Source organism: Diospyros lotus, chromosome 1 (genome assembly GCF_014633365.1).
Source record: "Diospyros lotus cultivar Yz01 chromosome 1, ASM1463336v1, whole genome shotgun sequence".
Lineage (NCBI taxonomy): Eukaryota > Viridiplantae > Streptophyta > Magnoliopsida > Ericales > Ebenaceae > Diospyros > Diospyros lotus.
This window is the reverse complement of record NC_068338.1, coordinates 13147004-13393735: the sequence shown is the minus strand read 5'-3', so window position 1 is coordinate 13393735 and position 246732 is coordinate 13147004. Positions and strand designations below refer to the sequence as shown.

Below are 246732 nucleotides of genomic sequence, written 5' to 3'. Positions count from 1 at the left end.
CTGTGTTGCCTCTAGTCTAAAGAGACCAGTAACACAATCAAAAGCCAGTCAATAGTAATTAATCCTCTTAGCCTTGTGATCTTTCACTTACATCACATTCATCAGATGTTCAACTAACATCCACCCACATGTCTACTATATCCATCTCATGGATTATACCATATGACTCACCGTCCTTTATTATTAGTATCTCATACTAATCAAAGGTAATAACCTATGTGTCAGTCCGTAATTGATTACTCATATTCCCCTTTTAAGAAATCTAAGGAGTAGGAATCATTTTAAGAAATCATAAATGCAAGGATCTTTGTCACATATTCTTAACACTTACGAATAAGATATTTATTAGGAAATTTAAGGACTCATTTATATATATTAATTGGAGAGATATGAATGAAGATATGACCATTAAAATATGAAAAACATATTTTATTCATTTTGCAAGATTTATATCATTAGTCCCAAATTACATCTACTAGATGTCATCTAAATACAACATTAAGGGCACTAACACTAACAATATGATCATGTTTTAAAGCATATGCAAGATGTTCAAAATATTCCCGAAACAATGGAAAACTATTCTCAACTATCTTCAGCTTCACAATTTCACAATCATTAGGATTAAAAATTGTGCAAAAGCAATTCTTAAATGACAGTGAGTTCCCTTTTTTCATCATTTGACTCACACTAAGTTGGTTTTGATCCAAGCTAGGAATATAAAGAACATCTGAGATTCTTGGTACCTTTTTTAGTGTGAATTGCTATGGTTCCCATGCCTTTAGCTTGAACTATGTCGCCATTGCCAAGCTTAACTTTAATTTTCGTGGATGTGTTCAGAGTTGTGAAGAGCCTTGAATCTTTAGCCCTATGGCTTGTACATCCACTATCTACAAACCAAGCTTGATAGGTGATTGACATTGCTCTTCTGTAAAGTTGGTTTGCTGCACTGGTTGTTATTGAGACTAATTCTACTGGCTCTGCAGTATCTTTTAAAATGAAAACTTTTTACAGCATCTACATTGAATTTGAGGCTTCGCTTTGTGCTACAAATCTTTTTCCTAGTGGTTTGTTCTTTTACAAATTCCACAAGGAGGAAACTTCCCTTTCCTTGATTGCTCCTTGGCTCCTTCTATTGCTTTTTCCTTACCTTCCTTGTTTGATGTCGCTCTTTTGCTTTCTTTTGAAGAACCTAGCTTGCCTTTATGACTTGCCTGAAATGCACCCTCTGTGACATCTTCTATCCTTATAAAGCTCTCTGCTCTTAGGCCTGCAACTTATTAGTTTTGCAACTATTAGACTTTTTAAATCACATGATTCCTCAATTGTTGAGATTTTAGCTCAAATTTATTAGGGAGGCTAATCAACATCTTCTTAGTAACTCTATAATCAAGAAAGTTTGCACCATACATTCTTATTTGAGTGACTAATTCAATTAGTTTGGCAAAATAATCCTTGAGATATTCATTTTATTTCATTCTTAACATCTTAATTGATCTCTTCAAATTTAAAGTTTTACTGATCTCTTACTCTTGTGACAACTTATCCCATTCTTCTTTAGTTGTCGCAACACCCAAAATCCTTGGAAAAATGGATTCAGCTATTGTTGAGTGTAGAAATGAGAGTGCTTTTTAGTTCTTTGTAAAAACCTCTACGTTGTCTGATTTGTTCTAGAGTAGGATTTTCTGGCAGGGGAGTTGGTTGGAATCCATTCTGAATTATCTCCCATAAATTATAGGCCATGAGATATTCTTTCATCCTCACTAACCAAAAATCATAGTCATCTCCAGAGAAGATTGGAGGAGCCGATAGTGATACATTACTTGCTGACACCATTTCTATCACTCTTACTACTCACTTTTTTTTTTCTCTCTCTCTCTCACATAAACTCACAAACCCTTAAGAAGAATGCTCTGATACCACTTTAACAGTTAAAAATGAATTATGATAATACTAATTGCTGAAGAAGTGCTCCATAAATAGGAGAATATAAAACGAAATGTGAAACAAACTTCCTATAATCACTTAATCAGATTTGGATAATTTGATCTAGTTTACAAATACAAATTAGAAAAATAACAAAATATCTACAAGAATCTCACATATCTCAACAGTTTTGTGGATAAATACATTACTTGCAGAATAGAGGCTTTTAACACGTTGTTTCTTCACAAAAAGAAAGTAAGACATCAAAGAAAGTAGTAACTCTTAATTAGTGTTTAATAGAGTTTTATAGATCAATATTGTCTCTGTCTTATAGATTATTCACTTCTCATGCTTCACATTTCTTCACAAAAAGAAAGTGAAAAAGCAAAGAAAGGAGTATCTTACTAAATAGCAGTAGATAAATACCGAATAATGGCTTCCCACACTATATGTTTCTTCACAAAAAGGAAGTGAGCAAGCCAGGAAAGGAGTATGAATCCATATGGCCAAAATATGGTGCATGGGGCCTACTTATCGACCACCAAAGGATGCCACCTATTTGTCCTATAGGTGTAATGCATAGGAAAATATACTTTTCTGCCATGCATTCACCAAAGAACACCTCTTTTGGGTTGTGAGTCAAGTAGCCCACCTCTGTGTGTGTAGGTAACTCAAAGACAATGGCAGTTATAAGGACTCGTACAATTGGAATCAAGAATAAGTTCCAACTTTCTTTTCTCGACCTGGTTAGCAATCCACTAAGAAAAGAATATATGCCATACTCAAAAAGTGTTGCACTTTTTAGGGTTCTCAGCTAATCTCTACATAAATATCTAACTTAAGTTCTCCTTATATATTTACTCATTATTCAAAGGTGTTAAATGGAGAATCTCACTATTATATATTCAAGGTGTTCTCCCTATTTTCTCATTTTCATTTTTAATTGAATACTTATTTCTCTAGGATAATTTTGTCACTTTGGATGACCTTTCCTCAAGCAACTAAACCTTTTAGATTGAGTTATATTTTTGGAATTTCATTAGTTGGTACTAGACTTATCTCCAAGAGAAATTTTCAGCTTAGATTGCTGCATGACTACTAAACTCATTTAATGATATAGACTTGAGTTGTTGCATACAAATGTTTCCTTTTGGATTTATGATTCTTTCATCATCATTAGCCACATTGCATGAATGCATCCTGAATTCTAATTACATCCTCCTCAAAACCAAAGAAAGCCTCAAAGAAATGAAACATTGGGCTATATGTTTACTAGTATTTGAGAATAGTTTTATGCTATTTTACCCCTTTTCAGGAAAAAAGATAAAGGAAATTGGCTCTTCCAACTGGCAAAAAGCTTGTTTTGTTCCAACAAAATCGATGCCCTGGTTGTTGCTTTTCGAAGGTGGCTAAACAAGTATGCTGGTGGTCAAGTTGATTGGGGAGCCAAGTTCACTGGAGTCCTTCCCCCTACTCCTCCTAGGGAACAACTAATGGACAGGTAACTAATTGTTGCATGGCATAACTCAAGTTCTATGTTGTATTTAGGATTATATGATGAGGGAAATAATATTGTAACATTGCAAACTTAAATGAAATCCATGGTTGATCGCTAAGTAGGAAAGAGGGAACTAGTATTGTACTAAACTTTGCATTTTCTTTCTTGTCTTCTTGGTGAACAAAAGGAGTTAATAGTACACAAATGTGTTTTACTTGGTTTTCTATTATGATATTTGATTAGTGTAGAGTCAGCGAATTGTAAATTACCAACTACATTATTTGAGAAAATTATTTGTAATTGTTTCAGATACCTGGTCGCATGTGGTGAACTGTCGTAGTTGCAATGTTGCATACAAAGGCCTTAGTTCATTGGAGATCATCTTGCAAATCGTCTCCATTGCCACGATTGGTGTTGTTGTAGCCAAGCAAGGCATGTTGTCATCTATTACAAGAAACACTCTAGTCATTGTTGCAATGTTGTGTTTTGTGGCTTCAAGGTGGCTATCTCACTTTGTCTACAAAAATTTCCATTTCCATGACTACAACCATGCCTTTCGCTAGGACCATACTTCACTTCCATAAACAATGTATACATTGTAAATTCTACATTATGTGTAATTAAAATCATGAGGAAGATCCACTTGTATACAACATTGTGCCTGTCTTTGTCCTTTTGGACTTGAACATATAATAGACTTCGAAGGGCAACATTTTTATTGTCACAGATGATTTTTCTACCCTAAACCATGCATCCTTAGTTGTTTGGATGCCTCTCAGAACACCAAGTTAGCCTAGATGTTGTTTAACAAGGTTGAGAACAAATGGAAGTCAACGACACACAAGTATAAAAAGAAAACAGGAAAAGTGGGAAACTTTTCACCATCATCAAATTTGAACATAACTCTTTATGTACAAATGGGAAATGGGTATGGATATTTATAGACCCAAACTTGAATTTTGAAAGATGTCACATGGTTGTGTCCATCTAGTTAACTTGCTTGCACACGTGTGTTGTAAGCAGACGTGAATCTTCATGCGCACCCTTAAGCCCCACATGCATTTGGCTTGATATAGCTCCTCGCAACAGTAAAGAGATTCTTGCCAAGTTGTTTAGCTTTTACACTAGCTTATTGCTTGCCACATGAAGTATCCCACAACTTGCCTCATACCTTGTCCTTATGCTCATGTTAGGCCTTGCCTTTGAGTGTTGTTTCTACCTAAAGTTTGCAAATGCCACTACTTATCCCATTTGATCATCCTAGCCCTTATAGGTGTTGTGGGTGCCCTTGGTTGGTCAATACTTGGGTGCACCATGAAAATTATCCCCCACCTAATTCGATGTCACCCTTGATACGTCAACATGAAACTAATTGATATGTCGCTAGAATTTCCATAATGTTGACTTGGGCTGTCAAGGTGTCTCACTATCAAGCTACCTCTTCCACTTTACCAAGTATTTGTTGGTCTTGAGATGTCCAATTAGCCCTACAACATGCTTAACCAAGATGGTCTCCACATCCTTTGTCATATGATTGTCACATGCCCATGGGTGTTCTCTCTCACTAGTTGCTTGTGTCTCTTTTGTTGAGAAAATAGGGCTTGACTAGGCTTATATGAAACAAGTGCAACTTACTGTTGGGCTATATATCGAGCTTGTATGATACATTTTAGGTGTGTTTAAGCAAACTAAAAGGCCCCTTATAGCATCGAATCAACCTTTTATATAGGCCTGGTAAATATTATTGTGAGTAGACTTTCACACATGAGATCGCCCACCTAGTATTTGTTTTGTCATCACTTAAGGTTGTAACATTTTTTCACATGGTTGGCTACTTTATGAAGGCAAGCCTGGGCCAATTCATGTTACTCATGTCATCCCTTAACAAACTTGAATGTTGTTGGGTTGCTCCCTGTGTAACCTAATGCCACAACACTAGCTATCAATAGTTATTGGCTAGTGGCGATCTCAAAAATGAACCTTCCCTTGACCATGCTTTGTGGTAGATTATGTGCAAATTATGCAATGTCTTTAGATACTTGGCCTAACTCCTTTGATTAGAACTTACATAGTGCCATAACTACAACTCTAATAGGATTGATGCTCTCAGTTTTCCCATGAGTTTGGGGTGGAAGCTCGTCAACTCTAATAGATATTGACCTCGACTGCCCTTATTACTTATCCATGTGGGAGAAGACAACTTGACAATAGCAACCACTTAGTAATTCTCTGGTGTAAGGATGAAAGTCACATACTTCAAGAACTTGTCCACCACTTGAGTATGCTTTTGTAGCCTTCATCAAACTTGGGCAAACAAGTGATGAAGTTTAAAGATATTGGTTCTTAAGGCCTTTTTGGCACCAGTAATGGCTGCAAGTGCTTCATGGGTGGTTATTTTCCAACCTTGTCCTATTAGCAAATAAGATAAGTATGAACATAAGCTTTGATGTTGCCCTTCAATCGTGACCAATGGTATCGCTTCTCTACAAGGGCTATAATGTAGTGCATGCTTGGGTCACCAACCCACTACGAGTCATGACACTCACATAACACTTTTAGGCACAATTTTTCATATGATGAGATAAAGATATGTTGACCCTTGACATATAGCAGCTTGTCGTTGACCCAACTTTGCGAGTTTTCCATTTAAGAAACTACTCCATAATGTCCTTGCTAATGGTATCCCATTGCAACCCATCGTGGATACGATTTAACAGCCTACATTCAAGCATGGTAATGGTAACCAAATTCACATTTTGGCTTAAAGACATAGTAACTAGTCTAGCCTAACCTAACCTGGCTTATAGTCTAAGATGTAGTTAAATTCAACAATAAAATCTTAACAATATGCTTGTTTTAGGTTGAGCTTGTGCTATGTTTGGAAGTAGCTAGTTGCAACATCATCCATTTTTACTACAAAATAGGACCCCAACAAATAATTCTTCCAAGTTTGTAGGTAGTGGACAACGACAGTCATCTCTTTCTCCTGCATTGTGTACTAACACTCAATTTCATTTAAGTTTCTAATCTCAAAAGCCACTAGATGCTCCTCTTACATCCACACTCCCTCAATGGGAAAATTAGATGTGTAGGTATGCACCTCATATCATTGGTAATGATTAGATAAAAACCAATATAGGCTATATTGTTGCCAAATATAACAAATAAATTTGTAATGTTAGAATTCAAGTAGAGGTAGAGCCAAGCAAGAAAATTGAGGTGATTTGAAAACCAGGAGAAAGTGGAGGGTTGCTACTTGGGGGATAATTGTGATGCCCCACTCCCACTTACGGGTGTCACTCGTGAATAATCATCTGAACTGCTCACATGCCGATCATTTGTGAAGGGCGAACTATGTTTCGACACGAAACGTTTTAGGTGGGAAGTAGGTTTCGTCCTTCTCTTCCCTCATTCTCAGGATCAACTAGCAGACTTGGGCTTTAACCATACCACATTTGGCGAATTATTTCCATTAAGTTTGCCCAATCATCATTTCATTATTTTAATTATTCTTCTTTCCAAGAATTCCACCGGCCTCCATATAATTTAGAATTCCAATCAACCCATTGATTTTTATCAATTTTGAGGAAAAACTCATAAATTTAATTTTTTTTAAATTTCGGCCTTTATCTCAAAAAATGCCCGAAAAATCCCTTTAATTTGAAAATCCATCTGAGGCCCAAAATTAATTTAGAAATTGCCCCAAAATTCCAAAATTTCCAAATTTAAAAAAAAAAAAAATTGGCCTGCTGGCACACCCAGGGCCCCGCGGTATGCTGGCTACATGGGCTGGCCACGGACCACTCACTGGCCGCGTGCCCGCGCCTGCGCTCCTACTGCTTGCTATGGCCCCATGCAGGCCGCCAGTCTTCCACCATTTTACTTTTTTTTTTTTTTTTTCCTTTAGGCTTCCTAGTCCAAATTTTTCAGAAATTAAATATCCAGAATAAGCACCAAAATCTTCAGCTTTTCCTCCATTTTCCAACACCAAAATAAACCTCAAACATACATCCAAAATTTTCCTTTTCTTTTCACAAATGAGGCTTACATAACAAACATCTAAATAAATTACAACACATGAATCAAATACAATAAAATAGACTTCCATAAGTCATACAATGATCTTGAATCTTCATTCTCATGCATCCACATGCTATCTCATCTTTGCCTTGACTTTCCCATGCCTTGACAACCTATATGTGAGGGTAAAAACCTCATGAGCTATTAAGCTCAATAAAGGTGCAATGACAATAAGCATGAACATGAACATAAAATGTAATGTCAATGCATGCAATGAAACATGGTTAGGGCTCCCACATCCTCACAACCACCTTGGTTTGAGGCTTTAATCTACCCTACCCCACCCAATCTCATGGCCATAGGTCCTTGAACACAAACAACATACCAATGCACACATAAAAATTCCTGAACCATACTTATAACCTTGCTAGACACCATCTCATGGGGCTATCCCTTACCTTAGCATTCTTTGAAGCTTTTAAACCCTTCCTAGTTTCATTCCATCCCTTCTACTCAAGAGATCCTTACACACAAAATAAATCCATATTACAAGAGAAGAAATAGAGAGAAAAGATTTAGCCTTTATGTGGCTAAAACACAAAAGATCTTACCTTCTTCTTCATCTTCCTCCTTGGAAGACATTCTTCATTTCACTACTCTTTTTCTCTCTCTCCACAAGATGGGAGACTTCTTCCACTTCTCTCACTAAACTTTGCCAAAAAGATTAGGGTTTCCATATACTAGCACCCAATCCTTCAAGAATAAATCCTAGCCATTGGATTTATTTGGTGAGAATAAATCCTCACCCTCCAAACTAACACAATTCATGGCATTAGGTCTTGCTTAATATCCACCCTTAGATCTCTTTCACTTTCCAAAATAAGATCTTAGCCACACAAGAAAGCACAATCCATGTGCTATTCTCATCTTAAATCCAAGCCTTTGGATTTTTTAAGAACCATCCACCACCCTTGGATTAAGTCTTCCCATCTCATAAATAGATTCTCTTTTCTATTTATTTAATTTGGACTATTTTCAAGCCCATCATATGAGAGGCCACTTGAGAGACATATACCATTTCTTTCCCATTTAATTTAATGGGACCATTTTCCATCATTAATGCTTGACCATTTTCTATTTCTTTTGAATTTTCTTTTAATCCAACACAATTTTTCCTCTCATTAAATGCAAGAATGACCAAATATCATTTCTTTTTTACATTTATTAAATTCTCTTTTATCTTGAACCACACATTGTCATGTATCACTCTAAGACACCATACTTGGCTTCTAAGATTTAATCTAAGCCACCCATATGGCATCACCATATTAATTCACCAAATTAGGAAAAAATCAATTATTTTCTCTCATAATTGAATATTTACTATTTTTTCTATTTTCCATAATTTAATTCCTTTATGGAATTTCACTCCAAATTACTAAAACGCCCCTTGTGAATTATTAATCCCATTTATCTCCACATAAATATAAAAATGGGAAATTAATTCACTTACATAATTAATTCCACCTAGGAATTTTTTTCTATTTACCAAATTACCCTTTATTGGACTTCATTATCCAAATTACCAAAATGCCCCTCTCATAGGGCACCATTTTTCTCAAAGATCCATCACCTTCTCAAGGACATTTTTTTTGGAAGTTTCTCACTTCTCCTTCTCATTCTCTTAACACCAGTAACACTGGGTGTTACAATAACTCACATCGCTGTTGGGGAGAGAGTTTGTATCGCTATCTGGGGGAGAGATTTACAGGCTTGAGTCTCTCGAAGAATTAGCTATAAGCTCGAACAAACAACAAAATGTTGAAGTGGGAGAAAGATGGATGACTTCTTGGGGGAAAACTCTACTATCTAGGAAATATCAACTACAAGGTAATACACGGTCAGAAAGCATGCGAGAATTCCTCTCATGCATGCCTTCCGATACTTAAGTCAAAAAGAGTCATGGTGAAGATGTTGAATAAGTAGGTGAAAGTTGTCCAGAAGACATGATAGTCATTCATTTGGATAAACAAGCAGGTTAATCTTTGTTTGGGTGTGATTATGTGAGAAGATTCAAAGAAGATCTAAAGATCCTTTTAAATAAAGAGTTGGGGGTATTTATACCCCCCTAAATGTCGACAGTGGGACATGTTGCACACATGCGCGAAGGGTGCATGGAGTTGTCCCGAGTTAAGCATATATTAGGCCTAAAAGAAACTGCTCAAAGAAGATCTCCCTTGTTGTCCCCTGGGAGAATGATTTGACTGAGTGAATGTTGTGTGATCCCTGTAATGTGAATGAGACTTCTCTAGGAGAACATCCTTCTCTAAGAGAATGTCTTTCCTTTGGAGAGGGACACTTCCTCCAGGAGAATGACGTCTACCCTAGAGGTTATGTTACAACAATGGCTCCCACACTCTTGTCTTCGACTGCAAGTTAAAAGGAAGAGTAATTGTGAGTGTCGGAGTTATCCTAGAGAAGTGCCTTAATGTTGTTTTCCAAAGTACAATAATTAAAATTTGTAAGGTGGGAATGCTTTGGTCATAGTAGAGCAATACAAACAACCATCAGGTGTGTACTCGTGGGAACAAGATGTGGGTGTTTTCGTTATCTAGGAGAAGCATGTTAAATTCATGCAGGTGGGAGCTTCAAGCTTCACGTTAGAACTTGATGTTGTTTGGGTGAAGTGAGCTTAGTTCACAGGGGAACATATACTTGTTATGGTGGAGTCTTTTGTTTTTCTAGGTGAATTGCACACTTCACGAACAAGTTAGAAGACACGCGAGGATTCTTCACCCATGTATGCCCTTCGATGCTTAAATTAGTATGTGGAGAAAAATGGTTGCCCTGGAGAATTGTAGTGGTTCTATCAAGTGCACAGTAAATAGTAAATGTAGTAAAAGCAACTCATGTTAGTATGCCAAAAGTGGCTCCTTCTTCCTATTGAGGAAAGGGGTATTTATATGTGTTTTTACTATAAATATCAAATATGGACACATGTCACTCAAGCGTGAGCATAGCTATCATGGGTCAAGCTCGGATGGGCTTAAAAGGAATCCATCCAGAGGACTTAGTGGCTTAGGGAGTCCTCTGGAAAAAAGGTTGGTCTTGCGGTGAGCTGCTGAGATAGAGCATTAGCTGCTATGTGATCTGTTCAAGAGGACATCTTCGTGAGGTTTACTCGTTGAGTGACTATCATCCCCTGGGAGGACCTTCCAAGAGGACTTTCATCCTCTGGGAGGTACCCCTTGGGGCTAGCTTTTGCCTTGTTTCATGTTGGGAATTGTTCAAAGGGACTGAGGCTTTGGTTTGCTCACCCGAGGTCCTAGGAGGATTGATGCCTCTTAGTGAAGTCCTCTTGGGAACACCCGAGAGATCCTTCTATATCTCTGGGAGAGATCTCTTGGGAGCATACTACCTAGCTAAGCAAACTGATTCTTCTAGGGAGATCCTTTTCTCCCGGAGGATCATGCTACAACAATTGCTCCCTACTCTTTCATTTGTCTAAAGCTTGAATGGAAGAGTAAATTTTTCCAAATTTTTTTCTTTCATTTTTTTCAAAGTGACAATTGCTCCCTACTCTTTCATTTAACTTTCGACATTTTCTAACGAGTGTCAAGTTAGTGTAATTACCCCGCCTCCTATGTGTTGGTTTTCTTCCTGAAAAGGTGATGTCTAGGAATAGGTTATCTTTTTGCGTGTCAGTTCGGTTCTCGTAAAGGCTTGTGTATAAATGGAGAACCACCCACTGCAAATTCTCAGTTTCACCATTTATCGAGAGCTTCTTGGAAAGAATTAACAACTTGCTCAGGAGATCAACGACAATTTCCTTGCAGAACGATTAAAGTTTCCCTATAGATAGCGATAGTTGCCCCTAGAGATCCTAAAATTGCCCTCAGAGAAACTGACATTTTCTTAGAAAATTTTATTGAACTTCTCAAGTTTGAAAGGTAATCGTCCAAATGGTAAATGATCGCATTTACATTTCTATTAGCTAAAGAGATGGGGAGGAAATTAATCTATATTTAGGATACCACACGATGTTACACCCTAGGGGCATGAAATGGCGGAAATGGGCTTATATTATCCCCTATTCTTACGTGGCTAGGGCTACACACAGGGAGGAGACATGCATGGCTAAGGTTTGAAGTGGGTGGTTGGTCGTTCATGAGGACAATCTAAAGAATGGATTTCGTTTCTCCCTCCATCCCTTTGTCATGGGTCGAAATAGCATGGTTCCTACTCAGCTTCATCCAAATGGATTAGCCCAACCGATAGGGTTTTTTGTCTTGTGTTAGGAGAGAGGTGTAGTCCTCACTTTAGGGTTGTTCAGTTGCTTTTTTCACATGTGGGTTCTTAACGGACATGCATGCTTTTTCATGTTACAAAAGGTACGTGGTAGTGAGAGATTATTTTTGGATTCCCTATCGAAGGTGGAGCAGTTTGAGACTAAGTGGTTTGTTGCTAGGTTGCCACAAGGGGAATGGAGGGCCCTTGTGCTTGGTGCTTGGATGAGAGCAAAGTTGCCAACTCTTTCCTCCTTGAACTCAAAGATCTAAGGGCTTAATGCTAGTCTGAAATGGATCACCTCACTCATGGAGGTCCAATGAGTCTCCCTAACCTCTTTTCTAAGGATCTATTGAGGAGTGCTGGTTGGATTCTCCATCTGGGGGAGTCCTTGAGGCACGTGAGATACTTGCCCCAACCTCTGTTGTCGACAACACCTTGTGAGGATGAAGCCCAAGAGGAGGAGAGAGAGAGACAATCCCCTCACAAGAGCGGGAAACTCTTGAGGGTCTGGCATCTTGTCCTCTAATCTCCTCTATTTTCTGTTTTTTGTTTATTGTATATTCTTTCATATGTTTCGAGAATTCTTTCATTTTTGTAGAGATGAAGCGCTTTATGCAAGTTGTAACTGATCGTCCCGAGCAAGATTATCGACTCAAATATATCACCCCTCAAGTAGAGAATAGTTAATATTTCAAAATCACTTACAAGTTGGATAACCTTCAAGGTAGTTTCAGATTTTTGTATCATTCATAATTCACACAGAGTTTTCTAGTAATGCTACACAACTGTTTTGGACTTATTCCATGTTTTGACATGTGTGTGTGCAAATCCTGTCAGGTACAATATCATGCATAAGGTTGTTGGTATCCCGACCCTTTGATGGTCCTGTACACTTTCTTGCTCGTAATATGCACTCCACCCCCAAACTTGGTCTTTTCATTCAGTCCCTAGGTGCTCTCAATCACTCTTTTCTTTCTTGTTCAAGTTTGGTTGAACTCAGCTAAAAATGGCGTTGTCTTGGTTTGTGAAGACTCTCTTTTATTTTGAATGCTTCGACATGCTAACATCCACTAGACAGTCAAACCCACCAGTTTTCTCAATCCCTAAGAGTTACAAACATCGGCACCATTATTGAGATTTTTTTTTTTTTGGTTGAACGAGTGCATTTTATGCTCCATCTCGTTTTTTTTTTTTTTTTTTTTTGGATATCCTATGTGAAGCCTCCACTCCATTAAGCTTTCTGAATGACCCTTGTAACGAGCTTTCAGTCGATGACTCCCAAGCCAGATGACCACGGGGCACCAGGTTTTAAGATACCTCTACGGGCATAATCACTCAAGTCATTCAGGCTACGAAGAAAGGTATAAGATATATGCAGGCTCAAATTTAATTTGGTGCACGACATAGTGACATAGGGATGAGATCACTAGCCTATGGTCATTGCCTAGCTTCTCTTAGTATGTCTAACACATTCCACACAAATTTTAACATGCACGGAATCAACACATTCCTCAACATTTGCCATCATAGCTCAACCTTCCCCAAACTTTTCTTTTCATAATGTTTGATGATTGAGTTACTCACAAGGTTGGTTTAAGGGCGAAAGTTTAAATGAAAACCTATGCATTTAACCTCCTGACACTTGTGCTCACATTCATCTATCATGGATAATGAATCACAAAACAAAATGAATAGCATCACTCTCTTTACTCATTTAATCAAAATGGTACCAAATAAGCTTCATCATTGATGGCACGTCTACCCAACAACACAAGATAATTTTTTTTTTTTTTAATAAAACCATACGACATATGCAAGCTGCCCATAGTGAACCTCCCCCCAAACTGAAACGTTTCATTGTCCCAATGGAACAAAGAGAAAGAAAAGGAAGGAGTGTACCCGGTCCATAGTGTCAAGGTTGTGATGGTAGATAGATCAACACATGCTCGTTTTGAGGTATTGGAAATTTCGACAATGGCTTTGCCCTTGCAAATAGCTGGTGTAGGACGACTCTTCAATTGCATTATCACTTTTGAAAATGTACCTACAATGCACAAGTTTGAACATGAGAATGCAACAATGAATAAGAATGACATGAAGTAGACAGAGTCACATGGATACCCAAACTCCCCCAAACTTGAACCTCACAATCCCAAACTTAAGGTGCAATGTGCAAGTTAACATTGGCTGGGGTATTTTATCAAACACCAAGTGCATGCTGTTATGATGACCTCAACATTGTTTTTGTGTAAAAATCCTAAAAAATGACACCCTAACCTAACTCAAAGTAAAGAAAAAAAAAAAAATGCAACATGCCAATAAATGAAAAAGATAGGAAATTGGGTTGCCTCCCAATAAGCGCTTGTTTAAAGTCATTAGCTTGACTAAGCCTCCATCTTCAAGGAGGCTTGAATCCTTTTTCCATCAATATTTTGTGGGTGCCATTTAATGAACTTATTCCTTGAATGTTAGCAACCTTTAATCCAATCCCCTTCTTTTGCTCCCTCAACACCCTTACCAACTTTTCCTTTTCATGACTTGGTGGCTTGGCTTTTGAAGAAGAAGAAACATCCAAAGAACACAGTTTGTCTCTTTTTGATGGACAACCTTTTTGCTTCTCTCCCAAAGAGCCCACGACCACAACCTTGTTCTTAGCATCCAAACTTTGTTCCTACTCATCAAAAGAGTTAGCAATGCAATTTTCTTTAAGGTCATCAGGTCTCTCTACTAAATCAACAATGCCATCTCTCATTAAGACTTCTTTTTCGTTGCCATTAGAATGTTTCATAGCCTTAAATACATTAAACGTAACCGTCTCATCATAAATTCTAAGGCTAAGTGTTCCTTGCTAGACATCAATCAAAGCTCTTCCTGTGGCAAGAAAAGGTCTCCCTAAAATTAAGGGCATATCATAATCTTCTTCGATATCCAGAACAAAGAAGTCAACAGGAAAAATAAATTTATCCACTTTTACCAAAACGTTATCCACTACTCCCCTCGGATATTTGATACTTCTATCAGCCAATTGAAGAGAAACAGTAGTGGGTGTTGGTTCTTTTAATCCAAGCTTCCTGAAAATAGAGTAAGGCATTAGATTTATACTAGCACCCAAATCACATAGAGCTCGTTCAAATAATAAACTACCAATAGTACAAGGAATAGTAAAACTCCCTGGATCTTTAAGCTTCGGTGGTAGTTTATTTTTCAATATAGCGCTACTCTCCTCCGTTAGCATAACAGTTTCATGCTCCTCCAACTTCCTCTTATTTGATAAAATTTCCTTCATAAATTTTGCATAGCTAGGCATTTGAGCTAAGGCATCAACAAATGGGATGTTTATGTGAAGCTTCTTGAATACCTCTAGGAACTTCTCAAATTGCTTATCCAGTTTGTATTTGCGCAACCGCTGAGGGAATGGAATTGGAGGAACATATGGCTTAACCGGTGGTGGAATTACCTTCTCTTGTTCAGCTACTACTTCAGGCATTTCAAGTTGATCCGTTGTCTCATGAACAATACCATTTTCTTTTACCACACCTGGCCTTTTAACATGAATTTCTGGTAGTTGCACCCCACTCCTTGTTGTGATTGCATTTACTTGCTCCTTTGGGTTAACTTCTGTATTGCTCTGCCATGTGCCCGGTTGCCTTTCCGTTAAGATTTTTGCTAGTTGCCCAATCTGATTTTCAATATTCTTAATGGCTGTGTCCGTCTGGTCACTTCGTTCTTGAAGCTTTAAAAGTGCTTCCTCCCATCCTTCTTTTTCCTCTTGTGGCCGCCCTTGTTTTGGTGGATTTTGGATGTTCTGAGTATTACCATAAGAAAAATGAGGATGATTCTTCCAACCCAGATTGTATGTTTGTGATAATGGGTTACTCTGTTGCCTTTGAAAATTTTGCTGATGTTGAAAATTCTGTGCATAAGCAGCTTGCTCCGTGAATGGTGGATTTATGAGCAGCGGACATTCAGGCAATAGATGAGTTGCTCCACAAGTTGCACATATGGGAAGTGATCCTTGCACCATATTAACATTCGAAGTATACTTTAAGGCTTCCATCTGCTTTGATAGTGCATCAATCTTGGCTAACATCAATGTGTTAAGATCCACCTCATGCACTCCTGCTACTCTTTTATGCTGAGTTTTTATCTGGCCACATCACCAATTGCTAACTCATTGTCTCGAAAAGGTCATGAAGCTCCCCGGCTGATTTGTTTCGGATTGATCCTCCTATTGTAGAATCAACTGCAGAGCGGCTTGGGAGGAGTAAGTCCAGCATAGAAAATGTGATTTTGAGCTGGTAGTGGAAAACCATGACTAGGACACTTCCTCAATAGCTCCTTGAACCTCTCTCATGCTTCATGAAAATTTTCAGACTCAGCTTGCTGAAAAGTTGAAATCTCATGCTTAAGTTTGGTAATCTTGGCCGGTGGGAAGTATTTGAGTGTGAACTTCTGTACCAAATCTGTCCATGTAGTAATACTACCCGGTGGTAATGAGTCTAACCACTCTCGAGCCCTATCCTTCAGAGTGTGAGGGAAAAGGCGCATCTTGAGTGCCTCTTCATTAATTCCTTGATACTTGAAATTTCCACAATATTCCAGAAACCGAGACAAGTGATAGTGTGGATTTTCCTCGCTCATTCCATAAAATGGTATGTTGTTGGCAAAGAGATTGATCACATCCGGCCTCAACTGAAAGTTCTCATGCCCGTAGAGAGGATAAATTATACTTGATCGATTCTCAATTAGAGGGGGAATCATGAAATCTCCCATCAGAATGTCTCTTTCATTAACTTCAACGGGCTGTGCCATTGGAACAAGTTGGTTTACGTTGTCACCCATGTTACTCAGTTGTTCTTCCCTCCTTGCTCTTTGTTCACGACGCCTTTGATGGAACGTTCTTTCTATCTCAGGATCAAACTCACAAATATCCGAACGTTCTAAACGGCTCATGCACTATCTCAATCCCTGCACACACACACAAATTGAAATAGCTTAGCCCAGAAAATAATGAAAACAAAATATAACAGTTAAAGCTAATATCAATCAAAGAAATAATCAAAAGAGTTAGTCCCCGGCAACGGCGCCAAAAACTTGTCCGGCTAAATTCTATCCCGCAAGTGGACGGATCGTGACAAGTAATATAGTGATGAATAGAGTGTCGTACCCACGAGGACTAACTTTTGACGTTTACTCTAACTGATTTAACCTTAACCTAACACACACATTAACGAAGAATTCAATTGTAATGAAAACTAATTTATGAATAAAAGATGCAAACAAAATAATTCCTTTGATTTAAAACTCACAAGACTAAGGCACTAGGGTTTGTGAATCCACCGTCGACCTTTATGATTCAATTATTCATTACTCGGGTGTTGCTATTCCTTATCTTAGGTTGAAAATCGATAATCCAATTACAACCAAAAGCCTCTCTCGGTGGTCATTTAGTTCTATGTATATATATGAGATTAACTATCTCTAGTCAACCTTCGAACATATAAACATGCATTCAATCACGGAGATCATCACACAATGATTTCATAAGGCATAACGGTATCTCTACCTATTATCGGACCCTACGTTGTTTGCTACCATATCTAATCCGTATTGAATCTCTCGAAAGCAATACAAATCACAAATAAGTTTCAATGGTGATCAAGCATCAAAACAACATTATAAACATAACAAACAATCAACTCGGATAGATAAGAAAATAGCAAACCAAATAACTTTAAATCAAACCATTAGAAGTCGAGGTTTCATCATTCACCCTAGCTATAAACACTTAGCTATGCATGCTCTCAATCAAAAGAAAAGGAAAAGAGTTGGAATCCATAGCAAAGAGTTGAGAAAGAAAAGAAAAATACAACCCAAGAGTAGTCTTCAATCTTCCGTCCGCTTCTTTCTCTCCCCCAAAAAATATCCCAAATCTTCTAAGAATAAGTCTTTATATAGTCCTCTTTAGGTTATCAAAGTCCTGCACCTTAAAGGAGTCTATTTCTCTTTTATTTGGATTGAAACGGACTTAAAACGGCCTTTTCCCGAAGCTTTGAACCCTACCGCGGTATGCTTGTTGCTGCAGACCCGTGAGCTCTAGAAACTAATTCCTAAAGCGGTCCTACAGTGGTATGCATTCCGTTGTAGGACCGTGAGCTCCAGAAAGCAATTCCTAAAGCGGTCCTACAGCGGTATGCATTCCGCTGTAGGACCGTGAGCTCCAGAAACTAAACCTTATAGCGGTCCTACAGCGGTATGCATTCCGCTGTAAAACCGCTAGCCTTCTTCTTTAGCCTCTTATTTTATCATTTTCAACTTCTTGCTCTCGATACTTTTTTGATTTCTTTTAATTTGATACCCGACCATGCCTCCAAGCTTTATTTCACTTCCATAATGCACCAAAATCACTCTTTTTGTTTCATGTCCGCTTTAACACATGCTCCACATCTACATAACCATATATAGAACCAAATCAAGTAAAAATCATGCTCATTGAATGTATAAATGCTAAGTTTATAGACCAAAATAAGTGTATAAAAGACACTTATCAGGAATGCCCCACTTTTCCAAATACATAATGATGCAAAATATAAGCTAACATCGCCGTGGGCGTTATGGAAACCCTTACCAACGGAAGCGTTGGATCGAACCTGAAAGTTTAATCAAAGCTAAATAAATGGGGTTTCCACTATAGTTCCTTTACAAGTATGAGAAATGCTCACGACCTCCAATTTTCCAAAAGACAATACATCACTGAAGGTACAATTGCAGGACACCCACACACACACTTCTTACAACCTTGAGTATCCTAGCTGCTATTCACAATGCATCATTCGAAAACTTCCAAAATCCAACAAACAACTTTTACCATGTTCAATACATAGTAACCCCGACTTACACCCTCAACAACATATAAGGTGAATCCAAGCCTTACATAACCCCTGTTTACATAAGTCTCAAATAAATTCAAAGGTTACATAAGATCCATAGCACATGAATAACATGAAGTTAAACTAAACATCAGCCTCTTCGTAGCCTTTTCTCCTACTTGTCTTCGGGGTACTTGGCATGCTAATATACCTAGGACGTTGAATGTCCAAGGGATATGAAACACCCAACTTAGATAATGATATCTAAGTGAGTGACTCAGAAAATGAGAGTACATGCGTGCAAATGCAATAATGCCATTATGAAATCCACCCCTGTGGTAGAAATGCCAAGGTGTTGCAATCACCTCCCGCGGTCATCATAGTCACCCCTAGCTCACCGTAAGAGCACGAGTTCTTCCATGATGGCCCAACAACTAGCCACAGTCACCAACACAAACATGATATATGACAAAGCAGAAGGAATATGCATAGCCAAGGGAAAAATATGACATGTAAGGCACAAAGGCATGATATGCAAGCAACATCCAGACACAAGTGAAGCAACAAATGCTCAAAAATGTCACAAAACATCCAGGAATCACTCACCTTGATCGATTACCTTAGGAAGCACGATTTACAATGAGCAAAATGGGTTTTCTCGCAGTTTTTCTTACTGCTTGGCACGAACTTCGGGAAAGACCCAAAAATTCTGTCAAGGCTTATTCTCCCTCGACTTTCTCCCTTCTTTTCGATAGCATTTCCTCCCTCAAACTCTCTTCCTTTTCCTCCTTACTTGGTGCTCAAAATGAATAACCCCAAAGCTCTTATTTATAAGAAACTTCGGCAAACCAAATCACGCCACGTGTCGCATCATCATTCCATCCATGAGCATCCAATTAAAATATGTCATGTGTCCCTAGGGATTTGTGCCTCCACATGTTTAATTAGATTTTCAAGATTCCCCATCATTACATCCCACATGGTAAATTACATTTTCTACATTTCTCATCATTACAACTACATCCCACACAGTTAATTACATTTTCCACATTTCTCATCATTACACTTTAAATCCTATCTTCAAGTGGCCAATGAATGCTTACCACATGTCCTTAGGGATAAGGTTTGGAGACTTTTACAAACTTGGAAGCTAAGTAAGTTTTTCCTTAGCCAATCATGCAATGCCACCTCAAATGGTCATTACGAGCCATCATGTGACCTTATCTTATCTTCCAGGTGGCCAATGGTTGATTGTCATGTGTCATTGAAGATAAGGTTTCATCATTTCTCCCATGTGCATCCAACCCAAATGCACCACTCGTCTCTTAATTGAATTTAATAGAGTTTGGAATCCAAAACTCCATTTGATTTGAATTTGAAATCCATAATACCTTGAAGAGATATTTTTAAGGTTTCAAGAATTACACCTTAGCCCAAACTTTTCAGATAATTTGCACTTAGACCCTTGTAACTTGGTCCCTGTGCCATTTTTAATTGCACTTTTTGGTCCCTGAAAAATGAATAAATTACACTTAGCACCTCAAGATTTTAGGTAAATTACACTTTTACCCAAACTTCAATATTTACGATTTTGCCACTGGTTCAGAAACTAAACCTTTGTCTCAAGGTTTCTATAATCCCTTGAAATGACCTATTTTCCCAAGTATTAGAACCTAATAACCTCAAGTATCACATCATATTTGAGTTGAAAATCTGGGATGTTACACAAGTGATGCACAAAAGGGCTACTCAAGATGAAGCGACGACGTCTTAGATATTGCCTCAATCACCTTGAGGTAGAGGAAGCTCAAGGGGAAACTGTAATACCCAGGAAATCCTTAAGGGTATAAATGGTATTTTAATGAAGGCGTAAGTGAAATTTTCAAAAGAATGAGGTCGTAAGGTACACTATAGCAGTTTTAAGCGACCAAATCGACCGAAGGGAGTAACCCGGACCCTAGATAGCTAAGAAAAATGGAATGGTACCAATGGATGATTCGAGGCATGATTTTAGGTGTCAAAAGAAATTGGATCGGAAACAGTTTTTGGTACAGCTGTCGATCGGGCTGAGAAAATCAAATCGACGTAGGGAATATCCAGAAAATCAACGGAGTGTCTTGAGGACTTAGATTTTATATACAAAACAACCCTTGAGCGATTTCGGGTTGAAACGAAAGGACATAGGGTCAAAACACTCAACCAGGTCAAAGTGTAATTTTCTAATTTTGCCCGAGGGAGGTCAAAAGGATAATTTTTCGAGAATTTCAAGGATGTAACGAAGAGTAAAAAACTTGTGGGTCTTAATGGTATTGTTAGAAAGATCAGGGGCTCAAGGAAAATGGCAAAAATTGAGATTGAAAGAAATCAGGGGGCAAAGTGCAATAAAACAAACCTTAGCAGTGTGAACACACAAGGAATTCGGCCGCCACAATCCACCGCACGTGGCCTCCGTTTCCGGAGATGGGACAGCCGAGGGAGGCTCGGGGGAGGTGGTATACGGCGCAAGGAGGCTTGGGGGCCAAGCCTTGGCCTCTGATTGGATGTAAAATAACCGGAAATCACCTATAAATAGCTAGGTTTTTGGCAAACATTTTACACTCATATTGCTCACGATTGAGGGTGAATTGAAGAGAGTGGATAGAGGGATTTTGATCCTTGCATAAAGGGGAGAAAATCTAGAGCATTTGGTGCGGTTTGGTGTTCCTTTGAAGCTGGTTCAAGGCTCGCCAGAAAACTCGAGGTGGACCGCCTAGGTCCGCCTGCAACTGGCCTTTTGGAGGCTTTTCATCACCTTTCGGCTGGAAACCAGTGCCATTAGGATCGACTAGTCTAAGCTTCAAGGGGGTACCCTCAGATCCGCCATTGGAGGAGTCGTCGTCGGTCGGAAGCGAGGAAGAAGGTGGAGCGTGAGGGCGCATGACACAAGGGCAATTTTGGTATTTTACTTCTGTATTTTTCTAAATTTATTTTAGGATTTATCAAGTTGAAAACTTTGGGAAAAAGTTTGAGAAGATAATTATTTTGAAATTATCGAGGTGAAAATTAGAAGAAAATAGAGGAAATTATGGAAAAATTAAGAAAAAATAGATTTTGATGCTCTTTAATTAAATATGATGTTTAGGGAGTATCGTGGCTTGAGGTTGAGAATAAGTTCTGGTGTTTGTGATTTGGCACGCAAATCGAGGTAGTGCACAATGATCGAGGCAATTCGAATACATTCGAGGTGAGTGTTCACCCCCCAAACTTGATTTATTGTGGGTGTTTCTACCCTAAAAACTTGGTATTGGTGTTACCTAAAAGTGTGGTGATCTTATGCAAAATGGTTTTCTGCATGCAAATGGTAACTTGTGACAGTTGGTTTCATGAGGGAGGTTCGTCCCTAAATGTTTTGTACTTGTGCATTGTATTTTATAAAATGTTGTTTATATGATGCATTAAATATTAAAATGCGGCATTGTCATGCGTTTTGTGATTGTTCATATGGAATGTCAGCCTAAAATGTTGTCTGGATAGAGTAGCCATAATTCTCTAAATGTGTGACGGAATAATATGGGTATCTTATAGTGGTGTGCATGTCAGGATAACCGCCTTGGTTTTCGTGCCGGGCCGTTTGGTCAGGGAAATTGCACTAGAATGACTAGGTGGTCCATATGGGATTTGAGTAGGGATTGGGTAGTATTTCCTGGATGCTTTAGAGTGGGAACGTAATCTTCGACGTAAATGTGGTGAGCCGGGTTCCTGCGTTGATGTGATCCTCCTGGGCCGAGAGTTGGTAACAATTGTTCTGGAGATGTTGGGAGATGCATTGATCTTGCCCCTCTTAAGCAAGAATCGCGTCGTGTCAGTGTGGTGGCATGGCCTTTAGAGAGATTGCTCTTTTCCCGTGGTAAGGTTAAGCACTATGTGGGATTCTCTTGGGCTAGGGCTTGTTTGTTTGTGTTGGTTTATTTCATGTCTCGTATTCATTCATGAAAACGTGTTTTGAACTCTCACTTAGATGATTCATCATCTAATACAGATTATGTCCCTGGAATATTCAAACGTTCCAGGTGAAGGCAGCGGTGTGAAAGGAAAAGGGATTGCTGAGGAGTGACAGCGATTAGTCGATAGTTTATAATATGTCATTTTGAATTATGTTGTTTTTTTATGACATCATGTAAAACGTTGATTTGACTTTATGTTATGAATAAAGTGGTTCTGGTTATGTTCTATTCAAATTTCGATCTAGCTTCCGCTTTTGAGATGATTTACCTATCTTAGTTTATTAACGATTCTAAGTTGATATACTGAGAAGGTGTAACGGGATCTTCAAGGAACGGATTTTATGTTGAGTTTTCGTTGTTTAGAAAAAATATATATATATATCCCGGAATCTACGTTACCTAACGCCTGAGGGGTGTTACAGAAACGGAGGTCCCCTTGAGAGGAAGAAAAAAGGGAAGACAAGCTGAGAGAGGCCCATCTTACCTTCTCTTGTGGCCATTCCAATTGTGCTAACATCTCCCCAGTTTACTTCCTTCTACTGTCTCCTCCTACTGAACCAATATGAGGCCTCTTCATCATGCTCAAAGAAGGGATTACATCTCATCTTGAAGTAGAAGCTTTAGACGCCCACCACAGGAGAGGTCGGGCACGATGCAATCAACTAATCGCCAACCCAGAGTGTTATGATTAAAGGGTCTTAGACACAGAGTAGAGCTATCGATGTCCTCTAGTTTTTCCTGAGGTACCCTTAGTTCATGAAGGCACGTAATTGCTCGAGGGTCCCCTGTTGAGGGGCTAAAACTTTTGAACCTTTCCCAGGGTGCTTCACATTGACACCGTAAATGAGCTTGGGATAGGAGCTAAGTTGATATACTCAACCATCTTACCTCGAGACAAGAAATGGTATTTCGGGAATCCTGTAGATAACATGGATATTCTCTAACGTCAACTAATTCAAGTAAGTACCTCGCCCATCAACATTTCCTTTAGAGTCTAATTGAAATCCTAACCTTTTTCATGTTTGTTTCCTGTGTTTGATAGGGTTGCCAATGCCCAAAATTGTGCCTGACTAGCTCACACACTTGTTGACACGGAGAGGTACAGAGAGGAGATCTTCCATTTGTGAGAAGACAACCAACAGTTTAGTGGCCAGGCTTGAAGCCTCGAGTTAGAGGTGGCTGACTTGAAGGATCAAATGGAAATTTTAACAATTAAGAATAATTCAGTGGAGGATGAACATCAGCATATGAGGTAGGTATTGGAGGCATGATAAAAGGAGTTTGAAGAAAACCAAGTGTCAATTGTTACATTGCGCGAAGACCACAATTAAGTGGTTAAGGAGCTAATAAACATTCAAACCCATGGGGAAGAAGTACGATGGCAATGGAGCATGAGCGAGACAATAAGTAGGTGGATTTTGAGGTTGTGTGCTTGAGGGCTATTAGGGACTATAGGCTCTCTAAGGATTGCTTTGAATGTAAGGAAGCCTATGAGAGTGGCTTCATTAAATTCTAGATTTACTTGTGTCGTAGCTTCAAAAATATTTTCTTGAGATAGTATACTCCTTCGAGGTAACTTCTTTTGACATTTTAGATTGGTGTCAATACGACCTTAACCCTCAAGATCCTGAAGAGTACTTCCACTCGACATTGGTGGACAACATGGCTAACCTTTCCAGGCCACGGAGTCCATATATGTCCAAGAGAGGTGACCTTTCGGATATCATCAAGGTGCTTTAGGAGATGGAAGACGGAATGCTAGAACAACTGGACAGAGGCCTTGGAGACATCTAGCTTAGGGTTCCAAGTACGTCTCTCGTAGAACTCGATGTCCTGCCTCAGTCATCGGTAGAATAGATTTTCCTTTTGCAATTTTCTTTAATTATTTCTTTGGATGTACTTTCATTTCAAATGTACTTGGGCGTGATCATTTTAACGAAGTGAAAGGATTTTAGTAACCTCTCTTCGTTAATCATGTCTCCTATTTTTTTGTAATGTGCATTGTTGTTCCATATGTGTTATGTCGAGCGCTTATGAATAAGTGTGAATACATACACTAGGTAGAAAAATAAGTAGGTTAAGTAATGATAACTGATAATCCTCTTGCGCTTTTCCTTAGATCTGTCATACATATTAGTTAAGAGATTAAATATGGAAAGATAAGATTGTTTGGTGTCATACCTCGACTTACACAAGTGTATTCCTCTGTTGCTTAGCTGAAACTTTTTCTTGTCAAGTTGATTAGTGTCTAGCTCCCCAGTTGTAGAGTGGGAGAGTACCACTCTACAACTGGACAATAAGGAAAAGCGAAAAAAACCCCTATGGCATCGTTTTATTTTATTGCATATGGATGTGTTATATCTAGTCTTGCAAGGATCATTTTCATTTTTGCTTTGCTCTACTTTGATGTATGTTTTTTTGGTTTTGAAAATGTTTTAAAACCTATAAATGCAAGGCATCGCATTAGACAACTAGCTCCGACCTTCCCGAAAGGTATATCGAAAAAACCCCCTATGGCATCGTTTTATTTTATTGCATATGGATGTGTTATATCTAGTCTTGCAAGGATCATTTTCATTTTTGCTTTGCTCTACTTTGATGTATGTTTTTTTGGTTTTGAAAATGTTTTAAAACCTATAAATGCTTGCATAGATCCACTCGTGTTTGGCTTTTGGCCTCGGGCCCTCCTGTTCCCTTTCAGGAATAACCAACGAAAACACATGGACGAGAACAAGGTTGAAGTTTGTTGGCAGTGTACGAGAGGAACCAAGGATAGCACAAATAACCAAAGACATGTAGCTTTAGATAATTCGAGGATGTTTGGACGAGAACTTGAAAGGGAGAGCGGTTATGAAGAACTAGAGTAGGGAGGTGATTAATGAGATATGTAGCAGTTTGAAATGCAACAGACCAGTGAGTGAGAGGGATAGAAGCATGATGAAGTAAGGTCAACCTAGTTTTGACAATGTGACGATGCCGTCGTTCAATTGTACCAACTAACTTAGGTGTGTGAGGAGGGGATTTTAAGTGTTGAATGCCATGTTGTGTAAGGGTTGATGTGAGACCCTAATATTTCCCGCCTCCATCTGAATAGACAATAGTGATGTTATAGTCAGGAAAATTTTCAACTACTATTTTGAACCTTTCAAATATGAAGGTAACCTCAGATTTATGTTTCATTAGATAAAGCTAATAATACTTGGTGAAATAATCCACAAACACAACATAATAACGAAAGTGATTGAAATATTCAACTAGTGTAGGACCCCAAACATCAGTATATATAACTTGTAAAGGTCTGTCACAGGAGATTGATGAAATTCCAAATGAAAGTTTGTGACTCTTACTGCAAAGACAAGAATTGCACGGACTAAGACTGGACACTGAACAAGATAAAAATGCATTAGAGACCAGAGTTGTCAAAGTTCTAAGAGAGTGATGGCCAACACGGAGATGCCACTAATTCATAGATGACTTTAGCGTGGTGTGGAATGCATAGACACCTTTATTGTTACTGAAAAAAGAAGATGATGGCCACTCATATGAATGCCCCTTATTTGGTCCTCGAGCAATTGACACCCCTGTTTTCAAATCCTTCACAATAAAGTAATCAGGAAATAACTCAATGGAGGTGTTATTTTCATGATAGAATTGGGAAACATATAAAAGAAAATTTGGTAATTTTAGGTGCACATAAAATATTGTCAAGTCAAAGAGTGGATTTAGGGGTGACAAGATTAATAAAGTCAATATGAGTTACAGGACTACCATCACTGATGTTGATATCATCATTACCACCATATTTTGAGTGTATGGACATATTCTGAGAGTCCAAGGTGATATGGTGAGATGCGCCAGAGTCAACCTTCAAGTTGTGATTGTTGTTACTTCCAAGATTATTCTGTGTATAGTTGGCTTGTGGTGTTGTGAATGGATGTGGGTGAGATCTGCAAGTTTTAGCGCCATGCCCCAGTTTGTCACACAATTGACACACAATACATGACTAATTGTTGTTACTTCCAAACCAATGATTGTGGTGTTGCCAATGTTGATTGTTGGATGATTGAGTGCCCAGATTAGAAAAATAACCCTTATTGTGGTAAGGTACGTTATTGACATTCCCTTGATTTGGAGGTATTTTCCATATTGAGAATGCATACCGTTGTTGTTATGCCCATGGAACTGCTTGCCTCTGTTGTTGTTGCTACATTGATTGAACTGAGAAGTGATAGGCAGCTTTTCTTATATGCTGGCAGTGCACTTTAATACTGATTCATGATCAGGCAATTTGTCATGTAGCTCTTTGAAGGAAATGAGAGAGTCATGTGCTCGGATTGCTGCAATGATCTCCATAAACTCAAAACCAAGACGTCTCAGTGTGGTATGAATGAGTTCATCCTCAATCATTGGTGAGCCCGCTAAAGCGAGTGTTTTGGAGATGTTTTTCACAATTTGCGTATAATCAAGATTCTTAGTTGTTCTGTTTGTAAGGATCTCTTGAAGTCCCATAATCCGAGTATGAGACTTACTCGCATAAGTCTGCTCGAGGCGACTCCATGCATCAATTGCTAATCCTATAGACGTAATGAGAGGCATTATAGAATCAAACACAAATGCCAAAATGGCATGAAAGAGAAGACTATCATGTCGTCTCCATAACCAGTACACAGGATTTGGTGAGGTTGTATGACTATCTGGGTTTGCAATAGTGGATGGAGGACACAGATATCTACCATCAATGTAGCCCTCAAGATCATGGCCAAACAACAGAGATTGAAAGTGTACTCTCCAAGAGGGGTAGTTAAGTTTGGTGAGTTTTAAGAGGACGTTGAGTGGCTGCGTTGATTGCTATGATTTGATTCGGTGGGTTCTAGGCAATATATGAAGTAATAGCATTGGGGGTTGAATTAGCAGCGGAGGATGTGGTTTCGACCATGGCAAAAGATTGTGAGACGTGGTATAACACATGAGGGCTCTAATACCATAAAAGATTTGATGACTTGAATAAGAAATGTTGCAGTTTATTGATTGAGCTTAAACATATATATACATGATATAGAGATAACAAAGCCTTGAAAGTAGGAAACACACAATATCTAAAAGTTAGAGATAACAAGAATTTGAAAGTAGGAAACTAACACTATATCTATAAGAACAAAAACATTATCTAAAAGATAGATATTCAAAATAAATTTAGATAACTTTAGATGAAGAACCCGTTGAGGAATTTGGTTAATGAGTTGGAGAGATCTGTGTTTATAGGAAGCATGAAACTGATATGGGTATCAGATCTGAAGCGGATTTGGATCAGGGAGAATTTTCTTTATTTAATTTAGGTTATTGGATGCTTTGAATTTAATTATTACTAGAGAATTTATTAAGCTAGGATTCAATGTAATTTTGGATTATGTGATTGATTGTTAATTAAATGGTGAGTTTATATTGTTGAACTTAATGTTTCAAAAATTTTGCCATTTTTTTGAATGATTTGTGATTTATGCATGAACTTAGAAAGCATTGTATAAATTACACTAAGGACAATGGAAACCATGCCTTAAGACTATGAAATGGAGAAATAATTAGCATTACATGTAATTGAGGAAAAGAAAAGAGTTAGGAGCTCCCCCTTCTTAAATTAGAGACTGCCAAAAAGCTTAATGCTTTTTTACCAGTTTAAAATTACATAAGAGATATAATTAATTAAATAAAGGAGGGTAGGAATAACTTGACTCAAGAGAACTGGTTAAATAGTTTAGGGAAATGGAAATCCATCATCTCCTATAATAATAACTATTAATAGACCTTGTCTTACTGATCTTGAATTGAATTAATTGATCAATTGCGTAACTTAATTAAATGAAATCTAGACCCTAGTAAGACCTATAGTTTCACCTTTAGAAATTCATTTAATAAGTAGTTTAATTCACTTAGTTAATTTATTAAATCAACTTAATTTAAATTAAAATTGTCTTGGTAGTGTAAAATAGTTCTCATAGGAACGATGCTCTACTCATAATCTTATATTGCATAATCAATTAGGTTCACTTGTCCAAAAATAATGAAAAATTCACATATCAATATTGCACTTTAGACCAGAATTGGTGACTTGAAAGCCGAAAGAATTGGTAATTCATCCCTCCTTGACACGGCTAATTCATATGAAGAATCCAAAATATAAGGCAAAAATAATAAAAAAAAAAAATAAAAGAAGAGAAAAATTAGGTAGCAACTCATCTACACGTTTAGTTTAAATTGATTCAGCATACGTCATGGTTTTGGGTTTAGATTAAATTGATTTGTACAATCTGCACGGTCTGCCAGTAGCAAGCACACATTCCAAAAATTAACTTGCCCCCAAAACACTTTGCACATAAACAATTTCAGGAGCAGCTTACAACAGTAGTAAGAAAACAGGAATTTTCCCACCAAGAAACTACTCCGTTGATTCTACTAATATAAGAAAGGAACCTTCCTTTAAGATGTCTGTCTGGCTGTTGTTGACTTGAGATTAATCCTTGTTCCGAGACGAGCGATCCTTCCTGTGACCACCGAGAATTCGAGAAATCTGCAGACCTCTGCTGAATGCTTGATTGAACAGCATACGAGTCTGGAATTCGGACACAAAGGGAAACCAAGCAAGAAATGCCACTGGGGTGAACAGAAGCAAGCCCATCACAATTTCATAGCCACGAGCGAGTGTTCGAACTGATGCCCAGAACCCAGCGTGTTGAACCAGAGGCTTGCAAGCTTGAGCAATCTGGAAGCAAGTGATGATAGAAAAAGCATGTGTTATTTGTAGACATGTAATTGTATAGATTCAGCACTAGAACAGCAAATGTTTCAACACGGGATGCTCCTAATGCATGAAACTGCCCCCACTTTGAGGAGGTCATTTTTTATGCAGCCCTACTACTATTGCTTTGCAAATAGGTTATTTTTACAACTAGAACCAATGACCTATCAGTCACAAACATAGAAACCTTACCATTGAAGGTTACCCGCCACAACAAAGAGTACAATGCTATGTTCATCAAAAGCATGTTCATCAAAAGGTTTAGAAATGGCCATATATATAGTTTCCCAATTGAAAGGCTTATGCTTTTATAAATGGTTATACTTTATGACAGTTTTATAAATCTTCTTCTTCTTCTTCTTCTTCTTCTTCTTCTTATTATTATTGTTGTTGTTGTTGTTGTTATTGTTATTATTATTGTTATTCATAAGTGGCAGCCTTTTTAGGTTACTGCCACATAAGACTGAATCCTCCTCCAAGGAGCAGCTTGCACCAAGATGCAATAAACTGTCACTTCTTGCCAGTGTGAAAGAAGATACAGAAGGCAAACCCAGGAAGATTTCTTCATATTGGTTTCTCATGAATGGCATCATATGAATTAGCACTTTAATCAATCATTAACTTCCAAGCAAGGCAATCTAGGAATATGCCAACGCCAGACAACTAATCCATTTTGTTGATCTCCGATGTAGTGCATACCAACTCTTGTATTAGCAAAACCATGTCAAAGTTTTTTAACAGCAGCATGGAGGGCTAACCACACCCTAGGTATATGACAATGATGATAATCATAATAAAAAGGAAAAAAATAAACCAAAAGAATTCACTGACCAGAAGCAAACCCCATCCAGTTGGCATGAAGGCAAGAATACACACAAATATATCCTGCATTGTCATGTGTGGGAGTGCAATCAGAGTAACAAGAATGGAGACAAAAGTAAGGAAGATCAGCCCCTTGATTAATCGAAACATGAGCTGGAAACTTGCACTGAACTTTCTGCGTCCAACTGATACAGTCTGAGGGAAACAAAAAAGAAAAATCTTGATAATAGATCTGAAGAAGACCAAAAAAGCCACAACAACGGCATGCACATTTCACCAATAATAACGACAATCAGGTCTTTTGGCAATACATACACATTAATTATAATATTCAGAAAGTTTATCCAAAATCATAGATCACATCATACGGGGAGGTGTCAATTATCCAGTCTGGAAATAAACATGTTCAGCATACGCAAAATTGCATAGAAACCTAGTTAAGAGTGAAACAAAACAAATCAACCTATTTTCTTTCCTGTCTTTCAGTGCCTTCTTGCAAAGAAAAGATTATAAGTCTTAATAATAAAAATCAGAAAAATTAATCCCAGGCATAGAAGGCGTGCAGACACCCACCCACCCACCAAATAGTTACCAAGCATCACTTCAAGATTCAGAGTGAATAGTAACACCTAGACAGGAATTCAGAAGAGTGAATTAACTTCTACCAGTAATACATGAGATAGTACTTGTTGGATCAAACATAATGAATTCTACACAAATAGAAAATTTTTGGGAAGGTGTAACCCTGTCATAGTGATGTCCTGCATTGCTCGAGTGTAGTGAAAAATTAGCAAAAGACATTTTCATGAATGAACACAGTGGTTCTCAAATTTTCATGGATGAATGCAACAGACGGTGTTATTCTAGGATCACAGAATAAGGATTGGATTTGGGATTTTGAAACCAAAATCAATGGAATTGGCGGACATCATTTTAAGAGAAAAATTTGTATTTTGTGTCTCCAAGAGACAAGATGGGTTGGAGCCTAAGGAGCAAGGCGAGGCGTGCGCCTGGTGAAACTAGGGGCACGCTAACTAACAAAAAAAAAGAAAAATATATATCCTAGTTGAAAAATAAGGTATAAAATAGGTCATAACTCATAATAACATATTCAAAGCATGTTATCAAGAAAATTAAAAAAAATTGACATATACTAACTAAAAAAAATATTAAAACAAGTAACATACTTGTAAATTTCAGCACAGCACATTTCATCATATTGCAGCAACCCGCATATAAGTATCACAAAAGTTAAAAACTTTGTAAGAAATTTTAAAATCTATTGTTGGCATATATATATGCAATGAAAAGAACAATAAAAAATGGAAAAAGATGCAATTTAAAAGTCTTTAAGTCAACTTAAACTAAATCTTAAACAATTCAGAGGTCTTAAATCTTAATTAAGATTAACTAACCCTTTTACTCATTATCAAATTTGGGGTTGAAACAATAAATATAAACCCTAAACAGTAAAAAATTAAATAAAGTAATAAACAGTAAATATAAACCCTAAAAAGTTGAAAAAAAGCCAGGTGCGCCTAGGTAGTTTGCACCTACCTGGGAGCATTCCAGGCTCCAAAGGTGGTGCTAGGTATGCCTAGGCGTGCCTTTAATAATGGGAGAGAAAGCTAAAATGTTGATAGAATCTGGGTATAAACTTTGGTATTTAGGGAAGGATTGGGCAAGGAATGTAGAAGGAATTATTATGGATAAGGCTTTGAAGGATAGGTAGGGGATGTGAAGAGACTAAGCAGTAGGAATATTGTAGCCGAAGTTGTCATTGGAGAAGAAACTATGAATATTGTTAGTATGTATGCACCACAAGTTGGGTTAGGGGAGCAAGTAAAGATAGTTTTCCAAAGATATGGAGGGGTTTATACAAGAAATATATAAACAACAACAACATATCCAGCTTTATCCCATTATGTGAGGTCGGCTACATGAATTCTAGACTTTCATGTATTTTTGTCTTTTGTCATATCTTCATTTATACAAGAAATATATAGAGAGAAGAAATTATAGAAGCTGACTTGACTGGTCATGTGGTTAGAGAAGGAAATGAGAATAGGGATGTGCAAAGAGGTAGTGGATTTGCATAAAAAAATAATGAGGGCAAAGTTATTTTGAATTTTGCGAAAGCATATAGGGATCATAGTGACACTAGGTTTAATAAACAGTAACAGAATTTGAGAGAAAAACAACTGCATGATTTCATTCATTCTTTACAGTCCCATATATATACAGTGAATAGACAAATCCACAAAAGGAAAACCTTTAATTAGGGAATCCCTATAATGGAGAGAATCCCTAATTTACTGACTAAAACTGTCAATCTGTACATGGAATCTCTATATATACAATAGGAAACTATTCAAGATCTGCTTTCCAGCTTTCCAAAAATACTTGAGTAAATCTGCCAATTATTTGATTAATTAAGCCAGCCTGTTTTCTGACAAACAGTTTTGAGGAACACTTGATCACATACAAATGTCTTGTCAATTACCCAAATAGACTACTTTTTTATGAAGAGAGGAGTGCTTGTGTTGTAAGGATTGTACATTTTACTGAGAGAATGACTAGTTCACATGAAATTACGGACATCAAAACAACAACATATCCAGCCGTTATCCCACTATGTGGGGTTGGCTACATGAATTCTAGACTTTTATGTGGATTACATCCCAACAGATAGTTTGTCTAGAATTCATATTTGGATCCGATTAGGTTTTACGCTGACTGTCGGCTACCTAACGCAACCCTCCTCCTTTACGGACATCAAAATGGAGGGAAAAAAAATGATACAGAATGAACCCCAAGAACCAAATGGCAGAATTTAAAAGGTACAGACTACTTTCAAGAAAAGTGTAGGCATAACAAATTGGACTATAGAAGGAGAATCCCAAAATGTGGATTGAAATAGCTATTGCCATTCGAAATATGGCAAAAATGGTTCCAAAAGAGTCAAAGGGAAAACTCCCAAACCCAAAAGAGTCCAGTGGTGAAATAAGGAGGTACAAGAAAAATTTAAAACTATGAGAGCCTTCTACAAGACTTCAAACAAATGTTGAAACGAAATATAAAAGACAGTTAGGGATGCAAAAAGAGAAAAAAAGCTTATAAAAATTTATACAAAGACTAGATACAAAATAAGGGTAAAGAGATACAAACATAAAATGGCGAAGCAAAAGGAAAGAAAAACAAGGCCTTTGAACCAGGTGAAAGGTATTCAATTAAGGTGGACAAACAATTGTTATATTGAGTCGTCTTAGTAATTATTAAGAAGATAGGAATTATATACTCAAAAAACATGGATGTCAAAATGAAATGAAGCAAGTATTGAAAATGATTAAGGATAGTACATTAGTTGGGCAAATAATACCTCAATAGAAGAACGTAAATGCAAGGGAGAAGAGAGCATTTTTTGGTTAATGAAATTATTCGATGTGATCCTTAAATGAAAAAGAAAGTCTGACCGAGTGGAGGAAGAGCACTTTAAAGCTTATTTACAACAATAAAGGAGATGTTAGAAGTAGTGAAAATTATAGAGAAATCAAGCTAATGAGCCACATTATGGAATTTTGGGGGAGATTGTGATTCAGAAAATGCTTATGAAAATTCCAAAGAGAACTTTTATGCCTCAGAGAAAAAAGGAATCCAAAATGTTTACATATAGGTTATTAAAGACAAGTATCATAGAGAACATAAATGTGTGGCAACATATAGAGGATATACTACGGATTTTCCAATTACATGTGTATTACATCAAGGATTGCATTAGTCCTTGCCTTTTGCCCTAATAATGAACAAACTCACTAAACATACCCAGACAGAGGTGCTTGGTGCATGTTGTTTTAGATGACATTATGTTGATGGATAAGACAAAGAAGGCAAGAATGCTAAGCTCGAGATAAGGCGGAACACTATAGAATTTAAAGGTAGCAAGTACACAAATTGAAAACTGAAAATTAGAGAATATATTTTTAGTTAAATATAAATCTATATGATGTTATGGTAACATTTGGAGATCAAGTCGTATTAAAAATCACTTCAAGTCATATTAAGAAAAGATCAGTTCAAATATCTTGAATCAATCATTCAAAAAGATGGGGAGATTAATGAGAACGTTATTCAAAGAATTAAGGCAAAATGGTTAATAAGTGCACCTAGAGTTATATTTGATACCAATATTTGTCAAAACAAAAAAGAAAATTTTATAAGACAGCAATAAGACCAATTTTGTTATATGGCACATAATGTTGGACAATAAAGTATTAATAAAGTGCAAAATATAAGTGTAACAAAAATACGGATGCAATATTGATGTGGGACAATAAAATAAAAATAAAATTCAAAAGAACCGATAGAGGCTCTTATTTAGATAAGATGTGTGAGACACAATTAAGATGATTTGGTCATGTAAGAAGAAAACCAATAGATGCTCATGTGAGAGTGTATGGAATAGGTCAACTCTTTAGCAAAAAAGGCAATAGAAGACCAAGCAAAACTTGATGAGGCTCTTAGTATGACATGTGTTATAAGAGTCATACAAAAGATAAAACCATCAATAGAAATAATTGACGACCTATAATTCATGTAGCTGATACATTGAATTAAGGCAGAATTCCAAGCAATGTGATTTTTACCTTCATCACAAATAATATTAGAATGATGACCAGCCATGATATGCCATATACCTGTAATTCATAGAAAAACAAAAATAACAAAATCTATCGGAAATGTCCACTTTGAAAGAACATCTAAATATCAAAAACCTTCAGTTAGTTACATACCAGAAAACTTTTGGTATTCTTGGTAATGGTCAAGTGATAAACAAGCCCATACTGATAGATGAAAAATCTTAAAGCTAATAATATCTCAGCAGTAATACCACGCTTTCCAGAATGGCGAAGATGTTCTTGCTCCTGCTCCCACCAAGATTCCCAACTTTTTTCTGGGGGTACACCAATACCACCTCTGTTGCCTATCCACTTATTCCAATCACTCCAATCATCCACAATCTTTTGCCATTCAAAACCAGAGGGATTGAAAAGGAAGGGTGCAAAAAGCCAGGTGCCAACCATGAACCACATTGATACTGTTATCAAGACATAAGCGACTGCGCTTCTGTATGATTGACCAAAAATTTGGTAGACTAGAAGAAGAATCATTAGCTCAAGTCCCTTGACAAAGTGGCTGCGAGAGTAGAGGCGATAGTTTTCAGCAAACTTGGCATGAAACACCACAAAACCACGACCTGTAGGCCTGTATTTTGCACCTCCATGAAGCAAAGTCCTTCCATAGTAGTGGGTCTTTGTTCCAAGAGAAAATGTGAAAAATACAGGCGCCAATTGCAGCTGCATTAGTATGAATTCACTTAGTGCAGTTCGGAAGCCCCTCTCCAAGCCAATCTCCATCAACATAGGCAAAGCCATCAAAAATCCAATTTGTACAAATGATTGAGAAGCAAGAGCCACTTGAAGAGGCTTATTATCCCTAATTGCTGGTTGTTTGTTCAGCCCCTCCTCAAGTCCACTAAGAACAAGATAAAGGCGCCCATAAAGGAATACATATACAGTGAGAACAGTGATCTGCCAGAAGAAATTAGGATTCTAATTAGGATTCTGAATAATGGGAACTAATCTTTCCAAAATTACTTAGGATGGATAAAATATACTAAAACAAATAAGAAGATATGTTAATTTCTATATTTTTGCTAGAATAATATCTTCCAAACATTTCCTTTCGTGCCCCCCATCATTAACACCTCAAGGAGAAGGAAAGCTGTATGTTCCAGCTTACCAAGGTACTGAAGTAGGAGCCAACTGTGGTAAAATAACATGACAACATTCGGAAAAAATCAAAACGGTGTCCAAGCCTGTAAATATCACGACTCAATGTTTGCTCTCCATTGCCATTAGCAATTTTTGCCTCAAATTGAGATATCTGGTTAAGGCCCACATCTCTTCCTTTCCCAACTTGTATATATTCATGATGAGTAACATTGCCTTCACGAAGTGTAGAATTGAAGCCTGCATTCAGGTTTCATCACATGAGCTATATAATAAGAATGTTATCAACAGTTCACCGCCTTCCTTTCCCCTCAAGAAATAAAATAAAAATATTGCAATCCATAGAAAACAAAATGAAAAACTGGAAATTAGTGGAGTATAGAATTCAAGAGGATGGCCATACCCGCAAATATATCCTCACTCAAGTTAATTGTCTTAGAGGCTTTGCTAACACCCCCTCTTGTTAGGTGAAATAGCCTATCAAAGACATCTGGATGACCATAATGAAACCGCACCCTGAATGAATAAAGAAAGGTTAATTCATGGAAGCCTACCCCATAGGACATCACAAGCACAAGAGAACAAACAGAAAATGAGACTTCCTAGGAGGAAAATTGATCAGCATATTTTGCACTCTTATTTAATTGTCCAAACTTAGCATTTAAGTCTTCAATTAACATGATTGCTATTCATTTTGGGCTCAATATTGTCAGAATAGGTACACATCACATGCAAAGTGGACATGGAACAAAAAGGGACAATTTCGGTGCATTATAGAAGTGGAAATAAAACTTGAAGGCATGGTCAGTTATCAACTCGAAATGAGATAAAAGTGAAAGTGGAACAAGAGCGAAAAGTGGAAGGCAAAGACGAAAGAGGCTAAGGAAGAAATCTAGTAGCCTACAGTAGTATGCATTTTGCTGTAGGACCGCTGTAAGTGTTAGTTTCTAGAGCTCACGGTCTTATAACAGTATGCATACCGTTGTAAGACCGCTTTAGGAACTGTTTTCTGGAGCTCATGGATCTGCCGCAACAAGCATACCGCGGTAGGACAGCAGTAGGGTTCTGTACTCCAATTCGAAGGGCGATTTCGACCCGTCTCCATCCAATTCAATGGGGAACGAGAGTTTTCACGAAGCACGGCTTGAAAACTATAGGGATGGCTATAGAAAGGCTCCATCGTGGAGTTTTGGGGGAGTTTTTGAAAGAGCCGACGGAAGATTGAAGGGGTGAAATAAGGCAACTTGGAGACTATACTTTTGGGTTGTATTTTTCTTTTTCTTTCTCAATCTCTGCTATGGATTACGACTCTTTTCTTTTTCTTTTGATTGTAATAATGCATTGCTAATTGTTTATAGCTAGAGTGAATAATGAAACCTCGACTTCTAATGGTTTGATTTAAAGTTACTCAGTTTGCTATTTCTTATTCATTCAGGTTAATTGTTTGTTATGTTCATAATGTCGTTTTGATGCCTAATCACCATTAAAATGTATTCATGATTTGTATTGCTTTCGAGAGATTCAATACAGATTAGACATGGTAATAAACAACGTAGGGTTCTATAATAAGCAGAGATACCGTCATGCCCTGTGAAATCATTTTGTGATGATCATTGTGATTGAATGTATGTTTATATGTTCAAAGGTTGACTAAAGATAGTTAATCTCATATATATACATAGAACTGAATGACCATCAAGAGAGGCTTTTGGTTGTAATTGGATCATTGATTTTCAACCTAAAATAAGGAATAGAAAAATCCGAGTAATGAGCAATTGAATCATAGAAGGCCGACGGTGGATTCACAAACCCTAGTGCTTTAGCTTTGTGATTTTTGAATCGAAGAAATTGTTTTAGTTACATCTTTTATTAGTAAATTAGTTTTCATTACAGTTTAAGTCATTGTAAATAGCTATACCAATGTGTGTGTTAGGTTAAGATTAAATCAGTTAGAGTACACGTCAAAAGTTAGTTCTCATAGGTACGACACCCCTACTCATCATTATACTATTTGCTTCAACTCGTCCACTTGCGGGGTAGAGAGTATATAGTGAGAGGTTGACAAAAATAACATGGCTATGCAAATAAAAAAGCATTTAAAACCATTATATGCTAGTCTTCATATAAACTTTGCTATCAATGATGAAGCAAAATTCTATATTCTGCTTCATTACAGCATAAGAGAACGACAAAAGCACAAGCACCATCACAACAAATAAAATAATGACCAAAGCCAACTACTTGAAATAGGGCAAATTCAATTTTGCTACTCAATCAGATACATTGTTTCACTACCTTGGGCTGTTCAAAGAAGCCTTGAAACAGCTATTAGACAGTCAGGCTGACAATATTTTTCATTTTGAATTAAAATGTTCTGTTTTAGTGAACATATTGATTATTTTACTGCCCACGTGCTAAAAAAGCAGAGATGAGTATCTAAAACAGAAAAGAAAAGAAAAGAAATATATCAGTGGCTCCTAGAGAGGGAAAAAAGAATGATTACTTCAATGGGTCCGCCAATAATCTCTGACCAATAGTTACAAAGCTAGTCTCCTGATTTGACATGAACCATGCAAGAGAAGAAACACTGCATCAAATGGCAGGATATCAGTAATTATAATAACAGAACAATTAGAGGATAGCAAGGTAACAACACGAAGGAAATCAAACAGGAAGCTGCACACCTTCCAGTAAATATGTGCTCTCTCAGCCCAAGTATTGTAGGGAAGCGCACGCCATCATGCTTTTTAAGAAATTCTTGAAGCAAGTTTCTCATCTTTAAAGCCTCTTCCATGTAGTTGTCCTGAAATTGATCTCATTAAAGTAATTATGATACTGGAATTTTATAACTACACCGGAAAAATATGACAGCATAATACCTGATTCATATCTATTGTTTGCAAGCCATCTCCGCGTGTGAATATTATGGCATGATTCTGATTTTCAGGCTTTCCCTCACCCAATATAGCAGGTCCTGGAAGTTTTATTTTATATATGACCTGTGTATAGAGAAAGAAGCAATAAAGTAAAAGTGTTAACACCCCAAAAATCATGGGAAAACTGAAACTATACTATGAATCTGGAAATTTGTAAATAAAAGAAATACTAACATGGGAAAAGGTGATCACAGGGGAAAAATGGTTTAAAATACAAGAAATGGCGAATATGCCTTAACATTGAGCTCTTAGTTCTTTGTCCAGCTTTAGTGTTATAGAAACTAGATCTATGTAGTTATGGAAATTAGTCAACTACGTAAATATGGAAGTAGAATATCCTAGAGTATAATCCTAGGATCTTTTACATGGTATCAGAGCCCTAGATTTGGTCCCTACTGTACCTAGATCTGGTCCCTGCTTACCCTAGATTTGGTTGTGATGTTAAAGTAGCCTCGTCATGCTTGTCTTGCCCTAGATCTGGTCGTCACACTGTCGGTCGCCTTGCCTTGGTCCCCACCATCGAAGAGAGGAGATGGATTGCTTGTTCGTCTAGTCATCGGTCACCATTGCATCAATCGCATTGGTCATCATCAGTCGCATTGTCTGCCTTGTTGCTTCCGTCCTGCGGTGGCCTCTACTTTGACCTCTAGCATTCTCTGAAAGTAAAGCAACGTTGCTACGAGGCAAGCAGCGTAGTTCAAAAATTTTGAACCTTACCCCGATCCCGGCGATTGGATCAACGTCGAAATCAAATCATTCACATACAAATAAATAAATCTAACCTTTAGATTATCAAGTTGTTCGCGGATTCGAGCCATCCAAGCGTCCAGCCTCTAACTCGTGATACGCAGCACGCGTCCATTGACAAAGAGAGCGGAATAGGAGTGCTAGCTCCTTCTCCTTTGCACGGCTCGTGTATGGACGGAAAAAGAACGCCCTCGTTTCGTATTGATGCCAAAAGAAACGGGAAAGAGTGAACGGCAATACGTTTTTTAACTCTTGAAAAACAACACCAAAAACTCTATTCACCTTTAGGCAACCCATAAAAGGATATTTATAGAGAAATATCCTAGGGTTTCTCAAACCCTAATGGATTGGGCCAGCCCATTAATTCTAATTCAATTAGAATCTTAAGTGAGATTATTCTAGTCCAACTAGAAATATAATTAAGTGGCTCAAATCCAATTATAGGTTTAAATAAAATATTGTGGCCCAAATCTAATTCAAGCCCAAACATATTTTATTTAATATTTAGCCCAAATCTAATTTGGTCCAAATATAATATTTAATATTTGGCCCAAATCTAATTTAGTCCAAATATAATATTTATTTTAATATTTGGCCCAAATCCAATTTAGTCCAAATATTAATTTAAGCCCAAATATATTTTATTTCCTATTTGCCACTCCAACAAATAGAAAATTATTAAATTAGAAACTCCTTCCTAATCTAATCAACTGTCATTTTAGAAAACTCTTTCCATTATAACGACTTATCGTCATATCGACGTCATTACGTTTATTTGTTCTTTTTCCGTGAGAACCTACGACGACACAACTTCTTGTCGAAGTGTCCCACTTAACCATATGTCCACTCTCCTGGTTTAAGCCAAGAACCGTGCCTATTGCGTATGACTCATTAGACTTTCGAATATGTTGGCAATGTGTTAGTACGAACACATAAGACAAGATTGGCCTCTAGCAAGGCATCATGCCTACCCATTTATTCAGAAGGATTCATAATCCGCAAATAACCTTTTAGGAGCATGGTTATCGTGTAATTCGATCCTCTCGTCAATGTATCTTATGTGATCTCAAGTATGGCGATGCGTTGCTTGATAACGATCACATGAGTTTTCTTCAGTCTTCTGAATATCTTCACTTAATTAGAAAGTAAATCAACAACTCCTTATTGATCTCTTTCACCATGGCCATGGATTTAAAGTGAATATTCACCGAAGGCGCCTTAGATACATCATCCTCTATCAAGGGATAGACGAGTCTCATCTTGGCTATGCACCCATCTCCATAAGCCTCACGATATACCCAACGATTGCCCACGTGCAGCTTTTATCTAGGCCTATCGAAACGATGTCAAAGCATACCGTTCTTCTTATGAGATGACCTGTGATAACCTCAAGTTCAAAGATTAGTTACACCCATCTCGTATGAGAATACCATCAATATATAACTAAAATAGATTCTCGTGGTGAGTCATGTCCAGTGACATGTTCTCCAACATTAGTCACCTATGTACTTGTTTAAGCATCCCCATACCTATGGGTGTGAGACCCTCATTGCTATCACATAGCAAAAACATAGCACATACAAGTCTTACCGCAATTGTCAATGTCTATTCTTGACATTGCTACGACTTGGGACGTTTAATGATGTCTAAAAACTGTGATGCATCATCTCACATCTTTATAGATTAATCACAGTATACATCATATGAACTTCTATCTAGTTTTATTCGATTATTACAATAATAACAAGAAACTAATAGAATAACTTCTTGTGAATTTGAACAACTCCTTATTCAAATAATAAATATGATTACAATTGTCAATGTACAACATGTCCAATCTGATTGGGTCTAGAGACTAATATTCTCCGACTTCCATTGCCCTGCTGCATCGGCCTCCTACAACTGTGTTGCAAATTGATTACCAATCTACTCCGATTGCGCTGCAACTCACCAGAAGTAGTCCTCTTTTGTGCCCTAGATTCAATCTCGAGATCTAGTTCTAAATCCAGGCATGCCTGGTTCCAACTCGAGTTGATGTTTGTGATGGGATCCTGTTGAATCCTGACACTGCATCAAGTTCCCAGTATTGGATCTTCCAAGTTCTTTGGCAGCCAAGTGTTGGAATCAATTCTTCCCAATAATTTGTTTCAAGTTACAATTTGAGTTATTCTTCCCAATTGTTGGATCTTTCGATTCCGTGTTGGTGGTGGCTACTATTTAAGTTGTAGTAGTATCTTCATTTTTGATCCGATTGAATTAGTTAGGTAGAGATCTTGATGGTAGCCCTTATAAGTCACACCAACTGCACTACAAAATGGACATCGTGATGGAAAGGGTGGTCATGTAGGAAAGCACAATAGTGATACTATTGGACATGGGTATCGTGGTTCAGATACTAGTAGCAAACCTACATGTTATCACTGTAGTGAAGTTAGTCACACTAAACGCACTTGTAGGAAGCTTCATGGGAACCCTTATAGCTATTTGTTGCCAATATTGCTACTCACGATAAGAGCCCTTCTGAATAGATAGTTCTGATCTTTGCTAATGAATATGCTCACTTTACCCAATATCAGGCCTCCAAATCATCCATCAAAGCCCCAACAGCCATTGGTGATAACTCAAGTAATCCTACTACATGTCTTATGTCATATTCTACTAAATAGGTCATTGATTCTGGTGATACAGATCATATGACCGAGAACCCAAGTATTCTCTCATCCTTCGATTCCCAAACTTCTTTCCCAAATGTGACATGCTGATGGGTCCATTGCATTTGTAGTAGGCTATGGGGTTGCCCAGCCTACACCATCTCTTCTAGTGTCCTCTGTTTTATGCCTACCTAATTTCTCTTTTAACTTACTCTCATGTTAGTAAATTTACTCATGTCCTTAACTGTTGTGTGTTATTTTTTCCTACCTATTGTGTCTTTCAAAATCTTACAATGAAGTAGATTACTGGTAGAGGGTATGAGTCTAATGGTTTGTATCTTCTTGACATTACTTTTATGCCATCAGTTCCACAACCAGCCGTGTGCTCCAATGTCCTCTCCCCTCTTGATCTCCATTGTGATCTGGGACATCCCACCTTATCAACTTTGGACATCCCCTTGGGGACCAAAAATAAAAGGCCTAAAGAAGGACTAAGTTTCACAAAAGTCACATCTTTGGACACGAAATTTGCGGGTGGAAGTATGATAGCACTTATAATCGTTTTGGGTAGGAGAGTAGCAATAAAAACACACCTAAGAGCTCTAGGATCAAATTTATCCCTGTGATGTTTAGAAATATGAACAAAATCCACACATTCAAACACTTTTGAGAGGAAGAGACGTATAAAGACTAAGTTCTAGAAAGTGAGAAGAGAGACACTAGAAAGGACTGAGACAATTTAGCACTTTTGAAGGAACCCGATTGATCATATATGTTGTAGTTAGCACTGCTTCACCCCAAAAGGATTTAGGAACAAAATGCTAATGCAAAAGAGCTCTAGTCACATTAAAAAGATGTCTCATCTTCTCTCTGCAACTCCATTTTGTTGTGGAGTATCAACACAAGAGGATACATGGATAATCCCCTTATGCTGGTGATTAAAATAATCTCTTGCATTATCAGTTCTGAACCTTTTAATAGAAACCCCAAATTGAGTGAGGATCATCCTATGAAATAAAGGTAGGATGTCACTGATCGTTGCCCTATCCTTTAGTAAATACACACAAGTCATTTGTGTGCAATCATCAACAAATGAGATAAAACATTTAGCCCCAGAACAATTGGGAACTTTAGAAGGCCCCCACACATCAGAGTGTACCAAGAAGAAAGGAAACGAAGAGAGTTTATTACTAACAACATAATGCACACAGTGATACTTAGATAATTCGCACACATCATAGTGGAAATTAGTAAGATTTACACCTTGAAACATAGTAGGAAACATGGTCTTTAACAAATAAAAAGGTGGATGTCCTAATCTACATCAGTTTTGGTAGAGGTAGGTCAAGAAGAGCAAGCTAGAATAGGTTCATCTCCTGTACGAGACTCACAGGTCCTTTGTAAGTAATACAGCCCATTTTGTGCCTTAGCAACACCAATCATCTTCCCCGTGGCCAGATCCTAAAATACATAAGTATGAGGAGAAAGATCATACGACAATTAAGATGTTGAGTGAGTTTCTAAACTAAAACTAGATTGGTAGAGAGGTTAGGCGCATGAAGCATATGCTGGACAAGAAGAGAAGGGTTCAAACACATACTTCTTTGCCTAACTATAGAAATTGTATGACCATTAGCTACAAGTAATTTTTTGGGGGTTGGTTATTGGTTTATAAGTCTCAAATACACTCAGGTTAGGAGTCATGTGATCAGTAGCTCTAGAATCCAAGATCCACAGCTCATTCTTAGCCGTGCGTAAGGCAATAGAGAATTCATAATTAAAACACATACCTACCTGGGCTAGAGAGCATGATTCTCCTTGAGCCATCCTTGTTTTGCCTAGAGGAAGACAAATCTCTACCTTCTTGTGCTTTTGCCCCTGAACCTTACACCTTGTTAGACACCATAGCTGACCCTTCCAAATTATGATCATTGAACATAACTATCCTCCTATGCTCCTCACTGCATACTATAAAATATATCTCATTTAAAGATAACATTTTTTCCCTGTTAAGGATCAATGCTCTTACCTAATCAAACTCAGGATTAAGTCCAGCCAAGAATTCTACTATTCTATCTCTTTCCAACATAGAGGTTAGAATAACAACATCTTCACTACACACCATCTTAATGTCCTAATAATGGTCTAATTCAAGCCAAAACCCATTCATCTGATTATAGTAATCAGTCACAGACAAGGATCCTTGTTTTGTGTTGCTGATTTTTGTTTTTATTTCATAGACAACTAATGCATCTTGCACCTTAAAATAAGTTTTCTTAACTGTCTCCCAAATGTCCTTAACGTAGATAAAAACATATAGTTCTTGCTTACCTCGGGGAGCATCGAACTCCAAAGCCATGGCATCACATCAAGTCTTCTACATCCCAAGCAACAAATGCTGGATCTGAGGCTTTAGGTGTTGGGCCTATGAGGTGAGCAATCTTCCCCCAACCATTCAGAAATGTTCCCACTAGCTGAGACCACTAAAGGTAATTCCCACCATCTAGGTGGTATGAATGGTGCATTCCTAGCAACTCACTAGCAAGGGCACCACTGGTTGGTTGTTCGATTGGCATTGCTTCTCTCGTTGAGATGGGAGAAGCGATCTCAAAGATTTCAAACATTATGTGGGATTACAGCAAAACAGTGAAGGGAAACAAAGAGTAATTATGGCAATGAAGGCTCACAACTAATAATTCGAGAGAATAGACTCTGATACCATGTAGAAACTAGATCAAAAGGTGTAGGAAGAAGAAAGAACTATGTTAATAGGGAAGAAGAATAGAATATAGAAAAGATACACAATAAGGAAAAATATGTTGTACACTATAAAAAGAAATCAAAGATATAAAAACAAGGATAGGAAATATCTAAATCTAAAGAACTTCTTTCTAAATATTGGAGATAGAATCTATGCTAATTTAGGGAGATTAGACCAAGAGATCACCATCCAATTCTCCCAAAATCTCGTGAATCAATCAATATAAATAGCTCTCGGAAACTGCCCGAGTTCTTCTTTTCCACATTAAAGTTCGTAAATCCTTTAGGGCTGATGCCATCTCTGTCACCTGCTTCTTAATTAATCGCATGCCTTCATCTGTCCTTGGGGGGGGATATTCCTTACTCTGTCTTATTTCCTTCTCAATCTCTATTCCCTGTTGAACCTCGTATCTTTGGTTGCACTTGTTTTGTCTGTGATGTCCATCCCCACTTGTCTAAGTTAGATCCAAAATCTCTCAAGTGTGTTTTTCTTGGCTACTCTCGTACTCAGAAAGGGTATCGCTACTTTTCTCCTACCCTTGGCCGATGCTTCGTCTCTACCAACACCTTCTTTAAGACCACACCGTTCCTTCCTATCTCCACTGAACATGAGCATGTCCATGAGGATGATGATATTTTGGTCTACATTGTGACCACTTGTGTTGCTACACATATGTCAACTAATCCACCTACTCTTCAAGTGTATTCTTGTAGGGCTCCAGCTTCACATCCTCCACCAACTTCTTCTTTGTCTGCAGATCCCTCTACCACCACAATGACCCTAGGTTCTTCCATCTCGAGATTTGAGCCCTGACCTTCCCATCACACTTCGTCAAGGTAAAAATCAATGTACTCATCAAATATCTTCTTTCGCTTCTTACACACATTTGACTCCCTCCCTTCAATACTTTATTTCATCTTTAGATTTGGTCTCGATTCCTAAATGTTTATTTGAAGCTCTTTCACACCTTGGTTGGTGTGCGACTATGGTTGATGAGATGCAGCCCTTAAATGAGAACGGTACTTGGGATGCTCCTTTACCTTCTAGGAGAACGACTATCGGATGCAAATGGGTCTTTGTTGTCAAGGACTCAAGGTTAATCCTAATGGTTTTGTGGCTCTACTTAAAGCCCGTTTGGTTGCAAAAGAGTATCCTCAAACCTATGGTGTTGATTATTCTGATACGCTCTCTCCAGTAATTAAACTTGCTTCTGTTCGCCTATTTCTCTCTGGCTGCTACTAACGATTAGCCTTATATCAACTCGATATCAAGAATGTTTTTCTTCATACTGACCTACAGGAGAAAGTCTATATGGAGCAACTACTTGGATTTGTTGCTTAGGGGGGAGTCGGGTAAGGTCTGCAAACCTTGCAAATCCCTATATGGTCTAAAATAGAGTTCTTGGGCTTGGTTTATGCAGTATAGTGAGCTTGTTCAAGAGTTTAGACTTAAAAAGTGTCTGTAATCATTATGTGTTCTATCAACAATCGAAGACTGGTATAATATTGTTAGTCATATAAGTTGATGATACTGTTATCACTAGGAGTGACAATACAAGCATTGTAGCTCTTAAGTCCTCCGTCCAGTTGAGATTTCAGACCAAGGACTTGGGAGAGTTGAAATATCTCCTGGGAATTGAAGTAGTCAAATCCAAAAAAGGTATCTTTCTCTCTCAACGTAAATATGTTCTCGATCTTTTGACTGAAACAAGGAAACTGGGGGTCAAACCATGCAGTGCGCCAATGATTACAAACCTACAACTTATAGTTGATGAGGGAGAGTTGTTTGCAAATCCTGAAATGTATCGAAAGTTGCTTGGTAAACTAAACTATCTAACAGTAACTTGTCCTGATATCGCTTATCCTATCAACATCATAAATCAATTTACGTCCTCTCCCAAAATAGCTCATTGGACAGCTTTGGAGGAAATTTTCTATTATCTAAAAGGAGCCCCAAGATATGGTATCTTATATAAAAATTATGGGCACTCTAATGTTGAATGCTTCACAAACGTAGATTGGGCGTCTTCTAAGGTTGATAGGAGATTAACAACCGGGATACTATGTCTTCGTTGGTGGAAATTTGGTTTCGTGGAAGAGTAAGAAGCAGAATGTGGTATCTCGATCTAGTGCAGAATTAGAATATCGAGCAATGGCACCTTCAACATGTGAACTTATATGGATCCATCAACTAATGACTGAAATTGAATTGGGCAACACTTTACCTATGAAGCTATCCGATAATCAAGCTACTCTTCATATTGTCATTTCATCCGAGAAAAGATCCAACAAAACATTTTATCAACATGTCATGTCAAGACAAGAGAACAACTAAGTGATATATTCACAAAGGGTTTGAATGGTTCTAGAATTTACTATCTATGTAACAAGCTAGGCATGATTACCATCTATGCTCCATCTTGAGGGAGAGTGTTATAGAAAGTAAATCTATGGAAATATGGAAATTAGTCAACTACGTAAATATGGAAAGTAGAATATCCTAGAGTATAATCCTAGGATCTAGACTGTATATATTGGTGTAATATGCAGCAATGAAAAGATAGAAAATCATTTTTTCGTTCATCTTCTACATTTAGAAACCTATGTTACTGCCCAAAATCATACCTCAATCCAAAGAGTTTTCTTAACCAACATGCATCAGACCTCCAGCAATAAGTCAAGTATCCATATGCAACAAGAATGCATGATAATAAAGTCTGTGCAGCAATAGCAACAATGAAACCTATTGCAGTGCTACTCTTCAAATGTTGGTCTGATCCTCATCAAAACAATATACTTTATGAAATTTCCAAACAAGATCAAAACATATAATTTATGAATCCATCTTTCCAATCAAATTATGAACATAGAAACAGACTATTTGAAAATGTGGGACTTATATATCTTGATTGCTAAATTAGTCTCCATAGCTGGAAAACTTAGGGGATGTTTGGTTTAGCTTATGTTTTGGTCAAAGGGAGCTTATAAGCTCCCTATCAGGTTTTAAATTTTTTTACCTGTTTGGATAACAAGAATGGACTTAAGCTACCTAGCATATAAGCTCTTTCAACACCCTTTTTCAAAAATTGGTCCCCAACCCCCCCCCCCCCCCAAACTTTTTTTTTGGGGGTCTCTTTCAAGAGTTTATAAGCTATTTTATAAAAGCTCTTATTGACCAGTAAAAGACCAAAATGTCTGACCAAATAAGTTCTTACAACATAAAAGCTCTAGAGCATAAAGCTGCTAAAATTTAAGCTAAGCCAAACACCTCCTTGATACCCACAAAGAAGCGCTCATAATTCCATTTAAAGTTTCTACTATGGCTTTGTCACGATCTTAGGGGTAGGAAGGGAATATTAATAAATTACAGTTGTAATAATTATATTTATTAGTCAATTATATTTGTAACAGTTAGTTAAATGGTAGTTGTTATAATACTCAGTTATATGTTGTCGTAATAGTCAGTTATTGTAACAATTAGACAATTAATAGTTAGACATTTAAGGAAAGGCTATATATGTAACCTAAGGTGATAGGAGAGGGCAGGTGGGGGGATAACAAAAATAATCTTTTGCCTCTCTCTCTCTCTCTCTCTCTCTCTCTCTCTCTCTCTCTCTCTCTATTCTATTCTATTATATTATATTCTATTCTACGTCCAGAATTCCATAATTGTCCGAGCCCAACTCTAGGGCCTTAACTGGCTTGTAATTTTTCAAAGGATCAGAATCATCACAAAGGACAACAGTTTTACCAGAAAAAGCCAATACCCTACCTATTTTATGTTCTAGAAAATGAATGTCCTGCAATTATAAAGAAAAGGAAAAAAACATTCTTTGTAGTTAAATAATATGTTCCTTTAGTAGAAAAAGTCCAAAACCGAATAAATTTTGAGAAACAGGAGTTTAATCACAAAAACATTTGAAAATTTGGTAATAACACTCCTAAAATGTCATTCAATTACTTCAGCTAAAGAATAATAGCTATATTCTATTTCATATCTTTTTTTGTTTTTTTTTTTTGGTTGGCACGAAAACATTACATATCAAATGAAGTGCAGCTCTTAATTCTTCTTTGAGGTTTAATTATTAGAAACAACTATTGCCAGATGAAGAAAAACTCCACTAATTTCAGATTATAATCTTCATATTTACTCAAATCATACCATATTTCAGAACATGTGATTAACTATTTCATTTTCCTTGCACAATAAACATTTTATTTTTGCCTTCCAAGTACCACTGGAACGAATAAAAATGCTATGCTTTGACAAATCTACCCTCCAACTTGTGTGTCCAACTGCTAATGACCAACACAACTATTGCACAACTAATATTATGCTCGTGTTGGACAGCTGACACCCAAATCCACTTTTCAATAGTTGCTTTCCTTAAAAAATCTCCAAATTAAAAGAAAAACTATAATAATGTAGTTCAACTTCATTTCTTTAAATTTATATTTGGGGATAATCTCCCGCCTTCAGAAATTAGGAAGACTAAGAATTTACCTCATCCAAATTTTGTACTGGATCTGAAGAATTACTGGACTTCTGCAAACCAGCTTTAACTAGAGCAGAATAGTAAACCTTGTTTATCTTTTTAGACCTGTCTTGGCTGGGTTCCTCAACCTCATCAATGTAAGCTACACGAAGGGATGGATACCTGTAAGAAGACATTGAAAAAGCTAAAATATTAGCAATGATATTTATTGACATCACTTGATCCAGAATAGAGTATATAGACAAACACATACGTTATCATAAGCCGCAGAATATCTTGAGCACGAGGGTTTCCAGATCGCTTGTCAATCCCATAGTTTTGACAAGAGACCACATATGTGAACTTCATGTCTGCCACAGCCTGACATTGTGCCCATAATGATCTTTCTCCCTCCATCTGATCCTCCATATTTAATTCGACAGCCTTATAGCCCTCCATCAAGTCTGATGGTGTGCAGGCATTGAATAAAAGAGGCATATAGGAGTTCTTAATTACGGTAATGTTTATTTTCCCAAAGAAAAGAAAAAGAAAAAATAGCGTGCAAGCATTATATGACCAGAGAGTAAAGAGCTGCATAACATCAATGGTTAAAGAATGAGTACCTTCATCCTTGGCCATATCTAGGAAGGCCTGAAGCTCCAACGCTTTCCGGTAATACATCATGCCTCTTACTGGTAATTCCAATAATGAATCAGTACAATAAAAAATGAATTAATGGTGTTAATGGAGCATCCAACCGAAAACCACAACCTGTCCACTCAATCACACCCCCCCCCCCCCCCCCCAAAAAAAAAAAAGATGTAATTTGTAGAATTGCACAAAAATAAGACATACCAGTTCTAGTTAATGTTTGGCCTCTGTAAGATGCCCAAAGACGCAACTTTTCTTGCAGTTCATCTGATCCTTTCAGTTCTTCTTCAGTGTTACACTTTACTCGTTCAAGAAAGTTGTTCCATTCATCTGCATATAAAATTTCATACCACTAATTGAGAAGAAGAAAAAGATAAAAGGAGCTTGAAATGGACATGAAAGGAACAATGTATCGTTTCACAGTAAAAGATTCTACCTGGGAAAATTTTCTGCAAGTAAAAAAGGATGGAAACTCCATCTTCATTTGGCACTTCCAATTCAAGCAATGAGAATAGAACCTCCTCGGTGTAGTATGGAGTCAAAACACTATAAGAAAACATTGCAATGACAAACAGTGAAAATTGGTATCAGTGATATACAATGAGACAATTCACATAGTACGTTTTTCCAAAAGCTATTTAGAAGAAACATTCATTCCATTGTTCTCAAACAGTCAACTCGTACAAGTTTACGAGTCACGTAACTTTAAACAAGTCAAGTCCCTTATAAACTCGAATTTTTCAGAATTGACTCGCAATTCAATATTGTAAACTTTGTAAAGTCGCATATTTTTGTTAGATGTTTTAACAATGTGTGTTATTTTTATTTATATTAGGTTATGATTGACATATGAGAATTTACATTATATATAAATTAATATTTGAAATTGGATTATGGATGAATGATGACAAAAGATGGACTTAATATTTAGAAATTTCATATCATTTAGTATTTTTGAAATTAATAGATGCATTTATTTTGAAATAGGTACATACATGTACTTTATTCATAAGGAATACGGTTGTAAATTGTAATAATTATGTTATTAAGTAATATTAATTCATTTTCTTATAAAATTATGTCATTCTGAACATATATTTAAATACATTAAAGAGTATTTTTAATTATTTCTAAAATCTTACGATTTTGCGATCCGAGTTTACAATTCGATCTTATGGACCCTCCTTCGATCCCACTTAAAATCTCGATTTTAACAACCTTGGCTCATTCTTTTGTGCTTTTAGATTTTCCAACGCCAACCTGCTAGGCCAGATAGATAAAAGCTATGTTTGCAACCAACAACTGTAAGCTAGTGTAGTGTATTTGCAACCAAGAGATAAAGGGGTAACAACTTATTACACAATACATGCATGCAAGCTTAACTCATGTTGAGAAGCAAAATTACATTAAAAACTTACGAGAAGGAAAGCATATTGCGGACTTTAGGGGCAGCAGGCATATCCATAAACAATGAATTTGAGAAGAAGGAAATACGCCTTCTAGCTTCTAGGTTTGATGGTACATCCATTGCCGACTCCTTCACAGTAAGCAATAGATCAAGCCGCTTTATCTGCACAAGTGTACCAGAATTAACAGGTAACCAAGATGGCAGTAAATGGGTTATGTTGCAGATAAATTATCTCTTCGTGATAAACCTTCTCTTTCCAAGCTTCAGTTTCCTGAACTGGAAACTTTATTGCTCCAGCAGATGCAAATAACTGATACTGTTGATCGAGTGGGATCATCCCCTCAAGGCCTGATCCACCATGAATAGAATCTACCAAGCTATGGAAAACAAAACAAAATCAGCATGGCATTTATGTGAATGACAGAAATCAGAGATAATCGTGTCAAAATGTTTCAGACCTTGACATTTGATCCTCCATCATTATGTCTATCGTCACAACCTCTAACATGTCCTGGAAACAAAGCACGACTTTGTCTTTGTCTTCCTGCTTATTCTCTGACTGCAACAATGAAATAGATCAGTGTGAATGCTTTACAATACCAGTCATGAACAACTTGAAAACAAGTGCTAAGAGATGCTATAATATAGTTTTAAGTATGTACCAAATATGTGATAAGCTTGACAAAGTGCTCATACAGGATCGGAAGGGCACTCATTTTGTATTCACTAAGTAGATTGCCTTCATCTACATGCTTGTCAACCTCAGAAAATATATATTCTATCACCCTGGAAAGGGCAGTTGGACAAATATAGCAAATTGACAGCAACAAATACTATGAAGCTTTGAAAGAAGGCCATAGAGTAAAGAACATAAAGACATGAGTATAATAATAACTCCAATGGAATTATTAGATTGTAGCAAAACTTACTTTTTTTCATGCTCACCACCAACCAAGAACTTAATTATGTTTTGACATGAAGCATAGCATTCACGAACAGCGCAACACATGTAGATATCAGAGTCAATTCTCTTTTTCAGCTCTCGATCCTTCCCATTGCTGTCCTTAGCCATGTCAAGTGCTATTGGGATCTGGAGAGTGAACACCAGAGGATATGTAAATAATGCATCAGGAAAGTAATTCAGTTCTAATATGTATATATAATAATGCACCATAAAGATTAAAAAAAAAAAGCTAAATTTCTGAGAGGTTACCTCAAAACTACTAATATGTTTACACACCAACAGGGTAATCAGAAAGAGACAAAATCATAATTGCAAAGTCATCATCCATCAGCAAAAACATGTCTAAATTTCTTAAATTTGAAGCATTATGCATGGTCAGCAAATATATCTATGTGAAAAAACTAGGGAATAAAATCAACCTATAGAATAGTTTCGATAGGCTCAAGTACCCAATAAAAATAACAGAATGTATGAACCAGGAAATCACTTCCAGGCTATAAAGCAAGGTGATAGGGGCTTGCATTTATACATATTTTTATCTAAATTCGGTCTTAAGTTTGTGCTATTTTTCATACTTAAAAGTGTGAGTTTATATGGATTTTACATAATTTGAATTTCTTTTTCTAAGAAACGACCAAAGCAAATAAATTCAAAGAAATGGGCCTAAAGAAAATATTATAACTTAATATTATAAATTAATTTATAAACCTAATATTATAAATGTAATATTATAAATAAATAAATAAATAATGAAGATAAGCAGGAGGAAATTTCAGCTGAAAAAGAGAAGATGAAGATAAGGAGAGAAGCAAAAGAGAATCTCCGAAATTGAAGATAAAGAAAAGAAAAGATAGGGAAGAAAAGAAGTATAGAAAGGGAGAAGAAGGGGAAGGCAGGCACCCACACAGAAGCCACAGCAAGCAGGCAGAAACACAGCAGGCGGAAGCACGTGGGCAAGCAGTGGACGGAAGCAAGTAGGTGCACCCAGATCTGGTTGGCAAGTCAGATCTGAAGTTGATCTGGTACAAGATCTGAGCAGGGAGAAATTAATTTTCTTATTTATTCAAATTTTTATTTTTATTATGTCTACCTAAATTCCTTTAATTAGGGTTGAGATGGATTTTAATCTTGGGATTATGTCATTATTTGTTTAATTCAATTCAAAACCCTATTATCACTTGGATGAATTTTTATTGTTCTACTTAATGGCTTAAAAGAATTGGCCACCTTTTAATGATTTGATGATTTATGCATGATTGACTAAAGGATTATTATAAATTAGATTCTCAGTCAATATAAATCAGATGTTAGACTATGATATTGAAAGATAATTAGCTCATGTGTGAGAATCAAGAAAGCCAAGTGAGTCAAATCCCCTTCCAAGATTAAAAGTTTCCAAAGAACTTAATGCTTATTTTTTCTTTTGACAACCGGTTAGAAATTTTACAGTAGAATTGGATTAATAATGGATTAATACAACTTGAGAAAGCTTATTAATTAATTCAAGAAAATCCACCATCACATGCAAATAACTTTAAAATACCTTAAGGTATTTTTGGTCTTAAATTGGATTGAATATATACTTATATAACCTTGATTAAAGAATTTGGGTTTAGATTAATTTTTTCTTGTAAAGTTTTATTTTTCTTTTTATTCACTCAATTAATTAATTAGTTCAACTTATGTTAGTTTAAAATTGATTTGGGGTTGTTATCTAGTCTCTCGGATCAACATTCCTCTCATCATTATATGCATATTTAACAAAGGTATGATTGTCTCAATTAACCGTGTATAAATTACACATCACATGGACATCCCACAGGGCTGCCATGCCAGTGTCACCATCATGTCAGACAACCTGACACGCCTCAATGTCTTGGACACACCAACACATTTTTGAAAGTTTTTAAAAGGCTACAAGGAAGATTCGTCATCCCCTATGCAGACACTTGGAAGACTAGAAAATGTTTGACTATTCAGTTTTTCTAACTTGGCAATTGATTCACGTTTCTGTTTTGTTTCTCTTTAATTGTCAACTGGACCTGAATTGTGAGGGATAAAGAGTTGAAGATGACTGGACTTGGACTATGAGTGACTGGCAATGAGGAGTCATGGATAATTGGATCGTGAGCATTGAGATGACTGGTGGCCAGTGGTTGAAGTGACTGTCATTGCAACAGGATTTTGCAATGATTAGTGGCCACAATATTGACCGGTGACTGCAATTTCATAGTTGTGGGCCCCATCCTTGCAACATGCTCTTTGGCTTTGCAAGTCCCAGACCCAGTGAAATGCATTGTGACTCATGACTTGATAATTGTTCAAGTCTTCAGAAAACCCAGATGCATACAACCCAGTGTGGGCCTGCATCTCTCGCTTCGGAGAAGGGAAATTGAGAGGACTAATGCAACCATGGGAACAAAAAGTAGATAATGTCTAGGATTTTTCAGTAAATAAAAAAATTTCTAAGTCCGTGTTCACAGATGGTTATGACTCTGCTTTATAGAAAAGGACTGTGGCTATTGCTAGAGCTATTACAGTGAGAAAATGGGTTCTCATAGGGTTGGTCCACTAAACTAACATAATTTGAACATTCTTGATATTTGGCTTAGCATAACTTTTTAGATAAGGCTAGCCTTGAGTTAATTGAGGTCCCCACCTATGCATAGAGGAAGTTACTAGCTACAATCCTCATTATAAAAGTAACTTTCTGTTTTAAGGAATTATCTCCTGGTCCTGGTTGGTTTTTGTAGATGAGGGGAATCATCCTTTCACTTTTCATGGGCAAATGTGATTTATCTGGGAGCAATGGGTCTTCAAGATCATGTTCCAGGTTCTGAACCTGTTCATATGGCTGCAGTGTTGTGGTGATCTCAGTCTCATATTTCTGGGAAAAGCATGGTGAACTTCATTTCATATTTGGGAGTGCTGAATTCTCGTTGTAGTTTGGTAGTGATTTCTGTTAACACTGGGGGAGTCATTTTAGCATCTCATTCTTTGTTTAGTTCAGGTTCTCTTGGGGCTTGTTCATCTTGTGTACGGATGTTTGTATCACTACTCATAGTGGCCGCTTTGATTTTATCCATTAATAAAGTATAACCAAATCTTCTTTCAAAAAAAAAAAAAGTCACTAGCATTATAGAAAAAATTAATTATGTCTTTCAGTGCCTTAATCCCAATGATTGGGTGAGATGTATATTTTTTTATGCCATCATGACCACCGGGGACCAACACCACAACAAAACCCACAACATCCAGTGGAGATGTTGTGCTGTCGTAAACCTGTGGTACTAAAAAAAGAGTTAATTATGGGCAGTTACTAGAGATGCCAAGGAAATCTGATTTGAGCAGATGCCTAGCTGATTATGCAGTTATGATTGGCTATTAAGAACATAAGAAGATTCCAAGTGGGTATTACCCAATTGAGACGCCAAAGAGAGCAGATATGGTGATATTCCAAAATGATTCGCCAACGTGGCTGGCTTTCGATATTGAGAGAATATAAACACTTGCATAAATGGAGGCACCATTTGGTCAAGGCATTCCCTAGGAAGATGGGACTAAAGGCATCCGCTGATCTAGCACCAACAATTAATTGCAATCATGAAAAATTGTATAGAGGCATGGGCCTTTGCTATTACTACGTGAGGGAATTTTTTTCCCATTTTATTAGGAGATACAAAGTGTTCTCACATGGAGATTTGGGGAGGAGATACGAGGTAAGGTCTGATACATGCACCTGCATGATGCAATGCCTAAGTCTCCTATTGGCCAAGATGGTTTTAGTCACATGTGATTTGTGGGAATTATAGTGGGAAAACAAGGAGTTTGAGAAGACTATTTCCAAATACATGCTCAGAGATTGATTTCTGGCAGTTGATGAACATGAATTGCATGATCTAATTGTCCACACATAGACATGCCAGATTAGGTAGGCTCTCACTTTTCTTCAAACCAAATGTACATATAGTATTTTCTACTTACTCCGTAATTGCACATGACATCATGCGTGGTTGGTATGGATACCTTTTCATAATATTACTGTTTAGTAATATAAGGGTGAGCCATGACAGCAAAGATAAATAGGCTCTTTTGAGAGTGGAAGGTCACAAAACAGTCTCTTTGCAAAACAAGGGTATGGTTGCATCATACAAAGACCACCATCCCAAAAGCCCAAGCTCTCGCAAAGCAACGAACCTCATGTAATAGGCAGACACCCCTTACTACTTAATAATAAATATTTTTAACTATCCCACGTATTGTTGATTTCCTTTTATTTATCCCTATTATTGAATTTTTAACTACCATCTCATTTAAAAGCTTAAGTTGTTAGATAGAGGGTTGATTTTAGGATCTGTTAACCCGCTATAGTTGATTGAAACTAAATTGCATGTTTATATAATTGGCTTATCTAAAACACTTCAATTTTTGTTGATTGATTCACGAGATTATTGAGATGATTAGACTATGATTTCTTGGTCTAATCTTTCCTGATTTAGCATAGATTCAATCTTCAGTGTTTTAGAAAGAAATTGTCCAGATTTAGATACTTTCTACTCTTGTTTTCTGTATCTTTGATTTGTGTATATTGCACAGCCTATCTTTCCTTATTGATTGCCTTTCCTATGTTGTACTTTGTTTCCCTATTAATAGGGATTGTATCATTTGTTCAATCTAACAAGAAGTTCTATCTTTTGTGCCTCCAACATCTTATGATCTGTTTTTCTACATGGTATCAAAGCCATAACTTATTCTCTCAATTCATCCATTGTGAGCCTTCATTGCCACAATTGTTCTCTGTTTTTCTCTCACTGTTTTTTGTTTTAATCCTTCACCATGTCTAAAATTTTTGAAACAACTTCTCCCATATGGAAGGTAGAGAGCTGCCAAGAATGCACCATTCATACCGCCTAAATGGCGAGAACTACCTTCAGTGGTCTCTATTGGTGAGAACATTCCTGAAGGGTCATGGAAAGATTGCTCATCTTACTGGTCAAGTGCCTAAGGCCTCTGATCTGGCATTTGTTGCTTGGGATGTAGAAAATTCGATGTTAATGCCATGGCTTTGGAGTTCAATGCTACCCGAGGTAAGCAAGAACTATATGTTTCTATCTACAATTAAGGATATTTGTGAGACAGTTAAGAAAACTTATTCTAAGGTGCAAGATGCATTGGTTGTCTATGAAATTAAAACAAAAATCAATAGCACAAAGCAAGGGTCCTTGTCACTAACTAATTACTACAATAGGATGAATAGTTTTTGGCTTAAGTTAGACCATTACCAGGACATTAAAATGTGGTATGTAGTGAAGATGTTGTTACCCTAACTTCCATGCTGGATAGGAATGGAATAGTAGAATTCTTACATGGACTTAATCCTGAGTATGATCGAGTAAGCGCACAGATTCTTAGCAAGAAAAAAATGCCATCTTTGAATGAGTTGTATTTTATAGTCTGTAGTGAAGAACATAGAAGGGCAGCTATGTTTAATGATAATAGTTCAAAAGGGTCAGCTATGGTGTCTAACAAGGTACAGGGATCATGGACTAAGTCACAGCAAGGTAGGGATATGTTATCCTCTAAGCAGAACAATGAAGGCTTGTGGTGTTCCTACTGTAAGAAGCCAAAGCACACAGGAGAGACATGCTTTAAATTGCATGGAAAAGAAGTTGTTTTGAACAAAACAGGGGGATTTAAAAATCTGTAGCCTAAGAATCAAGCAAAGGTGTATCTTACAACTTAAGAATAGGAGGAATCAGCTGAAAAAGCTGACTCTACTGTCTCCTCTGATCTGGGAGAATTAAATGCAGAAGAGATAAATAAGCTGAAATCCTTGCTAAAGACCATCCAAGGGGGATCATGCTCTCTAGCTCAAGCAAGTCTGTGTTTTAATTCTGAATTCTCTAGTGCCTCGCACACTGCTAAGAATGAGTTGTGGATCTTGGATTCCAGAACTGCTGATCATATGACTCCTAACTAGAATGTAATTGAAACATATAAACTAATAACCAACTCGAAAATAATTAGAGTAGCTAACGGCTATACAGTTCCTATAGTCGGACAAGGAAGTACGTTTTTGAACCCTTCTTTTCCTATCCAACATCTGCTTTATGTGCCTAGTCTTTCTACAAATCTACTCCCAGTTCATAAACTCACTCAATATCTTAACTATTGTGTGGTTTTTTCTCCTCATACTTGTTTATTTCAGGACCTGGCTACGTGGAAAATGATTAGTGTTGCTGAGGCACAAAAAGGGTTGTACTACTTACAAAGGGACTGTGAACCATCTACAAGAGCTCAACCTATTCAAGCTTGCTCTTCTCAATCTACTTCTACCAAGACACATGTCTGGCTTCAGCACCTTAGATTAGGACATCCTCATTTTTTTCTATTAAAGACTATGTTTTAGGGTTTACATGTTACTAATTTCCATTGTAATATGTGCGAGGTATCTAACCCTCATCGAGTTCCTTATGCTGTTAGCAATAAACTCTCTTTTATTCTTTTTTCTAGTGCACTCTGATCTGCGGGAGCCCTCTAAAGTTTCCAATTGTTCTAGGGCTAAATGGTTTGTCTCCTTTATTGATGATTGCACACGAATGACTTGGGTATACTTACTCAAGGATAAAGTAGCTGTGAGAATCTCACATCGCCTTAGCGAGAGAGACCTGGGCTATATATAAGGAAGAGAATCCCTCCACCTGTTAAGCTAGCTTTTCAGGTTGGAGTTCTACCTTTGACTTCTAACATGGTATCAGAGCCAACCCTTGGCCCCCAGACTACCCTCGATCGTGGTCATGGACTAGTACCCTGCCTGATCACCTAGACATGTATCAGTTACCAGAGAAGCTTCGGCGTGGGGGGGAGTGTGAGAATCCCACATCGCCATAGCAAGAGAGATCTGGGCTATATATAAGGAGGAGGATCCCTCCACCTGTTAAGCTAGCTTTTTAGGTTGGAGTTCTACCTTTGACTTCTCACAGCAGCCATCAGTGACATTCTACCTTCATTCCATAGGATGATCCTTACTCAATTTGGGGTTTCAATTAAAAGATTTAGAACTAATAATGCAAGAGATTATTTTAAGCACAAATTAAATCAGTTCTTTCAGCAAGAGAGCACCATCCATGAATCCTCTTGTGTTGATACTCCACAACAAAATGGAGTTGTTGAAAGAAATATGAGGCACCAGTGCTATTAAAGGCCCAAGGGGCACAAAGGCGCAAAGGGTCCTGGAGCTTGAGGCGCATGGCGAGGGGCGCGCCTGGCAGGTGCAAGGCGCATGCTGACTAAGAAGAAAGAAAAATATACTTCTTAATTGAATAATAAGTCATAAAATAGATCCTAATCACATATCAACATTTATGTTATCAAAAAATTCAAGAATTCAACATATATTAAATAAATCACAACATAAACATACTTCAGGACATAAACATACTTCAAGAAGAAGCAGCACCAGGCATCAACAAATAAAAGAAGAAGAAGAAGAGGAGGAGAAGAAGAAGAAGAAGAAGAAGAAGAAGAAGAAGAAGAGAAGAAGTAGCAGCAGCGTAAGAAAGAAGAAGAAGAAGAAGAAGAAAAAGAAGCAGGCTAGCAGTAGCAGTAGCAGCAACGTAGTAAGAAGAAGAAGAAGTTTAGCAGCAACGGAAGAAGAAGAAGAAGAAGTTTAGCAGCAGCGGAAGAAGAAGAAGAAGAAGAAGACGAAGTTTAGCAACAGCGGAAGAAGAAGAAGAAGAAGAAGAAGAAGAAGTTTAGCAGCAACAGAAGAAAAAGAAGAAGTTTATCAGCAGCGGAAGAAGAAGAAGAAGAAGAAGAAGTTTAGCAGCAGCGAAAGAAGAAGAAGAAGAAGTAGTTTAGCAGCAGCGGAAGAAGAAGAAGAATGTTTAAAAAATAAAACATGCTGAAAAATCAGTTGCGCCTGATGGATGTGCGCTTGAAGGGCCTAGGCACGCCTGGCAGGATCTCGCCTCGCCTGGGCATGGCAAGGCGAGATGGCTGCGCCTTGAGGGGCCTTGCGCCTAGGCGCACCTTTAACAACACTGTGAGGCACCTCCTTAATGTGACTAGAGCTCTCTTGCAACAACATACTGTTTCTAAATCTTTTTGGGGTGAACCAGTACTCACTGCAACATATTTGATAAACCGGGTTCCTTCTAAAATGCTAAACCACCTCAGTCCTTTTTAGTGCCTTTCTTCTCAATTTCCTGAACTTGGTCTCCACACATCTCTCCCTCTCAAAGTGTTCGAGTATGTGGCTTTTGTTCACATTTCTAAACACCACAAGGACAAATTTGATCCGAGAGCCTTTAGGTGTATTTTTATTAGCTACTCTCCTACCCAAAAAGGCTATAAGTATTATCATCCTCCCACTCGCAAATTCTTTGTTACTAAAGATGTGACTTTTGTTGAAACTCAATCCTTTTTTGGGCTTTTTCTTTCTGGTCCCCAAGGGGAGAGAGTAGATGGTGACCATGATCTTCCCAATCTACCTAATTTGGACTTGTCTTCGAATTCTCAGCCACACCCTACATTAGAATCTGAATCATCTACCCTACCTATTCTCTTTGTACCAAAGTCCACGAATTTAGGAGAATTGGGAGCATTATTATCATCATCTCCTGGTCCTTCTATTCCAAACCAACCAATGATGCTATCTCTTGCCAGATTCAAGGGTTCACCCTATGTCTACAAGAGAAGGGTTCAACCTACTTCATGTGCAAAGTAGGGACCAACAACTACTCCAAGGTCAAGTATTAAACTATCTCAGTATTTTATTCATTCTGAACCTATTTGTAGTGATTTAGATTTGCTTATTACTGTTAGTAAAGGAGTTAAGAGTTGCACACAACATCCTATGGTCAATTTCATTTCCTATCATCGCCTTTAATCCAAACACAAGAGTTTCTTGTCTTCCTTTGATTCCATAAGCATTCCTAGGTCAATAGAGGAGACATTACAAAACCAAAATTGGATATAGGCCATGCAAGAAGAAATGAGAGCCTTGAAGAAAAATCAGACTTGGGAAATGGTGCCTAAATTGAAGGGAATTCAACCTGTAGGCTGCAAATGGGTGTAATGTAAAGTATAATGCAAATGGAACCTCAAAAAGGTATAAGGCTTGGTTGGTAGCAAAGGAGTATACACAAACTTATGGCATTGATTATTTGGAAACATTTGCACCCATGGCAAAAAAGACTATTGTTAGGATACTTATATCTCTACCTAGTTGTTGTGGTTGGGAATTAATGCAATTGGATGTAAAAAAATGCCTTTCTACATCGTGATCTAGAGGAGGAAGTCTTATGGAGCCACCTCCAGGATTTACTAGAGATGTATCAAACAAAGTATCCAGGTTGAAGAAGGCTCTTTATGGGTTAAAGCAATCCCAAATGGTCGGGTTTGACATGTTTTCAAAGGCTATGAGGCAAATGACGTATCGGCAAAGTAAGGGAGATCAGACACTGTTTATCAAGCATTCTAAGTAAGGCAATCTGACAACTTTACTTGTGTATGTGGATGATATTATAGTCACTAGGAATAATGTTGATGAACAGTAGCACCTAAAGGAGAATTTGGCTCGAGTTTTTGAAATTAAAGATCTTGGCAAGCTTAAATATTTCTTGGGCAAAAAGTAGCCTACTCTAAAGATGGTAACTTTCTTTCAAAAAGAAAATATACCATGGATTTGTTGAAAGAAACAGGGTTGTTAGGTGGCAAAACGGATAGTACTCCAGTAGAACCAAATCTCAAATTAGGAAAATCTAATTGCCAAAAGGTAGATAGAGGAAGGTATCAAAAGTTAGTGGGCTAGTTAATCTACTTATCTCACACAAGGCTTGACATTGCATTTGTTATCAGCTTAGTGAGCCAATTTATGCACAGCCTAATTGAAGAACATATGTAAGCAGTAAGAAGGATTTTGTATTATCTAAAGGCAACACCAGGGAAAAGCCTTTTGTTCAAATCAAGGAAGAATTTGGAAGTTACAACATACACAGATGCTAATTATGGAGGCTCTCTTGTGAATAGAAATTCTACTACAGGATATTATGTATTCTTAGAAGGGATTTTAGGGTCCTTGAGAAGTAAAAACAAAGCATAGTGCCCGATCTAGTGAAGAAGCTGAGTTTCGAGCAATGGTTCTTGGTTGTGTGAATTATTGTGGTTAAGGATTGTCTTAGATGATCTACAGACTCTTAGTCATGGTTCAATGAAGTTGCTTTGTGACAACCAATTAGTTATTAGCATTACACATAATCCAGTGCAACACGATCGCACAAAGCATATCGAGATTGATTGTCATTTCATTAAGGAAAAGTTAGAGGTTGGGGTAATTTGCATACCCTTTATATCACTTCAGAAAATCAATTAGCTGATTTATTAACAAAGAGTCTACCTATCAAAGAATGATAGATATTCATTCACCAGGAGTGTTGATTGATTCATGAGATTATTGAGATGATTAGACTATGATTTATTGGTCTAATCTTTCTTGATTTTGCACAAACTCAATCTTTAGTGATTTAGAAAGAAATTGTTCAGATTTAGATATTTCCTATTCTTGTTTTTTGTATCTTTGATTTGTGTATATTGTACAACCTATCTTTCCTTATTGTTTGCCTTTCCTACGTCAATACTCTAGTTCCCTATTTAATAGGGGTTGTATTATTTGTTCAATCTAACAAGAAGTTCTATCTTTTGTGCCTCCAACATCTTATGATTTGTTTTTCTACAATTTTTAATAAAATATTGATCGAAAAACACAAACCTTGCTAGCAAGTAAGAATGGAGGCCATTGTATGAGCTCCAAGTCACGATCAGCCCAATATGGAACAAGCAGCAGATCCATTTCTCTGAAAGACATACCAAGTTAACAAGCTACAGCAGCATATAATAAGATTGAGATGAAAATTCTCTCTACACACTTTAAGAAGACAGAGAGGCAAACCAAAAATAATCAGGAGTTAGAAAAACATCAAGAGGGGGTTTCAAATCCTAAGCTGCATGCTTTTTATTACCTATTGCTTATAAGATCCTCCTCTCTAAAACTGCTGATAATAGTGTTCCACAATTGAGCAAATCTGGCTGCTTCTTTCTCTTTGTTAGATGGGATCTGGAAGAAATAGTTAGATAAATAAACTTGAGTAAATGTTTCCACTCTTCCTGGAGTTATCTGACAAAAGATCCACCAAGACCATCAAGAAAAAAAAAAATTAAATTTCTAGGTTACACATAACCGCAGCAAAGTTCCGAGATAAGGTGGTCTTTAGTCCTTTCTTTTTGGCTGGTTCACTCTTTTCCTCTGGAATCAGACAAGCATTAAAGGCCCCAGGCAGAGACTGAAATCTGGACCTCAACATTCCCAAAGTTCGAATCTGGAAGAAAAAAAAAGGACAAGAAAATGATAGAAGCGGCAAAGCATTAAACTCAACGAAAATAAAAATGAAGTATCCCAACATTCAGAAAAAATAAAATGACTCGAGAACACCAAAACTATTTTTGAGCATTCTGGCATTTGTCAACAATGATTACTTGGCATGCAACAATATGTGTACTAGGATGACATAACACTGGGGGCAACAAAAGTGCAGGTTTATTGCATACAACATATACAAAAACATGTATATAGACATAGTTTCCTATGTTCCTAGTATGTTTGATAAGTACACTTTTAAAACAGTCCGTTGTTTTGGGGAAAAATATTGATTTTGAAAATAATCTACACTTGCATAAGAAAAACATGCATATCCAGACGTGCTCTCTCTAAAGCAACTAGGTTAATGAATTCTAAAGCAACTAGGTTAATGAATCCGATTTACAACAATTATCTTCATCCTTGTCCATTCAAATATCTTAAAAGGTTGCCACATTAAAATCCCATTACAACTTCAAGACAACACAAACAATGGGACCCTTTTCCAAAGTTGTTTACACACTAAGCATAAATATAAATTGTTGTATTTCAGGCCAATTGTCTAAAAGTGCAACAAACATCTAGAATTAGAAAATACTTTTGACTATACATCTTCTTGCTTTAAGTGCAAAATGCTCAAAGAACTGAAGATCAATGAGTTTACCAAGGGATTGTAAAAGTATTTTGATTAATCTACAAACAATAACACAGCCAGCACTTCAGTGCCCATACTCAAGTCTAACCAAACAAAATTGAAATCAATATGTTCATTAAAAATAATACTTTCCAATGATACAACCATTAGCTATGAGAACAATATATAGGCAGAAGAAAGCACGAATTAAGGAAGCTATTAACTACACAATCTCTAAACTAGGAAATGATTGAAAAGAGGAATCAAACTATGAAAGGAAAAACTACAAAAAGGAAACACAGGTAATCCTCCCAATCTGATTTGTTTCTATTAATCTTCCAACACTCCCCCTCAAGATGGAAAATAGATATTTATCATTCCCAACTTGCTCACATTTGACTGAATATGGTTTCAGCAGGGCTTTTGTAATAAGATCTTGCCACTTTGTTGTAATGTAGTGCAAAGTAAATGGCCCATTGTTGATTTCTGACTTGTAAAGTTTTTGTCAATCCTCACATGCTTCATCTTGTTATGTTTAATGGGATTATAAACTATGCTGATGGCAGATTTACTATCATTGTATAACTTCATAGGTCCTTCCATTGGAATAGATAAGTCTTGAAGCAACCTATTGATCTAGATTAATTCACACACTCCTTGAGCAATTGCCCTCAATTCAGCCTCAACCCTACTTCTTGCAACCACTGTTTGTTTCTTACTTCTTCAAGTCACCACATTTCCCCATACAGTGCAATACCCAATAGAGGATTTTGTGTCTTCAATTGAATCTGCTCAATCTGTATCTGCATAGCACTCAACACCCCTTTGGTCATTTTTCCTGAATAGTAAACTCTTTCTTGGAGTACTCTTTAGGTAGCAAAGAATCTGACTCACAGCTTCTAAATGTCTCTTTACAATGCATGAATTGACTTACCACACTGACGTTATAAGCAATATCGGGTCTAGTGAGAGATAAGCAGATCAACTTTCTCACATGGTGTTGATATCTCTCTCTTTCAACCAATGGATCCTCTTCAGTAATTTTGTGCTTCCTATTTTGGTCTTGGGAGGGGGGGGGGGGGGGTCGTCCCTGCAAGTTTGCATTCTAGTTTTCTCGTCTCCTTTAGTAGATCCACGGTGTCCTTCCTTTGGGAAATAAAAATGCCCTTCTTACTCCCAGCAATTTCCATCCCAAGAAAGTATTATAAGTGTCCAAGGACTTTTACTTTAAATTCTGCATGCAATTGATCTTTGAGTCTGAAATTTCTTGTGTTATCTCCAGTAATCACCATATCATCTATATTGACTATGAGTATAGTCATTTTCTCATCCTTAGAATTTTTACAAAGAAAGTATGGTCAACTTGACTTTGAGTGTAACCGAATTACTTCATAGCTGTATCGAATCGAGTAAACCACACACTGGTGGATGCCTTCAGTCCATACAAGGACTTTCTTAGTTTACACACCATGCATGCTTTGTCTTTTCCAAACCTATGAGGGAGTTTCACATATACCTATTCTTCCAAGTTTCCATTCAGGAATGCATTATTTACATCCATCTGATCTAAATCCCAATCCATCTTGGCAGCAAGATAAATAAGGACTCTAATAGAATTCAACCTGGCAACAAGAGTAAACGTTTCCTCATAGTTTATACCATAGGTCCTAAGTGTACCTCCAAGGAACCAATCTTGCCTCAGTTTATGGTAAAGATCCACTTACACCCCACAACCATCAGTTTATGGTAAAGATCCACTTACACCCCACAACCATTTTTCTATTGGGTAAAAGAACAATATGCCAAGTCTTGTTCTCATTCAATGCTATCATTTCCTCCATTACAACTGTCCTCCATTTTTTATCCTAAAGAACTTTATAGACATTGTTAGGAATCTCCACAAGATCTCGTTTTGAGATGAATGCCCTGAATTTTGGGGAGAGCTTAGTAAGATAGTTCGATATGGGGTATTAAGTGCGAGACCTGACTCCTTTCCTTAGGATAATAGGCATATCAAGATCATCAACCGTACATTAACCTTCCCGAAGCTGTGTTTTCCACTAGATTCAGCTCCATGTTCGATGGTTTGCTTTGCTGAGGAACTCGTGGTCTTTTAGAGTAGACTATAAGCTCCTTTTGAGATATTTTTTTAGCTTTTCCCCCTCGACCAATTACCAGTCTGGGTTTAGGTTCAAATTGTTGGACAAAGAGGTCTTCGGGTGTAGGATTAGGAAGTGGAAGAGAGTTTGGAAAGGAAATAGATGGATCCCAATGATGATCTTCGGTTGAGATCTCCCTCTAAAGAGAAGCACTTGGGTGGAAAGCTTGATTTTCCAAAAAAGAAAGGTATAATAGGAAATGTAGAAGCGTATGGAAGTAGGGTAGTAGCACTTGTACCTTATTTGAGTAGGAGAGTAGCCAAGAAGATGCATTTATAATCTTTGGAATCAAGTTTTCCTTGAGTAGAACTAGGATTATGGAAAAAGATCGTGCAACCAAAAATTTTGGGTGGAAGGGAATCAAGGAGCCGAACATAAGGAAACTCTTGGCTTAAACAACATAGGGGAGTTTGAAAATGAAGGGTTTTGGAAGGAAGATGGTTGATAAGATAGATAGCAATGAGCAAAGCTTCCACCCAAAATTGGTTTGGAACATTGGTAGTGAACACGAGGGCCTCAGGCAACTTTAAGAATACGACGATGTTTCAGCTTAGCAATACCATTCTGTTGAAAAGTATAGGGACAAGAGCTCTAATGAAAAATACCATGTTAGCAAGGTAGTCATTGAATTCACGGGAGAAATACTCCTTACCATTGTCAGAGCGAAAAATTTGAATAGAAGACTAAAATAAATTGGTGACAAGTCTATGAAATTTCGTGAAAATAGTGTTGATTATTGATTTTTCTTCTAGAAGATAAATCCAGGACACAGAGGTATGGTCATTATAAAAGTAATCAACCATCAAGCTCAAGTAATATTTGACACGCAAGTACTGCAAATGAGATGAAAGGGTTTGGCTGCATGATAAGAGTGGTTTGGATGGTGTTTGCGAGATTGTTCAGCAAAGATCCAATGCTCAAAGAAGAAACATCTTTATTGAGAAATAGATCCAGGTACAAATACTTCAAATAATTAAAATTAGGATGACCAAGACGATTATGCCAAAAGAGAACTTTTGAATTGAAAACAGTAGACAAAGAGAATAATTTTAGTGGACACAATCTCAAAGGAAAAACAGAGAAATAGTAGTGGCCATTTTGTTCCTCAACATTGCCAATTATTGTCCCCATAGACAAATACTAAAATTCACAATGAGCAGGAAAAAAGGTTACCCCATAGTTTTGATCATTAGTTAACTTACTAGTAGAAATGAGATTGTAATGTAAGCTTGGGACATGAAGGATGGATTCTAGCTTTAACCCAAATAAGTTTAGATTTCCAATACCAGCAATAATCAAAGAGCTCCCATCAGCCACAGTAATTTTTACCTCTCCATCACACTATCTATAGGAAGAAAAGAGGGTGGATGACCTAGTTGGATGCCCCTGAATAAACAATTTATTCACTGCTATTTACTTCTTTGACAAAAGGATGACTAAGTGTTACCTTTTTATGCGACATTTGGAGCAAAGGTGGAATAAGCAAGTGATTCTGACCTGAACTAAGTTAGCATGTTCTTTAAGATCTCTTGTTAGAAACTATCGAGATCTCTTATCCATATTTTCAGATTGTTATGCTTGATCTATCTTTCTATATTTCTGTGCCAAATCTCCTAGGAGATCATATCTTGATTATATGTTCGATTTGTATCCTAGATTGTATATATTTCCAAATCTAGATTAGAAAACTGCCTGTTACAGTAGAACATTTTGTATATATATTCATGCAACCCTACAAGGGGAATAAGATTGAATATTCGGCCACAGTTGACATGGTATCAAAGCCTTAGGAAGTCTGTCACCGTTTTTTGTGGCTTTTGATTGTTATAGCCTCTATTGATATTCAATCCAATTACATAGCGCTACCAAAACCTCACAACCATGACAGATTCAACTAACTCCAATAGCACAACAGAGGTTCCTTTTGCTGGAAGTAATGGCCAAACCTTACGAGGGGGAGCTACAGAACATCCAGGCGGCCTATAGGCTGAATGGAAGGAATTACTTGAAGTGGTCTCAGTTAATTCGAAAGTTTCTAAAGGGTAAAGGGACGCTGAGTCACCTACTTGGAACTGGACCTAAGAAGGATGATCCTATGTGTGCAACCTGGGATGAAGAGGACTCTTCGGTCATGTCATGGCTTTGGAACTCCATGTTGCCAGAGATTAATGACACAGTTATGTTTCTAAAGACAGTTTAGGAGATTTGGGATGCTGTAAAGCTCACCTACTCCAAAGTACATGATGCTACTCAAATCTATGAGATCAAGACCAAAGTAGCAGCCACTAAGCAAGCCTCTTGGTCCATCACTGAGTATGCAAATCTCTTGCAAACATTGTGGCAAGAGTTAGATCACTACCAATGCATTCAGATGAAATGCAGCGAAGATGCGGCTATACAAAAAAGGTTTGTTGAAAAATAAGAACTTATTACTTTCTTGCAAGTCTAAACTTGGAGTTTGATGCAGTGAGAGTTCAGATCCTTGGAAAGGAAAATTTGCCCTCTCTAAATGAGCCAATCTCCATTGTCCGTGCAGAGGAAGGACGAAAAGGAGTGATGCTTGATGCTTCTCCTACAAATAACTCAGCCCTCATAACCATGAAGGGTTCTAGCCTAGATAAATTGCCTAGAGAGGAAAGAAAGGTGTTAAGCTCGTCCTACATGACCAACAGGGACTCACCGTGGTGCACTTATTGCAAGAAGCCCCGGCATACCATAGAGAAGTGCTGGAAACTCCATGGTAAGCCACCCAAGAATGGACAATCAAAGAGCCAAGGACAAGTGTTTATGGCCAGTGGGCCATCAAACTACTAAAGGAAAAGCTCCAAATCAGATAGATACAATGGAGCTCAACTGAGAAGAGATTAAGAAGCTAAGGAATCTATTAGGGTTGTTGGAAAAGAAACTTGGGACAGGTACCTGCACTCTAGCCCCCACAAGTATATCTTCCTCTTCTTTTACCTTTCATACTTCAAATATAACCCTTCCAAATACCTAGATTCTTGACTTTGGAGCCAAAAACCATATGACATGTTCCTCACACCGATTCACATCCTATACATCATGTTCTAGCTCAGAAAAATAATTATGTCAAATGGATCATTAACCACTCTGGCTAGCCAAGGAGATGTCCTTATAAATAGGCATCTCACCCTTAAAAATGTACTTCATGTCCCTAAACCTTTTACAAACCTTGTGTCCATCCAAAAGCTCACCACATATGCTAATTGTCGTGTCATCTTTTATCCAACTTTTTGTGAATTTTAGGAACAGGACACGAGGAAGATAATTGGGCGTTCTAAGGAAAGGGTTGGGCTCTACTACCTTGAAGAACTCAGTGAGCAGGCTAATAAGAAGGGAGTTTCCCCTGTATCATTCCTAGTTAAGTCCAACAAAGATAAGTTGTGGCTTCATCAATTTCGTCTTGGTCATCCCACCTTTATGATTCTTAAATTGTTGTTTTCTTCATTATTCAAGGGACTAGATGTTAAGAATTTTCCTTGGGATGTGTGTGAATTTGCAAAACATAAGAGAGTCTCGTTTCCTCTTACTAATAACAGGACTCAGCGTGTAGCGCATGCAGAGAACTAACACACGAATGATACTCTCAAAGAAACAAGTTTCAAGCATCGAAACTTGGTCTTGAGTAACAGAAGAAAACCAAATAGATTGTTGGAAAATTGAAATCGGAAAAAATGTTTACAAACCCCAGAATCTAGGTACTTATAGTGTTTGGCCACCCCATGGTAGTATTGTAAATAAAAACAAATTAGAATCCTAATAGAAATAAAACCCTAAAATATTAAGTAGAATAAAATCCTAAAAGAATATGAAAAATATGAAGTTTTGGCCCTTGTTTGGGCCAATTCTTGAACGGGCCAGTTTGGACCAGGTCTTAAACGAGCCCTCCATCTTGTCTTAAACAGTGACCGCATGATTCACCTCCACTTAAAAGAATTCGCTTGGGAACAATGATTCGGGTATCACAACTCCACTCGACAAAAACAAAGAAAGATCAACAACATTAAAGGTTTTGGAAATACTCATATGATTAGGCAAATCCACAACATAAGCATTGTCATTGATTTTCTTTGTAATCTTGTAAGGACCATACTTCTTTGGCTTGAGCTTGTTTTGCTTTCTTGCTGGAATAATCCTTTCCTTGCTCAAGAATACCATGTGACTTCATCTCCAACCTCAAATACATTGTACTTCCTATACCACCACTTTGTACTTCTCATTAGTTTTGTGCAACTTTTGCTAACTGAAAGTAAAGCAAGATCGCTACGGGGTAAACAGCGTAGTTCAAAATTTTGAACTTACCCCGATCCCGGCGATTGAATCAACATCGAAATTAAATCATTCATAAACAAATAAAAAAATCTAACATTTAGATTATCGAGTCGTTCGCGAATTCGAGTCGTCCAAGCGTCCGGCCTCTAACTCGTGATACGCGGCTCGCGTCCGTTGGCAAGGAGAGCGGAATAAGAGTGCTAGCTCATTCTCCTTTGTGCGATTTGTGTATGGACGGTAAAAGAACACTCACGTTTTAAATCGATGCCGAAAAGATATGAGAAGAGTGAACGGCAATACGTTTTTCAACTCTTGAAAAACGACACCGAAAACACTACTTTTTTGGGCAACCCATAAAGAGATATTTATAGTGAAATATCCTAGGGTTTCTAAAACCCTAATGGATTGGGCTAACCTATTAATTCTAATTTAATTAGAATATTAAGTGAGCTTATTCTAGTCCAACTAAAAATATAATTAAATGGCACAAATCTAATTTAATCCAAATATTAACTTAAGCCCAAAAATATTTTATTTCCTATTTGTTACTTCAACAAATAGAAATTATTAAATTAGAAACTCCTTCCTAATTTAATCAATTGCCATTTTTAGAAACTCTTTCCATTATGACGACTCATCGCCATATCGACGTCATTACGTCTATTTGTTCTTTTTCCGTGAGAACTTACGACGGCACAACTTCTTGCCGAAGTATCTCACTTAACCATACGTCCACTCTCCTGGTTTAAGCCAGGGACCGTGCCTATTGCTATGACTCATTAGACTTCCGAATATGTTGGCAATATGTCGATATGAACACATAAGACAAAATTGGCCTCTAGCAAGGCATCATGCCTACCCAATTATTCAGAAGGATTTATAATCCGCAAATAACCTTTCACGAGCATGGTTACCGTGTAATTCGATTCTCTCGTCAATGTATCTTATGTGATCTCAAGTATGGCGATGTGTTGCTTGATAACGATCACATGAGTTTTCTTCGGTCTTCCGGATATCTTCACTTAATTAGAAAGTAAATCAATAACTCCTTATTGATCTCCTTCACCATGGCCATAGATTTAAAGTGAATATCCACCGAAGGCGCCTTAGATACATCATCCTCTATCAAGGGATAGACGAGTCTCATCTTGATTATACACCCATCTCCATAAGCCTCACGATATGCCCAACGATCGCCCACATGCAGCATTTGTCTAGGCCCATCGAAACGATATCAAAGCATACCGATCTTCTTATGAGTTGACCGTGACAACCTCAGGTCCAAGGATTAGTTACACCCTTCTCGTATGAGAATTCCATCAACATATAACCAAAATGGATTCTCATGGCGAGTCATGTCCAGTGACACATTCTACAACATTGGTCACCTATGTTCTTGTCTAGGCATCCCCATGCCTATAGGTGTGAGACCCTCATTGCTATCACATAGCAAAAACATAACACATACAAGTCTTACCGCAATTGTCAATGTCCATTCTTGACATTGCTACGACTTGAGACGTTTAATGATGTCTAGAAACTGTGATGCATCATTTCACATCATTATAGATTAATCACAGTATACATCATATGGACTTCTATCTAGTTTCATTCGGTTATTACAATAATAATAAGAAACTAATAGAATGACTTCTTGTGAATTTAAACAACTCCTTATTCAAATAATAAACATGATTACAATTGTCAGTGTACAACATGCCCAATCTGATTGGGTCTAGAGCACCTACACTAACAATCATCCTCTTGAACCGCCTTAACTTGCTTAGCTAAGTCACTAGCTGCAAGACTAAAACCTAATACCTTTGGCAACTTCATCAAATCCAATGCATGATTAGGAACTTTCATGTGTACAATGGAAAATGGTGACCTTCCTGTTGAATTACACACGACGTTGTTGTAGGCAAACTCTACTTGAGCTATGACTAAATGCCATTGTCTTGGCTTGTTTTTGCAAACGCTACGAATCAAATTTCCTAAGGTATGATTCACCACCTCTGTCTGTCTATCAATTCGGGAATGCGTTGTGCTACTAAAATTCAAAGAAGAATCGAACATCCTCCACAAAGTAATCTAGAAATGATTCCAAAACCTTGTATCACGGTCTGAAGTAATGGTTTTAGGAACTCCATGTAGTCTAACAACCTCCCTGAAAAACAGTTTGGCTATGGCTACTGCATCTGTCGTCTTCTTACATGGAAGAAAATGTGTCATCTTCAAAAACCTATCAACTACCACAAAAACAGAATCCATACCTTGTTGAGTTCGCGGTAAACTGATAGGAACCCCAATAGAAATCCAAACAACAATCAAATATCAATAGCTATCAATACTTTTTAGCAAGAAAACAAGAACAATCCAGGGCATTCGAGAGGCCCTTACTCTCCCAATTCTTCTATCAAAAACTAGCTGCCCTCTCCCTCTTCTTCTCAGCTATTTATACCTTTCCTTTGCCCCTCTCTACCCAAATTCCCTTGCACATGCAGATTATGCCCTCAACATATGGATTACAAAACTACCCCCCATGCGCACATGCTGGTTGTAACAACCTGCATGTGCTAATTCCCTATTCTAACCTTCATGCATGTTGTTGTTTGTGGTGTCTTTAGTAGGTCCAGTACACCGGTGGCCTATCATTACTCCCCTCCCGCACTTTCACCCTGTCCTCAAGGTAAGACTCCACCAAATTACCAATTTTCCATATTTTTGCTGGCCCAGATTTTCACGATCAGAAGCAAATGGCGCATAGTGATAAAGATAAAACCATTGCCAAGAACAAACCCCTTCATAATAGTAGTGCATAACCAAACATAGGCCTTCTGTGTACCTCAAAACAACATTTTTCTGTATCATCTCAAGCTCCTCGGGAGTTTTGACCCAAAACTTTTCTTCATAATATCTCTCTTTCCATCCTGGCTCCCCAAATTTGACCTTGTCTTCCTCAGAATTTTCAAAGTTGAAGACGCCAAACCTCTCTCGAAGCAACTCTCAATTTTCTTTTCAAGTCTTCCTTATTTTCATGTGCCTCACTTTCAAGATTATTCTCTACTTATACAATAGCAGCACCCAAAGTGGACCCAGACGACATACGTGCAACTTTCTGTGCTCTTAGACCATTATGCAGTCCAATCTAAAATGTTGAAGGTGAAGGACCTGACGCAAGACGAGAGCCATGATATCGAGCAACAGGGACGAAAAAATTAGGTTTAACTTGAGGTTCTATATAGTCAAATATGCACTGGAACACCTCATCAAAAGTGGTAAGAGATGGCTGGACCCTTGATGGCGCCCTAATCATCGGTACGATGCCCTCCTTGGACGTTAACAAATCCGCCATCCTTGACATCAAATTCCCAATCTTCTTCCTCAGCTGCTTCAATGCCTTGGCTGCTTCCAGTCTCGTCTTGAACTGGACGAAGCTATAGCCCTTGGTCTTGCCCATGACCCAGTCGAAGATGACGTTGCAGTCCTCAATCTCGTCGTATGACTCGAAGGCAGAGACTAAGGTTTCTCGTGTTGTGTCCCACGCGAGGCCGTAGACGACGAGCTTGTGACAAGATATGTCGCGATCCGCGACATCATGGAGGCGAGTGAAGAGGAAAGCATCAAGCACGACAGCGCCGATAAGGAAGTTAATCTGCTAGAACCTGGTGTAGGGCTCGAGAAGTTTCTGGAACTTCTCGGGCTTGGTCTCACCGGAGGAGGAATCATCGTCGACGTTCTAATCAAACTGAATTTGAATCGCAGTGTCTTTGGTTGGGACTGGAGCTTGGTATTTCTGAAGCTTCTTCTTCTTCCTACGTTTCTTCTTAACGCTTTTGCTGTCACCTTGTGGTTGTCTAGTCACTGGCTTTTTCTTCTTCGCCATTGCTTGAGCAGAGATGCGATCGCAGTGCCCTATGGCTTCGTCTTTCAGGTTTGCTTTCTTACCCACCCGAATCTCTCTTCGTCTCCTTCACTCCCACTAGGCCCATGGAAGTGCAGCACCCTCCAAACAAAGTGCTACAAAGTGCTGATGTGTCCATCTTCTCCTCATCAGCCAGCACTTTCACCGCAACTCCCAACTCCTCACCCATCACCTTCGCTACTCCCACTGGAACCCAGCAAGAGCAGCTCCTTCGAAGCCAAGAGCAACGGAGTCTAACTTGTCCCCATCCAACAGCTGGTTCACAATGAAGTAGCGCTCAACCCTAAAAACCCAGCCATCTGGATCATCTCCCTCGAAGATGGGTATTTCCAAGCGTCTCCCACGGTACTCCTGCCTTCCGACACCATCGACCCAGTCACCCCCTTCACCACTTCTCCCTCTAGCTACCGGCGTTCCCTCCCTTGACAAGGGCGAACCCGCAGGTTGGTCTTTCTCATCTCGCTTCTCCTTTCTCTCTCTCTCTTGCTCCTCCCGTCTCTGCTCTTCCCACCTCGTTCTCATCCAAGTGAACCGTTCCAGCAAGCTCGCTGCCTTCTTCCCCACCGATTGAACCACACCCCTCATGGCATCAAGTTCCTGTTGCATGCCTTCCATCCTCCCTTCCAATTTTCCTACTCAGTCCGTCAAGTTCACCATTAGGATTGATGACGCTCTGATACCAAAGTGATAGGAACCCCGATAGAAATCCAAACAACAATCAAATATCAATAGGTATCAATACTTTTCAACAAAAAAACAAGAACAATCCAGGGCATTCGAGAGGCCCTTACTCTCCCAATTCTTCTATCAAAAACCAGCTACCCTCTCTCCCTCTTCTTCTCAACTATTTATACCTCTCATCTGCCCCTCTCTAACCGAATTCCCTTGCACATGCAGATTATTCCCTCAGCATATGGATTACAAAACTACCCCCCATGCGCACATGCTAGTTTTAACAACATGCATGTGCTAATTCCCTATTCTAACCTTCATGCATGTTGTTGTTTGTGATGTCTTTGGTAGGTCCGGTACGCTAGTGGCCTATCATAAACCCAACACAAAGTTCATAGACAAATCTTCCCAAATAGCATTGGGAACAAGCAAAGGCATGTGAAGACCGACGTTAGAAGTACACTTCTTCAAATTAGCATAAAGTTTGTTTTCCCTCAACATAATCGACACCTCTCCAATATCCCCAACATGCTCATCAAGAGACTTACTATATATCCAAATATCATCAAAATACACTATAACAAATTTACCAATGAAAGGGCATAAGACTTGATTCATTAGTCTTATGAAAGTGCTTGGTGCATTGGTTAGTTCAAAGAGCATGACTAACCACTCAAACAACCCATGGCTCGTCTTGAAAGTTGTCTTCCACTCATCTCCAGGACAGATTTTAATTTGATAATAACCATTTCTGAGATCAATCTTGATAAAAATCGCAGCCCCATCAAGTGGATCCTGTCATTGAGTCTAGGAAATGGAAACTTGTACCCAATAGCAATCTCGTTAATTGTTCTGTTGTCAGCACACATTCTCCAACTCCCATCTTTCTTTGGTGTCACTAATGCCTGGACTACACATAAACTCATACTAGCCTGAATGCACCCTTTTCTCAACAATTCTTCTACCTGCTCCCACAAAATCTCATTCTCCCTAAGACTCATCATGTAGTGTAGTAGGTTAAGCAAGCTAGCACCAGGAACCAAATCAATGTGGTGTTGACTATCCCTTATAGGTGGTAGTTCATTAGGAAAATCGTTAGGAACCACATCATGAAATTCCTCCAACAATCCCTGCATCTCTACTGGAATTTGATTCACTTCTAATGGTTTACTCACACTTTCCCCCTTTACAACCAACAAGTGAACCTCTCGAGTATCTCTACACTCTCTCACAAACTCAGAGTGTTCATGTGTAATGGTAAGAAAATTCCTCCCCTCCACTTTAGAAACTTTGGTTTGGTTCTTTTCCACCATAGATAACAAGGTATAACGCACACCCTTTTTTCTCAAACTGATATATGTTCTTTCTACCCAAGTGTTTAGCATCCATGTCAAATTGCCAAGGCCTCCCAAATAAAATATGGCAAGCATCGATATCAACAATATCACAATAAACTTCATCAGCATACTTACCAATACAGAAAGGCATCTTGCAACGTTCATCCAAACGTATGCCACCAACTTCTTTAATCCATCCAATCATGTAAGGGTTTGGATGCTTCTCAAGAGTTAGCTATAACTTCTCCACCACATCTCTTCCTATGATATTCTCCTAATTTCCACTATCGATAATCAGCTCAAATATCTTCCTCTTCACCATACATCTCGTGCTAAAAAGCCTATGCCGCAAAGTATTACCTTTATTCTTTTGAGACAGCATTAACTTCCTCACTACACATGTATATTCGTCATGCCCATACTCTCATTCATCATCCTCCCCATCAAGTCCACAATATACTTCACTGTCAACATCTTCCTCCTCTCTTTCTACAATATTAATTGTCTTTCTCCCTGGACAATCACTAGATCTATGTCCAACCTCATTGCAATTGAAACACTTTAAAAGAACAGGTTTCGCATAAGGATTAGTGGATTTTGGAGGGTTAGAAGTAGTACCTCGATTGTTTCCTCCCGTTGTATCCATATTGGCGTTGACTACATTAGATGAATTGAAAGGTTGCACTCCTTGAATCGGCTTGTCTCTATCAAAAGTTGTTTGTTTATTGTCATTCCCACTATACCGACGATAGTTGCCACTATGGGTCCTCTCACTCAACATTAACTTAGCCTTTAAAGTCAAGTTTCTTGTTTCTAGCACACTAATAACCATCTAAACCCCAATTTTATCACGAATAGTAGGCTTCAACCCACTCAAATAACGGGTTGATTGTTGATTGTCACTTTCTAACAATTGGTTTCTCTCCACCAACCTCAAAAACCCAAAGGCATACTCACCCACACTCCTCATGCTCTAGGCACATCTCTGATAGACATCAAACATGTATTGTTCATAGTTAGGAGGCAAAAACCTACCTCTTAAAAGCTATTTCACTTGTCTACATGTCTGAATTGGATTTCGGCCTTCCCTCAATCTAAAAGCTATTTCACTTGTCTCTCTCAATTGCTCCCACCAAACAGATGCACCTCACTTCAATCTATAAGCTACTAATTTTACTTGTCTTTCATCTGGGATCTCCATGCATTCGAAGAATCGATCAACCTCAGTGATCCAATCCAGGAACCACTAGATATCAAGATCTCCATTAAAGGTAGGAATATCAACCTTTAGTTTAAACTCATCATTTCCCAAATGGTTATTATGCTGCGCATTCCTCGTAACCCTTCTACCGCCAAGTTTAGCCATTACAAGACCAAGATAATCTTCATCATCACTATCATCCATCATTAGTGGTCCTCTAGGATTAACAGGGAAAAGATTAATGGTTATTCTTCCCAGGGTTAACTCCTCTGGCGCGATTCATTCCATTATTCTAGTTCCTGTTATCATCACATCATAATAAAGTATCCAATTGGTTGTTGATCTGCTCCAATTGATGTTGCATATTACGAGTTATTTTCTGTTGTTCTTCGATTGCTCTCCAAACTGCAGGCAATCCCTAATCATCGTCGTGAGGTTGGTTGATACTGCCTTCAAGATTGGTCATCTGATTGGTTGATTTTACCACTCTGATGCCACCTAATACAGTGTTCTAAAAATCAACCACAGCGGCCGCCGTGAATATAGGCTAATCGACCTCCCTAGGTGCCACTTCGACTAACCGGTCATCAGTGGTGCCTAGGCCGATTTCTCTCTCTCGTCGACGCCGCCAATCGCCTCTTCGAAAGCTCTATCTCATCACCGCCACCACCAGTTGTCTTGCTTGGCCCCTGATTTCCCGATTTCCCTTGGCCCCTTGGCCGTCGCCTCCAGTGGCCTCTCTTAGCCCCGATTTCCTAATTTTCGTTGGCCCCTTAGCCACCATCGCCAATTGTCTCTCTCGTTGTTGGCTGTTCACCCAAGTTTACATATATATACAAATATATTGTTTATATATTTATCTGTTTATATATATATAAATATATATAAGTTTTTGATTTATATATATATATAAGTTTCTTTTGTCTTTTTAACTTTGATTTATCTGAAAATAACATGAAATTACATTAAAAACTTAGGGGGAAAAAAACAACAGTCCGCCTAAGCCCCGCCTAGGCGTCCTATGCGCAAGGCCCCAATCTGGTACCCGACTAGCACCTAGGCGCGTTTTAGAACACTGACATGACGCAATGTGTAATGCATGTAGAGAACTAACATACGAATGATACTCTCAAAGCAACAAGTTTCAAGCACCGAAACTTGGTCCTAAGTAAGAGAAGAAAACCAAATAGGTTGCTGGAAAATTGAAATCAGAAAAACTATTTACAAACCCTAGAATCTAAGTACTTATAGTGTTCAGCCACCCCACGGTAGTATTGTAAATAAAAACCAATTAGAATCCTAATAAAAATAAAACCCTAAAATATGAAGTAGAATAAAATCCTAAAAAAATATGAAAAATATGAAGTTTTGGCCCCTGTTTGGGTCAGGTTCTTAAATGGGCCAGTTTGGACCAGGTCTTGAACAAGCCCTCCATCTCGTCCCAAACTCTGACCGCATCAATAGCCTTCCGTTTACACTAATTCACAGTGATATATGGGGCCCTTCTACTGTTCCTAACATCTCAATGGCCCGTTGGTTTGTCTCCTTTGTTGATGATTGCACTCACGTTGTTTGGTTGTACCTATGACTAAATTGAAGCGTGCACTATTTTTCTAACTTCTACAATATGATCAAAACTCAATTTGGGGTTGAGATAAAAAAAAGTTTTAGTTTGACAATGCTAAAAACTACTTTAATCAGTCTTCATCTATTTTCTTTCAAAAAATGGGCATACTCCATCAATTTTCCTATGTCCATACCCCTCAACAAAACGGGATAGTTGAGAGGAATAATGGTTATCTTTTAACTGTTACTAGGGCTCTTTTCTTTCACAATAATGTTTCAAAAAATTATTGGGGAGAAGCAACCTTAACATACCTTATTAACCAGCTACCCTTCAGGAATCTTGAATCTCAAAGTCCAATTCATCTCCTCACAAAAGCCTTTCCCAAGTTCAATGCTTCTAATGGTCTTAAACCCAAAGGTGTTTGGTTGTCTCACTTTTGTCCATGTTCATACTCCCAATAGAGGCAAACTTGATCTTTGTGCCCTCAAATGTGTTTTTGTTAGGTATTCCTCCACTCAAAAATGCTATAAGTACTATCACCCTCCTTCCAAGAAGTTTTTGTTTCGGCTGACATTACCTTTGTAGAGGATAACTCTTACTTTAATCGACCATATCCTTAGGGGGAGACTATCTTCCCAAAAGATAGTGATTGGGATTTGTTCCTCCTTGACCAACCTTCTTCCTCTCTACCTTCTTTGGTCTCTACCTCAAAGGACTCACAAGGCATGATATAAGGGAAGAATCTACCACCTGCTTCCTGTCCACTACAGGTATATTCAAGGAGAAAAGCACATGTCCCTCCACCTATGCAAGTTACAACATTTGAACCAAGTCCTACACCTAGTATTTCTACTAGTATTTCCCTTGGTATTTCTACTCCTAAACCTAAAACATCACTCACTATACATGATGTTGAGTCTGACTCGAGTGCTTGCGATCAACCTAATCCTAGTGACCTTAATCTTCCTATTGCCCTTAGAAAGGGAACAAGGACTTGTAGAAAACACCCTTTATACTTGTTCATACGTATTCGAATCAGTATCGTGGACATAAGGCTTTTTTCACCAGCCCAAACACAATTCCTATCCCAAAGACCTTTTCTAAAGCAATAGGTAATGAGAACTAAAAGAGTGCAATGGAGGTAGAGAAGGCAGCTCTGGAGAATAATCAAACCTGGGAATTAGTTAGTTTGCCAAAAGGGAAGAATTTGGTGGGGTGTAAGTTGGTGTTCACCGTGAAGTATAGGTCAAATGGATCCTTAGAAAGGTACAAAGCAAGGTTGGTTGCTAGAAGATATACACAGACATATGGAATGGATTATCTAGATACTTTTGCTCCAGTTGCAAAAATGAATACAGTAAGAGTGTTATTGTCCTTAGTTGCTAGTCTAGACTGGACACTGCAACAATTTGATGTCAAGAATACTCTCTTACACGATGATCTAGAGGAAGAGCTTTACATGGAATTACCACCATTGGGCCAAATACTAAGGCAAATGTCGTATGCAAGTTGAAAAAAGCTTTGTATGAACTGAAATAGTCACCAAGGGCATGGTTTGGCCATTTTACAAAAGTTAAGTTTAGTATGGGATACCAACAAAGTCAAGGTGATCATACCCTATTTGTACATCATTCAGCAACAGGGGGGTGACAACATCACTCGTGTATGTCGATGACATTATTATAAACAGTAATGATATAGAGGAAATGGAAACATTGCGACGATGTCTGGTCAAGTAGCTTGAAATTAAAGAACTAGGCAGATTGAAGTACTTTTTGAGAATAAAAGTGGATCATTTTAAAGAGGGAATTTTTATCTCCCAACAGAAATACATACTTGCTCTATTGACAGAAATCGGGAAGTTGGCGAGCAAGGCTGTTGACACACCTATTGAGCTTAATCACCGGTTAGGAGATGTCCCAGAGGATAGTGTGATAGACAAAGGATCCTATCAAAGACTAGTAAAGAGACTAATTTATCTAGCACATACTCAGCCAGACATGGCTTATGTAGTGAGTGTGGTCAGTCAATTCATGCAAATCCCTAAGAAGACTCACCTAAAAGCAATATACAGGATCTTGCATTATTTAAAGGGGACTCCAGGAAAAGGTATATTGTTAAAAATGGGAGAAGAGTTTTCTTGAAGCCTATACAGATGTTGATTATGCAAGGTCGATGGTTGATAGAATGTCTACATCAGGGTATTGCACATTCCTAGAAGGTAATCAGCGACTTGGAGAAGTAAGTAGCAAAATGTTGTGGCTCGATCAAGTGGTGAAGCAAAGTTCAAGTCAATGTAGGAATTTGTGAATTACTGTGGATTAAGATATTGCTGGATGACCTAAAGATCAAGTTGGCAGCACCTATGAGACCCTACTGTGACAATAAACTAACTATTAGCAATGCTCACAATCCAGTTTAACATGACCAAACAAGATTGTTGAAGTGAATACGCATTTCATTAAAGCGAAACTAGATAGTTGACTGATTTGCATCCCATTTGTACCTACGGGTGATCAACTTGCAGATATTTTGACAAAAGATCTGCCGAGAACTGTATGTCAAAGATTACTAAGCAAGATTGGAACGCACGACATTCACTCACAATCATGAGGTGGAGTGTTAGAAATTATTGAGATCTCTCGTCCATATTTTCGGATTGATATGTTTGATCTATCTTTCTATATTTCTACGCTAAATCTCCTAGGAGAACATATCTTGATTATATGTTCCAGTTGTATCCTAGATTGTATATATTTCCAAATCTAGATTACAAAACTACCTATTGTGGTAGAACATTTTGTATATATATTCATGCAACCCTACAAGGGGAATAAGATTGAATATTCGGCCACATTTGACATCTCCATTTGCTAATCAGTGAAAGGGGTTGTAGCTAGCTTTTTTTTTATATGTAGTGGACTCTGCTACATGCATAATAGTATTTTGCTTTCATTGCCTTTTGGGTTTCCAATTTGCAAGTTTCCCAAGAAGGTGCCAACAGGTCTCTTTGGTGTGATGGGGCATGTGTGACAATGTTCAAAACAAGATTTGTACTCTTTAGGGTTGTTGGGGTTGGGAATGTCTGCTCACATCTCCTCAATTTGTGACTAGGGCAGATCCAAGTTGGGTTTCTTCCCCCATTGGATTTGTGTCCAACATCACCTTCCTATGACTTTCTTCCCTCCTTACCACAGAAAACGCTTCCTTGAGTAAAGGAAATGGGTTTTATCCCAAGAATATGCCCACTAACTTCATCTAGTTCTCTGTTAAGCCCTTGAAGAAAATCAAACACTCTTACTTTCTCCAACATTTGGTTATACAGAATACCATCATCGGAACACTTCCATTTAATTATATAGAATAAATCTATTTCTTGCCATAACTCAATTAAAATGAAGTATTCAATGACTGACCTATTTCCTTGTTGAATGTTATGGAGGGCCGAACGAATTTCGAAGCATTGAGCAGAATTTTGGAGATCAGAGTATATTTTTTTACCGTTGTCCAAATCTCATGGGTTGTCTTGTAGAACAGGTATGTCCTCTCGATTTTTGATTCCATGGAGTTAATCAGTCACACCATGACAATGGAATTTTTAGCCTCCCACAAGTTGTATGCCAGATCAATCGCAGGTGGAGCAGCAGTTTCACTCGTCAAATAATGCATCTTCCCCTTCCCTTTGATTACTAGAAGAACCAAATAAAACCACTCACGGAAGTTCAATCCATTGAGTTTGTGTTGGGTGATTTGAATGAAGGGATTAAAGTTGGAGGTCTGGAGGTTTAGAACCGATTGAATAAAGCTTGTTGGGATGGTCGAATTAGGGTTTGGGATGTGATTGGAGAAGGTATCAGTGAACTCCAAATTGCGACAATGGAGAGATGTCCGCCATGAGGCCAAATTGGGTTTTCACTTGGCGATGGATGGCCAGCTTGGTTGCAACAGCATTGCCAGCAACGACAACAGCTAGCGACGATGTCTAGGGTTGGTCACGACAGCTACTAGGGTTGGTTACAACTACAGGATCTAGGGTTAGTGGTGATGGCTAGCCAAGGCGAGACTACATCTAGGCATGATGGCAAGCCTGGTACTGGAACTTCGACGGCGATGGAGGATCGAAACCTGGACGGCTAGGGTTTGCTACCGTGCTCTGATACCATGAAACCAATATGTTTATTGCAAATAATACATTCCGATGATACAACCATTAGCTCTAAGAACAATGTATAGCCAAAAGAAGGCACAAATTAAGGAAGCTATTAACTATACAATCTCTAAACTAGGAAATGATTGAAAGGAGGAATCAAATTACAAAAGGAAAAACTCCAAAAAGGAAACATAGGTAATCCTCCCGATCTGATTTGTTTCTGTCAATCATCCAACGAAAATCGCATGTTTTCTTCATGCCCAACAGAGCTGCAGAGGCACATGATCATCCTTGAATTTCATGTAATGAATTCAAAAACATAAGATACAAACTGTAGTGTAATTAATTCCTCCTTGTTATCAATATGTTAACTTATATTTCATAAAAACGAGGGTAAGGTGCCCAATTAGCCCCTGTACTTTTGGCCTGTGGGTCAAATTGGGCCTCATACTTTCTCTTTTTCTATTAAGTAGCCCTTATACTTTCAAAAGGACCAAATAAGCCCATTTACTTTCAAACTTGAGGCCAAATTGACCCTCTACTTCCAAAAGGGCCAATAAGCCCTCGTACTTTTACACTCCAAGCAAATGGTAGCTAAAGTATAAAAAATGATCCTACCAACCCAAATCGAACCTTGAGTCACAATTGCATTTATCTTCATTTGCAATCAAATAATCCTACCTCATCCAAATCGAACGCAAGAGTAGAGGATGTATGGTGCGATTGGAGCTCTATTAACGGAATATAAATGTCCTTGGATGACATTTAGACAACATCTATAGTCATTTGCAATCAAAGAATCCTACCTCGTTCAAATTGAGCGCAAGAATAGACGACGTATGGCGCGATAGAAGCTATGTTAATAGAATATAAACATTCTTGGATGACGTTTAGACAACATTTATTATAGGGGCTAAAATGGCTCGAGTAAAAGTATTAGAGCTTATTTGGCCCTTTCGAAAGTAAGAGAACCAAAGTATAGTGGCTAATTTGGCACTTTGCCCTAAAAATAATGACCCCACCCCCCCTCCCCAAGAAAATAAAAAACATTGATTAGAACTTGAGGTGTCAATGATACAATTTTATCCACATATTTGGTACCAGCAAAGCTAAAGAAATATTTAGCAAGTTCCCTTACAAACTTAAGCACTACAAGTAATCTAGAGAGACCTTCAAGTTTAATTGAGGAATTGGAAAAGAAGGGATTAAACTGATCACACCATGCACCAAGTTAGAAAACTATTACATATTATCAGTTGTAATGTTCAAAGTTTTCTCAAACTAACCAACAATATGAAGTTCACTTACCTCTCCAAGACGACGAAATGCACCATAAATACCTCCGAATAGTGTAGAGAATATAGCATACCAGATCTGGACATCCATAAAATAGACCTAGACATTTAAAAGTATAAATGCTTAGCAAGCCAAACAGAAGCACAAAAAGAATGAACTCGGATGAATCCATCCCTTACAAGAATAATTGGAGCCCACAGTGCAATCACAACACCAATATTATTCCTTGCTGCAAAGGAGATGACAGAATCAGAGACCAATCATGACATAAAAATACACAAAAAGCTTTGACCAGCTGTTACAGTTTGTTACCGCGAGGAAAGAATTCATGCCACTGATAATTAGTTATGTGAATGCTCATGATAGCTTTTGTTGGATTCACCAAAGGCTTTATCTGCAATGTAGAAAGATATAAAGAACTGACTACAGCCTGAATTGGGATCGGTAAAATTCCATTTCACAATCAGAAAATATATTTCATGAAGAATGAAGAATCAAAATGAATACACTCATTTCTGCATCATGGAATAGCAGGAATTCATACATAATTCTCAACATATTCCCAGAACAGGCATACAAAAGAATAACATCAATGATAGAAAAATTCTAGGATAAAAAAGGTGAAATTGGATTATGGTTGTTGAGAGTGAAGTAATAGTATAAGAGATAAAATTAAACTTTCTATCTAATAGTTTAAACTTTTAGATCAAATGGTGATTAACAATTCAATATGATATAAGAATAAGCAAAAATCTTTAGTTCAAACCTTGCCGCCAACCCAGTATTTAAATTATTGCACGTGGTTGGACCAATTATCAATAAAGGTTGGCCACACATAAGGGGGCATTTGATCTAACAGTTTAAGCTTTTAGATCAAATGGTAATTAACAATTCAATAATGGTTACTAAATACATTAGAAAATCTAAGAAGGTTAAGAAAAAAGTGCGATGAAAGAGAAGTTGCATTTAAGGAAACACATTGTAAAATTAGATCTAGGTGTCTTAGCAGTTGACTATGTGAAATACATGAAATAGACCTCAAAATATTAAAAAATTGCAACCTTCTACCCCAACTAAATGGAGTGTGAAGTCAAGGCAAACCATTCCATTTAACCAATTGCACTTAAGTAAGCAATTTCTTCTTTTTTAGGTAGGTAAGCAATTCCTATCACCCAATAAATTAACTCCGAATGGAATTAAGTCGTCTTCTTGTCTTAAGTAATAAACCAGAGGGGACTTAATCAAATAAAATAACTACATAAACTTTCACGTGATTCATGCTTAAAAGACATGTGAACGCATAACAGAACTGCAAACACTCTTGCATAAGTTCTCTAACATCATCATTCATCTTCCAGAAATTCATTGCCAAAATATCCAAGACCCCTGTTCACTTATTCCTTCAATGAAGTTCCTTCAAAAGTTTGGTCTTATGAAGTCAGACAAGATCACTGTGAGTAGACGACTTATACTGTGACAAATGGTTTTCATTGCCTTGGCAACTATCGTGTATGAATAATTTCATTTTTGCATCAACTCAAAATTTGCAAATGCTCTGGAAAAAGAAAAGAAAAGTTTTTTTTATTCCTTATATAGAATTTTATGTCAAAAAAAGTAGAGCCTAGAAGGTCAGGACAAGCCCTTTATTATTCCTTTTCATGGATATGATCACAAATGCATTGGATTATTGCTACGAATGCAATAATCAAAATCTGCTGATTGATTTGATATGAATAGAATTTTCAGTATCGTTAACTGATACATGGATTTTTGCATACGATAAATGTTTTGGGAGGACCTTTGATAGAATATTGTAAGCTGACAACAATATACATTTTCTTAGGTGCATCTTGATTAGATAGACACTAGTTAACAATGGTGACAAAAACCCCATTTATTGGCCAACACATTGGGATTTATTATTTACTTTGGAGTGGGAGTGACCAATGACTGAAGTATGATATGGATTCATCCTGCTTGGCATACTCCCATGAAATTGGAAATGAATTTTTTATTATTTTCATAAACTCCTGAACTATTTATTATTTTCTAGAAAACAAATTTTTTTGATAAAAAAGAATTTATGTTTATTTATGAAAAATGCATTTTCTTGCATCTATTTCATGAGAAAAGCCTTCTTGTATAAAAATTCATGCATATTGCTGGTCTTAATTCCCCTATAATATATATTATTCTATTCACTGAGTTTTAACTCTCAGATATTTATATTTTTTTTCAAATCATGTTTAGCTGTGGAACCAATGCTACAGACTGTTTAAGTCAGTCAGGACCAGTTTAATGCAGTTTAGCTTAGTCACGCTGGTTGGTATGTCCCACATTTGTTCTTGTGGGAGCTAGTTATTTTTCTTAGCAATGGTATTCGTAGTAGTTTGCTCTAGTTAATATAGGCAAGGATTGTACAAACTATTATTCAATTTGTTTTATGTAAAGAATATTGTTTTGATTTAGTTATTGGTTATTGTTATTATTGTCATGATATGATACGGGCAAAAGGCACGGTTGATCCTAATGCACCTATGGCTTATCATGGGCTAAGCATTGATCATGGGACCACTTTCAAGTCCTAACATGTTATGTTGTCATGGACATTATGTTCTGAATGTTTAATTGGATTATATGGCACATTGAAATATTAAAGTACACTAAGAGCGTGGATTTAAAAATAAATATAAATGTGTTAGAACAGCAATACAATAGTGTAGCAAGTTACACAATCGATTAGCCCCAAAGTACTTAATAACAACAGTAACAGAACGTGAAACTACTTCAATCCGGTTGCCGCGAACTCAGCAAATAATCACAACAGCAGAATGTCAAAAACCAGCAACAATATATATCACAAACTAATGGCAGGAAGCATGGGGAAACAGAGAAGCAAACCCAGTTTCCGAAGACAACAACTGCAACGAAGACGTAGGAAGACCGAGGCAAGTGGAAGGCGCTGACCTAAAGACAGTAACGCCCCGCTCCGGTCACTCGTAGGCTTCGGCAACTGCCAACGGGATACAACGGTCTACTCCGAACGGACGGCGACCTTGATCGGTTGGATCTGGCAAAACTCGAGGGACTCGCTCTCTGTGTGAGACAGAACTTGGGGAAGAAGGGAATACTCTGAACTCGGATGATCCAAGTGCGAGGCGCGACCAGCCTTTTATAGGCTAGATCGAGACACCGAAGAGACCCCGAATTGAAGCTTGCATTGAACGCAGGCTTCAATGCCCGTCGCTTGGGAAGACGAAGCAACAACCAAAAATTAAGAGAAGCCACTTCAAGAACCAACTGCTTCTAGAAGAAGGAAAAAAAAATAATACATTTTTAATTTTCTTTATATAAAAATATATCTATATGACCTGACCCGCCCGTCCGACCGATCGGACGGACGATGGCAGCGCGCGAGGGCCAAGGGATTCGCCCGCTCACAAAATCTGGGTGCCCCTTAGAGCCCAAACCCAAGTGAGAGGGAGGAGTATAAATACCCACTCTCACCTCTTTACAGAACCAATGTGGGACAACCACTCACACACAGACTTACACTCACACAATAGGAAATACAACAATCCCCTACATGAGTGTAAGTGTACTAAATTAACAACCGACACGACACCACAGAGAGCAATCAACAAGTTATGCATCAGGCAAGGTGTCTTTTGACTTGAACCCCCCTTAGTGAGTATCTGTTGAACTTACCGAAGAAGTAATGAGCCCAGCTCTTGAACTACCCTCCTGTTGGTAAATCAAGACAACTGATATCACACACAACTCATTTTACACCTTCGAGTTCTATACGATTGTGTCCATTTTGGTCCTGGACAGTATCCTGAATTCATGAGAGCTCTAGAAAACCCAAGCCTTTAGAACAGTTCTCATAGAAACGACCCACTTCTACTCTCACATAGGTAATCATTGATTATGAGCACTCTATCACTACTCCTCTTATAACAAGATACCAATATTACTTGTACCATCAACAAAATACACACTCTTGCTACCGGGAACTGGGGAAGTAACTATAAGTTCCTGAGTGTGTAGACTATGAATTATTCCAGCCAATTTGCCTATTTAACCCAGATCTTGGGATCTCCAGTCAACTAGGTTAGGTTACCACCGGAAAACTCATTTCACAGGCTTTAACCCCATTCCCTTCGATTTAGAGATGACTTGCTTCCTCGTCACTCCTTTTGTCAAAGGATCTGCCAAGTTCTCCTTCGACTTGACATAGTCAATGGAGATTATTCCATTGGTAAGCAACTGCCTTATTGAATTATGCTTGCGTCTGATATGTCTCGACTTCCCATTGTAGACACTATTTTTAGCTCGCATTGAAGCAGCTAAGTTGTCACAATAGACACATATCGCATTTACAGGCTTAGGCCACAATGGAAGGTCTTCGAGAAAATTTGGAAGCCACTCTGCTTCTTCTCCTACTTTATCCAAAGCGATAAACTCTGACTCCATGGTAGACCGTGCAATGCACGTCTGTTTCGAAAACTTCCACGATACAGCGGCTCCACCTAAGATAAACACATACCCACTGGTCGATTTAGTCTCCATGCTATCAGTTATCCAATTAGCGTCACTAAATCCTTCCAATACAGGTGGATATCGTGTGTAATGCAATCCATAGTCAAACGTGTACTTCAGATACCTGAGTATCCTGACCAGGGAATCCCAATGGTCACGCCCAGGATTGCTCGTGTATCTTGCCAACCTACCTACCGAGTAGGCAATATCGGGTCTTGTACAATTCATGATGTACATCAAACTTCCAATGACCCTAACATACTCCAAAGGAGATACACCTTCACCATTGTTCTTTAATTTAGAATTTGGATCAAACGGAGTAACTGCTAACTTACTCTCAAAATGACCAAATCTGCGCAACACTTTCTCCATATAATGTGATTGAGAAAGTATATACCCCTCGGCATTCTTTGTTATTCGAATTCCAAGAATGACATCAACAAGACCTAGGTCTTTCATATCAAAGTTGGAATTCAACATCCCTTTTGTGGATTCTATGACACTTCTATTAGTGCCCATTATCAACATATCATCCACATATAAGCACACAATGACACACTCGTGACTTATGATTTTAACATAAACACATTTATCACGCCCATTTATCTTGAACCCATTTGCAAGCATAATGTGATCAAATTTCTCATGCCATTGCTTTGGCACTTGTTTCAGTCCATAAAGAGACTTTATGAGTTTGCAAACTTTCTTTCATGTCCCTTTACAACAAACCCTTCGGGTTGTTCCATATACACTTATTCCTCTAAATCTCCATTCAAAAATGCAGTCTTTACATCCATCTGGTGAATTTCCAAATTGTGTAAAGCTGCGATCGCGATCAACACCCTTATAGATGTGATTCTCGTCACTGGAGAATAGGTATCGAAGAAGACTTGCCCTTCCTTTTGACGATAGCCTTTAGCTACTAGTCGGGCTTTGTATTTATCAAGAGTGCCGTCAGCCTTCAGTTTCTTCTTAAATATCCATTTGCACCTGATTGGCTTACTTCCCGGAGGTAAGTTAACCAATACCCACGTCTGATTCTGCATAATGAACTCCATCTCACTATTGATCGCTTCCTTCCAATACGGAGCATCAGAAGATGCCATAGTCTCATTAAAAGATTGAGGCTCATCCTATACCATATAGGTTAGCAAATCTGGTCCAAAGGAAGTAGCTTTCTTAGCTCTTTTGCTCCTTCTAAGTTCAACCTCGGTCTCCTGACCCACTTGGCCCTCAAAAGAGCTCGCCTCATACTTCCTCTTGGAACCACCATCACTGTGTCTTTCTTCCTTAAAAGGGAATATATTCTCAAAGAACTCCACTTCTATAGATTCCATCATGGTGTTATTATTAATATCAGGAATTTCTGATTTTATCACCAAGAACCTATAGGCCGCACTATGCAGTGCATAGCCAATAAAGACACAATCTATCATCTTTGGTCCAAGTTTGACCCTCTTCAGTAAAGGAACTTGCACATTTGCCAAACACCCCCACACTCTCAGAATTTTGTAAGAGCGTTGCTTTCCATTCCACACTTCATAAGGAGATTTGTCAGTCTTCTTATGTAGAATTCAATTCAAAACTAAGTTTGTTGTAAGCAAAGCCTCCCCTCACAAGTTGTGGGGTAAACCTGAACTGTTGAGCATGCAATTAACCATGTCCTTCAACATTCGATTTTTCCTTTCAATTACACCGTTTTGTTGTGGTGTATACAATGTTGTGGTTTGATGGATTATGCCATTAACCACACAGAACTCAGAGAGAGGTGTTGATTCATACTCACCACCTCTTTCTGATCTTAGCACCTTCACTTTCTTTCCAAGTTGATTTTCAACTTCCGCCTTAAATGTCTTGAAGACATCTAAGGTCTCATCTTTACTGTGTAATAAATACACATAGCAATATTTGCTACAATCATCTATGAATGTGACAAGATACTTCTTCCCACCTCTAGTAGGAGTACTTTTCATGTCACACAGATCACTGTGAATTAAACCAAGTAACTCACAGTTTCTTTCCACAAATGGAAACGACTTCCCCGTGAACTTTGACTCGACACAAATTTCACATTTGTGCCCTTTGTCAATACTGAAGTTAGACAACAGTCCTAAATTTACCATTCTTTGGAGAGAACGATAATTGACGTGCCTTAACCTTGAGTGCCACACATCACACAACTCAACAGAATAAGCGGACGCCTTGTTCTTATTCTCATTATTTTTGGGAAGTTGGGCTAGTACATTAAGTTTAAACATGCCATCAAGTAAATAACCCCGTCCCACATACATACCCCCCTTAGTTAAGGTGAACTTATCCGACTCAAATACCAGCTTGAACCCATTCTTATTGAGCAGGGTTCTAGACACCAAGTTCTTTTGTATTTCCAGCACGTTGCACACGTCATTGAGAGTGAGTATCTTCCCAGAGGTCCATTTCAGCAGGACCTTGCCTTTTCCGATCACAAGAGATGCAGAAGCATTCCCCATGTACAACTTCTCAGAGTTGTCAGCAATTTCATATGTGGCGAACAAAGCCCTGTCACTGCAAATGTGCTTAGTAGCCCCAGTGTCTATCCACCAGCCCTTGGCATTCGACACCATGCAGACATCTGTGACAACCGCAATCAGGTCGACATCTTCTTCCATCATGTTGGCCTAACTATTCTTGCGCTGGTTGTTGCCAGAGCTCTGTCCCTTCTTGTGACGGCAGTCAATGGCCCTATGCCCCGTCTTGCCGCACTCCCAGCAGCTCCCTTGGATGCGCTTGGTGAGGGTCTTATTTTTTAGACCCATGTTCACATTCTTCTTCTTGCGTTGTTGTTTCTTGGGCTGAGGTTTAGAAGCTTCAACCATATTCGCCCTTTCTTCCAACCTGAGAGGAGCTTTATCTCCCTTTCGGTTGTCCTCTTCAATGCGGAGTCTGACAGCCAGATCCTCCATGGATAGCTCTTTCCGCTTGTGCTTCAGGTAGTTCTTGAAGTCTTTCCACGAGGGTGGTAACTTCTCGATCACAACGGCAACTTGGAATGGTTCATTTATAACCAACCCCCCACTCAGCAAGTCACTGAAGAGCACTTTCAATTCTTCCAACTGGTTGACCACCAACTTGGAGTCAACCATTTTGTAGTCAAGAAACTTCCCCACGAGGAGTTTCTTAGTTCCAGCATCCTCCAGTTTGTACTTCTTATCCAGAGCATCCCACAGTTCCTTAGCTGTAGGGTAAGCAATACAATATACGTTGTACAGTGAGTCCACCAAGGCACTTAGAATATAGTTCCGGCACAGGAAGTCCGTATGCATCCACGCTTCCTTGGCAGCAACTTCCTCCGCAGTTGCATTCTCCGGGGTGACTGGACATGGTTCTTTCATAATATGCGCCAGGTTCAGAGTGGTCAGATAAAAGACCATCTTTTGTTGCCATCTCTTAAAGTCCTCCCCATTGAACTGTTGTGACTTCTCAACATGAGTTGCTGGTTTGGTAACAGCTGGTCCAACGACAGCGGCTAGAATAGCAGCAACAGCAAAGGCCGTAGGGACGATGTTGGGGGCAACCATTTTCAACTTAGGAAAAATTTCAGATTACTTTCCTTAATTACTGTCTTCAAAATGTTAGAACAGCAATACAATAGTGTAGCAAGTTACACAATCGATTAGCCCCAAAGTACTTAATAACAACAGTAACAGAACGTGAAACTACTTCAATCCGGTTGCGCGAACTCAGCAAATAATCACAACAGCAGAATGTCAAAAACCAGCAACAATATATATCACAAACTAATGGCAGGAAGCATGGGGAAACAAAGATGCAAACCCAGTTTCCGAAGACAACAACTGCAACGAAGACGTAGGAAGACCAAGGCACGCGGAAGGCGCTGACCTACAAACAGTAACGCCCTGCTCCGATCACTCGCAGGCTCTGGCGACTGCCAACGGGATACAACGGTCTACTCCGAACGAACGACGACCTTGACCGGTCAGATCTGGCAAAACTCAAGGGACTCGCTCTCTGTGTGAGACAAAACTTGGGGAAGAAGGGAATACTCTGAACTCGGATGATCCAAGAGCAAGGCGCGACCAGCCTTTTATAGGCTGGGTCGAGACACCGAAGAGACCCCGAATTGAAGCTTTCATTAAATGCAGGCTTCAATGCCCGTCGCTTGGGAAGACGAAGCAACAACCAAAAAATAAGAGAAGCCGCTTCGGGAACCAACTGCTTCTAGAAGAAGGAAAAAAAATAATAAGGAAAATATATTTTTAATTTTCTTTATATAAAAATATATCTATATGACCCGACCTGCCCGTCCGAACAACCGGACGGACGGCGGCGGCGAGCGAGGGCCAAGGGGTTCGCCCGCTCACAAAATCTGGGTATCCCTTAGGGCCCAAACCCAAGTGAGAGGGAGGAGTATAAATACTCACTCTCACCTCTTTACAGAACCAATGCGGGACAACCACCCACACACACACACTTACACTCACACACTAGGAAATACAACAAAATGTTATGGTATTACCATATGATTATGGGACAATGGGACCATTGTGGGAATGCCCGGGGATAGCTCTAGGCGCAGGGTGCCCATTGATCACTTTGGTAGCAGTCTAGCTACTAAGGAGCTAATCAGGTTGTAGTTTCTCAATGGTCCAAGAAAAGACCAAGTTGCATCACCCATGACTCCATTGCGTACTTGTGCATATGTCGATATGGACCCAAGTTTCATCCTGAGGTACCTAGTACATGTGGATATATGGAAACGTGTAACACCAGGGTATCGTGAAAGATTAATTTCTGAATTTGAGATGATTTATTTGTGGTTGAATTTGATACTAGTGGGTTTGAGGATTTAATGGAGGAAATTGGAATTTTATTTTCTTCCTTGATACTACCTGCCATTTCTCAGTTACAATAACTATTGTCACAACCACCACCAAAAAGTCTTGTCATCTTACATTGCATGCTAGTATATTAAACCTTAAAAAGAAAAAGGAATAGATGAAAAATACCTCTATATAGTAACTAAATGCCAACTTTGTCAGTATAAGAAGAACCCACAACATTGTGTACCTAGACAATAAAATAAAGAATTAACTAAACATCAATGGGACTCCAAATACCTAATAGATTAAACAGAAAGTCTACCAGTTAGATTTTTACTTGAAAAGAGAAAATGTGCTCTCATGCATCCCCCTTCCAACATATAGTCGAGGCTGCACAATGTCGTACAAATTCTTGGTTAATCATATATCATGAAAGTGCATTTAATTCAAGATGCACCATTATCAACAGTAAGTAAACCTATGTCAATGACATAAAACAACTAAATAGATGAATGAAGAGCACAAAGCAAGTACCTGTGACCACCACATCATCAGCATCACAACTTTATAGTTTGACCTCTCAAGGAATCGACGGATAAAGGGAAAAAGAAATAACAGCGCCGCAAGCATATTTGGTGACAAATAAATAACAATAGCCAAAATAAATAGTGAAGGAGATTTCGAATTATTGCCAAACCAAGTTTTAATGGTTTGAGCAAATCCAGGAGGATTTTCCCAAGTATAAGCATAAGTGACTGGTAGAATTATCACCCATGCAACAGCAGAAACAACTTTCAATATATATCGTAGCTTTACATACTTTGACATACTCCTCCTCGCTTTCCAATTAAGGATAACATCAAGGACAGCTGTATAAATTAGTGGTACAACAAAAATGTAAAAAGTTAACGAGTGGACATCTGAAAAATTATCTGAAGCAATTACAATTCCAAGCAGATTACATAATGAATGCATTTCTTCTTGTTCTCTGAAGTGTGTGCATGCTACAATTTACAGCTGGGAAGTGTTAGAACAATTATATAATCTCATATTTATCAGTAGGAAAAGATTTCAATTTCTCATTGCTGAGAAATAATGCCAAAAGAAAGGATAATAAACCCCCCCCCCCCCCCCCCCCCCCCAAAAAAAGGATTAAGAAAATTCAGGAAAGTGAATTATTATCTCAATTCTTAAAGCAGATGAAGAAGGTTATCATATCCATAAGACATACTCTTTAGCAGAAACTGTGCCCAGACCACTGTAACATGTTAAGAAGACTGCCATTCACATTATCATGTTGCATTGAAGAATCAGGATGTTATCAGATTGTGCCATTACACACGAGACACAGACAAGGCTAACTTCTGATTTTAGTTATACTATTTTAATCATAACAATATGCATCTGCTGACAATAAACTTTAAAAGTGATAACATTGACTTCATTTTTTACCCAAGAATCCCCCTGCCTGCGATAGTTTAAATCATTTCAGAAGCAAGCATAAAACATGAAACAAGAACATACCTAAACTATATCTAGTTAAATATAATAGATCATCATTGGTCAAGAAGTGAATATTGTTCATTGCCTTAAACTGAAAATGTCAGGAATATATGTACTCCATTTTTCAAATTCATACTATCTTGATAACCAAGCATCACAGCTGAGGTAACAATCAGCACACTTAATTCCCTTGAGTAATACATTATAATGGCAAATGGAGTGAAGATTACGCAATCTCAAAAGATAGAATACATAGAGGGAAAAGTTTGACAATCCTACCTTGCCCAAGTTTCAGTATGGCAGCAGTGATAAAGACAGAAAGCACTTTCTTGAAAACATCAGAACTGAAAATTGAGCTAGGCTGGCCCGAACTGTTCCAAGCAACAATTATCATAGCCTTTGCAGAAACAAATCAGTACAATGTGTCAATAATAGATTTTAGTAAAAACAAAGGTTATTCTTTTAATTGTCTAGAAGCACAATATATGCAGGCATATACATGCTTCACTGTAAAAAAAATACATTACCTGTAAGCACAACATAAAAAAACTCCACATTCTATCAAAACTTCTAAAAATATGCCAATATGATCGTATCTCCACAAAATTGACTTTTCCAACCCGCCAATCTCCGCCAGTTGGCTTGTCGTCCTGAATATCAAAATGGGCCCACATTTGTTAAGGTCTTATCAGACTATTCCTTCTAGGTAAACCTTGCTTCATAAATCTTTATAGTACAAATAATGATATTAAAAACACTCTTTATCTGTGATAAGAATAATCAAACGAAGTAATAGAAAAGCTAGCAGAAATACCAACAATTTATTTCCAGTAAACAATCTGCAGGCACAAACAAAAATGATTTATTTCCAGTAAATTTAATGCAAGCTAGCAGACCGCACCTAATGGGATTAAGGCTTGTGATTGTTGTTGTTAACTGTAATATATGAAATGTCTTAAAACATTACACAAAAAGATACCATGAAATCCCTCCTAACATGCATGGACAATCATTAGAAGCCGCTGCTATACAATATCAATGATATTAACTATAAAATTACAAAAATTACAATATCAATGATACTGACTATAAAATTACAATATCAATGATACTCACTAATGATATTGATATTACTAAAATCACAAAATCAATGATACTCATTAATCATATTGATTATAAAAATTTTAATTCTTTCCTACAATTTAGGAATTTTATAATGCTAAGATTGTTGTTAATAATATTTTCACTATTTATTATTAGTCGATTATACCATTTATAATACTAAATATTTTGATAATAATAATAATAATAATACAAAAATATTTATTATTAGTCAATTTTATAATATTGTAGTATAATAAATTATTTATTATATTATAGTACTATTTACTATTAACAAATTGCAAAATTCATTTTTTTACTAATTATATTGATATTAATATAAATACAATTAGTATTATTTTGGTTGAGTGGAAAGAGTGTCTTTCCTTTTTCGGAAAACATAGAAGAACTTCCCATATTTTTGTGAAGAAAAAGCAACTGAGATGTTTTCTAGCAGTCAATATACATTTGGGAAAATGAAGAACAGAGTTTTCATTTTTTTATTTCAAAATTTTCCTCAATAGAACACATTTTCCAGTTTTTTGTTTTATATGCAAAACATTTCAAGAAAACAGGCCCTACCTTCCACAACTAAACAATTGGGGTTTTGACACTTGTTCTCAGATAGTATATTGGGGTTTGAGATTTTCGCTTATTTCTTAGACTTGACCAACAACATAACAACAGTTTTCCAATGTTTTTCCCTTCAGTTTAAACCTCAATTTGTGTGAAAACAGTAACAAGGCGAACAGTGAGCATGCTAAAAGGCAAACATGTAAAAGGATAGAGAGAGATCCCCTAGGCACCATCTATCCTATGAACAACATGAATAGCTCCAGGAAAATCATTGTCTTCTCTCTTTTTGTCAACCCCAATTAAGTCGAGGGAAATTCAGCATAAGATGTAAACATTTAGAATTCCCTATAATGCACCACAAAAATTAAAATTTGTGGGTCTTTTTTACACATTGGAATGGTGCTAATATGTACCCCATTTTTCTCCAGGCGAAGCTGCTCAGTAGGCAGAGAAAAGAAATCTGCATCAGCACGCATTGGCCAACCTAATCGGAAACAACGTTCAGACCTGAGAATTTGGCAAAAGCAAACTTAGAACTTAAAGAACAAGAAGATAAGGAACACCTCCAACCCCCAAACACACAAAAAGAAAAGAAAATTGTAATACCAAAAGTATTCATTTAAATCATCATAGTTCCTCCACTGGGAGTGCTTCGATATGCCGTTTCTGCTCCTTGCAGCTTCCTTCACAGAGCATCCAAAAAAGATTTTATACAGGCATAATCAATATAAAAGAAACTAGGAAGAGATTCAAAATCAGATGAGTGCAATACCTTTTGAATCACTTTATATATAGGAGTAACAACTTTTGTCAAGAATGCCTCTTCTTCACCACCATAGGCAGGCTTCACATTCTCCCCTGTCATGGAGCTAACATTGCCAGCCAGCATACCATACAATTCAAATGCCATCTACAATTAAGTACCAATATGACAATCAGCACATATCATATTCATCATTACTTATCAAGACAATTAAAATTGTTAAATCATAAACAAAGTTATCTTAAAGCACTCGCCCACGCACATAAAGAATACGTTTGATCAACAGAGGATCCAAGGAAAGATATAAGAGGTCTGACACAAAACAATCAATCATCTAGTATAAGCTTCACGCATCAGGATGATTAACAACGTTTAAATAACTACCCAGTCAGCAAGATGTTTCAAAATTGCCATATATAACTTTAAAACACCAAAACTCAATCCTACCAGAACAAATGCTTATTCTTCTCCATTTAATGACTTTTATTCACCAATGTTCAAGGCCAGTATGAGCAGTCAGTGATTCATGTTCCTTCACACTCTTGGACTCCTTCCCTCCTGATGAAACTTATTTTCTCTTAAATGTTTGAATAAATTTAATACACTGCTTGTATAATTGACAGAGAGAATTAACTAGTCAAAATCATTGCAAATCAAGGGTCTCCTACCCTAATTCCCTGGTTCTTCAATTTATATCAGCCCATGTACCAAATTTTCCATCCAATAATCTTACATTGTAAAAACAGTGCTTCATGATCTGTACACTTGATACGTCATTATATCTAAATCGATAGCAAATTTGAACTGGAATATATTTATTTAGCAGGAGAAACATTTTTTGTTGCCAACCAAAGGATGGACAGACGAAGAAGAATGAGGATACCAACACAAAAAGACACCAGCTTGCAACCATAAAAATAACAACTTCATTTTTGTATATTACAAGTACATCCATATTGTGATTTATGAAACTAGTAGAAGAACACCATCTTCTAATTATTGGAAAAAGAGTAAAATAATAACTTCATTTTGTATATTACAAGTACAGCTATGTTGATTTGGGAAAATGGTAGCAGAATACCATGCTATATGCAATTGGAAAAGAGGTAAAAGAAGCTTTAATATCCATCTTAAAAGCTATACCTACAAACAAATTGGAAGTTTTATGGTTCAAATGTACATTGAGCAATGGACAAACCAGGTTCAGTTCCTATAACATTGAAGAACCCAATAGAAAATGCTTAGATGGTGTCACCTACATGTCAAGGCATGTCAAACAAGTTGTAGCCGTAGCAATTATCCAACAAGGAGATGAGAACTTCTTTGAAGTGTTTAGGCTCTTGGAGTTTTGTTAGACATTCCTTGGCAGGTTAAAAGCACAATGAAAGACCCAACACAAACACTCACCCAAACAAGCATCCCGTACTCTATAAAGAAGAGAACTCCGAAAAAAGTCTTGAAGCTAACACCATAAAGGAAATGCAGATGAGTACTTCTTCTTTCTTTTTCCTCTTATAAGTACCAATTAATTCAAACAAAAAACAAAAAGTTGTAATAATGTGTAGTAAGTACTATTCATAAAAAGATGTCAAGCTAATATATTGTATTAAAAAATAAGACCAAGCTATGTCAGGCACTTAATGATTAAAATCATGCATTTTCTGGTCCTTGAAGAAAGAGAGGTAATGGCTATATGTTCACATATCAATCTCATATGTGGTGGCATTATTATTGGTAAGCCAGCAATTTAAGCCCGTGCCCTTATTTAGTTTTTCTCTTAGAAAGGCAAGCCAAATGACTTGGGTATGGGCATCTGACTTCCAAAATAATGATAATGAGATACAAGTCATCAAAAAAAAAGGATATCTTTATATCATCAACATTTATGTGTTGACAAATTAGAACATGCAACAAACTTCCTCGCATATGGTGTTGTGAGGTCAAAATTCACTTTTTCAACTAACTGATAAATCAACAGCCATATTTACAATGGGTTCAGCAATCAGTTCGATCACTCTGGCCAGCTTAAAGCACAGTAACCATCAACTAGCAATGCTTCTTAATGAATACACAACATCACAACCACTTGCCTCCTTTCCTTTTCCTTTTCATTCAGTGCACTAAATGACAATGGCCACCGCTTACATGTATACCGAATTTGCTGAGTGACCACATCTCTCAACAAAATCTATGTCATTTGGTATTTAAACAATGTTATCTTCACTTATGTTCAACAGAAATAATACATATAGCATATTCAGGAATTCTGAGAGGAAAAAGGCAGAGCCAAAGAAAGCAGCTTGTATATTGCAATTTATACCATATTCAAGAAATGAACTAGATAATTACCAAATGTCAATCTGGAATTAAAAGAAGATATATCAATTTTCAGGGGTCACTGGAAGCCAAACAAATCACATTCACAACCACACCACCCAAAAGGAAACTATGCCCCAACAGAGCACTGCATATGTAAGAATATGAGACTATTCAGACTAAAACATTTCAACCATACATGACAAATATAGCAAAGCCATTTTTGCATTATCATACAACATCACAGTAACTTGTCACTTTCTTTAACTTTTTCATTCATTGCAAATGATTGTCACTGCTTAGAGGTATCTAAGATTTCCCAATTGATGACATCTCCTAACAAAATCAATGTCACGTTTCTGAATCAAGATTATCTTCAATATTTTTTTTTTCTTTGATAAGTAAAAGTAAAAGTATCCCCACCTAATGGGATGAAGGCTTGTGATGATGTCATTGGTAAAAGTGTAAGAACATAAAAGAGAACCACCATAATACAGCAAACTCTACAAAAAGAACACCAAGAAGGCTGCTCCTAAAACGATGTCTAAATAAAACAACGGAAGGGCTCTGCAGAGAATGGAAGCCCCTCTCTCATCAACCAAGAAACAATTACCACGAATCCCTTGAGATCGAAAAAACAAAAACCTGCCTCCTTACAATCATGAGAGCTCTATTATTTCTTTCCCTCCAGATGTGCCATACATCAGTTGTAAGCATCAGGGAGAAGCAAACTAATCCAGGACAAAAGCACACTAGTTTGAGTGGAAATTATGATCCCTCTAACAAAGCAATGCATATATAAGCAATTGCAGTTATTCAGTGAGAGAAACATTTCAGAGCATACATGATGATAAATATAGCAAAGGCATTCTGGCATGAATCTGAGGTTTGCAGCTTCACCCCAGATAAGAAGAAATAGACCCATGTATAGTAATTTCCGTTGTTGTACTTCCTGTTGTATGGTTGGTAACCTGCAGTTTGTCAACAAAAAGATAAAGGTAACGCAGGCTGCTGCAATTTCAAATCAAGTGTCCGAAGAGCTTTCTATATGAAATGCTATATATTTTTCAATATCTTTTGGGGGTTTTATATGGATGCAATGGTGATTACATCAGCTCACAATGAGTGAGAAAGTATTGTTATAATAACCATCCATCATGAGAAAAAGCCTCACCAAAGACTACTTTTCCGATCCAAGTACTTGCACCATTTTCTGTAGTTTTTGAAAAGTTTCTTCATCACTTCATTCAATGCACGTTCATCCAACTAAGCAAAGAAGACAAATAGCATTAGTGACTTATCAGCAAACAAAAGTAAGCTGTCATCCTAAAACAGAAGACATTATCTGATATATATATCAGCGCTTCAAATTCTAAGAGTCGAACTTTTAGCCATTTTAATAAAGAATTTCAACCAAAAAACTTTTCCAGATTCTGAAAGCAAAGGAGAAGCCCTTAGGCAGATTCACTGCTTAAATCAGGCAAATTTTAACCATTAATATAGAGGCTCTCAGGAGGTACAATGGACCGGATACTGATAGCAACCATTTTGAATGCCCAAAGAGTTTCTCATCTTAGCTAGATTGCAGGTTCCTAACAGATCAACCATGTTTCTATGGGGCAATAAACCAGGTTATTAAGCAATAGTAGGACTAAGTTTCTGAACATTGTAAATGATCTAGGACACTACTAAAGATTCAATTAATGCTTTGCATTTCTGTTCAGAAATAAATTATAAGCAACTCCTCTCCCAACTCAGCAGGACATCAAAATCTAGATCCTTAGTTTAAAACTTAAGCACCTACATGAATATAAAAAACTTGTACATGTGTAGCCTACCATGAATGAAAGCAGGATAACCGCCGAGAGAGCATGCTAAGAAAACAAATAAGAATATTTTTCCCATCCAATAGCTTAATCATTTAGATGTGTGGGTCCTCCACTCAGAAGTGGAATTTTCTGATTCCTCAAGTCTGTTATTTATATTATTGGGTTTCCTTGCATTATTAGTAGCATTCTCCTTGCTCCATATGCATAAAAAACTTACATACATACATGCACAGAAATGCAAATCAATCCATATCAATCAATCAATCATCTTGCTTCCCATGATTGTGGGATTATTCCTATAATTATGGCTTGACTCTTGTACAAATTTGATTCCAGTTGTTCTATTTCCTATTTCATAGTCATTCCTAATTTGTAATTCTTCTCTTGTATATAAAAGGTGATTAACCCTACCGTGAATATATGAAAATCATTACAATTTCTACATGGTATTAGAGCCTTCATTGCTGTGATTATGCTAGGCAATTTCTCCTTTATTTGTGTCGCTGCCAGGCCTCCATCGCTGGCATTTTTCCATCTTTCCGGTTCTTTCTCGGCCTTCATAGCTGAAAGAACTCTCAGCACTTCTGTTTGTCTCTTGTCATTTGACCTAACCAAAAGACATGTCTTCAGTTTCAGCAACTAGCAACCCTAGTACAACTTTGCCTAACTGTAACACTGGTATGCCATTTGGAGCTGCTTACAGTAGTACAACTAGTGACCTCCAAAACCTGAATCCATCCTACAGATTAGATCTACAAAATTATCTGCAGTGGTCTCAAGTGGTGAGGACCTTCTTGAAGGGGAAAGGAAAACTCAATCATCTTGATGAAACTGGTCCACAACAAGACAATCCAAGATTTGCAGCATGGGCTGAGGAGGACTCTGCAATCACGTCATGGCTGTGGAATTCCATGCAGCCGGAAATCAGCTGTAACTGCATGTTCCTACTAACTACCAAGAAACTGTTTGGAAAACATATTAAAAAATGCAGGATTTGGCTTTGATGTTTGAGATCAAAACCAAAATCTCATCTACAAAACAGGCAAGTCTTTCTGTGACTGAATATTACAATATAATGAATGGCCTATGGTTAGAACTTGACCGCTATCAAAATCTGAACATGAAAGACAGCAAGGATGCCCAATTTTTGAAGGAATTCATTGAAAGAGATCGAGTATTTGAGTTTCTAGCAGGGTTAAACACAAAGTTTGACCCAGTTCGAGTTCAAATCGTTGGAAAAGAAAAGCTACCACCATTGAGCGAAGTCTTTTCCATTGCTCGAGCTAAAGAAAGCAGACGCCTAGTCATGTTGGAGTCCAAGCAAATCGAAGGATCTGCCATGGTATCAAGGAAAACTAATGAAGGAAAGTCAATTATAGGAGGACAAAACCATCGCATTAAAGCATCCAATAAGGATGGTCTTTGGTGCACGTTTTGTAAGAAGCCACACCACATCAGAGAAAACTGTTTCAAGCTTCATGGAAAAGCTAGAGTGCTTAGTAGAATTGGTGGATTCAAGGGACATGCACAACAGTCGGCTAACCTTGCCAAAATGAAAGATCAGTCACAAAATAAATCTGCCAATAGTGATGAACTCCATGGGCTGAATAAGGAAGAATCGAGAAGCTACGAGGTTTTATTCAATCCCTTTCTAGCTCTAATTCTACATGCTCTCTAGCTATTTTGGTAAATGTCTCTTTTCTCATACCTTTAATGCTAATGACAGTCCATATCATATTTCATGGATTCTCGAGTCAGGAGCAACCAATCACATGATACCATGTCCCACCTCATTTGAAACCTATAAATCTCTTTCGAGAAATAACAAGATTGTTGTTGCAAATGGTTCTCATATTCCAATTGTCGGTCAAAGCAATATTAACCTCAAAGTTCTTCATGTTCCAAAGCTATCCACCAATCTTTCGTCAATCAGCCAAATTACTAAATCTTTGAATTGCAGTGTGTAGAAATAGAATATTTTGAATATAGAATATCCTTTGTATATTTTAGAAGCTATGTATATTCTGTGTATATTCCTCTTTCTTTTTTGTTATTTTCCTTTGTATTATTCTCTTCCTTTATAAAGAGAAAAGGAGAATCAATGTATAATGTATCTTAAGAAATAGAGAAACATATTTTCTCAACCTTGTTTATACAGTGTCACTCTTTTTGACACAAATCGTATTTTATAGGGCCAAACTTTAGGGATAATGATAAGATCTGCTAAGGTTAAGGACAGACTCTACTATCTCGAGACAGCCAATAGCAACTGTGGCGCCCCCAATCCCACCTTTGGGGTGCTACCGTAACCCACAGTTACAACCACAGCCCTTGGCCAAATTTGAAGGTCAATTATGCCCCTAAAGGGCTGGAATCCAAGTTTTACCGCCTTCGCTCACCGAGAACTCAAGTCCCAAAAGAAAAATAAGCAACGGGGGGCACTTAAATGTCAGTTAAGCTACACGCTTGGAATCTCAAAAATGTTACAAAGGAATAGCACGGCCCTTCACCTGCGCCCAATGGCACTGCGTCCAACCACCGCCTTTCCCTTACTAGGTCTTGGGCTATCTGTAAGGTCAATTATGGAGGGGAGGAGTCCTCTGACTGAGTAAAGGCAATATGTAAAATAACAAATCATAGTTCATGACAAACATAGGAAAAAATTAAATGAATCATGCATGCAAGCCCGCCCACATCATCCATCCCAAACTCTTGGTGGCCCATATAATTTCCCCAGGACTCTAACACAAGCTCTATTTAATCTCCAAATCCATAGCCTCAAGCCTAGGCATTCCCCTATCATCACATGCAAGTCATGATAATATAATTTGCACAAAAACATATTAACCCTTACAGTATTAGTTTATGATGCCTTGACAATCCCCTTTGATAAAAATGTCTCCAAAGCATCAAAATCACTAGTATCATGGCTCAAAATTCCTTTAACAAAAATTAAACATAATAAAGTAAGAGCCGTGCTACAGTGCTCGAATGGTTGACGCACGGAATGACCGAACGGAATGAAGCCCGCTCGGCCAAGGTTTGACGAACTTCATCTAAGATGAAATCTGCCCAACACACTGCTATTAAAATCAAAATGAAAATAAAAATAAAAATTAATTAAAATTATAATATAAAAATTAATTTAAATTAAAATTATAATTATAACATAAAAAACAATTAAAATGAAACCCGCCCGTTCAGCTTGGGCGGACTTCATCCATGATGATGTCCGCCCGACTTTATTTGGACGCGTGTTTCGAGGTGAAGCAACAATTTTAAAGTAAGGGTGTTTTTGTCTTTTAATGCTTTTAGTCATCCTGTGCGTCAACCAATTCGAGCCAAGTAGCATTTTTCTTTAAATAGATATTACTAAAACCAACTTTCATCTAATTTCAAATCTTTCGCACTTACCTTGCTCACGTTGCCTACTCCTTTCAAATTTCTCCTTGCCTTCTACGTATTTATAGGTGATTTTTCAAGGTCCATAGTGTAATTATGGCCTAATTCCTAGCTGCAGCCTATTGCATAAATTTGGCCACAAGCTTACTATAATTTCACAATCCAAGACTTCATTCTACTCACTTAATTTTCACTTGGCTGAGATGGCTTCACGCGTTGAGAACCCGAGTTTAGTGGCAAACAACGGCAGAGGCAACTAGTAGCTGACGCGCGGCACAACAAGGCAGCATATGGCCACCATGTGGCGCTCCCAAACGACATCGTTTCACCCCAAGGTTGCTTCCAGAAAATCTGCCACTACCTCCCTCGCGATTCCAACCCACGACCTGTGGGCTGGGAACCCATCTCGTGTGGGCATGACCACTAAGCTATGAGCTCTCTCACTTATATATGCGCAAAGATTAATTTTATATTAATTCAACTCCCAATTTTCAAAATTACGCTTAGACCGAAAAATTTCCAAAACTTCCAATCATCTCCCTATAACACAATAAATTTTAATTTCTCCCATCAAATTCCTCAAACCCATAAATCACCAATAAATCATAAATAAATTATCTCAAATTAAAAAATTAATTTTTTCCAAAATATTGGGATGTTACAACAACAGTTGACCTTTTCATCACAACGTACCTCCTATCATGCTACTGCTTCCAAGAACCTACCCAAGATCTTACTACAACATAGTGACTTTGGCCATCCTCCATTTAGACTATTACAAACAATGTTTCCAACCTTATTCCATAATGTATCTCTTGAGACTTTTCATTGTGAAGTCTATGAACTTACTAAACATCACAAAATTTCTTTTCCTTAGGTTAATAAAAGGTTTGCTTTACCTTTTTCCTTAATCTATAGTGATGTGTGGGGTCCTTCAAGGGTTCGCAATTGCACGGAGGCTAGATGGTTTATTTTCTTTATTGATGATTGCACAAAAGTCACATGGATTTAACTCATGAAAGATAAATCCGAAGTTTCTACTATTATTCCCATTTTCTTGAAAGTAAAGCAAGATCGCTACGAGGCAAACAGCGTAGTTCAAAATTTTGAACCTTACCCCGAGCGCGGCGATTGGATCAACGTCGAAATCAAACAATCACATACATAATAAAGTAAATCTAACCTTTAGATTTTTAAGTCGTTTGCGGATTCAAGCCGTCCAAGTGTCCGGCCTCTAACTTGTGATACGCGGCGCGCGTCTGTTGCCAAGGAGAGCGGAATGGGAGTGCTAGCTCCTTCTCCTAACAAGGCTTATGAATGGACAGGAAAATAATTGATTTTCAACTCTTGAAAACCAACAAAATAAGAGGCATAATTTGGGCATCCCATAAAGGGGTATTTATAAAGAAGCAATCTCCTAGGGTTTTCCCAAACCCTAGGGGACATGGATTGGGCTAGCCCATTAATCCTAGTCCAACTAGAAATTAAAATTGCACAAATTCATTTATAAATATGTGGCCCAAATCTAATTCAAACCCAAATAATTAATATTTAATATTTGGCCCAAATCTTATTTAGCCCAAATATAATATTTATTATTTAATATTTGACCCAAATCTAATTTAGCTCAAATATTTAATTTAATTTAATATTTGGCCCAAATACTTTATTTAGCTCAAGTATTAAATTAAGCCCAAATTATTAAATTAAAAACTTCTTTCTAATTTAATCATTAAGTTAGAAACTACTTTCTAATTTAATCAATTGCTATTTTAGGAAACCTTTTCCTTTATGACGACCCCTCGTCATATCGACATCATTACGTCTGTTTGCTCTTTTCCTGTGAGAACCTACGACGGCACAACTTCTTGCCGAAGTGTCCCACTTAACCATACGTCCGCTTTCCTAATTTAAGCCAAGGACCGTGCCTATTGCGTATGACTCATTAGGCTCCCGAATATGTTGGCAATGTGTCGGTACGAACACATAAGACAAGATTGGCCTCTAGCAAGGCATCATGCCTACCCAATTATTCAGAAGGATTCATAATCCGCAAATAACCTTTCACGAGCATGGTTACCGTGTAATTCGATCCTCTCGTCAATGTATCCTATGCGATCTCAAGTTGGCAATGTGTTGCTTGATTATGATCACATAAGTCTTTCTTCGATTATCCAGATATCTTCACTTAATAGAAAGTGAATCAATAACTCCTTATTGATCTCTTTCACCATGGCCATGGATTTAAAGTGAATATCCACCGAAGGCGCCTTAGATACATCATCCTCTATCAAGGGATAGACGAGTCCCATCTTAGTTACGCACCCATCTCCATAAGCCTTACGATATGCCCAACGATCGCCCACGTGCAGCCTTTATCTAGGCCCATCGAAACGATGTCAAAGCATATCGGTTTTCTTATGAGATGACAGTGACAACCTCAGGTCCAAGGATTAGTTACACCCATCTCGTATAAGAATTCCATCAACATTTAACCAGAATGGATTCTCATGGCGAGTCATGTCCAGTGACATGTTCTCCAACATTGGTCACCTATGTACTTGTCTAGGCATTCTCATGCCTATGGGTGTGAGTCCCTCGTTGCTATCACATAGCAAAAACATAGCACATACAAGTCTTACCGCAATTGTCAATGTCCATTCTTGACATTGCTACGACTTGGGACATTTAATGATGTCGAGAAACTGTAATGCATCATCTCACATCTTTATAGATTAATCACAGTATACATCACATGGACTTCTATCTAGTTTCATCCGATCATTACATTAATAACAAGAAACTAATAGAACGACTTCTTGTAGAATTAAATAACTCTTTATTCAATATGAAATATGATTAAAAATGTCAGTGTACAATTTGCCCAATCTAATTGGGTCTAGAGCACCTATACTAATATTTTTGTCAAATGATCAAAAGGTAACTCAGAGTGTCTATCAAAAGGTTTTGATCGAATCATGCCAAAGATCACTTCAACTAATGTCTAAATCATTTCCTTCTAAAAGAAGGCATTATTCACGAGTTCTCTTGTGTAGACAACCCCCAACAAAATAGCGTGGCTGAAAGGAAAAATCATCACCTTTGAAATGTCACCTGAACCCTTTTATTTCAATCCTGTATACCTAAACATTTCTAGGGAGAAGCTGTGCTAATTGCAACTCATTTGATTAACTACTTACCCTCTCCATCCCTTGACAACAAGAGCCCTATTTGGCGCTTAATGAAACACTATCCACCTGTCTCAATTTCCTGAACTTTGTCCCTAAAGTTTTTGGATGCACGGCATATGTTCATATTCATCAACATAACCGTGATAAACTTGATCCTCAGGCTCTTAAATGTATCTTCCTTGGATATTCCAACACTCAAAAAGGGTGTAAATGCTATCATCCATCCTCTCACAAACTCTTTGTTTCCATGAATGTTACTTTCCATGAAGATACCCCTTTTTTCCTTTCTTCCCAACCCCATCTTTAAATAGAGCACTCTCGTAAAGATAAGGATCTCACTCCAGACACCCATTTAAATCTTTCCTCTTCTCCTTCATCTTCTCAACCGACTCATTCTTCTTCACGTCAATCACCAAAATCCCTTCCAGCACAACGTTCTACCTTATCTTCCCCTCAATCTACCATGGATGAGAATCCAGTTCACCCTCTCCATCAAAGATCTCCCCAATTCAGTCCAAAACTAAATGTGATGAACACACGGCCAAATTACAACAGCTAGCCTTGAAAGAGAAACTCTTGTTTACTCAAGAAGGAAGGAAGTTGATCCTAAACCAACAAAAATTCAAGATTCCTATTTGAATAAAGGTAATACCACTATCCCCTCTCCAATCTCTGTAGAAGAACCTAAGTCTCATGATCTCAATCTTCCCATTGTATTAAGAAAAGGCACCCAAGAATGCACAAAATACCCTATCTACCCTATATCTCAATTTGTATCTAACCATACACTATCCTCTCAATATCAAGCCTTTCTTACCTCATTCAACACTCTAGAAATCCCAAAGTTAGTTCATGCTGCATTAAAGGATAAGAATTGGACACTTGCTATGAGGGAGGAAACGAAAGCATTAGAAAAGAACAGAACTTGGGAGGTTATACATAGACCAAAGAATAAGAAACCAAGCGAATGTAAATGGGTGTTTACATTGAAATACAAATCTGATTGGACACTTGAAAGATACAAAGCAAGATTGGTAGCAAAAGGACAATAAATCTACTATTGATATTGCACACAATCTAATTCAACATGATCGTATCAAACATATAGAGATCGATAAGCATTTCATCAAAGAAAAAATTTGACAATGGCTTAATAACCACTCCTTAGATGCCAATAGAATACCAACTAGCAGATATTATAACTAAAGGTCTTCCACCAGCAAGATTTTAGGAGATTACATATAAGCTGAGAATGGTCAACATATACTCTCCAGCTTGAGGGGGAGTTGTTGGATGATAAGATAAGATGCTTGAGTTTGAAAAAGGGAGATAGGATTGTTGGAGATAAGATTTCAAGATTGGAAGGATGAGGCAGCCTAGAAGATAAGATAAGCTACCAAATTTAAAGGAATGATGCAACTTGAAAGAAGAAGATAATTCCAATTTGTTAAATATCAGTTGCTATTATTTATCTTTTAAAGTCTAAATTCGAATTTATTCATGTTTTCTAGGATATAGCAGAGATATTTTTCCTTGCATAAATACACCGTTGATTCTGCCTTTATTTGGATCCAATCTCAACCGCTCAGATTCTATAGAAATACTACAGCTCCTCGAGATTGAAAATTGCAAAAGAAAAGCGAAGAAAGAAGAGAAGGGAGGGAAGAGCGATCAGCGGAAGGGTTCTTTCGGGAGCAAGGGTTTTCATTCTCTATGTTTTCTGTTTTCGTGTAATCTTTGGTTCTTAGGGTTTGCTTCTAATCTGTATTTGGTGATTGAAAGACTATTTTGTTAAAGAACCATTGATGTACAGATTGTATGTATTGAGGGTGTAACCTTTCTCAAAATAGTGCAATGAGCTCTTCATCCGGAGCTCAACATGGACGTAGCCCTATTCTAGGGTGAACCACGGTAAAAACTTTTGTGTCTCTTTTCTCGGTTCTTTTTCCTTTGTTTGCTTGCACTTTATTTTCAGGGTAAGTCTTTGTGTGATTATCTTCTGCCGAAGTGTTTGGATTATTTGAATACTTGTGTTGCTGTGTGTTTGAGTCTTCCGCTCGTTACAACAATATTGATTTTGAAGAAGAATATGAAGAAGAGGAAGAAAATGAGGACTTTGGAAATGACCAATATACTTTAGATAATGATGATGATGATGAAGAAAAAGATCATCTTATGATTGGTGATGATTGATGTTGGATGTTATTATTGTTGTGTTTGTTTTCTTGAATTTTTTGTTTGATTATGAATTGTTTATGTTTGAATTTGATGATGAATACTTGTTAATTTATTATATTTTGTTTTTATCCTTTTAATTTTTCTATATTTTATTATATTAGATTTTTTTCTAAGTGCGCCTCGCCTTGCGCCTCGGGCTCCATGACCCCTTTGCACCTTAGTGTGTCTTGCGCCTTTAATAACTATGAAGAGTGTTGGAAATCATATCAATCAATTAATCCATACCAATCAATCAATCATCTTGCTTCCCATGATTGTGGAATTATTCCTATAATTATGGCTTGACTCTTGTACAGATTTGATTCCAATTGTTTTGCTTCCTATTTCATAGTTTCCTATTTTGTAATTATTCTCTTGTATATAAAGGGTGATTGACCCTACAATAAATATATGTAAAAATGTCAAACATGATTCCAAACTTCCCTAATAGCAATTTGGATACCAAAAATATGAAACCTTTCCCCCACTTTTACACATTTGAAGCTAACAATTGAACAAAATGGGGGAGAAGGCAGGTAGAACAGGTTTTTCTCGTGGAAAGATAGCAACCCTTCCAAATTGGCATTTCGCAGAAATCAGCCGTTTCGGCAATGCAGAAGAATAAGCAGAAAATGGAAACAACCAGTATATCAAACTAAGACCAAAAGCTTTCCTACGTGCCACCCACACTTCTTAACAGAAACAGAAACCTTGTATGCTCTGAAAAATGAACCCACCAGATAGAAGATATAAAACCAAAGCAATGAATCTGGAAAAACTTTTTGGAAAAATCAGGTGCTAAAATTAATGCAATGGAATTAATTTCAGTTCAAATTGATTTCTCAAAAAAAAAAAAAAATAGCAGTACGGATCTACAAAGAAGAAAACAATGAAAAGGAAAATTGTAGCATCCACAGAAAGGCAGCCATGCCTTTTGACTTTGGGGACAATATAGATGTTGTTGGTGGCATGTTAAATGTGATGGGAGTATAGCATATCCTCCAAGGAAGCATTTGTTTAATTAGACAAACCTTAGGTTGTTGATCCGGCTTTGGAAACTGCCGAATGTGCACATTTGCAAGTAACAGAATGAGGTGCTCCCTTTGATTTGCCACATTATCTTTCTGCAAGTTCACTAATGATGTCAACATGCATGGACACGAGGAACAATCAAAATAGTTTTCAAATCAATATGTTCAAATAGATTTTTAAATTATACCACAATAGATGTCATAAACAATATGCAACATAAAAAAAAGTTATTAACCTGGAAACCAAACATTGCTTGAAGCCAATCTAAGATGTCTTCATCTTTCTTCTTCTTATAGTCCCTTGGCCATGGAAGACCCCTAGTATTACGAAGAGCTAAAAGAGCAGCTTGAATCTACAAATTAACCAAAATACGTACTTCTAACCATTCTCAGAAAAAGATTCAAGCAAAAGAAAAAGAAAGCATCTGCATTTCAAACCATTAACAACTGCAAACAAACCTCTGAATATCTCATAATTGCCTGATTTGCACTATCAGGATCAAGAGGAAGAATATTATAAGGAACATAGATCTGAGTCTTCTCTGCAACTTCATCATGAGTTTTCAATATCTGCACAAGGTGAATTATTATGCAAGTGCAAATCTCCTACTTGAAATCACTATTCTCAGGCAACTGCTATCTATATGGTCATTTAAGCATTGCCTTTTCAAGAAACCAGCATAGGAAATACCACCTAATATAAGAAATTTTCAGTTAACTTCACCAACAACAAGAAATGCTTCAAAGAACAAGGAATAATGGGTTGAGTAATCACCTCACGATCAACTTCCACAGCCTGGGTTTGATTGACAGCCTTCAGGACCTCAAAGAGGACATTAGCAGTTTGGTATGCTTTTGTCAGCTGTGCACTACCAATAAGAAAATTTTGACCAGTCATAACATAATAATAGAATAGCAAGTTCTAAGCCTGTTGCCTAGAGTTCCTTTATGCCCTTCAGAAAACTCACCGGTCAGCTTTATCAGTAGCATTTTGCAATGCTTGAATATATTTTTTGTAGTAATGCTGATAAAAGCTTTGCATCTCACGCGCATCACTTTTTTTAACTCTTCCCATCAGCGTTGGATCATTCTCCTGAGAAAATTTAAAGAAAGACCATTAAAAAATGGGAGAATAATAATTATTAAGAAGTTCACAAAATAATACTCTTTTAAGTTGGAAGCATCTTCAACAAATGGGAACCAATGTAAAGCAATGTCCTTTAAGTTTGACAATGAAATTCTTAAAACTATGGTGAAACGTAATTTTGGAGGTCTTCAAAAGACATTGTCATCTCATTAATGGATTGTCTTATTGTCATGACCCCAAGTATATAATAGTACTTTAGCAAGTAGTTATTTTGTTATTTTAGTTGTTATAGTTTCTTCTTTACTTTGTAACATAAATACTTACCTAGGAGTAGTAGCTATATAAAGCTACTAGAGCTGTAAAGAAATGATCATTGTGAAAGATATTAAATTGATACTTCTGATTCTCTCTCTACATTCTCTCCCCCTCAGATCTTACTACTCATCCTCTCTCAACTTCTCTGATCTCTCTCTCTCTTTCTTTGTTCTGTCTGATATTCTTCCCTAATTCTTACTGTATTTCCTCCTCTTTCAGTCTAATTCCCCCCAATTTCTTCCAAATTCCTATTCAAATCCTAGGCAAACCCTAGGATCGTGTCTAGTGGTATCAGAGCCGATGACTCTCGGCTGTGAGTTCAGAAGTTTCATAGTTGTTCTGATCTGATTTTGAAGGAATCAAAGCAAGATTCTGAGCAAAGCAAATCGATCATTGGAAACAAATTCCAACGATGATTCTTGGCTTGATAGGCGATCGTTTCCGATCCAATTCTAAAGGAATCAAAGACAAATCATAACTAAAAGAGAGCAAACCAGTTCTCGGCTCAAAATTGAAGGTGTACAGAGTTGATTAAGTCCGGAACGTGGTGGAGTCAGGCAATCCAAAGTTGGAATTGAAAGACGAAGCAGCGTCAGGCGGCTTTCGACCAGAACTCTAGCAATACTTGTTTAACATTTGAAGATAAAGCAAGCCATGTGAGTTCAATAGTGATTCTGAGAAGATTGCAGCAAAGCAGTGGTCCTCCGGCCATTGGATGGTGATTGGGAGAGACATAGATGTTAAAGGCGCGCCTAGGCGCAAGGTGCCAGTTCAGCACCTCACATGGGCCGAGGCGAGGCAATTTCAATGAGGCCCTCGCCTTGCACAGTGAGGCATCGGGGTGTGAGGCGCGCCTCATGAAACCTAGGTTTTATTTAAAACTTGGGCAGCCCAATTCGCTCCTCACTCCATCTTCCTCCCGACTCCAGTCGTGCCCGCTGCCTCTCTTCCTCTCCTCTCCAGCTCGCCCAATCTTCCTCTTCCTCTCCTCTCCAGCTGCACCCGCCTCCTCTCTTCCTCTCCTCTCCAGCCGCCCCCGATCTTCCTCTTCCTTTCCTCTCCAACCATGCCCCACCTCCTCTCTTCTTCTCTTCTCTCCTCTGCTCACGCTCTTCTCCTCTCTTCCTCTCCTTTCTTTTCAAGCTGTCAAGTAGCCCACTGCCCACCGAAACCAGCTGCCATTCTCGATTCCAGCCTCCCCTCTTCTCGGTTCCAACCTACTCTCGTGAGTTCCTTATTTGTTTTATTTGATTATTTCTTGCCTACTTGCTTAATTTCTCTTGCTGGTTGCTGCTCTCTCTTTATACAGTTGTTGTTTTCTTGTTGATTGGAGAATTTTGTGAAAGTTGGAACTGTGTTGTAACAGCCCAGTTAATGTCGTCGACAACTTCCAAAACTGACCCGGCATAGAATTACTTTGAAGCAGACCCTAATGATAGAAATACCGCCACATGTAAATTTTGTCGTAAAGTAACAAAAGGTTGCATATTTCAAGCAAAACAACATCTTGTAGGTGGTTTTAGGAACACTAAAGCTTGTCCAAAATGTCATCCATCAGTAAAACAAGAGATTTGAGAGTATATGCAAAAGAAGAAGAATGATAGGGATGAGCGAAATATGGCACCGTTAGATGATGATTTTCAATTTGGTGAAGGATATGATGATGAGGAGGAGCCGCCACAAAGGAGAAAAAGACCCAATGTATCTACTGAAAGTGGAAGTGGTACTGGTAGTGTTGGTAGTGTTTAAGGGCCAACACAAAAGGGTCCACTTGATGTTTTTCTTAAAGATCTAGAAGTTAATGTGTTGAAAAGCAAGAGCAAAGGAAGGCAAACAAGGTTGGGTGAGAATGATTTTGCAAAAAAGCTCGAGTATGAAGAAGCTTTGCACAATGGATGTATGATGCAGGCATTCCATTCAATGTAGTGACATATAACAGTTTTAAAGTCTTTATAGAAGCAGTTGGTCAGTATGGTCCGGGTGTGAAGCCGCCTAATTACCATGAAGTCAAGGTTTCCCTTCTCAAACAAGAGATGGCCACTCGTACAATGATGAAAGACCATGAAGAGGCATGGGTCAAATATGGATGTTTCATTTTGTCAGATGGCTAGAAAGACAAGAGGGAAAGGACGTTGATTAACTTTTTAGTCAATTCTCCTAAAGGAAGTATGTTTTTGGAGTCTATTGATGGTTCCAACTATTCAAAGACTAGGGAAAAGATGTTTCAATTATTAAGTAAATGTGTGGAAAACATTGGAGTAAGAAATGTGGTGCAAGTAGTCACCGATAGTGCTTCAAAAAATATTTTAGCAAGTATGAAATTCATTTTTGTAATTTGTATTATGTTTATAAATAGAACAATTTGAATATTCATTAGATATTTATTATTTATTAATATCTTGTTAATTTCACTCTAAATAATAATAGGAAGATTTTTTGAGGCAAAATATCATACGTTGTTTTGGACACCATGTGCAGCGCACTGCTTGGATTTAATGTTGGAAGATATTTTCAAGTTGTCTAATATGAAGAAGACATTTGAGAGAGCTATTATGGTGAATAGCTACATCTATACTCGTTCAGGTATAGTAAACATGCTTAGGAGGTTTACTGACAAGAAAGAGTTGTTGAGCCCTGCAAAAACACAGTTTGCAACTGCCTTTATCACCTTGGGCCGGATGCATAGTTTGAAAAGCAACCTTAGAAGGATATTTACCTCTGAGAAATGGATGACAAGCAAGTGGGTAAAAGAAGTGGGGGCTGAAAAGGTTGTAGAAGTGATTTTGATGCCTTCATTTTGGAACAATGTTGTATATGCTTTATAGGTGGCCAGTCCACTGGTGCGTATACTGCGCTTAGTGGACAGTGAGAAGAAACCGGTTATGGGATACATATATGAGGCCATAGATAAGGCCAAAGAAGCGATTGCTAACTCTTTTAATGGAGATGAAAAGAAGTATGCACCTATTTTTCAGATCATTGATAATCGATGGGATGTTCAGCTTCATCGCCCCCTACACGCTACTAGTTGGTACTTGAATTCAGAATATTTCTACAAGACTGAACGTATAGATCCAGAGATCATGATTGGCTTATATGAATGCATTAGAAAGTTAAATCTAGATGTAAAGGTTCAAGACCAAATTGATGATGAGCTTTCAATGTATAACAAGGCAGATGGGTTCTTTGGAAACTATATGGCTATTAGAAAGAGAGCTGAGAAATCACCCAAGTATACAGATATATATATTACATTATATATAAAATCATTCTAGATAATAGATAATAATTAACCCATGAATTTTATTGGACAACTGAATGGTGGGCTTCATATGGAATGTCAACACGCACATTGCAAAATTTTGCAATTAAAATTCTTAGCTTGACTTGTAGTTCATCTGGGTGTGAACATAATTAGAGTGTGTTTGAAAATGTAAGTGCATTGTATATATAACACTTAAAATTTTTATTAGTAGTTAGTTTGTTTCATGTAGCTTATTCTTAGTATGTGTTTGCATAAATTGTTGCAGCTTCATACTAAACAGAGAAATAGGCTTGATCAACTTCGTTTAAACGACTTGGTGTTTGTGAAATACAATAGAGCATTGAGGCGTCGGTATCAAATGCGTGATTCCATTAACCCTATCATATTGACCCACATTGATGAAAGCAATGAATGGTTGACTAGAAAGCTTGATCAGGAGAATGATAAAGATGATGAAATTATTTTTTCAGATGACGTTGGGGATGAGTTGACATGGATTAATGTCGCGGCAGCTGCAGGAATTGGAGAGCCTAGTTATCGATTTAAAATTAAACAAACTCGATCACAATCAGGTTCAACTTCGACTTCAACTTCAAAGCGACGAGTAACTCAAGAGATTGAAGAGGAGGAGGAAAGTGAGACAGAGACCGAAGATGATGAAGACCTGGAAGAGGGAGAAGAAGATGAAGGGGTGATTGAAGGGGATGATGAAGATATTGACCTTGATGTTGATAATCTCCTTGATGATGATTGATTAAAACTTCTTTATTGATTGTGAACTTGTAGTGTTTATGTGTTTGTTTAGAACTTTGCATGATGATCGATACTTGTTTGAGTTTGAGACTTTGAGTTTGACTTTAATGACGTTTCTAATTTAGAATTTGCATGATGAATGAATCAACATTGATGTTGTTAGTTTAGAATTTGAAGATGATGAATCATGAATGATATGCATGTGTTATTATTGATAATTTAACAGTTGTTTATGATTTTACAAGATTTTGAGTTTTTTTTTTCTAAAAGATGTGCCTCGCTTCACAAAGGCACGCCTCAGGCTCCAGGACCCTTTGCACCTCGATGTGCCTATCGCCTTTCAAAACTATGGGGAGAGATGAAGGTGCCAATTACGGCGAGAAAGGAAGGTGCAAAGTGGAAGAAGGTATGGGGCAATCTTGAATTCACGATGATTGCGGGTAGATAGCGAACAATTGTAGGGATTCCAACAATTGGTTTGGATTGGGGTGTGGGTCCTGGCCGTTGTCAGTCTTGATTGGCAATGAGTGCAACGATTCTCAAGCTGTTAGTTTTTGTCAACTATTAAATTCCGTCGTCAATCTAGCAGAACAGAGCGGTGAACTCAGGCAAGCTACCAGAAGGAAGCTACAACAATTCTAGTTGTAACAAAGGCAGACTAGGCTTACCGAATTCAAGTTTCAGTGAATTTAGGTTGCTGATGTTAGGAGGCGGTTCCAGTGAAGTTAATTTCATAACAGGCAAAGCATAATCAAATCAATTATCAAGAGGTTGTTTTGAAGGTGAATTTTCAAAGGAATTGGTCTGTGGACATGGAATACAGGTTCGAGACAGAATTCGCTAAATTCAATCAATGGATGGACGACTTACTGGATCTAATGCCACAGGTCTTTCAAGTTAGAAGACCAACAGATCTATATTCAAGATCCACTATAAAACAAATCCCAACAAGAAAAGTGGCAAAGAAGAAGAGGAAATCTAATATAGAAGGAAGAGATTGGATGAAAAATAATGGCTAGTCATTATAAGTTCTTGGGGACAAGAACTCTCTCTAGAAGGGGGGAATTGTCATGACCCCCCAAGGATATAATAGTACTTTAGCAAGTAGTTATTTTGTTATTTTAATTGTTATTGTTTCTCTTTACTTTGTAACAGAAATACTTACCTAGGAGTAGTAGCTATATAAAGCTACTAGAGCTGTAAAGAAATGATCATTGTGGAAGATATCAAATTGCGACTTCTGATTCTCTCTCTACATTCTCTCCCTCTCAGATCTTACTACTCTTCCTCTCTCTCTTTTTCTCTATTATGTCCGATATTCTTCCCCAATTCTTGCTGTATTTGCTCCTCTTTCAGTCTAATTCCCTCCAATTTCTTCCAAATTCCTATTCAAACGCTAGGATCGTGTCACTTCTGTCACCTCAAATGCTGTCCAATTTATAGACATAAAAAAATAAGGGTTGAGAATCATTTTGCCCAATTAAGATATTAATGTCCATGTCAACTTGTTCAGAAGGGGTACTGGTCCCCCACCCCACAAATCACATCAACATTAACCGCACATTATCCTAACCACCTTAAGGTTGGTAGGACGACATTCATAATGTCAATTTTCTAGCCCCTATATAGCTGCACCTTATACAAACTCACACACAAGAACAATGTGGCAAAATTTTACACCAGATGCCCTTACCTAACACAACCCTCTAGCAAGGGAATGATGAGATAAAGTTTTAACGCCATCTTTATAAGGAAAAGTTTCACGAGATGGTGGTAAATAATGATAATTGATCATCATATTCCATCACATAGTTGATATGCTAAAAGTAACTTGTATAACATCGAAACATGATTTTGCTCCCCCACACCCCCCCCCCCCAAAAAAAAAAAAATTATTTTAACCCTCTCTCTAACCTTTGTCTTTAGCACAATTATATTGGACCCTCTTGTAGGAAAAAATCATCCAACAGATCCTAGTATCCATCATGAATTTTCATTTAAATAGAAAACTACGTTGAATTGAGATCTAACTATTGTAAACCACCAACAAAATGCAAAGTGGAAGAACAAAAAAATCTAAGAGATGGGAAAGACTAAAGAAGAAGATAGAAACAAATAGAGAGAGAGAAAGAGATAACAAAGACTAAAATGTTGGGAGTATATTGTGAACTAAACCTAAACTGAAGGGTGGCTAGTGTAAATTGCCAAAAATAAAATATTTAGAAAATCAAGTCCTAAGGAAAATAAACCCCCACATCATCATGCATATGTGGGCCTCCATATAAACCATTTCTTCAAAGTTCCAGAGGAAAAATCTTGTGTAGATTTTCATGGAAAAACACTACGTAAAAGGCACAATATGATGCAAACCATTCCTAGAAAGGGAAAAATACACCATGTTTTTTGCCTAGACCATTTGAGCAACAATAAGGAGATAAAAGGTCCCCGACTTCATCACTAGATAAATGCATAAAGTGTAGATCTATAAGTGCATAGTCACACTTTTACAACAAGCATAGTTTCTATAAATTAAGTGAACTAATGTAGTCAGAAAGATGCTCAAAACACAAGTCAAAACCTATTAAAGCTTACTCTTTCCAAGCGTTGAAGAAGCGCAGTTTTAAATTGTCGAACACCACGTCCACTAGAAGTGGGATCCAAACGATGAGCTTTCTCAAAGGCATAGAATCGACCTACAAGCAAAATATGAATGTTATGTTGGAAGATAAAGTAACACATGGTAACAGGCCAAAAACAACAAAGAAAAAATCAGTAATAAACAAATAACAAATTCACTGTTTGAACAAAGAAATAATAAGACAAGTTTTCGTGAGAGAGAAAAGAGGCTTCAAAATGTCAATCCTTCCCCATTCAATAGTTAGTCTTTTTAGTATCATAAGAGTTCAGTCTAGATTTTAACTTTCATGTAATATTGAGAAAAACCTAGAGATAACTACTTTTCCCCATTTTCTCAAGTTACAAGTCAGCCTCAAGGTGCATTGACTTTTTAACAATTCATTGAGTTCAATCTCATCATATTTGGGAAACATTCACATGGTTTAGTTTTCATGTAAAGGGAACTAGAACCTGAGAAATGGTACAAGTCCCCTTTAAAGCAAATTAGGGGGAGACAAGAGTAATCTTAGGGCAAAGGAGCAAATAAGAAATGATACAAGTCCCCTCTCTAAAACAAACTTGGGTGAAAGTAGAGTAACCTCAGGACAAAGGGGCAAGAAGCAATGGCAAAACCCCAATTGGGTAACATTTTCGAGAATCGATACTATTAGTCTAGCACTACTAGAATAGTTAAGACTAGAATGATAAATCAAGATTTAATTCCGCCTAGGGTATCAAGCCTTAATCTCACTAGGTAGGGCCAACTACATGAATTGTAGTTTTCCAAACATTTTATCTATAGTTATATCTTCTACAAAGTTCGTATAATTTATATCATACTCATGAGTCTCTCACCAATTTTTTTCAATCTTTCCTCTACCTCTTTTGTTTTAGCTTTATTCCACTTCAACCACCCTTATAAGAGCCTTTACATCTCCTTGTATAACCACCATTTTAACCACATCTTACACTGTTGTTACGTACCCTTGGAAGGAGTCATCCCAAAGGAAGTTAGCTATCCCTTTTGAGCAAAATTTTCTTAGGACTAGAGCACCCTCTCCTAAATAGTTGTTCATCATTCATCCAGGACTAGCTTCCCAATTTTGCGTGGTTTCCCCCGATCAAGCTTCACTCCCGAGAGGAACCTTGGGAGACATGTTCCCCGCCTGCATTTCCCCCGCCCCACGACAGTGTGGCCCACCTGTTCCAACCCCACCTCCTTCTGGGGTCCTTCCTCACCCCGGGGGGAGGGCGGGTGGTTCTCCCCAAGGCCCTTCCGAGCTTAACCCAAACCTAGGACCGCGCCATGTGCAGTGGGAGAAGAACCTCGCTTTCATGGGGAAATGCATCGCACCCCCACACGTGCACGTCACATGTCTCTGTCACCAACCAACAAGTTTAAATACCCATCAACCCCTCCATTTTATGGGCTCTTCCCCCACCTTGGGAGGCTCTTTCAGACTTTTGAGTCTGTCATGCCTTGATCTCTGGAAATAACCAAGTGTCCTATCTAGAGATCACTCGAATCCACGTGTGCAAGCACATCATTCGTAATCACCCCTAGATACACTACTACATCATCACATACTATATTCTGCTTCATCATCGTCATGACCCCGTTTGACTTAAGCATCAGAAGGCCCACGCGAGAAAAATCCACACGTGCCTTCTAACTATCTTTGGTCTTACAAGATCTCTGCTTCCATATCTGCATCGAAGGTGGGGAAACCTCTCCTTGCATGGCATCATCATCCCTGCCTACCGGCACCACACTTACTTTCCCAAACAACGGATCAAGATTTTCTCCCTGCTTCCCCCCGTACCAGTATCCTCACAAGGCAAGCCTCATCGTTCACCAGGTTCTTCTGACTACTCGCTAAGTTTCCCCATGAAAAACAAATTTTAATTATTGTATTCCAGCAACAACACACATCTTATCTTCATAGGGGCCACTGTGACCTTATCAATATAACTTCACTACATTCACATTTTGCATATGTTAGTGCTTTACTAACCAACATTATGTGCCATACAATGAAGATGGTTTTATAACTTCCTTATGAAGTTTTCCATTTAGTTTTAATAGATCTTACTATCACATAAAACGTCAAATGCATTCTTCCATTTTAACCATTCAACCTTAATTATATGAATAACATCCTCATTAATCTCTCGATCTTTTTGGTTGATTAATCTAAGATACTAAACTAATAATATCTTAATACTACCTGATCTTCAATCCTTACCATAATATCATCTACACTTATATTTTTATTAAACTTACATTCCATATATTCTATAGTTAATCAATTTAACTTAAAGCCAAGTGTACATCCATATCTTGATCTCATTAAAAGGATAACACCAGCCTAAAACATAACAAGATAAGATAATAAGATAAAACCTAACCTAAATATAATATCTAAAATCAAAATAGGAAACCCATCAAAATATGCCTAACATGTTTTCAATAACTTGTGTATAAATAATTTGAATTCCTTTCTCCTCTAGGGACTTTTTCATAAGCTTTTTCCAAGTTTATAAACACCATATGTAAAATATTTTTGTTTATATATATGTACATATATCTTTCCATCAAACTCCTTAACAAGAATATAACTTCCCTCGTTGTTCTATCAGCCATGAAGCCAATTTGGCTTGCAAACACCTAATTTCTCTACTTAACCTTAATCCAACCACTTCTCCCAAAGATTCATAATATGGTTCGTTAACTTGATTCAATTTCAATTTTAGAAACATTAGTAGTTGAGGCACCATGTGAAGGGGTGTGGTCCATGCAATAAAAGCTGACACATTAGATGTTGTTGGGTTCACTTACTACAAAGACCAATGCTTGGAGAGCATACAAAAAGCATAGCAATGTACAAAGGCACAAGAAGTTTTCTAGTGGCTAAAACACAAAACAAGAAAAGTCGAACAACACTAGATAATAAAGCATAATCAATGTCACCATCTATGAAGGATATTTAACCAGCTAATTGCAACCTATAATAGGTTTTCCCGTCATCACAACAATAAACCTTCCTTAAGGAGGCATAACCATTATTAAAAAAGAAATCAGAAAAGGTGAAACATTGACCACCTTATATATCCACCGCCCTATGCTTAAACACAAAAACTGAAAATCTTCAAGTGCAAAGCAGTCTTGAAAAATGATGAGAAATTGGAATTGTTAAATTTAATTTTTCATATTTATGTTTTATTTAAGTTTCAGATTTCAAGTAAGGTTTCCATGTGCGAATTGGTTTTACAATATCAACTATGCAATGGAACACAATCATATCACTTATCTCCATTCAACTCCATTGTATAAAACTTTTTTATATGAAGATGGTGTTGAAACTTTATCTCATCATTCCCTTGCTAAAGGGTTGCATTAGGAAGGGCATCCAAGGTAAAATTTTGACTTCTAAAAGTTATAGCAAGGTTCAATTAGATTTTAGCTTTGTTTTAGTATTATTTCATCAAAGAGATGATTTATCTTTAACCTATAAAAAGGAAATGTGGATGTAATCAAGGTCATTGATTTTGGAATGATAATTGAGGTTTCTTCCCTATTGAACTCTTTCCCTCTCTACTCCTCATTCTTCTTCCTCCCTAATTCTCTTCTCCCCTTCCCCAACTTTTGCCATTTCTCTTTGTTGCGTCGCATCAACTTTGGTATTAGAGCAAACAACGATCCATAACTTCCATCAAACATTTAGGTCAAGAGCAAATTAAAATCAAGAACTTCCTTGGATTACAATAAATGGGAGGACTATTCTAGCTTAGCATAAGTAACCTAAGATTCCTCAAAATTCATACACTAAAAAACCACTAGCTTTTGTGCATCTATCAGGTTGGATTGACTTTCTATCAATAATGCCCTTTCATCCAAGTGATTCCAATGCTTCTTTCCTGTTTGATCAAGTGGCACTAAGAAACCATTGTGTTACATAAACCTAGACATGCATGCATGCAGTAGAATCTTTAGACAAGGGCATACATGCTAAAGCTGAATTTTGAACGTCGGTCGCTGATTCAACTATTATTATCTTTATAGATTCTTGCAGAAACAACAGAAGAAAGGAAGAATAAATCCAATTGGTTGAACAATTAATCCATTGTTATGCCAAACGTCATTTTGAAATTCAGTGGCTCCGATGATCCCTGATTCAGAAGGTTAATAAAGTTCTGCAGCTATTTTTAACAGAATCACCTTCTTAACTGCTCAAAAGAGGACCATAGGAACAATAATAAAGATTGAAGAAAGAGGTTGTTTCATATATGACAATTAGCAAAACCGTGAGGAGTTTAAATTTGAAAGAAACTATCAATCAGCAAGAACAGACTTAAATGGTTCAAAAGCAAGAAACATTAGAATTCATTCACAAAAAAAGTAATTAGTCCTGAAAACTCGCCCTCCAATTCAATCCACCATCTAAATCACCATGCATCAGCAGTCAGACAATGAACAGTGCATACACTTAGCCGCACAACCAAAGTTCAGTTACACTTTCTCAGAGTACTTATATGCCTCCCGAAAGTGAAAAATTAACTCAACTTTTGGTTAGACAAGCAAGAAAATCACTTGCAAAACGCAAATGAATGCTTGTCCAAGACTAACAAAATATGGCAATTAAAAGGCTGTAAACATTCAGCAAAAGAAGAAAAGACCGTAAATAATAATGAGAGAGAAGAACGTACAGAGATAAGCGACCCTGGGGTTGGCTTTTTCAACTTCATTGGCAACACGCAGAATGGGAGCAATCTGTACAAGAGACGAGGGCACCACCTCACTATCGAATATCGATTCCCCTAGATTGCCAGCAGTCTGAGTCCGCATGATCCGCCGCTGCGTCTGCGACGGCGGCTGATCGGACCCTCCTCTCGACGAGGACGACATTTTCACTCCACTCTCTGCTCAATACCACCTCAAAACCGCTATGCTCTCCTCCTCTCTCTGTTTAACCAAAAAAAAAAAAAAAATCAAATCCCATTTCAAAACCCTAACTAGCACACGCACCAAATCATCGAAAACACATCAAAAGGAGAAACCGAGAAGAAAGAGAAAAGGTAAAAATGTACAACAGTGGCAGCAATGGAAAGAACAAAAAACCTGTTGAGATTAAGAATCAAAGCTGGAGGAAAAAAGCAGCAGACAAGGAGATAGAGTTGAAATAGTGAGCAGAGCACGCATAGCAATAATGGAAGCAAAATGGAGTACGAAAATGGAGAAAAAGATTGAGCACATTGCAGGATATGAAGTTGCTTACAGTTAGTCGTGGTTTGACAAACCCTAGCGAGAGAGAGAGAGAGAGAGAGAGAGAATGAGAAATGAGTCTTTGGCTTGGCTGCTCCACTCTTTTGATTAGCAGGAAGGAAAGGAAGCAAAAGGGGAAAAGCAGTAGCAGGGACGAAGAACGTGGGAATCTGAGGCGGGGGAAAGTTGTACTGAATCTTGGATTTTACTGGTGCTGGCTGGTGCGTGACGGTGAGTGAGTGAGTGGGTCCTCTCCTGCTAGCCTGTCCTTGTCAAATCCATTCCGCCACTCTAATTTATTTAAAATCCCCCGCTCCCTTTCGGTGTTAGCTTTGCTTTTTCTTTTTCAAATTTCAATAATAAATGTCAATCATGTTACCATTGCTTTTTCTTTCATAAATTTCAATAATAATAAATAGAAAACACTCGTAGCGTTATAAAAGACTTTGAAGAATCACTATCTAGATGATATTCTTGGATGCCTAAGCTATGTTTAGATACCATGTACCATTGCTTTTCTCTCATAAAAAAAAAAAAAAGGAGGGTATATAATTTTTTTTATTTTTAATGGTACTATTATTTTGCTAGTAAAGTATCAAATTACTCATTATATTTAAAAAATAATAAAATAAGCTATTGAATTTTAAAAAATCGGGTCACATTTAACTATTACAAAAAATGATATTTGATGACAATATTAGGTTAGGTACTTTATTTTAACTCATGAATCAAATTATTTGTTTTATTTTTAAAATATCTAAATAAATTATTATATTTTGTGACTATATCAGTTTCATCAAATAAATCTTAAATTAGTATTTTTTATAATATCTGATCAAATTTGTTAGGTACGAATAAAAATGTCATATCTAAAATTATGTGTTGGGAAAGTATAAAAAAAAGAATTTTTTGTACACAAAAGAATTTAACTTTTTGCCGCACAAAATAGAAAAAGAGAGTCAGAATTTATACCAAAATTATCTTTTGTTAAAGTGATTTTAGCTTCTTTTGATAAGATAATGATTTTTCAAGCTTTTACTACTTATTATTGAAATTTAAGTATGAAAAAGCAAAGCTAATACAAAAAGCAGGAATTTGAAAAAATGAGTGGCATGATGGTAATATGAGGGAATGCATTGAATTGTACGGTGAAAAACACCAGGGCACGCACACTAACTGTTTAAAAGAATCTTCTTAATTTCTCCATTTGATGGGTCTAGAGTTTTGAAATGGGATTTGATTTTTTCTTTGTTAAACAAGGAGAGAAAGAGAGCATAGGTAAGTAAAAAACTAATCGTACCACAAAAAAAAAAGTTAAAATCACTTTAGTAAAAGGTAATTTTGATATAAATTTTAATTATTTTTTTCTTTTGTATGGTAAGAAGTTAAATTTTATTGTTATTGTTGTTTGATTATAACAATTAAAATTTATTTATTTTGAGAAAATTTTAGCAAGAAGTCGACGAGATTTAGTGCAAGACAACGTTGTTCGGAAAAGTGTCAAAGAGGCTCGATCTACTATCTAGGAGGAAACAGTATGCAAGATAGAAGTAAGTTAGAAGGCATGTGAAATTTTCCTAGCAAAGATCTTTCAATACTTAAATCAGAAAATAAAATATGGATACAACAAAGAGTATGCTCGTGTGTTTCAACGAGAACATCGAAAAACCTAATTTAGCTTTACGAGCAAGAGAACGAAACAAAAAATCACCATACCCATATGACTGGGACGAGAATTCAAACTATCTAATTGCATAAGGACAAAACTATCCTTCCAACAAATGCTTCCAATGAGAATTGATCCCGCGACCTACCCCAGCATGCATGACCACCAAGCTACAAGCTTCATCAATAATTAATTATATATTGATCACAACTCCCTTCTTTAAAAAATAAATTTCAGCCTTTTGCTCCCCAAGATTTAAACCCTAAACCAATTAGCTCCCTCGTGCACAAGTAACCATTAAGCTACAAGACCTCCTTATTTATAATTTGCAACAATTAATTTTATACTAAAAAAAACTCCCAAATTCCAACCTTATACTTAGATTCCAAAACTTTCAATCACTTCCCTATTCAAAAATTTAATGTCTTCTATTAAATTCCACAATGCCACAAATTTCAATAAATTGTAAATAAATTATCTCAAATACACAAATTAATTACTATTATTTTTCAAAATATTGGGATGTTAAAGTCTTCACTCTTTATAAATTTCATCCTCGAAATTTTCAAACAACCCTTCATATCACACAGACTTCCAGAACTAATCATGATTCTCGAATAAATAATGATATTTCTCTCGCATTATCTCTTTCATCTCCCAAGTCGCTTCTCTTTCCGAGTGCTAACTCCATTGCACATTTACCATAGAGAGAACTCTACATCTTATTTGACGATTTTGACGTTCTAAGACTCACACTGGTTGCACTTCGAATGTCAGGTTAGGCTAAAGGTCAATTTCTTCAACTTGTAATTCAATATCGGGGTCATATATGTGTTTCCATAGGTGGGAGACATGAAATACATCATGTAATTCGGCCAATGTTTTTGGTAACTCCAATCAGTATGCGACTAGTCCAACTTGTTTTTTGATGCGGTATTGCTCCAACTTTCAACTCCATTGGTGTCTAAAAGTTCAATGTAATGGGGTAGTTCGAAGATACACCAAATCTCCTATAGAAAATTTCAAGGGTTGAGTTCGACAATTTGCATACTGCTTTTGTTGATCTTGGGATGTTTTCATGTTTTTGTGGACCACCTCAATCTGTTGGGTCACTTTATCTATAAGATCTATTCAAGAAAAGCCATTTTCCCCCCACTTCAAGCCAACATATCTGCAACCGGCACCGTTGTCCATATAGCATTTCATAAGGTGCCATCCCTATACTTGCCTGATAGCTATTATTATAAGCAAAGTCCTCTAAGCCGTTAGAATCTCCAATGTCATGCCTCAAAATTACCCTAACAACAATTAAACATAATAAGTAAAAAGAATTGTTTAAATAAGTACCACTAAACTAACTTTATCTAATACCAGATATATCTCACTTACTTTACTCATTAGGTTTAATTGCTTTCTCCCTTCTAATCCCTCCTTAAATTCATGCATCTGCTTTCAAATTGCTCTCCATTATTTATAGCCAATTTACACTATTCCAACTTCAACCAAATTAATTCCATGCTTTCAGATTGTTCTTCACTATTTATACCCAATTTACACCATTTTAGCTTTACCCAAATTAATTCCTAGCCACAATTAAAGTGCCCCACATCTTCCTAAATTTTTTACCTAATTTAATGCAGCTTTCACGAATAAAAATTCCTGAAGGAATTCAATATAAGATGTTGTAAAGAAAAGCACCACCAAGCAGTAGTGCACAACTAATGCGTGTGCACTTGCATGACTCCTTCAAATGGCGTCATTTCAGCGCCAAGTTTGCCTTCAGCAAAATTTTAGTGCCTGCTCTCACAAGAAATCGAACCCACGACCTGTTTTTTTAAAAGACCCCACATATGTTCAGTTATATTGTCTAGAATACTTGGTTCAACTGACAGAGATAACTTATTACACCTTCATCTACATGTTGATTTCCTCCCATAAAGTGGGTCAGCTCTCACTTCCAAGCGTACTAGAGCAAATTCAGTGTTGCACTCGTACCTAGGTTTAGGATTATTATACTACAATTTGACACATTAGGATCCATTTGGTGTGTGAATCTGCATGCAACATTAAGAGTCAAGTCAGTAACCAAAAATATATATGATGAGGAGAACGCCTTCGATCCCATAATTACGCCAAGACAGATACGGATACCTAGTGGCGGTCAAAAGATACATGGCAGACAAGCATCGCCACGTCAATCGGATAAGCACTCAGTAAAGAAATCTTCGAGACCTCAGGAACAGGCTAACCCACCGAAGGTCACGGAGGCAACAGCTATCCCGAACTCCTCGGAGACGGATATTATCGCGAAATCTTTATCGGGAAAGTTTCGAAGAAGGCGGAAGGGAGATCCCGAAGATCCCTCCATGATCCCTATCCCGAGAAAAGGTAAGAGAAAAAGGTGGGAGATTCTTCTTATCCTTTTCTGAGAGATATAGTTTAAAAGGGACAATTAATCCTGGATCAAGGACTAACTTAATCATCGGAGATCGACCGGGGGAGCAAGCCCCGTCTCCATTGCAAGTACTTTCGGAGAGGCAAGAAGGGAACATGCGGCTACCACTTTAGAAAATCTATCATCAATTGGCGCCCACCGTGGGGCCGACATTCTTCTCTTCTATCTCTCCAGTGCAGCAGACAACCTTGCCTTTTTTCTCTACCTTGAATGGCAACCAGAAGACAGCCGTCTAGGGCCGTGGGGAGCAACCCCGTTCCAGAGCCGAGTCAGCAGAATCCTCCCCGAAGCCCGCTGGGGAGAGCTCGGAGTCCGGAGGGCCCTCCGCCTCCCCCCAATCGGATAGCACTCCTGGAGGGTCAAGTGCAGCGATTAACGGAGTTACTCATGGATTTTCTAGATCACTAGCATCAGCAAGCCCAGCATTCTCGGGCGGAAGAAAGGCGTGAGCCCCCAAGAGAAGAGGAGTCCTATCGACGGGATGAGAATCCGCAGAGGCCGGGACAAGATGATGGTCATGGAGAGGCGGCCGAGTCTCTTGACTTGTCGTTTGTGCAGCAGCGGCAGGAAAGAAGATTGCAGCAGTTAGAGGAGGAGATGGCCGCCCTAAAGCCGAAGACCGGAGAAGCTCAGGGACCAAGGATAAATCAGCCCCTTAGCCCAGAGATCATGGCGGCCATACCACCGGAGCGTCTCTGTATCCCAGCCATTAAGCCTTACGCAGAGACCTCTGACCCGATGGATCACCTTGATCTCTTTACCTCGCATATGATGGTACAGGACGCCTCAGACGCGATGTGGTGTAAGGTTTTCTTGGCCACCTTGGAGGGGCATGCACAAGCTTGGTATTCAAATCTGGCTCATCATTCCATCGTAAGTTTTGCGCAACTCCGAGGCAGCTTTCTGGCGCATTTTGCACCTCTCAGAAGACACCGAAGGTCCACCATGGCCTTGGTAAGTATGAAGCACAACCAAGGAGAGCCCTTGAAGGATTTCGTTTCACGATTTAATATGGAAGCCTTGAGCATTGAGAACTTTGACCACAGCGTAGCTATGGTGGCATTCCAGAACGCCCTGAGGCCTGACCCTTTCGCCCAATCATTAGCCAAAACGCCTCCGAGTACGTTCACGGACATATTGGGCCGGGCCACGAAGTACATAAATGCCGAGGAGGTCATGCAGGCTAAGAGGGCGGAGCATGTGGAAAAGAAGGATAAAAAGAAGCATCCTGAGGAAAGGAGGAGTGACGACCGAAGGGAAAAACATCGCCCTCGGTGGGATTCGGGGGGCTTCACTCCTCTGAACGCCCCGAGGGCAGAAATCCTGGCTACTATTGAGGGAAAAGACTATTTGAAAAAGCCTCGGCCGATGAAGGTACCATCCGACAAAAAGAACAGAAGTAAATATTGTCTATTTCATCGAGATCATGGTCATGACACTGAGGAGTGTCACCAATTAAAGGAGGAGATTCAGGAACTTATCAATCGGGGTTTCCTGAAGAGCTACGTGGCTAAAATAGGTGATTCTCGGGGGAGAAATGATCGACGGTCGCGATCGAGAAGCCCCCCCAAGAGGGACCGCACGGAGGATCGAAATCGGGCTCAGCGGGAGAGATCATATCGAAGAGAAAACGATCATCCTCAGCCTCCGATATTCCACACACTCGCAGCAGGGGAGGTCCCAATCATGAAGGATGAAAAAAGTAATACGGTCCGGCTGCAAAGATCGAGGAATGTGGATCCAATCTCTTTTTCGGATAGCGACCTCCCAGGATACCCGACTCGAAATGACCCACTGGTGATAACAGCTGAACTCGGGAAGTGGAAACTTCGGCGGATCCTTGTGGATCCAGGAAGCTCTTTAGAAATCTTGTATCGGCAAGCCTTCTTAGGCATGGGGTATGAAATGACACAGTTGAGGGCAGCGAGGGTCCCTTTGGTAGGATTTGATGGTGAAGCCGTATACTCAGAAGGGATCATTCAGCTCCCATTGACGGTAGGGAGAGGTTCCCGGACTTCTCGAGTTATGTTAGACATCCTGGTAGCAGACGTGCCTTCGACTTACAACATGATTCTAGGAAGATCTGGTCTCAATGCCCTTCGAGCCATCCCAAGCACATATCATATGATGATGAAGTTTCCCACAGATAGGGGGACAGACGAAGTGCGGGGAGATTTGCGCTTAGCCCGTGAATGTTACATGGCCTCTATAGGCATTGCGAAGGGTAAAGAAGCAGGTTCGCAGAAAGACGCTGACCCCCCGAAGGAGGTCAGTTTTCTACTAGAAAGACCCGAAGATCCCAAAACAGCAGAGCCGGTGGATGAATTGGAAGAAGTACCTCTGGAAGAGGATTGCCCAAGCCGATGCGTAAGAGTGAGTATGGAGTTAAAGGACCCGCTAAGGAGTCAAATAATATCACTCCTTAGACAATATGCGGATATCTTCGCATGGACAGCCCGGGACATGCCAGGAGTAAATCCAGAAGTAATGACACACAGGCTGGGGGTCCGATCAGGTTTTCAGCCTGTCAGGCAGAAGAAACGAAGCTTCGCCCCAGATAGGGCTCGGGCAATCGAGGAGGAGATCGCAAAGTTAGCAGATGCGCGCCACATTCGGGAGGTGGATTATCCAGATTGGTTAGCAAATGTCGTGCTGGTTCCCAAAGGGCAGAGCAAGTGGAGACTTTGTATCGATTTCACCGATCTTAACAAAGCCTGCCCAAATGATAGTTACCTACTCCCGAGGATTGACGCCCTAATTGATGGAACTGCTGGATGTTCGCTCATGAGTTTCCTAGATGCTTTTCAGGGATATCACCAGATTCCATTGCACCCGGAGGACCAGGAGAAGACGGCATTCATCACCAACAAGGCAACCTACTGCTACACCGTAATGCCTTTCGGTTTAAAGAACGCAGGAGCCACTTACCAACGCTTGGTAAATAAGCTTTTTCACCAACAGCTCGGGAGAAATATGGAGGCATACGTCGACGACATGCTGGTAAAAAGCCTGGTAGCCGAATGTCATCCGGAGGATCTGGACGAATGCTTCAAAACCCTTCGTAAGTTCCATATGAAACTTAATCCTATCAAATGTGCTTTCGGCGTTTCTGCAGGAAAGTTCCTGGGCTACATAGTACACCACCGAGGGATCGAGGTAAACCCTGCGAAGGTCAAAGCTATCATGGATATGCCAGTCTCGAGGAATGTGAAAGAGGTACAGAGCCTTACGGGCAGGATGACAGCCCTTGGCAGATTCCTTTCTCGTTTGGCAGAAAAAAGGCCTTCCTTTCTACAAGGTCTTATCGAAAGCAAACAACTTCGAATGGAATTCTGAATGCCAGCGAGCTTTCGAAAAGCTGAAGGAGCACCTAGCCACACCCCCGGTTCTTACCAAGCCGAAGCCCGGAGAACCATTATACATATATCTGGCGGTGGCCAATGAGGCCGTAAGCTCGGTATTGATACGAGAAGAAAATAAGATCCAGAGGCCCGTTTATTATGCGAGTAAACGATTATCGGGAGCCAAGGTTCGGTATCTTTCTATGGAAAAACTGGCTTTCGCCTTAATAACATCGGCGAGAAACTCCAACCCTACTTTCAAGCTCATACGATTATAGTGCTTACTAATCAACCTTTGAAGCAGGTTCTTAGCAAGCCAGAGCTTTCAGGTCGGATGTTGAAGTGGGCAGTGGAGCTCACCGCCTTCGACATTGAGTATAGGCCGCGACCGGCCATTAAGGCGCAGTCGTTAGCAGACTTCATCACCGAAGGGATAGGAGCTCCCGAAGGCCCCAAAGAAAATCAGAGACCATGGTTGGTGGCGGTAGATGGAAGCTCGACCTCGGGCGGTGATGGAGCAGGATTAATGATAAAAAGTCCCGAAGGGCAAATATGGCCTTATGCGTTACATTTTGAATTCCGAGCATCTAACAATGAAGCAGAATATGAGGCCTTATTGGCTGGGCTGAGATTGGCTGAGCAATTGGGAGCTCAAAACGTCGAGGTGAGTTCAGATTCTAACTTAGTGGTGCAGCAGGTGAATGGAGAATATGAAGCCCGAGAAAGTCACATGGCGCGATACTTGACCATAGTCAAAGAGCTGATGGCACGTTTCCAACACGTAAAGGTAGAGTACGTCCCTCAGGCTATGAATACAGAGGCGGACTTGCTGTCCCGAATCGCTTCTTCCTCTTTCCCTACGAGCTCTCAGGAAATTCGGATCGAATCTCTTCCACAAAAGAGTATCGAAGAAGTCGCGGACTAGTTATATGTCGATGACGAGCCTAGCTGGATGGACCCCCTGTTGTTATATTTGAGAGAAGAGAAACTCCCCGAAGACGACTCGGAGGCACGGGAGGTCAAACGAAAAGCCCGAAATTTCGTATTAGTTAGTGGGGAACTATACAGAAGGTCTTTTTCACAACCGCTACTCAAATGTATCCGACCCTCGCGAAGCAGATTATATCCTACGGGAGATTCAAGAAGGAATATGTGGAAACCACATTGGGGCTCGGGCTCTTAGTCAAAAGGCCCTACGGCAGGGGTGTTATTGGCCAATGATGGTACGAGATTCCGAGCAGCTAGTCAGGACTTGCGATCGATGCCAGAAAACGTCTAATTTGGTCCATGTGCCGGCAGTCGCACTAACTCATCTCGCTACACCATGCCCCTTCGCTCAATGGGGTATCGACATCCTGGGGCCTTTTCCCCCAGCAGCTGGACAAGTCAAATATATCATGGCTGCTATTGATTATTTCACAAAGTGGGTCGAAGCTGAAGTAGTGGCCTCCATTACTTCTCGGTGGGTGAAACAATTTCTATGGAAGAATGTAGTCTGTCGCTTCGAAGTTCCTCGGGTGTTGATCTCAGACAACGGCACCCAGTTTTCTGATCGGTCTGTTCGAGAATGGTGCCAGGAGTTGGGAATCAGGCAACAATTCACCTCTGTAGCTCATCCACAGGCTAATGGCCAAATTGAACTCGCCAACAGGACTCTGTTGCGCGGTTTAAAAACACGAGTAGATAAGGCGAAGGGTAGCTAGGTGGAAGAACTATCGAGCATCTTGTGGTCCTACCGAACCACAATGAAGGTCTCCATAGGAGAAACTCCTTTCAGTCTATGCTACGGCTCAGAAGCGTTAATCCCAGTTGAAATTGGAGTACCTACGCTACGAGTAGAGCTGTTTGACCCGGAATCCAATGAGCAAAGTTTGAGGGACAACCTAGACCTCCTTGATGAATTTCGTGATCAAGCGAGGATTCGACAAGCTGCTTATAATCAGCGCATAAAGAGATACTACAATCGACGAGTAAGAGCACGAAATTTTCTACCAGGAGATTTGGTATTAAGGCGAGCAGATGTTCAGGGAGCCCGCGAAACAAATAAGTTAACACCAAATTGGGAAGGTCCTTGCAAAGTAATAGAGGTTCTCAGCCCGGGGGCATACAAACTACACACCCTCGAGGGTACACCGGTGAAAAAAGCATGGAACGTGTAGAACTTGAGGAAGTTCTATCAGTGATAACTCTTTATTATCTGCATATGATCTGTTAGTAATAATTTTCCATTACATGTCTTGGCATTTTTTCTTTTTGTTGCTTTGCGTATGCTATCCAGGAATAAATTCATTTTTTCTCCTATGTGTAAAAACTCATCATTTCCAAAGATTTGGGAAGGCACATCAGAGTAAAAGGGAAGAATTGACATACCCTCAATGGGGCTAGACCCCTCAACGATAACAAAGGATCAGATGTGATCCTCGGGGGATCCGAACCCCCGACAAAAGCAAAGAATCAGATATGATCCTCGGGGGGTCCAAACCCCCGACAAAAACAAAGGATCAGATATGATCCTCGGGGGGTCCGAGCCCCCGACAAAAACAAAGGATCAGATGTGATCCTCGGAGGGTCCGAACCCCCGGCAAAGACAAGGAATCAGATATGATCCTTGAAAGGCTTAAGATTACGGGGATCAGGCACGATCCTTGGGGGACCGGAGCCGAGCCCTTTTGAGCAAGCGACAACAAGCGACGAAGACCAAGTCCTGCGATAAGCAGGGGTGGTAAAAAAGGAAGGATCAAGCCTGATCCCAAACGGCCTTCCTTTTCTTGTTTTCGACAAAAAACAAAGGAAACAAGAAAACAAAAAGGCGGTAGCGAAAGAAAATTGTGTGAAAAATCTAACACTTTTATTATTACGACAACAGGTTTGAATACAAAAATGTCTACTCTAAAGAGGACAAGGCGGCGACAACATCGAAGGGGATGGAGTCTACATCCAGGTTCGGGAAGCGCTCTTTGATGAGTTTTCTCATATGCTCGAACCCGCCCCGAAGAACTCCTTCTAGTTCCGCAGCATAAGCTTTGGAACTTCGGAAATCCTCACGACTATTTTGAAAAGCCACTTGGGCATCCTTGAGGGCAGATTGGAGTTGGACATGAGCAGTGCGAAGGTCTTCTTTGCACCGAGAATAAGACTCCAACGCTTCGACCTGTCCATTCTTGGCTTCCTTCAGCTCTAGAGTAAGTCTTTTTATATCCTCCTGAAGTTGGTGATTAACAACCTTAGTGGAGTCCAGCTCCTCCCCAAGTCGGGAATTGGCCTGATTAGCCTCAAGCATGTTTTTCTGGACCAACTCCAAATCCTCGCGCACTTGAGCTTCGGCTTCGTTGGCAAGTCGGGCATCTTCTTGCGCCAGCTCAACAGACTTAGTTAAAATATGAACACGGTGCTCGAGACTCGACAGTTGGGAGGAAAAAGACTCAAAGCCCCGAAGCCTTTCGACCTCAGACTCCAGGGAAATGATCCGGGCTCGAAGTTCGGATTCTCGCCGAGAGACCAGACCTTGGAACTCTGTAAGGTTCTGAGGAAGTAAAAAATAGAATATAGATTAAGACCTACTCGCATAGAAAAAGGGCAAAGTCAAAAGAGAAAGGAGTACAGTCGCACCTTCAGAATCTCGGCGCAATAGTCGATTTCATTCGGAGTTCGTAGGGTCTCCGGTAGGACTAAAGCTGTTGAAGGAGCATTGGTGGCTTCAGGAGCCGGAGGCTCGGAGGGAGTAGCAGCTGGGGAGGTGGCCTCCATCCTACGATGCTTCGTTCGGCGTGCTAAAATCTCCTTCGTCGACAACGCCGAAGCCTCCTCCAGCGAAGCCTCCCCCGTCAGCTCCGAACGCCCCGCTAGTGCTAATGGCGTTAAAATTCGTTTAAAAATCGAACTGATAGGGATGCTGGGAGGCGTAGCACTGGACTCCGTACCTGCCAAGGTTTGCCTTTTCTGAGCCTCTGCGCGAGCCACAGCAAGCACCTGTGCGATGGTCGCTGAATCGTCTTCGTGAGAGATCGGCAAGGGCGCAGGCATGGTAGAGGCTTCTCGCCGCGCGGTCGGAGAGTCTCTGGTCTGAGAAGTGAGGAGCTGGGAAGATGGGTCCCCCGAACCCCCAGCAACGCCCCTCTTAGAAGCCTCTTGGAAGGTCCCAGGATCTTCCTCCACCGCTCTTCGCGACCTGGACGGTAATGAGTTTTTCTTATTATTCTTCTTGCTATTTGGAACTCGCTCGGGAGGCGCAGCCCTCTCCGACACTCTCTGGTTGCTGGAAGATGCCGAGGGGCCCTTACTCCTAGGGAAGTCCAAAATCATTCCTTTGGTGATAGTAGAATACGATATCTCCCAGACCTCTTCAACTAAGAAAGAGATAACAACGAAAATCAAGTACAGACAAAGGAAGAAGAGAGGGTAAAAGAAAAAGATGAAAGAAGAAGAGCTCACAGTTCTCGCCGTCCAAACCTGCTTGGGTAAGGCTGGGATTGGAAAGCCATCATTCTTCCCAGTTCCGACTGTTCTTCATAAGTCGGCAGGCGAAATCTTCAATGGTCTCGACGCTCGGACGCTTGTGCTTAGTGTCTAGAGTCCACTCGTTGCAGACAGACCAGATCTCTTGAGAAGAGCCGGATGGCCTGGGGTGGACGAAAACGAAACGCTCCTTCCAATCATCAGAATCTTTCGACCCGCCAGATTGCATGAGAGTCGAGGCAGAAATCTCAAGTCCGAAGTATCCCTTGCAGGCGAGGAGACGGCCATCTTTCACGATTCGATGGGAGATGGAGATCCACCCTCCGGGGTCGCGGTTGGTCGTGAAGAAATAGTCGAAGAGGTCCCCAGTTGGCTCAATTTTGCCAGAATGACAAATAAGGAGGAACCCCATCAAGTATCGCCATCCAAAGGGAGATAGTTGGGCGGGAGCGATAGTGAGATGTTGAAGTAAGGACATCACTCTTCTTCAGGGAAGAAGCCGAAAGCCTCTGTCAAAAGCACACTTATAAATGCAGAGGCGGCCGGCGACGGGATGACATGCTCGTAAATGGCTATTGAACTCTACCTCCCATTCTTCGGGGACGTTGTACTTTTCTCTGAACTGTTGGCATTCCGTCTGGCTCATCCATTGGCATGGAATCGAGGCAGCAGGGTGTTTTTCCCACTCAATAAGCTCTGCGCCGGCGGGATTAAACCTCCCAGAACCAATTATCGCCATGGCAAAGAGCTAGAAGAAAGAGAGGCGGAAGAAGTGGAAAACGCTTGCCGGCACAAGAAAAGCTAAAACTGAAGGAAAGTCGTGCGGAAAGAGAAGTAGAGGGACTGAGGAGTTCCCATTTTAAAAGTTCAAACTGTGGGAATAAGAGACCAAAGGACGAGCAATAATGAGCATTGATCACCCCGCACTGACAGAGCTCGAAAGACGAAAAGGCCTCGGACAACGCATAGGGAAGGGATACCGCCGTCAAAATCGATCGATTTTAGCGTCCGCCAGACACGCAAAAAAAAAAAAAAAAAAAAAAGAGAGAAGAAAGGAAAAGAAGAAGTTAGAGGGAAGAGCCTCAGGAGCTTTACTACTCCTCAAGCCCTTCAAGCCGAAGAGCTCAAGGAGTGGGGGGGCAAGTGATGAGGAGAACGCCTTCGGTCCCATAATTACGCCAAGACGGATACGGATACCTAGTGGCGGTCAAAAGATACATGGCAGACAAGCATCGCCACGTCAATCGGATAAGCACTCAGTAAAGAAATCTCCGAGACCTCAGGAACAGGCTAACCCACCGAAGGTCACGGAGGCAATAGCTATCCCGAACTCCTCGGAGACGGATATTATCGCGAAATCTTTATCGGGAAAGTTTCGAAGAAGGCGGAAGGGAGATCCCGAAGATCCCTCTATGATCCCTATCCCGAGAAAAGGTAAGAGAAAAAGGTGGGAGATTCTTCTTATCCTTTTCTGAGAGATATAGTTTAAAAGGGACAATTAATCCTGGATCAAGGACTAACTTAATCATCGGAGATCGACCGGGGGAGCAAGCCCCGTCTCCATTGCAGGTACTTTCGGAGAGGCAAGAAGGGAACGTGCGGCTACCAGTTCAGAAAATCTATCATCAATATACATACCTCCCCTTATTTATTTTTTAATGCCAAATTTGGGGACCATACATCCCACTACTTGCTTATTTAAGGAAATAAATTTCCTAAACAAACCCACATCCCAACACATGCCTGCCTGGGGAGAATACCATTTATAGTTACAACTTATTTCAACTCATGCAAGTCACAATTCCATCATTATTTTTCACAAACTCCCAAATCCCTAAGGCTACTCAGTACATTACATTGTAGTTACAACTCTAGCACTTGTGATCTCATCCTTAACCAGGCTTTAACATCTCTAACTTGGCTTTGATATCAGCTTATGGCACCTTCGGTCCCACATCCAGGGTGCCACCATAACTCACGGTTACAACCACAGCTATTAGCCAAATTTGAAGCTCTGCTATGCCTTTACATGTTAAAGCACCTTGGGTGGGATTCAAGTTTCGCCGCTTTCGCTCACTAAGAACTCAAGCCCGGAGGAAAAATAAATATTAATAATAAGTAATGGAAGACACTTGATACTTAATTGAGTAACATGTTGTACAAGGCCTTGAGGATGAAAGCTCAATTTTTTGAATTAAAAATTAATTTTCAACAATTTACTCTAGGCCCCAAATATTAATAATAAGTAATGGAAGACACTTGATACTTAATTGAGTAACATGTTGTACAAGGCCTTGAGGATGAAAGCTCAATTTTTTGAGTTAAAAATTAATTTTCAACAATTTACTCTAGGCCCCATTTCCAAACTTAAAATCTCATTTGTCCCACACACATTTAATACAAAACCAGGAAAAACAAAACACTTAAAAAAAAACCTGTAGTACAACAAAAGTCCTTTCATGGTTGGTCAACCATGTCCATCGGTGAACTATCCACTATCATTGCTTTTCCTTTATTAAGGCCTGAGCCATCTGTGTGGTTAGTGATAAGGGGTAAGTCCTAAGATCTACTAAAAGCAATATGTAAAAATAGCAAATCGTAATTCATGACTACATAAAAAAATATTAAGTGTATCATACATGCAAGCTTGTCTATCTCATTCATCCAAGACTCTTGGTGGCCTTATATGATTTTTTATGGACCCCAACACGAGCTCTATTTTGTCCCCAAAATTCATAATCTTATGCTTAAGCACTCCCCTGTCATTATATACAAGTCATGACAATGAAATTTATACAAAAAGACATATGAACCCTTACCGAATCAGTTCGTGATGCCTTAATAGTCCCTTTGAAAATAATGTTTTCATAGCGTCAAAATTACTAGTGTTAGTCCTCAATATTCCTTTAACAAGAATTACACATAATAAGATAAAAGAATTATCTAAATAGATATTACCAAATACTAACTTCCATCTAATTTCAAATTATTTCACACTTACTCCTATTCGTTTTTTTAATTTCTCCCCGCTCTGGCTAGCGTTTTCTAATCCAATTTCAAATTCATCTTCTATATGTAGGTGGTTTTTCACTTGGCTACCAAACTTACCACACAATCACTGTAATAACCCTCAATTTAATCCCACTTGCATCACAAAATGCCAACAAATCACTTGAATTTTTGCAACTTTCACGGAGATGTAATATAAAAAAATGCAACAGGATACAACAACAACATGATGGAGCACAATTGGTGGCTTTCCTAAAACGGGCGTCGTTTTGAGTTCCTTCACTAGAAATATATTCCAATATTTTTCCAGCAAAAATCTAACAAATGCTTCCATTGAGAAATGATCTCGTAACCTACCCCAGTACTTTGCGCACTTGTGACCACCAAGCTACAAGCTTCATCAATACATACATACATATATATATATGAGCAATAATTAATTATATATTAATAATCATTAGCTTACAAGACCCCCTTATTTATTTTTTTGCAACAATTAATTTTATACTAAATAAACTCTCAAATTCCAACCTTATACTTAAATTATGAAAATTTCAAAAACCAGTCACTTCCCTATTCAAAAATTTAATGTCCTCCATTAAATTCCACATTGCCACAAATTTTTAATAAATCATAAATAAATTATCTCAAATATATAAATTAATTATTATTATTTTTCAAAATATCGAATGTTACACAGCGCTTGAATTCTATGTCGTTAAATTTTTCAAGTTTCTCAAGCCAAGGGCATGATGAATGGATTGAAACTAGTAGTTGGTCCCAACATTATTTCTATCTCAAGAATGTTGTGGAAAATTCAATTTTGACTAGAAAAAAGTGCAAAATAACAATAAAAATTAAATATAAATCATAGAAGAAAGGAGATTTAAAATAGAAAATAAAATTGGAATGAAGTGAGGTATGTCGAGAAAAAATTTCTTTAAGACAAATTTCACCTCCTACACTGGTGCTAATGTGATAGGTGGACGTTTGTCTCTCAAGATACAACACTTTTTCAAGAATCAGTACAAAACAATACTAACCTTATTAGGTGAACCAAAAATTGATCATTCTCTTATTCATCGGAGGGAAGAAATTAAAATCTCTCTCAATTGAAAAATAATCGAGGATTATTTTAGTGAGAAAGTATTTTGGAGAAGGAAAGAAACTATTTTTGGATGGAGAAAATGAAACTAGGGTGTCGGGGGGGGGTCATATTTATCGATTGAATAGTTCGAAGACGAATGCAAAGGATACGCACATGCGAATGGAGCACATATTAATAGGCGTTGTGCGGGACACCCAGCGGATAGCAACGACCAACACAATTCTGCCACGTACCCTGCAATTAATACCCAAATGAACTTGCCCTACCTAGGGTAGCATGTCGTTCCATGCATACAAACGACGCCTCACATTCTCGAACAGGCGCCTCGATTCCCAGAACCTGCACATAGTTAAGTAAAGGCGCCAAAACAACATTCCAAACTCAAAATCAAAGACCCGACCAAATAGCTCAACAGGCCGCCAAGCCTCGTACCAAATTACTCAAAAAAAACTTGGCAAAACACCTACAAAGCTCTGATTTCCCCCACGCGAGCCTCCGACCAAGGGGCCGAGAAGCCTACTAAGTCGACCCTACCCTGCAGATACCAGACCCCGGGCATAGCGAGTCTGTCAAAGCATCAGAATCATAGGGGCTGAACAAGACAGGCATAAGAAAAAAGACAACATAAAAAGAGCATTACGAAAGGGGAGAAAAAGAATTAATTTATTATGGAACAAGGGGCATCTAACAAGGTTGCATGACTTATGCGAAAAGCCTATGCTATTACACAAAATCACGACTTGGCTTGACTCCTATTTGCTAAGTCCACAAGACAGTCGTCTTAATTTCCCTAAGAAGACCAAAGGCCAAGAGATCCAACTCTAGGAAAATAGCTTAAACGTGGGACAGAGCCACTTCGTACCCCTCATTTTTGGACTCTTCCGCTTCAACTTTCGCCCTTGCCATCTCAGACCGAGCAATCGCCATCTTAGCCTTTGCCTTCATCTTCTTCGGGGTCACCTCAGCTTTGGCTATCGCCACCTCTGCCTCCAGCCTTATCAACTTCGCGTCGACAGCATCAAGCTGGCTTTGAAAAAAGCCAATTGTACGTTCAGCCTCGTTAACCTGCTTATTTGTCTCAGCAGTGCCACCTCCACAGCTTTCCTGACTTCCTCTTTTATTGACTCTCGGGCCTGATTCAGTTTTTCCTTGTAGTCCGCCTTTATCTTAGTGAGTTGAGTCACGGTACCTACCTCAAGCAATCGACAATCTACAACAAGCTGGAGCACCTGACGCTCAACCTGATGGAACGCATGTGGTTACCTGAGATCCAATAACCTCTGCTCCGACAGCGGTAAGATAAGCATCAATAAAGAGGTCACTCTAGAATTCGAGGTCCCGAAACTAAACCAAGTAGCTCCCAGGCCCAGGAAAACTCAAACAGCCAGACGGTCGAGCCTTCCCTTTAGAACCTTTTTGTTGCTTCTTGTGCCAAGCTAGCTCCTCAAAAATAATAGGCTACCTAGGCCTAGAAACTGAAGGCTTGGTGGCAACGACTGTAGGGAGGGGTTGTGCGATAGAGGAAGCTAACGTTGGCTCGGTTAGGGCCTTCTCGACTGCTTTATCCACCACCACAGAGCCCAACGAAGGTTCATTTTTCTCCTTACAGAGTTCCTCAAACTCTTCCTTAAGATCTTTCTTGTGAAACGCCAGTGTCATTTGCCCTACAAGAAAGAATATGCAGGCATGAGAGCGAGCAAAGAGATAAACCACTCACGAGGTTTGCAAAATTCCCACAACCCCCTAACGCATATCTATTATAACAAAAAGATTCCAAATTTGGGGAGTTACCTAATTAAAGAAGTGCATGAAAGGAGAGCGCAATCAGGAAGCATAATTTCAACAAAAGGCCTTAAAGACACCAAGAGTTTAAAAAATCACAAGAATTTGAAGACTGAAGGAAATGAAGAGTAAAAACCCTATCCCAAAAGGGATCTTTATAAGGGTCATTGAACAGTGTTTACGACACATCTAATGGTCGAGGGTCATCCGTCGTTGATCCACTACTATAAAGTCGCCACCTGTCGCAAATCTAAAAGGTTATCAGTTATCTACCCACATCATCCCACTTCTCAAACGTAGGGCCTTAAATCTCGAAATCACGCGCATCACAAGCCAGAACGTGAAGAAGTGTCGCCTCACTGTAAGAACCAAGCCAATTGTAAGTATCCTTAAGACCCACATCCGCCCAAATAAAGCCGCACATTGGCTCAGTCATCTATCCCAACTGAGTACTAACGCTAACCCAACTCTTATGCTTGGTTAGAAGCAACAAAATCTATCCAGCTCATCATTTTCTAGCTAGAACGCTCGCTTCTCGAGCATCCGACCTGGGGGGATGTGGACTGTACCAATAAAATCTTGGTCTTTAGACCACGACCCAATTACCCAATCTCGTCCCTTAGCCTCGTCTTAGTCCACGACCCAATCTTGGCCCACGACCTTATCATCAACCCACGACCCAATCTCGGCCAAAACTGGATCCTAGCTCTGTGCCAGCCTGCAGCAGCATCATTACAGCCGCATGTTGTGTGTACCCACGCCCGCTTGAGATCCTATCCTCATTAATGACAGATCTCATCCCCATTAAGGGAAGATCCCATTCTCATTAATGGAGATCCTATCCACATTAATGAGGGTCCCGTCGACACTATACTATCGTTTGGGAACCTCCACCGGTGCAAGATACCCAATCTCATCACCCTGCAAACACACAACACATGCATATAGGAGGACCTCTCATCCTTCTATATGAACAAGCTCTTTTTAGAGCCAATGTATGTTTTCTTTCTAGCCCACCCATACTCTGATATTTTACTTTCTTACTCACTTGAGTGTCGAAGTGCTTACAGGCGCCAGCCACCCCCCTGGACAGAATGATTGTCGGAGCCTGTCCCTTGTCGTTGACCATTCATTTGGCCAGGAAGGAACATATTTCAAGTGTGCAATCGTGAAAGGCCGTGTTGTTTGATTTGGATTAATGTGGATTGTCATATCACATTATTTCAAATTTGGACGTGATTTAGCAGTCTCGATCGCACTCTCTCGCGAAGGTCCACATCTCTTACCATGCACCTTTCACACCGAACAAACTTGTCCACTCACCCATTTCCCGCAAGCACCCATACAAACAATCGTGCCCCCTCGACACCCCACTGCATAGTGGCTTGCCTGGACTGCTTGCCACATGACCTAGCCACTCGACCATTGTAATACCCGAGAATTTCTAAATGACTCAAGAGTAAATGATCTTAGGGAAAAAATGGAATTTACAAATAAAGGTTATAGGGTAATTTCTTACCGTTATGAATGATCGAATTAATTGTAGGGAGTGCCTTAGAACCGAGATGCTTAAGTAAAATGATATTTCATTGTCGAGCATCTCGAGGTATGATTTATGGCACTGAAAAAAATTGGATTAGAAACGATTTTCGGTACAACTATGATTTGGGCTGAAAAATCAAATTGTCATAGGGGACTTCTAGGAAGTCAATGGAACCCCAAGGAGGTTCATGTTTGGTATGAAGAACAACTCTTCAGTAGTTTTAGGAAGAAACAAAGGGGTTTACAGTCAAAATATAAAATTCGGGCTTAAGTGCAATTTCTTAAATTTGCTTGAGGGAAGTCGAAATGGCGTTATTCCTGAATTCTCGGGGATGAAATAGAAATTATAGAGCTTATGGGTCGAAATGACACTATTAGGAAGCTCAAGGGCTTCAAAGAAAAGACCAAAGTGAAAATAAAAATTGAAAAAGGCTGAAATATAATTTTTACAAACTTGAGGATGGAAAGATTGCCATGGCTGACCAGTCACCTTGTTGGCCACTGACCGCCACTTTTGACAACGAGAGGATCGAGGAAAATGGTCAATGATGCTCTTGGGATGGGCCTAGGCCGACATTGGCCACGATGGTGATAATTTTGCGTGATTTTCGGTCGTTTCTTGGCCAGAATTTTGATGTGTTGAATCTGTGTTTTGGTGGTTGAATAATGGTGGTTTTGGACTAATCTGGGGTAGGTAGAAGCCTAAGGGAAGTTGGATTGATCAGGCATGAGCATTTGAAGGCTCGAAATCGTATATAAATAGAGGTTTTTAGAGATAGGCGAGAGAAGGCAAAAATTAAACTTTAAGATTCGAGAGTTCAAGGTAAAAGTGAGGGAAATAGATAAGGGGATTTTGCTCCCCATGTCTAGAGGGTCATTTCTAGAGAATTTGAGCAATTTTCGTTAAGAGTCGAGGGAGATATAGAGCTTCGCCGAAAGAATGGGCTTGGCCAGAAAATGGGTTTGAACAGTTAAAAATGTCTTCGATCGAGTGATTCGAAGCTACAATCCTGTAGATGATGAAGAGAGGAAGGCGTAGGTTCAAATGAGAGGAGAAACGAAGCTCAAACGTAGGAAAATTTGCTAAAAAACCAAAATGGGTTGCGGCTGTCGGCGAACTGCGCAAGGAAGAAGACCGGCACCTGTACTACACGTACCAGCTAGACCATGCGAGTGGGGTGCGTGAGACAGCAATGATGTGGCACGTATGATGCCAAAAAAATTTGAAAAAAAAAAAATCCAAAAAATTAGGAAAAAAAATAAGGGGTGTTTGTGTTCAAAGTTTTGGTATTTGTCTTTTTAGTTTTTTGATTTTCATAACGACCAGTCTTGTTACGCGTGCAAACGAAACATAGGGGTAAATTCTGGAATTTTTTTTTAAAGTTTTTAGAATATTATGAATTATTGTGAAAAAATATTTGAGAAAATAGTTAAGAAATTATTTATTTGAAATATTAGAGAGGAAAATGGGAGAAAAAATGAAGAAATCATAGAGAAATTATGAAAAATAGATATTTATGTTCCTTTGAAATGTGAATATATGCTAAGAATGTATAATAAGATTGTCGGAAAATAATTTAGGTTGAGTTTGTGTTGAAAAAAAATATATTCTCAAAATTCTTAAATTATTTAATGCTAAAAAAAGTGAGACGCTGCAACCATGCCCAAGTTTCATTTCTAAAAAACCCTTAGCTCCTCGCAATAATGCAAAGTGCGCAGGTGGTGTGAATAGCTCCTTGAGCCTGTCTAAAGACTAGACTAAAGTGCACCACAAGGAGAGTTTTACAATGTTGCTTCACACTCAAGTGCAATGGTTTATAAACAAGTCTACCAACTTGTGTTTATTCCATGTGGGATTCTTTACCCACTCTAAAGGACACTTTAGACATTAATAAGGCTTTTTCTTATATTTGGTTTATGTTAACGAGCCTAATTTTGGAAACTTTTTCAATTCACACATTTAAAATTTATTTATCTATTATTGTCCCAACATTAATTTTAGCTCAATCAATTAACATCATTAATTCATTGACCAATTAATTCCAACAATATATACATACATATATGTGTGGTATGCGCAACACTCAACTGGGAACTTGGTTTAATCAAGTAGCGCCCTCTGTGACAACAGTTCTACTATTTCAGCAACTTCAATTACTTGTCCCGTGAAGAGAGAGATGGGGGTTATCTAACTGATCACAACACCTATCTACTCAAGTTAACTAATCAAATTCAACTTGGGAAACAAATTGGATCACTGGTTTCATAGATTTAACACCAAGTGTTTAAATTATGGAAAATATTACTGATAAATTATTGTGTACATCTTAAATTATATAATAATGTTAAAATATCTAAAATATCTATAACTCAAGACAATGAGGTAAGGAGCGTGAAACGGTAAACTGTATGATTAAAATATTCCTCACCCAATGTGATGAGATGCATTGAGTATTTTTATCATTTATAATATATTATGTAATTCACGACATATATAATAATATACCTATAACATGATCGCTAAGTTAAATTATAAATGTATGATTGTATCTCTTTATTTTGCAAAGGTAATAATAAAAAAGCTCCCATCTTACTTACGGAAGCAAAAGCATATATACATATTTACAGGAAAACTGTATCAAATTGGAATTGTTGTGGCCTATTACACAACACTGACATCAAGATCAAAGGATTACTGCAGTCATTAGAGAATGTGATATACACTCCATTTTGCCAATATCAATAGGGGAGTACGGAACATATCAGGAAAAAAAAAAAATTAAAAGGGACGCGACAGATCACTCTCGCGGGTGAAAATCTCATGCATCTGCAGGCAAGGACGGAGCCACGTGAGGCTCAGTTGCTCTTATTGGGTTAGATTTTTTTTTTTTTTAAGTATTTAAAAAATAATATTTTAATTAATAAATAAAAAACTCAAATATTTTTTCATATGTTGTCTTTTAAAAAAGAGCTTAAAGAATTACGTGTGACTTAGTGAATTTGTACAACAGTTGGTTAGGACGAAAAAAAATATGGTGTACCTGTTAGTTTATAAATTTGTGATTTTGACATTAATTTTTTCGTTTATTAATGTTACAGTTGAAAGAAAATTTTTTGTAATAAATATTGTGAAGAATATATTACGTAATAAGATTGGATATAAATAGATGAATAATAACTTAGTTATATATATTGAAAATGATGTATTTAATAAAATTGATAATAAACCTAGTATGTGACATTATCAAAATATAAAAATCGTAAGAAAAAATTATAAAAAAATTTATATTTTAATATTATTGTTATTATCTTATTTTAAAAATTTTATTTTTTTTATATTTAAGTTCACTCCCACTCTACCCATCTGCAGGCTGAACATCCAGAAGGCAAAACCATAAGTCCCGTTGATGACCAGAAATTTCTAGGAACTATTTAAGTATGGGCACAGATGAAAGAGTTTTTCCTAAAAATAATGTTATTCATACAAGAAATTAACAAAATATTATTCACCAGAAAGAAAGTAGTTAGAAAAATACTACTCTATGTATGCCGCGCGCATCATCGCTGATGTGGAGGAAGAAAGAAAAAACCCACCCACTCTGTGGAAAAGAGGGTATAAAGGATGCATTTCAGCAGACCTGCTGCGTCGTCCAGTACGGTCATTAGTACCCCCCGCTGAGTAACATGCATCTGTCCCAATCGTCTCCTCTATTTTCTTGCAATTTCTGTCTGCCATTATTATGTGTCAATTGATTCTCTCTCCTACTTTGGTTTCTTTCCACGTTTGTTTTACTTCTTCCAGTGCCAAAATTTCCACATCACACTATTGCCACTGATTCTACTCTTTACCAACTATTATGAAACCCTAGGTTCCTTAGGCTTTGTAGTTGTCCTTGTAGCTTCATTTGCTTTTCCACATTTTCTTTCCACTAGTTCTTCTTTCTTGTACCAAAAGGCGAATCGCTCACCAGGTGTCCTCACATCCGACCCAATAAAATGTGAGGGGGTTAATCATGGTGATTCAGTCGGGTATAGTGGATAGATCAGTGCTCATTGCGCACAAGGAGCTCCTCTCATTTTGAGAGATTGTTCCCACACTGTCGCTTGCGATACTTGATCCTTGATCTTGATCCTTGTCCCAAATTTCACCTTGGAAGCATTTTGTGCCCCCAACTGTCCCAACTGTGACCAACTGAGCTACCCATGTGAGCTCACTACTTTTTCTTTCTTCGAATGTGGTGTGGTGGGGTGGGGTTGGCTACGTCGGTAAAAGATGGATGAATTTCTTGAGATAAAAGTGTTATATATATATGTATATATTAATATTATTTAATAATAATAACTATATATATTATAATTTATTTTATTTAAATAAAATGATAGTTATGGAATGAAAAGATAAATCTTTTAGTTTAAATTTATAAAAGACATATAATTTCAAATTTCAAAAGCAATATTTTTTTACATTAAAAAGTTATGATCTTTTTAAAGGATAAGTCATTTCTCAAAAGGATATAATCTTTTAAAAGTTTGTGTTCTTTTGTTTTTGTGTCTATCGATAAGTATCATTTCATTATTTATAAATAATTTGGACATTTGAGGTGCAAAGTATAAGAAATACATCAATACTCTTGTATACTTTTGGTATCAGCCATCTTTATATTTTTCTTTTATTATTCTCAATTTTTGGGTTTGAATTCTTGGTCGTGGAAATCAAAAGATGCAATTTTAATTTTTTAAGTTAGGCATTGTATACTGAGATTAGAATTTTCATAAAATTATTGTATCTAATGAAGAATTTATTATCTTAAAGATAATTTTCTGAAAACATCTTTCTTAATCTTTTTTTTTTTTTTTTATCTTATCTTTTCTCAATTCTATTTTATCATTTTCCTATATTCCAACTACAAGAAGGAGCTGCATTTTTATGGTAGATGCAAGCACAGTGGTATGGTTCGTGATTGATTAGCATATGGTGGTCATCATTATGCTGTAATTCTAAGTTCTGTTTAAGCAATCAGCCAGGTCTAAAAGAGCAGATTTTTGTGTCTTCCATATCAGTGATGATGTGATGTAAGGAGCAGTATCATGCCAAATGGTTTCATTTGAGTATTATTTTGTTATTTTTTTTTATATAATTAACATCCTTTCTAGGAAAAACTCCAGATAATTTTTTTTTTTTTTTTTTTTTTTTGGGGGGGGGGGGGGGGGCATCATCCCAAAAACATGGAAAAAAAGAATTTTGAGTAAATTAAGGAAATAGAATGAACCTTCGCATACTGTGGTCCCCTTTCACTGCTTCTATGATTTTCCACTCAAGAGTTGGAATCCTAGAAGTCACTTGGACAAGGAAGGGGTCATGACCTCAGATTCTCAAGTATTTGGATGACAACTGAGAGCAGTGCGTCAAGGCTTCCTGTCTGAACCCCTTCACAGAAAATTCAACTGCGAAAAGGATAGCAGGTAAAAAGTGGGAAATTTCAACTGGAAGCTAGATTCATGTCAGACGTGCAGTTCCATATTAGGCTCTGACCCTGAGCCTTGGCCTCCCAAGAATTTACAATAAAGATTGAGCCAATTATCTGGGATGTTTAAAAACAAATTTTGATGTATACTAATTGAAATAAAAACAAATTTTGATGGTAAACCTACATAAAGAAATCCAAGATACCCCACATTTCTACTGGCACATATAATATAAACAATCCAAGAACTTAAAGAAGGCAAGAAACCATGATCCACAAAAATACTAAATAAAATAGAAAATAGAAAAGATAAAAAAAAAAAAAATGAGTGTTTCCCTTTGAGTGGTTCACATTAGGATATTTTGCATTATCTAATGTTTGGTCCTGATGCAAATACGGCATCTCATCCAGGAAAGCAGCCGGCTAGATTGTAATTTGACTATGATTTGGCACCCTGTGCCATGAAAACATAGAAGGGACATTGCGGAGGCTGGCACCAGCCATTGCTACTGAGAATAGGAAGGATGAGACTCCATGTATCTTGAGCCACCATGCAGTCACTCTTGCACATAAAGCATAAAGCATCAGCCTGAGGTCATCCCAAGTGAGAATTGATCTAAAGGGAATGCAAAGAAGGGTATTACCTCTTCTTTGCATGAGTCTGCTTCCTTCAGATAAGTATTGATCTAAAGGGAATGCAAAGAAGGGTATTTAGAGATTGTGGTTCACATTTAGGAATCACAATCTCTAAATGACTTTCCATGGGAAAAGAGCTCAAAGAGAGCCAAGCGAGGATTGAGAGTGGGCTTTCATTAAGCATGAGTCTGCTTCCTTCAGATAAGTGTTACCTATTCAAAGAGGCAAGTATTCTATACAGCCTTAGTAAACCACGGCCCCCTATGATCTAAGCTTGGGTGACGATCCAAGCGAGATGACAGAAGTGTTGAGAACACCACAAGGCCACAGCTCCACATTTTAGGACTGTTTGGTAGGGCTTTCACTTTCAGTTTTCTTTCATTATTTTAGAAAAGAAAATAGGAAATGGCATTCAATTAATTGTTTTCTTTTTCAAAAATTTTGAAATTTTTTTAGAAAAATAAAAATAATAAAAAAAGGTGTTTCCACAATTTCCATTTCATTTTCATTCACTTTCACTTGTCCCCTCACCAATGTCAGAGCCATACTACCAGACTTTTGACAACCCCAACTAGGTGTCCCCAATGACTTGCAGACCCTCTGAGGAGAGTCCCAGCAATTGGAGAACCCACACCCTGGTCTGGGAGTCTTGGTGACTCCCAGAGAGTTGCTGAAGGCTGATCACTATCACCAGTGCTCCACTAGAAGTGGAGAGGATAACAAGAAAAGAATTAGAAAATTCCAGGCAAAACTGAAAACAAGCCAAAGTAATCAAATAACATGTTGTTTTCATGTTTTTTTAACGGACTAAACACCAAAAATAGAAAGCTCTGCCAAACTCCCGATTTAGAGCTCTCCGCCAAAATCATTCAAACACCTGAATTGGCCTCAAAATACAATAAGATACATCAACTTTCTCTCAGATGCCTCGCATATAAGGAGCATATAGTCAAAAGAAAAAAGGTGAGATACAGAAACCAGAACATGTTCCTCCACCCTTCCCCTGAATTTCTCAGAATGAAGCCACTAAGTCATCTGTACATGGAAACATTAACAACATTAAATTAAAAGCCTCGATGACCAAAATAAACAAGAAATGGGAAAAAGGGTATCCTTGCTTCAAACCTGTAGTTCTGTCACTAAAACCTTAGCCACCAAATTAACTAAACAATTTATCTAAATGAGGCAATGTAGCATGGAATCCAGAACCTCCTTTCAAGCCCAAATCCTGCTATTTGTTTAACATGCACAAGGATGCTCCAATCAACCTGACTCTTCAAGCTTGAATCCACCTGCTCATTAATTAGCCACCAACAAGGCATCAAGAATCTGCTTACCCTTCACAAAGTGTTTTGGGATTCATTGATATTCACCTCCTTCAAAGCCTTTTTATAGTTTTATGGCTCATAGACTTTCTGTATTTAGTATGGTTTCTATTATTCCTAGGTCTAAAACATATGCATTCAATTCAAGTGCATTTTTGAATGCATTCTATTATTATTGCAATGTATTTGTGTTAGGAGTCAATCCAAACTCATTAGTTACCTATATATTTGCTCCTCCTTCAAAGCCCTTCATAGCTGCTAGACTTCCTGTATTTGGAGGCAGTTGGCGTTACAATTTTTTGTAGTTGTCAAACTTCTAAGATACTGCCCAACTATTAGTCACTTGCTATCATATATGTGACTTTTTGAACAGTCACCAATAATAATCGTGGAAAGGACATTACTAATGATTGAAGTATGATCATAACAGAAGTTTAACTGCTATATCATTGCAACATATTTTAAAGATGTGAATTGATAAAATTGAAACTTCGGAATAAATCTTAATATTAGCCAAAAATTGGGCATTTTAAGGGTCATTTACCCAAAAATAAAATACTGTTTCTAGATCAAGTGCAAAAGGTGGGTACAAAGACTGACATTAACCCTCAATACACATCTTAAGGGTCTTCTTATGGGGTTAGAGGGTTAATATTGAAAGACAGTATTAAGTAGTACCATCTAGAAACAATATTGAGGAAAAAGGGTTGATTAAGCCTAACCCCTTAGTTGATTAATGTCCAAGTATAGAGACTTGACATTTTTCACCCAATTAATCACTCAAGTAAGATTTTTGATTACTCAACTAAAAAAATGAGAAAAAAATGAGATATTCGATTATTATTTTATTTTAGTCAATAACACAAGTTCATAGACTTGTCAATTTAACCTTAATTCTTACTCGATTACTGAATTTGATTACTCGACTAATATCACAATTAGTTGAATATTATTTAGATCACTCGATTAAAGATTTTTAGTGCAATACTCGAGTATATCAAGCATATACTTAATCCAGCCTTAGAGTATTTAGCTATTACTCGATCAAATGGATGATTTAGTTGAGTATGATTACTTGTAACTCAACTAATCCTTTTTCCTTACTTGATTGTTCTTAAGTCCATACCTTGTCTTACTCGATTAATTGTATTAAGTATTCAAGTAATGTTTTGAAAGTTGGTTAAAACTAACTTTCCCAAACACATATACTCGATTAATAGAGGAGTTTACTCGAGTAGGTAACGTGTTACTCGATTGTCACTGGGCTTTACTAAATTAACAATACATCATTAAAATCATTAAAGTTTTGCTTAGATTTTATCATAAAAACATACTCAACACATGCCATGTTTGTTGGGTTAGGTTTGGCACAATGAATGGCACCACACATCCAAAAGGGGGGGTGAATTGGGTGATTGAAAAATTAAAAAACTTTTTAGGAGGTTTTGAATGATAAACAAGAAAACAATGAAGCACAACCAAAATAAAATGCAAGAGGGACACAAGAATTTATAGTGGTTCGGCTAAACCAAGCCTAATCCACTACCTTAGCTCCCCACTAAGGATTTTCAAATAATTCACTAAAATCTCCTACCAAACCCAGTAGGCCCTCTAGCATAAACCGCTAGGAATTGTAAACATTTTATTTAGACAAGTAAGCCCTTTAGCAACAAGTTAGGAAATACAAACCTTCTACTTATACCCAACTAGGCCCTCTAGCTACACAATCTAGTAAATACAAGGATGATATAATGAATAATGAATCTAAGAGATAACTCTCTTAGTTACAATAATCTCTCAAATAAAAAAAATCTTGAACAAATGATACAAATAATAACAAAGTGTTTTGAGAGAAAAATGGAAGGACAAACCCTATTAAGAAGATGAATATATTTTGTGAGCTTAAATCAACTCATTCCCGCCCATTAGTCTTCTCAAGTGCATCCTTGAATTATATTTATAGGCTTCTCCAAAGCTTCAAAGAAAACTAATCATTTATAGCCATTGGGCCTGCAAAACTAGCCGTTAAAGTGAAAAATGGTTGACAGTATATAAGGAATAGTCAACTAGGTCCAAAATGGTCAATCGAAAATGATGCAGAAGCAGTCGACCAGACATGGTCGAGAGCAAGCATAAAACGGTGAACATGCTTGGAAAAACGATGGACTCATGTTAAAAAACGATTGATGCCTTTTCAAAAACGGTTGTGGTGTGAACCCACAATGGAACAAAACTGAAGGAACCCACAAAAGATTGAAATGAACCCCAGAAAAGCTAAAATCGAATATAAGGCAAAGAATTCTCGACCCATTGATTCATGAACCAAAAACCTAGATTATATTAAAATCTAGACCCATTGATATGTGGAAACAAAAACCAATAATTGTGTTTTTGAACGCCACAAAGACTGCCCAGATCTTTGATAAGTTTAGATTTTTGAATGCCACAAACAAATCAATCATTTGATATGTTTGGAGTTGTGTTAATTGAAGAACAAGAAAGACCACATTTGTGGTGCATGTATGAAAGGCAAACAAATAAGTGTATCATTTAAGGCTAAAAATGAAGTATCAACCTCTAGGCCTTTAACTCTACTTCATTTAGATCTCTTTAGACCTACGAGGACACAAAGCCTAGGTGGGAAACAATATGTGTTAGTTATTGGTTAATGATTTTATTTTATTTTGGTAAATAGATATATTTTTATATATATTGGATTATAGAGAAATCTAGAGGTTGAAAATTTAGTAAAATCGGTTGAGTTTAATGTATAGGGTTAGGGCTAATGTGCAAAGCCCAAAGGCTTGGGATAACTAAAAATTAAATAAAACTCATTTATAATGGATTGGGCATAAACTATGTGGGTTGTGAATTTAGTTAAATTCAAGTGAATTGGGTTGGGCCTTAAGTGTTGGGTTAAGTTAGAAAATAAACTCTTTGGGCTTATATGAGTTGGGCCTAATTAGTAAGAGTTGAATTAATAGGTTGGGCTCGACCCCATTTGTTATGTGGCGAGATAAATTAAAGGCAAATGTAATTTAATTGTGAAATGTTAAGAAAGGGCTTCAGGTCCTTATGTTGAGAGTGAAAAAGGTAAGGGTAAATGGGAAATTGTATAAATGGGTTTGATAAGGAAAATAGAAAAAAGAAATGACAAATGTCAAAAAGGCGCATGATAATAATTGTGTTTGTGTGTGCAAGTGAAGGGCAAAAGGGTTTTTTGGTGAGAGACACATGACCCTCTTTTTTCCCATTTCCCTCTATTCTCTCTCTTCCTTCCACTTTCGAGAAGTCTTCCCTTTCTTGTTTTTCTTCATCTTCTTGATTTTCTTCTTCTTCTTCTCCATTTCCATCTCCTTTATTTGAAGCTTCAAGGGTGAGTTACAAGTTGGAAGACAAGTTCTTCTTGGTTTATCTCCATTTAAAGAAAGACAAGTTCTCTTGTATCACCTTTTGTTATGCAAGATTTTATCTCTTCTTGAATTTATGTGTAGATTTACTTAATCTCTTTTCAATTTTAAGCATATCTTGCTTACTTCCGTGGTTATAAACTATCTTTTGATAAAAATGAAGTTTTCTTTTTGGTTGTAAAATCTTTGTAAAAATCCTTCTAAATTTATGGTTCTTGTTGATGTGATCATTTCGGGCTTGATTTACTCCAAAATCCTTCAAGGAATGACATATTTTTTGTTAGATTAGAGCAACACAATTATTTGTTGGGTTGTTTTGCATTCTATTCATATGTTCATTTTGGATCATGGCAGCTTACGCATGCTCTATTATTTTGAGCATAACTTTTAGTAGAAATATTTGATTTGAGATCCTTTTATTGCGTTGTAAACTAGAATCGATGAACTTTGATTTGATATAGGTCTTGAATTTTTTGGCTTCGATTTGAGCCCCTAGTGGCCTTGTTAATATATGATAAAAAAATTTGTAACTTACTACTCCATGTAATTCGACCTTACTTGGGTTTTTGCGCTATAACTTTCTATGATTATATCCAATTTACAATCCGTTTGTTTTTATGTAAACTAGACATCATAGGCTTCATTTTAGTATAGGATTTGGAATTTTTGGTCATGATTTGAACCCATAACATCCTTCTTGAATTTTGGTTAGAATGTTGTAATTTTACTATAGCAATTCTGTCTTGTTTCGATTTTAGGGAAATAATTCATTGTGATTATTTTCAATTTTGAATCCGATTATTGTTTCAGAAACTAGAGATCTGAGGCTTTGATTTGATATATCTTTCATAAAATTTTAGAAAATTCACAAAATTTTATGTTGTAAATTTTGCTAGTGTCCTTGTATTTCATTTTGTGTAGGCCATGGTACCAAGATGTTGTAAACTGATGATGTTGTAAACCCTTATGTTAGCTTCCGCTGATTTTATCTAAGGATAGTATTTATGATGTTGAATGTTATTGTTCTATATCATTCTTGTGATGATCTCATTTTAGATATCCTATGCTAACGGGACTATTCGGGAGTGGGCCACTATAGTTTTGGTATTAGAGCAACCCGAGCCATGTGTTGGGACCATGTACTAGCCAACGGTTGGGGGTATTGGATCGGGGATTGCTGGGCATGAGGTCTGGCTAGACATCAACCTTTTGTAGGTGGTTGTCTAGGCCATGATAGCAAAAGTTGGGATGAGAGGAGTTTCTGTACATATAAAAATAATGGGTAGAGTTAGACATGTGTCTAATGGTCTAAATGAGGTTAAGATGAGATAGTGTTTTAAAAGTAATTTGATTGTATAGGAAATGAGTGGCCGTCGAGGAAGACCGCTAACTCATGCTCGAGGCAGAGGTAGGGCTATTCCAATTCCTACTCATACCCTTACACCACATCTCGCACCTACTACTCCAGGAGAGTCTACTGCAGGGTTACGACAAGAGGTAAGCGAGTTGAGAGGTACAATGACCACGATGCCAAGACATTTTGAGGCCTTCATGGAAAATTAGGGGAGACAGGGTCAGGTACCTCAGGGGGTAGGAAATGAACCAGGGCTGAATGGGAATAATAGCGAGTAGACTTCAAACCCAAGGAATCAAGAAATGGAGCCCCAGGGGACATACAAAAATGCATGAAGTTAGCTGGTAAGGAACTTTATGACTCTCAGGCCTCTAGAGTTCTAGGGAGGGGAAATGTAGCAACAACAAAGGATTGGATGTTGTTCATAGAGAAGCACCTCCAGACTATAAGGTGCAGTGATGCTCAGAAGGTGCAGCTGGCGACATTTCTTTTACATGGGGATGCCGAGAGGTGGTGGGAAACCACTAGGCAGAGATTCAGGTGTAGAGAGCCATCATGGGCAGAGTTTAAGGAAACATTCAATGGTAGTTATTTTTTCGCCTAGATCTGTGACCAAAAGACTTATGAGTTCATATAATTGATGCTAGGGAACAGGTCAGTGGCATAATAAGAGGCAGAGTTTACTTCTTCGACGATGTTTGCTCTAGACTTAGTATCTACAGATGAGAAGAAAGCAGTGAAGTTTCAGCGTAGATTACGTATTGAGATCAGATATCAGTTGGCCGATGCTCAGCTTACAGATTATGAGTTTATGTGTTTAAACTCACTAAGGCTTTGTATGGTCTAAAACAAGCTCCTAGGGCTTGGTATGAGAGACTTAACAAATTCCTCTTAGAAAAAGGATTCAAAAGAGTTCAAATAGATACAACATTGTTCATTAAGACTCTTGGTAAGGATATCTTATTAGTTCAAATTTATGTAGATGATATCATTTTTGGTTCAACAAATAAATCCCTATGTGATGAATTGACAAATCTGATGCAAGGGGAATTTGAAATGAGCATGATGGGAGAATTAAAATATTTTATATGATTGCAAATTAGGTAAGAAGATGAAGGAATTTACATATCACAACAAAAATACATTAGAGATCTTCTTAAGAAATTTAATATCCAAGATAGCAAATCGTTAGCCATTCTTGTGAGTAGTTCATCATATCTAGACAAGGATGAGATAGGCCAAATGGTGGACAATAAGTTATATAGAAGCATGACTGGATCATTAATATATTTGGCAGCAAGTAGGCCGGATATTATGTTTAGTGTTTGCCTATATGCTAGATTTCAATCTCATCCTAAGGAATCCCATCTTAAGGTTGTAAAAAGATTTTTTAGGTATCTAAAGGGATCATTAAATTTAAAATTATTCTACCCTAAGTCAAATGAATTTGATCTTATAGCCTATACCGATGCCAATTATGATGGTTGCAAAATAGATAGGAAGAGTATTAGTGGCTCATGACAATTCTTAGGAAATTGTTTAGTGTCATGGTCTAATAGGAAGCAAAACATAGTTGCACTCTCTTCCACTGAGACTAAATATGTTGCAACTGGAAGTTGTTGTGCGCAAATCCTATGGATGAAACACCAACTAGAGGACTATGGCATAAGACTTTAAAATATTCCAATTACATGTGACAATACAAGTGTAGTAGCATTAACCAAAAATCCCGTGTTTCATGCAAGAACCAAACACATTGAAGTTAAATATCACTTCATTAGAGATCATGCACAAAAAGAAAACATCAAAATAGAATTTGTTGAGACAAATAATCAGATAGCCGATATATTCACAAAACCCCTAGATAAGGTCAAATTTAAATATTTTAGAAGTGATCTAGGAATGATTGTGTCTTGACATAATATGTGTGTAATTATTGATTGATATGTTATTAATAGCAAAATATGTTTGTTTGTGAATTTTGGGTGATATATGTTTTTATTTTTCAAAAGCCAAGTTAGAATCTATCGACATATGCTATACACACTGTCGACCATTTCTTAAAAACGTTTAACCGATCTCTTGAAGACTGTTGACCATTTAAAAAGGCTAAAATTGAATTTGTGAACATAGGGCAAATTGTTAACTAGTCATTTCATAGCATCGACTGTTTGATCTCCATTTGTTGACTGCTCTTAAAGAGTTATCGATCGTTTCTATTAGCCTTTAAAAGGAGCAGGTGACCGTCATGTTGCCTTATTTTCTCAAACCCTTATTTCTCTCGTGCCTGAACATTCTCTCCCTTGTTTTTTTTTGCTCGATCGACTTTATTACCCGATTGATCGTGCATTAGTCTTGCTTTCATCATTCTCTATTCGAATTCACCCTAGTTAATCTTGCCCTAATCTCCATTATGGCTTGGACAAAGGAAAAGATCGCTCAACCAATGCTCAGCCACCTTCGTCTCTGTTGTGCCCAGAAAATTAGGAGCAAGAAAAATGAGTTTTTTAAAAAATAAAAAGGCTCGCGGCAATGTGCCACAACCCCACTTATGGCGAAGAGCTTACTGCAAGGGCCTTGCAGTAGTGTGCCTTGAGCCCCTTTTGCGACAGTGGCCTTGCTGCAAGCCTTGTGGCAAGGCTTTGCGACGGCGGCGGCCTTGCGACAAAGACTTGATTGCAGCCACACCTCGTGCATGGCTCGTTTAACGAGCGACATGTGTTAGCACCATGCATCCTTGAGAATCGTGCCTTATAAATACCCAGTTACAGGACATTAAAAGGGACTTCCAATTTTGGTAAAACTTTGGACATATTGACTGCATTTTTTCTATTTTCGTGAATAGTTATCTTGATCCGACACTAACTTAGACATTGGAGGGTCATCGTGGGCGAGGATTCCCGCGAACCTTTTAACCCATTTTTGAGCATCAACAGGGTCATATCCTTACGGCAAGACCTTGTGGCGAAGGAAAATTCTTGCGGTGAAGTTATATCCTTGCGGGAAGACCTTGTGGTGAAAGGAAGATCCTTGCGGCAAAGTCATATCCTTATGGTGAGACCTTGCGGGGAAGGAAAATCCTTGCAGCGAAGGAAAATCCTTACGGCGAAGTCATATCCTTGTGGTGGAGGTAAATCCTTACGGTGAAGACAAATCCTTGTGGCAGAGGTAAATCCTTGTGGCGAAGGTAAATCCTTGCGGCGAAGATAGATTCTTGTGGAAAACACCTTTGCAGCGAGCATCCTTGTGGTAAACTCCCTTGTGACAACTTTTCTAATGGCAACCTCACTTCACCCGACACCGAGCTCGCATGGACCCCACATCATAAATTTTAATTATTGTATTTTTGGCAACAACAATTTGGCGCCGTCTGTGAAAAACGCAACAAAAAGCCAATTTTAACACAAGATGCCGAGAGGGACAAGGTCAGCCGATTTGGCAAACCCGCCTAACCCCACTCGAAAGAGCGCTCATACCAGGATGGGAGCCATAAGAGACCCTTGTCAGGTGCACCCTACAATACCAGAATTTTCAAAAGATCACCCTAACAATGAAGTGTGTTCAAGGAACTTTCCTATGCTCGAAGGTAATCAGACCTTCGAATTGGGGAGCATGGAGGGTTCAGAATAGGGAGAAGTATGCATAGTTGGATTGAGGAGACATGCGACAGGGCGAGGGAAGCAAGTCCCACATGCAGCGCTCGCCAGTCAGGAACAACACTTCTTTGGATAGTCTTCAATTCCAAATAGAAACCTCGTGGTGACTTTAGTACCTCCGGGACCCGAGGGGATAGCTCCACCCACAGTCCTACTCTCAGATTATGAACAATTGTAGAAGAATTTTGAGGAGCTGAAACAACAGAATGATGAACTCAGGATGAACAATGAAGAGAATATGAGAAGACTACAGGGAATCACTACTTTGCTATATGAACTAATGTCGGACATCCGCATTCCCCACAAGGGACAAACCAATACGAGGGGAGAACATCGAAGATCCACAGACACCCCTCCAAGGACCACACGGTAGGGGATAAGAACCGGAATTCTAGAGGCGAATAACCAAGTCCTAGAAATGATAGACCCGAGAAGGAAACATGACAAGAGGGCAAGGAAAGCTCCCATGTATAAAGAGACAACAGAAAGTACCTACTCAAGAACTCCCTATGTCCTATTTCCTTGCAAAAACGAAGCAGAAAAGGAAACACTCAAGGCATATGATATCAAACACCTCATAGAAAAGGTGTTGGAGCAGAAACAGGTAATAATGGTGCCAAAGGAAACGCCCCCAAAGAGGTTTCCTTTGTCCCAGGAACTCTAAGGACAACCAGTGCAACCAGGGTTCAAGCTACTGCAACTTTTGGTATACTTGGGAAATGAGGACCCAGAGAAGCACCTACAACACTTTGTCGCAATGGCCGTGTTACATGGATGAAATGAGGTGACTAGGTGCAGAGCTTTCCCCTTCTCCCTGGCAGGACAAGCTCAACAGTGGTTTACTGAATTACCAGCATGGCATATACAATCATTCGAATAGTTGAAGAAAGAATTCCTGAAGGGGTTCTCTGTCAACATCCAAAGAAGAAGAGTGTTATATATCTGATGAGCTTGCAACATAAGCCTAATGAATCCCTAAAGCAATATATCGAGTGATTCAGAGCCGCAATGCAAGAAGTAAGGGATCTCCCAGTCGGATTGGTGGTGTCAGCCCTGCTTGACAGAACTACATACGCCTTGCTTAGAAAATCCCTAGCCTTCTCCGAGCTAGATTCTATGACTGAATTATTTGCCTAGGTAGAATAGTTTATTGTTTAAATGAAAATTTTGGATGCATGGGAAGGTAATAGAAGAGGAAGGGAAACCCAACTCGAATTACGAAGGACCTTACAGAATTTAAAAGATGTTGGGACCCAACATGTGCATACTACAGATGCTACAAGGCGAGGCGATGGGAAAAACTTGGACTACCGTGTCCCTCAAGAGGTACTTCCCAGCTTTACCAGTGATTAACTTCAGTGGAAGGGACGAAGCACAAGACGCAGAGCCGAGCCTGTCACCAGAAGTGTTGCTTGATCCGGCCTGGGGCCGGGATTCTATTTAATTTTCCATTGTAATAATATCCCCCAATAAATCAAAGAATATACCCCATGTATTCGCATGGAGTAGGAAAAACTATAAGTCAAACCACGTAAAATCTCCATGAGCCTAGATTATTTGTATATGTCATAGAATGTGATGCAGGTATTACGGCTCAAGCACAACCCACTCCCGAAGGTCAAGTCGCCTAGTGGCAATCTGGTGCTGATGACCATGAGCTAGCCTGGGATCACCAGAAGATCCGATGCTTATGCCCGTAGACTCACCCAAATCTCTCGTTTGAGTTCGATGCTATGCCTTTTTGGTTAAACCCAACTCCTTGGTTGATCTAGCACCTAGGTCTCTCGACAAACTCAGATGTTTGGTAGGAATCTCACACCGGACCACTGGGCAAACCCAGATCCCTTAAGGTAGACCGACCCTAGGAAGGCGTCAGGGGCGGATGCAGCAAGTTGGGGTGGACTGGGCTGGGCTGGCCTAGGCTGGGCTGGGGGTGGGCTGAGGGTGGGCTGAATTTGATCTGGGCTGAATTTTGCCTTAAAAATTTTCATTTTATTGTGGGCTGCCCTGGGCTTCAGCCCAGGGAAGCTCACACATGGATCCGCCCTTGGAAGGCGTGAAGAGAGATGGAGCGACCATATTACAGTTTTGACATGATTCCACTTATTAGGGTTAAGTCACCAAGTTACAATCTGGTGTCGAGGACCACGAGTTGACCTGGGATCACCAAAAGATCCAATGCTTATGCCTGCAGGCTCACTCGAATCCCTCGTTTGAGTTTAGTGCCATGCCTTTTGGTTAGACCTGACTCATTGGTTGATCTGGCGCCTAGGCCTCCCGGAAAACTCGAATGCCCTGGCAAGAATCCCGCGCCGATCCATTGGCCAAACCTAGATTCCCTGAGGTAAACTGGCCCTAGTGTGATGCCTCACTCCCACTTACAGGTGCCACTTGTGAACAATCATCCGAACTGCTCACATGCCAGGCCATTTGTGAAGAGCAGACTATGTTTCAACACGAAACGCCCTAGGTGAAAACTAGACTTCGTCATTCCCTTCCCTCAACCCCAGGATCAACTAGCAGATTTGGGTTTTAACCATACCGCACTTGGCTAATTAATTTCCATTAAGTTTGCCCAATCGCCATAAATATTTAGATTCTTCTTCTTTCGAAGAATTCCATTGGACTCCATAAAATTCACAAGTTTAATCAACCCATTGATTTTTACCAATTTCGAGGGAAAACTTATATAATTTAAATTTCTAGAAATTTTGGTATTTTCTTCAAAAATACCCAAAATTCCTTTATTTTTGAAAATTCCTTCGGGACCTAAAATCAACCAAGAAATGTCCCCAAAATCCATAATTTTTCTAAATTTTTTTAAAAAATTGGCTTGTGAGGCCTGCTAGTGAGCTTGGAGCCAACATGGGGCCCCGCGGTGAGCTGACTGTATGGGCTGGCCGTGCTTGCCGCGCACGGCCGCCCATGCCCTAGTTGGCGGGCATTATGGCCCCCTGTGGGCCACCCAGTGGCCCAGCTGTTGCTGCTGCTACCTTCACTCCTTTTTTTTTTTCTTAGGTTTCTTAGCCCAAAATTTTTAGAAATTAAATTTAATAAATAAATTCCACAAACTTCACATTTCCAACCAAAAATCACTCTTTTTCAACACCAAAATAAACCTCAACATACATCCAAAATTTCCTTTCATTTCACAATAAGGCTTACACAACCTTATTGATGCTTACATAACAAACATCCAATAAACTATAACACATGAATCAAATACAACAAGGATAGGCTTTCCATAAGCCATACAATGGTCTTGAATCTTCTTCCTCGTGCATCCACATGTTATTTCATCTTTGCCTTAATATTTCCCATGCTTTTACAACCTATATGTGAGGGTAAAAACCTCATGAGCTATTAAGCTCAGTAAGGGTGCAATGACAATAAGCATGAACATGAATATAAAATGTGATGTCAATGCATACAATGCAATAAAGTTAGGGCTTCCACATCCTCACAACCACCTTGGTTTGAGGCTTTAATCTACCCTACCCCACACAACCTCATGGCCATAGGTCCTTAAACACAAACAACATGCCAATGTACGCATATTTTCTCATGAACCATACTTACAACCTTGCAAAGCCACCATCTCATGGGGCTATCCCTTACCTTAGCATTATTTGAAGCTTTAAAACCCTTCTTAGCTTCATTCAATCCCTTCTCCTTAAGAGATCCTTGCACAACATAGATCTATATTACTAAAGGAGAAATAAAAAGAAAGAAATCTAGCCTTTAAATGGCTAAAAACTTAATCTTCTTACTTTTTGAGGCTTTAGTGCTTCCCAAAGCCTTCTTCTTGGTGCTTCAAACCACATCCTTCCTTGCTTCCAACTCCCAACTCAAAGAAAGCTTTCTTCCTTCTCTCTTTCTTTCTTCCTTTGAGAGATTTTTTCCTAAGTTTTGATATCCCAAACTCAAGAGCAAATCCTAGCCCTTGATCTTTCTTTTTGAGACTCAATCTCAACCCTTGGAAGAAAACACAATCCATGCCATTGTCTTTTTAAATCTCAACTATTGGATCACTTTGCCTTTTCAATACTTAATCTCTACCATTAAAAGAAAGCACAATCCATGTGCCTATCCAAGAACTAATCTTAGCCACCCAAAATTAGTCTTTAATTTAATTTGTTATTATTTTGGCAATCCTTGCCAACTTTCAAGACTAAATGGTGGCCCTTAGATCACTTCCCACTTTCAAGAATAATCCCTCACCCTTGGATCATCTTGAATTTCTATTTCCTTTCCAATAAATTAAATCCCATATTTTCCAAGGCATTAATGGTGACCATTTACCATTTTCTTTTGGATTTTCTTTTAATCCAATACAATCATGCCTCTCATTAAATACTTGAAAGACTAATATAATTTCTTTTGCATTTATTTAAATCTCTCCATTAACTTGGACAAGAGCTAGTCAAGTGTAATGCCCTTGATTTTTAAACTCAAATATGAGGTGATAGCTGAGGTTATTAGGTTCTAATACTTGAGGAAATAGGTCCTTTCAAGGGATTATAGAAGCCTTAAGACAAAGGTTCAGTTTTTAAGTTAGTGACAAAATCGTAAATATTGAAGTTCGGGTAAAAGTGTAATTTACTTAAAAATCTTGGGGTATTAGCGTAATTTATTCATTTTATGGGGACCAAAAAGTGCAATTAAAAATGGCCCGGGGAACAAGTTACAAGGGCCTAAGTGCAAATTACCTGAAAAGTTCGGGCCGAAGCATCGTTTGTGGAAACCTTAAAATATCTCTTCAAAATATCTTGGATTTCAAATTCAAATCAAATGGAGCTTTGGATCGTTTTGAAGTCCAAGTCCAAGTCTTTGCTCTAAGTCTTCTCCAAGTCTTCTCTAAGTCTTTACTTAAAGTCCAAGTCTTCTCAAAGTCTTTTGCTTAGCCTCTAAGATTACTTAGTCTCTAAAGTTTCCATACCTTATCCTTAAGGACACGTGGCAAGTAACCATTAGGTTACTTGGAAGTTAAGTTAAAGCCTTATGATGATGGGACAAGTGGCACAAAGTGATTAGCCACAATTTGGAAGATAATTATGAGTCATGATGAGGGTGCTTGGGTGGTAAGACACGTGGTGAAATATGATTGACCGAAGGTGTTTATAAAATGAGACTTTGGGTTGTAGAATTGAACTTCAAGAATTCAAGGGAGACTTTGGGGGAATTTTGGTGGGATTGAGAGAGAAGAAACTAAGAATTTTAGAGAGATTTTCTAAAGAAAAGAGGGGGAGGTTTTGCCGGAATCAAAGTGGAAACAACCTCGTCGGAAAGTTTAGGGTTCATACCAAAACTACCGAAAAACAACGAGAAAACCCATTCCTATAGACAATGGATAGTGTCCCAACAAGGTAAACCTTAAAGGTGAGTGGCTCGTGTGCATGCTTCTTGCTTTCCCATGATCACTTTTGGTTTCATTTGTGGATGGTTTGTTGCTTACGTCCTATGTTCCCTTTGTTTCGAGCATATCCTTTCTACTTGTTGCATCGGGTTTGACCATGACAGCTTTCGTGCGTGGCTTGTGTCTTGCATATCATATTCCTTCTGCTTTGTCATACAATATGTCATGGTTAGTGGCTTACATCTCATGTTTTATTGCTTTTGAGCATATTTTGCATATTTTATACGCATCTCAGTGTTTGTATCTGTGGTTGGTTGTTGGGACATCACGGTGGGGATCTCGTGCTCTTGCGGTGAACCATGATCTCATACTTTTGTGGTGAGCTACCATGATGATTGCGGGACATCACAGGGGATCTCGTGCTCTTGCGGTGAGCTAGGATCTCATGCTCTTGCGGTGAGTTACCATGATGACTGCGAGGGTGATTGCAACCCCTTGACCTTGCTACCACATGGAAGGTTTATATTGACATGATCTTGGGAGATTTGTACTTATTTATGCGTATTTCCTGGCATAACTGCATATTGCTCTTGCATGCATAGTTTCCTTTCTTGTACCACTAACTTCGATGTAATTATCTAACTCGGGTGTTTCATGCCCCTGGGATATTCAACATCCCAAGTATATTAGACGTGCTAGGTGATCCAGGTTCTAGTTCTAGCAAGGGTAAAAAGGTGGTGCTTGGCTAGCTTTGGGTTTTGCAGCTAGCTCTGGGTTTGTTTCATTATGTACCTTTGTAATCCAAATTATGTATTGTAAATAGCGACTAGGATACTCAAGGTTGTAAGAGGTGTGTGTGAGTGTCCTGCAGTTGCACCTGTAGTAACGTGTTGTGTTTTTCTAGAGTATTGAAAGCCGTATGCATTTCTTATACTTGTGAAGGAAATCTAATGGAAACCCCTTTATTAAGCTTTGGTTAAGCTTGCAGGTTCGATCCAACACTTTCGTTAATTAAGGGTTTCCAATAACGCTCATGTGTAGTGAATAACCTGATTAGCTTGTATTTTGCATCATTTATATAATTGAACAGTAGGGCGTTACACCAAGTGTCACCCTTAGACACTAACCTTGGCTTCCAAGTTTCCATCTCAACCATCCATGTGGCATCACCACATTAATTCACCAATTTAGGAAAAATCAATTATTTCCTCGCATAATTGAATATTATCATTTTCCCTATTTTTCATAATTTAATTCCCTTATGAAATTTACTCCAAATTACTAAAATGACCTTTATGAATTATTAATCCCATTTATCTCCACATAAATACAAAAATTGGGAAATTAATTAACTTCCATACTTAATTTCACTTAGGAATTATTTTTAATTTGCCAAATTACCTTTTATTGGAGTTCACTATTCAAATTACCAAAATGCCCCTCTCTTAGGGCACCATTATTCTCAAGATCCATCACATTCTCAAGGGCATTTTTGAAAGTTTCTTACTTCCTTTCTCATTCTATTAACACCAGTAACACTGGGTGTTACACCTAAGAATGCGGGAAAGTAGTAAAACGACCATATGATGGTTCTAACATTGTTCTGTTCACCGGAGTTGAGTTGCCTAGTAGTAATTTGGTGCCGATGACCATGAGCCAGCTCGGGATCATCAGGAGATCCGATGCCCATGCTCGCAGGCTCACCTGGATCGCTCGTTCGAGTCTAGTGCCATGCCTTTTAGCTAGACCTGGCTCCTTGGTTGATCTGGCGCCTAGGCCTCCTGGCAAACTTAGATGGCTGGCAAGAATCTCGCGCTAATATACTGGCCAAACCCAGATTCCTTGAGGTAGACCAACCCTGAAAGATGAACATAAAGGACAAAACAACCAGCGAGCCATGGCCCATCCCGAGATCACCGGATGCTCCAACGCCTATGCCCGTAGGCTCACTTAGATCCTTGGATTGAGTCTGGTGCTACGCCCCCAAGCTAGACTCGACTCCTCGACTGATCTGGCGCATAAGCCTCCCTATAACTTGGACGCCCGATAAGAATCCTACGCCAGACCCTGTCCCTGAAAGGCCTGGTCACCTAGAGATAATCTGGTGGCTATGACCCCGGATGAATGTAAGATCGTCCCGTATTCTGACACCTATGCCTGCAGGCTCCCCCAGATCCCTTGATTGAGTCCGATGCTATGCCCCAAGTTAAACCCGACTCCTCGGTTGATCCGGTGCCTAGGCCTCTCGAAAAACTCGAATGCCTAATGAGAATCTCGTGTTGGACCCTGGGCCAAATCTAGATTACCTATGGTAGATGAGCCCGTTAGAGGAATGCAGATGCTCCAGAAGGTTTTCCACTCAGAAAATACATGTTTGCCTTCAAGACATCTCCAAAGGCTTGATGATGGGACGCCCCTCGAATCGAAACACCTGGAGAGCTCGAGGTCCCAGCACAGGTTCCATGATTTAAATAGAGGACACATAGCTCATTCCTTGTGTTGAATGGTTATTGAATACGGGCCGTGAGAGGGAGTAGAAAACGTCCGATCGTAGAAGCTGTTAAAGAAAAACCTAAATTTAAAGTATCCTAACTTCACAACAGGAGAGTGTTAGAAGCATGATGGGCGATGAAGAAATTACTCTGGGGCAAAAACCAAGCCAATGGTAGTGCACCTCTACGTCACCCTCAATTTGCTTGAAATTTTATTCTTCAATTTTATCTAAAGACAAAACAAAAGAATGGGGGGAAATTGTTGTTCCCAGAAAATCAAGAGAAAAAAAAAAAAAGAATTTTTAAAGAAAAAATAAAAAGGCTCGCAGCAGTGTGCCACAACCCCATTTGCGGCAAAGAGCTTACAGCAAGGGCTTTGCAGCAGTGTACCATGAGCCCCCTTTGCTACAATGGCCTTGTGGCAGTGTGCCGTGAACCCTCTTTGCGACAATGGCCTTGCCGCAAGCCTTGTGGCGGCGGTCTTACGGTAAGCCTTGCGGTAGTGTGCTGCAAGGCCTTGTGGCAAAGACTTGATTGCAACCACACATCTCGTGCATGGCTCGTTCAACAAACGACACGTGTCAGCACCATGTATCTTTGAGAATCACACCCTATAAATACCCAAGTACAAGACATTAAAAGGGACTTCCGATTTCTGTAAAACATTGGACATATTGATTGCATTTTTACTGTTTTTGTGAAAAGTTATCTTGGTCGACATTGACTCAGGCATCGGAGGGTCATTGCGGGCGAGGATTCCCGTGAGCCTTCTAACCCATTTTTGAGCATCAACAAGGTCATATCCTTGCGACGAGACCTTGTGGCGAAGGAAGATCCTTGCGGTGAGACCTTATAGCGAAGGAAAATCCTTGCGGCGAAGTCATATCCTTGTGGCGAAGGAAGATCCTTGCGACGAGACCTTGTGGCAAAGGAAAATTCTTGTGGTGAAGTCATATCCTTGCGGCGAAACCTTGTGGCGAAGGAAAATCCTTACGGGAAAGTCATATCCTTGCGGTGAGACCTTATGCTGGAGGTAAATCGTTGTGGCGAAGACAAATCCTTCTGGCAAGACCTTGTGGCGGAGGTAAATCCTTGTGGCGAGACCTTATGACGAAGGTAAATCCTTGCTGCGAAGACAGATCCTTGTGGAAAACACCCTTACAGCGAGCATCCTTATAGCAAACTCCCTTGCGATAACTTCTTTCACGACAACCTCACTTCACCCAACACCGAGCTCGCATGGACCCCACATCATAAATTTTAATTGTTGTATTTTTGGCAACAACAATCTCAATTCAACCCCCAGCTATTTTCCAATCTACACCAGAAGAGCGATATATGCATGGGTTTGATTCTCAAGAGGTATTACTTGGCCGTCACCTTGACATTGAATTTGTGGAATCAATTAAATTCCCTTACATATAAACTTTCAAAGAGTTTGGTTGGTGGGAGTTTATGAGAAGCCATAGAGATATCTAAGAGGATGTTGTCAAAGCATTTTATTCTGATGCAAACAATCTCTATAATGGGAGAAAGTCAAACAAGAGGCTTAAAACAATCATTGGATTAACATTTTTTTAGGTTAATATGAATATGATCCATAATTTTTTTGGAATACCAGAAGGAGGAACAGACTATGCATTATGGACTTGCAATTTTGTGGGAGCTTGTTGATTAGTGTTTGAGGATGATTCTATTACTGAATTCATTTATGACATTACTAGATTGAGTTTACACAATAGATTATTGCATATCATTTGCACTCAAGTATTGGTCCCAAGAAGTGAAATTTTTTCTCAAATCACTAAGAAGGATCTATGGTTAATGCAATGCATTATATCTAATAGGAGGTCAAATCTATGCTTGCTAATTATCAATCATATGATTAGAGCCTTCAATGGGAAAACTAGATCACTGCATTATGGAATGACAATCAATACCCTATTGGACAAGGAAGTAGGAAACTTGAGTGGAGCAAGAAAGGTATATATTAATCCTACTCAACATTTGAACTCTGCCACAACCATAAGAGTAGGTTTCAAAGTAAATGGTGATGGGATTTGGGTTCAAAGCAAAAAGAGAAAGGTAGTGGTAATTGAAGAAGAAATCATTAGGAATGAACCACGATCTCTCATGAAGACCCTATACTTTCTACTTCCCAATCTTCAGGAGTTGAGGGATCTAGTGAGGATTATCATCTACTTATCCAAGGGATGGTTGATCTCAAGAATGAAATGAGTCTTCTTCGATCTCAGTAAGATGAGATGTCTTCTTAGCTGGTTTAGCTCATTTCTCTTGTGTCATCTCTTCTCGCTTGACTTCCTTCACTTGATTGGCCGCTAGTTGCCCTATCATCCTCACTGCCTCCGCCATCAGATTCTGAGCTTTTATGCTCACATATTCTCATACTTATGATGTATGTTTTGGCTTTGGTCATGTATGCTCTGGTTTTGATGATATGAACAATGTGCTCGCAAATCTTTGATATTTGTATGGTTTGTGATATTTTCACTCTTGTAATGAAATGGTTTTGATAAATGACTATATGAAAATCAATTTATACTATGAGGATTATATGAATGAGAAAATGAATTTTTATGTATATATGTTTGGAAGCAAGATATGAAAATCTATATGAATGATAAATGGCTATAAGTTTAAGTTTTGAGAGTGATTTGTCTTCAAAATAAACTTTTGATAATCTCAACTTGCCTTCAAATAGATCAAAATAAGGATATGTTAAAGTTTTCTATATTTTCAAAAGGATAGTCGACTATGTGTTTTATTCTGTTGACTATGCCTTAGAATAGTCGACTATGCTGTTAAGGATAGTCGACTATGTATAAGGATAGTCGACTATGCTGGTTGGATCTGTCGACTATGTGAGGGATCTGTCGACTATTTCTTAATCTGTCGACTATCAAGTAAGGATAGTCGACTATGGCTTTTCATCTGTCGACTATTTTTGTTCTTAGAATTCAAAAATTTCTTCACATTTTTACAATAGTCGACTATGTAACAGGATCTGTCGACTATGGGATTTTTGTGTTATAAGATAGTCGACTATGCCTTTCTGTCTGTCGACTATGTTTAGTTTTATTTGATAAAATAGTCGACTAACCTATTTTCTCTGTCGACTATGTGTTTCACAGAAACTTATAACGGCTAGTTTTTGGCGCATTAAATGCTCGCCCAACCACCCACAACGGTCCAAAAATTCAACTTACTCACCATCAACTATAAATAGGTGGTTGAAGACGCATCGAAGGCTGTTGAAATATATTGAATATCTTGAACGATCGTGCCTTCACTGTTACATCGAGCTTTAACTTTTTCTCTCTGTATTTTTCATTTAAGAGGCTTTGATATTTTACTGTTATATTACTTTTAAGCCTCGATCTTACATTTAAAGAGAGAGCTTGTAACTAAGAGTTGTACTCTTAGAATCTCTATTTCATTCTCTGTATTTTTCCTAGCGGTAGCTAGAGGGCCCATTAAGTTGGGAGGTTGTAAATTCCCTAGTCAAGGACTAGAGGACCTGCTCGTATTGAGTAGGGGGTTTGAGAGTAAAGACTGGTTTTAAAATCCTTAGTTGATAGCTAAGGTAGTGGACTAAGCTTGGAAAGCTGAACCACTATAAATACGTGTCTTCACTGCTTTCCATTATTTTTGCCTCCTTTGCATTTCTGTTTCTACTGACTTAGAATGTTCATTGATAAAATTTCATTTTTACTTTTCACCATTTGAAAGTATCTGTGCTTCTCAAAAGAATTTTTTTTTTTAATTATACCAATTCACCCCCCTCTTGGTGTGTGTCATATAAGTTCAATTCTATCAGTTTGTATTCTGAATATTTTTCTTTGATCATCTCCATAAATGTATCAATCTTTTGCTTGACATTTCTGTATGGTTAATAGTTTTTGAATGGTTATTATGGTAGCTCCTTAGACTTTACTTACCTCCTTATTATGACTAGTGATCATTTTAATTGTTATATTAAGTCATATCAGTTTAATGGGGGGTTTTCAACTTAAGTGGGAGTTTTTCTATACTTAGTTTTGAAAACCCAACATTTTTGATTTATGACAAAAATGAGGAGATATGTATATTGAAGTTGATTTTAGATTTTGCTATCATAAAAAAAAAGGGATAATGATATTTCACTTTTGTGTTTGGTTTTGATGATGAAAAACAATGAGCTTTATATTTATATTCTTATTCAAATTATAAAAATCTTTTTGGTTTCAAGGGTTCAATAGAAATCAATTTCAATCTCTTGGCTAAAATGAAAATCATTTATGTCAAATTTGTTGTGATAGAGATTGGAAAAAAAGAAGTATTATGTCTCAATTAAATCTCCAAAAATGATTTTAAATCTATTTTTAAGTGCTTGAGAAAATGGGAGCAAAATGTTTTAAAATGCAAATGGAGGTTGTTCACTAGTTCCAGGGAATTGTCGACCATCCTTACCCTTGCTATCGATCGACCTCTTAGGCTGTCAACCGCTAAAAAGCATGCTCTTTGTAGTTTGCCTTCTTTTGACCCTGTAACAATAAGTGTTAGTCGTTTTTCAAATTTGTGAACTAAGCTGTCGATCGATTCTTTGAATCTATCGACCATTTTTGTTACAGAAACGTCTAATGGATAGTTTTGGAGTGCATTTAATGCACCTTAACCATCTTTAATGGCCAAATTTTTGGATGTACTCATTTTCAACTATAAATACATGGTTGGTGCAACATTTATGAGGTTAGAGAATTCATTACAAAGTGTCCAAGTGCTCAATTGCTTTTCAATTTTTATTTTCTCTTAAAGGATCTATTGTTTCTTTGTAATTAATTTTTTCAAGTCTTGTATCTTCTTGAGAGAAATTGTAACTGAGAAGGTATTTCTTAGATCATCTCATTTATTTGTGTTCTTGTCTTTCCTAGCTAAAGTGCTATAGAGCCTACATTAATTGTAAGAGACTCTTAATTCCTAGTCTTGGGGATTAGAGGACCTACCTGTGATCAAATAGGAGGCAATAGTGAAGGTTTTAAATTTCTTAGTGAGAAATTAAGAGAGTGAATTAAGCAATGATAGGGTCATTATTACGCGAGAGTTGTCCTGGAGAACATCTCTCTTGTTATCTCTTGGGAGAATGACTTGATTGGGTGAATAAGCTATGTGGTTCTTATTATGTAAATGAGACTTGTTTAGGAGAATGTCTCTCTCTGAGTTCATTCACTTGACTAAGAGAGGAGAACATCATTCTCTAGATAAAAAAACATTTTCCTAGAGGACATATTTTCCCAATCTTCTCCAAGAGAACTATGCATGCCTCCTGAAAGATAGGTTACAACATTATCTTATTTATTAGCTTATGTTTGTAGATTTATGAGTTTTTCATTAATTAAAGTACTAATCTCTTGTGAGAAAAGTCTCAAATGTTGCCTTCTGTCCAATATTTCCAACTATTATTTTGAAACCTATAAGAAAATCAGTTTGTTGAAATCACAAACATAAAAAAATTTGAGAACTTGCTAGAGTATTGAATATTCTCAAAACAAAGAATGTGTGCCGTTGAAATTGGAGCACTAATTGAAGTTTGTTATTCATTTACATTTTCTTTGCATTCCTTTGATCAAGGCTCTTGTCAGTAGTAGTTAATTTTCTATTGTTATATTTACTCATTTGTAAATGAGTGTATTCTTATGTTATAATAAAAGTCTTTGTTTGCCATTAAAAATATTCTTGATAGACAATAGATTATATATTTGTTTATGGCTCTTTAAGAAACTAAGGAATATCTATAGTGAAACCTTAAAGAAAAAATGATGTAGGCTAAAAAAAAAAAAAAAAAAAAAATTCTATAAACCCTATATGCTTTGATCGTGGTTGTGTTTTATTTTCTTATTTTATTACTAGTAATATTTTTGACCATTCATAAGAAAACTATTATACATTAAATTATTAAAATTTTGCTAAGTTTTTTTAAATTTAAGAAAAAAAAATTACTTACTTTGATTAAATATCTAAATAATACTTTTTATCGACATTAGTAAGAGATGTAATGCTTTCGAAAAAAAAAAATCAAGGTAACCGATAAGGAACTTACATATTAAATGTAAGAGACAAAAATCCGCATAAAAATAACCTAAATCTCACAAATTTTGGTAAAGTCGATTCTATAACTCCATAGTTAGGGATTAATGTGTACTTATTTTTTGGGTGAGAGGGTCCAAGTGATATTATATCGTAGTTGAGGCAGCATCTGCGTAATTATGCGTTTTGGTGGCGAGTCCATGCTTTGACGGTGGGGTGGCGTGTCAAGTAGACGGTGACGTGGAGTGAATAAAACACGAGAAGGTAATAATAGTTGATTTAATTTTTTATTAATAATTTAATATTAAATAATACGAAAAACTTCTAAATTAAGGTACCACAGAATGGCTGCATAAACATCACCAGACAGATCTACAATTCTCCAATCTCACTCTTGTTAGCTGTCTACTTCACTGTGTCCGTCGTCTTCTTCAATTTCAGATCACGGATCCAGACAACAACATTGGAGCTGCTTTCTCTCTCTGCAATCCCTTCATTCTCTTGATTTTCTTCAGATCGGAAGGTAAGTAACCCTAATCTTCTTGGAGACGCAATTTCTCATTTGGTAGGCTGCGCTGGGAATCATTTTGGGTTTGGGAAAATTTTTAGTGGATTCAGGGTTCTTTGATTGATCAATGAAAGAACCGAATTCAACGACAGATCCAATTGGGCAAAACCTGATAAAGCTGATAAGTAATGTGTGCTTCTCAGTTTTCGTGTTCTCGGTACTTATTTTCACTGTAATTGCCATCACGTACCAGCCTCCCGATCCCTGGGAGTCTTCCAGAGCCCTAACTAGGGTTTTCACCGAAGTTGAGAACGCCACATTTCAAACGGATACTTCTGTCCTCAAAACTGGCGAAGATTTAATTGCTGCTGCTGCTACCCCGGCGGTGTCGCCGGCACTCTCGGCGGTCCTAATCACCGAGGCGGTGATTGAGAAATCGGAAGCGAACATGACTAATTTGACATTGCCATCGGGTTGCGAGGAAATGTTGGTGAATTGTTCTGATCCGCGGGTTTTGATAGCCATTGAGAGGTTTAATTTGAAGCTTTTTAAGGCCATTGTGTTTCTGGATTATCAAACTCCAGTTAATGGATCGAGAGCAGGCGAGTGTGATGTGGCGTGGAGGTTTAGAAATAAGAAGGAGAAGTCATGGAGGAGATATAGGGATTTCCGAAGGTTTAGAATAGGGTATAGTGAAAATTGCACCTATAAGGTGGTTGGTGCGAGGGGCTGGCATTCTGGTGTGAATGCCCGGAGGCCAAGGATTAGGCTTAACGCAACTAGGAGTGGCGGGCGTGCTGTAGTTCCTCCTCCCTTTCGTGACGATGAGATCAATGACACAATCCCTGTTTTGGGTTCGGATGCAGCTTTTAGAAAGGGGAAGTACTTGTACTATTCGCGTGGAGGGGATTATTGTAAAGGAATGAACCACTACCTTTGGAGCTTCTTGTGTGCTCTCGGGGAGGCTCAGTATTTGAACAGAACTTTTGTGATGGATTTGAGTCTTTGCTTGTCAGGGACTTATACTGCTGGTAATAAGGATGAGGAGGGAAAGGATTTTAGGTTCTATTTTGATTTTGAGCATTTGAAAGAAGTGGCATCGATTGTTGAAGAGGGTGAATTCCTTAGAGATTGGAAAAAGTGGGATAAGACGCACAAAAAGAAAATCCCAGTCAGAAAGGTTGCCAGCCATAAGGTTACACCAATGCAGCTGAGGAAAGATAAAAGCACAATAATTTGGAGGCAATTTGACGCTCCTGAACCAGAAAACTATTGGTATAGAGTTTGTGAAGCCCAAGCTGCCAAGTACATTCAGAGGCCGTGGCATGCTTTATGGAAATCAAAGAGACTGATGAATATAGTTTCTGGGATTAGTGGGCGTATGGACTGGGACTTTGATGCAGTTCATGTGGTTCGAGGAGAGAAAACACAGAATAAGCAGCAGTGGCCCCATTTGGATGCTGATACATCGCCAAATGCCCTCCTTCAAAAGGTTAAAGGGATGATCCAACCTTGGAGGAATTTGTACATCGCCACCAATGAGCCATTCTACAACTACTTCGACAAATTGAGGTCTCAATACAAGGTTCATTTGCTTGATGACTACAAGGAATTGTGGGGGAACACGAGCGAGTGGTACAATGAAACGAGGCTTTTGAATGGCGGCCGTCCTGTTGATTTTGATGGGTACATGAGAGTTGAAGTGGACACTGAAATCCTCTACAGAGCAAAGACCCGGGTGGAAACATTCTATAACTTGACCAGCGACTGCAAGGATGGGATCAATACATGCTGACCAGACACGGTTGGATATACATTTTATCGCTTCCTCTTTAAGTTGTGATGCATATTATTCCATATTGAATTCATGTCAGTTTTGCATTACTTGTTTGTTCAGTTGTTTGTACCGGTTGGGTTATATTGTTGAACACTTCCATCTGTAATATCAAGCTTGTATGCACGCTGTAGATTTACACTTGTGTTATACCTCAGGCTCAGGTCCCTGCCTTTTTTCCTGATCTGTAGTAACTCAAATAGGCACAATTAAAGAGATAGTTTGTGAGAAATTTTAGTGTTCAGATTTAATATTTAATTTGACCCACCCAGGCCCGGATACATACAAGGCTTGGCAGGTTCTCAACTTAAATTGATTTTATCTTCCTCTGGAAGGGCATCAGCTCTTATGGGCTTAAATGCATTAGGCGTTGTTAATGAGATGGAAAATGATTTTTTGTCCTAAAGTAGCTCTTTGAATTGGTTGTTCCATGGGTGAAATTACAATTTTACTCTTGATTTGTTTTATATGTATAAAAAAACAAATTAAATATTAAATTATAAATCCACTCAGTTTAAACATTTAATTTTCACAACTACCCTTTCATCTTTGTATCAGTTTCCAGAAGAGATACATGACTAGATAACACTAAACCATTGAAGAATCATTTATGGATGCATTTGACATATAAGGCATTCAAAATAACAAGAGAAAAACTAGGAAATGAAATGACCTTGGGAAGCCTAGAAAAACAGAGAAATAGGGATAATGGTGAGAGAGTTTTGAGAATTGGAACTCGAAAAGTTCAAATAGCATGATTTCTCCCCTAAATTAGGAAATAAATTTTAATTACTAGTTTCGACAAACTCATGAAGGGGTATTTATTCTGTTTGGACCTGGCTGAATGGGTTTTGCAAAAACTTGGGGTGAAAATCAAACTGATTTCAAGGTGGACTGGACCAGTATGTTCGGTCTCACTTGGACTGGACCAGTATGTTCGGTCTCACTTGTTTTTTCCTTTCTGGGTGGTAACCATTTTAGTGAAAAAACCATGTATAACGTATATAAAAAACTAAAAAAATGACTAGTACGAATTGTAAAATTAAAGGAAAATTCATAATGATCTGTAGAATTAAAAGATAATTTCCCATTAGCTTTAGTTTTTGGCATCTAGTTGTTGTTAGTGTTTGCTGTGATAGATTTCTCTAAGATGATAGCAAATTGTTCAAGTTAATGGGTGGCGTTACTTGGAACCTACTTTTTGCAATGTTGCCAATAAGTTCCCTTTCAAAAAAATAACCATGTCAAAAGCCTACCAGAATGTAGCAATGAATTTCAACCTTCACCATCACATTTTAGAACCAATTACCAATTATCTTTTAGACAATGACTGAGCAGAGAAAGTGTGGGTTTTGGGTTTTTGTTTTTTTTTTAATTAATTTGATTATTGGTCTAAAATTTGGACTGGACCGGACCAAAGACTGAATTGATTACACTTTAGTCCTAGAGGTTTTTTGGTTTGGTCTAATCCAATCTTCTAGTCCGAAGTAGAATTTGAACACCCCTAAGCACAGGAACGAAGTTTAAGGTAGGCCTTTACAAGTAATCAAAATCCATCTTTTTAATCTTTTATTATAATTAGATAACTCAACCATCCATGTGCACTTTGAAGTTTTTTTTTTTTTAAAATAGACAGGGCAAATTACACTGTCATTGTCAAAATACAACAATGAATTTGTAATGTGGGAAGAATGATCTTGATAGGCTTGTGTGATGATGATTAGGAGACCTTGAGGTAAATGATCAGGAGACCAAACGATTAGGAGACCAAATGATCAGGTGCCTGATGAATGGGTGGTTTGCTGATGAGCAGGTGACTATTGATGACCGTGAGGTCTTGAATAATTGAGAGGCTTGCCAAGATGAACAGATGGTTAGGGGCGCGAAAGGATGTCCCTGATGTTTTACACTTGTGTTTAGTTTTGATGATGAAAAATAACATTTGATTTTGATCCCTAAGTCATGAGTCAAGTTTATGATTTTCAACAAAAATCAATTTTAAATACCTTTGTGAAAATAAAAATCAAATGATCTATAATTTTCTCTAAGTCTGGAAGATTAACACATTATAAAGAGATATATAAGAAAATATTTTTATTTTAAAAAACTATCTTCCGGTATTTTGATAGCTAATATTCATTGTTGTTAAATTAATTTTTAATGAATTTTTCAAAAAATAGAAGGTATGTATTTTAGAAGTGGTTAAATTGCTAAATCTTGAATTTATATTAAAACTAAAATTCTACTTTCATATTATTATGGATTTTGATTTTTAGATATTTTTATTGAATTCAAATGGGGGTACTTTCTTATTTACATTTATGTGTTAAAGTAAATGGAAGGTAAAATATAAATTAAAGAAATATAAATATTTTATAATATATACATACTATGAATTATATCATCAAGCAAATCTACTAATATATATAATAATCTATCGACAGACTGTTTTTCATCTGTCGACCAGTAGAATGCAATTTTGCATCTGTCGACCGTTGTCACTCATCTATCGACCGACCAAAACCATCTGTCGACTATTTTTCTTCATTTGTCGACTGACCAAAACCATCTGTCGACTATTTTTCTTCATCTGTCAATCGAATTTTGAATTTCTACTAATTTGTCGATCGATGCCTTGCATCTGTCGACCATTTGTGTCGCAGAAACACCCAACGATTAGTTTTTTCATTCACCCAAAATAGCTTTTCCACTATCAACAACAAGATTCGTGAATGAGCTCTCAAAGCACTATAAATACAAGTTAAATAGATGATTCAAATCAACCAAGAGAGATCATTACAAGCTTAAAAGTGTTTATTCTTCAAGTGCTTAATTATTTCATTTGTTCTTTATTTTTCTCTCTAAAGGTTTTGTTTATCATTTGTATTGTCTTATTCAAGCTTTGTATTTATATTGAGAGATCTTATAACTAAGAATGTCTACTCTTAAATCCTCTATTTTTTATTATTCTTGGTTTTCCTAGCAAGATTGCTAGAGGGCTTTACTTGTTTAAGCGAGAGATTGTGATACCTAGCTTGTTGCTAGAGGATTTGTTTGTTTAAGTAAGAGGTTGTAAATTTTTAATTTGTTGCTAGAGGGCCTATCTGGAAAGATAGGAGGTTTTTTAGTGGATTGATTGAAAAATCCTTAGTGAGGAGGTAAGGTAGTGGATCAGACTTGGTTTAAGCTAAATCACTATATATCGTTGTGTATCTTCTTTGCTTGTGCTCTTTCTTTCATTTATTATTCCAAGCATTTCAATAATCCTCACTTGCTCTAAAATCTTGTTTTTCATCAAAGGAATTTTCAAGTTCAATCAAATTTTTAAAACAACCCAATTCACCTTCCTCTTGGGTCTTAGTGCCATTACTATATAAACCTAATAGTCCCCACGCAAATCCTCCAATGCTTAATTTAGTCTTCTAGTGCTTAAATGCAAAATGAAGTCAAGTGTCAGAGTGAGCGTACTTGAGAGAGGAGGTGCGCCTCTTATTTATAGAGGAGAGAGGGGGGGGGGGGGGCACGTGGCAGCCATCCTGGGCTTCCCGAGTGGCATATTTTGTAGAATCTTAAAAAATATTCTTGTGGGTCCCAAGTGATGAGGAACGCCATAACGAGATGTACCAATCTAAGGGTTTAAGACATTTTAAAAAATATTTTTCGAAAACATCAAAGATAGTAGCAGAAATAATATCGAAAAACACCTTATAAGACCCGTTTTCAATGTCCATATGCAAATCGAAAATTAAACCATGCCATAAGGGGGTTTAGTTGGTATACCTTTCAACACTTAAAGGCTGATGTAGAGGTTGAACTCCACTGGTGACAGCAACTCCTTGCTCCAAGAATAGCTCCCGAATCTCCTTTCAGTTAGATCGAATTGTCTCTTGAAACTACGAAGGGCCTATCAAGTCCATGCTCCAGTGAATGATCGAATCTCACCACTCTCTTTGTGTTAGACATAGAGAATGTGGGAGATTTTGGGCTAAAATGAAATGGGTTGAAAACAGAAAAGAATGAAACTCCAAAATCGAAAAAATAGACTCTCTATGTTTCGGTTTGCTACTCTAGCTAATGAAGTTAATAAGGAGTAGGGATTGGAAACAATGATTGAGGGCTTTAGTGAGCTTTGGAATGGGATGAAAAACGAGCCTTGGGTTGAGAGAAATCTCACACAAAACCAAGCCAAAAGCTCCTCGTTTTCTTCCACATTCCTATATATATGCATACCCTCATAACAGACAAGGGACATGGAGATAGGGCTAGGGAACTTGGAGGAGACCACAAGGACACACGCTGTCCTCCCTTTGTTTGCCCTTGCCACGTGGCTTGCTTTCCGTTACACAAAATGACAAATCAGTCGTGTAAACGTTCAGCGACTTCGATAGAAACTGTCGATAGTTTCAAAGAAACTGTCGATAGTTTGCTTACATATAAAAGGAAACTATTAACAGTTCATTTGAAACTATCGACAGTTTTGGCCCTTATTTCCAAACTTTGGTTTATTGCATTTAGGCCTACTATTAACTCTTAATAACACTTTTCACTATCTCATAATGACGTTAAGGCCCCCGTTAACTTTTGACAACATGCCCATCAACTCTTAACGATTACTTCTTAATTATTAATCATTTAAACTTGGCCTGTTAACTATTAACGGTAAATGTCATTAACTCTTAATGACAATTTCAACCTTAATCATTTAGTCAATCATCACACTCGGATATGCATGTGACTTTCTAGGTTCACTACTGACTAGCGATTGAGACACGTCAACCACTTTGACACTGACCAAACACCTTTAGTCTACAACGAGAATCTCTCCATCTCATTAATGTACCCCGAAAGACCCTGAGTGACAACTAGCATTATGTCAGGGCGATCCTACTAGTAATGAAGTCTTACTTCATAATAAAACCTATTTGGGCTTTCAATTCCAGTGTACTTTAATCCCTCCATCAGTTATCATCCCGATCCAGTGAGAGTCATGGACTGATCAAACTCATTAACTCGGTGACTATGCTAGAATTTGTGTGGTGAGATTGAGATGACACATCGGAACTCTTTCAAACATTGGAACACTTTCCAATCAAGTGTACCTTGGTCAGGGATTTCTACAATCAAGACCACCACTGATCGCATAGGATGTTCACCTCACGCTGGAGGTCGATGGATCCTATTAGCAATCACCTGCCTCTATATGCCACTACACAAGGACCACATAATGCATCTCCCATCCGTTAATTAGATGGTTCTTAGCAATGGTAAATTTCTGGCACCGACACGTGAGACAATTGTGTAACGCCCAAGATTTTTAAACTGAAATATAATGTAATACTTGGGATTTTTAGCTTCTAATACTTGAGGAAATATGTCATTTCAATGGATTATAGAAGTCTTGAGACAAAGGTTCAGTTTTTGAGCCAATGGCAAAATCGTAAATATTGAAGTTCGGGTAAAAGGGTAATTTGCCTAAAATCTTGGGGTATTAGCGTAATTTATCCTTTCTTCAAGGGCTAAAATGCAATTAAAAAATAGCCCGGGACTAAGTTGCAAGGGCCTAAGTGCAAATTATCTGAAAAGTTTGGACCAAGGTGTAGTTCTTAAAACCTTAAAATATCTCATCAAAATATCTCAAACTAAGTAGTTAAAGTAACCAAATATAGCTAACTAGTTAAAGGTGTAATGATGGGAAATGTAGAAAAATCAATTAACCATGTGGGAGTAATGATGAGAAATGTAGAAAATCAATTAACCATGTGGGAGTAATGATTGGAAATGTAGAAAAATGAATTAAACCACGTAAGATGTAATGATGAAAGTGTTGAAAATGTAATTAAGCATGTGAGGCTCAAAATATCAAAGACACATGGCAAGCTTCCATTGGTCATTAGAAAGATAAGATAAGATCACATGATGGCTCATAATGACCCCCCTGAGGTGGCATCGTGTGATTGGCCAATGAAAAGCTTACTTAGCCTCCAAGTTTACAAAAGTCTACAAACCTTATCTTAAGGACATGTGGCAAGCATTTATTGGTCACAGATGGAAGGTAATAATGAGGCCTCATGATGATATGACATGTGGCAAAACATGATTGGTTGAAAATGTCTATAAATAGGCCTTATGGTAGTTCATAAGTTTTATAAGAATTTGTTCAAGGTTGAGAGAATCAGAAGAGAGGATTTTGTGATAGAGAGTGGGGAAAATTCTGAAGAAAGAAGGAGCAAATTTGGTGTAGAAACAAAAGCAAAACAACCTCGCCGAAAAAGTTGGATCCTTTCCAACCAAGTTAAGGTAAGTACACTATGAACTATCTACGATATTTAGGTATGCTCATGAATCATGTTTATGTGGTCCCTTATGTTATGTTTCAAGCAAGTTTCATGTTCTCAAGCAAGTTATGGGACCAGGGTTTAGTAGCGCTATGCACGGAGGTTCTTACCCCTGCAAGTTGGTAGAACCTATCGTGTCCCCTTATGTTATATGTTCATGTTGCAAGTTCATGTCATGTTTAAATACGTTTGATAGTTCTCTTGTACTTGCTGAGATTTGCGTAATCTCACCCTTATGTTTTCTCCTCCCAGATGATCATGAATGAGGAGATCGGGACGTGGACGTGGAGCGTGGTGGATTATTGAAAAAGAATTTTTCAAGAATTTAAGTTTTAGTTTCCTTTTGAAACAAAGTTCTTGGGGTTGAACTCTGATATTTTCTTATATGTATGCCATAAAGCATGTCTTGGATTTTTATCTAATTTCAAGGAAATATGAGTTTGGCTTTAAGTTTCGGATATTTTTATATATGTTATTGCTATAAAGCGTCTTCACGAAGTCTTCCTTTCTTCTATTGAAACCATGTTTCTATGTCAAACTTTATATTTACACAAAACGTGCTTTGAATTTTATTATGTTCGAAACTTTACTTATGTTTATAAAAGTCTTATTTCTCAAGTTTTTCTGCTCTAAATCTCGAAATTCATATGACTATTATTATTATTAAGCATGTAAGTAAATTACAGGTGTCACAATTGTGTTACCTTCGGTCAAAGGACCAGTAATACAATCGAAACCTGTGATAGATCATAAATCCTTTCAGTCATGTGATCTATCACGTGCGTCACATTCAGTAGGTGTTCCACTAACATCTACCCACATATATACTATATCCATCTCATGGATTATGACATGCGACTCACCATCCTTTATGATTAGCATCTCATACTAATCAAAGGTAGTATCCCATGTGCCAGTCCGTAATCGACTAATCATAGTCCCCATCTGAAAATTCTAAGGACTGAGAATTATCATTAAGATATCTTTATTACAAATGTCAATTGTCACATATCCTTTAACACTTAAAAAAAAGACATTCAATAAGAAATCTAAGGACTCATTCATATATAATGATTGGAGAGCTATAAATGAAGATATAACCTTAAAATATGAAAACACATTTTGTCATATATATATATATTACAAGAATTATATCATTAGTCCCATAATTATAAATGCCAGATGCTATCTAAATCTAGCATTAGGGCACTAACACTAACACCAAGTCGGGTTGAGTTTGACGAATGCCCTAGGAGGGTTTGTCGGCTACAAAGGAGGCTCTCGGGGGCGAGTGGTGGCCACTCGATCATCACTCACCTCCCCTTGGCTTGGTTCTTCTTACTTCTTGGTCATTGCCTTGCAGATTGTTCTTGCTACTTATTTTAAAACTTGTTTGAAGGTTGGTATAACACTTGCATGTTAGACTTCCTTGACCAGTAGGCACTCGGTCATGACCAAGTGGCCCTTTGGTAAGATGATCGAGTGGGCACCCGATCACAACCGAGTTCCCCTTGGTGAGCCATGACCAAGTGGGCACTTAGTCATGGTCGAGTTGCCTTTTCCCTAGGTTGGTAATACTTCTTCCTTTGGCTTGATTTGATTTGTTTTTGCTCACCAATGGACTATCTTCATAACTTTATCTCCCTTGATCGGGTGGCCACTCGTAGATTTTAACCCAGATTTGTCGCTTGGGCCCATGCCATATCCGAATTTTCTGCTGTTTGTAGGGCATATCAATAGCTCCCTACTCTTTTGACCAGGAGTCCCATGTAGAAGAGTATTTCGCCCTACAAATCTCACACGTGCCTTCCTTTCACTTCTTTCTTTTGAAGCTCTTTTCTAGGCGACTCTCAAGTCTCAGGATAATTTTAGCTCTTCGTATCATTTCAAGTCTCTGGATCATTTGTAGCTCTGGCATTTTCGTATTTTGACTTCCATAAGTGCCAACGACCATAAGATGATGAGGTAGGTGTCATGGAAAGTGCACACGACGCTAAGCTTCTATTCTCGTGGGAGAGATCCCGATGTTCTCCATTTCCTCAGAGTGTAAGCAAGACTCCTTCATGTACTCCCGGCTCCCTAGGGGGCAAGGGCTCTTCTTCTCCTTACTTCTGGTAATGCTTGCTGATGACTCAATGTTTCATTGAAATTTTCAAATCCGCTCAATAGTGTTTAGACACGAACTCGGTGACTGGGCCCAGTGTTGGCTCATATACGCATCTATATATCGTTGGGAAGAGCATTGGCATTTTGGGAACTTTTTTCAAACTGTGGATGTTCGTGATGATTGATGTTCCATTTCCTAGTTGTTGAGTTACTTGCGAGACAACGAATACTATGTCATTTGGCACTAGGCGAAGCGGTGTAAGTCTTTCGCAGGGCAACAGATATTACATCTCCTCGCTGTTTAGGATACTTATGGGATAATGATCTTGTACTTTCCCATTGCCGGGCCACTTGTAGGACAATGGTTTTATTCTTCCTCCATTACAAGGCTACGTGTGGGATAATGGGTTTGTTTTTATCCTCGTTGCTAGGCTATAAGAAAGGCAATGGGCTTTATTTTTTCCTTATTGTCGGGTTGTTAGCGAGACAACGAGCTTCGCTTTCTGCTCGTTGCCGAGTTATGTGCGGGGCAACGGGCTTTGTTTTTTCCTCATTGCCAGGCTGTTAGTGGGACGATTTTTCACCTTGTTGTTAGGCTATGTGCGGGGCAACGAGCTTGTTGTTCTCTTCTTTATTGGGTTATTAGCGAGACAACGAGGCTTGAATTTTCACCTTGTTGCCAGGCTATACGTGGGGCAACAAGCCTTTTATTTTACCTCGTTGTCAGGTTGTTAGTAGGATAACGGGCCTTGGATTTGCACCTTATTGCCGGGCTATGTGCAGGGCAATGGGCCTTTTGTTTTACCTTGTTGTCGAGCTATTAGCAAGATAATGGGCATTGGATTTTTACCTCATTGTCGGGCTATGAGCGGGGCAACGAACTTTTTTTATTTTTTTTATTTTTATATCTCGTTGTTAGGCTATTAGCGGGACAAGGAGCCTTGAATTTTCACCTTGTTGTCAGGCTATGCGTGGGGAAACGAGCCTTTTGTTTTACCTCATTGTCGGGTTGTTAGTGGGACAACGAGTCTTAGATTTTCACCTCTTTGTCGGGCTATGCGCAAGGCAACGGGCCTTTTGTTCAACACAAACTTTTGATTGACCTTTTCTTTCATCCTGAGAAATGAAACATCGATAATAATGAACACAATAATGATAATGTATTGCATGAGAAAGTACAAACATTTTTTTGATGTGGTTAAGCCAAATGTGCCTACGTCCATAGTTCCACCTTGGGCTCTCGTTGTTAACAATTATCATTCATACAATGCATATGAAGGAAACAATATGACTTGGGATTTATGAGCGGTTAGTTTTACACATCTTGCTTGGTAATGGATAAAATCTCTTCACTCATTTTCCCTTTTGTGGATAACATATAACAAGTATGTGCCTTTCGTTAATCCTCTCGGACTTGTCCCACACCCCGAGGTGTAGGAAACTTCATCAATAGATAGCAAGAGAAGACTATGACCCTCATGTCATTGAGTAAGAGGCAACCCAAAATCACATTGTATGCAGCTGAGGTGGCTTCAACCGCCATAAAATTGGCTTGTCGTGTTATGCTATGGGGATCAGAGCTAGTGTGATTGGTAACTAAATTGAAAAAGTCACAGGGACAGTCTTCCTAGTGAAACTGTATAAAGGAGATGAGACATTTTTTAGTCGGTTATGGGCAATTTGCATCTGTTCGAAACAGTTCCAATAAATAAGGTTGACTGAACTGTCACTATCTACTAAAATTCTCCCGATGTGATGTTTTGCAATTGTAAGAAAAAATTGACACCCAAAGATGAGGGGTGAATTGAGTTTCTAAAAACTTTTCTTAATTTTAAAGACTCTTTGGATAATAATAGTTTGGACTTTTTGAACTATGAACGCTAATGCTTTAAATATAACATTGACAGAAAATGATATGAAATAAAGTGTAGAATAAATCCAATACAAGAAGTTTGATTCTTTTTAAATTTTAAAGGTTATTGTTGTGAATATTTAAAATTGATAATAATTTTTTTGAAAGACAACACTTGCTAAAAATAGAATTTAAACTTACCGAAACAAAAAGAAATGAACAATGTAACACACAAATGATTTTATAGTGGTTTGGCTCAGCCAATTTACTCCACTCCATTGGCTTTTCATTAAGGATTTTAACAATCCACTATAACTTTTTGCAGGATCAGCTATAACCTGTGTTTTTCAATGGCCCACCAATAACCAAAAACAAAAAGCTTTTACAAGGAGCAGCTGGAACCTCTTACACTGTGCTTTTTAAGGGATCAAGCACTAACTTTAACAAGGTAAAAAATGTTTACAATTTAAAACATTTTGAAAAACTCTTACAAGATTGAGAATGAATAATAAATTTAGGTTCTCACAAAGAAAAGAGAGATGAAGAGAATATGAAAATAAAAACACACACACTCTCTCTTTTGTCTTGAAATAAGATGAATGCTTTGAGAGCACTTTGCTTGTGAATGATTGTAAAAGAATTTAGCTCAGCATCATCTCACCCTTCTTGAACTCATTTGTCTTTTATAGCCTTCCTTACTTCATAACCATTAGCTTTCTTGCCCATTAGGTAAGACCTGAAAGATAATCAAGATATATTCCATTCTAATTGATCCCAATGGCTAGATATTTAATTTATGCTCAAAGGATGTTTTGAAAACCTTTCTGTAACGGTTAGAATCGTATCTGACACTTTTTCGAATATCTGTAACGGCTATAATTTTCAACTTTAGCATAACATTACTTGATTACAAAGAGTTTGTAATCGAGTATTTTTTTTATCCTTACTCAAGTAAACATAGTTTGTAATCGAATATCTTTTGTTCTGCAGAGACATGAATTAAATACTCGATTACCACTCAAATGTAATCAATTATACATAAACTTTTACTCGATTTCAAAGAAAAAATACTTGATTATATGAGACTAATACTCAATTATAAATATGATTACTCGATTACTTTTGATCTAGTCGAATCTTGTAATAAATACTCGATTGAAACAATGAGATCAGAGATTTAGCAAGATTTCAACTTATGATTACTCGATTAAACAAGATATTCACTCGAGTATAAAAAGAAAACTATTCGATTACTTAAAGCATTCACTTGAGTGAAAAGCATGCTCAGAAACTTTAACTTAAATTTACTCGATTACAAAAGAGATTCACTCGAGTACAAAAAATGATTACTCGATTAATTTGCAGAAGATAGAAAGTTGTATTACTCACTCGAGTACAAAGGTTAGGTAGTCGAGTACTTATCATCTTTACTTGATTATTCCTATATTTGCAATCGATTATTTATGAAGTACATTGAGCATTACTCGATTATCTTATACTTGAAAGCTTTACTAATCCTTCACATACTCAATTAAAAACTATCTATAATATATTGTTTTGAATATCATCATCAAAATAATTTTCTCATCAACACAACATCTAATATATGAATTAACATAGAATATTAAGGCAAAACATTTAGAACACAAGTGATGTTTGTGAAAGTTGGTTGAAACTAACTTTCCAATCACATTCACTTGGATATATAGAAATCCTTAATAGATAAATGAGATTTTTAAAGTACATGACTTTGATAATAAGTTGAGAAAATATCTGTTACTCAACTAAAAACTTTTCCTTTTCTAGATTCAAATAAGAATCATTCTACTAGGCTTACTCATCAAATCACAACATGAAATCATAAAGATGTAGCAAACATAGTAACATGATTTTTCAATCATTCTTACCTAAGTAAGAACACATATATGTCGAATGGCTTACTTATCATTCGAATGAAACAAAGCATATATGATAACCTTTAAACCATCATACACATATACTACTAATGCATATTTTAAGTAATTCTCGAAAGATAGAAACTTCAGTATATTATTACTCAAATGTATTGAAGCAAAACTTGAATGTATTGCTTGAAAAACATCCAACATTAATTTTTTTTTAAATACTTGAATGGTTTTGCTTATCAAGCAACATACATTCAACTTTATAAGTTCTTCAAGAGTTCTTCTATTAAATTTCAGAACTTGAGAACTTTAGAAATTTGATATCTAATATCAAATAGGAAATCTAAGATCATTGGATCAAAACTCAAGAACCATCTCATGAGTATATGATAATTCATTTAATAAGTTTGACACCTAAACATCAAGAATATATATATGAAACAAATTGCTCTTCAACTTGAGTAATGCTGCTACACATTTAGAGAAATTAAGATATTTTTCAATCTTAAGCTTTACTCTAAGAATCATGAGGATATATGACATTTATCCATGATACTAATGCATTATGGATATTTTGAATATCTCTTGAAATCTTAGAACAACACATTCACATAGATAAGACATAAACACAGTCTTATTAACAAATAGATAAAATATAATAACATATTAAGGTTATCAACACAACCTTAACATCAATTCCTTAAGAAATATGATAATTTATTATATCCTAAATGATAAAATAATTTCCTTTATGGATATCAAACCTGTCAAAACAAGCTCGTCATGACATATGAAAACATTAAAGTTTTGGCATGAAACTGTTGAGTGTAGATTTTGATGATTCATGATTGACATGTGTGAATGTGAATGTTCATTTATATTTTATGTACTAACAAAGCATGAAACCTTCATAAGGCTTACAAAGCTATTCTCTAGTGATTTCATGACAAAGGTTATATATGGAAACTTCTTATATTGATATAGAGATTTCATTATATATGGAAACAAAATTTTAGAGAGTTTTCTAGAAATTTGAGTATTTGAGCTATGTATGGAAAGTTCTTCTTAGAATGAAAAGTTTAGAAGATATATATATGGAATCATTGTTCATACATGGGAAGTTCAAAAGATCTATATGGAAGTTTTTGAGGAGATTGGAGTAGTCCACTATATGGAGTTGCCATATATGTAACTTGGCGACATGGCATTGTTAATGTGGCATTTTGATGACATGGCAGCCACGTGGAGTACACTCATCAAGAATACATCATCTCGTTGGTCTAGATATGGTAAGAGAATCAAGGAGTAAATTTAAAGGTTCCTAAAAGCTTCTCTACTCAGTTAAATATGGAAGAATTTTTTGAATTGCATTCAAATGGAGAAGTTAAAGATTCAGCATTATTGTTCAACTTTAATGGAGAAAATTAAGGTTTGAAAATTAAACATTGATTGATATTACTTTCCTTTATTGCTGATTCTCTCTCATTAAAAGGATACGGAGACTCAAATCATGGAATCAAGTATCCTACTCATTATGGCTAATTGATATCTTCATTATGGGAGAATATTCAAAGGATATCTTGCATATATTCAGCTACACAAATTGATTCTCTACTTGTCAACATTTTTTAGTATGGAAACTTGATCAATTATGAGCTTTTGAAGTTATAATTGATATCTTCATTGTTGGACAAATTTGCTTCATTATTTGAGAATATTTGGTTGGATTTTACACCATTTGGAGGTTTAAATTCAAATTTCAAATTAGTTATGCTTGTTATGGAAGCTAAGGGGCCAATTGCACAATCAAAGGAGTTTGAAGATCAACTAGAAGTCAGAATTGATTATTTGTTATTTAATTTCGATTTTGTAAGAATTATGAAGGGTTTGGATGATATTTTTAATCCTTGAAATCAGCCATGCATTATTGGAATTGATTTGCTCATTCAAGACTGATTGGAGATCTACAAAAGTCAAAGATTTTGAAGATCAATCAAGTTAGCTGATTATGGAAGGTAAATCAAAAATTCAAAACGAAGGGCTGAGATTGGCTTGAAGACTTGACACATGGAGGGTTGAGATTGATCAAGGAAAGTCTTCTCTAACACTATATAAAAGGGTCTCTTGAAGGCTTTGGAACAACTTTTGGAAGCCCTATCATTTTCTACATCATTGGCTAAGATTTTCACTCTCTCTAAGTCTTTCTTTTCCCTTATCTTCTTGAGAGAAAACTAAGAGAGTTCTCTACACTTCATTGTATTATTTTTGAGAGAACCCTATTTCTCAATCTCTACTAATCTTGTATCTTGTAAAGAGCGTACAAAATTCAAACTAGTGAGTGTGAGACTCCAGAAATAGTTTGGTGGTGGTGAAACCAAGTGAATGCTTCGGTGGTTGTAACAAAAGTTTCATATAGTGGATTTGGTTGAAAATCCTAAGGAAGGAAATCCTTAGGTAATGGATGTAAGCCATAAGGGCCGAACCACTATACATCGATGTGTTCTTCTTCTCTTCACTCTTTACTTATTCTTACTTGATTATACTTGTTTGTTTTTGGTTTTGTGTGGCCAAATCCTAAGGCCTACATTCTTGTTGGTTATTATATTCTGATTTGCTTTAATTGATCATTCTTTGTACTCATTCAATATTCCATTTGGTTTATTTAAAGTCTTGTTATTGTGTGCATTCAAATCACATGTTTTCACTAAGTAGTAATTTGAAGAGTATATTGGATCTAAGCACATACTAGCACAGCTGGCGGATATCATATTATCCATCTAGTATTTAAGTGCTCCCGTACTCTCAACTACAATTTTGGTTTGTATTAAATTTGTTTTCTCATATATATACGTGCATAAGTTTTGCATTAGAATTTTTAAAAGGTGTCAATTCACCCCTCTCTTGATTAGGTTAGAACTAAACAGAAACATCATGATTAAAACATTCTAAACATAAACTCAACAAGGCTGAAATTACCATCAGATCATCATGTGAGACAATTACATCTCCTATGTCAGTAGGTGCGAACATAATTGGCTCTTCATTTTCTCTAACCTTATTACTGAATTAACCTAGTAGGCCCGATAGGCATAAGCCTTTCGAGAAGAAGAAGTGTCACCAGCCAAAGTTTTGCCACCTGAAATAACATGTATAGCTTGTTGAGTTGACTCATTATCTAGAGGTAGATTTTGTCTGTAGTCCCTCACCCTCTCTTGTTGTCTCTGATTATGTCCTTCAAGCATCTCTTCCCTTACTTGTGGCTCCCTGTCATTTCCATTTTCTTCTCGTACATATCTTCATAGGTGTCATTCTCGAATAAGCATTTCAATTTCATTTTTCAATTCCTGACATTAATCGGTGGAATGGCCACGAGTTTTGTGGTATTTGCAATACTCATCCTTATTTTTTCCTATAAGCCGATCAACCATTTTCGAAAGTCTGATGAGGTCTGACCCTTCTATGGTTGCTAGTATGGCTAACCGTTGTTGGGCGAGTCGAGCATAGTGATTAAATTGTTGGACCTGACAACATCCAACCTTTGATCCCTCTTCTGTCACCAATTAATGTATTCATTAACATCTCGCTTCTTTCTTTTTTGCTCCCTATCTTCATCTATTGCCACAGTCCTCATTACCTTTGTATGGTGTATGTATTTTTTTGCCCTGACAAACAAATCTGTCAAGGACTTAGGCAGGTTTAGAGATAATGATTCTTGTAGGGTAGGTAATCGCGTCCCTTGCAACATGGAAGATATTGCCATTTCAATTACTAAGCCATGAATCTCGAGGGTGGTATTACGGAACCTATCTGCGTAATGGCAAAGGGTGTCTTTGCCTTCCTGTCAAATATTGAGGAGATATGTTGCATTTTTCTTTTTTTTTTTGCCATTAATGACAAATGCTTTGGTTAATTATGTGAGTGGAAGATCTACAAAAGAGATGGTTAGTGCAATATAATTGACAAAATAGAATACAAAAATATATACAAAGTATATGAAAACTTCCTCTGATAATCATGATGAACGCATTTAAGGCTCAGATCTGGGCAACAAATCATTACTTTGGCAACTCCAAGAATAAGGCCACCAAGCCTCAATGAAAACCCATCCTTGAACCACCCAAATCACCCCTCTCTCTCGGTCAAAAAATGAAACCCTCTTGCCAACGGAATGCTCTACATGAAGTAGAGTCCACAAAGGAACAAGAATCACGAAGATAGAGCAAAAAGCAAGAATGAATCAATCGTCAAAGCTTGCCTCCACGGATCGACCATGCCGAATATATATAGAGGGAAATCGATAAGGCGCGACCCAACAAAGGCAAGAGATCACGGCATGAATCGGCAAGGAGATGTTGCACAAAGCGGTAAGGAAAGATCGAATATGGGCAATATTTGGGACTAATTCGAGGGAGAGAGAGAGAGCAAATTTGTAACAGCCCTAGTTTTCAGGATAGAGAGCAAGGTGGTCTCATGTGGGCTTTAAAGGAATGTTGTGGGTGTTTTGGGAGTTTGTCATTCATAAGTTTTCGATTTCGTGTGAGTTTAGGCGACTCTTCGAGCTAAAAATTTCAAAATAGACAAACAGAAACCTATATTTCGAAACATACCCTCTATATTTTGAAACATGGCCTTATATTTTGAAACATGCCCTTTATATTTCGAAAGCAAAACAAAACTTTAATTTCAAAACATGCACCCTATATTTCGAAAATTTTACAACGGAATCACTGCGCACTTTGTACTGTTTTGTCCATAACTTTTGATGAAGTCGGAATTGAGATCCGTTTGAAGCGTTATAATCTAGACTTCGAGGGCTTCGATTTGATATATAATATTGCATACTTTGGTTGTGGTTTGAGTGGGTTAAGGCTTTTCTCAATCCAAATTAAGCATGGGGCCATATGTGGCGAGTTGGTAAAGTAAAATTAATGATGGTATAAATTAATTAAAGGTATGGTGAGGTATGATAAGGTATGGTAAGATACGGTGGGTTAGTATGATAGGTATGGTGAAGTAATGTGAGGTATGGCCTTGGGCAATTATGAGGGTATGACCTTGATGTTAATTATGAAGGTATGGCATTGGGTAATTAATTAAGGGTATGGCCTCGGGAAATGGGGGAAGCTTGGCTGCCAAGGCATGAAAATGCTTATAAATGAAAGAGGGAGGCTCGACCATGCGAGGGAGATTGGAAGAGAAGCTTGGGAAGAGGAAGAAGAGGACGAGCAGCAAAAAGAATGGAAGAAAAGGAAAGAAAGCTTTGCTTAAGGTAAGCTCCTAACCCTCTTCTTATCTTCAATTCTGTTGTAGGTCTCCGTGGTTTTTCATGTTATATTCCCTTCCTCACCATAACTTGGTTCCACACATTAATAATGTAAATCCGCGTGGTAGCCATTCTATGACTAGTGCTTTATTAATGGGTCTATTGATGATGGAATAAGTTAAATAAATGGTTATATAGTGTCGTCGCTTAAGTTCGTCACGGGGCATTGTATTGCTCCGCTTTCTTTGGGAATGATGTCAAACCCGTTGGGGCTAGGTTCTTAGAAAAGTTAGCTATGGTTTTATGGGGTTATGTTAAGAGTCGTAATGAGGAAAGTGTAATGATCAGTAATACATATGTCGAGGCAAGTTTTTATGCATGATAAGAAATGAGAACATGAATGGTATGTTGATGTTAATGTTATCAAGTGCATGAAAAGTAATGGGGAAAGGTTATGAAATGTTAAGTCTAAAAAATGTAAGTTTAACGTTGTGTCTAAGGGTATGAGGTGCAGAGCCACTGACTGTCGACCGTGGGTCGTGGTGGTCGATGACTGGATGTATAGATGCTAGTTATCGGCTATTATGATAAGCAATAGACGAGCCAGAAGAGTTGGTACTACCAGATTCCCGCCTTGATTGTGTGCATATCATGATATTGTGTGTTGCATGGGGATTGGGTTGCATTCATTGGAGGGACATGCTTTGTGTGTGATGGGATATGTGAACATTTGCATGACTCGGTTGGTCTAAGAGCCAATTTGGGTACCTTAGGTGATCATATGCATTTAGAGCATTTTGCATGTGTGTGTGCTTATGTGGGCATAGCATTGCCTAATGCTTGGTTTTTAGGGGCCTTGACATCACGTTTATGCTACAGATGCCATTGCATTCATTATGCCATTGTGGCGTGTCCTCAAAAGTATGGCGGTGTGTCTGTGTAATGATATGACGATGTGTCTATCACGACTCGATTTCTAATAAGTCATGACCGACACTAATCCCTAGGCCCAACGGCCCTACTGTGGATTAGTAAGCCTCTTCTCTAGCTCGATTTGCTAAAATCATTAATACTACTGACAAAATATAGAAACATGGAGTAAAATACCATATCAATCTTCCACAAAAAATATTTCAATATCTCATACACAACAGCTACACAAAAATATGAATATCCATCATCCTGCTGTCATAAATACATATACAGTCCCATATCTCGGGCCTTTGTCACAATTATGTACCACAAAAATAAAATACAAAAGAACAGACTCAACAGTACGTGTACGTCTCCACAGAGCATCCTATATCACATCAGGAATCAAAAAGAGGGTCTGACATCATACCAGAAGATCTGTTGGACCAATATTTAAAAGGAGAATCTTCTGAAAATATTTTTTTAAAAAAATGGTGAGTTTTGTGGACTCGTGAGTATAAGGTATGTCATGCCCATTAGGAGAGTATGCAATAGAAATGCTAGGATGAACATCATGGGTACAATAATATAATAGTAATATGAATAATGAGAATATGTACCATAAGTTTAAATAATTTGAGGTTCAAAGGAAAACGTAATGTAAGAAAAGTAGGTGCCTAGAGACAACCCCATAAGTTGCTCACCTAACCACCTAAGTCTCCTATACTTTTTATATGTGATGCATGCACTGAATCTGAGGACACACTAATAGAAGCTGGCTTAACGCCTACACACACATGCACACAAGTACATATACTGGCACATACATCATCATCACACTATAATACCATTATAGCCCACGTGATAGCAATGCTAAAACATACTATCCGTGTCTCTCATGGCCTTGGCATGCTAAGCCTCACAATATCATGATCTTTTCCTATTGTGAGTCACTAGGGATTCTACTAGATATTCCTCTAATAATAATGTAAATGATACCCTACTTAATGCACAAATTATAACCATTTATCATTTCATGTGGTGTTTAAAATGCACCATATCATTCAATATTTCATATACTCAAAGGTAAGAAATCAGTTAGGGTATCTTTCTGCTTATGTCTCTCCCAGTAGGATGAAAATATTTCATGCAATTTAGAAACATTTAAATGTGTTTTTCTGTGATTCACAAATAAAAATTCATATACAAGTTATGCATGGAGCAATATATACGTGCACAAGGTAAGGTAAACATAACATATCCTATCTACTTGCCTGGGAAGGATAACTCAAGTCCGAGTCTAGGGAGAAGATCGAGCAAAATCCTGGAAATCCAAGCCTATAGTAAATAGAATGGGATGGTCACATTTGAGTAATAAAAGTAGCGACGTAATAAAAATTACCGAAAATCCTAACCATTGCCTGATACCCTGAATCGATTATTTTATATCTTAGCCTTTACAATATTTGAATTTGACGCCATGGAATTCGTCGAGCTTAGCCATTGACTACGTTATCATGGCTCGCCTTGCATGCTACATGTAAGTGTATAGTGGAACTACACACATACTTATAGGCTGCAATAAGAATAATATATATATATTTCTATATTCACCCATAAACTAGATTTCTTTTAATATAGATAATATTTTTAAAGTTTCTCTTTTTGAAAATACATATATATTTATATTTATAACTCAATTGGTAAATTTTTAAAAACATAATAATTAATTAATTAGTTATTTAATAGATGGCTTAAAAGAAATGATTTGCAATGTGCTAGCCTCAGAATAAAATGAATCCATTAAAAATCAGGATTTGGGATAAACCCAAGTCATCATCATAGGCTAGCCTAGAACGCATTTGGGGTCAGTTTTGCTTGGCCTCGAGTCATCTAATAGAGCTTCATCCTTAGAACTCCGATCAACAAAGTGACTCGCCAGTCACATCGCCAATTCCAAGAGACCTAAGGAGAACCCAAATTAGATTGATGTCGATATCCTGAATAGGACCAACCTAACCAGGTCATTTTAGATCCACGGACAAGTGACAAGAAGGGAAAACAAATCAAGTGGGCTAGCCCAAGGGATGCCACAATTGGGTCAAACCATGCCTAATACATTGGGCCATTCTATAACCCAATCGGGCTCCGCCATCCTAGGCCAAAACCTTACTCGACCTGTCCAACCCCAAAAGCTCTTTTTTTTTTTTTTTTTTCTCTTTTTTTCTTTTCTTTTATTTTCTTTTCTTTTTTTTTTTCTCTTCCTTTCTTTTTCTTTTCTTTTTCTTTCTTTTTTTCTTTTTTTTTTCTTGACATTTTGTCGCTGTCGACCAGCGAAACATGGCTGACTAGCATACGGAATCGAAGCCCTCGCGACGAACATCGACATATCTCAAAATGAGAGCCATCAGACGGTTAGATCTTAGCAGATCTAAAACTTAATTTTTGGCCAAGATAGAGAAGAAATTTGGCCATCTCCGACCACCGGCCTTTTTTCCGACGATTGGAGGCTACCATGAGGTGCACAGCACCTAGGCGACCAACATACTCGAAAATAACAAAGATCGGACGGCTAGATTTTCATGGATCTAAGATTTAGTTTTCGGCCAAAAAGAACAAAACCCACTGCCAATGCCGTCGACCATTGTGGTAGGTGATTTCCAGCGATTTGAGATCGCCATCTGACACCCTTGAGCATTTTGACTGTCATATCCCAAAAAGCAAACAAATCAAACGGTCAGATCTCCGTAGATCTGACTTTAAACAACCGGCCAAAAATACCCAAATCATGCCTATACATACATCTCGCGAAACAACAGCCAAACTAACAAAAATCATACAAAAGCACTTACTTCTTTGTAGATCGGGGGCTCTTTAACGATGAAAGTGAAGTCGGATCGAAGATCGAACGGCCTGATTGCGAGGAATCGGTAAGAATCCGAGAGAAAGAGAGAGAGAGAGAGAGAGAGAGAGAGAGAGAGAGAGAGATTCGATATCTTGGGGGGGGGGTGGCTGCCCGCGCGCCTCCTCCTTTTCATTTTATATTTTCTTTCTTTTTTTGTTTTTTTATATTACTTTATTTTATTTATTTATTTTTATTTTATTATATTTTTTTTTGAATTGAATTATTATTACTATTATTATTTTCTTCCAATTCTTTATAGTGTTCGTGAAAGTATGGGGGTGTGTCCGTGTGGTGCGTAAGACTGTGAGGATGAGACTCATGACAACTACATGTTATGATGTTATGTGATGATGCGTAAGACCGTGAGGATGTGACCCACAACAGCTACATGTTATGATGTTATGTGATGATGCGTAAGACCGTGAGGATGAGACCCATGACAACTACATGTTATATGATGTTATGTGATAATGTGTAAGAGTGTGATGATGAGACCCACGACAACTGTATGTTATGAAGATGATATGATGATGACAGGAAAAGCCATATGATGAATGATAGGAAAAGACATGTTATGATGATAGGAAAAGCCAATTGATGACCTGTGGGGAGTGATTTGGTGTATATGTTAGGAACCGGCCAATCGTGTAGCTTCGATTCTGCCTTTTTTGATCCGTAGAGTTGCAAGCGCAAACTCCTCCAAGTCGGTCCACACGATCGAGCCTTTTCCATGACGCCTCGAGTAGTGCTAGCAAACCCTAGGCGCCTCCAAGAGAGATCCGAATTTTTTTTTTCAGCTTCTTAAGTGGCCTTTTATAGAGTAAAAAAACCCTAATTATGCCTTTGAAAAAAAAAACTCTAAACGATTTAGGTCTGGCCCATAATCATATTGGGCCGTATTTCTCTTTTAAATTATGGAACGGGCTCGACCTAAGTGTGTAACCCCTTAGGTCCACCATTGGGCTAGATGTAGGCCAACTCTATTGGGCTATATGAAGGCCTAACTCATTAGATTAATTAAACTATTTAATTAAACTTATGGGCTTCTTAATTAGCACATCTTATGGGCTTCTTAATTAAACTCTTTAGTTAATAGTTTTAGAATTAATCAAATTAATTCTAAAACCCTACATATCATGGTTAACGTCTAGCAACATGCCATGAATACCTAGCCAACGATGAAAAAACACGGACCTTTTCAATTGCAAATACCGTGCAGTAAAATCCTTTCATCAATCTATGTCCCGATTGAATTTAGGGTATGGTTTTATGACGAAACCCTAATAATTCAATAACTATGTATCCATTCCAGATTTATGACTTGATAGGTGAAATCAAAACACCTTTTGATTTCCACCTCACCTTGGCCAAGGATTTCCTCAGTCATGAAATCATCGGAATACACAGGACATCTTCTCATCTTATCGATAAGTGATGAATTCTATTTCGACATCCACAAGCCTTCATATGTGATAAGGTTACGCCCAGTGATAATTTGTTAATGACTCCATTGGAATCCAAAAAAGAACCAAAGCGTAACCAGTCAAATATAAGACTACCGTGATGTCTCAAGTCTAAGGACCAATATGCACTATTGCAACATAGAACTTCCAATTCGATAATAAACAATTACCATTAGGAATTCTGTAGCGGGTCAGTTCAGTGTACTTATTCTTGTAATAAGCACCCACATATATGCACTAGTGTCCACACACCAATGTCTATGAAACAAGACATTCTCCTAATTGAGCATGCATCATATATGCTAGTCTATCCGAGTTATTAGTGTCCAATCCTAATAACTCTATGACTAGGAACATTTAAGATCAAGGCTTATGAGGAATATGTTTCATGATCGTCATCTCTATGCACAACCATATTCCATGAGCCTATTTGATCTATGGACTTTGTTAAGAATGGAAATAATAAAGACAACCATCAATGACAAATAAAACATAATGCCTTACAATAATAATTGATTGAAGATAAAGAGTCACAATGAAAAAAAAAATATGATCAATTACATGTAAATATAATTGGCTTGTGGGGCATAACTCTAATAGTATACTCCACGGGTGTTCTTTGAGACTTCGGGGAATGATGTAGTGTATACCTCGGAAGTCCATGGTAGCCTATATTGAGCTGCAACAGGTTTGTATGTAGGACTTGGGCGCCAATGTGTGTCTTATGTGTTCCCTAAGGACCCCTATGTGGAGTTTATTTTATGTTATGCATTTAGACCTAAGGCACAGCATGGTATAGGGTTGCATTGGCATGATCTGCATGGGATGTTGGGGAAGAGTCTATTGTTAACCCAATTGCCTTTCTTTCTTGAGCTTGCTGAGTCTTGTGACTCACCCTTGCTTTTCATCATTCCAAGTAAGAGAATCGCTTTAGTGGAAGGTACGTTCAACGGGGTTGGGTCTAGATGTTGAGCCATGGTAGTAAGTGCAGAGTCCTCCTGAAACTAGGGCCTGGGTGTCGTTGTGTTAGGGTAATATTTTTTTTTATGTTTTTGAGATGGATGTATGTTATGTAAGCCCAGGTGGGCTCATGTTGAGAATGGTTATGTAAGGATGATTATGAAATGTTATGTGATAAAAAGGTTATGGTTTCAATAAGAGTTGTGAGTGGGTTTTAACTTATATTATTGTTCGTTATCATTTAAGTAATGACTCTCTCACGGATCCTCTATTCGCGATAGGGGCTCTAGGAGGCGAGCCATTACAAAATTGGCCGCCGACTAAGGGAAGAGAGAGTCTCCAAAGAGCATATATATATGAGGCAGCTAAGGCATTAAAGTAATTGGGTTTACACAAAGAAAATGGCACATTAGAAATGGGCTATCATAAGTAATGGGTTGGGTTTCTCTATCGCTTGAATAAATGGGCTAAGGTCTATTTCTCCTCTAAAGAAATGATAAATAGGCTTATGGCTCGACTTCTAATTGGGCTGTCGATAAGTGGTGATATTTGGGTTATACTTCAATCATGAGCCGAAACCTATGAAGATCATACCCTCCTGAAACATCGTCACTGCCTTGGGTTTTATTTGAAAACACAACCTAACAAATCTCCACATTGTTTCCAAATAAGGTTAGCACACACAAACAATAAGAAAACATGCACATGTAACAAATGCATAATCATGCAACAAATGCATAAATAATTACGTACCTTTACCAATGTTTAGAAGAGCAAGGCAACTTCTAAATTTTGTCACATGGAGCACCTTAGTTCCCATATTAGAGGGGTTATATTCTGAAAGCACATTCTCAAGTCTAATAACATCTTGTGACACAATGTTACGAATGAAGTGCAATCTAACGTCAATGTGTTTAGTGCGTTTGTGAAACATAGGATTCTTACATAAATGAATTGCTGATTGACTATCTGAAAAAACAGTCACGTATCACTTAAAACACCCAGTTCATTGAAAGTAAAGCAAGGTTGCTACGGGGCAAGCAGCGTAGTTAAAAAATTTTGAACCTTACCCCGATCCCGACGATTGGATCAACGTCGAAATCAAATCATTCACAAAGAAATAAATAAATCTAACCTTTAGATTATCGAGTCGTTCGCGGATTCGAGCCGTCCAAGCGTCCGGCCTTTAACTCATGATACGCGGCACGCGTTCGTTGGCATGGAGAGTAGAATAAGAGTGCTACCTCCTTCTCCTTTTCGCGGCTTGTCTATGGACGGAAAAAGAACGCCTTCGTTTCGTATTGATGCCAAAAGAAACGGGGAAGAGTGAACGGCAATACGTTTTTCAACTCTTGAAAAACGACACCAAAAACCCCTTAATTTCGGGCAACCCATAAAGGGATATTTATAGGGAGCTCTAGGGTTTCTTAAACCCTAATGGATATGAACTGACCCATTTAATTTAGTCCAATTAGAAACTTAAATTAAATGGGTTTATTCTAGTCCAACAAGGATTATAATTAAATGGCCCAATCATTTTATAGGTTTAATAAAATATTATGGTCCAAATCTAATTTAAGCCCAAATATATTTTATTTAATATTTGGCTCAAATTCAATTTAGTCCAAATATTAACTTAAGCCTAAATATATTTTATTTCCTGTTTGTCACTCCAACAAATAGAAAATTAGTAAATTAAAAACTCCTTCCTAATTTAATTAATTACCATTTTAGGAAACTCTTTTCATTATGATGACCCCTTGCCATATCGACGTCATTACGTCTATTTGTTATTTTTTCGTGAGAACCTACGACAGCACAACTTATTGCCGAAGTGTCCCACTTAACCATACGTCCACTCTTCTGGTTTAAGCCAGGGATCATGCCTATTGCGTATGACTCATTAGGCTTCCGAATATGTTGGCAATGTGTCGGTACGAACACATAAGACAAGATTGGCCTATAGCAAGGCATCATGCCTACCCAATTATTCAGAAGGATTCATAATCCGTAAATAACCTTTCACAAGCATGGTTATCGTGTAATTCGATCCTCTCGTCACTGTATCTTATGTGATCTTAAGTATGGCGATGTGTTGCTTGATTATGATCACATAAGTATTTCTTTGGTCATCCGGATATCTTCACTTAATAGGAAGTGAATCAATAACTCCTTACTGATTTCTTTGACCATGGCCATGGATTTAAAGTGAATATCTACCGAATGCACCTTAGATACATCATCCTCTATCAAGGGACAGACGAGTTCCATCTTGGCTATGCACCCATCTCAATAAGCCTCACGATATACCCAACGATCGCTCACATGCAGCCTTTGTGTAGGCCCATCGAAACGATGTCAGAGCATACCGGTCTTCTTATGAGATGACTTTGACAACCTCAGGTCTAAGGATTAGTTACACCCATCTCGTATGAGAATTCCATCAACATATAACCAAAATGGATTCCCATGGCGAGTCATGTCCAGTGACATGTTTTACAACATTGGTCACCTATGTACTTGTCTAGGCATCCCCATGCCTATGGGTGTAAGACCCCCATTGCTATCACATAGCAAAAGCATAGCACATACAAGTCTTACCGCAATTGTCAATGTCCATTCTTGACATTGCTACGACTTGGGACGTTTAATGATGTCTAGAAACTGTGATGCATCATTTCACATCTTTATAGATTAATCACAGTATACATCATATGGACTTCTATCTAGTTTCATTCGGTTATTACAATAATAACAAGAAACTAATAGAATGACTTCTTGTGAATTTGAACAACTCCTTATTCAAATAATAAACATGATTACAATTGTCAGTGTACAACATGTCCAATCTGATTGGGTCTAGAGCACCTACACTAACATTCTCCCACTTGCACTAGAGCCAATCACTCATGTATCTTATACCTGATGATCGAACATGACTTTCATGTTTCTCCTGGGATAGAGATTTAGTCAAGGGATCTACGACGTTGTCATCCGTCGACACTTTCTCTATATATGTCACCTCAGCTGATAATCTCCATTATCATATGGTGATGTCGCAATACAAATTTGGTCCGTTGATGAGACTGTGGTTCCTTCGCTTACGCGATGGCTCCATTGTTGTCCCAATAACTGTTATTGGATCAACAATGCTGGACACCACTTTAAGTTCATCAGTGAACTTACGGATCCATACAACCTCCTTAGCTGCTTTGAAGGTTGTTATGTATTCGACTTCAGTTGTTGAATCTGCCACTATCTCTTGTTGGAACTCTTCCAACTCATGGCCCAGCCATATAGGCAGAATATGAATTTCGACTATACGTGATTTAAAATCATCATAGTCGAATTGGAAACTAGGATCCATGAACCTCTTCATGGTATGCTCTTATTCTTCATATGGAAAAAAACATATTTTTAGTGTTTCACAAGTACTTAAGAATATTTTTCACAGCAATTCAGTATTTCTCACTTGGATCAGCTTGATATCTACTACATATGCTCAAAATATATGCGATATCAGGCCTCGTACATAACATGGCATACATGATCGAGCCAATAGCCAAGGCATATTGTGCTCGACTCATCCCATCTCTCTCATCTTATGTTTTCGAACACATAGCCTTGGAGAGATGTATTCCATGTGACATGGGAAGACTTTTCCTTCTAGAATCTTCCATGCTAAACCTCTTTAGCACCCTGTCAATGTACGCGCTATGGGAGAGTGCTAGCAACCTCCTGGATCTATCTCTATAGATCCTTATTCCCAGAATATAGGCTACTTTTCCCAAATCCTTCATGGAGAAAATATTTTGAAAGTCATATTTTAACTAATTGCATCATGGGAACACCATTCCCTATGAACAATATATTGTCCACATATAGGACTAAAAGGAGCACCACGCTCCCACTAACCTTCTTGTAAACACAAGGATCAACTTTGCTTTTGTAAAAAATCAAACTTTTTGATCTTTTTATCAAAACATTGATTCTAACTCCGGGATGCTTGCCTTAGTCCATAAATGGACCTTTGCAAGTTGCAAATCTTATTTGCATGTTTATGAATAACAAAACCGTCAGGCTGTGTCTTATACACATCCTCGACCAGGTTTCCTTTAAGAAAAGCTGTTTTGTCATCCATTTTCCATAACCCAGAGTCAATGTCAGACATTACCTCATCATAGGTAGTAGGCTCATCGTTCTCAGCTAGAAGCACATCTCCATGTGCTGAGATGAGAAATCCATATCTCTCTTGCTCGCGACGAACCCTCATCGACCTACAAGATTCTTGTGTAGAAAGTTGGGGAGTTGACACAACTTCTTGTGTCTTATCTTTCTCGGGTTCCTGGAGGGGAGTATTTGTTTGTGGTTCGCCTCGAATCTTATTCAAGCTTAACATTCCTCCCACTAGCCACATCATCTAAGAATTCCTTCTCAAGGAATACCACATGCTTGGCAACAAAACACCTTTTGTTCATATGGGTGGTAAAAGTAATATCCATTTGGATATCCCACAAACAGACATCTCATCGATTTGGGTTGTAGCTTATTACTGTCAACACATTTAACATAAATTTGACAACCCCAAATCTTAAGGAAAGACAAATTTGGCTTATTTCCTTTCCATATCTCATATAGAGTTTGAGTAACTAACTTACTTGGAACCCTGTTCAAAACAAAGATCGCGGTGAGGAGTGCGTATCCCCAAAATGAAATGGGAGTTTAGTGCGACTCATTATGGACCAGACTATGTCCAACAAGGTCCTATCCTTCCTTTCAGACACACCATTCATCTTTGGTGTTCCAGATGGAGTCCATTGTGAGAGAATCTCATTCTTCATCAGATGCTCTTGAAACTCACTATTCAAGTATTCATCACCTCGATCTGATCGAAGTACTTTGATACTTTTCTCAGTTTGTTTCTCTACTTCAAATCTGAATTCTTTGAACTTTTCAAAAGTCTCAGATTTGTGTCTCATAAGATACACATAACCAAAACATGATCTATCATCAGTAAAGGTTATGAAGTAGACATATCCACCTCTAGCTTGGGTGGACATGGGTCCACACACATCAATGTGCACAAACCCTAGCACTTATGTAACCTCCATTTACTTTAAAAAGAGATTAGTCATCTTGCCAAGTAAACAAGATTCGCAAGCACCATATGATTCACAATCAAATGTGCTAAGATATCCATCCTTATACAAGTTTGATATACGAGTCTCATTTATATGGCCAAGGCGACAATACCATAAATAAGTGCTATTTAAATCACCTAATTTAAGTCACTTAATATTTATGTTATTGATAGGAGTATCAACATCAAGGACATACAAACCTTTACGTACTATTACTTTACCATAAAACAACTCATTTTTATAAAATGAACAACTATTGTTCTTAAATAAAAATAAATATCCATCATTGTCAAACAAGAATTAGAAATTGTATTCCTAGTCAAACTAGGATTGTAGTAATAGTTATGTAACCCCAATACAAGCCTTGCAGGCAATGTTAACAAATAGGTCCCTACAACTAATGGAACAACTTTTGATCCATTTGTCACGTGTAGGTACATTTCTCCTATTATTAATCTCCTCGTACTCCTAAGCCCATACACAAAAGTGCAAATATGAGCATTAGATCCAGTATCTAATACTCATATGGACTGATTAGAAGTAAATAGATTAATTCCAATAACATAAATACCTGAAGTGCCCTGAGTAGAGCTCTTCTTACTCTACACTTCCCAGTTTATCACAGTGGAGATAGATCGCATATTCTTTGCTCTTTCGAGTTTTGGTCATCTGGACTTTTCCAGATTGCGCTATGGAAGAACTCTTCTTCCTTTTGGCTTTCTTACTCTTGGGCTTACCCCTGTGCGCCTTGGGCCCTTCAACTAAGAGAACACTTCCCTTGACCTATAATCAATTTTAGGTTCGATCTCCCTTAGTATGGACAACCACTCTCCAAGAGTCTTTTCCATTATTGTTAGGGAGGGACTGTAGCACTAAGTCTAGGGTAAGTTTCAGCATCCATATCCAAGTTTAGCTCTAGCAATCTATTGATAAAACATATCATCTCCATGACATGCTTCTCAATAGATGATCCTTGAGCCTAGCCATGATCTCATAGGCATCATAACTCTTATGTTGCGACCTATGTTTTAGGGTCATGGTAGCCAAGACGATATACCAAGCGATGATCATATCACCCTTGTGCATCGTCTAGGCCTAATGTGCTACTATTTCCTTAACTGGTGGCTTTGTAAGAAGATAGCTCTCTATTGCATAGAGAATCTTATCATACGTGAGGACTATCCTCAAGATGATCTCCCAGTCATAGAAATTAGTCCCGTTGAAGGTATTATTGCCTTCGAGTATCGATCTTATCGACATGTTTCCAGACATTCTGGATCAACAATTGAATAGAGATATTATTATAATCATATTAAATTACGAAATCATAAATTGCAAGAAGTAACATTTTATAATTGCTCCCACTATTTTCTACGAGTTTGCCACCCTCAAGACATAACTCGGGAAATCCCGTTGGAAGATTTCCTAGCGGGCTAGGATCCCATCTCCCCTCGTACAACCTTGAGTGACTCAACAAATTGTGCTAGGATCGATTAAGTAGGTACTTGCTACCAATTGGATCTCCATGCAACTCCTAGATTCATGGGGTTGACAACTCCTTGTCAAGCACATCTTATGTGACTCCCAATCTTTGCCTCTATACTCAGTAAGGCCTTGAGTGACTCAACAAACCCCACCTTTCTAGTTAAGTCAAACCCATCATTCAGGGACATCTCATGGCCCATGAAGCATAGGAATCATAGGTGACACATGACCTTGAGTGACTCAACAAATCAAGTGCCTGCTAGAAACCTAATGCTTCATAATGATGGAAGGCAAGTTGGCTTAATATTAATGAGAGATTTATTATTTAATTTTTTAGGTCTCATCACATGCAATTAATCAAATTAATCATGCATAATAAATGACTCAAATCGGTGTATAGTATGGATAACTATGGCTAGCCCCCTCGAGCCATAGAAGGGAAGCTAGCGGGTCAAACTTAGGTGAATAATCACATCTTGCTTCTCAAGCACATTCTCCAAGCTTTCGTTGGTCTTCGAATCTTGTCTTCAATTTTGCTCCATCTCTTTCTCTTCATACAAACTACAACTATCACTACTCTATTCTATTCTACATACATTACATAGAATCAGAAACCCCAAGTTCCATTCGGGGGGAGTGAGATGAGAAGATAATGTACATTAGAGTATAAGAGAGGCAGGACATGCAAGCCCTATTTCAAAAAACCAAATTTACAAGCATCCATTCTCAACAATAAATAAATGGTCGACTCGATCCATACCATACACCCATGCAATCAATCCAATTGATTCACTCATAATTATGTTAATTAATTGTCACATCTATTTCAAACTAAATGAAACGCTTTCAATAAATTGAAAATTTGTATAATTTTGGAAAAATAAAATTATTTTAATTGTGTAATTGTTTTAATTAATTGTCACATCTATTTGTATAATTGTTTTATAACATTTGAATATGGAATTTTACTCTTATATTTCTCTACTTCTTCATTAGTAGGAGATTTATCTTTTGACAAAATGAAATGGTTTCTTAGAGGTAAAGATACTGGTTTCGCTATCATGTATGCCAAATCTTTTCAACACTTTTAACACATATGATGTTTGATGCAGAAATAATAACGAATTTGATCTATCTCTTTCAATTTCCATACGTAAGATTTTCTTAGCAATCGCTAGGTCTTTCATATCAAATTCACTACTTAAAACTGTTTTTATGTCATTAATCATCTTAATGTTTGAACCAATTAGAAGCATATTATCTGTTGAAAATGTATGCCCTAAAGACACGTTTTGTTTAATTTATGGTAATGATGTCTCTTTTAGTCAGTTTATGGCATATATATTATTTGCATTAAATTGTTGGAAAAGTGTCCATGCTATTAAGTAAGTGATTCATGTGATGGGTCGTTCTTCACAGTTAGGCATGAATCATGGGTACTTAATAAGCAAGAAAATATTACTCTTGATCTTTTGATAGAACTGGGCATTCTATCGTGATAAGATCATTGTGCAATAGATCCTAATGGAGGATGGCTTGCCTTAGCCAATAAACAGTCCGTTTACTCTAATTGTACAAGCACATTTGGAATGCGTAGAGTGGACCTGTGATAGAAGCTAATGACAAAGTACTAATTATCATGGAGCTAGTCTATCATTGCTACTACGTGGACGAGTACTCTAATACTTGAGTATTGGTTGGTGGTCTAGTGAACATAGAGCTATATTCTTAGATTCACTGTAGGTGAGGTCTATCAAAGATCAATAACCTTTTGAGTTGGGAGTATGGTTTCTAATTAGCTAAGACAGACTAATACAAGATAGTTTCTGTGATTCACCCCCTTGTGATTGTCCAAGAATAATCAAATAATCCAGGGCCCTGGGAACATGACTTAAGAGTGTGTGCTTCTGGGTAGCTCCCAGTGATAAGCAAGTACATTCGAGTAGTCACGGATTATTGGACTATTGATCTAAGGATGGTAGAAATCATTTAGAGAGGTGTTAGTACATTATTCCTTTCTAAATGATGGGTGTTACGCAGAGGGGTATTTTCGTCATTACACTAGTAGGTCAAAGACATGGCATATGCAAAATTATTCGTGGGGTCAGTGTTACCATATGGTGATAGTTGGAACACTTAGAATGACAAAATATAGCTACTAGGTAGCAGGGATATTTTGGTCATTTTAATAGCCGTGAATAATTTATCTTTTGGTCCCCGGGGTAGCTCGATATAACTCATGTATTATTTAATACATTTGGCTTGTCGGGTGAATTACATTGAGAGAGAATTATTTTATTCAGAATGGTCCATAATTAATTGGGCTAGAATAAAATAATAGTTCATTAGTTTTTAATTAATTAATTGGGCTAACCCAATTAGAAAATTAATTAAATGGACTTGGCCCACTAGGGTTTGGCCCACTAGGGTTTTAACCCTAGGGTTCTCCCTATATATATTCTCTCCTTGGTTGTTTTTCATCCAAGTTTATTTTTACTCTTCTTCACCGAAAGAGAGGCCACGAGTTTGAGTCATACCTTGGAAGATCAAGAGATCGTTCAAGTTCTGATGCAAAGGAACCGAAGGATTGCAGGACAGCCGTCATCTCCACCACGAGAGGAAGCTCCCGCCCATCCTCCTCCTATCGCTTCATTCCGTCCGGTAATCCGAAGGAAAAGTAAGTTTCCTAGATTCTAATCAATACGAGGAAAGTTTTTATTTAAAAACGCTTCCGTTGCATGCTATGTATCCTCGATCTGATCCTTCATTATCAACATATAATAAAAGAAACACATAGTCCTTATCATGATGTCGAAAATATAAGCAATAATCAAAATCACTTCTTTTGAAAACAATTGAATAGACAAATGAATCAAATCGTTTGTACCATTGTCTGGGAGATTGTTTTAAACCATATAGAGATTTCTTTAAGAAGCACACAAAGTCCTGTTCTTTCTTATCTTCAAAACCTTTAGGTTGAGACATGGATTTTTTTTTCTAGGTCACCATGCAAAAAAATAGTTTTCACATCTAGTTGTTCAAGTTCCCAGTCATAATATGCAACTAATGTAAGCATGACACAAATAGTGGTTTACTTAACAACTAGCGAAAAAATCTCTTTAAAATCAACCTTTTCTTTTTGAGTAAATCCCTTGGCTACTAATCTAGCCTTAAATCTAACAGGTTCATTGTTACTAGTGCCCTTTTTAACCTTGTAAATCCATTTACATCCTACATTGTTACTAACTCCCACGTTTGGTTTTTAGAGAGAGAACTCATCTCCTGTTTCATTGCTTCTTCCCACTCCTTAGAGTATTTACTTCTAATGGCCTCCTTATATGTGTTTGGCTCATTGTCAACTAGCTCTTGGTAGCTAGCATAGGCTACATCAAAATCTTATAGCCTTTAAGGTAATCTTTGAGGTCTCCTTTCTCTATCTTAGGCTAACTGGTAATCAGTCAAAGGTGATTGTTCAATGGAGTGTTTATCTACTACTACTTCTCTTTCCTCATTTAATAGAGATTGACTTTGATTCTCTACCTCTGTAATGACTCGTTAGAGGGTCTAGAGTTTTTATTGAAGTTTATTTATATGTGTTTGGAATTTTTGGTTTAAGTAGAATTTTAGATTATGCAAAAATTTTGAAAAAGCATAAGAAGGGCAATTTTGAAAATTAGCAAAAAGAGGAATATGCATGTGATATGATAAGGGTATATTTGGAAATATAAATAATGGGCCTGATATGATTGAGATTAGGATTTATATTGGAAACCAATATAAGATGAGATTAGGATTTATGTTGAAAAGCCAAAGTAATATGGGATTATGATTTAAGTTGAAAGGCCAAATTAAGATAGGATTATATTTATGTTAGAAACCAAACCAATATGGAATTATGATTTATGTCGGAAAGCTAAAGTAAAATGAGATTATGATTTATGTTGAAAAGTCAAAGTAAGATGGGATTATGATTTATTTTGCAAATCAAAAGTAAGATGGGATTAAGATTTATGTCGAAAAGCCAAAGTAAGATGGGATTATGATTTATGTTGAAAAGTCAAAGTAAAATGGGATTATGATTTATGTTGCAAATCAAAGTAAGATGGGATTATGATTTATGATAAAAAGCCAAGGTAAGATGAGATTATGATTTGTGTTGAGAAGTCAAAGTAAGATGGGATTATGATTTGTGTTGAAAAGGTATTTATGACTTGAATATTGTGTTTAAAAAATGCATATTGGATTTGGGAAGATAATTAGAAAAAAATATGAGGATTTGAAGATAAATCCGTGCGAGAGGATATTAAGAGTTTGAAATTGTGAAGTTGATAAAGGATTAAGAGTTAGAAATTGTAAATGGATTAGGACTTATGCGTTTCTCCTCTATATATGTACCCATAGAGCTTATATTTTTCTTCATGCCACAAGAAGAAGAAAAGAGTGCAAGAAGTTGCAGCACTGTGAGAATTTTAGTAGGAGAAGTTGCGCTGCAAATTTCGAGTCTAGTTAAGAATTATAAGGCAAGTTCCTTCCTTCTTTTATTTCTTTTGGAAGCAAGTTCTTTAATATTCATTGCAAGTTCCTGCCTCTTTTTCTTTTAGAGGTAAGTTTTCTTTCCTCCTTTTATTTCTTTTAGAGGCAAGTTTTTTAATATTCGTTGCAAGTTCTTTAATGTTTAGTATTATTTCTTAGTTCTTTTAGTGCAAGTGTGTAACACCCTGCCCCATCGGAAGGCGTGCCACTATGCTGGGGCCCATTGTATACATACATAATCCCTTTCCTTATACATTTCGCATACATCAAATACTGTATGTCAAAGGGAAACCCCCCCAGCAAATCTTTAAAAATGCGGAAGCGACAATCGAAACCTGATTTGGTACATAATCAATTCACTTATATTATATCATAAAGAATTTGTACCATATATTACCATCATATCCTCAAATACATAAATACATTGAGACACGTTTCCCGAGATAACATCTAAACACCCTAGGTGCAAATCATATGAAACCTCGAATACATACATAGCCATTTCTCAACAAATAAAATACTGGAATCTCCTGCTGAATCCATTGGCCACGCCATTACGTGCCGTCATATCCCAACCTGCTCCTTACCCTAACTGTAAGTCTCAACTGGAACGTTGAATGTTCTAGGGGCATAACCCATTAGAAGATAAAATTTCTAGTGAGGGTCCAAAAACATATATATGAATGTATGATGCAATAACATGAATAACATTTGCGCCTTTTAATGTAACTTCCCAGGCCCACCAGCCCGGCTAGGAATCCTAGGCAAATCCCGAACCTCTGCAGGATAAGCCCAACGTTATTCCCTCAATACCCTAGGGGAATTACGGCTACACTCTGGGGGCGACATCCCATTCCCATGCACAAATATCAATATGACAATAACATCGTGCAATGCAAATATCACGACTTTCCATGCAATATGACAAAATGAATATTGCATTCATAAATAACATGCATATAACAATCATATCATAAATATAAGTTCTTGTGAGAATACCACTCACCTTTGCCCAAAGATCAAGACACCTCAAAAAACGTGCATTACCTCAATATGCGTGCCTGACCTCGATTCTCGTGCAAACTCTCAAAAGTTGCACCAATCACATCATCTTGATTACTTCAATTATAAAAATGATATTTTATTACTAAATATCTCAATATTCTATTTATTTCCTTTTTTCCTTCATTTTCCTTTCTGAAAATCTTAATAAATACATTGGGACCATTTCCTCAAATCTATCTTCACAAAAATTCATAATAGACTATAAACTTCCAAGGAAAAATACTGGACTTGCCCGGATATTGCGTTTTCACCCAAAATGAGGTTCTTTGGTGCAGAAACCGAGACATCGGGAATCCCAAATCTCAATTCTTTTACACAAACCTCCATAAAATATTTTTCCTGAATTTCTAGGAATTTTTCCAAATTTTTCCAGCCACCCACGCACCTGCACTCGCTTAGGGCGAGTGGTGGCACGTGGAGACCAGTGCGTGACTGGCACGTGCCGGTCGTCTTCTGCAGCCAACTTTTTTCGGCGACGACGGCTGACTCCACCAGCTCCTTCTCCTCTTGAAGTTGATCAACATGGCATACTTTGATGCTCCAAAGGAGCTCTCGAGAGCCCTCAACCGGAGGCTTAAAGCCTCGGCTTCGACGACCGCCACCTTCTCTGGCGAGGCTTCGAACAGCCTTCAAATGACCTCCAAAATGCTCCAAATTTTCCAGAAATCATCCTTAGGATATGGGCAACAAAAGCCCTATCCTTTGGTGGCTCAATTCGTTCAATACGACCCTCGATTTGAAGCTTTTCTCTTCTAAAATTCTCGGCTATTCCATTGCTATTTATAGCAAAACCCGAGCTCTCAATCCCTTTTGGCCGCTTAATACACCTTCTAAAGAGTCTCAACCTCTCTTAGATGGCCCTAGAATCGGCCCTTGCCGACCACGAAAGCCATTTGCAGGCTTCGATCAACCGATTGAACTTTCGGTCGGTTTTTTCCATTTTTCGACCAAACCTGTGGCCATTTCCGACCAACCCTTTAGAAAGAATGTTCCCTCGACCATCCTCTTGCAATCCCCGTGGCCGAAATCCACGATTGGCGACTGCTCGTGCCTTGGTCTGATTCCATGGCCAACTTTTGCAATTTTGCACTTTAGCCCCTCAAAGTTTGGGCTATCTCATTTTGGCCCTTTCCACTTAGCCCCTTAACTTTCCATTATTGCAAATAAGACACTCAAGTCCTAAAACATCATTTTGACCTTTGAGCATTCTGAAAAATCATCGTTTCGGCCTCCCTCTAACAATTTCAAAAAACGGCACTTAGGCCTGAATCTTCATTTTGATCTTAAACCCATTCGTTTCTTCCTGAAACCTCTAAAGGGTTGTTCCATAAAAAATCGAAGCCTCCTCAAGTTTTCGTTGACTTCCGGGAAGTCTCCTATAACAATTTGGTTTTGCAGCCTAATTGGCAGCTGCCTTTTTAGCTATACCGAAAATCGTTCCCGATCCGATTTCTTTCGGCACTATAAATTCTATCTCGGGGTGCTTGTTAATGCCACATCATTTTCCTTTGGCATCTCGGCTCCAGGGCACTCCCGACAGTCGATTTGGTCATCTATACGGTAATAAATTACCGTTATACCTTTCATTTATCCTTAAATTTCATTTTTGCCCCAAGATAAATTACCCTTGAGTCCTTTAGAATTTCTTGGGTATTACAAAGTGTCTCTCCCTATAATCCTTTTCTTTACAGGTTTCATGTTTAGCCTTATTCTCAGATTTTTATCACAGTCAATATATATATATATATGTATATATGTCCAATGAGTTCTGGTTTTATTGGACAAGTCCTGTATTTTTCCTTACAGCGATTCCTTCCAATACGATCTTTGAATCATTCATGAGATTGTTTTATATCAATTTGGATTTGTTTTCCCAAGTTTCTTTTGGAATGGTGTAGCTACGGTAGGTTTGTATCAGAATAGGAATATTGATATCGTATGTTTTATTTCATAAGATGGTTCAGGTATTCGGATGAAATCCCCTACATCCAGATGGTTTTGTTTGATGTTGTGTCTGATATTCGAATGACCAGTTGATATCCAGATGAGTGTTCATCATATCTAGATATTATTCTATGTATTGATAATAGATATTCGAATGAGTACCCTACATCCGCATGCCCTTTTCCCCCATTCAAATGCAGATATGTGTGTGATATCCGAATGCCCATATACAATGTCCTAAAGCTTCCCCTTATATCTGAATACAAGTTAATGATATTCGAATATGTCTCATATTATGAAGTATCTCACATTCGAATGACTTGAATCATATCCGAATGTGTGAGCCTAATATCCGAATGCTAGCATATGATATTCGAATACCCTCGTATCTAAAAGCCTCATATCTGAATACTCTATATAATATTCGAATGTGATCCTAAGTATATCCGAATGCAAGTTATTATACGAATGCAAGTCATTATTTGAATGCAAGGATAAATATTCATAAATATTGAAATTCCACATCAGAATATGATAAATCTCTCATGCTTGTTCCATTAATCAAGAATCCTAATAGTTATACAATCCAATAGTTTGATGAAGGTTATATCTTGTGCCTAGCATTGTTATGTGGCATGCATAATATTATGTTCATACATCTTGGTATGAGCATGGAGCACGACTTTATGTGGAGCACTTCATATTGTGTGCGAGCATGTCTATGTGCATTGCATTGTATGAGGTGGCTTAGTTCGCGGGATGCAAGACCCACATTTTAATTTCAGATTTAGTTTCAGTTTCGCTCTCTTGGTGTCCGCCAAGGGGCTAAGGGTGTAAGACCCACAGTACAGTTACAATTTAGTTTCAATTTTAGATTATGTGCATTGATACTTATCATATATGTGAAACTATATAGTTGATGAATAATCCTCAGTGTAAGATCAGTTAATACTTCATGAGTATCGATGTTCCTTGATTCTTAGTCAGTAATATCAGTTTGTTGTATGTCCCTCGAGGACTAGTGATTTATGTTCCATTTTATGACAGTTCAGAATTTTATTGAGGTGTTTTTCAGATATGATGTGATCAGTTTAATAGATTTTTGATGACTCCAAATCTGGTTTAGTGTGAGTATTTATTTTTATTCCTTTCCCAGTAGCACTTTTATGTTATCTTTTCACAGTAGCATCTCTTTTAGGAGAAGGGGTGCTACAACCTCACTCGAGGTGGTGGGAATGTGGATGCTCAATTTACTTGACTCTTTTTGGGGTTTCTCTCTCTCATTGTCTGATTTTAAACATGGTATCTCAGACTCATTAAATGCGACATCCCTACTCACAATTATTCTTACTCCCTTTTGGCTTTTATCACAAAGTCTATAACCCTTGACTGCCTTAGGGTATCCTAGAAAAACACATTTTCTAGCTCTATGTTAAAGTTTTCCCTCATTTTGCTGAGAAAATGCAACACACACAAAAGTCTTGAGAATTGAATAGTCGGCACATTTTCTATACCATTTGTCATATGGAATGTCACCATTTAATGTAGCAAATGGAGTTAAATTAACCAAATAACATGCAATCATAACTGCCTCACCCCAAAGCGACTTAGGTATGCCTGAACTAAATAAATAATATATCGAAATATTCCATATTTCGTGATGTTAAAAGAGTCAAGTTTAAGGATCTAGAAGACAGTTTAATCATTCTAAATAGACGAATCAATGGAAGGGAGTACCCCAGAACGTAAATGTTTAAAGGAAAGGGTATGTCATTTACTGACGTCTTGAGACAAGATTTATGACATTGAAAGAAACCGAAACAAAGACAGTTTGCGGTACAATTAAAATACAACCCAAAAAATTGAAAGGTCGAGAGGGACACCTAGGAAATCAACAGAACCCAGAAGAGACTTTAATTTTATAAGTAGAACAACCTTAAAGTGGTTTCAAGATGAAACAAAAGGATTCGCGATCAAAACGTGATCTTACATATATTCGGGTTTAAGGGTAATTTATGAATCTTGGCCGAAAGTGGTAAAACCAAACTTGGGGGATAAAACATGAAGAGGAAATTCAAGGGTTTATTTTGGAATTTTCAAAAACTCAAGGGGTTGCATGGAAAGACCCAAATGAAATTTAGAAGATTTTAGGGGGCCAAAATGTAATTTTCAAAAGACTGGTAGTGTGAACACTGCTAGCTGCCGACCACCTCTCTCATTGTCGATTTCGACCGGTGGAAGCTGGCAGGAGGGGCTCAGAGCGTCCAGGGCTAGGCCTAGGGCCATCATGGCCAGCCATTGGACGAGAATCAACCACGAGGATGGCCAATTTGATTGATGTTTCAATTGTGAGGTCACCAGAAAATAGAGGGAGTTTTTGAGGCAAATCTTAGGTAGATTAGGGCGATTCAAGGCCATTAAATGGCTGTGATGATGATAAGGGCCAAGGAATTGATAGGAATGAACATTTTGTAGCCAAGGAATCGGGTATAAATAGGGGTCGATGGTCGAGGGTTTTTCATCGAATTCAAGCTCAAATTCGAAGCTTTAGAGGGTGAATCGAGTGTTGTGGATAAGGGAATTTTGTTCCTCGCATCTTGGAGAGCATTTCTGGAAAGTTTAGAAGCATTTCATATAGGTTCAAATGGGTAATGAAGCTTGGCTGAAAAAGTCGACTGAAGCCTCGACCAAACTTTTAAATGGCTAGTTGAGCCACTTTCGGTTGGTGTTTCGGGTATCCAAGGGCACCATCGTGATTGATTTGAGAAGTAGAGCAAGGTGGGAGGAAAAACTAGCAATCGCCGGCGGAAGGAGCTGGGGAAAACGACCGGCGTGTGTGGTGCACGTGTTGGTTATTACACGCAGGGCGCGTGGAAGGCGTATAAGACCTAGGTATTTTTTGAAATTATTTTTATTATTTTGAGAAAAATATTTTATGAATTATGATGGATAAAAAATTTGGAAAATATTTGAGGAGGTATTTATTTTGGAATTATTGGGAAAAAATAGGAGAAAATTATGGAAAATAGATATTGATACTTCTTTGAATAAATATGATGGCCATGGTACATTGAGCCTCTAAATTGAGTAATATTACGATGATTGAGGCTTGACACGAAAATCGACGTTGGGCACGAGAATTGAGATATCCTGAGATACACTCGAGATAAGTGTTCCTACCTAAAGCTTGGTTTGTTGTAAGTGGTTTTATCCAAATTTAGCCTATTTTATGTAGGGATTTGGTCTATGAATGTTTGGGAATAGTATGCCCTAAAAATCAGTATGATTCGTATATACAAGTACAATCCACAATCTATTTGACATATTGACATGCCTTAATATGTATACATCATGTAGTTTGCATTCACATGTCATGATGATGAAATATGCATATGTTCACGATGATATTATTGGTCATTCATTGCATGTGTTTAAGAGTACGGACAAACATTGTTGCTCTATCACGGGTGTTGTACAACACCTTGGCTTGGTAAAGAGGTTGTAAAATAGGGAGTCGCATTAAAGTATGGTTAATGCCTTGTCGGCTCAAACAAAAAGAATAAGGACATTTTGTATTTTGCATACATGCATGAAATATGAATTTTGTACCCTTAGATGATTTAGCATCTAATTGGACTTTGTCCTTGGAATATTCAAACGTTCTAGATGAAGATATGGCAGAAGTGAGCATGGAGGAAACATGTAATGGCACTTAGCTTAAGTGCATGTTGTTTTGGCTATATGTTTATGCAACCTATGTATTTAAGTTCTACTACTTTGAATTCTGAACGTTTTGAAGGATTATAATACCCAAAATTTTTAAACTCAAATACTTAAGGAAATAGGATATTTCAAAGGATTGTGGAAGTCCTGAGGGAAAAGTTTAGTTTGTATGCTAGGGGAAAATCATAATTATTGAAATTTGAGTAAAAACCTTGGGGCACAAGTGTAATTCACTAGAACCCTAGGGTATTGGCGTAATAAATCATTTCTCTAGGGACATACGAGAAATTTAAAGCTTATAACTAGGTCATTAAAATAATGAATTGGATGAACTGGCAGTTAGATATAGATAAGTCACATAAACCAAGGCAAGACAAGTGGCGCATTTTGCTTGGATGCACATGGCAGTAATGATGACGTGACACGTGACACAACGTAGTTCGTCGGGTAACTCTATAAATAAAGCCTTTGGGGGAAAAGATTGGGGCATTCCAAAGGAGAGAGAAGTGAGGATATTGTGAGATAGATACTTTGTAAAAAAAAGTGGGGGAGGTTCTGCAAAAAATGAGAAAGAAACGGGCCTTGCCAGAATTTTTGGGCCTTCCTCAAAGATCATGCCAAACAGTCAGGAAATCTATGAGATAAGTCCGATATAAATTTAAATTCTTGTAGAGGGATGAAAAAAGAGCATGTAGGAAAAAATGGGGGTTGAATCAGAGTTAAAACAAGGGAGTTATGGCCGAAATATGAAAATTGTGCAAGGCTGGTCGAAAAATAAAAGCAGTGCGTGAACTTCATGCCCAGGGAAAGGGCTGCGCGTGAAGGCACATTGGCGCATGAGACATTATTTTTCCATCAAAATTTTCAACTTTACTCCTAATTTAATTCTCTATAACTAAAAATATTTGGATTTTGGTTTACGAAAATAACTGTTTTCTGTAGAAAACCTAACCCGACGAGTGTGAACAGTACACCTGAATGGTAAACTGTTAAAGTGAGTGGTTTATACATGCTTCTTGCTTCCTCTTGATCACTCTTGGTTTCATTTGTGGGTGGTTTATTGCTTACATCTCATTTTTCCTTTGTTTCGAGCATATTATTTCTACTTTGTTACATCGGGTTTGAACATGATAACTCTCGTGCGTGGGTTGCATATCATATTTCTTTTGCTTTGTCATACATCATGTCATTTTGGTGACTGTGGCTAGTTGGTGGCTTGTCATGTGTGAACTACCACGGCGGCCTATGCAAGGGGGCTAACCATGTGAGCCTGTGTAAGGGGGTCGATGGGTTCAAACATGGAAAGTAAGGAGGCTATCTCGTGCCTATGTAAGGGGGTCGAGAGGTTCGAACATGGCAACATCTTAGCATGGCTACCACATGGGAGGTTTTATATTGACATGATCTTGGAAGATTTCGTACTTATTTATGTATATTTCTTGACATAACTGCATATTGCTCTTGCATGCATTGTTTCCTTCCTTGTATCATTCACTTAGATGTAACTATCTAACTTGGATGTTTCATACCCCTGGAACATTCAACGTTCTAGGTATGTCAAAGTGTGACATGTACTCTAGGTTCTAGCGCAAGAAAAGGCGAAGAGATGGCGGATGTTTCATTTTCTTTTCTTGGATTTGTTTATACGAACTTGTAATCCAAAGAGTTATATTGTAATTTGAAGCTACGATAATTAATAAGAAGATGTATGGATATGAGTGCATTCTACCATTGTATTACAAACAACGAGCAAAAGATGCGATGTTTATATTATTTAGTGAAAATCCTAGCTATTTAACATTACAGGTTCGATCCTTACTTCTGTTGATAAAGGATTTTCAATAGCGTCTGAGGTTGTTATTAGCGTGCATTGAATATCATGTAGCTTCACTGTGTATTTGGAAAACAGGGCGTTACAAGGATGATGATGTATAACCTTACTTATGGTACGATTTCTATGTTATAAATAAAGAATTTGTAGTTATGTATAATTTGAGGTTTGGATCTTGCTTCCGCATATATGATGATATTACCTGTCTTAGCTTATTGATATGCTAAGAAGGTAAAATGGGATTGTTGTGAAATGATTTCTGTTAAGTATATGTGTGATGACCCATAATTTTCTGGATCTTTATTTACAACTAGTTAATAACTCAATTGCATGGGCTGGAAATTTGCCCCATTAATATACAACAACAGAAGCAAATTAAATATAAATATATATCCCAGGGGCTTTTCCTTACTCAATAAAGCATCAGTCGACCCAAATACAATAAATACATCATTTGAGCCCCTGATCACAACTCACACCCCAAAGATCTTTTTGGCTGGGATTGCCCTGTACACACAGAACCCAAAGAAAATAATAACAATTGACATGGCAACCATCTTCGAACACAATTCTTCTCAACCTGGAATGATGGTAAAACAAAGTGAGCCACAAGACTTAACAAGCACAATAGAAGAAATATAGTACGGCTGGGACTAAATCTCTCACATTGAATACCACCCATCAAATATCGTGATGGAAATCAAAGTGCCATGCCATGCCATGCATTATAACATGCAACCATCAACATAAATAAATAAACTAATGCACATAGTGGCAGTCCTTGGGGCCCACGTAAGAAATGCACAACCTAGCACCCAAGTTCGCATACAAACCTACCACTACCATGGATTGACTAGCACACACCATATGGGCTTGAAGCCCTAGCATAAATCATATGATCCCGCGGCTCTGGCTAGCAAAGATATATGAGCTTGAGGCCCTGGATAACATAAATATATAGTATCATAACCATGCAATGCAACAAGTAATAAATGCAATGGCTTCTGTAGCATTAACATGATGACAATGCCCCCATAAGCCAAGCATCAGGCCATGCTATCCCACGTAGGAATTCACACAAGCGATTGTTCTAAATGCATATGCTCGCTTAATATACACAAGCCAACACTCAGTAGGCCAACTGTGTCATGCCAATGCTCACACTCCCAACACATACAAGCATGATGCCCAATGAATGTAAGTCCAGTCCCATGCACTGCAATACCATGCAATATGTCACATCATGGAAGAGTCGGTCAACAGTGACCAAGCACCGGTCGACAATCTGTGGCTATGGATCAACCAGTCAACGACCGTCCCCAGCCCAGTTGATGGTTCGCTCTAGTGTCACTAAATGGTCAACATGTCACCTCACCTGTCAACAGCTCATGCCTCCATTTATTAAGACTCCCACTAGTGGGAAACCATAACCATAACCAAATCCTTCCAATCCTCTCGGAACCTAGCTCGGGATTAGGTTTGGTATCATTCCCAAAGAAACAGGGGCGATACAATACCCCGTAGGCATACAACAAATAAAACCTCAGCGAGTCTCATATTTAATTTAAATTAATTCATACTAACAAAATCCTCAATTGGTATAATTAATATACGAAACCGAATCGAATTAAGGAAATAAGTGAAATTCAAAAAATGGAAGGAGCTCATAGAGGAAGTAAAGAGCTTGCCTCTATTTAGCAGATTTCAGTGTTTTTATGCTCGCACACCACCAAATTAATACATGTTGCAAAATAATATAATCTCCCAAAATTAATAAAATCGCACCCAAAATTAAATTCCAACCGTACAAAATTATTAATACATGTTTCCTTACTTTCTTGGCTAATTAATCCTCGAATGAACCAAGTTTAATCCCAAATTGTTCCCATTTTCACAGCCTCAACGCTCCAATTTCTTCTCTGCATTTCTTCCTTCCTTGGCTACTACTTGAACCCTCAATTTTTGCTGTAAATTGCAGCTTAAAAAGGGGCAGCCCAACGCACCCCACCGCCTTGCCCAAAACGACCCCGTTTTGGGCAAGGAATGGCTGGTAAAATCCAGCCAAATTTCTCCCTTGTGCGTGCTTGGCCCTCAGCTCGAACCCGCCTCCCAGCCTTCCTTTTTACGTGCGGGTGCCATTCGCTCTAGCCACTCCTTCAACACATATACACACCCATTTAATTTTAAAGTGATCCCAACACATTTTCAAGAAATTACATTTAGACCCCATAATTTTCATAAATTACCACATATACCCCACTTAATAATAATTCTTATTCCCCGAATCCCAACAACTACTTGCCCCTCTATTTAATACACAATAGACTAATATTTCCTTTAACCTCACAAATATTCAATAATTACCACAAATACAATAATTAATTATTAACATTCTCCAAACCCACACAATTCCAAAAAATTAAAAATCACTTCAAATGCCGAATTTAATAATTATTAACTACTCCCAAATTACCCGGAATGTTACAATATGTTGGAAAAAAAATATTCCCAACAATTTCCTAAGTTATAACACATTTGGGAAGTGGGATGTTACTGGGGGGTGGGCTTTTTCATATATATTTTTGGACCAAAAGATGGTATACACAATACCAAATACCAAATAATACAAAAATCAAACTAAATTGGAGATTTAAAGACAATAAAAAATTATACGAATCAAATACTAGCATGAAATTGTGGAAAAAAATCTATAGTTGTTAATAATAATAATCAAATAAGAAGAAAATATTAGTACCTTTGTAAACTTCTCAAAAGTAAGAAGGATACAATTATTTGTTGCAGATTGACTATTTATGTTGATAAGAAAGGTGAAAGTAAAAATGATGGTCATCTTTAATACTTGAATTGAATTGTTAAGTGTAGTTATTGTTAGAAGTGTAAAGGTCAGTTCATCGGGTTCATCATTCTTTTTCAATTTCTCACTTGACAAAGTAATATATTAAAGTTGGATAGTTTTTTTGGAGTCCTACATGGAACTCTCTTGGGTTTTTGCAGTCCTACACGGGTTAATATCAAGGTGGTGGCATCATTTTTAAATGACTTTAACCTGTCAACTTGATAGGTTGTTAAAGCCTATTGTGTGATACCTTGCTTTACTTAATAGTGGATAGATAGATAGTGTTCGAAATTATAATGCATACTCATGTGCATTATATTAAATATACCTTATTAACATGAAAGCCAGATCTTTAAGCTTTGCCATACCACTAGCGTTCTTATTGATTCAAGTCAAGTATGTAATCACGAGATGGAAAACACACTCTGGGTTCAATCCAAAAGACCCACAACACTACATTACCGACTCACAATGTATATGACTAATTTTTGTGTTTGAGAGCCTATGTAGGGACTTCTATTTATAAGGGAGAAACTTTTATTGATAAGGTTTAAGAGATGAAGGTTAACTAGAACTTTAATTTTAATTTTATCTCACTTAGAGTTAACATCCTTTTATCATATTAAGTGGTGTTTGTTAAAATAAAAGTGACAAGGTTGTATCAAGATAAAGTTGGAAAACTTCCTAGACTAAGAGATGGAATGGTCAAGATAATACTGGGAAATATTCCAAGATTTTTATTGGATTGTTTGTTAAATTTTTTAGAATGCATTAGGGGACGTATAGGTAATTCTTTTTATTTATAAAGTCCAAGATAAATTTATCTGGAGGGAGAGAGAGATAAATTTATCTGAATAATTCCAGATAAGAAATCACGTGATTTATTTTTCAAGGGTTACTAGATAAATTTACCAAACACAATGGAAAACACTTTTGTGTTAAATACTTTCCATATTCTATTTTTTTCGACCCATATTTTGATTAACAAACACTAGCTAACTAAATAACTTATCTCATCCAATCTCTTGGATCAGATTTTCTCATCATTGACCATTAGCCGTTTAGTATATTTATCTACATCTCTCACTTGAGCATATTAGATCGACTAATACCCATAGTGTAAGAAATGATAGACACCCTAGAGGGGGGTGAATTAGGTTTTCAAAAATTTTTTAGATTTAAAAGTTTTTAAGAATAGGGAACTTTTTGCCTTTTGAAATCTTTGAAATATGAATAAACAAGATTTTATTGAAGGCTCGAATTCTTGGTGCTTTTAGAAAAGATGAAGCAAAAATAACTTGAATGACAATGTGCTTTGCAAGATCAATTTGAATTGATAAAATTGTGATGACCCCACTCTTAGAGATCTCGATACCAAGGAATCCGAGAGGAAGCGCCAAAAACGTTGATACAGATATAAACTTAAATAAAAAATTCCCAAAACTTTTCTCATTCAACAACGGAAGAAAAATGAATAATAATTAAATCAAAACTCATCTAATCATTCACATTCGGGTTTAACCACCAATCATCCTTAAAAGATGCCATAAAATCTTTCATAAGAAAACAAAACTGTTTCCTTCAGCACTCTAAGTAAAAAGAAAGAAAAACCTTCCCCCAAAGATCTTTTAGTTAGGAAGGCTCTGTACACAAATCTACCCTATCACGGATCAAGCTCCACTGGGCTCGCCCTCATTCATAGCTTTCCCCTTAATTGGAATGATGCAAAAGCAAGTATAAACCACAAGGCTCAGCAAGTATAATTTTAAAGGAACGTGAAGTAAGAAGAATTAAGGAAACGTGAAGCAATAGGAATCAATGCAATACAGAATTACTCATTATATCACATGCACCCATGCTATGCTTCACCATATCATATAAAGATATGTCCATGCATATATGCCCACATATGACCTATAGGCTCACATAAGTATCTATTAATGTAACCATCAATATGTGGATCGAAGTCCTTCCTCGCATTAGGCAAATGCCTACCCGAGCTTCAGGGTACCCCCTGGACATAATCCGTTGCACAAAATAATAATCATGCAAAATAATTATACTGCACACATAAGCATCTCAAACCATATTCATGATTGTATGCATACTTGACCATACTTTTAAAAATATTCCAAAACACATGCTCACACATGGCTATGTAATACACTCATCAACATGCTTATGAATGTACTTTTACCCCCAATAATGATTAACCATAGCATACAAATAATGAACGAACACTTTAACACCAACATGAACTTGCAACACGGATAATACGCACATGGTACAACATACATACAAGATAAGCAAAGTCTAGCATGGAACTAATCAAGAAAGCACCATTCCTTAAGAAATATAGGGTGAACCAAAACCCTATTGAATCTTTTAACGATTTTCATCAAGAATCTAGGAAGAATAAGAAGATTAAACATGATCGCATAGGTAAAAACCATAATATCAAAAAGGAATCGGATATGCTAATTCTGAAAATTCTAGATTACAAGTGATGAATTCAAGGACCTGTTTTGGGCTCATAACTTAACCAAATACTACGAACAATATGGCTAAATTGAAGATCAAGATCTCTAGTTTCTGAAACAACAAGCAGATTGTAAATCGGAAATAACCACAAAAAGTTATCCCCTAAAATTAAAGAAAGGTTAGTTTACTCGAAAACAGTAAAATTCTATATTTAGGTAGTGATTGACAGGCTATTACAGGCTCAAAACGTAGCCAAATAATTCAAGTAATATGTCCAAAATAAAGATTATGATGTTTAGTTTCTGAAGAAAAAAAAAAAAACAGATTTCAAATCGGATATAACCACAAGAAGTTATACCCTAAGAGTATAGCATGGTCAATCTGTTCAAAAATAAAAGTTTCCAAATACAAACATTCTGGGATGAAAGGAATGAATTTCTGATATGGAAAAGGGGTTTAGGAACTTGCATCAAAATAAAAAAGATATAAGAGCTTGCATATGAAAGGAAAAAAAGAAGTAAGAACTTGCAAAAGTGATTAAGAACTTGCATACGAAAGAAAAAGAAAGGCATAAGAACTTGCGTTCGAAAGAACACAGATTTAAGAACTTGCCTCTGAAAGAAAAGAAGAGTAAGAACTTGCAATTGAAAGAGAAAAAGGATATAGAACTTGTATATGAAAGGAAAAAGAGAAGTAAGAACTTACATATGAAGGGAAAAAGAGAAGTAAAAACTTACATATGAAAGAAAAAGAAAGGCATAAGAACTTGCATCCGAAAGAACAAATATTTATGAACTTTCCTTTGAAAGAAAAGAGGAGTAAGATCTTTCCTTTGATGGATACAAATACCACGAATCAAACCAAGAAGGGAGCCGATGAAGGAAGAAGATGGTAGAATTGAGTTGTTGGAAAAAAAAGCAGAAACGTTGGAACTTGCACCACTTCCAAGGGCTTCGAAAACCAAAGAAAAAGAGAGAACGAGAGAAAACGTCAATGCCCTAAGGCTTATATCCCCACTCTTCTTATATCCTTCAAAAACTAGGGCAAGAGAGGAAAAAGATAATAGAAGAAGAGGACACTTTTTTCACATCAAGACTCGTAGCTTACTTCTCATTTTTTATTTATACCTTTCACACACACACACACACACACACACACATATATATATATACACGACAACCCCTTTTCCTTCAAATCCAATTCAATTTTAACTTTTCAACATGAATGATAATCTCATCTTGCTTTGACTTTTTCATATCATTATCACTTCATTTATATTTATTTTTATATATTTTTTGACTTTTCAAACATCACATAGAATTTCCTCAAACGTATTTACCAATTAATAACAAAATGCAACACACACTCAAATAATGACTAAATGACCTAAACCTACTAACGGGTCATTACAAAAACTGTAAATTTTGAATGTTGGAAGTAATGATAAAACTTATTGAAATGAAAAGAAGAAATAAGAATGCAACACATGTAGATTTATAGTGGTTGGGCCAACAAGCCTACCCCACTCCCTTGGCTCCTCTCCAAGGATTTATTCAATCCATTGTAACTTTTGTAGTTTCACCTATAATCTTAGCTTTTCATAGGTGTAGTTGTAATCTCTGCTTTTCATAGGGTTAGTAGTAACCAATACAATTGATTTTTCATGGCTCAACTAGAACTACTGCTTTTCAAAGGATTAGGTGTAACCTCTTTCCTTTTCAAAGGATCGGGCGTAACCTTTTGCCTTTTCAAAGGATTGGGCATAGCCTCTTGCCTTTTAGGGATTAGGCGTAACCACACAAAGGTAGATAAAGATTATAGATTAAAACACTCGAGAAGCTCTTTATAAGATATAATATAAATTTAGCTTCTCACAAAGATAAGAGAGATAGAAAGAATATGAAAATAATAAGCAGTCATTCTTTCTTTTTCTAAATGAAGATGTAAGCTTGAAGAATTTCTTTAGCTTAAAGCAATAGGATGAATTTCAAACCAGTAGCCTTGTATCTTCAACTTCATCTCCTTTTGTAGTTGTTGTCAAAAGATTTAATTTTGCAAGGACATCCTTCATTTTTCCATAATATAATGATTTGAATATTCAAATATCAATATAATTGATTGGGATAAGATTTAGAGCATTTTTAGTGCCTAAATGGTCAAGACTGTAACACCCCGAAAATTTGGAGCTAATAATAATTATAAATATCAGTGTTGAGGTCATTATTAGGTATTTAGAGATTTAAAGAAAAATAATAATTTATGTTGTTTTGAGGAAATAGGAAATTAAAGGGTATTATGGGGGTTAAAATGTGATTTACGAAAGTGACCATGAGTCGTTTTAAATTTAATAATGTGTTGTATGGGATATATTTAAAAAATAATAATAATGATAATAGAATAAAGAAAGTTAAGGGAATTTAAAGTGAAGTGGCCATGCACAATTCTATGCATGTGTATATGATACCTTATAATGATAACATATTAAATTATTTGTTAAAGAATTGAGGAGCTGGTGGAAGCTTCCAGTGCAGGTCACGCAAGGAGAAAATAAGATTGGAAGAAATTGGAGGTTTAATTTCTAAGGCTACTGCGTGTAATGGTTATGTGTACAGGCGCATATATGTATATTATATAATTTGTTGTATTGCTACTTTAGGTTGCATATATATATATATATATATGTTATTATGTAGTAATTAACGGATGGTGAAAAAGGAAGAGGTGGTGGAGAATTTGGGCAGCAGTGAAAGTAAAGCAATATCGTTACGGGGTAAGTAGCGTAGTTCAAAAATTTTTGAACCTTATCCCGATCCCAATGATTGGATCAACGTCGAAATCAAATCATTCACATACAAATAAAATAAATCTAACCTTTAGATTTTTGAGTCATCCGCGGATTCGAGTTGTCTAAGCGTCCGGCTTCTAACTCGTGATGTGCGGCAAGTGTCCGTTGGCAAGGAGAGCGGAATAAGAGTGCTAGCTCCTTCTCCTTTTTGCGGCTTGTGTATGGACGGAAAGGAACGCCCACGTTTCAAATTGATGCCAAAAAGAAATGGGAAAGAGTGAACGGTAATTGTTTTTCAACTCTTGAAAAACTATACCAAAATAATCACTAGTTTGGGCAACCCATAAAGGGGTATTTATAAGGAGCTCTAGGGTTTCTTAAACCCTAATGGATATGGGCTTACCCATTTAATTTAGTCCAATTAGGAACTTAATTAAATGGGTTTATTCTACTCCGACTAGAAATATAATTAAGTGGTTTAAACCCATTTATAAAATATTTAGCCCAAATCTAATTCAAGCCCAAATATTTATTATTTAATATTTGGTCCAAATTTAATTTAGTCCAAATATAATATTTAATATTTAACCAAAATCTAATTTAGCCCAAATATAATATTTAATTTAATATTTGGCCCAAATCCAATTTAGTCCAAATATTAACTTAAGCCCAAATATATTTTATTTCCTATTTGCCACTCCAACAAATAGAAAATTATTAAATTAGAAACTCCTTCCTAATTTAATCAATTGTCATTCTAGGAAACTTTTTCCTTTATGACGACCCCTCGTTATATCGACATCATTACGTCTATTTGTCCTTTTTCGGTGAGAACCTACAACGGCACAACTTCTTACTGAAGTGTCCCACTTAACCATACGTCCGCTCTCCTGGTTTAAGCTAGGGACCATGACTATTGCGCATGACTCATTAGGCTTCCGAATATGTTGGCAATGTGTCGGTATGAACACATAAGACAAGATTGGCCTTTAGCAAGGCGTCATGCCTACCCAATTATTCAGAAGGATTTATAATCCGCAAATCACCTTTCACGAGTATGGTTATCGTGTAATTCAATCCTCTCGTCAATGTATCTTATGTGATCTCAAGTCTGGCAACGTGTTTCTTAATTACGATCACATAACTTTTCTTTAGTCTTTCGGATATCTTCACTTAATAGAAAGTAAATCAATAACTTATTATTGATCTCTTTTACCATGGCCATGGATTTAAAGTGAATATCCACCGAAGGACCTTAGATATATCATCCTCTATCAAGGGATAGACGAGTCCCATCTTAGCTATGCACCCATCTCCATAAGCCTCGCGATATGTCCAACAATCGCCCACATGCAGCCTTTATCTAGGCCCATCGAAACGATGTCAAAGCATACCGGTCTTCTTATGAGATGATCGTGACAACCTCAGGTCCAAGGATTAGTTACACCTATCTCGTATGAGAATACCATCAACATATAACCAAAATGGATTCCCATGACAAGTCATATCTAGTGACACGTTCTCTAACATTGGTCACCTATGTACTTGTCTAGGCATCCCCATGCCTATGGGTGTGAGACCCCCATTAGTATCACATAGCAAAAACATAGCACATACAAGTTTTATTGCAATTGTCAATGTCCATTCTTGACATTGCTAGGACTTGAGACGTTTAATGATGTTTAGAAACTATGATGCATCATTTATAGATTAATCACAGTATACATCATATGGACTTCTATCTAGTTTCATTCGGTTATTACAATAATAACAAGAAACTAATAGAATGACTTCTTGTGAATTTGAACAACTCCTTATTCAAATAATAAACATGATTACAATTGTCAGTGTACAACATGCCCAATCTGATTGGGTCTAGAGCACCTACACTAACAATCAGCTGGCTGCCACGTGGCTCACTTTCAGTCGCATGATTTTTTCCTATTTAAGTCTCTGTCTAGCAAGCTTCGACCACCATTTTTGAGGAGAAAACAAAGGGATTTTGGGAGGAGAAATATAGAGAAGAAGAAGTGGCGCCAGCGATGAAAATGGAGGAAATTTAGGAGAAATTGGGGATGAAATCAAGGTTTAATTGAGTTTTAATTAGCGAGGTAAGTAGAACAATATGTATTAATCATTCTGTATGGTTGGAATTTAATTTTGGGTCCGATTTTATTAATTTTGGGATTTTATGTTAATTTACAGCGTGTATTAATTCAGTGGCGTTCAAGCGTGAAAACGCTGTAATCAGCTTAAACGAGGCAAGCTTCCCTCTACCCTTATGATCTCTTTCCATTTTGTGAACCCCTAGCCTTTCCTTAATTTGTTTCGGTTCACGTAGTAATTATACAAATCGAGGATTTTATTAGCTTGATTTAATTTAAATTAATATGAGACTCGTTAGGGTTTTGTTTGCGGCGTGCCTACGTGGGTAAAAAGTATGAGAAGCATTATATGTTTAAGAATTTTATACAACTAAATTATTTATATTACATAGTTAAATTTGCTTAATGTAAGCTATGATTTCATTAATTGCTAAGAAACGTTTTACTTCGCAGCGGGAGTGCAAGAAAGACAAGAAATAGCCGTGTAAAGGCAAGTTCCTAGCCCTCTCCCCATGTTCTCTAATTCCCGTGAGAGACTCTGTGGTTTTTTGTATTTTATCCCCTCTCGTATGCTAATTCGGCGCCTAGCATTACTTATTGAGTTGTTATTGATTGGGTTTAATTTAAATTAAATCCGGATTTTAGAGTTTCAGTTGGTGAAAGCCTACTGGGGTTTGTACCGCCCCCATTTTTTTCAGAATGATGTCGAACCCTACTCGGGGACTAGGTTCCTAGATGTGCGGGTTTGATTATGAATTTCTTGGGTGTGAGTTGGCTAGAGCTATTGAGCAGTGGGGCAAGGGTCGGTTGTTTAGTGATGTTGGAGTAAACTATCGTACGGCCCTGAAGTGGATTGTTGGGCAGGCACTCCTAGTCACTGACTGTTGACCGATGCCAGACACTACTGACTAGCTCTGCCATTATGTGATTTATGAGGTTTACTGCATAACTCGTTATGTTGTATTACTGTTCATAGTGTGATATGAGCACATGGGTACGGGTTGCATGTTGGGGTATTTATTTATTGAGTATGCTTGGACATGGACATTCTAGCATGATTAGATTGCATCTGGCACGGACATATGCATCGCGTGTGATTTACTATATGGGTGGAGCATGGCCTGATGCTTGGATGTATAGGCGCATGTGTATCATGTTGATGCTCACTACGCCATTGCATTTTTATGTGCATTGCTTGGTTACCGAAAATTCACAGGTCTCGAATGGGAGGACCGTTTTGAGGGAGCCTACGGCTCGATTATTCTATAGCTTGGGTGTTGGGAGGACCAACGCAAGCACACGGGTGATGGGAGCACCGACCTGGGACAATGCGCACAGGTTTGTTGGAGATTTATGTTGCCTTTCAGGGCAACGACAGGTTGGTATGGGACTTGGGTGTCATGTGTCTTGTGTGGGCCCCAATGACTGATACGTGCTTTTATTTACGCTTTTATACTGTGTTAAGCGTCTCATGGCTTGTGTGTTGCTAAGGGTGAGTGTTCTAGGAAGAGTTTATTGGTTATGTTCAGCCTGCAGCCTTCCTTTCTTTATGCTTGCTGAGTCTCTCGACCCACCTTGCTTTCCATCATTCCAGGTAGTGGCAACGTGGGTTGAGGGCAAAGAAGTCAGCACTTAGCGGCAGAGTTGGTATGGTGTACAGGCAGTCCCGTCAATCCCTGTTAACTTTGATGGTTGATTGGGATTTACTCTATTATTTTTTACTGTGCTAGGTCATTCCTCGTGTCTCATGTATGTCAGCATAGGAGTATGTATTCATTTATTTATCTTGTGACCGCTGTGCTAGCGGTGTTCTTGTAGTGCATGCATGTATATAGCTTCACTTTCGTTGTTTTAATTCTTGTGTATGCATGCCAGGGTAGTTCCTATCTTGTGTTTCATTCTTTCTCCTTCTGTAGGCGCTCCCGTTTGGGTAGTTTGGGTGGTTGGGATATCCAGGCGGGGGTGCTTACAAATATAGTGCATTAAAAGCACTTGCAACGGTTAGTTCTATTTCTTTTTAGCTTCAACACAAAAATAATTGACTAACTTTGGATCTTACTCTACTAATATAGGTTTATAATCGATTATCATAGTTTTGTAATTGAGTAAATTTTGATTGCACTCTATTATACTCAACAGATACTTGATTAAACTCAGTAGGTACTCGAGATGACTCATCAGCTACTCGACTAAACTTGAGATGCAGAGTGCTTGCATAAAATACTCGACTATCACTCACTAATAGTTGACAATGCATCAACATATAGTCGATTTCTCATGAAAACTATTCGATTAGAACCTTATAATCCCAATCCAAGTAATCATACTTAACTAAGGAAGAGAGATACTTGACTAATACAAGATTATAATCGATTATGCACAACTCTCAGTTGATTATAAAGGCATTACACTTGGCTATCACTTTGATTACTTGATTACTTTTGCTATAGTTGACTTTGCAATAAATACTCAATTACTAAGAGCATTCACTCGAGTGATATTCGATCATACTCGATTATGCTTAAAGCCTTACTTGATTATCATCTAATCAACATATATTTTTTTAAATATCTCCATCAAAACAATTTCTCCTTAATATCAACATCTAAATATCATAGACATTGAGTTTAAATATAAAACTCAATTACCTCAAAAATCTTAAGCTCATAATACAAAAACATAAGTGTTATTTGTGAAAGCTAGTTAAAACTAACTTTCTAAATACATCCACTTGGTTACATAGAAAGCCTTAGAGGATAAGAGAGATATATCTTAAGCATACGACTTTGATAACAAGTTGCGAACAATAAATGTTACTCAACTAAAAATATTTATTTCTTAAAGAAAGATTATTCTACTTAGCACACAATATGATATATTCCAAAAAAATACCATTTACTTTAAGAAATCCACACATATGAAACACATATAAGTTAAATAGCTTACTTGCTACTTAATTGAGACAAAACATATATTGGGCACACTGTATGCTACTTAACAACAAAGCACAACTTTTAATCACAAAGGTGCATCATACAAATTTACAATTACTTCACGGAGCTTACCCACATGAAATATTCATAAGTTAAGTAACTTACATTTACTTGATTGAAATGAAATATATAGAAATATGTAGAGTGCAATATATGTTACTCAACAACACAACAAAGATGCTCTTAACTCGAGGATTATGATCCCTTAAAACAAAAGAACACATAAAAAGAATAAATCATATCTATGATATATATTCTATGAGCTCTAAAGTATTATACACAAATGCTACAAATGCATACATTGAGTAATTATTGAAAGATAGAAACTTTAAATTTTATTACGCAATTGCATTCAACCTAAATATGAGCAACACTAGGAAGTATTACTTGGAACACATACAACATTTTAAGAAATATACTGACTATATCTAGATGCTTTAAGATAGAACCACTTAATTGCATCTACATTCCTACTCTAATGACTAACCATCACTCGACTACAAGTTTGAGAATATGAAATTTTAGCAGCTTAACCAAATGCTGCTTGAAATTAACAATCCTATAAATACTTGAATGATTTTGCTTATCAAGCAACATGCATTCAATATTATAAGTTCTTTAAGTGTTCTTCCATTAAATTTCAGAACATTGAGAACTTTAGGAATTTGATACTTAATATCAAATAGATAACTTAGGCTTTATGATTTAGAACTTAGAATCACTTACTTAAGCATGAATACATTTACTCAAGAGCATAGATGATAGACACTTAAAAAAATTACTCCTAGATTGAGAAAATGCTTTCCCAAAATTTGAGTTCTTAAGATATCTTCCAACCTTAAGCTTACTCTAAGTGTTGTGAGGATATAAGACATTAATCCATGACACTAATGCATTAGGATATACAAGATATCCCTTGAAATCCTAAAGCAACCTATTAACATATCAAGTATATAAACAAAACATAGAAAGGTTATTGACACAACCTTAACAAGAAGGATAAAACAATTTATATTCTATGAATATCAAAACTCAAGTACCCTAACTTGAGTATATGATCTTTTACACAAACATCTTGATCAGAAATCTAGAACACATTACTCTTAAACATTGAGTAATGTTGCCACATAAAACATTAAGCATATCATAAGCTTCTACAAAGCACTCATGCATTATCTTTAGGATATCTCTAAAGAGAAACAAATTAAATGAATAAATAAAACATATTGCTAAACTAAGTTTAACACATATGAGATAATTAATAAATAAATTATACTAAAAGATAAACCTATTAAAGTTCCTTGACTAAGGCAAGCTCAACATTATTTTATTAAGATAGGCTTAACATATCCTTTGCCAATATTCTAAATAAGAATACAAAATGTAATAAGCCTGATTCCTTGAGATAAATCTCAAATCATCCTTAATAAAGAACAAACCTTACATTAAAGTTTTGCATAAGATAATCATCATCAAAACATAACACTCAACACATAGTAAGTTCAATATTTCTTATTAGAGTATAGTTTCACACAATAAAATGGGTCAAATGACCAATGAGATATAGTCGAGAAAATAGGAGCAAACATATTCATTAGAGAACTTGTAGCTCCAATTTGAAAAAAAAAAAAAACATCTCGTTGTGCCTCAACTTAACATCTCAATCCCTTTATAAGAGAGAAGTTACTTCATATATATATATTCACAAATTTTCAAATATCACAAAGATATCACAATTGTTTGACCATAAATAAATACATTCATGAAATGTTTAAATCTTCTTCTCACACTCGTATTAATCTTAGATTAGTTGTTTTCTCATAAATGTCTCATAAGTTGAATCTTTCCACAACAACTATTGGAAACATACCAAGATACCATTTATTAACCCATTACTTCATAAAATAGTCAAGAATTACAAAGGACACTATACAAAGACATTCCCTAAAATGTCTCAGCAAGCTCGCATGGTGAAAATGAGGGATTTCAAATACAATACTCATTTTCCATATTGGTCAAACTCACAAGCACATGTAGTATGAATTACATGCTATGGTGATTTTCCTCTCATTGGAGAATGTATGTCATTCTTATCACCATACATATCTCTTTCAATCGCACCTCTCACTATGTGCTAGATTTGGCTTATATTAAACATGCGTGATTGTCGAACTATCATTACTAAAGTGATAGAGGTGACTATCCAAGATGACACTAATATTTATGTATAGCATATTCCAATATACTTGCACCTAAAAATAGTATATGTTATCTCTACTCACTACTAAAGTGATAGAGGTGATCATTCATGTGAGGGAATTGATCATTGTCTGATGACATACATATATTAACTTTAATCATTTTAGTCCAAACACAATAGAGAAATTTGAGAGAATATGTAACTTTTATTTATTTAATAAATAACAAAGTCATAACATGAAAGAAAAAAATGAATTACAATCTATGTAAATCTAAAGATCTAACATGATTGTTGTAGGAATCTCTAGATAGGCTTTATAAGGGGTTTAACAACCATCCTATGTGTAGGGAAATATTATAACACCATTTCTTTTTGTGCTATGATGTCTCTCACAAAATTATGTTTGTCTCAATTTGTTTAGACTTGTTATGATACTTCAAATCCTTAGAATATGTGATTGAAGCATGAATATTACAGTAGAGTGTTGTTGGTCCAAAATTATATTTTGTCTCAATGTGTTTTGACTTATTGTGATACTTCAGATCCTTAGAATATGCAATCAAAACTTGACTATTGCAATATAGTGTCATTGGTCTTGTAGTATTTGGAGTAACCCCAAGGTCAATGAGAAACCTCCTTAACCATATTGTTTCTTTTGCTATAACTAAACATATAATGAACTGAACTTTTATTGTTCACAAACTTGTGAATGTTTTCTTTTTACTACTCTAAGGTATAACACCTCAACTAAGTAAAAAAAAATATCTTGAAGTCGAATTTCATATTTATCCAAGTTTACACCCTAGTAAATATCTATGTAGCTAGTTAGATGCATGTCTTCTCCTTGGTAACCAAGACAATAGTATGTAGTTCCTCTTAGAAATGCAAGGATCATTTTAGCTATATTCTAGTGCTTTTTTCCTAGATCTAATTGGCATCTCTTTACCAATCTAATTGCATAACAAATATCTAGTCTCGTATAAATCATAACATACATTAGACTTCCAATGACAATTAAGTATGGTGTGTTCTTCATTTTAGCCTTCTCTATTGAAGTTGAGGGACATATTTTTAGGATCAAAATTTGTCCTTTAACTATTGGAGTGTTCATGAGTTTCCATCTATTCATATTGAAATGTTCATGGTTTTTTTCAATGTATTATTCTTGAGAAAATGCTCAGCATTTTCTTGAATAATCCCTATAGATCTTAACTCTAAGAATATAAACAACTTCACCTGTACCCTTCATCTCCATCTCAAAGTTGGAACCAAACTAACTTTTAGTAACTAAACAAACCTTTTGTTATTCTCAATTAATAAGATATCATCCAACATATAATGTTAAACCACAAAGAGATTATTTGACCTTTTAACATAAACACAATGGTCTTGTTGAATCATTACAAATCCATTAACAATAATTGCTTGATGGAATTGTATGTATTACTATCAAGATGACTATTTAAGACCATAGATAGATTTTTTTAAATTACAAACTTTTGTTTCTTGACCTTTTTTTGACAAAACCTACAAGTTGATACATGTTGATTTCCTCTAATTTCCCATAGAGGAAAATGGTCTATGCATCCATTTAATAAAATTCAAGTTCTAGATGTGCGATGATGACTAGAATTAAATGTATAAACATCATCCTTAAAATAAAAGAGAGTGTTTCTTCCTAGTATATACCTTCTTGTTGGGTATAAGCTTTTATAACATGTCGAGTTTTATTTTTTTTTTCTATTGTCCCATCTACCTTCCATTTGATCCTCAAGATTCATCTATTGTCAATTGCCTTGTGGTTTGGTAAAAGATCAACCAAGTCCCAGACATGGTTTGATTTCATAGATGCCATTTCATATTCCATTGCACTAATCCATTTTTCCTTATTTGGGGATTCCATTGCTTGTTCAAAATTATTTGGCTGATCAAGGTTATGAGGAGCAACCATAAAAGCTTCTCATTGAATATCAAAACAACTAAGAGGAATATTTTTTTGGCTACTATTTGCTAATTCTTATTGAGGAATTGGTTCATATGTGATACTCCACTGAAACTAAGTGTTATAGTGGACTTCTCATTATTTCCAATTAGATGAACATTTGGTTCAAAATCTTATAACTAGTGTAATTGGGAAACTTTGACGACCTTGTCCCTTTAAGGAAAATCATTTTTCAAAAATGTAACATCCCATGCTTCAATTTTAGCAATTCTATGAGCTGCATTTTCTCTAATGAATACATATGTTTTGGAGTTTTTTGAGTGTCTTACAAAGGTATATTTCTTACCCCTCAATCCCAATTTCCAAAAAATTGTGAGAGGAGTTATGAACAAATGCAACTACACCCTAGGGTCATAAATTTTTCAAGTTAGGTTTTATGTCTATCCTTAACTTAGAAGGAGTATTATTTATTGATTTAAAGGACAACCGATTAAGTATGTTGGCAATAGTCAATAATGCGTCTCTCCATTATGAAATTGATAAGTTTGTTTATGCCATCTTATGCCTAATCATTTCCAAAACAAATCTCATAGTGTGGAAAAGAATGGTTTTGAGATGGATCTCTCAACTCTATGTGTTCCCTCAAAGGTAGTGTTGAGTTAATATATTAATAATGTTTTGATGATGATGATGATATGATACTCATGCAAAAATTTAATTAATAATCAAGTAAACTCTAATTAATATTGTATCAAATAATCAGTGAGCCCTTGTGAATCAATTAAGAGTTTCAAACCTATTTGAATAGGAGCTTTCAAAGTATTAGAGTAAATGTAATGAGAAAGATCGTTTTAACCATCTTTCAAACCATTACTTGAGTAATCATGTGTTAATAATTGAGTAGAAAATGAGGGCTTATCGCAATCAAGTACATAAATAAGCATTGAAAGAATCAATCGAGTATTTTCTTGCTAATCTTCAATATCTCTTGGTGAATCTTCATTTTAGTGACTAAATATGTGCTCGACTATCTTAATCATCAATTGAGTTAAAATATTTTTCAATCGAGTGATAAGATGAGCTAAAATATCAAGCCTTTGTGTTTAAATCATCAAATTGAGTGATCTGATTATCCAATCAAGTGATAAATTGAACTAAAATATCAAGTCTTTGTATTTGATTCTTTAATTGATTAATAGTTTATAGCAATCGAGTGATAGATAGGCTGTAGAGTGTCAAGTCTCAGTACCTTGACAGTAATCGATTGATTTACATGCTCAATCAAGTATCTTGTTCATTCAGTCAAATAGACTTAATACCATAGTCAAATATTTTGAAAAGAATAAAGAACAAGTCTTTGTGTCCTTTTCCAAATCGACTATTAGGTATTTTATACTTAATTGATAACATGACCAATAGAATGAAAGTTAAGGCAAGATTGCTACGGGGCAAGCAGCATAGTTGAAAAATTTGAACCTTACTCCGATCTCGGTGATTGGATCAACGTCGAAATCAAACAATCACATACATAATAAAGTAAATCTAACTTTTAGATTTTTAAGTCGTTTGGGGATTCAAGCCGTCCAAGTGTCCGGCCTCTAACTTGTGATACGCAGCACGCGTCCGTTGGCGAGGAGAGCGAAATGGGAGTGCTAGCTCCTTCTCCTAACAAGGCTTATGAATGGACAGGAAAAGAATCGATTTTCAACTCTTGAAAACCAAAAAAAAAAATAGGCTTAATTTGGGCATCCCATAAAGGACTATTTATATAGAAGCAACCTCCTAGGGTTTCCCAAACCCTAATGGACATGGATTGGGCTAGCCCATTAATCCTAGTCCAACTAGAAATTAAAGTGGCCCAAATCCATTTATAAAATATTTGGCCCAAATCTAATTCAAGCCCAAATATTTAATATTTAATATTTGGCCCAAATCTAATTTAGCTTAAATATAATATTTATTATTTAATATTTGACCCAAATCTAATTTAGCCCAAATATTTAATTTAATTTAATATTTGGCCCAAATGCTTTATTTAGTCCAAGTATTAAATTAAGCCCAAATTATTAAATTAGAAACTTCTTTCTAATTTAATCAATTGTTATTTTAGGAAACTCTTTCCTTTATGACGACCCCTCGTCACATCGACGTCATTACGTCTGTTTGTTCTTTTCCCGTGAGAACCTACGACGGCACAACTTCTTACCGAAGTGTCCCACTTAACCAAAGGTTTCTCCATGATGGTCGGGGAGAAAGGAATTTTCTTTCTAAGTTGATCTTCTAACGTAGGCAACAACTTCTTTTGCTCCAAGACTTCTTCGACCATTCTTCTCATGTCCACAACCTTGCGAACAATGAATACGAACGAGTTCTCAATTTTGTTGATCTTTTTCATAAGATCCCTTGATGGAGCTTGTTCTTTGTTAGTAGACATGCTTTCAACAAAGTTGTTTGTCTTTATTTTCTTCATCCTAACCTCTATTTTGTCTTAGTATGTTTTTCAATAGCATTATAATTTCATTTCTACCTGAAAGTTACCTTTAGGAGTGTCCACCTAAGAGAATGGTGAATTGGGTGTAATAAAACTTTTTTTTACTGTTTTTCAATTTATGCTTAAAAATATTATGTAATTAATTGATTTTTAAACAATGTCTGCTGCTAAGAATAAAGATAGGTACTGATGAATATTTGTGATTCCAAAATGCACATTTTATGATAAAACTTTTATACTTGAGATGAAATGAAAAATCTTAAGACATGATTTAAAAATACATAGCAAGGGAAGAATCAAATGAAAAGAGAAACAAGAAGCAAACACAAGACAAAACATTTATATTGGTTTAGCCAAATAGTCTACATCCATTCTCTTGACTCCTTATCAAGGATTTAAAATATTCCGCTAAAATCTCAGTTTTTACAACCTCAACTTTTAAAGGCTAAGTTGGAACCTCTACTTTTATAGGTTCAACAATAACCTCTACTTTTATGGATAAAGCAGCAACCTTACATACGTTTCATGAGATGAGGTAGAACCCTTACATCACTTTGTTGAGAAGAAATAAGAAAAAAAGTTCACAACAAAGAATATCCCTCAAGGAATAAGAAACAAGGAACATAAGGGTTTGTATTGGAAGAGTGTAAGGAATAAGAATTGAATCACTCAACACTCTTTTATGTTCGCTAGTTTTGAAAGAGTTATCGTGCAGCACAACCAGACAAAGACTTTGAGTTGAATCAAGGAATGTAGGCTTTGGAAGCACTTCTCAAGTGGTCATGGAATTGATTTGGTTGCATATTAGTTTGACTTAGTTAAAGCATCAGCTTAGTTTGGTTAGACATCAGCTCAATGTGGGTGGGCAACAGCTTGATCTTGTGTAGCTTATGGCCTTTTATAGAAGCTTTGAGTCTTTAAATTTAAATGATTGATACATGCATATCTCATCAACTTCTCTTGATGTTGATTGATAATAGTCACATTAGTTATACAAAAGATGCATATATTAATGATAAAGCATTTTACACAACATATATAAGCATATTTTTATTTCTATCTAAAGAGAAAGCAATCAAACCTCGTAAAATAATAAAAGAAAGCTCAAACAATCAAGGTTGTCCTCTCTGATCGCTCTGTGTAATGGCTAGTTAATGGTTATATTTTTTAATTTTCTCACACAAATGCTTGAGTGATAACTACAAATAATCTATTGGATTAGTGCATACTCGATTTAATTTTTGATGTAATTGATTGAGCATATGCTTTACTCAATTGCATTAATCATTCAGTCGATTACTACTTGAAATATAGAAAACCCACTTGACTGAGTTATATTGCATAATCGATTGCATGAATAACATTATTCGAATACTAGATGGCTTACAATTGATTAGCAAATATGCTTTAAAAAGAACACTTGATTGAGTATTCTTGGTATTCTATGTTAGTGTAGGTGCTCTAGACCCAATCAGATTGGGCAAATTGTACACTGACATTTGTAATCATATTTCATATTGAATAAAGAGTTATTTAATTCTACAAGAAGTCGTTCTATTAGTTTCTTGTTATTAATGTAATGATCGGATGAAACTAGGTAGAAGTCCATATGATGTACACTGTGATTAATCTATAAAGATGTGAGATGATGCATCACAGTTTCTCGACATCATTAAATGTCCCAAGTCGTAGCAATGTCAAGAATGGACATTGACAATTGCGGTAAGACTTGTATGTACTATGTTTTTGCTATGAGATAGCAATGGGGGTCTCACACCCATAGGCATGGGGATGCCTAGACAAGTACATAGGTGACCAATGTTGGAGAATGTGTCACTGGACATGACTCGCTATGAGAATCCATTTTGGTTATATGTTGATGGAATTCTCATATGAGATGGGTGTAACTAATCATTGGACCTGAGGTTGTCACGGTCATCTCATAAGAAGACCGATATACTTTGAGATCGTTTCGATGGGCCTAGATAAAGGCTGCACGTGGGCGATCGTTGGGCATATTGTGAGGCTTATGGAGATGGGTGCGTAACCAAGATGAGACTCGTCTATCCCTTGATAGAGGATGATATATCTAAGGCGCCTTCGGTGGATATTCACTTCAAATCTATGGCCATGGTGAAAAACAGATCAATAATGAGTTATTGATTCACTTTCTATTAAGTGAAGATATCCGGATAACCGAAAAAAGACTTATGTGATCATAATCAAGCAACACATTGCCAACTTGAGATCACATAGGATACATTGATGAGAGGATCAAATTACACGGTAACCATGCTTGTGAAAGGTTATTTGTGGATTATGAATCCTTCTGAATAATTGGGTAGGCATGATGTAACACCCCCTCTCCTAAAACTGCCCGAGAAGAGGTGTTATAGGGAAAATAAAATAAACTGGCTGATAAACTGAAATCTGATACCATGATTGAACATCTCAATCAACTGGAATAAAAATTTTGAGTCAATATAGACTAAAAACCATAAACTCTGACTAAGGGACAATCCCTCAGTTGAAATGTAAAATAAATCTAAATTGACAAAACACTATAAAACTCAATAGACTCCCAGACATCTTTTATCTTGAGCGGCTCCACGTACACACACTACTGAACACTGCTGCTAGGCCTCACATCTGATACTCCCCTGCTAGAACCTGGAGGGGTGAAAAGTACAAGGTGAGCTACAAAGCTCAGCAAGTAATAAGCTGGAAAGAATACTGAAGCTGAATCGAAGAATATCGATACTGATAAATAACTCATTGAACTTGTACTGTATAATCACTGTCTGATTGCATTCATAAAAATATAATGCACATAAACTGTAAACTAAATACAGGTATGCAACTTTGGCTCATAGGCCCACATAATCTGATAATACATACCTGTCTGAACTGAAACCTGCATACATAAAAACTGTAAGCACATACTGTGGGCAAAGCCCCTAGCCCCCTGGTTGCCATCAGGCGAGCAACTCATAAACTGAGCTAAAACTGAAACTGATGGGATCCCCGCGGACAAGCCGCCTAGCGCGCATAATGCAATGCAATGCTCACATAAATGCTGACACACGATATGTAGTGCTCCATATAATGTCATGCTCAATGCTCATACCAAAATGTATGCACATAATCTCACAAAATAATGCTGATCATGTTATAATAATGCTGAACGTGATATGATCTTCATCTATATATTAGAATACAAAGATTCAATGAACTATGATTTAGGGTATGGGTATGATTAACTTGTCATGTTCTGGCTTATGAATTCAATGTTGGAAGGTATTGAATACATTAATTGAATTAAACTTGAATTAGGACTCACTGTAAGTTAAATTGGATTTCTGGAAAAGTCATTCGGATATCAGGAAGGATATCTGGATATGATGAAAGACATCCGGATATGAAGAAGGCTCATCCGGATACACTGATATTCAAAGCAGAAGCTATTCGGATATGTTGGGATGTATTCGGATATGAACTAGGACATCCGGATATGATTCTGATCATCCGAATATCTCACTGATGCATTCTGATATAACTGGGGACTATTCGAATGAAAAATTCAACTTTTGAGGGAGGCATCCGGATATCAGGTGAGATATTCGGATATTATCTTGACCTTTCTGGATGTATAAATAAACCATCCGGATATCATACTTGAAGAACTTTAGATACATCCGGATACGATACAAGGTATCCGGATATTAGAACTTAGAGTAATATAACTTGCAATCCAAAATGGATAAGGATTAATCGAACTTGCAATCCAAAATGGATGAGGATTAATAGAACTTGCAATCCAAAATGGATGAGGATTAATAGAACTTGCAATCCAAAATGGATGAGGATTAATAGAACTTGCAATCCAAAATGGATAAGGATTAATAGAACTTGCAATCCAAAATGGATAAGGATTAATAAAACTTGCTCATAACTTCACTGTTATACGCATATATATATATATACGTCTCTGCTTACTGATATAAAATCTGAGAACTCAATGAAGAACTAGAATAATCTAAAAAACTGATATGAACCTGTAATGGAAGGGATTACAGGAAGAATACTTGCCTGATAGAACTCTCTGATCGAACCCTGGAGCGATCCTGAAGACTCTATCAAGCCTCTGCTATCTCTTGGCCTTTTTGTTCTTCACACGGCGTGAAGAAAAGCTAAGCTAATGGGCTCTATATATAGACATAAAGTCCTAGATCTCTTTCCTTTTATAACTTGGAATCCCTCTCCCAATTGAACTTGGAGACTCTCAAAACCTTCTCCTATTGGGACTAGGAGACTCTTAATCCAAATCCATCTCATACATGGATTCTCATTCTTCTTTAAATACATAGCCCCACTTAATTAATAATAATACAAAAATTATTATTAAAACTCTCAAATAATAATAAAACTCCAAAATCACCTTTATGCCCTTGCATTTAATTTCCAAAATAAATAACTAGAATTAAATGCTCTTTAAATGTTATTTATGTACTATTCTCTCAATTAAAAATCTAAATTGCCACCTTGGAAAATTCTTTTAAACTCCAAAATTAAAAAGAAATAAATGCTATTCTTTTCCTTCAAAATCTCTAAATTGCCACATTAAATAATTAATTGGCAAAATCGCTTAATCAAATACTTCAACAATTAATTAAATCATTCTTGAATAAATATTGGGCCATCTAACGGGTCGTTACACATGATGCCTTGCTAGAGGCCAATCTTGTCTTATGTGTTCGTACCGACACATTGCCAACATATTCGGGAGCCTAATGAGTCATATGCAATAGGCACGGTCCCTAGCTTAAACTAGGAAAGTGGACAAGAAGTACAAGATGCCCCCGATAATTGCATACTAGGGTAAAGGTGACTCTCACAACCGTATTCAGAATTATGAATCCCTCATGGCATTACATGGATGGGAAGATGAAATTATGTGCCGAGATTTCCCTTTAACCTTGACAAATCATGCCCAGGCATAGTACAACAGTTTGCCTAAAGGCTCCATATTCACTTTCGAACAACTAAGATCTGAGTTTATTAAGGCATTGATCATCAACAGTCAAAGGAAAAAAGATGTAACTTATCTTCTCAATATCAAACAAGCCAACAAAGAGACTCTTCGACAATACATGGATAGGTTCCACAATGAAACTTTAGAAATACGAGACTTACAAGTCGGAATAGCAATGCAGCCATGCTTTAAGGAACTAGGTCCACTTCTCTATAAGAATCTTTGGCCTTAGACCAACCAACTACCCTAACAGACTTGTTTGCTCGAGTCAACAAGTATATTTTATGGGCTAAAGTAAGGCAAACAATTGGAATAAACAAAGAAATAGACCATAAAAGAAAAGAAAAAGACTCTGATAGAGAGATAAGCTAGAGAGAAGAGAAAACCAAAAAACACAATGGTATTCTTCAACCCCAATTTACAGACTCCACTCACATAGTGACACTTTAATATCTTGGCAGCCGTCGAAGGAACCTCATTAAGTTCCCCAAGAAGGATGACAAGCCTATGAGGAGGAAAATGGATGCCTTCTACTAATTTCATAGTACTCATGGCCATTCCACTGACAAATGCCAAGACTTGAAAAATTAAATAGAGACATTAATTAGGGATGAGGAACTGGAAGAATTTGTGGACACAAGAGTCTGGGGGAATAACATATTGACTGCCATAAAAGTTAGGGACATAATTCAAGGTGAGAAGAGTAATGAAGGAACATAAGGTTTTGTTGACTGATTCAAGAAACATGTTTTATCACTCGACAATCAAAAGATAGTAAAACAATTCAGAATCCATATCCCGCCTTAGGAAAGTATCATAGGTAGAATTTAATGTTTTAACATGTCATTCAATGATGCATGAATAAAATAACTTTCATCTTGTTGTAGTTCGTAATAGTGTTAGGGCTTGCGAGAGACTTCTCCTCTCGTAGTCTCCTACGATCCTTACGGTTAGGAACCATGGGGTGGCGACACTCCTCATCAATTCATTCCAAATCCCTAGAGAAGCAAGAAGATGGACCTTACCCTCCTCGAGAACTAGAGGTATGAGGAGGAGCCATATTTGTTACCTCAGGGGTCATTGTGTTTAGCGCTTCCCTTAAAGCTTCGACATCCCTAAGTCTT

General features: G+C 37.6%; 3 protein-coding genes and 1 non-coding gene across 5 annotated transcripts; 3 read left to right on the top strand and 1 right to left on the bottom strand.

Annotated features, from left to right (window-relative positions):
• Positions 1-3242: 3242 nt before the first annotated feature.
• LOC127804167 (protochlorophyllide-dependent translocon component 52, chloroplastic-like) lies at positions 3243-30175 on the top strand (the record flags this gene model as incomplete). The annotated part of the gene is given in 2 exon segments (XM_052340964.1): positions 3243-3427; positions 29826-30175. Coding segments are annotated over 2 exon segments (336 nt in total), but the record flags the coding sequence as incomplete, so codon positions are not given.
• LOC127793615 (small nucleolar RNA R71) lies at positions 16041-16147 on the top strand. The gene has a single exon (XR_008021456.1). It is a non-coding gene; the product is annotated as a small nucleolar RNA R71 (small nucleolar RNA).
• On the bottom strand, positions 28788-126004 carry LOC127804145 (callose synthase 3-like). Of its 2 annotated transcripts, none has more exons than XM_052340932.1 (43): positions 125836-126004; positions 125267-125522; positions 120536-120636; positions 113492-113616; positions 113299-113392; positions 112983-113093; positions 112760-112876; positions 112524-112616; positions 102028-102119; positions 101698-101824; positions 98547-98684; positions 98381-98457; positions 98188-98281; positions 96625-96747; positions 96377-96494; positions 95129-95463; positions 94932-94984; positions 94781-94841; positions 85545-85626; positions 85412-85461; positions 85245-85331; positions 63823-63960; positions 63604-63698; positions 63354-63438; positions 52548-52708; positions 52281-52404; positions 52077-52177; positions 51866-51995; positions 51629-51780; positions 50647-50756; positions 50415-50540; positions 50183-50251; positions 49834-50023; positions 49589-49742; positions 38870-38989; positions 38675-38793; positions 38494-38577; positions 36394-36506; positions 36001-36230; positions 34992-35789; positions 34845-34895; positions 30211-30396; positions 28788-29343 (listed from the first exon to the last, which is right to left on the bottom strand). In XM_052340932.1, the coding sequence occupies exons 2-43, from the start codon at positions 125463-125465 to the stop codon at positions 29095-29097; spliced, it is 5862 nt and encodes a 1953-aa protein (XP_052196892.1). In that variant the 5' UTR covers positions 125466-125522; positions 125836-126004; the 3' UTR covers positions 28788-29094. The 2 variants fall into 2 exon arrangements, with proteins under 2 accessions (XP_052196892.1, XP_052196900.1); XM_052340940.1 differs by lacking the exon at positions 125836-126004 and adding an exon at positions 125679-125821.
• Positions 126005-175310: 49306 nt separating this feature from the next.
• LOC127792409 (uncharacterized) lies at positions 175311-177450 on the top strand. Its single transcript, XM_052322888.1, has one exon. It carries the CDS (start codon positions 175594-175596, stop codon positions 177259-177261), a length of 1668 nt encoding a protein of 555 aa, XP_052178848.1. The 5' UTR covers positions 175311-175593; the 3' UTR covers positions 177262-177450.
• The last annotated feature ends 69282 nt before the right edge of the window (positions 177451-246732 follow it).

What these genes read in the sequence shown, in the direction of transcription:
- LOC127804145 (XM_052340932.1), bottom strand. Translation starts at nt 125,465, where the DNA reads ATGTCGTCCTCGTCGAGAGGAGGGTCCGATCAGCCGCCGTCGCAGACG. An exon ending in AGCCGGATCAACAACCTAAG is followed by an intron (nt 102,120 to 112,523) that starts GTTTGTCTAATT and finishes TTCTTTGCTTAG; the next exon opens with TTGGATGAACGTGCATTGAA. An exon ending in TATCTCGGAACTTTGCTGCG is followed by an intron (nt 63,699 to 63,822) that starts GTTATGTGTAAC and finishes TATTTCTTCCAG; the next exon opens with ATCCCATCTAACAAAGAGAA.
- LOC127792409 (XM_052322888.1), top strand. Translation starts at nt 175,594, where the DNA reads ATGAAAGAACCGAATTCAACGACAGATCCAATTGGGCAAAACCTGATA.